The sequence below is a fragment of the Muntiacus reevesi genome, chromosome 4, assembly GCF_963930625.1.
Source record: "Muntiacus reevesi chromosome 4, mMunRee1.1, whole genome shotgun sequence".
NCBI classification, from domain to species: Eukaryota; Metazoa; Chordata; class Mammalia; order Artiodactyla; family Cervidae; genus Muntiacus; species Muntiacus reevesi.
In genome coordinates this window covers 89,701,809-89,990,166 of record NC_089252.1, presented here as the reverse complement: position 1 = coordinate 89,990,166, position 288,358 = coordinate 89,701,809, and positions in this window count along the sequence as shown.

Below are 288,358 nucleotides of genomic sequence, written 5' to 3'. Positions count from 1 at the left end.
TATTAGACTATGTGATTATTCATGTTACTCCTAAATGGAAACCATTTTTAAGATTCACCGTGGGTTTAGATCTCTCTAAGTTTACAAATCATATAACTTCTTATTCTGTGCCGTTTCTGAGAGACCCTACTCCTACTTGTGTGTGATGATGAATCCTTACCTCACATTCTGTGATTGTTTTTATATATTTTATTTATGTTCAACTATTCTAGTTTCCAATCATCTGTCCCTAGAGAGACACTTAATTCAAATCTTTGCCCACATTTTTACTTCGGAGGTTATGGATTGTTCCTGAAGTGAAAGTGAAAGTCACTCAGTCATGCCCAGCTCTTTGTGACCGCATGGACTATATACCGTCCGTGGAATTCTCCAGGCCAGAATACTGGAATGGGTAGCTATTCCCTTCTCCAGGGGATCTTCCCAACTCAGAGATTGAACCCAGGTCTCCCACATTGCAGGGAGATTCTTTATCAGCTGAGCCACCAGGGAAACCCATGGATTATTCCTGATTGTAATTTATTCTTGGATTATTCTTGATTTATACATATTTTCCACTTCTTTTACTTTTGCAGTTACTGTGATATAGTTATTTGTATTTGTTAAATGAATCGCAAACTTTAAACTCCTTTGGATAAATAGTTCTGAGGAGGGAATTATTAACAAGCTAAAATTCATTTCTCATTTGGAAATACTATCCAATTTTGACTGATATACTTTAATCATGTTTTAACAGTTAAAATGTTTCTCTTGTTCCATTTCATTATTTTTCTCTCCTTAACTTTTTTTTTTTTTTTTTGAATACTGGATGACATTACTTAAATTTTCTATATGGGATTTTTTTTTTTTCACTTTGAACAATACTGTATTTTGAAATCAGACAACTCATTTTAAATTCTTTTCTTGTCTTTGTATTAGCAATAATTTTTAATGCACACTGTAGAGACATTAATGGACTTCCCTAGTGGCTCAGTTGTAAAGAAGCCACCTACCAATGCAGGAGATGCAGGTTAGATCCATGAATCAAGAAGACATTCTGAAGAAGGAAATGGCAACCCATTCCAACATTCTTGTCTCTCTTCCATGGATAGAGGAGTTTGGCAAGCCACAGTCCATGGGTCTACAAAAGAGTCAGACACAACCTAGCAACTAAATGACAACAAACAACAATATAGACATTAATAAACATGATATTTGATTTTTTCCACCTATTTCATCAGAAAAGAGTTTCAACTTCAGCATCAGTCCTTCCAATGAATATCCAGGGTTGATTTCCTTTAGGATTGACTGGATTAATCTCCTTGAAGTCCAAGGGACTCTCAAGAGTCTTCTCCAGTACCACAATTTGAAAGCATCAATTCTTGGGCATTCAGCCTTCCTAAAGGCTTCCCTGGTGGCTCAGATGGTAAAGAGTCTGCCTGCAATGCATTAGACATGGGTTCAATCCCTTGGTTGGGACGATCCCCTGGAGAAGGAAACGGCAACCCACTCCAGTACTCTTGCCTAGAGAATTTCATGGACAGAGGAGCCTGGCAGGCTACAGTCCATGGGGTCACAAAGAGTCGGACACAACTGAACGACTTCACTTTCTTTCTTTTCTTCCAGACTTCTTAATGGTCCAACTCTCACATCCGTACATGACTACTGGAGAAACCATAGCTTTGACTATGTGGACCTCTGTTGGCAATATGATGCTTATGCATTTTAATATGCTGTTTAGGTTTGTCATAGCTTTTCTTCCAAGAAGCAAGCATCTTTTGATTTCATGGCTGCAGTCACTGTCTGCAGTGATTTTGGAGCCCATGAAAAGAAAACCTGTCACCGTTTCCACTTTTCCCCCTTCTATTTGCCATGAAGTGATGACACTGGATATCATGATTTTAATTTTTTGAATGTTGAGTTTTAAGCCAGCTATTCATTCTCTCTTTCATTCTCATCAGGAATCTCTCTAGTTCCTCTTTACTTTTGCCATTAGAGTGGTATCATCTGCATATCTAAGGTTGTTGATATTTCTCCCAGCAATCTTGATTCCAGCTTGTGACTCACCTAGTCTGGCGTTTCTCTGATGTGCTCTGCATATAAGTTAAATAAGCAGGATGTCAGTATACAGCCTTGTCATACTCCTTTCCCAGGTTTGACCCAGTCATTTGTTACATGTCCAGTTCTGTTAATAACCTTTGCTTCTAGACCCACATGTAGGTTTCTCAGGAGACAGATAAGGTGGTCTGGTATTCCCATCTCTTTAAGAATTTTTCATAGTTTGTTGTGATCCACACAGTCAAAGGCATTCACATAGTCAGTAAAGCAGAAGTAGATGTTTTTCTGGAATTTCCTTGCTTTCTTTGTGATCCAGTGAAGGCTGACAATTTAATCTCTGGTTCCTCTACGTTTTCTTAACCCAGGTTTTGCATCTGCAAGTTCTCAGCTCATGTACTGCTGAAGCCTAGCTTGAAAGATTTTGAGCATAACCTTACTGGCATGTGAAATGAGTGCAATTCTATGATAACTTAATCCTGAATCAACTATAAGCCACTAGTGTCCGTTGACTGGAACTTACAGGCATTCCATATTGATGCCAACCTCTAAATCATTCATTCACCCACCTAGAGAAGTACTTGGCCCAAATAATTCTCCATCTGGATGATGGAGTCTAGTTTGGACTGAATTTAGTCTTTTGAGCTAGACTGGGCCTTGGGATGAATAAGATAAACCACAATTGATGATAGGAAGTAAAAAAGAGTTAAGTCTAGTGGATTCCAGGCAGAGTAGACTTGGAATAGATGGTCCAAAAGGATGCTCAGACATGACTGGCCAGCATCTAAAGTCAGACTGGTCTGACAAAGCTCCAAGGAGAATAAGCACATTTTTAAAAGAATCCTCTGTCTAAATTGTGTTTCTTGTGCTCATTTCAAATAATGAACTAAACAATTCAGACCCAGGAATGCAGTCTCCAGGCTCATATTTTCTTGTTAAATTCTTTTTTGGTTTTCTTTTCTAAAAGGATATAGTTTGAGTGTACTTATATTTTGTTATTTCTTTCCTTTTATTTTGACTCATGCAGCATAATTTCTAGTTCCCAGTCAAAATCTGATCCAGAGATAGAATCTTTAAGAGCAGAGTATCCAGTATAAGGCTATCTTTGATAAACAAATATCTGCCAGATCATCATGTGTTTCATCTTCTTGTTTCTTTTAAAATAAAATTGAGTGTGTGAAGCTAGAGCCTTGTTTAACAAACAGTTATATGCTGCCATATTATTCTTTTGTGGTTGTCTACAAAATCATTACATTGTCTCTTGCCATTGCTTTCATAACAGTGGTATTGTATGTATAATGCACAATATGATGTTAATCAATGTGTAGAGAAATCACCAACATAGATTATTGAATTTGAGGACTCATAGAGTATATCTTTTTGAAGGATTAGTGAAAATGAAAATGGTATAGGATGTGTACTACTCCTTTGAAAGTATGTTTTCTGCTATAGAATGAAATCTCTATATTATTTAGAAAGTTAATTAACGTTTGTAGTAGCCATTCTAATGACCATTATATGCCATCACATTTTACATTTTAAAATTCTCTTTGAGATTATGTGGTGTTGGAACAAAAATACACGTGGAATAAATAAACATTGGTCCAAAGTATCAAAGGCAAAGGCAAATAAAACAAGAAGAAAATTCCCTATTTGTAACACAAGAAGCTTTCTCAGTTGAAAGTTACAGTTAACATCACAAGGCATACCAATTCAAGGATTTATTAGATGTTAGATCTTATGATGAGTTTAGGTTTAAGAAATGATACTTGGGATATAAAATGCATTAAGTTTTATTCATGTTTCATGCCAAACCATTAAAAAGATACTGTTTACCTTGACCTAATTATTTTTATGCCTTATAGTTTCTTTTACTGACATAGACCTTGATTGGCACTGAGAAAACATGTAAGAAAAAACATGTGAATGACACTTGCTAGTGGGTTATAAAGATTTTTGTCTCTTTGGGGTTATGGTATATATCTTTGAACTTACTACTGTCCAGTTAATGTAAATATTGTTCCATTTCACGTCAAATGTAGTAACTTTATAACTATATAATTCCATTAATACACTCTCATGTTTGCACTTTTTTTTTTTTTTTTTTAATATTCTGTGCATCTACAAATGTTATAATCTGACAGGCAGTGTTCCTGGGTGTGTGTGTGTGTGCGCATGTGTATATTTAGATAGTCGACTGTCTTTGAAATAAATTAGGAGAAGGAGAAAAAAATTTTTTTTAAATGTTTACCCACATAATTGCCATTTCTGGTTTTATTCAACTCCTTCTACTAAACCTGAATTTTCATTTGATTTCATTCCTCTTCAGCCTAAAGAACTTTTTTTTTTTTTTTTTTTTTTACTACTTATTAACATTTAAGTCTGCTGGTGACAAACTCTTTGAGTTTTTGTTTATCTGAAAATGTCTTGAGTTTCCTCTCCTTTGTGAAGGATATCTTGAGTATATAGTTCTTGTTCGCTAGTTTCACTTTTTCCTTCCCTCCTCCTTCCCTCCTCCTTCCCTCCTTCCTTGCACCTATCCCTCCCTTTCTATATGCCTTTATTTTAAATTTGATATTCTTCCTACTATTGTTCCCCTATATCTATCATGCCCTTTCCACCTCTCCAATCCCTTTAATTTTTTTTAATCTTTGTTTTTCAACATGTGCTCTATGATGTGTTTAGGCATAGTCTTTAAAAAAGTTTTTTTTCCTGCTCTGCTTACATTTTCTGAGATTCTAGATTTTGCAAGTGCGAGTGCGTGCATACACACACACACGTATTACCAAGTTCAGAACATTTGGGGCCATTCTTTTTTTTTATGAATTAATTTTATTTATTTATTTATTTTTTTTGTCTTTGTGATCATTTTGTTTCTTTTTTAAAAATTTATTTATTTTAATTGGAGGCTAATTACTTTGCAATATTGTAGTGGTTTTTGCCAAACATTGACATGAATCAGCCACGGGTGTACATGTGTTCCCCATCCTGAACTCTCCTCCGACTTCCCTCCCCATCCCATCCTTCAGGGTCATCCCAGTGCACCAGCCCTGAGCACCCTGTCTCATGCCTCAAACCTGGACTGGTGATCTGTTTCACATATGATAATATACATGTTTCAATGCTATTCTCTCAAATCATCCCACCCTCGCCTTCTCTCACAGACTCCAAAAGACTGTTCTGTTCATCTGTGTCTCTTTTGCTGTCTCGCATACACAGTCATTGTTACCATCTTTCTAAATTCCATATATATGCGTTAGCATACTGTATTGGTGTTTTTCTTTCTGATTTACTTCACTCTGTATAATAGGCTCCAGTTTCATCTACCTCATTAGAACTGATTCGAATGTATTCTTTTTAATGGCTGAATAATATTCCTTTGTGTATATGTACCACTGCTTTCTTATCCATTCATCTGCCGATGGACATCTAGGTTGCTTCCATGTCCTGGCTATTGTAAACAGTGCTGCGATGAACATTGGGATACATGTGTCTGTTTCAATTTGGTTTCTTCATTGTGTATGCCCAGCAGTGGTATTGATGACTCATATGGCAGTTCTATTTCCAGTTTTTTAAGGAATCTCCACACTGTTCCAAAGTAGTGGCTGTACTAGTTTGCATTCCTACCAACAGTGTAAGAGGGTTCCCTTTTCTTCACACCCTCTCCAGCATTTATTGTTTGTAGAGTTTTGGATAGCAGCCATTCTGACTGGCGTGTAATGGTACCTCATTGTGGTTTTGATTTGCATTTCTCTGATAATGAATGACGTTGAGCATCTTTTCATGTGTTTGTTAGCCATCTATATGTCTTCTTTGGAGAAATGTCTGTTTAGTTCTTTGGGCCATTTTTTGATTGGGTCATTTATTTTTCTGGAATTGAGCTGCAGGAGTTGCTTATATATTTTTGAGATTAATTCTTCGTCCATTGCTTCGTTTGCTATTATTTTCTCCCATTCTGAAGGCTGTTTTTTCACCTTGCTTATAGTTTTCTTCATTGTGCAAAAGCTTTTAAGTTTAATTAGGTCCCATTTGTTTATTTTTGCTTTTATTTCCATTACTCTGGGAGGTGGGTCATAGAGGATCTTGCTGTGATTTATGTCAGAGTGTTTTGCCTATGTTTTCCTCTAGGAGTTTTATAGTTTCTGGTCTTACGTTTAGATCTTTAATCCACTTTGACTTTATTTTTGAGTATGGTGTTAGAAAGTGTTCTAATTTCATCCTTTGCAAGTGGTTGACCAGTTTTCCCAGCACCACTTGTTAAAGAGATTGTCTTTTCTCCATTGTATATTCTTTCCTCCTTTGTCAAAGATAAGGTGTCTATAGGTGCATAGATTTATTTCTGGGCTTTCTAATTTTCCATTGATCCATATTTCTGTCTTTGTGCCAGTACCATACTGTCTTGATGACTGTGGGTTTGTAGTAGAGCCTGAAGTCAGGTAGGTTGATTCCTCCAGGTCCATTCTTCTTTCTCAAGATTGCTTTGGCTATTCGAGGTTTTTTGTATTTCCATACAAATTGTGAAATTATTTGTTCTAGTTCTGTGAAAAATGCTGTTGGTAGCTTGATAGGGGCAGCATTGAATCTATAGATTGCTTTGGGGAGTATATTCATTTTCCCTATATTGATTCTTCTGATCCGTGAACATGGTATATTTCTCCATCTATTTGTGTCATCTTTGATTTCGTTCATCAGTGTTTTATAGTTTTCTACATATAGGTCTTTTGTTTCTTTAGGTAGATTTATACCTAATTATTTTATTTTTTTTCGTGGCAATAGTGAATGGAATTGTTTCCTTAATTTCTCCTTCTGTTTTCTCATTGTTAGTGTATAGACATGCAAGGGATTTCTGTATGTTAATTTTATATCCTGCAACTTTACTATATTCATTGATTAGCTCTAGTAATTTTCTGGTGGAGTCTTTAGGGTTTTCTATGTAGAGGATCATGTCATGTGCAAACAGTGAGAGTTTTACTTCTTCTTTTCCAGTCTGGATTCCTTTTATTTCTTTTTCTGCTCTGATCGCTGTGGCTAAAATTTCCAAAACTATGTTGAATAGTAGTGGTGAGAGTGGGCACCCTTGTCTTGTTCTTCACTTAAGGGGAAATGCTTTCAATTTTTCACCATTAAGGATAATGTTTGCTGTGGGTTTGTCATATATAGCTTTTATTATGTTGTGGTATGCTCCTTCTATGCCTGCTTTCTGGAGGGTTTTTATCATAAATGGATGTTGAATTTTGTCAAAGGCTTTCTCTGCATCTATTGAGATTATCTTGTGGTTTTTATTTTTCAATTTGTTAATGTGGTATATTACATTGATTGATTTGCAGATATTAAAGAATCCTTGCATCCCTGGGATAAAGCCCACTTGGTCATGATGTATGATCTTTTTAAAATGTTGTTGGATTCCGTTTGCTAGGATTTTGTTAAGGATTTTTGTGTCGATGTTCATTGGTGATATTAGCCTGTAGTTTTCTTTTTTTGTGGCATCTTTGGTTTTGGTATTAGGGTGATGGTGGCCTCATAGAATGAGTTTGGAAATTTACCTTCCTCTGCAATTTTCTGGAAGAGTTTGAATAGGATAGTAGGATATCCTACTCAGTTTAGAACTCTTCTCTAAATTTTTGGTAGAGTTCAGCTGTGAAGCCGTCTGGTCCTGGGCTTTTGTTTGCTGGAAGATTTCTGATTATAGTTTGGATTTCTGTGTTTGTGATGGGTCTGTTAAGATTTTCTATTTCTTCCTGGTTCAGTTTTGGAAAATTATACTTTTCTAAGACTTTGTCCATTTCTTCCAAGTTGTCCATTTTATTGGCATATAGTTGCTGATAGTAGTCTCTTATGATTCTTTGTATTTCTGTGTTGTCTGTGTGATTTCTCCATTTTCATTTCTAATTTTGTTGATTTGATTCTTCTCCCTTTGTTTCTTGATGAGTCTGGCTATTGGTTTGTCTATTTTATTTATCTTCTCAAAGAACCAGCTTTTGGCTTTACTGATTTTTGCTATGGTCTCTTTTGTGTTTATTTCTGCCATAATTTTTATGATTTCTTTCCTTCTACTAACCCTGGTGTTATTTATTTCTTCCTTTTCTAGTTGCATTAGGTGTATAGTTAGGTTATTTATTTGACTTTTTCTTGTTTCTTGAGGTAAGCTTGTATTGCTATAAACCTTCCCCTTTGCACTTCTTTTATTGAGTCCCATAGGTTTTGGGTTGTTGTGTTTTCATTTTTGTTCATTTCTATGCATATTTTGATTTCTTTTTTGATTTCTTCTGTGATTTTTTGGTTATTCAGAAGTGTGTTGTTTAGCCTCCATATGTTGGAATTTTTAATAGTTTTTTTTTTCCTGTAGTTGACATCTAATCTTGCTACATTGTGATCAGAAAAGATGCTTAGAATGATTTCAAATTTTTTTGAATTTATCAAGGCTGGATTTATGGCCCAGGATGTTATCTATCCTGGAGAAGTTTCCGTGTGCACTTGAGAAAAAGGTGAAATTCATTGTTTTGGTGTGAAATGTCCTATAGGTATCAATTAGGTCTAACTGGTCCATTGTATCATTTAAAGTTTGTGTTTCCTTGCTAATTTTTTGTTTAGTTGATCTATCTATAGGTGTGAGTGGGGTATTAAAGTCTCCCACTATTATTGTGTTACTGTTAATTTCCCCTTTCATACTTGTTAACATTTGCTTTACATATTGTGGTGCTCCTATGTTGGGTGCATATATATTTATAATTGTTATATCTTCTTCTTGGATTGATCCTTTGATCATTATGTAGTGTCCTTCTTTGTCTCTTTTCACATCCTTTATTTCATAGTTTATTTGATATGAGTATTGCTACTCCTGCTTTCTTTTGGTTTCCATTTGTGTGAAATATCTTTTTCCAGCCCTTCATTTTCAGTCTGTATGTGTCCCTTGTTTTGAGGTGGGTCTCTGTAGACAGCATATATAGTTGTCTTGTTTTTGTATGCATTCAGTCAGTCTTTGTCTTTTGGTTGGAGCATTCAACCCATTTACATTTAAGGTAACTATTGATAAGTATGATCCCATTGCCATTTACTTTGTTGTTTTGGGTTTGAGTTTATACACTGTTTCTGTGTTTCCTGTCTGGAGAAGATCCTTTAGCACTTGTTGAAGAGCTGGTTTGGTGGTGCTGAATTCTCTGAGCTTTTGCTTGTCTGTAAAGCTCTTGATTTCTCCTTCATATTTAAATGAGATCCTTGCTGGGTAAAGTAATCTGGGCTGTAGCTTTTTCTCTTTCATAACTTTAAGTATGTCCTGCCATTTCCTCCTGGCCTGAAGAGTTTCTATTGAAGGATCAGCTGTTATCCTTAAGGGAATCCCCTTGTGTGTTATTTGTTGTTTTTCCCTTGCTGCTTTTAATATTTGTTCTTTGTGTTTGATCTTTGTTAATTTGATTAATATGTGTCTTGAGGTGTTTAAGCTTGTGTTTATCCTGTTTGGGACTCTCTGGGTTTCTTGGATTTGGGTGGCTATTTCCATCACCATTTTAGGGATGTTTTCAACTATTATCTCCTCAAGTATTTTCTCATGGCCTTTCTTTTTGTTTTCTTCTTGTGGGACTCCTATGATTCGAATGTTGGGGCATTTGACATTGTCCCAGAGTTCTCTGAGGTTGTCCTCATTTCTTTTAATTATTTTTTCTTTTTTCCTCTCTGCTTCATTTATTTCCACAATTCTATCTTCCACCTCACTTATCCTATCTTCTGCCTCAGTTATTCTACTGTTGGTTCCCTCCAGAGTGTTTTTGATCTCATTTATTGCCTTATTCATTATTGATTGATTCTTTTCTATTTCGTCTAGGTCCTTGTTAAACATTTCTTGCTTCTTCTCGTTCCTTGTCTCCAGGCTGTTTATCTGTAACTCCATTTTGTTTTCAAGATTTTGGATCATTCTTACTATCATTATTCTGAATTCTTTTTCAGGTAGATTCCCTATCTCCTCCTCTTTTTTTTTTTTTTTTTTTGGTGGGCCTTTATCATGTTCCTTTACCTGCTGAGTATTTCTCTGCCTTTTCATCTTGTTTAGATTGCTGTGTTAGGGGCCTTTCTGTATCCTGGCAGTTTGTGGTTCCTCTTGATTGTGAAGGTTCCTCCCTGTGGGTGGGGTTGGACAAGTGGCTTGTCGATGTTTACTAGTTAAGGAAGCTTGTGTTAGTGTTCTGATGGGTGGAGCTGGATTTCTTTTCTCTGGAGTGCAATGAAGTGTTCAGCAGTGAGTTTTGAGACATTTATGGGTTTGGTGTGGCTTCGGGCAGCATGTATATTAAAGTTCAGGGCTATGTTCCTGTGTTGCTGGAGAGTTTGCGTGGTATGTCTTGCTCTGGAACTTGTTGGCTCTTAGGTGGAGGTTGGTTTCAGTGTAGGTGTGGAGGCTTTTGGATGAGCTGTTATCAATTAATGTTCCCTGGAGTCAGGAGTTCTCTGGTGTTCTCACGTTTTGGATTTAAGCCTCCTTCCTCTGGTTTTCAGTCTTATTCTTACAGTAGCCTCAAGACTTCTCAATCCATACAGCACCGATGATAAAAACACCTAGGTTAATGGAGAAAAGATTCTCCCACAGTGAGGAACACCCAGAAAGGTTCATGGAGTTACATGGAGAAGGGAAGAGGGAGGAAGGAGATAGAGGTGACCAGGAGGAAAAGAGGGGGGTCAAAAGGAGAGAGACAGATCTAGCCAGTAATCAGTTCCCTAAGTGTTCTCCACAGCCCAGAATACCCAAAGAGGTTCACAGAGTTGGGTAGAGAAGAGAAGGGGGAGGGAGGAGATAGAAGTGACCTAGGGGAGAAAAAGGAGAGTCAAAAGGGGGAGAGAGCAATCAAGCCAGTAATCACACTCCTAAGTAAAAATGGGTCCTGAAGATTGGATTCTTAAAAGTACAAAATTGATAACAAATACCAAAAATTAAAGATTAAAAATCTAGAGTAGAGGTTAGACTCTTAAAAATATAATATTAAAAAAACAAAAGAAAATCACAAAAATTATAAAAAATATATATGGAATTTGCTTTAAAAATAGGGTCTTTTTTTTGCAAGGTAATAGTAGGTTATAAAAATGAAAATTAAAGGAGTAATAAAGAACTTAAAAAATTTAAAAAAAATTTAAATGATAATAGTAAAAATATATCTAGGAATTTCTCTGAAGCTGTTGCGGGCAGTGTGGGTGAGTTCAGTTTCAGAGAGTTCCTTGTTACAGCTTATACTTCTCAAGGTTTATAGGCCCCTTCCAATGTAGTCGGTGCTAACTACAGGGTTTTACTCTGTTGCACCTGTTAATTCCACAGCGGTTCCCTCTGTTTATTTTGGCTTCTTCTGTTTCCAAGTCTCTTCAGTGTCTAATTTCCGCCCTGACACAAGGGGTCAAGGTGGTCGCTTTTTTAGGCTCCCTTGTTCAGTCGTGCTGTTGGGGGGGGGGGGGGGTGGTTGGAACGCTGCAAACATCACTGGCGTGTGTGGGGAGCGCTCATAGTGTCTCGGCCACACTGGGTTTGCCCCCGCTCACGGAGTGTGTACTTTCCCAGTCTACGCTGCTCAGGCTCCAGGTTGCTCTGCTGGGAACTGTCTAAGGCGGGCCCTGGGTTGTGCGCGCTTCCCAGGTCTAAGCCGCTCAGGTTCAGGTTCTCGGGTACTCCACAAAGGGGCAGACTCGGTTGGACCTGCGTTTTGTGCCCTTCCCAGGCTGAGCAGCTCAGCTGACCAGGTGCTTGGTGAGCACACTCTCCCCACGTGCGGTGTGTCTTATCACCTCCCCCATTCCAGCTGCTGGTTTCCTGGGTGTGCAACGGGAGCACCTTCTCAGGTGTGCCATGTGTCTCCTCTGGGGAACTGATCTCTGGCTGCACCCCTCCTGGCGGATGTCAACCGTCCAGGATCCCAGGAAGACTTGGTTAGCAACTGGGAACCTGCTTGCAGTTTGGTAGAGGATGCCTCTCTGGGGCCGAGATTGCCGCTTTCACGCTCTGGCTGTCGCCCGCCTGCCCTGCCTCTGGTCGGGGAGGGGCCAGTCCACAGCCGGCTAGCTCTCCTCTGGTATTCGCTCAGTCCTTTGTTCTGTGAGCAGGCCCGGCACTACCTTACATTAGAGCTTTTTGAGAGAAATTTCTCTCTCTCTCTCTCTCTCTTTTTTATCTCTCTCTGGCTATCCCACTGTTTGGGTTGCTTCCTCACGTTAGGTCCCTTAGGTTGTCCTCAGGGCATTCAGGCCCAGTCCCTACCCTAAGCAATGCAGCCCGCGCCTCCCTGTTCAGCCCCAGCTTGCTGGTGGCAGATGCAGGCATCTGGGCTACTTCTCCATTAGGAGTTGCCGTTAGGCACGCAATCTGTGGGTTTTATTTATTTATTTATTTATTTATCCTTCTGGTTATGTTGTCCTCTGATATTCCAAAACTCCCCACAGACCCACCAGTGAGAGGGTTTCCTGGTGTTTGGAAACCTCTTTTACGACTCCCTCCCTGGGATGGGACTTCATCACTCTTTTGTCTCTCTTTTTATCATCTATATTTTGTCCAACCTCCTTTTGAAGACAGTGGGCTGCCTTTTTAGTTACCTGGTGTCCTCTGCTAGCATTCAGAAGTTGTTTTGTGGAATTTGCTCAGCATTCAAATGATCTTTCGATGAATTTGTGCGGGAGAAAGTGGTCTTCCCATCCTATTCCTCCACCATCTTAGGACCACCTCCCCTATTATTTCTTTAAATATTTTTTTTTTTCTGCCCACTTCTCTGTCTTCTTTTCCTCCATCATTCCAATTATACATATGTTACACCAGTTAATATTTTCACAGAGGTCACAGAAACTGCGTATTCTTTCTCTAGGCTCTTGTCTCCATTCTTTGGATTGAATAATCTTTGAGATTTGCTTTTAATATCACTAGCCTTTTCTGCTATAGTCCACAATCTATTACTCTTAAAGAATCCTGTATATTTTACATTTTAAACATACTCTCAGTTCTAGAATCTACATTATATTTGGTTCTAATAGTTGCTACTTTTCTACTGACAATGCTCAACTCTCATTTTTATCACCATATTCCCCCTTTAATTTCTTGATTATTATAGTTATTTGAAAGTCATCTGTTGGTGATCCTAGTGTCTGGATCTTCTATTAACTGCTTTCTTTCTTGCTTATTCAAGTATCTAACAATTTTTGATTTACACTGAATATTTTCAATGATATATTTTGGAGAGTCTGGACAATGCTGCTTCATTTTGTAGGATATGGAATTTTGTTTCAGCAAGCAGTTAAACTACTGGTGTATCCTTTGTATCCTGTCAGGCTTGGTTTTAAGTTTTGTTAAGGTTGAGTCAATTTCCGTATTTTTCTTAATCTTAGGAGATAGCTCATACTCAAAGATCTGGTTATTGTAGCCAAGTCATATCCTTTTTTAGGATTCAACTAAATGTCCATGTTGTTCAGTGAGGTATGAGTATCTCCAGTCTAGTTGAACCAGAGTATGATCTAACACTGCTTTAACCCTTGTACATGCATTCATTTGCTTGGTCCCACAGAAGCTACTTTTTCAACATACTTGAAGTCTCAAAGTACATATGTACAACCCATACCCTATCCAGGAATGCTAGAGTGAACTCTGCCCCTTCCCTACTTTGTGCAGCTCTCTCTTCTCTAAAATCCTGCAGTGAACATTCTAGTCACTTGAACAGACAAAACTCCAGTCTCTGCCTCATCAGCTCAGTCAGTATGGATGCCACTCTGCTTGGGCACTTAATGGGAAAGGGCTGCAAAGTCAAGAGTTGAATGAAATACTTAGCTCATCTTTTGTGTTTCCTTACTCAAGAATTGTTCTTTCTAGTGTCTGATGCTTAAAAGTATCTTCTTAATTTATTTTGTCAGGTCTTATAATGATATGTGAAGACATACAGTTCAGTATCATTTATTCCATTGAGACCAAAAGTTAAAGAAATTTTGCAAATTATTTTACCCCTATCCTTCCAATCAGTCAGACATCAGAGATAGGTTTTGCCATCCCCTACTGCAGGGCAGATGAGCCAAGAACAAAGGATGGCTCCTTTTTGAGATTCACATTTCCTCAAATTTCCTTTTATTTTCAGCTCATAGAAGAATCAGTCGTTTTGAAAGCAGGTCCTTTTTATGATAAGTACCAAAGAACTGAGATCACATTTAAACCATAAATCATATGTTAGGTAAGACTAAAAAAATTGCTTAAAAGTAATGTTTGAGCTAATCACCCCACCAAATTAAATTTTGACAAGTGAGTAGAAAGGGAATTTGAAGAAGATGTGTGACTATGGTTTAGATGCTGGATGTTCATTAAAATAGGAACTTGGTGCATTGTTTTAGATAATTTTGAAAGATTGGAACAATAGGATCCCTGGATAATCTGGAGACTACTAGGGCAGAATAGATCTTTGCCCCCTTTCCTAGACGTACCTTGGTAGGTTTCAAGACCTAGAGAAAAATCTCTGCATCCACCATGACATCTAATTATCAAGAGCAGACAAAAAGGCTTGATGAAAAGATTTGAGTATTTCCATAATACAGTATATTCTGAAAACACATGGGGAAAATTCCAAACTTCCTCCAAATTTCAGAAAAGTGCTGAGGGCCGTTGAACAGAAATAAGGCTATTCGTGCCAGTAAGAGATGCCATTAGTGGTTGCTGCATAGTAGACAATCCAAACTAGAGGCAATGGAGGGGTTATTGACTTTGGGAGAAGAAATAGTGGAGAAACAGATGATTCCCAAAGACCATTAGGAAGTGTTCTCTCTAAGTGAAAACCAGCAATGATGGAGGATTATCATGTATTAGATTTGCTATCCAGGGTGAAATCAAGGAGGGATTGTCAACAGCCTGAAAGTCTCTCTTTGAAGCAGGAAGAGACTGAATTAACTTGAACTGATAAGTTTGTTTTCCACCAGCAGTAGAATGTAGGTACAAACGCTAAGTTAATATCAGATGTGGAGAAGTAAAATCACCATATATTTTGTTGATCTGAACACATAGCCCTGCCTTATACATACTTCTATCTCCTCTACTCTCCTGAGATCTCCAAAGACAAATTCACCAATACAGTCAACATCTAGAAGTGGTATTTATAAGTCTATTTAGAATTGCTTTCTTCTTAGAGAATGACTACCATCATTCGCAGAGGTGGGTGCAGCACTCTATTCATTGACCATAATAGATAGAAATAGGTGATTCAAGGTGGGAAATCCAATATTCTCTCCCAAAATTTGGAAGTAGATTCCAATCATTAGGGTTAAGTAACTTAAGTCAGCTAGAGTGGCTTGTTTGTGTTGTAAGAATGTAGAGAAATTGAGCAGTTGGAGAGGGCAAAGTGGGCAACTTATTTCTCACAGTTTCTTCATCTTTAAAATGGAAATAGTAATTATTGTATCCACTTTAGAGTTATTTGGGGATGGTTATATTGACTATGCCAAAGACTTTGACTGTGTGGATCACAATAAACTGTGGAAAATTCTGAAAGAGATGGGAATACCAGACCACTTGACCCACCTCTTGAGAAAACTATGTGTAGGTCAGGAAGCAACAGTTAGAACTGGACATGGAACAACAGACTGGTTCCAAACAGGAAAAGGAGTACATCAAGGCTGTATATTGTCAGCCTGATTGTGTAACTTATATGCAGAGTACATCATGAGAAATGCTGGGCTGGAAGAAGCACAAACTGGAATCAAGATTGCCGGGAGAAGTAATCAATAACCTCAGATATGCAGATGACACCACCCTTATGGCAGAAAGTGAAGAGGAACTAAAAAGCCTCTTGATGAAAGTGAAAGAGGAGAGTGAAAAAGTTGACTTAAAGCTCAGCATTCAGAAAACTAAGATCATGGCATCCAGTCCCATCACTTCATGGCAAATAGATGGGGAAATAGTGGAAGCAGTGGCTGACTTTATTTTTTGGGCTCCAAAATCACTGCAGATGGTAATTGCAGCCATGAAATTAAAGGATGCTTACTCCTTGGAAGGAAAGTTATGACCAACCTAGATAACATATTAAAAAGCAGAGACATTACTTTGCCAACAAAGGTCTGTCAGGTCAAGGCTATGGTTTTTCCAGTGGTCATGTATCGATGTAAGAGTTGGACTATAAAGAAAGCTGAGTGCTGAAAAATTGATGCTTTTGAACTGTGGTGTTGGAGAAGACTCTTGAGAGTCCCTTGGACTGCAAGGAGATCAAACCAGTCCATCCTAAAGGAGATCAGTCCTGAGTGTTCACTGGAAAGACTGATGCTGAAGCTGAAACTCCAGTACTTTGGCCACCTCATGCGAAGATTTGACTCATTTGAAAAGACCCTGATGCTGGGAAAGATTGAGGGCAGGAGGAGAAGGGGACGACAGAGGATGAGATGGCTGGATGGTGTCACCGACTCAATGGACATGGGTTTGGGTAGACTCTGGGAGCTGGTGATGGACAGGGAGGCCTGGCATGCTGGGAATCATGGGGTCACAAAGAGTCGGACACGACTGAGTGACTGAACTGAACTGAACATATTAATAATGTACAGGTGGCACTAGTGGTAAAAGAACTGGCCAAATGCAGGAGACATAAGAGACATGGATTCAATCCCTGGAGTAGGAAGATCCCCTGGAGGAGGGCATGGCAACCCACTCCAGTATTCTGGCCTGGAGAATCCCATGGACACAGGAGTCTGGTGGGTGACAGTCCGTGGAGTTGCAAAGAGTAGGACATGACTGAAGCGACTTAGCACATAAACATACACATGTTAATGAGTGTAAATAATTTAGATAAGAGCCTGAACATATAGTTAACACTCGGGTGAAGATTTAGAAATCATGTTTTTATGGGTGATTTGTTTTTCAACTTTATTGAGGTACAGTTGACATAGAGACACATATTTAAGACGTGTGCCTTGAGCAGTTTATATGTGTGTGTGTGTGTATACCCATTAAATAATCCCTACACTCAAGATAACAAAGAAATCCATTTAGAGTTTTATAGAAAACTCTATAAAATTTCTCATCCCTTTGTAAACCAACCTGCTCTCCACCCTAATTCTCAGACAAACATTAACCCCCCCTTTTTTTGTATTCTCTGTAGCTTAATTTGCATTTCCTAGAATTAAACCTAGATGGAATCTTGCAATATGTATTTTTTGTTTATTTTGCTAAATTTTTAAGTTCAGCACAGTGACCTTAAGATTCATCCACATTGTTGTGTCCCTAGTGCACTTTTATTGCATTTCATTGTAGAGACCTACCACAGTTTGTTTATCCATTCACCTGTTGATGGGTGTTTGAGTAGTGTCCCATTACAACTATTACAAATAAAGTTGTTGTAAACACTTACACACAACTCTGTGATCTTACTTTGTGTTTGGTTTTAGTATGTGTTGAATTAAAACAAAGGAGGGGAAATGAGAAAAACTCTAAAATAAATAAAACTGTGATGAGAAAATACAGTTTTAAAAATAGTATTCATTAGCTTGCAAATTAATTTCATCCTGGAATATAAAACTTTACCTCTAAGGGACTAGTTGACATCGAAATGGTATTAACAATGCCTGTCTTTATATTTGATTACTATGAGATTTTTGCTTAATTAATATCTGCTGGAAAATCCTCTAAAGAGAAAAAAGATGGCTTATAAAATTCAAGACAATAAGACCAGATACTGTCCTTTAACCTCTCAAAATTGTATTGTAGAAATGAAGAGGCATAATATCTTCTTAGAAATGTGCACTATTATGTTTTGAAAAGATAATTTAATTTTTCATACAGTTAAAACATTTGGTACAATTTATTTTAAAAATAAATTACAGAAATGGCAACTTTGTTTTCTCACTGGGAACCTCAATATTTTGAAATATTTCGATGATAGTTATTTCAGCCATATAGAATATTGCTTACTGAGTTTGTATTATTAATTACTTTAGAATTATTTATTAATGTGAAGGAATTGATTTATTGGATTCTTACATTATAGTACCTTTTGGTAAATTCTTAATATTTACTTTAAATAATTCTGTAAACTAAGATATAATTGATGGAGGTATGGTAATGCTAAAACAAAGTTGTCTTCAATCAGTACAATAAAATCTACTCTAAAATGTTACTATCTGGAAATGTTTTTCTCTTTTGGATGAGAGGCATTTTTTGACTATATGAAGTTATTTGCCTCCTCTTTGAGTGTCCTCATTGTCAAGTTCTTTGTCATCTTCTTGACTTTGTCTTGGCTTTTTTAGTTCTGAGGTCTCTGTAGCCAAGTAGGATGGACGACTGTGATTTCTTTCATACAGTACTTGGTTTTCTACCTACATCAGTGAGGAATGCTTTTTTCCTCTTTTTTTTTTTTTACTCCTTGGAGAGAAAGGAAAAAAAATATGTTATCTTTATCCGTCTTTTCTCCAGACCACCTCTCATGGGTCAGTCGTAAAGCAGGACATTTAAATAAATTGAACTTCAAATACAATTTCAGTTTAATAGGACTTTTTGGATTCAAAGAGAAATTCTAACATTTGATCAACTATTCACAAATGATGTCTTTGTATCCTTTAAAGAACTATAAAGCAAATAAAAGATTGTAAGCTGTTTTATTTGATGTTATCTGAGATAAAATAATTCTTTGAAGAGCTGTAGAGACTAATTGGAAAAGAATATCAGTATATCCCTAAATTATGAACTTAGTAAAGTTAAAACCACACAGGATCTACATAGGTAAGCCACAGTGAGCTAAGAATACACAATTGTTAATGTTGTACAAATTCTAAGGGGAAAAAATGAATTTCTTGGAGAAGAGATGAGAAAATTTTAGTGGACAGAGATTTAAAAAGTAATAGTTGAATATAGGAAAGGAATAGGGTATATAAGATAAAAGGAAAAATTCTCCTTCCACAAATTAGATTGAAAACATAATTTTCTTTGTTTTTGTAGTAAATAAAAAGTAGCAGGTGTTTTTTTGTGATTTATAAATCTCCTCTAAGATCCACAGGACATAAGAAAATCTTGGTTGATGTCAAGAAAAATATTTTAAGAAAATCCCAAAGATTTTTGTTGTTATAAAAGACGGAAAGAAGCAAAATCATTATGAATTTGTTCATTTTACACTAATAAGTGGCAGAATTGGGATTTCCATGCAGGCTTTATTGGTCTTAAATTAATACCATAGAATGGGAAATTTTCAACACTCACTGCCAGCTTATTTCTTTCAATTGTCAATTGCTCTGATGTGATTGTATGATGTCACCTAGGGTAGTCACCTGCATCACCATGTACATCCTCTTTGCAGCCCTTATCACAGTAGGCAAGTTACTATGGTTGCTTGGTTAATGCCATCAGGCTAGACATATGGTTGTTTAGATTGTACATGATAAAACTCCAAGGTGCATGATATATCAACTTAGCTAGGCTGAACTTTGTTTCCCAGAATTCTTTTTCATGTATATTTCCTATTAGGGTGAGCTACAAAAAAAAATTTTGTTATAGATTTTGAAAGACATAAGTAAAGAAGCAGCTGTACTGTTTTTACCTTAAGATGGTTCAGGTAACCAATTTTGTAGTTCTGTATATTGTTCCTTATCTGCTGGTTCACTTCCTCGATGTGGGGAACAGCCAGTCCACAACTTTACATTGTTCCCTAAACCTCCTCCAGTTTCTTCTGGGTTGATGGTGTGTCTAACTCCATGATGAAGGACACCGACTTCTCCTGCAGGATATCTGCTTCTTTAGAGTTGGAGATAGTGAAGATTAACACAGTTTCCAATCCAAACTCATGGATTCCGGCACAAACTCAAGGATATCAGTTTATCCTTTTTAAGCCTCTACTTTACATACCTTCTTGTCGTCCTGATTACCTGCTCTGCCAATTTGAAACTCCAGCATCAGAAGCAAAACAACAGCTTTATAGAGACTAGTCAACATCACAAATTATTTAAGGTCAAACGCCTATAACACATACCTTAACTGTATAAACCTCTTAGTGGTTCTGCGTCTCTGATTGAACTCTGACTGATTAAGTGCTCCATCCCCATTCACCATATAAATGAAACCATGCACTTGTAGTCCTGCAGTGCACTGACCGAGGGCTGAATCAGCAGCCCTGGAAGTCTGTATTCCCGTGGCTTAAGTGGCTTGAAGACTGGAATTACTAGTTTTTGCTTATTGCTCCAGTAACAGGTAGGAAAAGATTCTTGCTCCTTGGAAAGAAAGCCACGGCATACCTAAACCGCATTTTATAAAGCAGAGACCTCACTTTGCCAGCAAAGGTCTGTATACAAAGCTATAATTTCTCCAGTGGTCATCAATGGATGTGAGAGTTGCACCATAAAGAAAGCTGAGTGCTGAAGAATTTATGCTTTCAAATTGTGGTGCTGGAGAAGACTCTTGAGAGTCCCTTGGACTGCAAGGAGATCAAACCAGTCAATCCTAACGTAAATCAACCCTGGATATTCATTGGAAGGACTGATACTTTGGCCACCTAATGCAAAGAACTACCTCATTCGAAAAGACCCTGATGCCAGGAAAGATGGAAAGTAAAGGAGAAGAAGATGGCAGATGGTGAAATGGTTAGATAGTATCACCAACTCAATGGACATGAATTTGAGCAAACTCAGGGAGATAGTGAAGGATAGGGAAGCCTATGTGCTGCAGTTCACGGGATCACAAAGAGCTGGATACAACTAAGCAACTGATCAAAGACAAATAGGTAGGAAAATTGACTTTGTAGCCAAGTACATTTGGAAAACACTGAACTTATTCCCCACCACCGTACGAAGATCCTACTACTTCACACAGTAAAGGCTCTATAAATCCATGTAATGGAATAGTTCATTCAGTCCATCCTTCTCCAAACTTATTTGACCATGGAATCATTTTCTGAGTAGCTCCTGTTAACATAGCCCTGCAACCAGTGGTTATGAAACACACTTTGAGAAATAGTGGAATACATTCTGATAAGCTCAGTCATTTAACATTTGACTCTCAACATTTCTCAGTGCTAATGTAACTTAAAGTCCCATTTAGACAGTCAAAATTAAATGCATACAGGGAGTGTGATCATAAGAAAGCAATGAAGAATAATGCTTGCTGATTTGCAGTGTGACTCCTTCCAGCCCTTTTCAGGAGATCTTGAACCACTGGAGAAAGGCTGATGGCAGAAGATGCATGCCGCCATAGGAAAGGCACAGTGCATGGTACCATGACAAAGAAAGGAGGTTGTGGAGGGACTGTTTCTCCTCCTCTCTTCATTCTATATTCCTTTTAGTGCTGACTTAGAAGATGAATATGTGAATGCAAAAAAGGCAACGAGATAGTGAACAGAAGGCATAAAATGTTGAAAGCTGAAACCAGGTTAGCCTTGAATGAAATGGAGGAAAGTCAGGCTCAGAGCTAATCATACACTTCATTTGTATCTTAACTCAATTGCAAGGTCATGCTGCAGGGTCAGCAAGGCAACAGTGTAAAATAGAAAAGGTTAATTTTTGATGGCATTTGTTTCTCCTGGTGAAGCCAGCAGTGGTTCTCAAAAGGAGTTCTTTGGGTGGCCATAATGACTGGGGAACATCACCAGCATATCAAGGACAGGAGCTTAGGATATAGAACATCCTGTTGTGGAATGAGGATCCCACACAATAAAGAAATGACCTCCCCAAAATGAGTTTCCTCTGTGTTGAGATACACAGAAAGAACTTTGTCTGGGTCTGTTTCCTTTTCTATTCCAGTGTTTTCAGTATGTGTGTATCTCAACTAAGTGTGTATGTGATAAAAGTTATTGCAGGAAGATTGAATAGGGCTGAACTTCCCAGTGTTCATTTACATTTCAAAAGAGGAAATAATCAACTCCAAAGGGTCTCTAACTAATTGAGGCTGTTAGAGGGAAAAATATATTAAAATATTTTATTAGAGTGGTAATGCAGTCCAATTCTATGGAGATAAATTTTGAGATCCTTCCTTTGCAGTTTGTTCATTTCACATTCTACTCTCTCTCTCTCTCTCTATCCTTCTATTCGTGATACTTCCCTTCCAAGAAATCACGCATGAGTGGCTAACATTGCACCTGCATGACGTCAACTTTTAATTTTTGTAAATATGTGTTTATAAAAACAAATACCCAGTACTTGGAGAGAATGGGTAGGTACATTAGATTGTAAATCATGTCTCTGTCCAAGTAAAGGAAGTTTTGTCTGAACTACTAACTTCAACCCTCTAGGAAAAATAGGTAATCAGACAATATAGCAGTTTCTGATTTTTCCTTCTTGCCTACACCTGACCAAACCAAAAATATTTCATATTCTGGCTTGGTTAATGGTGTTATAACTGTTCTGTATTGTTTTATACCTTGAACTAAGGACTCCACAAGTAGAAGAGTAGGGGTAGTTGATGAGTTATATTACCAGCTGTATGTATGTAAGGAAATGCTGCCCTCAGAAATGTGCCATTATCTCCATCCTCAAGATAAAAACCTGAAGCTCAGAAGGCTTAAATATGTAATGCTGAGGAAAAGTGGAAGTAATGCTGAGGAACAGAACTGACCTCAGGTCCGCTTAGTATCTAAGCTCATACTTTTTGTCTATACCCTATAGTACACAAGTCTTTTTAGTTTGCTTTATAGGCTGTCCTACATAAATATCTATGTTCTAGATAGTTTTGCATATAACGAGCTATTCAACAGACTACTGTAAGTATAAATAATCAGGGAGGTTTTGCTCTAGTTGGAGGGATGTCACATGGAGAGTGGCATATGGATATGGAAATGTAGCCAACAAAACATGGCATGATATTAATTAGTGCCAGCTGAGATGCACATTCAATAACTGTAGGATTTTAGCAGGGAAGAACTCACTAAGAGCTGAGGTAATGGCACTTCCATAGCATAGTAGTTATCTCACTGAGTTGAGGTAGTCTAGGAGGAAGTCATGATTAGTTTTCAGACATGAGATGTTACTAATAGTAGTCATGGTGTATGCATTTTCAAAAAGTGTGATGAGCGTTTAGTATGTGTAGACCTGAACTAAACTCTGGGAATATGGGTAAAGGGGTGGACAGAAACCTTACCTGTCTTGTGACCTGTTCCTCCCCAGGCCCTGATGTTTCCTATGCCTACAGAATCACCTGGGCATCCTGGTGAAACATAATTTTTAATTCAGGAGGTCTGGAACAGACCTGTGAGTCTGTATTTCTAACAAGGTCCTGACAATGAACATGCTGCTGCTCTACAAACCATACTTTGAGTAGTGAGACTCTTGAGGAGGGAGTATATCAGTGAATGAAGAAACAGTAGTGAGTATTTAACTTTAGCAAATATAACTACAGATCTGTCAAGAGCATGTAACCATCTACCCTAGCTTTCAGCTCCTGTCTCCACAGAGACCAGGCTACTGTTGCTACTTTGTTATGGCCTGGATAGACCAAAAAGATGAGATTAATCATTTTGGTTTACTAGCTGAGTGCCAAAGAATTGATGCTTTTGAACTGTGGTGTTGGAGAAGACTCTTAGGAGTCCCTTAGACGGCAAGGGGATCAAACTAGTCAATCCTAAAGAAGATCAACCCTGAATATTCATTGGAAGGATTGATACTGAAGCTGAAGCTCCAATACTTTGGCCACTTGATGCCAAGAACTGACTCATTAGGAAAGACCCTGATGCTGGGAAAGAATGAAGGTGAGAGGAAAAGGAGATGACAGAGGGCAAGATGGTTGGATGGCATCACTGACTCAATGGACATGAGTTTGAGCAACCTCCAGGAGACGGCGAAGGACAGGGAAGGGAAACCTGGCATGCTGCGGTCCATGGGGTCACAAAGAGTTGGACATGACCGAATGACTAAACAACAAGATCTGTATATTCAATGGATATCTTTCCTCTTGTTGAATTGTTTTCCCTCACTTATTTACAATCCGGGAGATTGTAACAAATTGTTTTTGTATATCTCCTTTTCACTCTTGCTTTCCTAGTATACCTTTCTCCATATGCTAAAAAATTTGATAGAATTTCAGCTTGACTCTGATATTATTGGAATCAGTCCAATTGCAGAACATTTCTGATTTTTGTGAATTTCTCATTTTATTTTGTATATATGCTCTCTCTCCTCCCTCCCTCTTTCTTCTTTTTCATCTTCTCCTTTCCCTTCCTCCCTCCTTACCTTTCATTTCTTCTGTTGTTTTTTTCTCATCATGCTGTGTTTTTTTATCTACCCTCAGAGTGAAACACTTGCAAATTAGTGGGGATTCTTAATATAGCACCAAAATGATGAGGCTTTGCCACTTATTAGTTTTCTTACTTTGGGGTAAGTTATTCAACAACTCTGTTTTGCACTTTCCTCATCTTTTAAGTGGGGATTAAAAACAATGGCCATCTCATAATGTCATTGTGTGATTAAATAATTATTGAACCAGAACTTGGTAAATGCTGTATAATTGTGGTGGCTATTGTTATTATTATGCAAACTTTTCTTCCTCCTTGTGGGATGACAGACTTCCCCTTTATTAGACAGTCAGATGACCATGGTACTTAGGCACAGAGTTCAGTGTAGTTGTTATCTTTGATGTTCTGAGGAAACACTCGGAAGGTCTAAAGGGTTTTTAACTTCCATGCCTTCTTCCTCCATGTCTTATCAACTTTTGAACATTTTTTCCATTTCATATATATACCTCTCCTTTATTCTCATTATTCAGTTACCCCACAAACATATTTTATATATGTGTAGCTTATGTCATGATGGCAAGACTGTTATGGATCAAAGTTGTTTCACTAATTTTTGACAATGATGATAATTTCCACTATTTCTAGTATTAACATCCATCAGGTATATTATAAAGGACTTATGCTTCGAGCTATAATGAGAACCAGATTTAACCTTCCACTTTAAACTACTGATAAAAAATTTAGACAAATGTATAGCCAATAATAATGAGACACTGAAACAGGAAGTACAGGACAGCGATACTTGACAGAAGGAAAAAAACCAAGATGAGCCTAATGAACACCCCATCTTGCTTTCCAGAAGGATTTTACAAGTTCATTGCAGGCTGAAAAACCTAAATAGAGCCTGGAAATCTCTCAGAGTTTAGGAGATGTAGTTCAGAGATGAGGAGAGCCAAAACAGAATGCATATGGCAGAGTCCTGGGGAGAAGAGAACCACACACTGAGTAAATGTTTTCTGTCAGGAATTCAGATAAATGTGGCTCAGTGCCTACCTGTGAGGTAACTACGAGAGTCAAGGAAGGATTATCGGAAAGAATTAGGCAGAACAATACCTGGAGCTCACACGGGGTCAGGAAGAGTTTATGTTCTCACCAGCCAGAGTAAAAAGACCTACAACACTGAGCACCAAGTACCTTCTCACTGTAACAGAGTATAGAGGCAAGCTACAGAAGGATCAGGTTGTTTCCAAATAACTTAGCTGTGTCTGAGAACAAAAATGAAAAATGTATCGAGGAATTAGGTATCCTCCATCATTCAACAATGTAAAAGACAATGTCTGACATCTAACAAAAGTTTACCAGGCATACCAAAAAGCAAAAAGAGACAATTGATCAGTAGAAAAAAAGTCAGTCATTGGAAATAGACCCAGAACTGCCATAGATAATAGAAATAGTAGATAAGAACATCAGAACAGCTGGTAAATGTATGCTTCACTTGTTTTAAAAGGCAGAAGAAAGCATGCACCTTAAAAGAGTCAGGGACGGTCTAAAAAAGAACCAATTTGAACTTTTAGAGATGAAAAAGTTAACTGAATGGGATTAAATGTATATTAAATACTGAAGAAGAAAAGATCAGTGACCCTGAGGAAGTAACAATAGAAATTATGAAGAAAATAAAATACAGAGAGAAAAAAATAGAGGAAAAACAGCAAAACATCATTTGCGTTATGGAGCAATTTAATTAGTATAATTTATGTGTAATTGAGGCTCAGCAAAAGTTAACAAAGAGGGGAGACGGAAGAAAATATATATTTGAAGAAATACAGCTAGAAATCCAATTTTTTAAAAAACTGAATTTCCAAATTTGATGAAATGTATAAACCCCTAGATTGAAGATGGTCAATGAGTCTCAAGCACAAGAAACAGAAAGAAAACTACACCAAAGCATGTTAATGTACTTAAAACCAGTGTTAAGAAAAAAATCTTCATGTCTCTGAGAAAAGACACATTATAAATAGGGTACAGTGGATAAGTGGCAACATGCAACAGCCATCCCATCTAAAATAATGCAAGATGGAAGACAGTGGTGCACCTTTTTTTTATATACTGAAAGGGGGAATATCAACCTCAAATACTATTTGTTGTTCAGTTGCTAAGTTGTGTCACACTCTTTGTGACCCCCATGGACTGCAGCATGCCAGGGTCCCCTGTTCTTCAGTTTTTCCTGGAGTTTGCTCAATTCATGTTCATTGAATCAGTGATACTATCTAACCATCTCTTCGTCTGCCTCAAATTCTACACCTGACAAAAATCTCTTTTAAAAATAAAAGTGGAACCAAAAGTTTTTCAGACATAAAGCTGAGAAAATTAATCACTGGCAGACCACAATTACATAATACAGCAATGTGCTAAGTATTTTATGTACTTTCTTTCATCTGTTATTTTCCAAAACCTATATAGTATTGGCACCCTTACTTTATGGAGAAGGGAATTAAGTTTGTGAGATCTCAAAGAAACAGCCATGATGTAGCCAGACTACAGAGCTTGCACTAATATACTTCAGGCCAATATGAAAAGGCTATATATTGTATGATTCCAACTATATGACATCCTTGAAAAGGAAAAGTATATTATAGAGACAGTAAAAATATCAGGAATTGTAAGGGAATGGGGATGGAAAGATCAGCAGGTAGACAGCAGACAATATTTCGGTCAGTGAAAGTACTCTGTAATACTATCTGATACAACGATAGATACATGTTCCTGTATATTTGTCCGAATCCACAGAATGTGCAATGTCAAGAGTAAACCCTAATGTTAAATAAAGGTTTTGAGTGAGACTGTGTGTCAGTTCATCATTTTCAACAAATGTACCACTCTGGTGGGGGATGTGGCTAATAAGGAATGCTATGCATGTGTGAAGGTAGAGTCTGTCTTCTCCTCAGTTTTACTATGACCTAAAACTGCTCTCAAAAATTAAATCTAAATTTTAAAAAAGTCTGCTGTTCATATATTTGTTTCACTAGTCTAAATCAAAATCTGTAACCAGGAAATAGTTTTTTGGGGGCATTTGACAGGAAATGAGACTGTCTCAATTGAAATCATGTGTCCAGTAAATATTTTTGACAATTAAGCTTTTAAAAATCATCATTTTAAAGAGGGCTCATATCTACTAATGATGTTTGTTACAAGGAAAATTTAAAGAAATTACTTCATTAGCTATATTTTAGTCACAGTCCAGTGTATGTTTTAGGCAACACAGCACAAAAGTTTAGATAATCAATTACTTCTTACATTCAATCATAATCAGTCATCTTACTATAATAATGATCACAATAAACTTTCTGAGGTAATTAGAATTAAGGAAGAAAAAGATGTAAAAATTCCTTAAGTTTTTCAGTCTCTTAATAAAAGTGAAGTGTTGACTTTATATGTGTGATCAGTTATTAGATTTTAAAAGCTCTATTATAAAGCTATTAAAAGCTCTATTAATATTTGCCTTTATTTTTTCATTAAAACATTCTAAATTATCATTTGTGAACAAGTAAATAGATAAGCTATTTTATTATTATTTTCCTCAGTTTTTCTAAACAGTTTTGAATTAGGAGAGATTTGTGATTCAATTTATGCCTGGTTGTATTACTCAGTTAGTAGTAACTTGATTCTGCATACTGAATCTCAGTAAGAATTTGTGGAAAATTGCTGTTAAAGTATTGCAATGTAGAAAAAAAGCCATGGGGTTCTATCACTGAAAATGTAACTTCCATACAAAAAGATTTATGTTTTAATGACAAATTTTCAAGTGATTCTGATATGCTTAAGAAACGAGAAAGCACTGCCTATGAGAAAAAAAATGAGAACATTAACATGCTTCCTGAAAACTCATTGTAGATGTATTATCTGAGATAAAAGAAGAATCATATGATTTAAAGAATTTTAAAGACTTTAAAGTTTGGAAGAAACCAATTAATATTATTTTTTCTCCTTAATTGCTTACCTGAAGTTTGTCAAAACTTCATCGGAATAAAAAGTTTAATTGAATAACAAGACATTTTTTAGCTAGAGACGTTCATCTTCATAGTTTGTAAACTATTTATCAGAAAACCCATTGATATACTTCATACACCTATGAAGCATTGGTGGATTTGTGAAACCTGAAGTAGTTTTATATTCAACTGGAGGTTGTTTAAATTTTTAAAATTCAGAAAAAGCATAATCTAAGTTTACATAAAAAGATGGCTGTAATTCTTGATTCCAGTGTGGAAAAGGAGTGCTAACTGTTGAAAAAGAATGAATAATCTGTGAATTATTATATGAGTTTCTTAATGATAACTAATCATAAGTCTAATTCAGAAAGAATATATAAACTTTAAGAGAAACTTCAAAAGTGATCCAAGCAGTAACTAATAATATTAATATTTATAAATGTGTTTTTACATTTTTAAAAAGCCAAATCATTTTAAAATCTTAATGATCTAAATCTTTCAAAATCCATATACCTTTTTCTATAATTAGTTATAGGACTTTGAGAACTTATCAGTAATCTGATGCACAAGAAAAGTGAAATGAACAATTAAATAGCATATTCAGACAAGCTATCTTTATCTTTGTGGTATATTTGTCCTTATATAATACCAATGAATACAGCATTTATATTTCCTGAGGTCTTTTATAGATAAGAGAGGATACCAGAAAATAATCAAAGGAGGGGGAAAACTCAATATTCACTAATCTTTAATAGATAAACATTTGCTTATTTATTAATGCAATCATTATTTAATTTATAATGCTTTCATACCATTTGTGATTCAACTGGTAAAGAATTTGCCTGCAATGCGGGAGACCTGCGTTTGATCCCTGGTTTGGGAAAATCCCTGGAGAAGGAAAAAGCTACCCACAATTCCATGGACTCTATAGGCCACGGGGTCGCAAAGAGTCAGAAATGACAGAGTGACTTTCACATTCACCATTTAAAAATAGTTGTTTATGTATTGTACTTCATAATCATATACTCTGATATTGCAGTATTTGAGTTAGTGCTGCATGTTTGAAAGTAGGTAAATTAAAAGGAAGGCTGTTTGGGGTTTTTAATTAAATATAAAAGTAATAGTAAATTATAGTGAATGGCTAATTTAATACTGTAATTTTCTCACATATCAATAAAACATTCCAAATAGAGTAAAAAGTGTATAAATTTGTATAGAAAATTTTATAAAAAGACATTTATTGTCTAAAATCTGGATGATTGGAGTGATAGAAAATGAATTACAGGCAATTCATTATATATGACTTTATAGAGTTGTAAATGAAAATTAAGCAAAATTCCTTTTATATTAGACTGAGTTAAAGTTTTCCATATCTTAATTTAGCTTTATTTCTGTTGATAACAATATGTATTAACTATTCTATGGGGATATGAAACTTGGGAGATTAAGATTCCTAAACTGAAGGATTTTTCCTCTTAGAGAACACACAAATACTTCAAAGCTTCAACTCTGTAGATTGTTTAAATGTACCCAGGGTATCTCATCCTACATGTTGGGAATAGGTCCTATAGCATTATGTTTATTTCCATCTCTTTTCTGTATTTTTTTCTCTCCAATGCATGATTTTTCTGCTACTGTGAACCCTCCTACCAGGCCCAATCAAAACTTCGTCCCACGAAGTAATTGGTCCTGGTGGATGGGCGATCTAGTACTGTGGACGGCTAGCGCTTATGTGCAGCTTATCTCCTTGTGGTACTCCAGGGGGTGAAATGTGTGTTTTCTGTTTCCTTCTTATCAAAACGAGACTGGGGGTCACCTGATATCAGACCCTAGATTTTACCTCCCTCACAAATCCAATTTATTCAGTCTATTTTGGACTTAAGCATTCCACATAGCCCTTGACACCTCACTGTACTTTATGATAGATAAGGTAGGAAACTCAAGGTGCTGTTGATGAAAATAAAACAACAAAGTCTGCACACACACACACACACAGACATGTTTTGCCAGAGAAGTGCCTTGAACTATTTTAAAATAAATAAGTTTTACTTACTGAAACTTTTCTAAGCAACTTATTTATATAAGTGATAAAGTATCCCTGTTTTTAATTTGTAAAAAAATTGTCAGATAACTTGCATTCTTGCCCTTTATCTTTACTGTTATTGAAGTCTCGGTGGAATAAAGTTCCATTTCCTTCTATTCACAGAAGACTGTCATATTCAGATAATTTGGCACAATGCAAAATTTATCTCGTGCCAGGAGATTATAAACGTTAATGAAACAAATGGTATTAGTGTGAGATTTTGGGAAGAATTTCATGATATTTGGTACAGCAACTTCACAATTAAAGTACTGTTTCACTACTGTCTTCAGACAAAGGGAAGTGTGGCTCTTATGAACTCAGTATTGATAGTTCTATCAATACTGAACACTTTGTGTGTAGTGTGCAGACTGGCACTCTTAGGAATGATCTAGAAATTAAAAGTTCCATTGTTTAGGTCAATGTGAATCTGTTCAGAGAGTTGCTTTCTCTTTCACTGTAGAAATACTCTAAGAGACGGAAACAGTGATGCAAGTCAACTAAGCAGACATTTTAGGAGGGCTTTCTTTAATTCAAAACACACAGAATTCAAAAGAGAAAGATGGGTTTGGGAAAGGAAGAGCTCTGACCGGAAGCTCGTTGTAGATTGGTGTTTTCTCTTCACTAAAACTCTCTCATGATAGGCTGAGACGTGTAGAATGTCTCCATGGTGTTGGAACGACTCTGTTTCTGTCCTGGGCCCTCTTGGCCAGCTGGCTGGCCCTGGGTTAAGGTCCTCTGGGGGGCTTCTTGGCGCTGCCTCGCGTTGCTCATCTTGGTGACAGACGAGACACAGCTGCTGTCCTCACTTTCCTCTTGGATGTTCAGGTGTCATCTCAGACCTAGTACCCTCCAGACCTAGGTCATTACCTTCTCGGGGAAAAAAAAAACATTTCATCACAAGGATCTGAGTGAGAATTAAGTAGACCATGATGGATTTAGCACAGTTCCTGGCGCTCTGTAAGTTCCTAGTAAATGCAACTAGCAATACTATTTTTGCATACGGTGGGTCCTTCTGTGTTCTCTATAGTATCCATATTATTATCTTTCCCTGACCACTAAGCCTTAAAAACTTGAAGTCATTTTTCTTCCTTTGTCATCCTCACTCAGACTGTCTTCCTTGGTCACAAATTCCTCTATGTTCTATCCTTCAGGGATTTCTTTTTTTCTGTCATTCTGCTTCAGGTACTGCCCAACCAATAACCAGTCTCCACTCCTTCCTTGTAGACAGAGCCTGTTTCCTACTTGGGAGACTGAAATGCCATATACAGGCATTCCATAGAGACATTTCAGGTTTGGTTCTAGACAACCACAGTAAAGTGAATATACTGAAGTGAGTCACATGAATTTTTTGGTTACCTGGTGCTTATAAAAGTTTTATTTATAATATACTGTAGCCTATTGAGTATATAGTAACATTGTTAACACCATATATACCTTAATTAAATATCTTATTGGTAAAAACTGCTAACCATTGTCTGAGTCTTTAGTGAGTCATTAACATGAGAGATCACTGATTACAGATGACCGTAACAAACTATCATGAAGGAGTCTGAAATATGGTGAGAATTACCAAAATGCAACAGAGACACACGAAGTGAACAAATGCTGTGGGAAAAGTGACACTGATAGATTTGCTTGACACAGGGTTACCACACCCTTTATACAGGATGATTTGGGGGGATATATGGAAGCCATCTGGGTCTTGATTTTATTTTTCAACCTTTATTTAGAGCCTGGAGTCTATCAATTGGTGTTCTCACTGGTCTGCTTGTTTTCTTCTTTTATCCTCCCAAACTACCCTGCCCCTTTCTGCTCAATAGTACTCTTTATCTCCCTTTTATTACATGTCAATCCTGTTAAACATCTTCTAACAATTTTCCATTTCTGTAGTAGTGGTCTCCAACTAGAGGGAGATGGGCAGTACAACCTAGTTGAGCATGAAGAAACTGTTAGAAATTATGTGTCAATGGGAAATTAAACTTTACCACTATTTTACATATCAACTGTCATTGGTTTTTTTCACTAGATCATTTATCTGATGGTCATGTATCACTCAAGGTGAGAATTCTACATGGGGAATCTATGGATGAAGCACTCTTACTGATTCAATTACTCTCACATTATTTTGAAATATTGAAGGATACTTGAGTTTCATTAAGTAGGTTCATAGATTATATAGTTTTTTCTAAATTATATAAAGTGACATCAAGAGATGTTTAAATCACAGTACTTGAAAATGGATTTGGTTCCAGGCTGACCTAGACTCTAATCTTGGTGCTTCACCCCCATAAATGAGTAACTTTGGGTAGGAAACCACAGTTCATATTTAGAATGGGCATAAATGACATTCTTCAGATAAGTTTTAGTTTGAAGTTGTAGTGGAATAAAGTTCCATTTGCTTATTCCAGTGAACACACATAACCTTTCAATTGCTGTTATTTTCTTGCCTTGTCCAGGGTATAGCTTGTTTTCAATTAGAGTGCACATTCCTTGAGCATGAAGTATGGATATTTTACTATTTGTTTCTTTCAGAATATTATATACATGGAAAACACAGTGCATGTTAATGCAGCTTTGTAGTTAGCTCCTCGATTCCTCAAACCTCCAAATGTTATTTTGTTTTGTTTTGTTTGAGGATGATTGTCGTAAGCAGAACAAAATACATATGCCCATTTTTTGGGGAATTTTTTGTTTTTGTTTTTTCGTCTTTGACCAGTACGTGATCACATTTCTTAAGGTTTTCATCAAAATTTTATCTATGTGTTTTTTCTTAATACCACACAAAATATTTCTAAGAGAGAAAGAACTCAGTTAGAGTTGACTGTTTTGAGGCTGAATAACCGAAGTAACCACTTTGAAATAAAGACAGCCTATTTACTTGGCCTCTGTGGGGCTGTCCGATGTTATAATCCTGAGTGGCGCTGACATGCTGAAGGTCTCTTGAACTTGTGCCCACTCCTATCTGGGTAATTTTTCATCAGTATCCTAGGCTTATAGCACACTTATGAAGTAGAGAAGTTAAATTCACTTCACCCATGAGGAAACAGCTTTACTATCGTATCAACAAAGAGTAAAGGGGCTTACTCTGATTTCTTAAAAATAGGAATATAAGTCTACAAACTCCTCAAATAAATTTGAAATGTGTTGGTAGTCTCAAATTTATCTTCCACACTATGTGATTATAGCTGTATCAAAACAGGAATTTCCATCTTGAAAAATCAAAAAGAATTCCATGGCCAAGGGTATCACAGTCTAGGCACATCTTCTCATGTAAGAAAAGTTTCAGACTGAAGTTAGAAATTGGCATCATCAGCAACACCCACATTTCTTCCTAAGAAGGGAGCCTCAAATTTTAAATTAATGGAGCCCCAATCACTGTCTTTAATATTTAAAAGAGCCACTGTGCAAAATAGAACTCAGCATAGAGAAAGCATATGAGCTCAGACATCATCCAATCTCAAAGCTTGATCCAGTTATATATTTTAACTTGAAAATGTCATCAATTTTTTTGAATATCTAAAAACTGCATGGTAAATTATGTAAAAGAAGAAAAATAAGTCGAGCCTGAGTCTTTGAAGGCAGGGCTAATTTGATGACTTTCTAAAATTTTAGCATAGTTTCTTTGGAAGCTGAGTGTTTTACAAGTATACTTTTAGACTGGTAATTGTAAGATGAGTAATCAGTGTAATAATGTGATGTGTATTTCTAAAGTTACACAATAATTTACTTCCTTTCTGGAGTTTTCCATGTAATACAGAGTTCCCCTTTCCCACTCAAAGATGTATCTGTCAATCAGGGAGATTTGTGGGAGAAACTTGTAAGAGTCAGAAAAAGTCAAGCTTCAGGAAACCAACCTTTTCTGGCTCTTCTGATTGGTATAGATATCTCCTACTTACAAACAACTTTTGTTCTTAATCAGTCTTGTAAAGTGTAAATAATCCACAGCATTATGATATGTGAGATGGGACTTGGTAGAAGAATTCGTAGTGTACTTTACGAGCAACATTTTATTTTCTGTGTTGTCCTAATCTAATGAATCCTTTCCTTCAGAGAGACTCGTCGTCTTTCCTTTGGAATGTTTTGTTGCCTGAGTCAAACATGGTGGACAGTTTTGTTGTTATCGTTGTTGTGTGTGTGTTTGTGAGAGGAAGATAGAAGTTCTTTTCGTAGAAGAATAGATTCCCTACTGAAAGGTAATAGTTTATCTGTTTCTAGCTATTCCCAGATCACCACCAGTGAATCAAATATTCTTCTTATTACAGAAAATTTAAATAATATCTAAATTTAACAGGAAGTTTTATATCCCATGCTCTTAGGTATTTAATTAAAAATAATTGCTCTGGTGTTCCAGGATTTAGAGCCATAAAGAGAGTACCAGATCCTCTTTGCATCGTGGCTTCCTGCTCTCACGGTGGGCCAGCAGAGTTGGAATGCAGTTACCCTCTTAAGTGCTTGTTTTCCCTATTGTAGATTCTGTACTGTGGCTACATTTCAGCTGTCAGCTTTCCCCAAGGAAAAAGCAGTAAGCAAAGAATATGAATAAATAAGTGCTCAACATCTTGCATGTCCAGAGTTTATTATAATTTCTTGCAATAATGATAGACATTTTGTAAGCTTTATTTAGGGAGATTTTGTGATCACTTGGCATAACCATATGCCTTAATTGATATTTGAAAGTGCCTGTATTCCTGCTAGGATATGGAACTGATGTGCTAAGTTAAATAATGATTGTACATTTTATAAGCTGATCTTAAAAAATTTGATTCCCTAAATGGGATTCTGCTAGTCATGCACTCAATGAAAATTTGAATAAATAAACTTCAAAATGGTAATATTTATCATGTTATCTTCTATTTAATATTTAGTTTTGTTTTTATATTTTTCTCCATAGATTACTTTGTAGACTTTTTACAAACAAAAAGACTTTTTACAAACAAAAAGAACCTCTACTTTTTGTTTTTATTTAAAATTCAGTTTCATTGCATTTCTCTAGTTTCTTGGAAATGTATTAATTTGTAGATATAAAAACATTTATGGTTGAAATATTAAACCCTTTTGATTGTGTATGTTCTAATATGTAAAGAGTAGAGTCATGTATTTTTATTACTCAGTGATCAAAATTTTTAATGTATTTATCATATGATCAATTTTATAAAATAGTGTATTGTAATGTGGGTATTTGACTTTAACATTTGGACAAGCCTGTGTTAGAATCCCAGTCCTGTAGCTCCTTTACAAGGATTACTATTTTATCTAAAACAAGATATATTAAGACTGTGAGTTCTCCCCCAACCCTTTTTTAATCATAACTAGTTACAAATATGCCAATAGCTACTCCTTCTCTTTTTTAATGTGAGAAATTCCCTTTATTATATTCAGAAAGGTAAAAACAAAAACAAAAACAAAAAAAGGCGGGGCAGAGTGCTGGGGTATAGGAACAGAGTACCCAGGCTCTAGTCCAGGTTTTTGTCTGATATTCTAGATCTGTAATTGTGCAGAAAAGAGTTAATAGCAGACCCGAAACTGCTGTCCTTAAAGAACTCTGCTTGAAATGTTGGCGTTTAGCAGGTATGTGGGAACTTGGATTTGGGGAGCTTTCCTTCCATCCTAACTGATAAGAGTGGCTGTTTTTGCCTAGATTGTCTGTATAAACAGTGTGGTTGATGATGAGCAGCTGCCTTCCTTCAGGGACCCTGGCATTTTGGTATGTGCTTGGCAGAGCATGCCTACGTGGCAATCCACCAGCAGAACCCCTGGGCACTGCATTTCTAATAAACTTCGCAGAAGACCACACTTCACAGGTGTTGTCACAACTGGGAGAATAAAACATACGTTGTGTGATTTCACAGGAGAGAACTCTTGGGAGCTTTCACCTGGTTTCTTCCACGTTTCACCCACATACCTTCTCCTTGGCTGATTTTGCTTTGTATCTCCTCCCTGTGCAAAACCTAGTTGTGCATATGACGATATACTCATGCATAGTCCTGTAAGTCCTCCTAGCAAACCACTGGACCTAGGGTGGTTTGGGGACCCTGACCTGATCTGGCACAAGTTCATATACCTCTCTGAGTCTGTTCCCTGTTCTGTGAAGTGTGTATGATCCAGACATCTCCCTTGCAGGATGACTGCCAAATTAAAATATCTGCAAAGTGTCATATATATGTGAGTTGTTGCCATTCCTGTTATCATTGTTGTTAATATTATTTTATTTGAATCATTCTGTTAAGACCTCTTTCAGGTGCTTTTTGGTATGCTTTCTTGATGTAGTGGGAATGGGGGCAGGCTGAGGCATTCAAGTCACTCCTCTTTCTCAGCTTGGCCCTAGTATGATTCCATAAATAGCCTGTAAGAGACGAAGATAGAGCTGAAAGGACTTGCATGTATTGCAACCTGTTCTCCCCAATGAGATTCTTAGAACTGCACAGCAACCCTAATATTTTATTATTATTACTTGCTTGCTGAGCAGGCAGCTAATACCATCTTATTTTCCATCTGTCACAGTCAAGATATTTTTCATGAGGAGGGTAAGACTGCTTAATCTCAGTGAAGGCAGGTTCTTATGCTAGCCCAGAGGATGAATCTTGGTTAGTCAAAATAAATGATGATAAAATAATCTCATTCCTTTTGACCACTGATCAGTCTAAGAAGGCACTGTGACTGCGTTGTGATTTACAAGATGTAGGAGTAAGAATACCAGGGACTATATTTCCCTTCCCACATAAGAAGATAAAGCCTCATGAGGCAAAAGCCCTTTACCCCTTGCCTCTTTCCTCTTTCTTGCCAAGAACATGAATGCAATGACTGGAGGTACAGTGGCCATTTTGTGTCCATGAGGACACAAACTACTAAAGGAAGACTGTTCAAGTAGGACAGAACATCCTTTGCCTTTAATGTTGTCATGGAGCATCACAATGCTTTCTTATTAGGAATACAGTGTGCAGCATGAGATGGGGACTTCAATAAGAGAAACTTTAAAAATATTGCTTTATTAGTATTGGTATCTATGCTATTTATAGTATACTGGAAGCATATAAAGTCTGTTAATATATACCCCTGTAAATCAGTGAATTTAGCATATTTGAAGCCAACACTTGCCTGCATGGCTATTAGAGCCTTGCTGTAAAACTGCCCTTGTTTTAAATCCCCAAAACAGGCTTCTTGTTGGATTATTACAAGGAAGCAAACATTTTAAAAGCAGAAGTAGAAAAGTGCATTTGGAATTACAGCCTTTAATAGAAGTGCTTTATTCTGTATGTACCATTACAACTTATAAAATAATATTACAGTTGAGTGTTTGGGGGTCAATTTGTTTGAGACAGAAAGAGTGATGACAGAAAGCACAAAAAAACTGGGAAGAAGATCACATGGTGTCTATAATAGGAAACTTTAGGTGACTCACTTCAAACTCTTCAGTAGCTGCAGTAAACACCTGCTGTCATATTTGACACTGCTTGTTAATAAGTGGAAAATTTTTAAAGAATCTGTATCTTAGCATAACTGCTTAGCTGGCATAGAATTTGTGAATAATTGATGATGATTTTAAATTGAGATGCATCGATGGTGTGCACCAGCATAGTTGGCTTTACACCACCCTCTTTCCAAAGTATTCATCTGAGTGTCTGATTAACTTCCGAGGAACCAAATGCCACTTTCCTTTTGCTAAATTGATTGATTAATGGATGAATGTAAACTACATTTTTTAAAGAAATCCCAAATGTCCTGTCATCTTTTATAAACTCTGCTTTAGAGTGTGAGAGGGAATTTGTGAAATGTACACCCGTTCTTTCCAGAAACATTCTCTCCGGTCAGAGGAAAATGGCCTGTGGCTGAGGTCAGCATTGGAGGAGGTCCCTGCTGATGACCCTGGTACTTCTAACATAAACATACTTGTGTTTCTTTGCTTCATTGTCTCTCTTCATATTTTTCCCCCTATCCATTTTTCTTTGGCCCATTGTGTACTGTGGCAGTTACAAGTGAAGAGGTGGCTGACTTCTTAGTTAGTGGTTGGTATAAAATTCTCTGAAGAGCTGCAAGTGCCTAACAAGAGAGAACTAGAGGTATTATTCTTTTATGAAGACGGTTTTGTACTTGGAGCCAAATCCCCATTGCTTTTTAAAAAAGATAAGCATTTTATTCTAGGATAGTGTTGCTTTTACAGAAAAATTGAGAATATAGTGGGGAGTTCCCTTATATCCCCTACTTGGTATCCCTTACTATTAACATCTTATATTGGTACAAATATTGGTACATTATTATAGTTGAGGTTCTTACTTTATTTAGGCTTTTTAGTTTTTACCCAGTGTCCTTTATATGGTCTACATTCCCATCCAGGACACCACGTAACATTTAGTTCTCATGTCTCCTTAGGTTCCTCTTGGCTGTGCACCTTGACAAATTTATGAAGCAGTGGTTGGGTGTTTTGTAGAATGCCCCTCCACTGAGATTTCTCTTACATTTTTCTTATGAACAGATTGACCTTACAGGTCTTTGGGAGGAAGGCTAAAGTCTGATGCTCATCACATCATATCAAGGGTATACACTTCCAACATGGCTTATCACTCCTGAGGTTAACTTGCATTACCTGGATGAGGCAGTGCTTGTCTAGTTTCCACTGTTAAGTTATTCTTTTTCTTCCCCCTTCCTTACTATACTCTTTGAAAGGAAGTCACAATGCCCAATCCACACTTAAAGGGTAGGGAATTATGCTCCACCTCTTGCAAGGTAGAGTATCTATATCAGTTATTTAAAATTCTTGTGCATATCAGATTTGTGTCTTCTTCACCATTTATCTAGTCATTTGTTTATTTTGATGCATGGATATTTATTTTATACTTCAGCATGTAAGCCAATAATACTTTGTTCCTCAGATTGTCCCATCTTTGTCCATTGGGAGCTTTTTCAGTGGGCTTCTGTGTTCCTTGGACACACCTCCATCATTATGGGTGTTTTTGAGCACTTCCTTACTTTCCGGTGGTTTAAGATGCACCTGGCTCATCTACTATATTTTCTGCCTCAGCCATAATATTAGCCATTTCTCCAAGGATTTCTGGGTCCTTTTACTAGAAAATGGTATCAGAAACCAAGATCTGGGTACTTACTCTGCTTGTCGTTATTTTACTGGGGGAATCTTTGATTCTGGACCATCTCAGCTTAGATAACAAAGAAATATGTGTGCCCTTACTCTTGTATATATTTACATCTTTAAGTATTCCTGCATGTAATAATGTTATCTATATTAAATTAAGCATGAGTTCAAATGAGTATCTCCAACTTTAATCCATTACTACATGGATCATACTAACTTTCTTCCCATGTTTAGCTATAACTTCCCACTCCAACGGTAAGAAATCTGGTTGCCAGAATTTGTCGTCCATTTACTAAATTGTTCAATTCTAGCATACATGTAGAGTGATTTCAGAAGAGATAGTCTATGTTCCCATAGGAAACAACCTTTATCAAGTGTAATTCAGTGCTTATGTGCAGTTCCTTTTACCTTTAGTCTTATAGAATTCAGTAATTTTAAATGTTACTTAGAGCATTACCTGTTTACCTGACCCCTTTTGGTGAACTTGCTTCATGTAATTATAATACAGTCAGATAGTTTTGTCACATTATTCATTGCATCCTTTGATTTTCCATCCTCTTAAATTATTTTTTCTTAATTTCACGTGTTAAAGCTCATTCTTTGATTTTGCTATAAAGTTCTATGGATTTTGACAAATGCATCATGTCTTTTATCTACCATTATGGTATCATATAGAAGTTTCATGGCACTAAATAAAGTCCCTTTTGCTTTATCTATTGAACCCCTACCCCCATCCTCTCTAGAACCTCTGTCAATCACTGATCAGTTGACCATCTCTATTGTTTACCTATTTCAGAAAGTGATATGACTGGAATCATACTCTGTAGTCCTTTCAGACTGGCTTCTTTCACTTATCAATAGCATTTTATATTAATCTATATATTTGCATGACTTGATCATTTTTTATCACACAGTTAGTATTCTGTTATATAAATATATCACATTGATTATCCATTCATCTGTTGAATTTTGGTTTTGCTGATTTTGAAGAATGTGTCCATAAATATTTAAAAATTTTCTTGTACTAGTTTTTATGTGGATATAAATTTTGAAATGAGTTGGATAAATACCAAGGGACACAATTACTGCATCCCATGGGGAGACTTTGTTTAGCTTTGTTGTAAAGAACCAAACTGTCACCACGAGTGGTTCTGTCATATTGCACCTCACCAGCAATGAAGTAGAGTTCCTGTTGCTCTGCATCCTTACCAACAATTGATATTGTAAGTTTTTCTTTTAATTTTAGCCATACTAATAAGCATAATTTTCACATGCTTATTTTCCATGTGTATATCTTCTGTGGTAAGGTAACTTTCCACAGCTTTTGCTCAGTTTCAAATAGGTCTTTTTGCTTTTGGTGTTGTATATTAGACAAACCCATCATTAAATCTAAAGTTACATTGATTTTCTCCTACGTTCTTTTATAAAAGTTTTATTTTTCCATTTTCCATTGAGGCATATGATACAGCTTGAGAATGTTAATTAAGATTTGCATCTAAGTTTATTAATTTACATGTGGTTGTACAGCTTTACAACACTGTTTGCTGATAAGTCTATTTTTCTCCATTGATTTCCTTATCTGTTTTGTCATATATCAATTGATTTTGTTTGTGTAAGTTTGTTTCTGTGCTCTCAATTCTATTCTGTTGACTTTTGTATCTGTTCTTTTCTCATACCATCATATGTTGATTATTGTAGTTTTATAGTAAGTCTCAAATTAAGTAGTGTGAGTCTTCCAACATTGTTCTTCTTCTCCTTTAATGCTGTATTGACTAGTGAAAAACTTTTGCTTTTCCATATAACATTTAGAATTAGTGCAGATTTCTAGAAAGTGTCTTGCTGTTATTTTGAGTGAAATTATGTTGAACTTATAGATCAAGTTGGGAAGAATTGACATTGAGTCTTCTAGTTCATGAACATGGAACTTCTCATTTATGTTATTTTCTTTTTTTATAAGGTTTTTTAAAAAAAATACTTTAAATTATTTTTTAAATTATGAAAGTATGATAACATATTTGTAGGAGACTTGAAAAATACAGAACACAGTTACATATAGTTCCACTGTATTTTACAATTATTTTTTAAGTAGATAAATTAAGATTTTCAGTTGGAGTTTCAATTTCAAACTCTCAAAAATTAATAGAATGAGTAAATAGAAAATCATAAGGATATGGTAGACCTGAAAAGCACTTTGAACCAATTCAACATAATTAAGACATAAAATTTTCACACAATAGCAAGATACAAATTCTGTTCAAATTCCCATAGACTACAAGCCAGGAGACACTAGAACATATCTAGGGATGTAAAACAAGGTACAAAAATTTCATGGTCTAAAGTGTTGAAATCATACATAGTCTGTTCTTTTACCACTGTTCTTCCCATTTGTTTTCATCTTTCATTATGTTGTAATTTTCCATATACAGAAGACTTGTATATATTTTAGATTGATACTTCATTATTTTACTTTCTGGTGTGATTATATACATCTATTATAAAGCTAAATTATGTTGTTATAAATTCTTATTCTCATTGTTTGATAGCCATTACTTTTATCTAAGAAAGCAATTAATTTTTGAATATTAATTGTATATTCTACAACCTTGCTCTAATTTACATCATTCATTCCAGGAGCTTTTTGGTAGAATTTTGGATTTTCTGGATAGTCATGTCATCTGTGAATAAAATCAGTTTTATTTCTTTTCTTCATGACTTTTTAGCAGTATAATATCAAGAAGTCCTAGAATATAACAGAAAGAAACAAATGATTCTTTTTCAACTCTGTTAGGTTTCCTGTGAAGTCATTTTTGTTCAAAAACTATCAGCACAAATACACTTAAACTTTCCTCTGTCCTATGTACATTGAAAAAAAGACGAAAAATTGTCTTACATGTTTATTTAAGGGAAAAATTTTCTCAAACAGAAGTTTCTCAGAAGGAAATGAAAATTTAGGGAAGATGTCATAACTTTCTTAAAGTTAACTGAATGTTCCAAGTCCTCCCTTTGATGGACTTCCCCCCCCCTTTTTTGTAATATAATATTTAATTCTAAAAATTCTTATAAAACATGTATAACATTCATTCTTTGCAGGAACACAGTTGGACATTGTAAATGTACTGTTAGTACTTTTTGTACTTGTAATCTAGTCATAGAACATCTCTTTTTCAAGGGCAAAGTAATAAACTATGGTGTTTTACATGTAAGCTTTGAGCTGTTGATTTCTTTCAGGAATGCCAAATAGATCTTGCAGTGAAATTCATGCATAACCATTTTGCAAAGACATATGCTGATTACACACTGATGATATATTGATTACGGATCTTTGCAGAAGAGAAATGGAGATTACCACCTAACACATGAATTGAGCCATTAGGTGGATTGCCCTGTGCTAAAATAAGATCCACAAATACTGACCTGCCACATACAGAAATTAATTTAATAGTAAACCAGACTAAGATAACACAGGCAAGTAAATACATCATCAGTCTGAACTTCTGTCTGTAAGTAGTGGCAATACAAGTATTTCTTACTGTGGAGCCGATTAGCAAGTTACATTTCATGTAAACAAGGTTGCATTTATTTATTGAACATAATTGTGTGCATTATATACCAGGCATTGTGGCAGATCAAGGGAGAGTGGTTAAAAGATAGAAATTAATGAACTTGGCTTTGGCCTTCTTAAATGTGTTAATTGCATTCTGAGTTCAAGCTCTAGTGATTTTGGGGACCTAACTGTATAAAGAGAAAGGTTATTTTATAGGAGTGTCTAACATAATAAGACGAAGGGTGGAGAAGGCCCTCGGGATAGCTGTAGAGCCTTGACCTTGGACACTAAAGGATATTGCAAGCTCTCTGCCTCTGCCTTGCATCCCTGTCTTCTTTTTTTCTACCTTTCTTTTTTCTATTGAAGCATGGTTGGTGTACAATATTAATGTAAGTTACAGGTGTACAATATAGTGGTTCTAAATTTTTAAAGGCTATGCTTCATTTATAGTTTTTATAAAATTTTAGCTATATTCCTCCTGTCGTACAATATGTCCTGGTAGTTAACTTTACACCCAATAGTTTATACCTCTTACCCACTACTCCTGTATCATCCCTGACTCCTCCCCTCTCCCCATTTGTGACCAGTAGTATTTTACTCTAGATCTTTGAATTTTCTTCTTTTTTGTTGTATTCACTATTTGTTGTATTTTTCAGATTCCACATGTAGGTGATATCATGCAGTATTTGTCTTATTCTGTCTGGCTTGTTTCACTTTCATAATGCCCTCCAAGTCTATCTATGTTACTGCAAATGGAAGAATTTCATTCTTTTTTATGTCTAAGTAATATTCCAGTGTGTGTGTATGTGTGTGTATACACATCCATGTATGCCACATTTTCTTTACCCATTCTTCTGTTAATGGCACTTAGGTTGCTTCTATATCTTGGCAATTATAAATAATGCTGCTATGTACATTGGAGTACATGTATCTTTTCAAATTAGTATTTTCATTTTATTTGGATATCTATACTCAAGAGTTGAATTGCTTGGTTGTATGGTAGCTCTCTTATTGATTTTTGAGAAACTTGCATACATTTTCCACAGTGGCTGCATCAACATACATTCTCACAAACTGTACGGGGGTTCCCTTTTCTCCACATCCTTGCCAACATTTGTCTGACTCTCTTCTTGTAAATTTAGTTGATGCTTCTCTTTAGTGTCTGGCCCTTTCAACTCCTGGTGGATACTAGAATATAGTTGTACATTTATTCATCCAACAAACATTTATTGAGTGATTATCATTCCAAGCGTGTTCTAAATACTTGAATGCAGATCATAATGAAGAAGAGATTAGAAACACCTGCCCTCCTGGAGTGTATACCCTAATGTGTGGAGATAAACACTGAACAGTAAACATCAAGAATAAGATATAAGAAAAATGTTAGAGAGTGATAAGTTCTGAGGTAAATGGTAAAAATAATGAGAAGAGACTGAGGGGGACTTAGTGCGCTGGGAATAGGTAAAGGAGGTTACAATTTTAGGCAGAATGTCAGGATAGATAAAATGAATAAATTTTCTCAATTATAAAATGGATAAAATAGCACCTCACAGAAAGACTGAAAGAAGTGTGAAATTTGGCCACGCAGATATCTGGGGGAAGAGTCATGGCAGAGGAAATGGTTAAGGTTAAGGTCTCTAGGTGGACTGTGTCAGGGGCATCGTGGAATAGCATGGAAACCCCATGTGCCTGAAGCAGAGAGCAGGAGGATAAAGAGGTTAGAGGAGAGATGTAACAGGGCCACTGATTTGCAGACTGTTGTTCTAAGAACTTGATTCTTTCTCTGGCGAAAAACAGGAGCCAGGGAAGGGTTTTGAGGAGATGAACAATCTGAGGCATTTTCAAGGCTAGCTCTCAGTGTCTGCGCTACATGGAGACAGGTGAGTGGAGCAGTCAGTCTTTCCCCCAAACCTTCTTTTTAGCCTCTGTTACAGGAGAGAGAGCTCACTTGCCCATCCCAGGCAAGTCATTGACTTCTGAGTAGCTGTGGTTTGCTCAGTGAATTTGCTTTCTGGAGTGTACTTCCTTTTTTTTTTTTTTTTTTAATCCCAGATTTTAAAGCTTATGTGCAATAGTTTTAATAAAGAGTTTTGCATGTAGTACCTTAAATAAAGTACAGCATGTTTTCAAATTTAAATACTCTCTGTATGTACAGTGGCATATATTCTTATTAAAGATAAATACAAGTTTCTGTTTGTCTGTTCCAAAATGCATGTATATAGGTTGCTAAATCTGATAAAATAGAGTGAGGCATAAAATAGTCAAGTGTTCTATGTTATCAGGAAGCCTCCTTTTAGCAATCTTTCCCCCCTTAAAAAGTTTCAAAACCTATACATTTCTAAGTTTTGAAAATATCTGTTAAAAGGCAACATTTCAGGTTAAACAACAATTCTTATAGTGTATAGTAATAAAACTAGATATGTGTAGATATAAATATGTGATTATGTCCATATACACATTTGAGTTTTTCAGACACGCATACCCAGGTCACATCCCCATGTGTGTAGAATAGGGGCGGGGGGACGAGGTATGGGAGAACAGTTTTCAGAAAGTGGGGAACAGTTGGAGGGAAGAGTGTAAGGAAGCTGGCAACCTTATTAGTTGTTCACCTTGTGTCAGTTAAGATCCAAAAAAATAAAAAGTGTTCATAAATATTTTCTCACTCAGATTATAGCTAACTGCAACAAGAGGGATATTGGTAAAGCCTGAAGGGAGGTGGAGAGGAGGGAAAATCACTTTTTAAGTGGTTCATTAAGGCACTTGAGCTGGAAAGACAGTTTGGATTTGGCCACACAGAGATGGGAGTGGAGGCAATGGTGGGAGAAGAGGTCACCTAATGTGAAAGAATGTGCCCTCTCCAGGGCGGGGGTAGGAAAAACGCTGCGGACAGGATCATCTGCACAAATTATGCATGAGTTTACCCAGGAGGCTGCTGGAGCTGCTCCACAATAATGGGTAATTGCCTTCACAAACGCATCCTCCTTTCCCTGGTTCACCCCAGCAGACACTTGCAGGAAAAGGTATTAAGAACAGATGTCAATGCGAAATACATTATTTTTATGAATATGATTGTTGCATTGAGCCTTTGCAAAGCAATCTTCTATTAGAAAGTCTACAGAGGCATTGATTAAAGAAGTAGGAAAACTTCCCCTTAAACTTCTCTTTTGGATACTGAATGCTGAACACTAATACTGGGCACACAACTATAGTCCAAATAAGCCACAGAGAAATTCACTGGATAATGAAAATTTTCACAGTGTTAAGCTTATTCCTTAAAGTTATCATTTTAAAATATAGTTTTGTTTATTCTGATTTTCTTTGACCTCCCAAAGATTCTGTACTAAAGCTATTACTCTTTTGTTTTTTGGCAATAAATACATACATACATACATATATAAAATTTTCTTCCATAGAGTTACATTGAAATTCTAAGGAATAATTATCTTTTTGGCCCTTCTCTTGAACAAAATATGTTAGACATTTTATCTCAAAATTTGCTACAAGCATTTTATTGAGATTCTGCTCTTTCATTTTTATTAAACAGTAGTAATGGTTTATATGATCTGAGTTTTTTCTTAATGTGTATTTAAGTAGATTATGATATTGGAAATATCATGGATCTATTATTATATGATAAGCTAAGGACTGTATATGAAAGATGGTTCCATGTATAGTATTTATTATTCCAATTCTAAAATAATTATAATTATAGAACTGTTTTATATGTGTCATACTAGTTATTTATTCATTCATTAAAATTAAGTTTATTTATTATTAAATATATGCTCTAGAGAGAGGATAGAAAACAAATGTAAAATATATAAATTCATTAGCAAGATGATTTTAAATATTGAGACATGCTATGAAGAAAATAATGTGGGATAATGAAATCAGAAATACTATGCAATGGATGGACTAATTTAGGTTGGGAAGTCAGGAGCAGCATTTCTAAGCAAATGGCCTTGGTTTGAGACCTGAACAGGGGTGAGAAGGTATCAGTCTTCCAAAGGTATAATTGAAGAGCATTTCAGACGTAAATTTCAGCCTCTAAAATTGGAATGAGTTTGGTATATTGAAGGGTCAGCAAGAAGACTTGAGTAGAGATGTCATAGAACTCATAGTGTGTATCTGAACTATATCCTATTTCAGGTATTGTGACTAGTATATGATTATAAAATAAAACCCTGAGGGCAGATTTGAATTTAATGGATTAAAAAAAATCCTATATAAAAGTGAAAATTGGCCAGGAATGGTTCATATCATCTGTTCCTGTAACTCAGAAACAAAGAGACATCTAAGAATAAGTAAGGTAACACCTGGAGAATAAAGGAGAACTTATCAATTTATCAGCAAGTTGCTGGATAGAACTTGTGGGGAAGAAATGCTTACCTCTTATAAAAGACTTGTTACAAGCAAGATTCTATACCAGAAAGATGGAGAATATGGTATTTGAGACAGGGAATGAAAATATATTCTTAAAATGTTCTAAATAAAAGGAAGTTCAGTTTAGTCGCTCAGTCTTGTCTGACTCTTTGCAACCCCATGAACTGAAGCATGCCAGGCCTCCCTGTCCATCACCAACTCCTGGAGTTTACTCAAACTCATGTCCATTGAGTCGGTGACGCCATCCAACAATTACATCTCTGTTGTCTCCTTCTCCTCCAGCCTTCAATCTTTCCCAGCATCAGGGTCTTTTCAAATGAGTCAGCTCTTCACATCAGGTGGCCAAAGTATTGGAGTTTCAGCTTCAACATCAGTCCTTCCAATGAACACCCAGGACTGATCTCCTTTAGGATGGACAGATTGGATCTCCTTGCAGTCCAAGGAACTCAAGAGTCTTCTCCAACACCACAGTTCAAAAGCATCCATTCTTCAGTGCTCAGCTTTCTTTATAGTCCAACTCTCACACCCATATATGACTACTGGAAAACCATAGCCTTGACTAGACAGACCTTTGTTGGCAAAGTAATGTCTTGCTTTTTAATAAGCTGACTAGTTTGGTCATAACTTTTCTTCCAAGGAGCAAGCATCTTAATTTCATGGCTACAGTCAATATCTGCAGTGATTTTGGAGCCCCCAAAAATAAAGTCAGCCACTGTTTCCACTGTTTCCCCATCTATTTGCCATGAAGTGATGGGAACAGATGCCATGATCTTAGTTTTCTGAATGCTGAGTTTTAAGCCGACTTTTTCACTCTCCTCTTTGACTTTCCTCAAGAGGCTCTTTAGTTCTTCTTCACTTTCTGCCATAAGGGTGGTGTCATCAACATATCTGAGGTTATTGATATTTTTCCCAGCAATCTAGATTCCAGTTTGTGCTTCAGCCAGCCCAGCATCTTGCATAGTGTACTCTGCATAGAAGTTAAATAAGCAGGGTAACAATATATACAGTCTTTGCGCACTCCTTTCCCTATTTAGAACCAGTCTGTTGTTCCGTGTCCAGTTGTAACTGTTGCTTCTTGACCTGCATACAGGTTTCTCAAGAGGCAGTTCAGGTGGTCTGGTTTTCCCATCTCTTTCAGAATTGTCCACAGTTTATTGTGATTCACACAGTCAACGGCTTTAGCATAGTCAATAAAGCAGAAATAGACGTTTTTCTGGAACTCTCTTGCTTTTTTGATGATTCAGCAGATGTTGGCAATTTGATCTCTGGTTCCTCTGCCTTTTCTAAAACCAGTTTGAACATCTGCAAGTTCATGGTTCACATATTGCTGAGGCCTGGCTTGGAGAATTTTGAGCATTACTTTACTAGCGTGTGAGATGAGTGCAATTATGCGGTAATTTGAGCATTCTTTGGCATTGCCTTTCTTTGGGATTGGAATGAAAACTGGCCTTTTCCAGTCCTGTGGCCACTGCTGAGTTTTCCAAATTTGCTGGCATATTGAGTACAGCACTTTCACAGCATCATCTTTCAGGATTTGAAATATCTCAACTGGAATTCCATCACCTCCTCTAGCTTTGTTCGTAGTGATGCTTCCTAAGGCCCACCTGACTTCACATTCCAGGATGTCTGGCTCTAAGTGAGTGATCATACCATCGTGATTATCTGGGTCATGAAGATCTTTTTTGTACAGTTCTTCTGTGTATTCTTGCCACCTCTTCTTAATATCGTCTGCTTCTGTTAGGTCCCTACCATTTCTGTCCTTTATTGAGCCCATCTTTGCATGAAATGTTCCCTTGGTATCTCTAAATTTTCTTGATGAGATCTCTAGTCTTTACCATTCTATTGTTTTTCTCTATTTCTTTGTATTGATCACTGAGGAAGGCTTTCTTATCTCTCCTTGCTGTTTTTTGGAACTCTGCATTCAGATGGGTATAGCTTTCCATTTCTCCTTTGCTTTTTGATTCTCTTCTTTTCAAAGCTATTTGTAAGGCCTCCTCAGACAGTCGGTTTGCTTGTTTGCATTTCTTTTTCTTAGGGATGGTCTTGATCCCTCACTCCAGTCCTTAGTTCATCAGGCACTCTGTCTATCAGATGTAGTCCCTTAAATCTATTTCTCACTTCCACTGTATAATCATAAGGGATTTGATTTAGGTCATACCTGAATGGTCTAGTGGTTTTTCCCACTTTCTTCAATTTAAGTATGAATTTGGCAATAAGGAGTTTATAATATGAGCCACAGTCAGCTCCTGGTCTTGTTTTTGTTGACTGTATAGAGCTTCTCTATCTTTGGCTGCAAAGAATATAATCGATCTGATTTCAGTGTTGGCCATCTGGTGATGTCCATGTGTAGAGCCTTCTCTTGTGTTGTTGGAAGAGGGTGTTTGCTATGACCAGTGCATTCTCTTGGCAGAACTCTGTGAGCCTTTGCCCTGCTTCATCCTGTACTCCAAGGCCAAATTTGCCTGTTACTCCAGGTGTTTCTTTACTTCCTACTTTTGCATTCCAGTCCCCTATAAGGAAAAGGACATCTTTTTTGGGTGATAATTCTAAAAAATCTTGTAAGTCTTCATAGAACCATTCAACTTCAGCTTCTTCAGTGTTACTGTCAAGGCATAGACTTGGATTACAGTGATATTGAATGGTTTGCCTTGGAAACGAACAGAGATCACTCTGTTGCTTTTGAGATTGCATCCAAGTACTGTATTTTGGACTCTTTTGTTGACTATGATGGCTACTCCTTTTCTTCTAAGGGATTCCCGCTCACAGTAGTAGATATAATGATCATCTGAGTTAAATTCACCCATTCCAGTCCATTTTAGTTTGCTGATTCCTAGAATGTTGACGTTCACTCTTGCCATCTCCTGTTTGATTACTTCCAATTTGCCTTGATTCATGAACCTAACATTCCAGGTTCCTATGCAATATTGCTCTTTACAGCATCGGACTTTACTTCCACCACCAGTCACATCCACAACTGGGTGTTGTTTTTGCTTTTTGGCTCCGTCTCTTCATTCTTTCTGGAGTTATTTCTCCACTGATCTCCAGTAGCATATTGGGCACCTACTGACCTGGGGAGTTCATCTTTCAGTGTCCTATCTTTTTGCCTTCTCATACTGTTCATGGGGTTCTCAAGGCAAGAATACTGAAGTGGTTTGCCATTCCCTTCTCCAGTGGACCACATTCTGTCAGACCTCTCCACCATGACCCGTATCTCTTGGGTGGCCCCACATGGCCTGGCCTAGTTTCATTGCGTTAGACAAGGCTGTGGTCCGTGTGATCAGATTTCTAGTTTTCTGCGACTGTGGTTAAATATTTCTTTAATTTCTAGGAAAATGGAGTAAATGTTCTTTCTCTATTTCTTCTGCTAAGTTCAACGAACTTCCCCTCACCCCTTAACCTGGAAATTATACATTTTCAAAAGCCTATGAAGAAAAGTAGACAAAGAGGGAAGCCTGACTATTTAGAGATTAGAGAGGTTGAGGGACAACATGGAATATGACATCCCACTCCAGTCTGTCAACAAGCGTTACTCAGTTTCTAACCAGTTCCTAAATGTTAGTGGACCAAGGTTCACCAGCTGTTAGGGAAAGCCTCCAACAGGGAAGAAAGACACTGAAATGAACAAGTGGAACGAGCTAACAGGAGCTCTTACAGATAGAGTTGCAAGATGAAAAAAGGGCTGAGAAAGAAAACTGTTTGTAATCCTCAAAGATAGACATGACATCTCTTCCATGAAACAGGATGCTGTGTTTTGGAATAAATAACCAGAGAGGAAAAGAGAGCTCTTGAAAATAAAACAAAAATTCTTGTAAAGAAATCAGTTTTAATATGGAAAGATATGGTCATGGTTATTTTTCAGAAAGTAGAACAAAAGAAGGAAGAAAATGGAATATAAGAGAAAAATATTTTAAGAGAGAGAAATAGAGGCCAAAAACATGATTAAATAAAATAATACAACATAATTTTCCACAACTGACAAATTAAAAGTGCCCACTGAGTGCTCAGTATACAGATGGTGGTGTGTGTGTGTGCATATGTGCACTCAGTCGTGCCTGACTCTGTGATTCCATAGACTTTTGGCCACCAAGCTCCTCTGTCCATGGAATTTTCAAGGCAAGCATACTGGAGTGGGTTGCCATTTCCTCCAGCAGGGGATCTTCCCGACCCAGAGATCAAACCTGCATCTCTTATGTCTCCTGCATTGGCAGGTGGATTCTTTACCAAATGCACCTCCTGGAAAGCCCAGGGGGTGGGAGTAGGGCAGGGAGTGGTAAATGTCATATAATATTGTGAAATTCCAGCAAACCAGTAATAGAATATCTTTAAATATTTCATTTGAAACAGTAGAATCACTATCATTTTATTCATACTTAAAATATCCAAATAGGAGATAATGTAAACAAAATGGAAAACTTACATGATAGAGTGAAGAAATTCTTCATATGCTTAGATGGTTTGTGAAGCATTTGACTTGTTGCACATGATTTTGTATAAATGTGCATTGTTCTAGGGAGAGGCAGAGTTTCCCAAAGCTTTTCTCATGAGTCCATGATATAAAGGAATAGATAGATGGGTGAATAGATTCGTGAATAGATAGATGCCTGGGTGGATAGATAATAAATAGACAAAGAGACATGATGGATGGATGGATATGTAGCTAGATAAAGTGAAGAAACCACAGTTAGAGAGAAAACTTGAGTTTCTTCACATGTATCTATCTAAGTTTTATAGTATTTGCTTTTTACTTTTAACTCAATTTTATGATTTGGACTTTCCTTGGTATTACTAAAGCAAGAGAAAATACTATTAGGACATCATTTATCTATCTATAGAGCTTTATCTGATAATATCTTATGTTTGGAACACATTCACAAACTCTAAAACTAAACTTGGAGAGTTTTAGAGCTGAGGGAAATATATGATAATGCTAACATAAACTGTTATTGTTTTTATGATAGTGTTTATATGAATCACATTCACAGTCATGATTTCATTTGTTCCTTCAACAGTCTTTTGAGTTCTGGAATCCTAGTTTTCTTATTACATTTGATTTACAATTTTTCACATGTTCTAAGAAAAAGTCAACAGAAAAGTACTCAGCAAACAATGACAAAAAAAGATATAAATTTGTCATACTCATTGCAGAGAAGTTTAAGGCAGCATTAATCGATGATAATAGATCTGAAATGATATGTTCTTTATGTGAATCTGAATTGCTAACACTTGATTGAAGATCTAACAATAATGACTCAATCAATGACATTGATAGAAGCAGATGTAATTTTAAACAAAGTTTATGAAGAAGTGAAATTTTCCCCTTAATCTTTTTTTTACAACACACTTGGTTTTTTATGAATTACAAAATAGCACATGTTCTTAGAAACTTGAATATTATCACACAGAAGGACATTAACAGCACCTGTAATCTTAAATTAAAAAAAAACAACATTAAGACGTTAACATGTATTTATTCAATTTTCTTCCATGTCTCCAAAACAAAATCATCAAATTGTGTAAACATTAACCAACTTTAATAAATTTTAAACAGGTTGATAAGATTTCTTAAATGTACTATATGCTAACCTGTTAAATATGCAGATAAGCAAACATATCTTAAACTTTCCTTGATAACACTGAGTCCTGTTTCTAGTTGTTTGTTGACATTCTCTGTATCTACTGAGAAGTGTCAGCTCCTGGATCTGATGCTCCACAGCCTCTCACTATTTTTACTTTTAAAAACCTTGTCCATGATTTGGTTCTTATGGTTTATTTTCTTGTGAGCAATCAGGAATTAACTGATATTAATACTTCTTCCTGCCTTAAGAGTAGTAATCCTGGGTAGTGTCTGTCCTTTACTAATTTAGTGCATCTAATTTGCTATGGACTGAGAAACCAAATAGCTAATTTTATTAGTAATCTTGCCTCCACCTAGAGCAGTAAATATAGCTAGCTTTCTTTTTTTTTAGCACTTACTCATTCCAGGAAATTTCTGTGATAAATGCTTTTAATCTTCAAAATAACTGACTTGGAAACTCAGGATTAGCAGAGATTAAGTCATTTCCCCAAGTTTATACAGACAGTGACTTTTTAATACATTTACTTTATTGAAGTATAGTTGATTTACAATGTTGTCTTAATGTCTTTTGTTGTTGTTCAGTCATTCAGTCATGTCTCACTCTTTGCAACCCCATGGACTGCAAGACACCTGGCATCCCTGTCCTTCGCTATCTCCCAAAGTTTGCTCAAATTCATGTCCATTGAGTCTATGATGCCATCCAACCATCTCATCCTCTGTCATCCCCTTCTCCTCCTGTCCTCAATCTTTCCCAGCATCAGGATCTTTTCCAGTGAGTCGGGCTTTTGCATCAGGTGGCCAAAGGATTGGTGCTTCAGCTTCAGCCTCAGTCCTTCCAATGAATATTCAGGGTTAATTTCCTTTAGGATTGACTGGTTTGATCTCCTTGCTGTCTGCTCTATACACCAAAGTGATTCTCCTTCTTGACTGCCTTCTGTTTCCTTTTCTTGCTTGTCTAAGGTCTAAAAACCAGAAGGTCTAGTATATTCTTGGTGTGCTAGAGTCAGTTCATACCAGCTCCCAAGAGCTGACTTTTAAACCTTTTGTGAGTCAATTCTTAAATATAGCCATTATTAAAAATTAAATTATATAAACTTTAAATTATAAAGGTAATAAATACTCAAAACTCTTGAAGTTATTTATATCTACTGTAACTCCAGGTTGGAAATATAATCTCGTGGTATGCTGCCTTGCATCTCTTCCCAGTCCCATGTTCAGCAACTTCATGTAGGCAGTTCAGAATCAACCAGCTGGGAATATTTACACTGTGGAAATTGGCAAAAGCAACAAATCAGGGTGTTTTCCTTCTTGAGAGGTGGTTATTAAACAATTACCAGCAATAACCAGAGTAAAAGGAACTGAACTTCCATATCTTAGCCAGATGACTCCTGGGGCAGTGTTTCTGTTTGGTAGTAGAAGACCTCTTTTCAAATGAATAGATGGTAAGGAGTTGAGAACATACTTACCAGGGATGGCAGATAGGAGCTGTTAATCATGTTTTAACTGAGCATTTTGTAGATGAGAAATCCCACCTCTTGGTACAGAATATATCTTTTTTTTTTTCCTGTGAAAACTGAATCCAGCTTCCTTTTATTTCTATTTTTTTTAATTGAACTGTGTTTATTTCAATCATATCTTGGCGAGGAATCATATTCTTCAAAAGTTTGATTACTTTCTTCAGTGATGTGAACTTATTCTTAAAATCCATAAAACGTAAAAGACGCCAATGTAGAGTGATAAAAATGTCAGTTGTTGTAACAGAATTTATGGCTTTGGTTTTAATACTAGGAGTGTTTTGAAAATATCTTGTATCTTATCTTGTGCACATAGTGGCTCTTATTCAGCTGAGAAAGAGGTTAAGTGAGAAATGAGTTGGCTCGTGAAGGATACATTTTTTCCACCCACCCCAACCCCTAACACACATATACACTCACACACACATACCCTGATGTTAATTTGATTTGAAAAAATATCAGGAAACATCATCATCAATTTCTCCTCTTGCAAAACTGATTATTCTTGCTTGACTGCCCTCTGCTGGAATTCCTGAAAATATACACTTTGCCTCTACTTCCAGGGACTAGTTGTAGGCCGGATGCAATTTAATACAATGTGCGCAGTCTTTTCAGGGCATATTGTGTGCAGAAGCCCAGGTATGCAGGATTAGAAATAAAACTGAGTTAAGCATTAAATGCGGTGGTCAAGTGTTTATTTAATTAGCCATGAAAAATAGCCAGGTTTTGAATGGATCAAAGAAAACAATTATACATAATGGGTGAACTGAAAACAATTGACTATTAAGGAAGAAGAGGAATGCTTTAATTAAACTAAAAGATATACCTATGTTAAATGAGGTGGTTACAAAAGCTCCACAAATAAAGCTGCTTAACTGCTGAGTATAATATGAGAGATCAGAAGAAGTGTTTAAATGTACCTAATAAAAAAATGCAACCTTATTAAAATTGTATTGCTATTATTTAAAACTATAGTGAGCTTTCTCTGTTATTTAAGCTAAGCCACCACATCTAAGAATATTCATTTACTGGTTTAAAATATTTAGGTTCCTCATTTATTATTAATTCTGATAAAAGATATTGCTTGTGTGTACTTAAGAGTATATTTCTTGTGAAATTTAAAGAGAATTCTTTTAGAGAGGATAATGGTTATGGCATATCAGTCCTTATGATATACTAGTTTAGCATATACTTATCTCTATATTTGTCAGACTCTGGAGTTAGACGAATAGAAATCCACTGTCAGATAGGTTGAGTTGGTGGTGAATTGGCACCTTGGGACTCACGCTTGAGTGGTATTACTGCAGAATATTGTTAGTATAAAGATCAGATCCTCCATCTGCAGAATTTGAGCTAATAAATGAAACAGACTTCTGTAAGTACATTTGCTGTTCAATGTCTGAGCCTTTATTTCTTGCCCCATTTTTTTTTTTTTGTATCATTAAGAGGTAAACAAGGAGATTAGAGAGGAAGAGATGGAGAAGAGATGGTGATCTATCAAAGAAGGAATAGAAGGGAGAAGAGCAAAGGATCCCGCATCTCCTCACACCATCTCGTTTCCTTTGTGTCCCTCATGTGGATTAGACTCTATAAAGTCATGCTTGTAAAAAGCCCGGTCTTCCAATTCAAGATAGGGATTCTGCATCATTGAACATTACGACTTAAGTGTACAATAAGGACAAGACCTTCTTAGAAGCAATGCTAATCAAGTGGTTATAGATGTTAATCTTTTTGCAGTAAAAGCTGATTCTATCCAAGTCAGTCATTTTTCCTATTGTAAAAATGACAGTCATGTACTTTACACTGAGGCTACAGAGGGAAGGAAGGAGATTGTAGAAACTCCTTCAATTCACCAGACTAAATGCAGTTGATTCCACCGCCCCCACCAGTGGTAGCACACCCAGCATGCTTCCCAGACTCACCTGAAAAGAAGGTAGGGAGACAGAGGAAGATGGTTGACCTGGAATTTGATTTGACTTTTTGAGTGTCATAAGATGAACCCTTAATCATGGAAGTTTTGAATGGAATAAAACAGTCTAAGACCCTTCAGAATAAGATATGATAAAATAATAATAAAAGTGGAAAAAGCCCAAGTTTGGGGAAAGCTGGTATGTTCCAAACTTTGTTGAAATTATACATTGATATTTCAGGGTGAGCTTATTAAAGTATTATTTAGTATAATGTCATTCTAAATGAAGAATAAAGTCTATTTTATTCAAAGGAGAGAGATTAGTAAAAGAAATATAATGAATAGCTACACTGTTTTGTATTTTGAAGTATTCTGTCACTGTGCTAATCATTTAATCAGCATTATATCATTTAAATTTTAAAAACTTTGCTGTGAGTTGGGTAGTTAATCATGCCCATGTTACAGATAAGAAAAATCAGGCTGGGAGGCCCAAGGTCACAGAGATGCTAAGCGCTAAAACTTGGAATCTCATCCTGTTTTTCTGACTCTGAGGGCAAAGCCCTTAAACACATAATGTGTTAGTGGTAATGTTCTTTGCAAATCTTTGTCTCGTTATGAATCGCTATCCTGATTCTAAGACAAGGAATCGGCAGAGCTCCCCTGTTTTTGTACCTGGGAAATGTGAACGCTTGGGTCCTCTTAACTAAAGGCTACCACACATGTGACATTTCTAGATTACCAATTTTCAAAGAATTATCAAAAAAAATTATACACAATACTGAAACACTGTGGAAGAAAATTTTCATGCTCTTTGGATAAATGTGCGTTGTCTACAGGCCATCATCTTTGTTCATGTTTCCAGAAACCTATTCTGGGGAAACGATCTGACAGACAGGCTGCTCCCAGAGCTGCACGCCCCTTTCCCCGCTCCCGTCTCTCTGCAGCATCTGCATTGGGCGTGAGCCCGGATCCATATTTACGAGACATATGTAGACACTTTTCCCTTTCTTGGCAAATGCATAAATAGAATCCTAATGTCTACATGTAGGTACTATATAAATACAAAGTTGTGCATACTCTGTGGATGTCATGCATCATTTATCTATGTATTTTTAGCTCACCAACACATTTACATACGCTGTCACGTTTCAGACTGCACCTCGATATAGTGCCTTTTTCAACTTGAACTCGGCAGCAGGCAACATCATTCTTCTAACATTTTCACCACAAATGAAGATCAAAAAGCAGAAAAATAAATCCAAAGATAGAAGACACATTTTAAATGAGTAACACTTCCCTAATATGCTCTGAAGTTACTATAGAATTATCTAGAGCAGAGGAGTGAATCTTTTGCTCTGTAATTAGATTCATGCAATCATCTTAATGTATCTATTATGCCAGGATTTCCTGAGATGAATGTTTACACCTTGGCCGTTGTCTAAGGGAATATAGACATGTAAACCATCATTTCCAATTCTCTGTTAAAAACCTGTGAAGTACAGTAGCAGAAAGGGAAAGATTCTTTAAATATGACTTGACTGAAGATGTTAAAGAATCTTCACTTGGGGATATAATATTTGAATTGACTTTTAGAGGATGAGTAAACCTTTGGATTTTCTTTTGTGTCAAACATTAGAGGAGGTAGAAATCAGTTGACCTAAGGAATCAAGTCTTAAGATCAAACATAAGAAATTAATTGATCTAAGAAATAAAGTCTATGATGTTTGGATTTCTCAACAGGGATCAATTTTACATTTCAGAAAACTAGAAGAGAGCAGATGATTTGCTTTTCTTTCTTTTATTAAAACCCTGGGCATATCTCTCTTTGACCTTATATTTCTGTGTACTGTGGATATGGCAAATCAGTTTAAGAGGTTTGTGGTAGAACCATACCAATAGTTTTTCAAGCCTTTTCCTTGAGAAGTGTAACATTGTATTAAATGAAAAATTTCATGAAATCCTAAGAGTGAAACAGATAAAGGCAGACAGTTGAACTTACTTCTGCTTGAAGTAAGGGGTAGGGGAGGAAAAATACCACCTGAATGGTACTGTTTGAAGTCCCTGAGTGTGGTTAAAAAAAAAAATCAACAGAAAACCACATGTGTGTGTGTGTCTGAGATTTCTCCAAGTCCTTAAATTGCTTTAATTGTCCATAGATTGTATCTTTAAAAACTGATTCTAACCCAATATCTTTACCTAACTCTATGGAGTTTTGAAGACACAGGAAATATCTGTTCTGTCTGTCCTTCATCTCTTCCTTCCAGTGGCTACTGAAGGAATAAGTGTTATGTGTTGGATTCAAGAGTGGTTTTCACAATGTAATGTGAACAGTAATCTTCCAGGAAACATGTTTGTTGCAGATTCCTGGACCATCTCCCATAATATTGATACGTATAGATCTGGGGGAGAGTCCAGGCATCTCTATGGATGCCAGTTGCATGCCTCATAATTCTGAGGCAGGGGTCTATCAGATGAGTGGTTTAAGTATAGACTAGAGTGGAGGAAAAAAGAGGATTGAAAGAATCATGAATTGAAAGGAAAAGAAGAGCAGTAAAGGGAAAAGAAAAGCATACATTAATTGCAGAATGCCAATAATAATTGCCTAGCTGGCCACATTGCTACCTCTGTTTTAGAACAATAATTAAAAGAAACTTGTAAGGGCACTAAGGTATGTTTTCCCAAATTGGGAGCATTTAGTCAAACTCCGTGTATCTCTTATTCTCTCTCTCTTTGAATCTTCTGCTGCTCCTCCTTATTTCTCTTTTAAAAGAAATTACTGAAGTTTATTTAAAAACTCAGCAAAGTTTTTGATAAACATTTTCCAGAGTTTTAGTAATACATGTGCCTTGCTAAATGTTTTTATGTAGCAGCAATCATAGAATATATCTGTATGTGTTTGATGTATTTTTGTTTTGTCTCAGTGTTATTTTGTAGGCATTTCTGTATCATTATATATCTTTTTATAGTATCTACTGTAGTACCATAGCAGTATGAGAATTAAGATATTTAGTGCATGTAAAATTCATTATAAGGAATGACAGACACTATTCCATAAATTGCAACATTGTTATATGCCCTTTTCTAAGCTCAAAATTATCCTTTTATAGAGACCTAGATGAAATTACTGGGTATGAACATTTTTTTTTCTGTATAAACATTTGAAAGTCTTAGTATAAGTTTTTTTTCCCCCTGATATTTGATACATTGCTTTTCAAAGAGTCATTTTCATTTTCAATGCCACTAGCATTGTTTGAGTGTGTCCGTTTCACTGACCCTCATTAGTATGTGCACTTTATCATTTTTTTCAAAGGTGGTATTTTTAATTGCATTACTGCATTATATTTATGTGTATGTGTGTGAAAGAGGTAGGGAGGGATTTATCAGAAATCTATTCCCATATATTTTTTTGAGATTTTAATATCTTCTTACTGTTTTACATGGGTTATTTTGTGTAGTATGAGCTGCAAGTATATTTGTAGCATATTTTCTCTTTAGTTTGGCTCTGAGTCTTAAAAAACTTATAAATAATGTTTTTCATTTTCTTGAGGTTTTATCTTGCCTATCTCAGTCCTCCCTCCCTCTTTCCTTCCTAATAGCTGTTATTTCTATCATTTCTACAATGTAGAGCATGCAATGTTTATGATTAATTCCTGTGTTTATTTCCATTTTACTTCTACAGTGAAACCTATTCAGTGTCCACTAAAGTCTCTTTACCACAGTTCTTCAATTATCTCTTTGTTAGAGGAAGTTTGTCCTCTGTTAGTTTCATCAAGAATGGCTCAAGGGAAACATCATCTCTGAGTTCTTCTATGTTCAAAACTGTGTGTATGTATGTTTTAACAGCCTTATTCTTGGAGGAATATAAAATCTTTACATCACCCTTCACTTCCTTGAGTTTTTTCTCGATGTTGTTCAACCCTCTTCTGGTATTAAAAATGTCAACATGAAGAAATTTGAAGCCAACTGTATTTCTTCCCCTTTCAGAAGTGAATTTACCTTTTTTTCTTATGGCCCCCAAAGATTCCTATATCTAAATTCCAAAAATTTATAAAGATGTGTCTTGATGTTGACTGTTTCTGGTTAGTTTTCTTTGGTCCGTATTACATCTTTTCTTTAAGGAGACTCAACTTGTAGTCTATCCAGGACATTTTCCTTGCATCAAAACTTTAAAAATATTAATTTCCCATTTTTCTGATCTTCTTTGTGGGACTCTAGTAATACAGATATTGCATATTCTTTTCCTGCATTCTATAGCTATTTTTTTTCAAACTAAGCTTCGTTTTTTCTCTATCTTTTGAATTGCCTTCCATGTTTTCCACAATAGCTGTTTCCCCATGTAATCCTTCAAATTTTAAGCACATTTATCTGGTAATTTTGGTGGGGGTGGGGGTTGGGTAGTATTAAATTAAACTTTTCATTTTGGGATATTGTAGATTCATAGGCAACTGTAAGAAAAAACAAAGAGAGAACCCTTTACACATATATCTCCCCATGATAATATCTTACAGAACTATGACACAATACAGTACCACACTGATACCATATGATACTATACGTACATCTGTTGGATCATCAAAAAAGCAAGAGAGTTCCAGAAAAACATCTACTTCTGCTTTATTGACTATGCCAAAGCCTTTGACTGTGTGGATCACAACAAACTCTGGAAAATTCTTCAAGAGATGGGAATATCAGACCACCTGACTTGCCTCCTGAGAAATCTGTATGCAGGTCAAGAAGCAACAGTTAGAACTGGACATGGAACAACAGACTGGTTCCAAATAGGGAAAGGAGTACATCAAGGCTGTATTTTTTTCACCCTGCTTATTTAACTTATATGCAGAGTACATCATGCGAAACGCTGAGCTGGACGGAGCACAAGCTGGAATCAAGATTGCCGGGAGAAATATCAATAACCTCAGATATGCAGGTGACTCCACCCTTATGGCAGAAAGCAAAGAAGAACTAAGGAACCACTTGATGAAAGTGAAAGAGGAGAGTGAAAAAGTTGGCTTAAAACTCAACAGTCAGAAAATGAAGATCATGGCGTCTGGTCCCATCACTTCATGGCAAATAGATGGGAAACAGTGGAAATAGTGAGAGACTTTATTTTGGGGGGCTCCAAAATTACTGCTGATGGTGACTGCAGCCATGAAATTAAAAGACGCTTGCTCCTTGGAAGGAAAGTTATGACCAACCTAGACAGCATATTAAAAAGCAGAGACGTTACTTTGCCAACAAAGGCCCCTCTAGTCAAAGCTATGGTTTTTCCAGTAGTCATGTGTGGATGTGAGAGTTAGACTATAAAGAAAGCTGGTGGTGTTGGTTGGAGAAGACTCTTCAGAGTCCCTTGAACTGTAAAGAGATCCAACCAGTTCTTCCTAAAGGAAATCAGTCCTGATATTCATTGGAAGGACTAACGCTGAAGCTGAAACTCCAATAGTTTGACCACCTGATGTGAAGAACTGACTCATTTGAAAAGACCCTGATGCTGGGCAAGACTGAAGGCCAGAGGAGAAGGGGATGACAGAGGATGAGATGGTAGGATGGCATCACCGACTCAATGGACATGAGTTTGAACAAGCTCTGGGTGTTGGTGATGGACAGGGGGGCCTGACGTGCTACAGTCTATGGGGTTAGAGTCGGACATGACTGAGCAATTGACCTGAAGCAGGACAATGATGTGGATACAGTTAAGATACAGGGGGTTTTCATCACCCCAAAGATCCTTCATACTGCTCTTTTATTGCCATACCTACTTCATTCTTTCCTCCATGCTCCCTACTGAATGTGATTTTAACAACCACCTGTCGCTAATTGCTCTCTATAATGTTAACATTTCTAGAATGTTATAGAAATGAAGACATACTGTATATAACATTTAAGGTTTACTTTGGGCTAAGCTTTATTCTCTGGACTTTCATCCAAGTTCTTGATGTGTCAATTGTTTGTCCCTTTTTATTGCTAAGTAGTATTCCCTGGTGTACAGGTATCATAGGCTGTTTCAGCATCTACCTGCTGAAGAACAGCTGAGCTGCTTTCAGTTTTGGGCTGTTACAAATAAGTCTGCTAAAAATAGTCACTTACAGTTTTTGTGTGAGCATGAAGTTTCATTTCTGGGTTTTTTAAATCTATTAACCATTTGCTGATATTTACTAAAAATTTCATATTATATCTTTGTGTTGATGCTTTATAGAACTTTCTTAGTACTCATCTGAGTGAAGTGTCTCTTTGCAGATTTGCTGTGGTGTAAGTGTTAAGAATGGGGAAGAACTAGGAAAGTCCTCCAGGCTGGTAACCTGAAAGCTGTCTCCTTTTCTACTACCAGGGACAAATACACAAACATGACACTTCTAAAAGTATGACATCATTGTGATTATTTGTATAGGGCCACCTCATTTGCTTCTGTAAATTGAACCAGGTTGAAGAGTTTTTCCTGTTTCCAGCCCTGTCTGCTTTATTTTCTGACCCTGAACCCAGATCTCCTGCATTGCAGGCAGATTCTTTACTGCTGAGCCATCAGGGAAGCCCGCCTTATTGCTGTGTTAGATAAAGATCTTTCACCAGAGGGTGAGGCTCTCACCTTCAGGAAGTGTATCATTCCTGACTCTTTCTATTATCTACTGTTGCTGGGCCCTCTCAGGAATCTCATTTTTTAAAATCCTCCTCACTTTTACCCTATCTAAGCTGTTTCTAGCAGATCACTTACATGTCTCTGTGTTACATCTATACCTTAGCTTCATTGTAAATGGAATTTTCAGACTTTTTTCTCCTGACTTGTTGTTGTTGTATGATTTCCAAGAGGAGAACGTAAAAAAAGAAATGTTGATTTAGGGAGATATTTTCATAGTGGAAAATTTTAACCTGCATTTGTTGAGTACAAGACAGCATATTAAAAAGCAGAGACGTTATTTTGCCAACAAAGGTCTGTCTAGTCAAAGCTATGGTTTTTCCAGTAGTCATGTATGGATGTGATCGTCAGACTATAAAGAAAGCTGAGCGCTGAAGAATTGATGCTTTTGAACTGTGGTGTTGGAGAAGACTCTTGAGAGTCCCTGGGACTGCAAGGAGATCCAACCAGTCCATCCTAAAGGAGATCAGTCCTGGGTATTCATTGGAAGTACTGATGCTGAAGCTGAAACTCCAATCCTTTGGCCACTTGATGTGAAGAACTGACTCATTTGAAAAGACCCTGATGCTGGGAAAGTTTGAAGGCCGGAGAAGAAGGGGATGACAGAGGATGAGATGGTTGGATGGCATCACTGACTCAATGAACATGAGTTTGAGTATACTCCGTGAGTTGGTGAAGGACAGGGAAGCCTGGCGTGCTTCAGTCCATGGGGTCACAAAGAGTCGGACATGACTGAGCAACTGAACTGAACTGAAGTTTTAGTCTTTCATTTTCATACTTCAAAAGAATCAAAAGAAGACATGTACTGGAAGATGAGACAACAAAGAACATGTTGATAAGATTTGTTCAGGGGTAACAATTTTCAATTGGCAATTTAGCCTTCATCAATATACTTTTTAGAAAATCCACAGAAATTTCTTTTGAGTTAACTAAGCATGGTCTCCAGTTCATTCTTCAACTAGTTGGTGATTTTAGGTAAAGTGCTTTCAAATTTTTTGCATGAAGCATTTATTATAAGTTGGAATGAAGTTATAAAGGCCTGATACACTAATTGTTATTACTTCACATGAACTCCAAAATAATACTTATGTTGGAAGATTGAACTGGTATGCTTATTTTAGAGTTTTTGTTTTGTAAGGAAAGAAACATTCTATACATAAAATGGTGCTATGTAATTTGACTGAACCCATCAGACAACTTGTCACAGGAGGTTTTTTATAGGTCTTTCTGTGATAAAATGGAACTTTGGCCCCTAACAAAAATTGCCACTTATTTTCACTATTGATTCTAGGATTCCAAATTCACTGTGTCTTTCAGTGGGCAAAGAAGGCATGTTTATATACTTTTCTTCCTCATCCAGAGTCATGCTGTAGGTTGAGCCCACAATAAAAATTTGAAAGCTACAGAAAATTATACAGGATAAATAAAGGTTATATACAGATTTTCCACTCAGACAGTTCACATTGTTCTAGAATATTTCCTGTCAGTCTCTTTGTGTACATCTTAACTTGGTTGGCATCATGCTGTCCATGTAATTTTATTTCTTTGCTTTTATCTGGTTTAATATGAAATGTTATTTGTCATTAAAAGTCTTCATCAATATCCTCTTAATCACTGAATATTTTTATTCAGTCTGGTTGAAGTCCATAAAATAGACCACAAGAAAGCAAAGGCATACCTTGGTTAGCAAGATGTATCTTAAAAATGTCAATTGTCCAGAAATTAATGTATTAATATATAAATAAAATACCATTTCAATTAGAAATTCAAAAGTTTTTCTTAACTATTTTTGGAAATGGTGGAAAGAAAAAGGTGAAATGATTTTAATATCCATGAGGAAGAATAAATATTCAAAACATCTAAAAATTGTATTTAAAAAATTACAAGAAGTGATTAACTTCTAGAAATTAAAATCTATATTTTAGTATGATAATAAAAATATAATATTAGCAGAGGAACAGACAATTATGCCTGGAAAAAGACATCTGAATATACTTAGAAAATTTTAAAAAATACAAAGAATATGATACTGTGAATCAGTAGAGAAAGAATGGCTCATTTATTTATTAAATGAGCTTTTAAAACTGGCTCTCCACCTGGATAAACAGCAATCTCAGACCCCCCACGTCACATAATAAATAGAAATAAATTCCAGGTAGATAAAAGGGTTAAATTTTTTTTTTTCCTTTTCTAAAATAAAACAAAAATCCTGATAAGAGAATTTAGGTGAATGTTTTTATAACGTTAGGGTGAAGGAAAGCAATTTGAGCCAGACTGAAAACTTGGGAGTCATAATAGAAAGGAGACATTTAAATTTCCATAAAGTAATTTTGTATGTTAAATTACACAAAAACCAAATCAAAAGACAAATGAGAAGTTGTAGAGAAATGTTGCAACAAAAATGACAGGAAAAGAATGTTAGCTGTAATATTATAAAACACATACAACAGCATAAGCCAAAGCAGAGTGCCACAATAAAAGAATGTTCATAGGTTATGCATAAGTAATCAAAAGGAGAGGAAATTCAAAAGACCAATAAACATATGAAAGAATGCTTTATTTCATTAGTAACAATGAGATACTACTCATCCATAAGATTCGCAAACTTCTCACCCCTCAGATTGGCAAAAATTTAATAAAGTGCTGGTGAGTACATGCAGGTGAATCTCTCAGAGACTACTGGTGAGAGTGTTTATAGGTATAGATCTTTAAAGAGTAATATGGAAATATGCATTTCAAATTTAAAAAGTACAGCCCTTTTCACAAAGCTTCACTCCTAAGATATTGCTCTATCAAAATAAAAATTGCTCATATGTAGTAATATGTATAAGGATGTTTATTTCAGCTTGGAGTCACAAAATAAAAACCAAAACCTGTTTACCCTGAATGCCAATAAATAGGAGAATGATTAAAATAAAGTTTCTTTCATAAAATAAAGTTTCTTTCACTCACATTAGGAAATAACATTCAGCTAATTAAAAAAAATGATTTAGAACTAGATCTGGTGACCTATGTCCATGTGTATGACGTTGAGTGAGAAAAGCCAGCTTTGGGGAAATGTCTGTAGAACACATATACACATATACAAAAATAAGCAATGATAGAAATGTCCTCTGCATATAAATTGAATTTGTGCATATAATTTATATGAACCTGGAGAAGGGTAAAGAGAGATACAAACTCATTGGTAGATAGGGTAATATTAATAGGCTCAGAGTAACAGGTAAGAAATACCAAGGCAGTAGCAAAATAGAAACATACTTATGGTATATTTTATAAAGTTTAGAATATCAAGTTCTAATTTACTGTAACTTTGCACAAGTTACATACACATGCAGAAGGGTTCTCCATAAAAATGGAAACTTGGAATGGTTGATGAAATTCTGGAGAATTTTCCTTTGAGTTGTCATTGTTACTTTCATAATGGGTTTGAATTAAATTTTTTTTGAAAATAGCATTCATTTTTATGATCGCATACTATTTTATTTGTGTCCAAAATGTGAGATATGAAAAACTTGGTATGTAAATTGTACATATTTCAGAATATTTTCTTAGAAAACATTTTAAAGCATAAATATAAAACTAAAATATACAAATACTTTGAAAGTTTCTAATATCTGTTGCCAAATGTTTTTAAAAATTATTCCTTCTATACAGTATTCAGATCTTAAGAGAATATTTCAAGCTTCTGCCTACTACTCCTCTACCAGTTTCTGACTTGATCATGCTACTTCTTTCATTTTGGGGAGAATTTGTCCCTTTTGAAATTCAAACTATGTTGTGAAAGTGTCAGTCACTCAGTCATGTCTGAATCTTCTGTGACTCCCATGGCCTGTAGCCTGCCAGGCTCCTCTGTCCATGGGATTCTCCAGCAAGAATCCTGGGGTGGGTTGTCATTTCCTTTTTCAGGGGATCTTCCCAACCCAGGGATCAAAGCCAGGTCTCCTGCATTGCAGGCAGATTTTTTGTGTCTGAGCCACCAGGGAAACCCAAATTTTATTGTAGACACTTATTTTTTTTTTTAATTTATTTTTTTTCAGTGGGTTTTGTCATACATTGATATGAATCAGCCATAGAGTTACACGTATTCCCCATCCTGATCCCCCCCTCCCACCTCCCTCTCCACCCAATTCCTCTGGGTCTTCCCAGTGCACCAGGCCCGAGCACTTGACTCATGCATCCCACCTGGGCTGGTGATCTGTTTCACCATAGATAATATACATGCTGTTCTTTGGAAACATCCCACCCTCACCTTCTCCCACAGAGTTCAAAAGTCTCTTCTGTACTTCTGTGTCTCTTTTTCTGTTTTGCATATAGGGTTATCGTTACCATCTTTCTAAATTCCATATATATGTGTTAGTATACTGTAATGTTCTTTATCTTTCTGGCTTACTTCACTCTGTATAATGGGCTCCAGTTTCATCCATCTCATTAGAACTGATTCAAATGAATTCTTTTTAATGGCTGAGTAATATTCCATGGTGTATATGTACCACAGCTTCCTTATCCATTCATCTGCTGATGGGCATCTAGGTTGCTTCCATGTCCTGGCTATTATAAATAGTGCTGCGATGAACATTGGGGTGCACGTGTCTCTTTCAGATCTGGATTCCGCAGAAGTGGGATTGCTGGGTCATATGGCAGTTCTGTTTCCAGTTTTTTAAGAAATCTCCACACTGTTTTCCATAGTGGCTGTACTAGTTTGCATTCCCACCAACAGTGTAAGAGGGTTCCCTTTTCTCCACACCCTCTCCAGACACTTAAAAATAACTGTAGTAATTTTAAATATGCGTGCATTGAAAAAAGACACAAGCTGTGGTAAGTCTAATCAATAATCCATGTTATCAAGAAAAGCATTGCTAACAATTTTTTCATCTTTCTCATCATAACACACTGTTATTATCAAGGTAAATTGGTAACACCTAACAAAATGTTAATGGCAATAATCAAATTGCCAACATCCACTGGATCATTGGAAAAGCAAGAGAGTTCCAGAAAAACATCTACTTCTGCATAATTGACTATACCAAAGCCTTTGACTGTGTGCATCAAAACAAACTCTGGGAAATTCTTAAGGAGATGGGATTACCTGACAACCTGACCTGCCTCTTGAGAAATCTGTTTGCAGGTCAAGAAGCAACAGTTAGGACTGGACATGGAAAAACAGACTTGTTCCAAATAGGAAAAGGAGTACGCCAAGGCTGTATATTGTCACGCTGCTTATTTAACTTATATGTAGAGTACATCATGTGAAACGCTGAGCTGGATGAAGCACAAGCTGGAATCAAGATTGCCAGGAGAAATATCAATAACTTCAGATATGCAGATGACACCACCCTTATGCAGAAAGCGAAGAAGAACTAAGGAACCACTTGATGAAAGTGAAAGAGGAGAGTGAAAAAGCTGGCTTAAAACTCAACAGTCATAAAATGAAGATCATGGCATCTGGTTCCATAACTTCATGCCAATAGATGGGGAAAGAGTGGAAACAGTGAGAGACTTTATTTTGTGGGGCTCCAAAATTACTGCAGATGGTGACTGCAGCCATGAAATTCAAAGATGCTTGCTCCTTGGAAGAAAAGTTGTGACCAACCTAGACAGCATATTAAAAAGCAGAGACGTTACTTTGCCAACAAAGGCCTATCTAAGTCAAAGCTATGGTTTTTCCAGTAGCCATGTATGGATGTGAGCATTGGCCTATAAAGAAAGGTGAGCACTGAAGAATGTATGTTTTTGAACTGTGGTGTTGGAGAAGACTCTTGAGAGTCCTTTGGACTATAAGGAGATCCAACCAGTCCATCCTAAAGGAGATCAGTCCTGAATATTCATTGGAAGGACTGATGCTGAAGCTGAAACTCCAAACTCACCTGATGTGAAGAACTGACTCATTTGAAAAGACCCTGATGCTGGGAAAGATTGAAGGCCAGAGGAGAAGGGGGATGACAGAGGAGAGATGGTTGGATGGCATCACCAACTCAATGGACATGAGTTTGGGTAAACTCCAGGAGTTGGCGATGGTCAAGGAGGCCTGGCATGCTGCAGTCCATGTGTTGCAAGAGTTGGACATGATTGAACGACTGAAGTGAACTGAACAAAGTATCATGTACATTTACTTTATAAATATGGCAATCCCATTTCTAAGAATATTCCTCAAAGTGCATTGATAAAAGTGTGAAATAGTATGTGTACAAAGTTATTCATTGTGACATTGTATATAAGGACAAAATTATAAGTATCCCAAGTATCTCCCAGTAGAGTCTTATGATAAGTAACAGTAAGAATAAAGAAAAGATATACACAAGTGCAGAGTGATCTGTAGCATATATTAGGTGAACTTTGTACTCTTTGAAATTGTTGTTGTTCAGTTGCTTTTGGAACCCCCAAAAGTAAAGTTTCTCACTTTTTCACTCTCACAGTGGAAAAGTTTCCACTGTTTCCCCATCTATTTGCCATGAAGTGGTGGGACCAGACGCCATGATCTTAGTTTCATGAATGCTGAGTTTTAAGCCAACTTTTTCACTCTCATCTTTCACTTTCCACAAGAGGCTCTTTAGTTCTTCTTCACTTCCTGCCATAAGGGTGGTGTCATATGCATATCTGAGGTTATTGATATTTCTCCCGGCAATCTTGATTCCAGCTTGTGCTTCATCCAGCCCAGTGTTTCTGATGATGTACTCTGCATATAAGTTAAATAAGCAGGGTGACAATATACAGCCTTGATGTACTTCTTTCCCTATTTGGAACCAGTCTGTTGTTCCATGTCCAGTCCTAACTGTTGCTTCTTGACCTGCATACAGATTTCTCAGGAGGCAGGTCAGATGCTCTGGTATTCTTATCTCTTTAGGAATTTTCCAGAGTTTGTGGTGATCCACACAGTCAAAGGCTTTGGCGTAGTCAATAAAGCAGAAATAGATGTTTTTCTGGAACTCTCTTGCTTTTTCGATGATCCAGCAGATATTGGCAATTTGATCTCTGGTTCTTCTGCCTTTTCTAAATCCAGCTTGAACATCTGGAAGTTCATGGTTCATGTACTGTTGAAGCCTGGCTTGAAGAATTTTGAGCATTACTTTACTAGCGTATGAGATGAGTGCAATTGTGCAGTAGTTTGAGCATTCTTTGGCATTGCCTTTCTTTGGGATTCAAATGAAAACTGACCTTTTCCAGTCCTGTGGCCACTGTTGAGTTTTCCAAGTTTGCTGGCATATTGAGTACAGCACTTTCACAGTGTTATCTTTTAGGATTTGAAATAGCTCAACTGGAATTCCATCACCTCCACTAGCTTTATTTGTAGTGATTCTTCCTAAGGCCCACTTGACTTCACATTCCAGGATGTCTGGCTCTAGGTGAGTGATCACACCATCATGATTTTGTGGGTCATGAAGATCTTTTTTGTACAGCTCTTCTGTGTCTTCTTCCCACCTCTTTTTCATATCTTCGACTTCTGTGCTTTATTGAGCCCATCTTTGCATGAAATGTTCTCTTGGTATCTCTAATTTTCTTGAAGAATTATCTAGTTCTTCCCATTCTATTGTTTTATCAGTGGTGCTCAACTGGAAGCATTTAGCAGTATCTAGAGATATCTGTAGTTGTTATAGATAGCAGATGCTACTGACATTTAGTGGAAAATTATTAAACTTATTAATAAATTAATAAATGAATGAAAACCAAAATAATATGGTTCTTAAACCAGAAAACTTTGACAGATCATGACTCTCCTCTGATGACCTTAAAATTTTTTTATCAGAATTTTTCTTCAAGTAGATACTTTTCTTTATGTTAGTAGCTAGATATTTGTACAGTAGTTTATATTAAAGTAGGAGTTTGAGATGCTGAGGGTTTTTTGTTTTAATGACTGTATCACAGAACAAAATGCATTGTAATGCTGGGATTCTTAGGTCTAAAGTTTTATTCTTAATTTTTGTTTGAACCAATGTGTAAAATTTCCATCACAGTTGCTCAGATATGGTTCAGATACACAGCTCTTGGTCTAAATTGTATAAATCTTTGAGCCCTTTCCTTTGCGGGCCTTGAGAAGGATTTTGAAAGATATGTTTTTGAGAGTAAAGAGAATCTGGTTTCTTCCAAACTAAAAAATACTTCTGGTTTGGAAGATGAAAATTGTTGTGTTTCATGTTGGCTTATTTTTTACTTCTAAGTGAAATTTTCTCCTTTCTCCCTTTCTCCATTCTTTTCAACCCATGTCCCTCTTTTCTTTGCTTATTCTCTGATAGGAGATTAGATGTAGAAAATCCTGAAGCATAAATTTTTTATGTTTTTCAGTAGTTTTCATTTGCATTTTTTTTTTGCATTTAATTTTTATACCTCTCTGAAAAATCATAAATCTGCAAAGTAATTCATTACTTTGAAAAGATACACAGCTCTACCAGTACCTAACAGGACTTAAATGCACATTACCATTGCTGACCATTCTGCATGGCTAAGAGTGTAGGGGTGTTCTTATAATTTTCCTTTAAAAAAAAGAAAAGAAAAAAAGAATGAAAAGAAGAAAAAAAAGAAAGAAGCACCTGTGGTCCTCTCAAGCCTAAAGGGTAAAAGCAAGAAGCTTCATATTGGGAAATAGCTTTCATTTTCATAAATGCTATAATTAATCATTTGAGGAATAAAACTATTGGCGGTGACCCCTTGTGTTCTTTGAAGTTTCCACACCCACTTTCCGTATGAATTGCGGTGTTAAGTCCTAGTGTCAGTGCCAAATCTAACTTAGAAATTACATTCTTCCCACTCAGAAATTCCTCCTGCTGTTTCAACAGGAGAAATTATTCTTCATTTTCTCTCCTGAAAACTGTTGTGTAATATTGCTGGCAGAGAGAAGATGCTTGGTTCCACCTCAGAGGTAGCTGGATTTCCGTGGAGGTTGGAGTGATATCTATAAATAGAACATAAAAAGCCTTAGGCTAACTGTAGATGAAAAGTGTTATAGATAGGCAAGGTGTTATTACTACGAAAGCATTATTTTCACTTTGCTGCAAGTTACAACGAGCCTTTAAATCTGCCCAACAGCATTGTAGCGAGGCATGCTTTCTGCCTTCCATTCTTTACCTCTAACAATTTATTTCTCTTGTATCAACACTACTTGTCAATTTTTATTAAGCCCAGTAATTTGAGGCATTTTGAATTTTTTTACTCTCAATGTCCTTGGTGGGGAGTGAAGTGACCAACAAAACCCTTGGTTAAAGCTGCAACGTTTGAGTACTACTAAATAAAGGAGCAGAAAGCCAGCCTTGCCTAGAGATTTTAAAAAAATAGGAAAAAATAATCTACTTCAGTCACACTGAGTCTTAAACACGATTCAGTTGCTACCTGCTGATTTAATCAATCCTTTTCAGTTAAAAAGTAGAAATTGGAGTGTAACATGCGTGATGAAAAATTTTAATAAAACACATTGGGATTTTTTTTTCTTCATAGGAAATGAAAATGATCTGAAAGTAGCCAGTGCACCTTTTAAAACCTCCTGAAAAAGGAAAATCAAGTAATATGAATGTATTGGAGTCTGTTTGCAGTTTTGTATACATATTGTAATATAGAATCTTTGATGTTTACATCCTTAGAATCAGAGAGATAAATATGGGTCAGTTTAATGACATGGGGACCACCTTTTGGTTGAGGTACCTTGACCTCAATCTCTGAGTAGATGAAATGGTTTTGTTCTTTCTGGACATAAAACCGGTTGGTGAACTCTCAAATTGGAAGTAAAGGTCAAAGAGAAGAGCTTGAATACAAATTATTGTAAATCCCTTTCCACTATCACCAGCAAGGAGGAGCACTGGGACCTCTGACTGAATATGGGCCCAGTAACACATATAAATAAAAATGTAGCATTTTGATCAATAAGACTAAGCTTACTCTAAATTACCTATCCTCTCTCATTTAAAGGTGGTAGAATTCAGATATTCTAGAGTCCTAGAAAATCCAAGGTTTTCTTGTAAGCAAGTGTTATCTGATAAAAGTTCCTGTGATGGTGAAAGTGTCATATATCCATGCTGTCCCAATAAGGGACTTAGCAGGCACTAGCCAGTGGTGGCTCTTGGACACTTCTGAAATTGATTTTATGTACTTTTTCTTAATTTTAATAGCCATCTATGCCTAGTGGTCAGTATATTTGATAACATAAGCAAAGTATCAAGGTAAATAGTTAGTCATAATAGTAGGTATCTACAACCTAGGGTGTATCCATCCTTTCTAAGGAAAGGCTGGACATACACACTTTTACAGGCAGGATGATGTAGAAGGAAAAACAGGGGTTATGGAGTCTGATCATCATGGTTTCAGTCCTGGCATTCTGCCCTTTGCACAAGTTTCATTTAAGGCTAAATTTCTGTAAAATAAAAATAGCAATACTTTACTTGTTGTGAAGATGAACAGAGAAAATGTTCTTAGGACAACCAGCAAAAGTCCTGCCCTGAAATAGGTGCTCATCAAATATTAATCCTTCCTCCCAATCATTACAAATGTGTAGGCGATTGAAGACCTAGGCCTAAATTGGGCATAGCCATTAGTCAAAGAGTTTAAATTATTGTAGGTATTGTTTAAACTCATCCAGAAGTTAGATAAATTCCACTCACTCATGCAGTTTGTATTTTAGTGCCAGGTTGTAAGATAGCATGTGAGGGTGACAAGAAGACACCAAGAGTGTTGTCAGCTCTTGTGTTCTTTGGGTGTGTAGTTCAGGACAGTCTGTGATTATGTGAATTGTGAGTGGTGAAAATTTTGACTAATGATGTGACCTATGCAGTGACCAGTGTCAAAAACAGAGCTACTTGATTTGTGACAGTAGTTCAGTATATCTCCTTTTTATTCACTCTTGTCCATTGTTGATTTTATGCCCCTAGAAAGACAAATATGTTGTCCTCACTTGATTTACATAGTGGGAGAATTCACATTCCTTTTTCAGAAAGTTCCTCTGGATGATGGTAAAGATTAACCAGTGTCAAATGATGCTTGAAGAGCACTATTGATAGTTCCTTTTCAGCTGTGCTTTTGAGCTAGCAGTATGATGCCGTGAGTTTGAACTAACAGTGTGATGACCAGGGCAAATGTGGTAAACTTTTGAACAAATGTCCAAACTCAGGGTCACAAATCTGCGAGAGTTAGAATATGCATTCACCGTAGGAAATCACACTGGCTGCTTGCCTCCGTGCATGCTTAGCGAGTAGGACCGTACAATACCATTGGCAAGAGAGTTTTGAAGCAGACTGGCAAATGTGAGTGAGAAATCCCAGCCTTATGCTGTCAGGTCAACAATTTAAATTCACATCAGACACACAGTGGCAGAAACTCTCCTGATGGCCAAGGTCCCTAGCTCAGCCTCTTCTCCCAGCTCAAAGTCAGCAGCTCTGCGTGACTCTGACTCCAAGAGGGAAGTTGGATTAGTGACCACTGTTCCACCCAAGCTGCTTTTCTTGGGGTCACTTAAAGTCAGAAAACATGTGCTATAGAGATTATATTCCATTCATGAAGGGATGTAGTTTTATAGAATGAGAAAACCAAATCCACTTGAACATTAATGCTTGGTAAGATTTGGTAAGTAAAGAACAAACCAGTGAAATCAAGATTGTGTATTGCCCTCCCATATCAACTGCCTAAACTATAGGTGATGCAGGAACTGGACTATTATTCATCTCATGTTAAGTTTTTGAAAGATGGAGAATGAGGAGGTATTCATTAAGCTTAATGTACTGAGTTGGCCAATACATGAGTTCAGGAAAATCTGAACTAACGTTTTGTCCAACACAAAATTTAAAAAAAAGTAATTTTGAAATTCAGTGTAGCTATCAATTGATTTGAATGCTAAATTCTCAAAATCCTGGTGTAGATCCATGAGAGAAGTTTCATATACTGGATCTCTTTTTTCTACCTTGTAACAGATATAACAGGGTAAAGGGAGGTAGCCTGGAAGAAAATGTCCAATAGAGTTTTACAGTTAATGATAAAAAAAAAAAAAAAAAAAGACACACAAAAAAAACCTAGGCACAAGGCAGTTGATTTCTCAGTTGGGATGTATTTCAGGAAAGGATGGCAGCGTGCCTTCCCCATCAGGACTTGGTAATCATTCCACTATTCATGAACAGATGCCTTGGTCAGATCCCCAAGTGTAAGTGAATTCATTAAAAGATCTAGGGAATTGGGGTATTAATTCTAAATCATTACATATTATAGATTTTCTGGCAACATGTAGAGGTACATGGCAAGGAGAGGAAATAGTAGAGACTATATCTAACTCTTGGCCAGAAGTTGGTCTCATGAGAACACCACAAGAGCTCTTTTTAGCATAAGAATTAAACTCTTAAAAGATTTAAGCAGTTATTGTCACAGTGTAGAAGGTTGATGTAAGACAAAGTAGAATCATGAAAGCCACATGACATATATGGAAACCTTTGGAAATAATCTTTCAGATAAAGGAGAAGGCACAAATTATTTTGTTCTTTGCATACTCTTTTAAAAAAAGAACTTTTCTGAGATAGTTTTTGTGAAGGAAACTCTGTCCTGTAGAATGTTTTAAATAATGTTGTTTGTAATAGTAGGAGTGCTAAATATATTGTGGCATATTTTTGAATTGGGGCTTAGTTGTGCTCATTCCAGATTTTCATTTGTTCACTCAGACAGTTTGGCACTGGCTGATGTGTGGGTGGATGTATATTCTCACCTGCACAATTAACTTGAAGTTATTTTTGGAATCATTTTCATTTTCAGCTATTAGGATGATACCATACTTGGGAAAAATGCTGTTGAGTTTAAGTTAAGAGATGCTGAATAGCTAAGGGCAAAATGTAACCGCTGGGGCACAGGAAGAATTTCAAAACACGATTGATACTGCTTTATTGAGGATAAAGTTTTTGTGTACACAGGTCAAATAGGTTTGCTCCTTCATGTTTTATGGTTGTGTTTGTATAAATCACATCCTAGCCATCTTACATGCCTGGAAAATCCCATGGACGGAGGAGCCTGGTGGGCTGCAGTCCATGGGGTTGCAAAGAGTCAGACATGACTGAGCTACTTCACTTTCACTTTTCACTTTCATGCATTGGAGAAGGAAATGGCAGCCCACTCCAGTGTTCTTGCCTGGAGAGTCCCAGGGACGGGGGAGCCTGGTGGGCTGCCGTCTATGGGGTTGCACAGAGTCGGACACGACTGGAGTGACTTAGCAGCAGCAGCCATCCTACAGGGTCTCTATTCAACCATTCTGGCTACCTCTGAATATCATCAAGATACAGGAGTTACTTGAAATGCCTACATGAAATTTTACTGTAGAAGATGACTAAAATGCCTTATAAAAATGTTTTATTTCTAGAATGATATCCCAACTTAACATGTGCTACATTTAAGCCTGTTTTTGTTTGTTTTGTTATTGCTTATTTGTTACCTTCTACCTCCCTAGAAGCAATGAAATGATGAATGTTTTTCTGGTTCAAACAATAATTGTGGTTCTTAGCAAAGAGAAATCATTTGAGTAGAGGTGTGGGCCTCTAGGGATATATGTGAGTTAGACAAATGTTTCTTCGAATTATCATTCTAAAGCAGGGTGAGCAAGCTATGACCAGTGTGGCCAACTGTGGCCCACCCCTACTACTTGTTTTTTCAGATAAAGTTTTATTGGAAGGTAGTCAGGACCTAATTTACATATTATCTAAGCCTGCTTTTTCACTATAATGGCAGAATTGAGTAATTTTGAGAGAGAGATATGACCCTCAAAGCTTAAAATATTTACTATATGGTTCGTTACAGAAGAAGTTATCCAGCTCATGCTGTAAAAGATAGTATTTGGTTTGTTTCTTCTGTTTTGTCTTGGGTTTTTTCTTTTAAATGTAGTAATCACTGGAGATTCATCCAGACAAGAATGTTGGAGTGGGTTGCCATGCCCTCCTCCAGGGGATCTTCCCAATCCAGGAATCAGCCCAGGTCTCCTGCATTGCAGGTGGATTCTTTACCAACTCTTCTACCAGGGAACCCCTTTATACATTTTGCATTTACAGAAGTTATCCGACTCATGCTGTAAAACATAGTTTTTGGGTTTGTGTCTTTTTGTTTTGTCTTGTATTTTTCCTTTTAAATGTAATAATCACTGTAGATTCATGAATACACAAACCAGTCCAACCACTTCTCTGCTGCTGTGTCTAAAATATAGACTGGAAAAATCTACACATTCAGTTTCCAATTTTCTTTGTACTTAAAGGCAGTCATATGCCTCAGTTCTAGTCCTTGATATGGAATGAAGGGTGGATGTGGGATTCTGAGAACAACTGTGGCCAGTACAACTTTCTTGCTTTGAATCTGAATATGAAACCGTGATTTGGGGCAGCTATGTTGATCTATGTGGGAAAGGTCAAGGAAAAAAGCAAAAGAACCGGTCGCTTTTTGTTAATCACAATCATACATTTGCCTATCTACTATGAAATATTAATTTGAAATCTTACAAATCTCAAATTTGTGGTGATATAGGGAGGGGGAGTAAATGGAAAAGGAGAGTCACCACAAATTAATCTAAAATAAAAATAGATGGTCTGATGAATTCTGAACATCTTGTAAACTAAGACTAAACTCTCTGAATGGGATATTACCCTTTTTATCTTTTTACCCCTCCATCCACTTGTGTATTCTGAGGTCCGTGCCATGGTCTCCAAAGCTGGCTGTCAACAGCTCCTTCCCTCCCTACATTCCCATACAGCGGAGTCTGCTAAGACTGCCCTTATGACTTGCTTTGACCAAATAAATGCAGTGTAAGTAGCATTATCAGACATCTGAGCTTCAAGAAGACTGGCAGACTTTTCTGGAGGACAAGAGAAGAAAGTGTGATTCAAAGAGGAAGGTGTAATCAACTGTAAATGCTGTTGACAGTTCAAGTAGGAAGAGGACCGGGAAATGGTGGTTGGATGTAGTAAAGTGGGTGTCATCTGTGACCACAGCTGTAGTGATCTCTGTGGGTTGCTTAGAGCAATCTCCTAACTGAATATTATTTAAGAAAAAATTGGAAGAAAGAAAGAGTAACTGAGCAAATGAAGGAGGGACGATGATACATGACAAGAACAATTTTTTGGAGACGGCAGAAGTGGTGTCAACTTATCTTAGTTCCTGTATCACAATTCTTGGGTTTAACCTGTAGTTTAAAGGTAGTAGTATAGATTCATTGTAAAAACAGAATTCCTCAAAGCAAGGTTAATGCTTAGCATGTAATTTCTTGGCAAAGTATCTTCCTTATATTTCAGTTTCTGAATTTGTAATATGAATAAAAATGATCATTTTATAGAGTAATTGCCCTGATAAAACTTCTTCATTTGTGGTTTTAAATTTGATCATTCTCATTGTTCCAGATTATCCTGTTTGAACTTGGTATAAAACATAAAAACAGATGTCAAGAAACATTATTTTAATAAACACATATTTTTCTCTATTTAATGAAGCGAGGTACCAAATAAAAAATAATCCTTAATTCTTATGATTTCCTCAAATTTTAGAGGAGCTATAAATTTAAAAGGGGGAGGAGTATATGTGGGAGATGAAAATATTAAAAATATTAAAAACTAAAGAAGTAATCATCTATGGTTTATTATGGGGGTGTGTGCTCTCAGTCCTGTCTGACCCTTTGTGACCCCATGGACTGCAGCCCACCAGGCTCCTTTGTCCATGGAATTTCCCAGGTAAGAATATTGCGGTGGGTTGCCATTGCCTTCTCCAGGGGATCTTACTGACCCAGTGATTGAACTCGCATCTCCTGCATTTCCTGCACCAGCAGGCAAATTCTTTACCACTGAGACACCTGGAAAGCCCATTGTTTGCTATATTCAGCAATAAATTTATATTAGGTTAACCCTATTGTAGCATTACAATCCTTCAAAAATATGTTACTGTATTTTATCACAGTCAGGCCATATCTTGATATAGTGTCTGGCAATAATTGAGAAAGAGCCACTGCAAAAAAAAAGAATCCCCTTACCTCTGCAGTTGAAGCCATGTATTTTAAATTGCATCTACTTTTCCTGTGTTTTCACTGGTGGCTCAGCAGTAATCGGTCTTCCTGCAGTGCAGGAAACACAGGTTCGAGCCCTGCGTTGGGCAGGTCCCCTGGAGAAGGAAATGGTAGCCCACTCCAGTACTCTTGCTGGGAAATTCCATGGACAGAGAATCCTGGCAGGTTACAATGGGGTCATGAAGAGTCAGACATGACTGAATGACTAAACAACAACAACCATCATATTTCTATTTCATTTGAGATCACCTCTTAAAAAACAGTAGTTTAGAAAGTAAATCCCTATTGCTCTTTTGACAAAAATGTAATTAAAGCAGGAATGGATAAATGAGTAGAATATTTTGAAGTTAAAAGATTCAAATTAACTGAATAAATATTTATAATCATTTTGATGCATTCTTTAGAAGTATGCCCTTTCTGGCATAACATTTTGTAATATTTTGTGTTCAATTTCAGGTTCATTTCATGTTGGCACCTGCTTTCTGGGTTCTCAATGGCACAACATGTGTTTTAGGCTAGTGCCAGTAATGTTTTTATATGATGTCTTTCATGGTATTTGTAGGGAAATTCTTCTTGTAATTGCAAGACGGAAGTTGTCTGTAATCCAATGATATGTGCATAATTGTCTGTGTTCATTATAGCCAAAGTTCGATTGTCAGCAGTATTGAGGGTTATGTTTTTGCTTCCTTTTTATTTTAATAATTAATTATCTTTCCTCCTAATAAAAAGGATTTGGAAGGGAGTTTTATGTTTTTTTTCCCCCCAAGCTCATTTGTTTCAATTTCCTGGTGTTAAGCTAAAATATGTCCCCTTAAAGAGAATGGGACTTTTAATTATACCAATTAAAATGCTCTTTGCTTTTTGTTACAAAGGCAAACTTACGGGCCCATCGTGGCGAGTATCTTTGGCAAAGATTTGATAAATTTTGTATGAAATAACAAAAGTCTTTTCACTTTCAAATAGATCCATCAAACAGTATTTGCAAGATTTATTGGTTCCTTCTTATTAGATGCCAGATAGTCTCCTGTTGCATCACGGGAGCCCTGCTATTAGTCTCCCTGAGTGATCAGTGCATCTGCTCACAAATACCAAGCTTACTGGGCCCAGCAATGGAAAGTGGGTGCATCTTCGACTAGCCTGAGACAGATTGGAAGTTGATGTGATTTTGTCTTGGGAACTTTTTTCTTCTTTTGGAAAATATAAATAGAGCACTGAAAAATATTAAAGATCTTAATCACAATAATACTCTGATTTTTGAATAATTAAACTCCGTGACAAATACCATACAAAGCGTTTTTCATCAAGTAGCTCATTCAAAGTCTTACCATCCCATGGAGGGTAAGTGCTATTTTATCTTCATGCATTTGAAGCTCAGAGAGGTTATGTAACTTAGCCAGGGTCACACAGGAAATTGCAGCAACACCTAGGATTACTTGACTTCAAATCCCTTGCAAGTAAATAATACACACATGGCCTCCTGGGAGAAAGGATTCAGTAATGGCAGACACCTGGGGCTTTGCCGCCTGATAAGACTCACTCTGGCCCCAGAGCAGTCCCACAGAGCCATTCTGAAGTATGTTTGAGAGGAAACCAAAGGGTTAAAATCATCACACTGGTATTTGAATTTTGTCTCTACCACCAGCTTCATGATTCTAACTAAAAGATTTGATTCCTAGTATCTCCATTGTAGAGTAGAAATAATGGCAAGATTTGTCTCATAGGGCTGATAAGGGATGAAATGAAAAGGAACCAGTGATCATTTTGACTCAAGCCAGGTGATGACCGACAGTACCAGGTAAATTCAATATTAACTAATTGAGGCGGTAGCAGAAGCTGCAGAGGATCATGGGATAGTCGGCAAATGCAGGCTTTGCAGCCAGGCTGACTGTGAATTTTGCAAGTTTGGGACTCTTCACTGAAGATTTTGCTTAGAAAAGGTAATTCCTATCTCCTCCAAAGAAACGTGATTCAAGAAGGAAGGGAGGAGGGGCTGACGGAAATGGTTTTGATAAAAAGCTTGAGTATCTGAAAATGCTTTTAAGAGACTCTCCCATATTATGCCTTTTTATAACTTCTACTGTTAATATTCGTGGTAAACTTTTATGTTCAGTCTGCACTGACACGTTTTTCTGGATTCTCAGAGACAGGTTCACCAGTTCTTAATTCACAGAGCTCAATGTGCAGTGTTTTTGGCTTAAGGCAAATCCATAGACCATATAAACCTCCATTTTCTCACCTTAAATTGGGCTATTAGTATTAGACAGTATATGGAAAGTGCAACAGTTAGCACCTCAGCGCAATCAACACAGCTGATTGCAACTAGTGGTAGCCCTCTTGCAACTAGTGTTTTTCCTAAAAGCTGTTTATTCATTCAGCACGTTGTTTGAGCACCTACCATATGCCATAAGCAACGCTTAAGGTTGTGGGTGTGGAGCGCGTGGTCCCTTAATTAGCAGCACTTGCTTTCTAGAGGTGGAGAAAAGTAAATATAGAAGCCCATAAATAGAATGATATAATTACAGAAGGTTTATGATAAGAAGCTGTAACAAATAATCTGTGAAAGAATAATTTAGTGCTCTTCTCTAAAGAAATGAGACAGCTGGAATTTTGAGGAGTGGAAAGGGGTCAGCAAAGAGCAGAGGGACCCCCAAGTGCACAGGTCTGGAGATGGGAGTGAGCTTCACTGTTCTGAGTCCAAGCAAAGCAAAAACATAAGACCCGGGGTAGTGGCTGAACTCAGGGAAATGTGCTGGGGCTGCAGTCCAAGGTTTGCTGAGGAGGTGGATTTATTCTACACAGAATCGTCACTTAGGAGTTTTTAGCTGGGAAGTGGTTTGATGCAATGTTGTGTAAAGATGCCTTTGGTACCGATGTGGAGAATGGATTAGAGCGAGGCATGTCCAAAGTTACTGAGGAGGCACTTGTAAGCGAGTGCAGATGAAGGATGTTGATGACTTGGGCTCAAGCAGTAGTCCTGGTCAGAAACCTTTGAGAATCATTGGAGGTTGAACCCACAGGACTCCCTGCTGGATTGGGCGTGTGATTGTGAAGGAGCAGCAGCCACTGATACTTTGTTTATCCCTGGTTTTCTGTATTAATTTTCTTTTTAAAAAAATTTTGTTAGAGTATACTTCCTTTACAATGTTGCACTGGTTTCTGCTATATGATTTTCTTTTTTTTAAATCATGTGCTAATATTTATTTTGACTCTTGGGGCTTTTTGGATCCTCCTTGAAGTATTATGCCCAAGGTAGGATCCTCACTTACCTCTCTGTTTATGTTGAGCACTGTCACCCAACTTCTTAGCATTCTTGCAATTAATTAAGCGACTCTCAGAAGCATACCTGTGTTCAGGCTCATTCTGGGGAACAAGACACATTTTCCTATGTTGCTTTTGTGTGTATGCGCGCTCCACCACTTTAGTCGTGTCCACACTCTTTGTGACCCTATCGACTGTAGCCTGCCAGGCTCCTCTGTCCATGGGCTTCTCCAGGCAGGAATCCTGGAGTGGGTTGCCATGCCTCCCTCAGGGGATCTTCCTGATCGCTTAGGTCTCCTGCATTGGCAGGTGGGTCTTTTACCACTAACTCCTCCTGGGATGTTGCTCTTAATCCTCCTTAATCCTGCCAAAGGTATCTGTCTATCCTCTCCCAGCTCCTCTTCTCTCTCTAGGATGCAGCCAACAAGGGAGAGGCTTAGGAGCCCATCGCCTGCGCCAGTTTCCCTCTCCCCAGCTCTCTCTCTTTGTCATTGCCCACTCTGGTGCTTCTCAGTTGCTCATAAAAGACTTTTATCTCTAATCTGTATGGCAAGAAAAGGGCTTCCTGTCTTCAGTTCCCAGTCTGTGGTTTGAATTCTACACTCTGGGACCTCTAAAGTTGTGATACTGATATTCAAACCAGGCTTTAGAAATGCCAGCAAAACTCCTTAATTTTCTCCCTAAAGTCCCTAGTTTTTGCATGTTAAAAGCACCTTGGCATTCAGATTATTACCTCTGCTATAGTTAAACAGAATCCATTCAGAAATTTATTGAATGGCTTTATTGTAGGCTTTACGTGACCTTCTCTGAGCCAACTAAATGGTTAGGAAGTGCAGTGGGTTCAAGGAGCCTGGAGTGGCAAAGACAACCGTGTAATAAGCCCAATATCATCATCCCACTAAATTAAGATTAAATAAGCTTAAAGTGAAGTATCAAGTGCCTCAGGCCAGGACTCAGTTCTTCACTACGAGGTTGCATTGTGTGGGATTTAAAGGCATAAATTAGGGAATCAAGTGACCTGAGTCTGACCCTCACTGTTCATCCCACCCCTCCTATCAGATAGTAGGTGTTACTTCATCTCTCTAAGCCTGTTCCCCTTTTACACTTCCTAATAATCTCCAGTTTATAAGCCATCTAGTTCACAAGGATACTAAGCTCCTCCAAGCCTATTTCCTAATCTTTAAAATGTGATTTTAACACTGAGGGTTATACATGACCACACTTGCAAAGTGCTGGGCATTGGTGTTTCATATATAATAAGTAAATAAATGATAGGGATGATTATTGTCTCAATTGATAACAGGAGAAAAGAATGCCATCTATAGCCAAGTCACAGTTTATTGCAGGACTGAAGTGGTGTCATAGGTAAAAAATGGTGTTATACATTATAAGGGGCTTATATATTATAAACGGTTAGGCCAATGTAATGGAGAGTGCAGTGGCAACCCACTCCAGTACTCTTGCCTGGAAAATCCCATGGATGGAGGAGCCTGGTAGGCTGCAGTCCATGGGGTCGTGAAGAGTCAGATATGACTGAGCAACTTCACTTTCACTTTTCACTTTCCTGCATTGGAGAAGGACATGGCAGCCCACTCCAGTGTTCTTGCCTGGAGAATCCCAGGAACAGGGGAGCCTGGTGGGCTGCCGTCTATGGGGTCACACAGAGTCGGACACGACTGAAGCGACTTGGCAGCAGCAGCAGGCCAATATAAGGGGTTCCTTTGTGATTTCCAAGTATCATTCGGTGACTAATAACCATAATTGTAGAGTACTCAAGAAATCTGAGCCTTTAATGATCCTTAGCCATATTGAGTTGTTCTGTGATTGCAGATACCCATGGGCCCTCTGGACAATAATTCATATATATATTCATCCAGAAAATATTTAGTGAGCATCTCCTATGTACAAGACATGATTCTAGCATTGTTCTAGGCATATGGGTCAGTGAGTAAACCAAACCCAGACTATTTTAGGTCTTGGATAATAAAATTGTGAAAAGCCTATAAGATATCCAAATCAAGATTTCAAGTGGGCAGCTAAATGTAAGATTCTTGTTTGTTGCTCAGTTGCTGAGTAAGGTTCAGCTCTTTGTGACCCCATGGACTGCAGCACCCAGGCTCTTCTGTCCTCCTCTACCTCCTGGAGTTTGCTCAGATTCATGTCCATTGATTAGGACTCTAGGCTTGGTCATCGCTAAGTTGTGTCTGACTCTTTGACACCCAGTGGACTGTAACCTGCCAGGTTCCTCTGTCCATGCTATACTTCTCCAGGGTTGTAGAAAAAGAAATTCAGGAATATTCAGAGTACAGCATGTCTTGCAAAGTCAAATTGGGCATCATCTTAAAATTTAATTCAAATTTCCAAATTAAAAAATTTTTTTCTTAAAATGATCAAGAAAGCAAGGGATCATCTCCTGTTTTTATCACTGAGTGTTTCCGGAGTGAGAGTTTGCAATAGGAAGAAAAAAATCACTGAGAACAAGTTAAAGGAAAATCATACTTGCTTGTCTAATTTTTAATTTGGCTTTGAGTGAAAAAAGGAAATTTAATAACCTTAGTTAATGCTTAATGAATCCTTTATTTGGACTATGGTCCACTACCTAAAATCATAAAACAATGAAAAAGTATTTCAAATTGTTATATATGTGTGTGTACATTGTTTAGTAGAAAACATGATAATCTCCACAAATCTCACCTCTATAAAATTGTCACCATTACAACATTAAAGGATTTTCTCACAGTTCCTTTTTAATAAGCAATATACATAATTTTGATTTAAGATTTGAGTATTGTATTTTTGTTTAGTATTCCATTTTTAGCTTACTGTTATATCAGAAGAGTATCTAATTTTTCAGCATTTATTTTTTTAAATAATCTTTAGATTTTTAATAATCTTAAGAAAAAAATTTTAATGTTGTTTAAATGTTTGATGGGGGCAATGTACAGTGAAATATTAACAGTTCCTCAGCTGCTGAAAACTAAGTTTGTCGCCACTTTACAATTCTATGCATGTATATGTGAATATGCATATATGTTTGTATATATATATATAAATGTGTGAGCATATATACACATATATATGTATATAACTTCATCTTATTTTCTTAGAAGAAATCTAAAAGTGAAATAACTGTATCCAAAGGTATAAATATCTTAACATGCATGATCCAGTTATCTTTGAGTAAGATGATATTAGTTACAGATTCAACATTGGAGAAAAGAGAGTTCAGTTCCCAGTACCACATGACAGTATTTGCTTATTACTTTGCTCATATATTAGACAAAATATAGCAATCTTAACTTTGCATTCTTTATTATGAATAATGTTGGATGTGAATTCTAATTTTTTTAGCTTTTCTACTATCTTAGCAAATATTCATGATTCTATATTCTTATTTCTAATAATTAAATAATTTTCCTTACAGAATCAATTATAATTTCCAAAATAATGTTAAGTAGCAGTGGTCACAGTGGTCAATGTCTAGAAGCACAATCTCTGCAAGGAAATCAGTGGTACAGAACAATTACACCAAAGCAGCTTGGGAACCAATTACATAAGTTACAGAGCAGATGTTAAAAGAAGAATATAAAATTACACATGACTATGGGTGGCTTAAATATGTTTGTCCTTTGAGAAGAGAGATATTTACTCATATTGACTTTAACCTGCAATCATTCTTACTGATCTCAGTGGGGAATGAATGAAGTTTTCTGTATATTTCGGACTAAGTCAAAGTCTTTTCATCCAAAATGAATTCAAAATTATATATTAAGATGTATATGTTGCTGCTGCCATAATTTTCAAAACCTGGTTCCTACCACAGATCAACAGAGAAATTTCTGAAGTCACATATTCTTTTTTAACGATCCAAATAAACATAGCACAATCTTGTTACTAGTTTCCTTCTCAACAGCACATGTCCTTGTGATCCTTACACAAATGATTTAAGTAGATAGATGTTTATGAAGCACTTTTTCACATTAAAAGAATACATTACAAAATAGCACTTATATGACCTAAAATTTTTCTTTGTAATTTTTGGCACCCTAAAAAGATCCTGTAAATTTGATAACCATCTCTTCAAATTTGACTTTTCGTTTCATGAACAACACAGGGAGTGTGTGGTAAAAAATGTAAATGCTAGGGCTCTGCTGAGACACACATAAATATAGATTTTTTGGAATTACTACAGCTATCTGTCAGCCTTGTGGCTTTTTGAGCCAAAATTTCCTAATTCCAGAATTATGAGCATCTGACAAAATCCGATTTATATTGCTTTGTGAAACTAGGGCCTCCGTATACACAAGGTAATAGACTGAAAAAATGGACTTGGGCAAATGAGAAGTGCATCTTAATCTGTTGTTTAGAGATCATTTGAAAACGTGTCTTAGACTCATTCTGTTTTAGAGCGAGAAAAATCTGAAAGACAATGGATGAATCTTGTGGTTTTATTCTCCGAGATATTTACAATGGAAGTACAGACGGAGATGTTTTTACTTGGAGTCAGCAACCGGCCCCTTTTCACTCCCCCTTTCTCTTCTCCTCTTGCTGGTTGGCAAGCCCACCCCTTCATATCCCACAACATTCCTGTTGTTTTAGTTCTTAGAGGAAGACTTTCTAACAAGACGGCCCAGCAGGCAAAGTCCAGTTAGTTACTCCTAAATGAATTGTTCAAATTCTCTGAACAAGTTTTCCCATCTGTAATGGAATAGGGTAGGGAAGAGGGTGACAGAAGCACCAGATTCATTGGGTTTTCATGTGAATGAACTGTGTTTAAGTCAAGAGCCTGATAGGATGCCAGTAAATGCGACAGTAGTTAATTAATGATTAAGTTGAGTATTCCTTACTCTTAGAATTCTCCTAGGCTAGAGGCCAACTAGAGGTTCATGCAATTAAAAGAAAACCTCAACAAACATATCTGTTGATAACATTTTACTAAAATGTTCACAGTTATTAAAACACTTTCATAAGTAAGGTTTTCTCATTAATGTGAAGTGTACCTTTCTAATACAGGGTAGTAAGTAGAGTATATAATAGTTTTATGCGATATGTTACAACATTTTTTAATAATATGGTTTTTAATTTAAAATAACATCAAAATATAGCTGGAACACCAAACCCTTGTTTTCAGGGTAATAGGAAGTTTTCTTTGTAAATGCATTTAATCAAGAAAAAAATCAGATTGATTAAAAACAATTCAACATTGCATACAAACACGGCAAGATTTTGATTTTGATACATGAGTCCCTGTGACTTGGAAACCAATAACCTAGGGGAACTTGAAGGGAGTTAGAGATAGTTGTCACTGAGAGTCTCCAAAGAGAATATATAATAATTTTATTTTATAGTTAAGGATTAATGTCAAAATAGGGTCCACCAGTGTTTTAAACTGTTTTATTAGTCTTATTCCTTTTAACTTTCTTGTTTCTTTCATTACTGAAGTTGAATTCTTTTTCACTTCATACTGGCAACTTATAAAATAGGTATTTTCTTTCTCCCCACAGGGAAAAGATTGTGTCTCCCATTACAAGTTAGTGGAGTCCAAAAGAACATAGATTTTTCTGGATAGTCTTCATATTATTATATAATCCAAGGTAGGAAAGTATAAATGAAAAACTACAACTCATTTCCTAGATTAGGCAATAAGTTGTATAAATAATGAAGTTGGCAATGCTAAAGAAATTCTAGGCAATCCCAGACTGCATGTTTCAATATAGATTCTTGCCTTACTTTCACATAAATCTGTCTCCAGTATTAATAATTTGGGTTAAAGAATTCTCATTAATATTCTTTGGATAAAATATAATCCCTAGTAATTTGGACAGAATTATTCAGTCATAATCTTAATTGTTTTCTTAAAATAGTATGAAAGAGAAGTACAAATTATTTTTTTAAGAAAAATTCTTTTTGCTAATGCTGAATTTTAGTTTTTCAAGACTTTGTTCTAATTCTTTTTGAATTTTTTTTTTCCTATTTTCACTTTCTGCAATTCAAAAACATTGTTGAAAATGTGGTTAAGATTTAGTCTGAGAAGCTATTTCTTGCTGAAAGAAATACAGCTTTTAGCTTAGGTTTCCTTTTTGAAAAAGCTCAAAAGCAGATTTATTGGCAAAAATCTCCCTTTTGCCTAAGGCAAAAACAAGTGAAATTATGCCATATGAAAAAGATTATTAAATATTTTATTTTGCTTTTTTGAAAAAAATGCATGAGCAAACATTTACAAGGTTCTTCTTTATACTGAAATTTATAAACCTTGGCTAAAGCATTTATTGTTCTTCTCTTCCTAATAATATTTCTTTAGTATGTCTTTAGTACTCACTAAATTTCAACAGGTTATTAACCAGCCCCATTTTTCCAGGTTACATAAAGTGTGACCCTGTACACTTCACTAAAATCTCTCTTATGTCCTTGTCTTTCAATATTATTCATAATCTCAAATCTGTTCTACAGAGGTGATATGCATATTTACATTGAGTACCTTCTAGGGGAATATGTGGCTATTGGCAGAATTTTGGTTCCTTTTATAATTTCAGTTGTTACTCATTATGGAGTAATAGAACTAGACTTAAGGAATTTCTTAGTGAAACACTACCTGGAAATACACATTTACTTCATAAATTGAATTGGCCCTGTTGGTATTTTCTCCTATATTTGATATGTTAGAGTAAAGAAATTCATGTTTGAATGCCTACCATATGCCATGTAGTTCAGTTCAGTTCAGTTGCTCAGTCGTGTCTGACTCTTTGTGACCCCATGGACTGCAGCATGCCAGGCTTCCCTGTCCATCACCAACTCTTGGAGCCTGCTCAAACTCATGTAGTATCATGGGCATTTTCTGTATGTTCTCCTAATTAAAATCTCACAACAACTCAATGTTTTATGAGGCTCATCACACATGGGTTAATTTGACATATTTTTCTGAAAACTTTAAAAAATACTTTAACAAAACTGGTGGAATATAGAATATAGTCTCTTAGAATTTATTTCAAAATTAGAAACTGTGTGTATGCTGGACATTTCTCCTGAATCATCCTGATATTGTCCAAGACTACTAATTTACAGTCACAGATGTCCAGTTCATAAATCATTTCCCTTTTGTTACTGAAGTTAGTTTAGGGAGGTGCAGGAAAAAAAAAAGGATAACTTGGAAAACATTCTGCATAATCTGTGAAATTCAAATAATGGTCTTAAGAGGTCACATGCCCGCCCCTCATCTTGATCAGGATAGACCCTTCTAAGATTTGGGACATACAGACAAAATCATGTTTGATTATTTTGCCTGAAGCAATCAAAGCAGGAAAAAGCTGGAGACAAGAGGCCTGGTTAATTTTTTTTTCCCTAAAGAATTGCTAAAGAGGCCAAATACCCAAAGCCAGGAGTGGGGCCAAAAATGAAGATGAAGACAAGCACAAAAATGGATTGAAATGGGTATAGATAGAGAAGTGTCTGAGTTGATTTCTAGCCCTTGAGTGTTACTGATACCCTCTTGTTGGCGCTTATGCAAGGAATGGGCGCCAAAGTTTGTCTGAGTTCTTGAAAGCTGGCCTGAGATAATGCCTAGATAATTTTAAAATGACTTTAGGATTTGTGCTGTACGTCATGTATTAGCAAGTTATGACTCCCAGGCCAAATCTGGCTCCTCACCTTCTGTGTGAGTAAAGTTTTATTCGAACACAAGTCCACGCATTCATTAACTGATGTTTTATGGATGGTTTCACACTGCACATTCAAGCACATGGGACAGATGTTTTGACCACAAAGTCTAAAATATTCTCAGTAAAGTTCTTTACGTAAATGTTCTCTGACTCCTGGGCTGCCGTCTAAGGGGGTCGCACAGAGTTGGACATGACTGAAGCGACTTAGCAGCAGCAGCAACAGCAGCTGTAAATAAATCTCATAAAAGAATACCAAATGTTTTCATTTTGACAATCTGATCATAGATAGATATACACATATGTGTTTATATAATATTTAAGTGTGTTTGTATATTTGTGTGTGCATGTAGTATATGTGTGTCTGTGTATATATATAGAGAGAGAGGGAAACTTATATTTGCTAACGTCTAATGTTCTTGACATAGAACAGGTATGTTTTCTATCACATTTCACTTTCAGGATCCACATAAATTTCCTGTATTTTGACAATAGCTTATAGTTTTCAAAATACAAGAACCTCTTTGGAAGCAGTCTCAATTTTTTCTCATCTACTTTCAAAATAATGATTATATTGAAACATTCAAATGAGTTGTGCATGAATTTTTGACTGTCTAATATGAGTGATTAAACTTTTACTGCTATTACATTTACTCTAATTTAGCATACTAAATTGTATATTACATAATCACGGATGTTACATAGTTTATTTTCCTGGTCTCATTACCATCACTATCACAATGTTTGCTTATATTCTTTTGGAGAATTTGTTGATATTTAAGGTCATGCAGTTGAGAAATGACTCATTATCTGTGACTTTGAGACCAAGGAAAGTTGTGCATCAAATTTAACCCATATAAGACATTCATGAACCTTATATTGACCTGAACCTGTGTAGATATCCCTCCATATGGCATATTTGATCTTGTCAAGATTCAGAGATACCCGATAGACATAGAAGACCAGATGGGAAGGAGCTATGCTGACTTGATATAATTAATCTTCTTGGGATTCAAGCATAAGAATAAAAACCATAATAAGGAGTGTGTATTGTTTGAATTATGTGAGATGTTATCTTATTAAGTAATTATGATTCTATTTTACTTCTGAATATGGTGGAGGGGTGGTACCAGATTTACGCTTCTGTCATTAACAACCAGAATCTGAACAAAATAGAAGAAAAGAAATCAGGTAAAATGCTTTTCAAGCCTGCAATCTAAAGAGGAGAGAAACAGAAAAGTAAATCCTATGCTTGCCTTTGATTTCTGTATGAAGACATTTCTAACAACAGTGTAAAGTGGGAAACACAAGCAAAGCCCAACAGTTTGCCTTGGCTGAGGGTACAGAGTTCAGAGTTGGTGACCCTGAAGCAGCTGTAGTTGGATGAGCAAAGCATAGACAAAAAGGAAAGACACCCAGAAGTCTATAAAGCATTACTTTGAGTCTTTGGCATAATGCTCAACTTCATGTGTAGGGTGAGAATCCATGAGACCATCAAACAGAAAACACTAGTGAAAAACTAATGGCCAGGTAGGTCTAAGAGGAACAATTCCCAGAGCTCCCACAAACCTAGGAGACATTCAAGTTCCAACCAACTAAAGTGGCACAACCTTATTAAACAATGGAATGTTTGGTAGATACCAAAGAAGAATCACACCATAGAAGTAGGCAACGTACACAAGTCTTAAATTATTCTAGACCTGCCTTAGCAAAGTTTTAAAATAAGACCCAAAGGACAAAGCTTAACTATTGGCCAGGAAAAAAAATCCTTGGCAGTTTTTACAGAAATGAAAATACAAACACTCAGCAGTATTTAAAATTATCAGAACCTGATTTAAAAAAATTACTGCATGTAGTCTGATAGAGGAAGCAGGGAAATGTGACCCATGACCCGAAGAAAAAATTGTCCAATAAAAACAGACACAGAAACGACAGAGATGATAGTACTTGGAGATAGTTATTATGAACATGTTAAATAATTTAAAACATAAAAGTGGAGAAATGGAAATCATCAAAGGACAGCCAAATATAAATTCCAGTGTAGAAAATACAATAGCAAATATAAAAACTTCATTGAATAAGTTTAATAGCAGATTGGAAACTGCAGGAAAAAGTTTGAAAACATAGCAGTAGAACAGAAGCTATTCATACTTAAGCACAAAGAAAAATAAAATAATGAATGGTGACTCTGACTTGTAGGACAAATCAAGTAGTCTAACATGCATGCAGTTGGAGTTCAGAAGGAAAGGGAGTAGTAATAGGTGTCAGGAAAAATGTTTGAAGAAATAATGGCCAAAATTTGCCCATGTTTTCTTCAAAGTTTAAACACAAAGAGCCAAGAAACTCAATGAACCACAAGCCAGGATTAACAAAAACTATATCCAGGCACATCATAACCAAATTTTATAAATGAATGATAAAGAGAAAAATCTTTGAAGAAGGAAAAGTCATGTTAAATACAGAGAAGCAAAAATAAGAATCACTGCTAACTTCTCATCAGAAGCAATTCTAACCAGAAGGCAATGAAAAACATCACTGAAGTGATGAAAGAAAAATATACAGTTAACCTAGAATTCTGTATCCAATGAAGATATTCTTTAAAAGTAAAAGTAACTTTTAGACAGATGAAATCTGAGAGAATTTGTTGCCAACAGACTTGTATTTCAAAATATGTTTAAGGAGTCCAGAAATGGTATATATGGAGCAAATTAAAGACTTTACTTTCTTGGTTTTTAAAATTCCTTGAAGATAATTGACCACTTAAAAATAGCAATAATGTATTGAGAGAATATTTAGAATATGTAGAAATAAAACTTATGATAACAAGAGCACAAAAGATGATAGAAGAGAAATGGAAGATTTTACATTGTACATGGTATACAATATTATTTGAAGGTTAGATGGTGACAGGTTAAAGATGCTACTGTAACCCTAGGCCAACTATGCAGAAACAAAGCCAATAAGGACAGCAGAGAAAGCTGATAGAGAAGATTAATTGGATTCTAAGAGAATTTAATCCAAAAAGGAGGCAGGAAAGGAGTAAAAAGAGAACAAAGAACAGAAGTGACAAGCAGGCAACCATCAGTGAAATGAGAGTGCAGCGTTGTATCATCAAATGGTCATACAATGGAGGACCTTGCTGTGAGTCTGTATTTTGATGATGCAACATGTTGATTGGTACCTTTATTTTATTTTCTGACAGTTTCTCTAAGATATATTTTGTTGTAAATAAATTAATAGAACCACATAAGGGCACAATAATTGGGTAATGGGGTTTTAATTTTCTTGGAGATTAATTTTATGAAGTATGATTTCATTTTTAAAATATCATGAGTAACCAAATTTTTCAAAACTGAAATCACTTAAAGAATAAAAGTCTCAAAAAACTAAAATGCCTTTCCTATAAGAAAAGAAGAAAAAAATATTTAGTTGCTGACCAGGGAAGATATTCTGGTTGGAACATCGTCCTCAAGTGACTGTGTGACTTAGCCATGTCATTTAACCTTTCTGATATCTGGTATCCTTTTCTATAAAATGAGAGTAGGGTACATATTATTAAGGTGCTTTGGGACCAGAAATCAAATTAAGGCACAGTTAATATATCAGTAATTATCTAATATTTTAAAAAAATGTTCCCCTGCTTTCATTATCCTTTGTGGCTTCAGGAATTAGAAGAGGAAAGTCTCATAGGATGTATTTAACCCTGGTGTCATTCAGAGACTTGGCCTTTGATACTCAGGACTCAGACTTTTGAACTTAAAAATCTTTTCTCCCTGAACTATTCTTCATCGGATTTTCCAGTGTCCTTTTACCTCTGCATCTGCCTTGTGCTATTGGCATCCATATTTGACCTCCTCCCTAGGTTCTGCTTGTAATCTTTCCTACCAAGGAAAGATTGTTTTCTACCAAGCTAAATGCAGTATTCTGCTAAATCAGGTCCCTTGTTCCTTCTGTCACTACAGAAATGAAGATGACATAGCCCTTAGTCCCGAAGTTTTGACTGACTCACTCACCCTGCCCCACCGCCCTACTCCCTAATCATTCCTCTGGGCTTGTCCTCTGCTAGGATATTAAAAAAACATATAAAGCATTGATAGTCATTGGTAGGAACCTAGAGACTTTATGTTTTCTGAAAAGAAAGAAAAGGGATTCAGAAGCAAACAAGTCAGAGAGACATTGGGGTGATTAAGACAAAACAGATTTTCTGACTGGAGAACTTTTTAGAATTTTCCACATGGTAGTCAAGATTGTGGATGGGCAATAAAGTAGAAAGTTCACCTTTTACAGCTTGCTGTCACTTAAGTTTGTGAGGTTCTAGCTTCTCTGTATTATTAGTATAACCACTTTCTAGACTGTATACTTCTCGAGGACCAGAATGCTGTCTCATACATCATCATATCTAAGAAGTGGCAGGGTGTTGATACTATCTACTACCTTTGAATTTCCCTCTCTTGCATCTTCCCAGCGGGATTTTGGTTCCTCTGAAGGTCACCGCTGATTTACCTAAAGTCGCATAGGTGTTAACTGGAAAGCTGGTCCAGTGGCAGTACTGTAAAGTCAACAGATGCCAGAATTTTGCAGAATTGTTTAGGCTAAAAGGGAGACAGACTTATTGAGATTCAGAGTTCATTTCCAAAAGGGATTTTTGCATTTTGTTTGTCAGCTTCAATGTGTCTTAGGTGGCTTAGCTTTGAGTCTTTCTGGAGATAGATTTTAAATCAGTGAGCTAGTTCTTACTTGGAAGATAGGAATTTGATTTTATGGAAGAATCTTTCTTGAATAGTTTAGTTCAAAGCTTTCCCCTACCTCTTAGTTAGATGAGAAATGTTTGATGTGTCCATTCATGATAACAGAATCTACAGCTGTTTTCTTTGCTGTTTATTTCTAGACATTGAAGTTTTCAGTTTTGGTGCTAAGTGGATCGGACAGTATATGTGTAATGATGAGAATGATTTTGCTCGTGTTTTATAATGAAGGAAAATGTATGTACCTGTGGAATATGTAACAGAAAGTACTTTGAATGTGTGGAAGTAAGAAGGACATTTCCTCCTGATTTTGAATAATTTTAATGATCTCATGACCCATTCTTTTCACTCTTCCTTTCAATTTCCTTTCACGTTAATGAGGGGAAGCTTTTAAAGGACTAATTCAACACTGATGAAATTAAAAGAAGCAGTTAAACTTCATGAATTGAATATGTAAAAACATATTAACCATGATGTACTTTTCTTACCAAAGTGGTCAGACAGACTTCTTTAAATGTGATGTACTGTGGGAGTCAGGTCCACATCACATCACAGGTCCATTCAGTTTAAACATATCAGACTGTCAACTGTCCTGTAATTGCATTTAATGTTTTCTCAAGGCATGGTACATTTAATGAAATATTTGATTGTTAAAATTGTTTTTGAAACAAGTACAAGAGTGCAATATCTAGATGTGCACCTTTTCTTTAAACTTTAGGGAAAGTTTTGAAGTATGCAAAGTGATAGAGTCAAAAGCCCATTTAAAATGTATAAAGAGTTGTCATTTTACTGAGTGGTTGCTCTGTGGAATAACGAATGTGCAGAGATGTGTGTTGCAAGGTACAAGTAGGTTTGCTTGCTGGGTTCTGACTAGGACTTGAATAACAAGCTCAACAGCATGTTCACAGTGTTTAAACGCAGTATCTTCTTTGCCTGCGTTGATGTCAGAGTAATGCACCTGCTGTGACATAGCAGAGATTAAACAGAATATAGTTGGTAGGTTTGAGTTGTCTTAGAAGCCCAAGGGAGCTCATTTAAACACCTAGAATCAAGCAACTGGTGACATCCTGACTGAAGTAAGGGACTTAAATTACTATGCTGAATAAAGGTGCTCTTAACATATCACCAATATTCCAGTGTCTTACTCCTAGAGGTTGTAAAAAACAATTTTTTTTTTTTTTAATTTGCCCAACCACAAGATGACGTTTCACCTCAGAACTGAGGCCTAGAAAGCCAGCTTGGAGAATGACAGCATCTTCAGCTTGACAGTTTTGTGTTTTGTTTTAATTATTTTTTTTATTAAAGGATAATTGCTTTATAGAATTTTGTTGTTTTCTGTCAAACCTCAACATGAATCAGCCATAGGTACACATATACCCCCTCCCTTTTGAACCTCCCTCCCATCTCCCTCCCCATCCCACCCCTCTAGGCTGACACAGAGCCCTGTTTGAGTTTCCTGAGCCATACAGCAAATTCCCGTTGGCTATCTGTTTTACATATGGTGATGTAAGTTTGCATGTTACTCTTTCCATACATCTCACCCTCTCCTCCCCTCTCCCCAGGTCCATAAGTCTGTTCTCTATGTCTGTTTCTCCACTGCTGCCCTGTAAATAAATTCTTCGGTATTGTTTTTTTTTTAAACATAGAATCTTCAGTTCCTAAGAAAATACCTGTTTGAAAAGACTAATTTAAGAAAACTGAGAAAAAGGAAATCGAAATATTAAGCAAAGGGAGGTAATTTCGGCTATTTGGTGTGTCCTGAAGCTTCGCCCCTAAAAACTCTCTTTAAACACTGAAATTCTAGATATCCACATGTGGAAGTTCTTTCTTCTTCTTTACTTATCTGTTCTAGACTTCCAATTTCTTTCTTCATCCCCAGCAAGCTGAACTTTATTCCTTCAAAAGACTTAGGCTACACTTCATTTGGGCTGGGCAAATATCCCTGTATCATTTGTTCTCTGTAACTATGCTTTCTAAAAACTCTCCTTCTGTGTGTGATAGCACCAGCAAAGTCACCTGAAAGGAACCAGAAAAAGATCAACATCCAGCTGAAGTGCTTATTGTAAGCTCGTCCTACTCAAGCCAAATTAATCGTTAGAAGCGGAAAATATATGCAGAGGAATCAAAATACAACCTCAAATATATTAAAATTACATGAAAAGCAGCTGAAAGCTAAAATAGCCCCCATCCCACCCTAGAGGGCACAACCACAAATTTGTCCTCAAGACATTCCTGAGACAAAAGGAACCCAAATACTTCTGACAAAACATTTCATGGAGATTCTGCTTGCCATGCATATTCTGTGTGTTTTCACAAATGGTGTGTATAAATAGCGTGACAAAAGAGGGCACTATTTAGGGAAAATAATAGGCATTAATTAAAATATGGACAATAGGGAATGAAGGTTCTTCAGTTTCTAAAATTAGAGGAAGATGATTCAATAATAAATAGCTCTGCCATTATTAGTTGGCGGTCGCTTCTGTTAATTGTACCTTTTGTTACCTTTACAGTCTGTCTAAACATACTGCACTTGAAAGCTCGATATTGTTTTCCAGCTAGTCCTTTATAGAAGCTGTTCTGCAGCTTATCAGGCAAAGAAGAAGTGGGAGAAGGGGGAATCCAGTCTTTTGTAGCAAAGAGCTTAATAAATAGAATACCAGAGTAATTTTTGTTATCTGTCCTACATTTGTCTTAGATAGTTTTGTTCTATTGAGAGGTCTCTGAAAATCTCTAGTTTCTGATCATTAGACAGTTTGTAAAGGCTTGTGTGAGGTGCATACATTTTGTCAAGTAATGAAACAGATTTGCCCTGGTCTAGAACAGGTAAAATCCCATTATCATGGGGTTATTTCAGCTCATCCCAGGCACAATCTCTAGCCCATTTCTAACTGGATTTATTGACAAGTACAGTGAGATGAGAGTCTTTATCAAAGTGATCATGTATTTTAGAGGTGGGGGAAATGACTGAAAATGAAAGTAAAAACACTAATATGAAATATAACAATGGGGATTTCTATTTTTATGAATAATTTAACTATTATGATATTAAAATAAAGGGAAACTCACAGAGAGGTGTCCATACTTGCAGTCAATAAGGCTGTCACTATATGACCTTGGGTGAATGAATTATCTCTCTGAACTTGAATTTCTTTTTGTATAAAGTGACGATAGCTGATACCTGGTTTTCCCATGAGATTCTGAGATCGTCAAAATTAGAGAGTAAAATACACGGAAAACAGTTCACTAAACAATATTTGAGGATCTTAATTGCCTCATTTGTATTTCTCAGTCATGAGATGAACTCTGATACCTTTTAGTGTCAAGAAAAATAATCATTTGAGTTCTGGGAAAAGTAGTATTTTTTTAAAGAAAGAAATTTTAAAATTAAACATTATTTTAGGTAAGAGTATTTCAAATCAGTCAAAAAAACTTATGATCCCAGTGGCAGAAACTTGACAATTGCAACTTTATAACAGAGCAGGAGAGGAGAGGAGAAAATATCCATGAATATAGAGGGGGGAAATGAGGAGAATGGGAATGGGGGATGGGGGACAGACTCTAACAATTACTGTCAGCTGTAAGTGGGAGGGATCACAAGGGGGAAGTGGAGGAAATTACATCTTTGTTGACTTCTGCCAACACAGCCCCTTTCCATTCTGTAGAACAAAGGTGAGTGGAGCGTGGCTGATAATATTTAAGATATTATGAATTCATTTTGTAGACAAAATTTAGACTGAGAATGAGGACTCATCTGTCATCATTGCATCTTCTGTCAAATGCATGTTGCCCTTGGCAATGGGTCTGCTGTTACTAATTTCGTTTTTTGTTTAGAAGCTTGTCTCTCTTTGGTTCCCTGAGTTGCTATGAATTTAAAAAAGAAAAAAAAAAAAAAACCCACAAAAGAAAAATGTCTTTGATTGATTTCTGATGGTGGCTCTGACACGATTGTACTTAATGTCAGTGCCAACCTGATTGTTTGATGTTTATTACATAGGTGAGTGGGAGGAGCTCCCCCTCCTTTTTGGTGGCTGCTATTGTTACGACTGGATCCCATTTTTAGTTAGATTTCAAGGAGAAAAGCAGTAGCTATTAGCCTGTGACAATTGGAAAGACCCAGTTTTAGTTCAGCCTTTCACTATGGCAATATTTGGTAAAAATTATCAGGAGAGGTCAATGTCCTAATCAAATTTCACTGTGTTTAGCCCCGAAAAAATTTCAGATCCTTCTTCTAAAATATGGGACACTATCTTCTAAGAACTAAATCACAGAACACCCCAATTCTACTTGAATTCCTTTAAGCTAATTATCAAATATACTGAACAAGTCATATTGCTAAATGTTGCATACCGAGCTGCCCTTTAATTACATAGTCCTATAAATGGCCTTTTGAAACAATCTTCCAGTATATATTCACATTTTTTTTTCTTTGCTGTTGAGCTTGAATTCTGTGTACAGCAGAATGCCTATCTTGTTCTTCTATCTATGATTATTTTGCTGTAAAGACAGCAGAAGTTCTACTTTAAATTATTCATAAGCTTTAGATAGAAACCTAAGCAAATTAAAATGTAGGCCAATATAGAGGAAAATGATAATGGGCATATAAGTATTTGTAGCTACTGTAGCTTCCATTGGGACAATCATAAAATTAATTTCGTACCTTGCACAGTAATTTCAATGGGAACAATTTCTTAGTTCGTGGTCAAACTTGTTTCCAACACTGATGGAGATGAACACTAGAGAAAGTATTGAATTTTCTTTCTAATTAGCTTTTTCTTGTGAAATAGCTTCTTAATAATTTCCTTTCGTGTCCAGTGCATAAAGGTATCTATTCCTTTTAAACTGTATGTGAATTTAATTTATATGCCAATGATGTTTAATGCATTGTCTTGTCTGCATCTCATTACTGTCATTAATAAGCACTGGAGTACATCTAGTTACAAGGTTAATTGGGACAAATCTGGCCTCCTTCTTTCTACTGTAAATATGCTGTATCTTAGCAGTGTGTTACCCACAGATGGGTGGTGAAAGTTACAGTATTTTGCATTACATTTCTCCTATTGTCATCCAAATCAGCCTAAATACAATATGAGATGATTTTACTGTATGTGTTGTGCAGACCTTGGTCAGTTTCTTTTTTTAAAAAACTGGCCAGATGATTTTATAGCTGATTTAAATAAAATTGCTTCTTATCTATGTGGTATATAACCATTCCTCTATCCCCTCCATGAATCCTCTCTCATTTTAAGTTGTTGGAAAGGAAATATATCACCAGGAAGCACCCCTTTCAATTTAGTGAAATTTGTAAGAATTTTTCAGGAGGACGTTACAGGCCAAAGATTAAATCTTTGTTTAGTCGTAATGTTTGATATTGCAAATTTACATAGCAGAAGCTATTGAATTTTTTCACTGACCCAGGAAATTCGTTTTGGAATAAGTCATTGCTCAAGGGCTCTACTTTTGAAAAATAAGACTCCATAGGCAGGCAGAAATAGCAAAAACTCCCAGCTTAGTTCTTAACATTTCCCCCTCTAACTCCTATGACAATAATCAGCTGAGACCTCTTTTCTGTTGAGCTCAGATCCAGCTTCATAATGCTTTTCTCCAGACTGTTCCAGGCAGCCACCTGGAACAAATGGCTTGGCCCAAAAGTAAAACCCAGCATCTTTTCCAGAATAGGGAGACTTTACCCCTCAGAACATTTTGCCCTTTTGCCCATGTCAGTCATCATGGGGCTTAGTCAGCCTACTTTCTAGAATCAAAATATCAGTCAGGTGAAACTGATTTAGGATACAGTTTAAGTGAATATCATTTATTAGTGTAAGCCCTTAGCAGAACAAAGTATAAAATCATTCTATGCAAGTGTCCTTTACTTAGGGGCCCCCAACTTCTAGGATCTAATGCCTGATGATCTGAGATGGAGTTGATGTAATAATAATAGAAACAAAGTGCACAATAAATGTAATGCGCTCGAATCATCCCAAGGCCATCCTTCCCTCACCCATGTCTGTGGACAAATTGTTTTCCACGAAAGCCGCCCCTGGTGCAAAAATGGTTGGGGACTGCCGTCTAGCCTTCCCCACGGCAATTATCAATTTGAAGCCACCTTATTTTTCTCTCTATAATAGTGCCTTGAGTCCTTCTTTAATTTGGTGTTTTAGGAATACTATTAATCAGAACTTTTGGTACCAAATGACAAATAACAAAACTCCAACTGACTCAACTAAATAATGGGAAATTTTTTCAGGGGCTCAACTAAGAGCACCATCTCTCCTCCTCGCAGTGGTATTCTCTTTGACTTTCTTTTCTTTTTTAGGAAACTGTTCTCTCCATGATAGTAGAGACCAGTAACTGAGTGTCTTTATGATTATAAAGACTTTGAGGGCTTTATTTTCTTCACACTCTGCAGCAATTATTATTTGTAGACATTTGTAGACATTTTAATGACCCGTGTGAGGTGACAACTCATTGTAGTTTTGGTATGTGTGTTTCTCTAATAGTGATGCTCAGTATGTATTTCTGTGCCTATTGGCCATTTGTCCATCTTCTTTGGAGAATTTCTATTTAGGTCTTCTACCTATTTTTTGATTGGGCTGTTTGTTTTTTGTTATTGAGGTATGTGAGATATTTGCATATATCAGAAATTAAGTCCTTGTCGGTTGCATTGTTTTCAAATATCTTCTCCCAGTCCATGGGTTGTTGTTTTTGGTTTGCTGTGGAAAAGCTTACGAGTTTTAGGTCCCATTTATTTTTGCTTTTATTTTTATTGCCTTGGGAAACTAATCTAAGAAAGCTTTGCTGTGCTTTATGTCAAAGAACGTTTTACCTGTGTTCTCTTCTAGGAGTTCTAAGGGATCTTGTCTTAAATTTTAAGTCTTTCAGCCATTTTTATTTTAATTTTGTGAATGGTGAAAGGGAGTGTATTAGCTCCATTGATTTACATGCACCATGGCCAACTCTTAGAAGTAAAATGATATTTTGATATTCTTTTGAATATCAAAAAATTACAGTGTTTCTCAAAACCCAAAAATTGAACTCTGTTTTCTTTGTCCTATTAATATTTATCTTCTTCACTGAGTCAATGAGGTGATGCATGGAGATAACAAGTCCTACTTAAGATCTCCAGATTTCATCCTGCTGCATCCCCACATGGTTCCTTTCTGTTTGATCAGTCCATCAGGTTAGTTCTGTGACTAGGTGTTTTCATATTTGCCAATCTGATAAACTGATGGGAAGAAGCATTTGAGAAAGTCTATTTCAGGATATAGGTTAAGTAGGAAATGGAAACAGATTCCCCAACATGTGAAAACCCAGCCACAATTACACTCTCTGTAAAATGGTATTACACATAAATAGAGCTTCTTCTCTCATCTTGGTTTATTGTCAGATTCCTTGTTAAGAATGGGACTAAGAATTTTCCAAATACCTTTGAGAGAGAAGCAGAGGAGACTAAAGAGAAGCATTTGCCCTGTATGAAGCACCTTTCTGGTGAAAGGCCTCCAAATTTTGTGACTCATTGGCCATTCCTAGGTAGCACAGGCTAACTGGCTTGTAGCAAACATAATAGAATGATTTGTTGCCTCCCATGTCCTGCTTCCCTGGTGACTCAGTGGGTGAAGAGTCTGCCTGCAGTGCAGAAGAACAGTGTTCGATCCCTGGCTTGGGAAGATCCCCTGGAGAAAGAAATGGCAACCCACTCCAGTATTCTTGCCTGGAGAATTCCATGAACAAAGGAGCCTGGCGGGCTCCATGGGGTCACAAAGAGTCAGACATGACTGAGTGACAAACACTTTGTGACACTTATAATGTCCTCTTATATACCTGGTGGCTTATGGTATACTTTCAAAGTTGTTTCCACTGTGTCACAGAACTCACGAACTGCAGACCAGGAAAAACACACATGTAGACCTTTCTAAACTCAATGCGAAGTCAGAGGAATTTCAAAGGATTTTATTGCATGATTTTAGGAAAAAGACATTTGTTTTCAGAAGTATGCAGGCAGTTGGTGGGTCCACAATTTGATTCTGCTTTCAGCAAAGTGGAGAGAGCAACTGTTCCTTAGTGTATGTTTTCCAAAAATCAAAGAACGATAAGAACAACTATTCCCTAAGTTATCATTAATAATAAATACAGTTGAATGTAATATTCAGTTATTTCCAGTGACAGATGATCATAATGATTGATTAGGAAAAACAGCTTTCCTAAAGGCTGTTTGAACATCTCTGATGTGGTAGTATTACAGTCAAATTTCTTAAAGGTTTATTTTTAGAAGTTTATTATAAAAATATTAAGTGAATACCAATCAAATTTTTGTTTATAAAAAAAAATCATCCTAAAATATCCACCTCTGTCTCCATAGAGACTCATAGCAATATTATCTCTTTTTGCTTACACTGAGGACAGTTTAAGATGGTTTAGTTTCAGAAATAACCATTGTGGGATCTTAGATATTGTTGCTTTATTGTCCTTATTGAGGAGGGTTAATAATACTTTTCCAAAAGCATTTGAGCTGGGAACCAGCAAGGCTGAATGGACATATATGCTGGTGATGGAGAACCCAGAGCAAGGATCATGAACTCAGTCTGCAGATTGTTTAAAAGCATGAACAGGGCCATACATAAAACAACAATTTAAATTTAATTTTATTCTGTGCAAGCTAGATCATTGTTCTCTGGAAGACAAAAGGTGTTAAAATATTTAGATAAATAGTAATTACAACATTTATTTATGTCCAAAAGACCCCAGGTTTTTTTTATGAGATAATCTGTTTATCTCATTTAACTCTTGAAATCTCCTCTCTCCAAAACAAGGAAAGATTTTATAAAGAAACAGGCAAAGTAACTTGCTCAATTTCGATTAGCAAAGGCATTTTTACTGTAATGTGTCTTTTATGCTAGTCATACTAGCTGGCTACAGGCGTAGAGAAAAACAATAAAAGACGAAATGCTGCATATGCTAAAATTAAAAAGAAATATATTCATCTGAGAAACAGCTTTAGATCTAGAAATACATCTTCATGACTAACTTATACAGAGGCTGTAATTATTTGGTAATTAATACTCCCAAATTAATCCCTTTCCTAAAGAACCTCTAGTGGTTCTTATGCTTCAGTTGATATGGAAAGCTAGATCTTAGGAGGATTTCCCTCTAAACTCAGAGAATGTTCATCCATGCAAGTTTCCAAGGGCCTACAAATAAAATCTCATCAGGTCTGAAAGCAATCAGGTCCAGCCAATCAGAAATCAATCTGTGGGGCAGAAAATCAGGATTTAAATAAAAGTTGCAATTAGAACCCCCAGAACTGGCATGACACTCGTTTGAGTTCCTTAGCGCTCAGAGACAGTATGGAAATTACCTCCACAGTAGGAATAAGAAGGGCTGGTGAAGATTTTTGCCTCCTGATAGAATATTGAAAATTATCTTCATCAGTGGGTTAATTGGCTTAATTTTCCTTCAGATGGTAACTTTCAAATGCTTGGTCTTAATTAGCATGGGTAAATGAGAAATGTAGGTGATTCACACTTTTCAGTTTTCTGCCTCTCTAGAGATCTCCATTCCCTTCCCTTAGGAACCTGAAATGGCTGAGGGCTACATTGATTAAAATAAATTACACCGGTATTTTACACCAGTAAAAAATGTAGATGGAATTGACTCATGCCTGGTCCATTGAAACAATAAAACCCACAGATACCATAAAGGAGAAAATCAGTGTATGGTACTTAGAAACACTGTATTTAGTATGTTAAAAATTATAAAACTCTAATTTAAAAATATTGTGTTAGACAAGGTATGATGTTCAACTGAGAAAGCTAAAAAAAAATAGAGGCACTTTGTGTATTTAATAAAGAATGTGTGAGGGAACGCTCATAGAGGACAGAAGAACAAAATGGGAAATATATAGATTGTTTGTCTTTGGTGATTTTGCTTAATTCCCCTTTACCTCAGACATAACTCCCAAAACTTCAGATTTACCTCTAACAAAGAGATAATCAGCACCAAATCCTGCTTTTAGAATCTGTAAATAGTTTTTATCTATTAACTATCACACGTTATAGAATTGCTTTCCTTTTTCATATTAATCAGTATTTTATTCTAAACATGTTATCTCTGATTTATAACAATCTGAGATTATGAAATGTGAACTAGAAGAATTCAAAGGAACGGTTTCAGTTATTTGGCCCAAATATATTGTGTAATAGTATCTGAATTTAGAAAATTAAATAGCTACATTGTAATGTGACACTTACATAACAATTTCTGTAAGTTATCTGGCAAACTTAAGGCTTTCTCATTTCATTTCTGTTTGATTCATGTATGGAAAATAATCAGGGTGATAATAAAGCCAAGAATTCATTTCAGAAAGTTTAAAACAAAAATGATTTTAAAATTTAATATAGTTGTATTTTTTCTTCTGCTAGTACCTACATAAATAATAATTAAAATTAAACTTCTAATATTATTTTCATGTATCATAAAATTTGACATAAAAGCAAGCAATTATGTATTTTTATAATTTTGTTGTATAATTAATGAAATTCATGTTTATGTCTTTATAATAAAATTCACATATTTATGATGGAGTTGCCAAAGTTTTTAGTGATATGGGAAGGATATACTATTATATGAAAAAGCAAGCTACTGAGAACAATGTATACAAGGGACACTAAAATGTAAGTTTGTTTAAATAAATATGTGTATATTAAAAAAGAAGACAGATAAACTGAGAGAGAAACATAGATCATTCATCTAAGAGAGAGAAGGAAAGATGTGTGTATATATATGTATGAAAAATATATATATATATATATATCATACTATATATTAGCAGTGTTTACCTGTCGGTCTGGAGATTTTTACAGATATATTTTGTGTTATTCTTTGTGCTTTTCTGTATTTTACATATTTTATAGAACAAATCTATTTCTCTTTTAATTAGATAAAATTTTATAGAAGTTCTCCATGCCTTTTCATGGAAAAATAGGACCAAGATGCTTTATGACCTGTAAGGATTTCAGTTCTAGAAATACTGCTGCATCCTTAGAGGTAGGCATGCAGAGCACTCAACATGGAGATCACATTTTACCTTTCTGTCTAATAGCATCTCCGTTTCCAGATTGCTCCCCAAATAAAAACAAGCACTGAACTTCCAATCAGTGATGATAATTTAATTTCCCTCTCAGCTGTAAGTATCAGAAAACAGTCAGGCAATCAGTGAGAGAAACGTGTTCTCTTGGTTTATTTTTACATTAAGTAATTAACATTTTCCTTTCTAGCTCACATGAGGTCTGAAAAGTATAGGCTTAGCTGACCTAATTGTGAAGGGCTTCTTAGAAACAGAACTGTGTGTGTATTGTTGTCAGGAGGAGACAGACCTGTAATAAAACTTGGAAATGTCTCTGAATACTTCTAAGGATTCTTCATAATACTGAAACTTCCAAGCTGAGCTTGTGAGGAGAAACAGTCAGTGACTTGGAAATGGACAAAAGAGATTACTTTGTGTCTCTCTGTGGAGTCCTGGACATTATTTAGCAGACCTCCCTAGTGTGGGATTATGAAATTCTGCGGGCATATGCACAGAAGTCATGCGCTAGGTTTTTGTTGTTTTTTTAAATTGGGTCTTAATACTTGGAATATTTTATTTGGGGGTTATGACAAGCAATTCAGAGCAAAAGGTGTTCCATTTAGGAATCTTAAAAATGTTTGATCTGGATCTCACTTTTAAACACATTTTTACATATGTTTTTCAATAATAATGAAAAACAACAAATGGACTAAAATGTGTTAAATACTAAGTTTTTTTTTCCACAGTGAATGTCACTGACAGAGTAACTATGGGTTTCCATTGAATGACTTCATAAGATGTAAAATTAGAGATCTGTGCTCATAAAATCTATGTAAATGAAAAACTGCTTTTATTTACATACTGGAGTTATGTATAAGAGATTATTAAGAATATAAAAAATTCTACCCTAAAAGAATACTATTTTAAATTATACCCTCCTTTAATCATTGCAGAAGGGAACTAGAGCAGGCTCTGTCAATTTCAGCACTATCAACATTTTGATCTCCCAGAGTGATCGTTTTTGTTACTGTTTGGGTGGAGGAAGGCTGTTCTGTACATTATAGGGTATTGAACAGCATCCCTCGGTTCTACACCATAGATGCTGGTAGCATTTGCTCCACAGTTCTGACAGCCCAGAAGGTCTGCAGACATTGCCCCCCACCCCGGATGGACAGAATTGCCCTCATTTGAGAACCACTGAAGTAAAGGAGTGAAGAAGAAAAAGGATGGTGGTGGGGGGAAATAGAGAAATGGGAGGAGAGGAACAAGGAACATTTGTAGGAAGCAGATTGACCCCATGTGCACTAAATCATGTGTCAAGAGATGAGTGTTCTAATCACTGCCCTGTTTAGGATCAGCGATGAGAACATGGTCACATTATTTAATTTCCTTGGTACTCAGCTTCTTCATTTTTGAAACAAGAATATTGGACTTAATGATCTCCAACCTCACTCTTAGCACTACCTTTTTTTTATTAGGAGAGTCAAAGAAACTGAACCAAGATGTTCGCTGTCACGCTGAAATTTTTCTTGTGTACACTGTTAACCAGTGGACTAATGGCCTAGTCAGCACTGTCTGTTTTCTGTATTGACTGGTGAAAATATCTAGGAATACTAATTTAACAATTGTCGTAAAGTAAGGCCTGTGTGAGGACTCAGGACGATTAACCTTTAAAATTTAGTTGTATGTTATTTAAAAGAAAATATTTCTAGTAATTCTCTTGCAGTCAAGTTCAACAGAGACTAATATTTTTGAAGCTACTTTTGTGTGATTTGCATCCATGGCTCTTTAAACTCAGTGGTATTGTCAAGAAATTACATTGACCTTAATTTATAGTTTCCACTGAAAATTTAACAGAAGCAATATTGATTGGGAAAAAAGTAAGTTTTCGAAATGTAGCATCTGGGATAGTTTCTTATTTAATAACTGTTTACTTAAACCTTGATGAATCACTCAGTAATTCAGTAGCATTGGGTCCTTTTACTGAACATGGAAAAACATCGAACAAATATTAAGAAACTTGGCAAGCCTGTTGTCCTCTGTCATCCAACAGACTGTTTCTCCAGGCAGAGTCCTTTGATCCTGACCATTTGCCTGGCAGTGAAGAGACCAAATGTGACAGCTTGGATGAGGTTCCTTTCCCTGAATTCCTAAAACTCAACAGAGCAGATCTTCTGTGAGAAGCAATAGTATATTTCATATGACCACTGTAATAACAGAAGCAGAGATTCAAGAAGGAGCTACAAACACTAAAGCATTTTGAGGAGATGACTTACCTTTATCAAGGAAGTCTCCCCTGTGAAATATTTCATAATCCTCAACCCATTATGCTGGGTTGAGGATTCTGAAGCTGTTAAACATTTAACATGGAAGGCAAGGATTTTGTTTTCTCCACCTCCCTTCTCCCCTTCCTTCTCCTCCGCTTCTTCTCTTTCTTCCTCTAATAAGTGTGACAAAAGATATGGTCTAATTTCCTCTCTCCCCAATTGTTTTTTTTTTTTTAATAGCAGAATTACCCCCATGCCACTCGCATGACTAAAGTTTTTATAAGATAGGGGGTTATTTGTATGTCCTGAGGAACACAAGTCTATTTTGGACTCTTGGCATCTTTGAGAACTTAAATGCAGGAAGGATGAGTGTGGAATTATAAATAAGAAAATTTAATCTGCCTCACTAACTGGATCACCCAGAAGAATGCTTAAACAATTAGTTGAGCAACTGATCCTACAACCGGATCACCTTCACATTCAAAATTTCCCAAAAAGACTATATTCATATTGTCCAAGGCAATTATGTAATAAAGCTGTAACTTTTGCTTAGAAGTTACGTATGATAACTTCATAACTCATAGTTGGGGAGCAGTATAAATTCTTAAAGTTATTCCACTGACTCCTCAATCTCCATATATTTTAAGACAAAGACAAATCACGTAACACATGTTAAATCATAAAAGGTGATCAGACTGAGGAGATGAGTAAGGAGAGCATTCTAACATCTGAATTTCTACTAAGGTGGCACAGAATATTCTAAAATCTGTGGTGGCAGTTCAAATTTCCTGTATTCAGGAATTGATCTTCTGTATTCAGAATTGATCTTCCAAACATTCATTGTTTATTAATATATGTGTTTCATTTGTTCAAATATGATTAGTTAGTGGTGTCTACTAGATGGTGTTTCTGTAAAGCTTTGAAGTTTACAATGTGTATGTCTTCCACATTTTCTCATTTAGGCAGAAGAGCTGAACAGAATGTTCTAGAGATACAACTATAGTAGTACCTAGAAATATCTATCCTTGTAAAAATGAGTCAATATATGTACACTCTGCTGTGTTTAGAATGGGTAACCAACAAGGACCTTCTGTAGAGTACAGGGAGCTCTTCTCAAATGTTATGTGGCAGCCTGGATGGGAAGACAGTTTAGAGGAGAATGGATACATGTATGTGTATGGCTGAGTCCCTTTGCTGTCCATCTGAAACTATCACAATATTGTTAATTGGCTCTACTCCAATGCAGAATGATAATCTTTTAAAAATGTATCACTCATCTCTATTATTCATGCTAATTGTAAAGTTCTGACATTTGTGGAATGTTGCTATCATTGATAACTTCAAGGATATCTTTATCAATCAATGTAGAATACTTTTTTTTAAGACTGAAGGATATAATATCAATATTTAAAATCAATTGTGTTTCTAATGAACTACCAACTGATAATCAGGAAATAAAATTTAAAATAGAAATTATATACCATTTAAAATAGTATAAAAATATATGAATTACTGAGGAGTCAGTTCAGTTTAGTCGCTCAGTAGTGTCCAACTCTTTGCAACCCCATGAACCGCAACACGCCAAGCCTCCCTGTCATCACCAACTCCCAGAGTCCACCTAAACCCATGTCCATCGTGTTGATGATGCCATCCAACCATCTCATCCTCTGTCATCCCCTCCTCCTCCTGTCCTCAGTCTTTCCCAGCATCAGGGTCTTTTCCAACGAGTCAGCTCTTCACATCAGGTGGCCAAAGTATTGGAGTTTCAGCTTCAACATCAGTCCTTGCAATGAACACCCAGGACTGATCTCCTTTAGGATGGACTGGTTGGATCTCCTTGCAGTCCCAGGGACTCTCAAGAGTCTTCTCCAACACCACAGTTCAAAAGCATCAATTCTTTGGTGCTCAGCTTTCGTTATAGTCCAACTCTACATCTGACAAAAATATGAAAGAAACCATGGCCTTGAATTGTTGCAAAATATTGCTGAGAGAAGTTAATGAAAATCTAAAAGAATGAAGTTATATATTTTGCTTATGTTCTGAAGGCTCAATATTACCAAGGTTACTTCTTCCAAAATTCATCTATATATTGTACATAATCGATTCAAAATGTCAGCAGGCCTGTGCACAGATTGACAACTGATTCTAAGTTTTATATGGAAATACAAAGGGCCTAGAATATTCAAAAAATTTTTAAAGAATATAAAGTTGGGGGATTGAAACTACCTGATTTCAGGAATCAGTGATCAAAATGGTATAGAATTGGCTTCAAGGCAGATAAATGAATCATTTGAAAGAACTAAGTTCAGAAATAAACCCACATGTAGACAAACCACTGACTTTTGACAAAGATACAAAGGCAATGTAGTAGAAAGTGCTCTTAATAAATGGTACTGGAACAACTGGATCATTGTGTGCAAAAAATTGAACTTGAAATCTGATGGATATCATTACTAAGGATGTTATAGTCTACAAATGGAATTTCTCTCTTCTTACTTGGATATCTGAATAGGTCCCTAGTGTAGAGTCTTGCGAAGGCTTTTATATGTCATCTTCCTATCTCATTGTGATGATTCATTCATTCACCAAAGAGATTGGACGTACAGTGATGAGCACAGTAAGCATTGTCCCTGTCCTGCTGGAACTTTGAAGATAGTTAAGTGATGGAGAAACACTAAATGAATCATCACAGTGCTAGTTACATAAAAATCAAAATATGTTTGATTGCAAATTCTAAGTTGTTATGATAGCATGTGATTTGAGAATAACCTAGAAGAAAGACTGAGAGTGGGGAGCGTTTAGGAATGATTTCTTAAAAGAAGAAATGATGAGTTTGAGACCTGAGTGGTTCTTAGTCATTAGTGTTTGCCTTAGCCAGGCAAAGAGTGTGCAAAAAATCATAATTGGAATCCTTGAGTGGACGAAGTCAGAGTTAACAACCTAAGTCCTAAACTGTAACCTTCTCACCTTGAAATCATTAAAGGCCATTATTTTTATTGTTCATAGCAGCACCAATGGCTGTCACTAGGCACAAACTCAGATAAAGTCAGGTTTTAAAATACCCTTCACTTAATCAGATTCATCATGAATATGGTCTTAAATATTTCAGATATGGTTTTGCATTTGTGCCTTATCACGGCATAGTTATAATATCTACTCAACCTTTTTTATCTTTTCATTTTGGTTTTGAGATAATTCCACCAGGATTTGAGCAAAGAGGGTACTTCATTTAATTTGATACCTGGGCTCTCATTCCATTTTTTTCTCTTGAGAAATTAATACATTTCAACTGTCTAGTGGTTGGATATGGATGAGTGATCACTGAACTTTTATTTGAGCTCCTGATTTCTTAGAGAATAGTTTGGACAACCTAGTGAGGTATTTGTTGAAAAGGGTAGAAACTCACTGAAAGAATTCAAATGAAAACAAAGAAATGTTTACAAAATAGATGTAGTCCTCAGAAATGATCAAAATGCTTTAAATTTTGAAGCAGTGTTCCTCTTCAGTTAAAGAAAGCCCTCACTAAAGTGTTGATTCTTGTGAGCTTTAAATTTCAGATGTAAAGGTGATGATGTTCAGAAATATAGCATGAGTAGTTACAAAAGTTCATAAGCATGTCTGTCTGAAGTGAAACAAAACTCTGAGACACCTCATTAGGTAAAACATACCTTCATGTCTCACACTTAAGAACACTACATGATTCTCTTTGGGGACATTCAGTTTTGCTTGTTTAGTATAGAATGAAACTCTCTAAGGGTAAAAATCCCTTAGAGTAATAAGAATATAATAAAATATTTCAATCTGTCTCCAATATGATTAGCTTGGGAAAAGGGTCTGCCCAAATTCTATAGTAGGAAACATTTTAATTCATGTGTGTATATTTTATTGTGCTGGCATCTGGACATTTATATTTAGCTATAATTAACATACTGTAAAGTACATAGGTCTTGAATGTTCAGTTCTGTGAGTTCTGCAATTGTATACACCCAAACAGTGATCACCTCAAACAAGACAAATAATATTTTCCAGAAACTTACCTGCTGTCCCTTTCCAGGCAATTTCCCTGCAACTATTTATCTGATTTCTGTCACAGTGGATAAGTCTTGTTTTTAGATTTCACATAAATGGATCACACAGTAAGTGTTCTTTAGGTTCTGGCTGCTTTTGCTTAACAGAATGTTTTTTATATTTTTGCATATTTTTGCATATACAAGTAGTTCATTCATCCTTTATTTCTGAGTGCTTATATATTGTATAGATATACCACAATGTATTCCACTTTTCCACTCTTATGAATAATGCTGCTTGGAAGATTCGGATGTAAATCTTTGTGAACATAATAAGTTTTTACTTCCTTTGTATGAATATCAAGAGAACTACTTGGCCATAATGGCCATAGGGTAGGATATTTATAAGAAGCAGCCAAATAGTGTGCCAGTGAGGTTGTGTCTTTTTACATCCCTACCATCAATGTTTGAAGGGTCCATTCATTTCACTTTGTTAACAATTGGTTTTGTCAGTCCTTTCTATTTTAGTCTTTCTGGTGGATGTGAAGTGTTAACTCATCGTAGTTTTTCATATGCCTTTTGTCCCTTTATATATAAATGCATATATATATATATTTTAATGAAGTATCTGTTAAAGTATTTTACTTTTCCTGGTGATCATTAGGGGTCGTTTATATATCTGGATACAATTCTTTTGTCAAATATATGTACTGTGAATACATATATTTGCCATATAATATATATATGAATTCACAAAGAATTTTTTATATATTTACACATATTTACATATATGAATTCATACATACATGCATATATATACATGTATATATATATTCACAATACGTTTATTTGACAAAGAGTTGTATCTGAATGTAGAGAGAACTCTGAAACATCAGCAATAAATGAGGAATAGCCTAATGAACAAACAAAAAATCTTAACAGATAACTCATAAAAGAAAATATATAGAGGTATATATGCAGATATATAATATCTTCTGAATATATGTGTACATTTATAGGTATTGCCAAATATTTAACAAAGGAATATGTGTGGTGTGTATATATATATATATTCTAATATGTAGCTTGTTTACTCATTTTTCTTAAGCTTTCTTTTTTGATTGATAGCCTTTATTTTTTTAGAGCAGTTTTAGATTTACAGAAAAATTGAGTAGAAAGTACAAAGAGTTTCCATATAACCCCTCAGCCTTTCAAATACAGTTTTCTCTTTTATTAGTATCTTGGATGAGTGTGGTACAGTTGTTAAAAGTGTTGAACCAGTATTGATAGATGATTATAAATCAAAGTGTAGTAGTTCACATTAGAGTTTGTTTACGCTTTGTGTTATATACTCTTCAGATTTTGACAAAAGAATAATTATGTGTGTCCCTTGTTGCAGAATAGAGTGTTTTCACTTCCTTAAAAATCCTTTGTGCTTTTCATCTATAGTAGTACTCCTTATTCATGGGGAATCTGTTCCAAGAGCCCTAGTGAATGCCTTAAAGTGTGGTAGAACCGAGTCCTGTGAGTATCATCATTTTTACTGTTCTTCAATACCTATGATAAAGTTTAATTTATAAATTAGGCACAGTAAGGGATTAATTACAATAATGTATAATAAAATAGACTGTTTATAACAATACCCTGTAATAAAAGTCATGTGACTGTGGTCTCTCTCAAAATACCTTATTATATTGTATTCACATTTCTTCTTGTGATGACATGAGATGAGAAAATGCCCACATGATGAGATGAAGAGAAGTGAATAATAAAAGTGTTATGACATAGCATTAGTCTATTATTGACCTTCTAAAATGTGTCAGAAGAGTGTCAGCTCCTTTGGGTGATCCTGGATCACCCAGTTGTGATGTTGTCAGTGTTTCAGGAGTAGGTGATGTGTATGGTTGGAGATTCTGGGCAGGATGGAGTGCACAGTTCAAGAATACATCACACTACTCAGAACGGTGAGCAATTTAAAACTTAATAGTTCTTTATTTCCATATTCATACCACAATTGATTGCATGTAACTGAAACCACAAAAAATGAATCTGATGCTGAGGAGAGAATATCACATTCATTGTTCCCTCACACAGATCCTTGTCAACCACTGATCTTTTCACTGATCCATAGTTTTACCTTGCTCAGAAAGTCATAAACTTGGAATTATGCAGTATGTAGCCTTTTTCATATCGGCTTCTTTGATTTAGCAATATGCATTTAAGGTTACTCTGTCTTTTGGTGACTTGATAGCTCATTTCTTTTTACCACTGAATAGTATTCCGTTGTATATATGTACCAGTTTATTCATTCATCTGTTGAAGGACATTTTGATTGCTTTCAGTTGTGAGTAAAGCTGGTATAAACATCTGTGTGTGAGTTTGTGTGTGGACAAAAGTTTTCACCTCCTTTGGGTAAATACAAAAGAGTAAAATTGCTGAAACATACGGTAAAAGCATGCTTAGTTTCATGAGAAACTGCTGAGCTGTCTTCCAAAGTGGTTATTCTCTTTTGCTCTCTCACCGGCAATGAGAATTCCTCTTGTCCACATCCTTGCCAACATTTGGTGTTGTCAGTTTTGGATTTCAGCCATTTTAATAGGTGTGTTGCAGCATCTTGTCATTTTAACTTGCACATCTCTGATGACATATGATGGGGAGCATATTTTCATTTGCTTGTTTGCCATCTATATTTGCATCTGTGTTGAGCTGTCTGTTCAGATCTTTTGCCCATTTTTAATAGGGTTGCTTTTTTCATATTGTTGAGTTTTAAGAGGTTTTTTATTTAGTACATTTTTGATACCAGTCCTGTATCAAATGTATGTTTAGCAAAGTTTTTTTTTTTTTTTTTTCATGTCTGTGGCTTGTCTCTTTATTCTCTTACCTGTGTCTTTTGCAGAGATGTTTTTAATTTTAATGAAGTCCAACTTTTTTTTTTGTTTGTTTCATGGCTCCTGCTTTTGGTATCATATCTAAAAGGTTACTACCAACTCCACGGTCACCTCGGTGTGTATGATTGAGCAAGTATCTCTCACCATTCTGTCTCATGGGAGAAGGAAAGAGAAGGTTATCTCTGTGTCGCCTTTGCTCCTTGAGTCCTCCTCATTCTTTAAAACCTGCCACCGTGCTGTTTCTGGATTATGCTCTTGGCTTAATTTTGGCAATTAACCCTCTACTTTGTATGGATGGTGAAATATGTGTGTCCTTCCTGTACTGCAGGCTAAGGCAGGAACTGTCTTCATTTGCTGCTGCAACCTGTGAATCCTAAGAAATGCTTGTATGTAATTAGAAGAAGAATTGCTACAAATAATGGGTCTAAGAGATCATCTTAGGTGAACTAGGATGAAAGTTCTTGTTTTACACCTAACTGCCAAACACAGTGTTTGGATGATAGTGTGTACTCAAATATTTAATGAAAGAAAGAAGGAATAGTTATGAAGGTAATTAGTAGCCCATGGATCTGTTGAAATAATCAGTTAACATGGAAGTTCTGAGATAAGAATGTATTTAATCAGTAATTATATTGTGATTATATCCCTTACAAATAGTAAAACAAGAATGATATGGAAACAATTATTTTGACTAGGAGGGTAAAAAGGAACCTATAAGAATCTTGCATAAACTTTGCTTTTTAAGAAAGTGCTGTCTCTTGCATTTGATATTAATCTGAAAATGAAAGTGTGACCCTAAGTAGTTTCTGATTTTCAACTAGCTTTACCTACCAAAGGCATTTGGGTAGATTTAAACAATTCGGAGTGATATTAAATTAAGCCTGCCCTGTGTTTCCATCACATTGTTACTGCTTACACCTGGGTTTGAATCTTCCCCCTCTCTCCACTGGATTCCTGCATCCTCTCCCTGCTTCACGCATATCTCCTGACAGCCAACTCTCAAGACAGCCCCTTCTTTAAATGATCCTCTTAAAATGTGAGTTAGATGACCTTGGGCTTCTTTCTGCAGGGCCCCAGCCGTAGCCTGCCGTCTTGCTCCGAGTAGAAAGCCAGTGGCCTTTCCTTCCGTGCTCTGACCTTCCTTCCTCTCTGACCTGGCTGCTCATGTCCTCCTCATCTCTCTCTCACCTGTGCCCCAGCCCCAACACTTGCTGACCCTTACCTATCAGAACAACTTCCGTCTTTTCTGCGTGCTCTGCTTGGACCATCATCCTGCAGATACTGGATGGCTCCCTCCCTCCCCTCCTCAGACTCTTCTTTCAGATGACACCTTATTAATAATACCTATCCAGACTACACTATTTACAGTTTCAGTTCCCTTTACCCCCCACTCCCCTCACCTCATTCCTTTTTCTTTGCCCACATCACTCTCACTTTCTAACCTACTTCGTAGTTAGCGTACTGTATGTTAATTGCACATCTTTCCCGTTCTAAAACATAAGCTTTGAAAGAATAGAGATCTAGATGTGTTTTCTTCACTGATGTGTTGCCCTGGCTTAGAACAATGCCAAGAATATAGTGGGTGCCCAGTAAGTATTGAATGAATAAGACCGTTGAACAGCTTTTCACAAATCCTTCTACTACTGCAGTGGTATATTTCTAATGATTTTAAAGTTCACTAACAACACAGCAGGTTTAAAACTAGAAGGATAATGGTGAAATGGAAAACAGAGCTTCAAGTAAAGTCAGCCCTAACGCTAAAGCTACATATTTTTTGTGATGAAAATTGTCAGATAAGGACCACTTGCATAAAAGCAAAAGTTAAAAATGTTTTAAATGAAGGTGATGTGTGGCAGGAACATACATAAGTTGCCTTTTAAAATTTGAATTACTAGGAAATACTTATTTTTATTTGTGATGTTTTTCTGTCACCATTCTCTTAAAGGTAACAATATATTGACTATAGTAGTATTGATTCAGTTCTTTCAAAGACAGAAGAAAAACTGTTAGTCTGTGTTTTTCCACTGGGATTGTGCTATTTAAAGAAGTGTGGCAGAAAAGCAAGTGAGCATAACTGTTTAATTACAGTTAGAACATGCTACCAATTCAACTATTGATTTTGCTTCATTTGCCATCTTATAATATATTATATGCTTTTTCATTCATTCTACATAATGTTAGGTAGAGAATTTCATATTTATAAATTAGTTTAATATTTAATGCCTTCCCATTTAGGTTCTTAAATCACATATTTTCTAATAGGCTAAAATATTTAATCAACATCATACTGAAAATTTAGAGATAGATCAAACCTTATGATACACATAATGATTTTGAGTATTTTTTAAAAATGCAAAATCATCTATTTCATTATTAAATGTATCAAATTATATGTATTAATTAGAATTTATAGATTCATATAATAGAAACTGTGTCATGGTACAGATACAAGACAGCAGTATATAATGAAATGTAATTCATATATGTAGGTAATATGGAAAACGAAATGTAAATTTATGTGATTTAATAAGGTTGTTATTGAGCAACATATAAAAATTGAGCAAGAAAAAGCTTGGCTTTATTAGCACGGGATAACAATTATTTTAAAAATTTCATTTGAAACATAAATTGTACTGCTATGTATATAAGTGTTCTAATTCACTTGTATAATAGAGCCGTGGTATTTTAGGAGAATGATGAGATCATTAACAATAAAGATCAATATAAATATTACATACATACTTGTGTATGCATGTTATAGGTAGAGCTTACAACTACTCATGTATAACAGTAAATATTAAATGAACAAAACTGCCATATATAGCCAAACAAGTTGGCAGCGGCATTTTACCATTTGTTACAACTTGCAAACTGGGGGAAAACTATCTGAAGTCTATATGACTGCTGTTACTTAGCGCCGTTTTGGCCTCGTCTGCAGGTTGTTTTCTTGATCTATGAAGGCATTAAGGAATGACCACTAATTAGTATTATAAGACCAAGAGATGGTAAGATTTGGTGCCACCCAGGCTCTCTGAGTTGCTAATGTACAATCTCATTCCAGAAGAACTGTCACTATAAAACCAGGTCAGCATGGTAGCAGAAATCTATAAATATAGTTCCTATGTCACATCCTATCATCTCTGGAAGGAGCACGCACCCTGTCTTTTTAAAAGAGGTTTCCATATGCTGTAGGAGACATGTGTGATAAATTAAGCACTTCTTTCTAGACACTGAAAACATAATAGTGATATAATTAATTACAGTCATATTCTTGTTAAAATTGTGCAGAAAAATTACACCTTTTTCGATTAGCATGAAATATAAGTGTCAAATCCGTAATAAAACCCTGATCAATAAAACAATAATAATTGTGTTGTTAAAAGCGGACATCGAAAGGTGTTCATGGCAACATATTTTAAAGGTTAGAAACCCTTTTAAAATAAACGGATTTCATCTTTACACTATGTCATCTAAATCATTACTGTGTTTGTGTATACAATTATAATCAGACGATAAATTGCAGCTATTGAATGGATTAAGTCTGCACTTCTTGACCTCATAAATCTGAGATTGTCATAGCTTTAGAAAATGCTTGTGTAACAATCAGTTGATTACATGGCATGAGCAGCTGCGTGCATGTTAAATATGAAAGGGAAGGGTAATGCAGAGTTCAATGGTAGGACTTTATAACATATCCGACACTTTCCTTTAACACTTTCAAACCCTTCCTTTGAAATATGCCTTTTATGTTAGTAGGTTTATACATTTCATAAAAGGATGTTAAGAAAGTTGAAACTAACAAAATGAGCACCAACTGAAATGTCAGTACTCTGTAAGATTCCCTGAAAATATCCATCCATGTTAAATCATCTTATTTTTAACAGAATATCATGAAGAAGAATGTAGTGGTGAGAAATGCCTCAGAGTACTCTCTAGTTAGTGATTTGGTGGTGGGGGCGGGGTGAGAGGAGGGAAACTTGACCAATCCAAAATGACATTCTATGTGTACCATTTGTATCGGATGCGGGCCTCTTGGACCCAACCTCAATTTACTTAAAAAAATTATCACACTGTGTGTGATGTTTTACATTATTAAAAAATTCAAAATTGTTAAAAGTGGTTATCTCCCCTCTAATGAAAATAAAATACTTAAAGTAGCAGTATGCTACTGGTTTTTGTAGGAGGCTGTCTTTGGATCTGCTATTTTATGCTTAATTCACGAGGTATTATGTCCATTTTAAATCTTCTTAGGAGAATTAATTCTAACTCAAATTTATCTATTTGTATATAGCTTCCACCTTCAAAAATTTATATAGAATATGACCCAATCTTGAAAATCTCATATATTGAAATGGTATTAATCAAAGATTCAAAGAGAATTAGATTATTAATAATGAAATATTTTCATTTACTTTAATTTTCTCAGCTGAAAGGAACTAAAGTGTGCTCTAAGTGTTAGTTAGGAATTTACTGCCTGCTCATAAAAGTGGCATTTTTCTCATTTTGCATAAAAAGTTAGAGTATAGAATAGCTAAATAACTAATCCCAAGGTCACAACAAAAAGGGGAATTGGGGCAACTCAAATGAGAATCCTGAATTTCAAGGCCCTGAGAAACAGTTTCCTTTTTATAACCCCTACTTAGTAGGCATTTAATGGCATTTAATGATTAAATTGCCATGAAAATAAAACATCTTGTTCAAAAAGCAGTCTAGTGTGAAAAAACAGAAGACTGTGATCTGTTTTATGTGCTCACTTTCCCTAAAACAGTCTTATCACAGATGTGCCTTAGAGTATCCCCACTCTGCCTGGAGAGCCCCCTACTTTCAAAGAGTTGTGTAAAGGTGTGTCAGCATACTAGAAGAGATGGGAATGTTTTGCCTCCATGGATTTTGACCCAGATAGTTTGATGATCACAAACAATTGCTCAGACGTCTCAATCTGAGACATATCCACACAGATTGGAACCTCATTGAATGTTGACATTGACAGTTTTGTTAGAAAATGCCAAGGAGCCTGACACTACAGTCTTTGATAACTATGTAAAGCTACTTAATATAACCTACGAATAATGGTTAAGACTTGAGTGTCAGTCTTTGCTTTGGATAATGTCTTTATATTATTGTCTTTCAAGCAACCTGTGATGGAATTATCATTTTCCTCAATATCTAGATTAGAAAATTAAGGGATTAAGTGTATTGTCTAAAGTCATGGAGCTGGAGGATAGTCTGAGCAGATGTAGAACCAGATCTTTGTACATCTAGAATTTAAATTCTTCACCACTGGGCAATACTGCCTCCAGACTTGGCTTTTCCCAGGTCACGTTGATGAACATCAATAGGAAGCCTTTCAACAGGCTGTTTTAAAAGATCCTCTGCTTTAAAAGTAAAGTTTCAGTCCCAAATTTTGGTCTAATTATGACCGTAGACCAGTATGGCTGGTTTTATTTTTTCAGCTTCATTGACTTGACTGGTTGTATGATGAAGTACAACTTCTCCAGTTACCAGTGTTTATGGGTATTCCATTTAGGTGAAAAATAATGCAGTCAGTTAAAGTGTACCATTTCAGTCAAAGAGAGAATGTTTTTCAAGTAAGAAGTTAAAGCAATCAAACAACTGCTGTGAGAAACGTTTCCTTTAAATAGAGTGCTCCTGTGCCATGGTACAAGTTGAAAGGGACTTACTCAAAATTTGTCAGATCACTTTGTTATTTTCTTTGGCATCATTGATAGAAATATTCAATGGATTAATTCCATCATTTAGCTACTTTAGGTAAATATGCCAAATGAAAATAATGACATTTGGGGTTCTTTGAGTTCTACAATTCTGTAGCATCAACACAGCCTTGTTTAACATTTTTTTTTTCCTTAACTGACTTCAGTGAAGTTTTTTCACCATGTCACCCTTCATTCTCTGGGTTTTTTCTACCTCATTATCTTTCTGACTTTTGAAAGTACCTGTTTCCACCAGCATGTGTTCTTCATATGTGCATGTTCCCCTACTCCCTTAGCCTATCCTATCCCAGTTTCAATATATCTTCAGATTTAAATTCAGTGCTCCCTTCTCTAAGGAAGAGACCCTGACCTCTCTGTGTGACTAGGATGGAAGCTTCTACTGCATGTTGTCAGCATAGTTGAGTTATGCATTTGTTGTTGTCATTCTTTTACTAATTCCTATTTTGCAACAGCCTGTAAATTCCATGAAGGCAGGCACTGTATCTACTTTTGCTCATCTTTTTCTCTTAGTGCCTGTGACAGTCCCTAGGATGTATGTTGAACGAAAGGATGAGGAACATGATACCGACTAATCCAGAGACATAATACACCTGTGAGTTAAATGGTGAAAACACTGACTTCTAACCAACTTTATTGATATATGATTTACATTAAATAAAATGCACCCATTTTAAGATGCTTTTGAATTAAGTCATTTTGAATATATTGTTTTTTTTCAGAGGTTGCCATTTTCCAGTATGAAGCTATATAACACAATAGGCAAGTCTTTGGATGCCCTTGGATTTCAGACTTTGTCTGTGATAAGTTTAGGCAATTCCTAAAGTCCTTGCTGATTCTTGGATTCTGGATCTATGTTCAGGCCATCTGCGGGTAGCTGTATCTTCAAATACTTGTCAAAAGACCAGGTTAGCTTGCCTGATGTTAGTAGTTACCTGCTTATACACTCCTTAATTTATCAGATTTGAATGTTTAAGTTATCCAACTTTGAAAAATGAGGATCTCACTTCCTTAGAATAATCTTTCTCTGAGTATGTGGTTCAGTACCTTTGTCAATATTTCCGTATCCTAGAAAATCCTTTCACTATATATAGATAATCAGACCATCATATTATGCACCTTAAATACATTACAATTTTACTTGTCAAGTTATACCTCAATAAAACTGAGAAAAAGTTCCATATCTTGGTATTAAAAACAGAGTATTTAGACTACACTTCAACTGGAGTTGTGGTAGCTCTTTTCCATCAGGGTACCTGAAGCACAAAAAGAAAATTTAAATAAGGACTACTGTAGTAAAACACATAAAAATAAAGGTGTTTCTCTCCTTTATACCTATTTTTGTATCTTCTTGCCCCCAAACTCCCTCCTTCCCTCCCATCTCCTTTTTTCTTCCTCATCCCTTCTTCTTTCCTTCCTTCCTGTTTGCCTTCTTTTACTATTTTTATAACCTAAATAAAGAAATAATCCACTGATCGACTTTTTGAATTGAGAGTAAGGAATAACAAATTGTTCACTAAATTGTGTAACATAATTTAAAACATACTCAGACTCAGATACATGAATGGCAAATAAAGATTAATTGAATAAGAAAAGGAAATAAAAAGAGAACAAGAATAGACAAGCAGTGAGAGCAAAAATACCCAACTGATTAAAACTCCACGTGGAGAAAGAGAAGAAAAGAGGAAACACAGGAGGAGACCCACACAACCACTACCTACAGGGGCATCTATTTTGATAAAATAGAGGCTCTCTATTTTTAGGTGTGAGATACCCAGCTGTGAATATTTAGGCCATTGATTCTCAAATGATGCCCTTGCACTGGAGATTTGAAGCAAAATATTTTTAAATGATCTAATTCACATAAAAAAGAAATCAATAAAGCAGTCTCCGTCTTAAGATTGTTCTCCCATTATTTCTTAATTAAACCTTTATATCTGAATTCACTTATCTCTACTAGCATCTAGATTTAGCATGAAAATATCTTCAGTTACGTTAAGAATAAAAAGCTCTGTATTTTAGGATAAGACCTTTCAATCAAAAATTTATAGAAAAACATTCATTCAAGTAAGTGGTGTTAAAAGTATTTCCCTAGTATATTTTTTTCCTTTGTGAAATTTTAGTAAATGAATCCATGTACCTAGTTTGGAAAATCCAAATAGGACAAAGGACTTAAAATTAAGGTAGTGGTTGGCCACCTCCATCCTTATATCTGTAGTCTTATTTAAGAAATCACTTTTAAGGGTTTCCTGTGCAGTTTTTGCTAGGAATCACTCCTTAGTGAGTGCAAGTTGCTCAGACATGTCCTTCTCTTTATGACTCCATGGGCTGTAGACTCCCAGGCAACCCATGAAATTTCCAGGCAAGAGTACTGGAAAAGATCCCTTTTCCAGGGGATCTTCACGACCCAGGAATCGAAACTGGGTATATCCTGCAGTGCAGGCAGATTCTTTACCATAGGAGACACTTTTTATAGTGATTGTTTCTAAAACTTAAATAATATGGTTAATCGATCTCAGTTTATCAAATTCGAGTGTAAAATATTGGCCATAAAAGAGGATAGGCTTATGCTACCACATTTATACTACCCTATCCCTACTTAGCACCAAAAATTGTGATGTGTTTTTTGCCCTTTTAAAGAATTTTATACTTGGAAATAGTGTATTTAAACTGCTATTTCATGTTCACCAACCACCCTTCGACACCCTACTGTTAATATATACAATGATAATATTAGGACCCATCTTTTCTCTCCACCTATTCTATCACACTTCTTTTCCTAATTTATACGCCTATTTATAATACCATATCTCAACTTGAATCTTTATATAATTTGCATTCTGTTCTACAATAATTTAGTCTTCTATTTTTATCTATAGAGAAGGGGCTTAGATAGCCAATGAAAGATATTTTATAAGAAGAACGAAGTTCACAGTGGGTAGTATGGTTCTCCAGGGTGGTGGGTAATGTAAATCCTATTTTCTGTCTCTCTCTAACATCTTTAATGAAATACTGGTTAATTATTAACATAGTTTGGGGTAGACTAGGCTTCTGAAAGGTGTCTTCATGTGCTGAATCTTGTGCAAAGGTGAGGATGGATCGAAAAGATTTTCAAGATGCAATCACACTTCAGTTAAAAGAGTATATACAAAAGTCTAGAATCATTTAAAAATTTTTTATTTTATATAGGACTGTAGTTGATTTACAACATTATGCTACTTTCAGGTGCAGAGCAGTGATTCATTAAGAGTATACATGTAGCTATTATTTTTCAAATTCTTTTCCCATTTAGGTTATTACAGAATATTGAGCAGTGTTCCCTGTGCTGTATAGTAGGTCCTTGCTGGTTATCTGTTTTAAATATAATAGTGTGTATAGGTCAGTCCCAGACTCCCAGTTTATCCCTTCCTTTCCCTTCTGGCATATCTTGGAACAGATCTTCCAGGGCTGCACACAGTGGTAAATCCCTGACACTAATCATGATGGAATAACAAAGCGGTTCCCATTAGAGTGTCTGGCCTGGGTCAAAGAAAGAAGAAACCTGGGATATTGCTTTGTTAGGTGTGTTAAGAGCAAATTTTTTTTTTCCCTTAAAAAAGGTGTTTGTTATTTTTTTAATCTGTCTCCAAGGTATGGAGTTTGACTTTAAAAGTATGACAGGTATTCTTTGAAAGGTCAATTTTGAAGATGGACTAAAAGGAGAAGGGAGATTAACCAGGAAGTGAAGGAGTGATGAGGAAAGTGATCTACAGAGCTTGCTTGAGGAATTTTTTAGTGAAATGGATGGGAGAGGTTAGAAGGGAAAGCAAATCTTTATCTCAAAGGCCTATCTCAAGTCCCATCTTTCCATGAGACTCTGCCTGCACTCTCCATCCTCTGCCTAATTGAATGTCATCTTCCCTTCATGTCCACTGTCACGGTCACTTAGCTCTGCCTCTCTTAGGGAACTTGTCTACCTTTTGCTTTGTGTTAGTTTATTTATAGCTGTCTGATGTCTGCTCTATTAGGTGATGATTTTCATGTCTAACTTTACTTTCCCACCACCTTGTCCAAAGCCTTACATGAAGCAGGCATTTAATTAAAAAAAAAAAAAGTAATGTATTCATGCTTGACTAAACCATAAATGTATCTACTTGTTTTCCTTATTTGCTTTTGTTCTTTTTTCCCTTTCACTTTTCCCACCTTCCTCTTTTGCTTTATTTTCTTTCCTTTCTAACAAACAAGAAGCCTGTATATGCATGAATAAGGAAAGATGTGCGTGTAGAGGAGTAGAGTTTGAAGAACCTAGAAAGAGAATGAAAATAGAAATGATAAAGAAGAAATGTGATCCAGATATAACATAAGGAAGGAAGGGGGAAAAAGGAAAGAAAGGAAGAAAGAAAAAGAGAATGTATAATCTCTCTGATTCCAGAAGGGTCAGGCCAGTATATCAACATAAAATCTTAACTGAACTTGAACGGATATTGTTTCAGTGATGTTTGCCTAGATGTAAAAGTAGAGGAATGTTTAAATTCCTGCCGTTCCTCTATACTAAGAATAGACTGAAAAACAAACAGGAATCAAATTACCATAAACACGTTTCAATTATCAGTGAAAAGGAATTATATCCAAAGAAGAAAAAGAAGACAGGACGTTTGTATAGGTTGTGTTTTGGAAATCAGCTGTCCCTGAAATGACTATCTGCATTCAAAGTAGCTGTCAGAACTGATGAACATTTTTCTATAGACTATTATTACTTTTTGAGTTCTATAGGCATCCTGCAGGTTTAATAAAAGGAAATCTCTAGAACCAAAAGAAAATTATGGCATTTAATACATTTCAGTTTAGTTCAGTTCATTTGCTCAGTCATGTCCATGGACATCACATCACTCATTGTGATCCCATGGACTGCAGCACACCAGGCCTTCCTGTCCATCACCAACTCCTGGAGTTTGCTCAAACTCATGTCCATCATGTCAGTGATGCCATCCAACCGTCTCATCCTCTGTTGTCCTCTTCTCCTCCCACCTGCCATCTTTCCCAGCATCAGGGTCTTTTCCCATGAGTCCATTCTTCACATCAGGTGGCCAAAGTATTGGAGTTTCAGCTTCAGCATCAGTCCTTCCAATGAACACCCAGGACTGATTTCCTTTAGGATGGCCTGGTTGGATCTCCTTGCTGTTCAGGGGACTCTCAAGAGTCTTCTCCAACACCACAGTTCAAATGCATCAGTTCTTCAGCCCTCAACTTTCTTTATAGTCCAACTCTCACATCCATACATGACTATTGGAAAAACCATAGCTTTAACTAGACAGACCTTTGTTGGCATGTCTCTGCAAGTAATGTCTCTGCTTTTTACTAAGCCGTCTAGGTTGGTCATAACTTTTCTTCCAAGGAGTAAGCATCTTTGAAATTCATGGCTGCAGTCACCATCTGCAGTGATTTTGGAGCCCAAGAAAATAGTCTGCCACTGTTTCTACTGTTTGCCATGAAGTGATGGGACCGGATGCCATGATCTTAGTTTTCTGAATGCTAAGTTTTCAGCCAGCTTTTTCACTCTCCTCTTTCACTTTCATCAAGAGGCTCTTTAGTTCTTCGCTATCTGCCATAAGGGTAGTGTCATCTGCATATCTGAGGTTATTGATATTTCTCCCGGCAATCTTGATTCCAGCTTGTGCTTCATCCAGCCCAGCGTTTCTCATGATGTACTCTGCATATAAGTTAAATAAGCAGAGTGACAATATACAGCCTTGATGTACTCCTTCCCCAATTTGGAACCAGTCTGTTGTTCCATGTCCAGTTCTAACTGTTTCTTCTTGACCTGCACACAGACTTCTCAGGACGGAGTTCAGATGGTCTGGTATTCCCATCTCTTTAAGAATTTTCCACAGTTTGTTGTGATCCACACAGTCAAAGCTTTGGCATAGTCAATAAAGAGAATAGAAATTTCAAGGAAGAAGATGCCAGCTATTTGCCAAGCCAAGACTTAGAGTATCTTGGTGAATTGTAAAAGTTTCAGGGTATGGTTATCACTTTGAAGGCTCACAAACTTAACTTTATGTGCTGAGTATTGCAAGCACTTAAGGCCAGACTTACCGTAACCAAACTGATAACATACAGACTTATTCACTAGATTACCATCTTTTCAAAGTCCACTGAGAAATTGTCAAGGTCTCAGACATTCCTGTTCTTGGATTAGTACTTTATTGCCTTGTGGGCAAGCTGTGTGGGAAGATAAGTTGTAACTAGTATTTCACTTGATGTATTTCAAATTAGAGGCAGCAGAATAATATGGGTGGTTCAAGGGTTTTCTAGAATCCATTGACAATCGTCCAGAGTATCTGCATCTTTGAGAGGAATCTACCTGGGACTATGATGCCGCAGATCACATGGACTTGGTATTTTTTTCACTTGTAATTCCTGTGGGACTTCCCATTTATACCCTACTTTGACGTGTGTCTCAATATCATTGTGTATATATATACCCTTTTATATTCACCAAAAGCATTTACACAAGTTATGTAATGATCTCCTTTGCAGTTTGTATTAACACTACATTTCACAGGAAGGAAAGCTGAGGCCCAGAAATGTTAAGTGACTTGACCAAAGATCCTACGGATGTTAGCATATGAACTCATAAAAGCAGGAAGCATAATCTCAGGAGTAGTGGTCTATAACTGTGAGGCATTTGTAACATATTTGTTCATCATAGGATTATAAATGTATATAATAGCAAAATGATATGCTTGAATATAGAAAGAGACCTCAGTTTACTCTATGAGTATTGAGTTTTCCTTAATGCATTTAGAACATGCTTTGCTTTTTACACTTTGGAACTTCCCACAACATTTTAGGAACCAATTTATGTTTGTTTGTTTACAGAATTTTTACTAACTTTAAAAAAAATTTGTATTGGAGTATAGTTGTTATACTCTAATGTAAAGCAAAATGAACAAGCCATACGTATATACTCTCCATTTTAAACTTCCTTCAGGTCATCATAGTACATTAAGTAGAGTTCCCTATACTATACATGTTTGTAAAGTGAATGACTTTCACCTATCTTTGTAGTTTTAAAAAAGATAGATGGTTTTCTTCTCTTGGGTGGCATATCAGTTATTGTTCTTAGTTGAAAACTTCAGACTCCACTCTATGAAATTTGAGCAGAAAATAAATGTTTTACTAACGGGTATTGTAAATGCAACCTGTGCTTTTCCCAAATGCTCCTAAATTCCTTTTACTGTGTCTGTGTGTCTTATATGTCAGTTCAGTTCAGTCGCTCAGTTGTGTCCGACTCTTTGCGACCCCATGGACTGCAGCACGCCAGGCCTCCCTCTTCATCACCAACTCCTGGAGTCTACTCAAACTCATGTCCATTTCTTCGGTGATGTCATCCAGCCCTTTCATCCTCTGCTGTCCCCTTCTTCTCCCACTTTCAATCTTTCCCAGCATTAGGGTCATTTCAGATGAATCAGTTCTTCACAATGGATGGCCAAAGTATTGGAGTTTCAGCTTCAGCATCAGTCCTTCCAGTGAATATTCAGGACTGATCTCCTTTAGGATGGACTGGGTGGATCCCCTTGGAGTCCAAGTCATCCCAGATTCCCTGGTAGCTGTGCTCCTAGGTTGGTGCCTGCCACTTCCTCAGGTACTTGCGCAGTGGCAACTACCGCTGCTTTGCCAGCCCACAGAGCCTGAAGTGCCGGGGGGTGGGCAGTTCTGGAGGGACAGCCAGTGACTGCCTGGCTCTCCTGACAGGAAGTATGAAATTAGCTCCTGTGCTTTCAGGGGGGATAAGGCCCTTATAAGATGGGGCTGAGGTTGGAACTTTGCCTAAGATCTCACACATACTTTGTTCTGAAACCCTTCCCTGTCCTGCTTTCTCTACTTTCTTACTGGTTTCTAGTGGAAACACTTTCTTAAAAAGTCATTTGTACTAAATCCTTGTCTCTGGGTCTCCTTCTGAGGAGCTGCACTGTATTAGGTTGCTGTAATGAAATACCATGACCTCAGGTGACTTAACAGAAATTTATTCTCTTACACTTTTGGAGGCTGAAGCCTAACATCAAGGTGCCATCCAGAGCATGCTGCCTCTGAGTCTGTGGGTAGAAGCTTCTCTTGCCTCTTCCCAGCTTTGGTGATAGCCAGCAATCCTCAGCACTTCCCGGCTTATAGCTGCCTCACTGCAGTCTCTCTATCTGTCGTCACATGGTGTTTTCTGCATGTCTTTTATTTTTCACTTGTTAGAAGAATACCTGTCATATTGGATTATAACCCATGATATTATCTTAACCTGATTACATCTGCAAAGACACTATTTCACAAATACAGTCACATTTTCACAGATGCCAGGAGTTAGGATTTCCCTACATATCTTTCCTGGGGGTGGTGGTGGGGGGGGGGGGGCGGACATAATTTAACCCATGACAGGAACCTAAGACAAACAAAGTTTGGCAGCTCATGGGAGGGGCCAGAGTCTGAGCCTTGGAGACTGCAAAGCAAGGAACCCCACCCAACCACAAGTTGGTGGCGAGCAAGTCTCATGTGGGCATAGTTTTCTAACGGGAAGAATTTGAAACTTAACACATGAAATTTCTTTTGTCAAAATGGAGGTGATTTTTGAACGTGTCATCTAGTCATGAAAGTGAAAGCCACTCAGTCATGTCCGATTCTTTGTGACCTCATGGACTATACAGTCCATGGAATTCTCCAGGCCAGAAAACTGGAGTGGGTAGCCTTTCCCTTCTCTAGGGGATCTTCCCAACCCAGGGATCAAAGCCAGGTCTGCCACATTGCAGGTGGATTCTTTACCAGCTGAGCCACAAGGGAAGCTCAAGAATACTGGAGTGGGTAGCCTATCCCTTCTCCAGCGGATCTTCCCCACCCAGGAATCAAACCAAGTCCTGCATTGAAGGCAGATTCTTTACCAACTGAGCTATCTTCTCATACAAACAACAAACGGAAATGACTAAGTTTCAGGTTTTGATGGATGCCCAGACAACTGTGACCTTATTTTTATTCAATGGTCAATACTCTATAGCAGGCGTCACCAAACAAAGGCCAAGTCTGGCCCACCACCTGTTTTTGTATGGTGTGTGAGCCAAGTATGGTTTAACATGTTAAAATCTAGAATGTAAAAAAGATAGGATAGTTCTTAAAAGAGTTGAGGACATTCCTTCTTGGCCACCAAGCCTAAAATGTTTAGTCTTTGGCCCTTACAGCAAAAGTTTGCTGATCTTTGTATAAGAATCTATCCAGTAAGACTTCCATGTTGAAAGCATTCTGTTATTCCAAGAAATTACAATTTACCAAATAAGTTGCTACATTTTTCATGAAGAAAATTAGACATAAAAGGAAAATAATTGTATCTTGGAAAAATAAACAAAATGAAGTAAATACAATCAGAGGATTATAAATTAAAAGACTATGGAAAGTTACTCTCCTATCTCTTTTCTAGAAATGCACAGATAGAATAATTCTGTCCACCTTAAGGCAATCAAATACATACAAAATTATGATTCTTTATGTTTGTGTAATGCCTATGACTTTTCAGAGCTCTCTGATAGTGTCTAATGTCTTATATGGCTGGATTATATCAGTAACTCACATTTTTTATTGTTTAGCAGTATGAAATTCAATTGTGTGTACATTCTTTTTATCTTTACTGATGACAGGTACTCTGATTCTTGACCAAGAGATTTACTTGGAAAATGAGAAATTCCTGGACTACACTACTTGCCTAAAGCTTCTTCTGGTTGGAGTCAGTCCTTAAGGCTCTAAGGTACTAGAACAAACTTAAAGTTATCTTTATTTTCTTAATTTAGTAAAACGATGATACTGTTTTGAAAAAAAAACTCCAAACTCAAAAAATGTATTTTTGTGTAGATAATGTGTACAGTGTGAATATAAATCCTAGCCCCAAATTTTCAATTCTTGATGCAGAGAGGAGTTTAAAACATGGTTGTTGTGTTTCTCGAGAAGATACCTTTAAATTTATTCTAAACAATGCCATTTGAGACTATTACTTCAGTCATACTGAATTAGCATAAAGACCAAAGGCATGCTGATTCATTATTAAATGAGTTGAAGTTGGGAGATATACACTGCAATCTAACAGATAAATGTAGATATACACTACAGTCTACTACTACCATCTAACAGATAAGGCTTAACATTAAGCCATACCATAAGGCTTAATAGCAACTGGTATGCAGAGGGCTTCAAGGTTTTAGCTGCTTGTTAGCTGAATGCATGTCAGTGGCATAAGGAGGTTGAAAAATGTTTGTGACCTTAGGCTGCAACAGTTGAGATTAAGGAAGGTGATGGCTCCTGTCTATTCTGTGACTCCAAAGTGCTGCATCAAATTCTGGGTAATGTGTTCTAAGGGTGTAGAAGATCAGAGACGGCAAATAGGTCTTACCTCTTCTGTCGATTCTAGTTATTTGTGGCTGCATTGAGAAGTGAGTTAAGAAGGATTCTGAGGGCTTATACAGGCCCAGTGGGAAATTGTGCTGGGTTTGTCTGGCAGGGTGTAATACATTATCATTATACGTGTTCAAGATTGGATGACAAAGGTGATACAAAAGGTGATGTTGACAGAAGAGTTCAGCTGTTTCATCTCCTGCATGTTTTTAATTTTTGCTCACTGGACATTATCACCTATTAAAATTTTCGTATGCTTCGTAACACCCTCTTAGAACAGGGGTAGGCAAATTATGGGTAGCAGTTAAATCAGGTCTACTGTGTGTTTTTACATTTTAAATGTGAAATGTTATGTTTTGAATTTGTTCCTCAACTTACATCTGGTGGAATCTCACAAAATGAGGTAAGTCTCAAAGTTATTATCTCCAAAAAAGTTTATAATTATTTGATTTTTGTTTTATATCACTGGTTTGGGGAAGTGAGGGAGGAGATTGCTCTTTCATATCTAGTTTTTACAATGTTGATAAATTTTTAATATTAATCTTACTTTGTTTATCATCCTCAGAGACTATATTCTGTATCATTTATTGTGTTCAGGGTATATTCAATATTTCTCAACCTGTTATTCTTTTGAATAGAGTTCATGCTTAAAAAGGATGGTTTTAGATAGCCTATGAATGTATACAGTTTTTAGCTCAACATTATATGCCATTTATGTCCTTTTATGCTTATTTATTTATTTATTTTTAATCTCAATTTTATTTATTTATTTTCTTACTTTACAATATTGTTTTGGTTTTGCCATACATTGACATGAATCCTCCATGGGTGTCCATGTGTTCCCCATCCTGAACCCCCTTCCCACCTCCTTCCCCATCCCATCCCTCAGGGTCATCCCAGTGCACCAGCCCCGAGCACCGTCTCATGCATCGAACCTGGACTGGCGATTCGTTTCACATGTGGTAATTTACATGTATCAATGCCATTCTCCCATATCATCCTGCCCTCACTCTCTCCCACAGAGTCCAAAAGACTGTTCTATACATCTGTGTCTCTTTTGCTGTCTTACAGGGTTATTGTTACCATCGTTCTAAATTCCATATATATGTATTAGCATACTGTATTGGTGTTTTTCTTTCTGACTTACCTCACTCTGTATAATAGGCTCCAGTTTCATCCACTTCATTAGAGCTGATTCAAATGTATTCTTTTTAATGGCTGAGTAATATGCTTATTTATTTTATTTTATTTTTGTTTTTTGTTTTAAGCCAGCTCACCTTCTTTTTTTTATTTTTTATTTTTTTATTTTTTATTTTTTTATTTTTTTTTATTAGTTGGAGGCTAATCACTTCACAACATTTCAGTGGGTTTTGTCATACATTGACATGAATCAGCCATAGAGTTACACGTATTCCCCATCCCGATCCCCCCTCCCACCTCCCTCTCCACCCGACTCCTCTGGGTCCTCCCAGTGCACCAGGCCCGAGCACTTGTCTCATGCATCCCACCTGGGCTGGTGATCTGTTTCACCATAGATAATATACATGCTGTTCTTTCGAAACATCCCACCCTCACCTTCTCCCACAGAGTTCAAAAGTCTGTTCTGTACTTCTGTGGCTTATTTATTTTAAAATAATTGTTCTATCCTAGACTGATAGTAATGTGTGGGAACATCCTACAAGTTGATATATATCTGTCCATTTATCTTTGTAGATCTAACTTTTTTTTTTCCTATGGCCTTGTAATGAATTTGTGAAGAGGGGCTGTTTAAGGTAGAAGGATTCTGGTTCTGTGTGACTCTGAAAAGAGTGAGAGATGGGATCCTATTTATCTGGTCAGTGCAGCTTCTGTCTCTGATATAAGTTGCTGTTAGTGGAGGAGCCTGGTGGGCTGCGGTCCACGGGGTCGCCAAGAGTCTGACACGACTGAGTGACTTCACTTTCACTTTTCACTTTCACGCATTGGAGAAGGAAATGGCAACCCACTCCAGTATTCTTGCCTGGAGAATCCCAGGGACGGGGGAGCCTGGTGGGCTGCCGTCTATGGGGTCACACAGAGTCGGACAGGACTGAAGTGACTTAGCAGCAGCAGCAGTGAAGACCTTGTTCTAGATGAGTTTAAGAAGTTGCTTAGCTACCTTAGCTTGCCTCCCTAAAAGATGGGATTATTGGATATTCTCTTTGGGCTTTGGATAGCTTTGTCTTCATGGTTATTGGATGTTTTTATGAGTGGATGGATGAAACAAATTTCTTCGACTACCTTGTCACACCATATATTTCCATTATGACTCATTATAGTTTAAAACTAGTCCAGGAATAGAATACTCAGTTTACTCAGTTTAATTAGACATAGATACCAGGGAGTTGGTCTTCAACTATCACTAGTCATAAAACAACAACAAGTGCCATTCCAAGCAGGAGCCATCATGTAGAACAAACAGATCAAAAACTCCTTACTGGTCTAGAGGGAGAATAGAGAGTAGGGCAAAGAATGGAGGGCCACAGAGGTGACAGGGCTCCAGGACCAAGGAGGATTCAGGGAATGGATAAGACAGATGCTTGAGAATTTAAAAATAAAGATGTGTAAGTAAAGATAGGTGGCTGATTGCACCCTAGTGTTCATAGCAGCCCTGTTGACAATAGCCAAGACAGGGGAGCAACCTAAGTGTCCATTGAGAGAAGAACTCATCCATAAAAAAGATTTAAGTATTGCCATTTGGAGCAGCATGGGTAGACCCAGAGATTATCACACTAAGCGAACTAAAGCAAAGACAAATACTATATGATATTACTTACATGTGAAATGTAGAAAATGATATAAGTGAAGTTATTTACAAAACAGAAAGGGATTCAGAAATACAGAAAACAAGCTTATGGGTACCAAAGAGCAAAGCTGAGGGGAGGAAGTATGGGATTAACAGATACACACCACTGTATATAAAATAGATAACGCATATTCACTGTAGAGCACATGGAACTATATTCAATATCTTGTAATAACCCATAATGGAAAATATCTTAAAATAATATGTATATTCAGCAGGCACACTTTTAGGGAAGTTTTCCATTGTTTCCCATTCTCAACTTGCATGGGGTCTGCATGTGACAGGATTTGGCCTGGTGAGTTTTTTATTTGTTTGTTTGTTTTTGTTTTTAAAAGAGTGATGAAAGACATTTATTAACACAAAAATTCCTGCACAGTAACTCCACCTTATTAAGTTAACAGTCAGTTTCAAATATATACTAAATACACAGGAGAAGAGAGGCATCTTTCAGCAAACGCAATGCTGCTTCCTGCTTTCTTGTTCTCTCTGGCAGTTAGCAGGACCACATCCTTCTCCTGGGTCTTCAGCAGTCTGATCAGTCCGTGTATTGTTGTTATTTAGTCGCTAAGTCATGTCCAACTCTTTGTGACCCTGTGGACTATAGCCTGCCAGGCCCCTCTATCCATAGGAGTTCCAAGGCAAGAATACTGGAGTAGGTAGTCATTTTCTTCTCCAGGGGATCTTCTCAACCCACAGATTGAATCTTCTGCATTGTAGGTGGATTCTTTACCACTGAGCCAAAAGGGAAGCCAAAAGTGAATCACTTTGCTGTATACCTGTAACTAACATACTATTATAGATCAACTACTTTATTATAAAGATAGGTAGATAATGCAAATCTGTGAATTATTATGATAGTTTAAATAGTTTATGTAATAGCATTAGAATGTTGAAAACTAGCATAGTAGTCACCACAGATGCACATAAATCTGTTTGTTCAAATGATACTATCAAAGGGGGTAAGTAATCTTTTATAGGAGCATCATAGTCTACTGAGACTATATACTTGTTAAAAATTGGAGTATAACTGCTTTACAGTGTTGTACAACAAACTGAATTAGTTATATGTATGCATGTATCTCCTCTCCCTATAGGACCTCCTTCTCACCCCTCCCCACCCACCCATCTGGGTCACCTTGGAGCATTGGCCTGAACTCGCTGAACTCTACAGTCGCTTCCCACTAGCTACTAGCTATGTTTTACACATAGCAGTACAGTTACATGAATCTCAATCATCTCCCAGTTCATCCCACCTCCCCTCCCTCCCATCCTCACACTCCATCCTCTACATCTGTGTCTCTATTCCTGCCCTGCACATAAGTTCATCTGTGCCATTTTTCTAGATTCCACATTTATGTGTTAATATTTATATTTGTTCTTCTCTCTCACTCTGTATGACAAACTCTAGGTTCATTCTCATCTCTCCAAAGTGAAAGTGAAAGTTGCTCAGTCGTGTCCAACTCTTTGTGACGCCATGGACTCTACAGTCCTTGGAATTCTCTAGGCCAGAATACTGGAGTAGGTAGCCATTCCCTTCTCTTTCATTCTTTTTATGGCTGAGTAATACTCCACTGTATTTATGTACTGCATCTTCATTAACATCCATCTATTGATAGACATTAAAAAATGAAATTTTAAAATTTGGAAGAATTTCTATTATTTTAGTTTTTTGCATAAAGTGAGAGTTTATTCAACCTTTTTTGTTGTGCAACTTCAATTTAGGTTTTTCAAGTTCTCATAAAACTAAATCACACAATATAGGTATTAAAACTGTGTGTATATTTTACTCAAACACAGATACCAAATTAAGGGGAATAAGGTACTATTTGCTAGACATCGTCCTGTTTCCTACTAAAAGGTTGTTGCTGAACGATAAGACGCGGGATTCTTGGCCTCCGAAGGAGACGAATTCAATCCGGGGCCAGAGACAAGACTGGATCGCTCAGAGCTTTTGTGTAATAAAGTTTTATTAAAGTATAAAGGAGATAGAGAAAGCTTCTGACATAGGCATCAGAAGGGGGCAAAAGTGTACCCCTTTGCTAGTGTTAGCAATGGAGTTATATACTCTCCAGTGAATCCAAAGAATGTCTGGAGGTTGCAAAGACCTCACCAGACCCACTCCCATAATTTATATTTTAAGATAACAGAATTAGCCAGAGGGTTTACCCAAAGACTGTCCTCAGGCAGGATACATTGTTATATAATCCTAAGGAATGTAGAGGAGAAAAAGTAAAAAAGTTTGTCCTTTCTTCCTCCTTGAATATCCCAGACCTCTCTCTCCTTGGGGACCCCTAGACTTCTTATCAACCTGCCTAGGAAATGACTCTCTCACTACTCTGTAGCAATTAACTGTTTTCTTCACAAATTCTAAGGGGGCATTGTAAAAACCATAGACCTAAACCACAGTAAGGTTTAAGTTTGCTGGAAATGATGCATAAAATTCCATGGCCAGAGGCTGTAGGAGAAAAAGGCGACTCCAAGAACGGAATCTTATAAATGGCTCTTATAAATTAAATTCTTGCAAGATACCTAATTATGTATCTGTAAACAAACAAACACACAAGAAGACCTGCAATGAGCTGGTAATGGGAAAAATAAAGAACTTGAACAAATGATGACAAGTGAATCAGAAAAGCAGTATATAGCAGGCCAATGTCTAAAATGATCTGCAGCTTTTGAAATGCTCTAAAAATAATTTTTAAAAAGAAAGTTTTTGCGGGGTTTTTTGGAGGCATTGGAAAGAGATGGAGCTGATGGTATGTTGATAACTGATGACTGTGAGAAAGCCAGCTGGATGCTGGCTCTCCTTCTGCCTCCTTCACTGGAAATAATTTTCAAACTGATGTGAAAGGAAGAAACAGGAGGCCCAGAAGAGGGGTAAACAGCTATGTGGGATTCTTTAGAGTCAGTTGTCCTAAAGCTTATAAAGATTTTGTCCAGGGTACCACTTGCAGTTATACAACTGGAACATGCCTCAGTTTTCTACAAGGCATTCTGGAGGATGGGAGGAGTGTGAGAAAACAAGAAATGACCAAATCCTCATATAATTTTTGAAAATGCGGAAAAATTAAGTCTGGATGAGACCACCTAATGAGGTTACACTGCTTCCTACCCAGACTGGGCATCCTGTTCTGTAAGTGGCAGCTTGGGAGGCTCAGAAAGCAAAATATTTTTTTCTATAATTCACAGTAGGGGTTACATAAAAGTCATACCAATCAGATCCCTTTTCTTCACCTGGAAAAGAGAAAAAGTTAATATAATAAAGGCTTTGTGGTTTTGTTGTTGTTATTTAACTGTTTGAAATCTCTAACTACCATGGTACTTTTCTGGAAAGTGGTAAAATGATATAGTAATATCTGTATCAGTAAATATCTGTATTTACTGTATAGTAAAAAGCATATTAACTTTTGAAAGACAACATCTAAAACACTGATTATTGATCAGTGCTAGACTGATAGGATAGCTCATTTTACAAGCTGCTGTTCTGGGCTAAGGGATGCTCAGATGGCTGGTAAAACTTTTATTTCTAGGTAGGTCTGTGAGGGTGTTTCTGGAAGAGATTTAGCTTTTGATTCAGTAGGTGAATCTGTAGAATGAGGCAAGATTTGCCCACACTCCTAGGGATGGGCATCAGCCAATCCCTTGAAGCCTCCAACAGAGCAGAAAGGCAGAGAGAGGGTGATGCCCTCACCATTGAAGTTCAAGGTTCTTGGGACATCAGACTATGGGACTTCGGCCTCACGCTGAGAGTTATACCAGTGGCTTTCCTAGTTCTCCAGCTTGTAGATGGCGGAGTGGGACTTATCAGCTTCCATAACTGTGTGAGCGTATTTCTGTAATGAATATTGTCATGTGTATGTGTACATTTGTATATATACACATACAGTATGTCATAAGAGAACTATATATATGCGTGTGTGTACGTGGTCTTTCAGGTGTGTCCAACTCTGAAACTCCGTGGATTGTAGCCCTGCAGGGTCCTCTGTCCGTGAGATTCTCTGGACAAGAATACTGGAGATGGGTTGCCATTTATTTCTCCAGGGGATCTTCCTGACCCAGGAATAAAACCTGAGTCTCTTGTATTGCAGGCGGATTTTTTTTTTAACCATCTAAGCCACAGGGGAAGCCCGTGTGTGTGTGTGTGTGTGTGTGTGTGTATTTATCTCTTATCATCCTATCGGTTCTGTTTCTCTAGAGAACTTTGGCTAATACAATGGGAAAGTGTTCTCATAGATATCCATTTATAAGCCAATCCCTAGTCATAGAATAATTTGTAATTGTATTAACTACTTAACTGAAGATAGTAATTGCTCTGTGCACTTGACCGAAAGTTGGGAAACATGGTTTGTTGCTTGGACTGTAGGATTAACGCTGAAGCATAACAGTCCTGGGCTTTTCCAATTGCTGCTTACATGATTCTGGCAAATGACTTAACCTTCTCTGAGCATCCATTTCATCACCTGTAAATAGGGATAATAATTGGCTCATAAGATAGTTCTCTCTAGCTCAGTTGCTCAGTCGTGTCTGACTCTTTGAGACCCCATGGACTATAATCTGCCAGGCTCCTCTGTCCATAGGATTTTCCAGTCAGGAATACTGTAGTGGGTAGCCATTTCCTTCTGCAGGGGATCATCCCAACCCAGGTATCAAACCCACGTCTCCTGCATTGGCAGGCAAATCCTTTACCACTGGGCCACCTGGGAAGCCCCATAAGATAGTGATAAATAATAAGTATAAAGTACAAGTGACAGGGCTTGGCACATATTAAATATTCAATAGGTGGGGGCTAATGATTCTGTTAGGAATATGGGCTAGACAAGGAGCTGAAGCAGTGGGCATAAAATATACACAAAGATGGTGAAGTTGCAGAACTGTGTTTAAAAGAAATTGATTATATAAATATAGGATGAGAAATCCCATGTGAAGAAGCCTTAAGAGCTTTAACTCTTTATAAATTCAACATCAGCCTACCGTTTAACAGCGTGAGCAAGCTGACCTAGACTTAATTTTTGTCTTAGGCAAGAAGAATAGTATCCCACTTGTGTTGCGTTCGACGTTTGAGAGAATGTTGTAAGAGGGTTGTTCAGTACGAGGTAGAATACTTTGAGAATGACATCAGTAAATTGGTTTGTGGCCAGAAGAGATCATTAAATGATTCAACTTTGTGATTCAATAAGTAATCAAAAAAAAAAAAAGATATGCGAGCTGAAGAAATGACAAAACTGGTTTGTACCAGTGGATCATTTACATAAAGTGGAACACCACATAACCATACAAAGGAATGAGAGGGCTCTCTGTTCACTCCTGTTGAAAAATGTCTGAATTACATTAAGTGAAAAAAAAAGGTACAGGAATAGTGCAGTGTATTTAGTATATTTTATTTTGCAAGAAAGGACTAGGCATCTGTATTTGCTTGGAGATTCATAGAATTAAAACCTGGAAAGAACATAACTTACCTATTGGAGGTGAAAACTGGGTTGTGGGAAGAAAAGAATGAGGACTCGAGGGAGACTTTATAGTTTATAACTGACTTCATTTAGTTCCCCCAGAAGCTGATGTTGAGTTTCATCCAAGTACCTTTTTAGCATGTGATCCCAGGAAGTCGTAACTGATGAATGATTGAACAGGTTACCACTGTGAGCAAATGCAACTCCGCCCCACTGGCAGCCTCGAAGACAGTGTGAACTGCACATTAGAGCGAACCCAGCAGTGGGTGGAAACCTCACCAATGGATGATGGCTTGGAGGTGGGGAGCCCTTGGGCAGAGCTGCAGCTGCTTTTAGTCACAGCCATGGAGAAATAAATCCAGTACAAGGGCCTCTATTTCAATACCTCTTGATCCTTTTTTGATGTTTCAACCAAGTTGAAGATATTCTGTTCTGGAAAAAAAAAAAAAAATTGAAAATCAAAATTTTAATGAAAAGAAAATAACCACATGTTGTAAAAATATTAATGATTCTGACATGCAGAAAAGGATTAGGCTTATTTTTGGTCAGTTCCAAAACAACTAAGAGCAGTATTTCTTATTATAGTATAGCAGATAGCAGAGGCATCAGCTGAAGTTGGAAGCAGGTTCTAATCAGTAGATCCGCTGCCTTATAAGGTCTTGATAATTGCCTGTCACTGGGCTCACGCGATCAGAGGCTAGAGCTCACACAGAATTTGTTTAAAGCTAACACTGATTGGGTGTTAAACCCAGTGAATCAACGTGGTAGATAATCTCCCAAAGTGGCAGCGAAAGATGGAGTCCTTGGTTATGCTAAAAGCCCTTGGCACGAGTTACTCGTTTGATTCTAACGGTACAGCATCCCAGTTAGTACGAGAAAACTGAGTTCTGCAGAGTGGCAATTCACAAATGAGCTGGTAGTTGTTTGGTTGTCCATAGTTATCCTCTGCTAGTCAGAGGTCAGCTTCTTCCAGGAGCTGGTGAGAAATGCAGAATTTCAGGCCCTGCCCCAGCTTTCCTGAATTAGATTCTGCTTGGGAGCATGATGCCCAGGAAATGCTGCATTCATGGGAAAGTTTGAGAAGCCAGTTGTGTAATGTTTAGATTTTGTAACTGCCTAGTACAATTTATTTTATTCTTAATGGACATATATTGGCCTATATTTAAACCTCATTTATTTTAATTCAATTGAACATTTTAATTTACAGTTTGAATACACCACAGTAGCCATAATACTTGATGATTATATGCAGCTTTAAAAATACCATCTTAAACACATTGTGCTTATGTGATTGAAGTAGATCATTTGGAACTGAAAATTTGTATTTTCTCAAGTTTGAACCCAGTGCCAAGGACTGAAATAATTCTAGTGCCCAGGTGTTATCAGGACCAACTGGGTGACCTATTAAAATAGTATAGTTAGGTAGTTTTCTTCAGTTCATTATAAGCTTCACTCATAATTCTGAGATACTCTATTATGAGCTGAAACAATGGTACCTGAAAACATGAATAATACATAGTGCTAACAATGCTTTTGGAACCATTATGGTGTAGAATATTGTATTAATCCATAATATGAAGATGGGACTAAATGGATCTTTCATCTAAAAGAGCTGTTATGATGTGCCATTTTACACATGCTGTTAATAAGAATATACTATCACCTAAAATCCATATTAAAATATTTTATATAAGATGTACTTATATTAATAGATATCTGTCATTTGTTACTAAATACAGCTGTTAAAAGAACCTCTTAAGTGCTTTCAAAATTTGTTTTTAAGACCTTGACATTGGATGGAATAAAGTATTATAAAACCCATCCTTCACTGTGAAAATGGACATAATGGATGAAATACTGTATGTTGCTTACTTCATTTTTGCCAGGTCAAATTGAAGTTCTCATCAGCTTTTGACACCCCTTACATGACCACATAATGCATGATGGAGAACCTAAATATGGACATTAAATATTTCATTTTTGCTCGACATTATTATCATATAGTTCAACTTTTGAGAATATCTTTCACATTTCTTCCTTGAACATTATTATCTTTCATTGCAAAGCTCTCCGGTAATAGGGGAGTAAAATAAGGTAGCTCACTCAATTATGAATCATTCTGGATTATAAATTCATGTATCACTCACCATGAATTCAACAAGTACACAGTGATCTGTTTTATCTGAAATTGCATCAGAGTATGAAGTAGTACTTTAGAAAGATTAAATTAATAAAATAAATTGAGCAAGTGTTCAATAGAAGTGAAATATGGCACCTTCACCTAAGGGTAAATAAATAAATCCACTGTTTACATTGTTCGCCTTTGACTTCATTTTCTCCATCATCTTCTTGCTGACACTAACTGTTCCTCCATTTGATGGAATCAATATTTTAAATATGAATCAAAATGCAAAGTAGGGGGGGCTCAGGCACACATAAGTTGGCAATAATTTTTTTCTAATGGCTTCGAGTCATTTATCTTAGTCTGAAAGGTTTTTGACTAGTGGTGAGGGAATCAGCGTCATTTTCATTTTCATGAAAGTTGCTTTTCATCTTCAAAAATACCCTCTTTATGATTGCATTTAAATAAAAGGTGCTAAGAGGAAACTGAATGGAATGGCACCACCCTTTATCATTATTATTGTTATTTTATAGAATGAATATGGCACATGATTACTATGCTTCTTTGGTATTGTAATTAGTAAAATACAATTTATTTTCTAAGAGGTTTTCAGTGTTCGATCTCCTTCTCTGTTCTTGGAAGGATTCACCTGTGAGAAGCATGCTAAATGTCATGACAACCTTACAGAGGGAATTTTAAGGAACCATTTTAAATGACTAGCTAGTTCTTTGAGGAACAAATCAGACTTGAAATGGAGAATTAAGAAGTTTTATTTCTCAATTTTCCTGCTGATTTCCAACTATTTCCATGTATGGTAACGTGTTTCCCAAAATGTAAGCAGACGATGAGCATTGCCTTGGCATGCTCCACAAAGTCTAGAAGTCCTGGAATAATTCAGCACTCGAAACTGTCTAGAACCTGAGTTGCTATTTAGAGAAATAGGTTAAAACTTATTTGTTAACAAGAAGTAAATTGCTTTCTGCCATCTGTGGAATTTAAATTCTACATAATCTTGACATATCACGTGTTGGTTTCCACCAGCATAATTGAGTTGAAGGATGTTCTTTCTCCCACTGACCACTTTCTTTCAGAACTTCTGTATCTTTGATTACTTCAGTTACAAAATGCACAATTTGAGTTAGAGATGTGCATGTAAAATTTTATTTACTAAGGGAAGAAAGGAAATAGTGCCTTAGAACCACAAAATCAAAAGCATCTCCACAAACTTGGATATCTCCAGGAAAAATACAACATAACATGTCCAGGGAGCCAGATTTCACTGTTTGTGTGATCCCTTTTTGTTCCTTCCTAGCCCAGGTTTTCATCACAGCCTTTGCCCTACCTGCTGGCCTTTTCCTTCCAGTTGATACCCATGCCACCTTTAGATGGATTCCTATTTTGTCACTCAGCAGACAAACTTCATTCTTTGTATTCCCCCCCCGCCTGCCCCCCGCCCCGTGCTAACGCATTCTGCCTTTGCTTTCAGACCACACCGTGTCAGCGTCGTCATGCACTCTCCCAGCTGATGTCCGACATCCTTCATTTTGCAGCATCTGAGCAGAACCACAAGATGACAACTTGAGGATCATAATGCGAATTAGTTATGCTCTCACCATTTCCCATTCTCATTAAATCATTGTCAGGACAATGGATTCATGGGGTACCATTTCCTGTTCTCATTACAATTTTTGTCAGGGGAATGAGGTATCAGAATTTCAATGCTTCACGTAGTCTTTGAAAAATAATAGTTACCTCTGCAACTTTGACCTTTTTTTTTTTTTTTTTCTGTTCTGCATTTGGCTCAGCCCTGCCCTCTTTTCCCTGTCTATGTGTGGCCTTGGCAATTAGAAGATAAAGCTTCTTCAGTAGGGCAAAAGTTTAGAAATCACAATGACAGGATAACATTAAAACTTTGCCATTTTCTTTTCAGTGACAAAACTAAGTCTGACATGACCCTGCACATGCTTTACACAAAAGTTGGAGCATGTGTTTATATATATATATGTATACACACACACACACACACACACACACACGTATACATGGTCATTTTTTAGTTAAATGGTTTATTAGTTTTCTTTTCCATTTTCATTTTTACTCTCCTTCAACTTAACAAATATACTTCATGTCCTTAAAAGCAAGCAAAGACTTACTGTTCATATTTTTTAAAGGATCCAAATTTCTGTTACTTTCAGAAAAACAAAAAGAAGTTCTTACTGTTCATATATACAATTTGAATAAATTACTTTATTTCCCCTCCCTGCTGATCCTGGCTGCCTTTACCAAGGTTTGTTTTACAATTGATGGCTTTGTTCTTCCCAAGACAGTTCCACGCTCTGTTTGGGTTCAGGTAGAAGTCTTGCAAACACTAAGTAATGATTTGTTAACTAAACGCTTCTGAAGCTGTCTGTCAGCTCTCCCTGCGACATAATAGCAGCTTCACCTGCCTGCAGTCGCTTCAGGGTGCTCTCATTAAATGCAAACTTTGTAAAATCCCAGAGAAGCGCAAGAACATGGAAATGCTATAGAAATAATACTCTTCTCTTTGGTAACATGATATTACTGGTTTTGTTTTTAGTTTGGTTCAGGGTGTTTTCATATATGAGAAAAATGGAGGTCACTTAATTGTTAACACATCCTGGACCCTACTTGGAGAAAATATTTAATAGGGTTAAAGCTAGATTTCAATTCTTGTCCAATTCAAAAGAAGGAAATTAAGTTCAAGTCCATCAGTATTTTTTTAACTTGCTCCCTGAACTATTCTCTTTTCTCTGGCATTTTCATTGACTACTTATTTTTCATATTTCTTTTTGGATTACATATTTAATTTCTTCACATTGTGGGTTAGCACGGTGCCTCGAATACACTAGGCACACAATAAATATTTGCTTATGGAAGGAAGGGAGGAAAGAGTGAAAGGATACAATACAATGGGTTAAAAATGTGAAATGAAATGTGAAACTTGAAGGTAAATGGTTTTCAGATAATACTTGTATTGTTTCATGGTAAATATATATAGTTTAACTGAGTAGTAACTTTCTATTCCTGTTTAACTTAGATATTTCATTAGAAATGACTGGTAATTTTAACAAATATCATCTCATGATCTATGAATCTTGCCGCAAATTACTTCTTTTTAATTTACTAAGGGACTGATAGACTTTGCTGGTATTAAGTCGCTTGCTCAATCACATGCATCACATGCATTGGATACATTGTTGAATTTTATTGTCAACATTTTATTTAGAATTTTGTGACTATTTCTAAAAGTGTATTATTATTGTAGTCTTTTTTTTTTTTCTTTATCATGTCTTTGCCAGGTTTTAGTGTTCACACAAACTTGACTTTATAAAATGACTTGAGGATGACTTTCATATTTTTGAAAAGGAGTCTAACAATGTGTATATCCATAAAAGTTGATAAAACTCAGCTTTGAAGGCATCTGGAATTGGAAAATCTTTAATGGCAAATTTCTAACCACCTTCTCTTATCTTTGGGGGTAGATGGTCTATCCATATTATCCTTTTCTTTTGGATAATTTTGTTAATATGTGTTTTGCCAGATAGTCACCAAGTTTCTCTAGGTTTTCTAATTGGATGCACAAAGTTTCAGGCAGAAGTGCCTCCATACTTTTTTGATCTCCTGAATCTATGGGTTATATATTCCACTTTTCATTCTTACACATATTTGCAGGTTTTTGTTACCTGTTAGGTTTTTGTGTTTGCTTCAATCATAATTACAAGAAGGCGTTGTAATTTTACTAGCTGTTGTTATATTAAGCAAGGCAATTGTGTCTGGAAAACTTTGTTGAGAGTTCCAAGTAATGAAAAGACAGTAGCAGGTTATTGGTATCTAAGCAAACAATACTGATAGCAACGTAACTTATGGAATATGCTGATTGCACCAGGCACTGTTCCAAGCCCTTTATTTCATGAAGCAAACAGAAATCGGCAAGAGGGAACACTGACATTTTAGGAATCACTGAACTAAAATGGACTGGAATTAACTCAGATGGCCATTATATCTACTACTGTGGGCAAGAATCCCTTAGAAGAAACAAAGTAGCTATCAAAGTCAGCAAGAGAGTCTCAAACGCAGTACTTGGGTGCAATCTCAAAAACGACAGAATGTTCTCTCTTTGTTTCCAAGGCAAACCATTCAATATTACAGTAATCTAAGTCTGTGCAACAACCAGTAATGTTGAAAAAGCTGAAGTTGAACAGTTCTATGAAGACCTAAAAGACATTCTAGAACTAACATACAAAAAAGATGTCCTTTTCATTATAGGGGACTGGAATGTAAAAGTAGGAAGTCCAGAGATACCTGGAGTAACAGCGAAATTTGGCCTTGGAGTACAGAATGAAGCAGGGCAAAGGCTAACAGAGTTTTGCCAAGAAAATGCACTGATTATAGCAAACACCCTCTTCCAACAACACAAGAGAAGACTGTACACATGGACATCACCAGGTGGTCAATACTGAAATCAGATTGATTATATTCTTTGCAAGGATAGATGGAGAAGCTCTATATAGTCAGCAAAAACAAGACCAGGAACTAACTGTGGCTCAGATCAGGAACTTCTTTTTGCAAAATTCAGACTTAAATTGAAGAAAGTATGGAAAACTGCTAGACCATCTAGGTATGACCTAAATCAAATTCCTTATGATTATACAGTGGAAGTGACAAATAGATTCAAGGGATTAGATCTGATAGACAGAGTGCCTAAAGAAATATGGACAGAGGTTCATGACACTGTGTTGGAGGCAGTGATCTAGACCATCCCCAAGGGGAAAAAAAATGCAAAAAGGCAAAACAGTTCTCTGATGAGGCTTTACAAACATCTGAGAAGAAAAGTGAAAGGCAAAGGAGAAAAGGAAAGATATACCCATTTGAATGCAGAGTTCCAAAGAATAGCAAGGTAAGAATAGCAAGATAAGAAAGCCTTCCTCAGCGGTCAATGTAAAGAAATAGAGGAAAACATAGAATGGGAAAGACTAGAGATCTCTTCAAGAAAATTAGAGATCCCAAGGGAATATTTCATGCAGTTGGGCATGAATAAAAGACAGAAATGGCATGGACCTAACAGAAGCAGAAGATATTAAGAAGAGGTGGCTACAAAGCCACAGTCATCAAGACAGTATGGTACTGGCACAAAGACAGAAATATAGATCAATGGAATAGAATAGAAAGCCCAGAGATAAATCCACGAACATATGGACACCTCATCTTTGACAAAGGAGGCAAGGATATACAATGGAAAAAAGACAATCTCTTTAACAAGTGGTGCTGGGAAAACTGGTCAACCACTTGTAAAAGAATGAAACTAGAACACTTTCTAACACCATACACAAAAATAAACTCAAAATGGATTAAAGATCTAAATGTAAGACCAGAAACTATAAAACTCCTAGAGGAGAACATAGGCAAAACACTCTCCGACATAAATCACAGCAAGATCTTCTATGACCCACCTCCCAGAATATTGGAAATAAAAGCAAAAATAAACAAATGGGACCTAATGAAAATTAAAAGCTTTTGCACAACAAAGGAAACTGTAAGTAAGGTGAAAAGACAGCCCTCAGATTGGGAGAAAATAATAGCAAATGAGGAAACAGACAAAGGATTAATCTCAAAAATATACAAGCAACTCCTGAAGCTCAATTCCAGAAAAATAAACGACCCAATCAAAAAATGGGCCAAAGAACTAAACAGACATTTCTCCAAAGAAGACATACAGATGGCTAACAAACACATGAAAAGATGCTCAACATCACTCATTATCAGAGAAATGCAAATCAAAACCACAATGAGGTACCATTACACGCCAGTCAGGATGGCTGCTATCCAAAAGTCTACAAGCAATAAATGCTGGAGAGGGTGTGGAGAAAAGGGAACCCTCTTACACTGTTGGTGGGAATGCAAACTAGTACAGCCACTATGGAAAACAGTGTGGAGATTTCTTAAAAAACTGGAAATAGAACTACCATATGACCCAGCAATACCACTTCTAGGCATACACACTGAGGAATCCAGATCTGAAAGAGACACGTGCACCCCAATGTTCATCGCAGCACTGTTTATAATAGCCAGGACATGGAAGCAGCCTAGATGCCCATCAGCAGATGAATGGATAAGGAAGCTGTGGTACATATACACCATGGAATATTACTCAGCCGTTAAAAAGAATTCATTTGAATCAGTTCTAATGAGATGGATGAAACTGGAGCCCATTATACAGAGTGAAGTAAGCCAGAAAGATAAAGAACATTACAGTATACTAACACATATATACGGAATTTAGATAGATGGTGGCGATAACCCTATATGCAAAACAGAAAAAGAGACACAGAAGTACAGAACAGACTTTTGAACTCTGGGGGAGAACGTGAGGGTGGGATGTTTTGAAAGAACAGCATGTATATTATCTATGGTGAAACGGACCACCAGCCCAGGTGGGATACATGAGTCAGGTGCTCGGGCCTGGTGCGCTGGGAGGACCCTGAGGAGTCGGGTGGGGAGGGAGGTGGGAGGGGGGATCGGGATGGGGAATACGTGTAACTATATGGCTGATTCATGTCAATGTATGACAAAACCCACTGAAATGTTGTAAAGTGATTGGCCTCCAACTAATAAAATAATATTTAAAAAAAAAAAAAAAAGAAGAGGTGGCAAGAATACATAGAAGAGCTATCCAAAAAAGATCTTCATGACCCACAAAACCATGATGGTGTGTCACTCACCTAGAGCCAGACATCCTGGAATGTGAAGTGAAGTGGGCCTTAGGAAGCATCACTATGAACAAAGCTAGTGGAAGTGATGGAATTCCAGTTGAGCTGTTTCAAATCCTAAAAGATGATTCTGTGAAAGTGCTACACTCAGTATGCCAACAAATTTGGAAAACTTAGCAATGGCCACAGGACTGGAAAAGGTCAGTTTTCATTCTAATCCCAAAGAAAGGCAATGCCAAAGAATGCTCAAACTACTGCATAATTGCACTTAAATCACAAGCTAGCAAAGTAATACTCAAAATCCTCCAAGCTAGGCTTCTACAGTATGTGAACCGTGAACTTCCAGATATTCAATCTGGATTTAGACAAGGCAGAGGAACCAAAGATCAAATTGCCAACATCCGTTGGATCATCAAAAAAGCAAGAGAGTTCCAGAAAAACATCTACCTCTGCTTTATTGACTATGCCAAAGCCTTTGACTGTGTGGATCACAAAAAACTGTGGAAAATTCTTCAAGAAATTTTTTTGAAAATTACCAAAAATACCAGACCATCTGACCTGCCTCCTGAGAAATCTGTATGCAGGTCAAGAAGCAACAGTTAGAACTGGATATGGAACAACAGACTGGTTCCAAATAGGAAAAGGAGTACGTCAAGGCTGTATATTGTCACTCTGCTTATTTAATTTATATACAGAGTACATCATGAGAAATGCTGGGCTGGATGAAGCACAAGCTGGAATCAAGATTGCCGGGAGAAATATCAATAACCTCAGATATGCAGATTAACATCACCCTTATGGCAGAAAGCGAAGAAGAACTAAAAAGCCTCATGATGAAAGTGAAAGAGGAGACTGAAAAAGCTGGCTTAAAACTTAGCATTCAAAGGGATTCCCTTGTGGTCCAATGATTAAGACTCCATGCTTCCAATGCAGGGGCCCTGGGTTTGATCCTGGTCAGGGAACTAGATCCCACATGCTGTAACTAAGACCTGGCACAGTCAAATAAATAAATTAAAAAAAAAAACAAAAAACTTGGCATTCAGAAAACTAAGATCATGGCATCCAGTCCCATCACTTCAAATAGATGGGGAAACAATGGAAACAGTGAGAGATTTTATTGGTGGGGGGGAGCTTCAAAATCACTGCAGTTGGTGACTGCAGCCATGAAATTAAAAGATGCTTGCTGCTTGGAAGAAAAGTTATAACCAACCTAAACAGCATATTAAAAAGCAGAGACATTACTTTGCCGAGAAAGGTCCATCTAGTCAAAGCTATGGTTTTTCCAGTCGTCATGTATGGATGTGAGAGTTGGACTATAAAAAAAGCTGAGCACCGAAGAATTGATGCTTTTGAACTGTGGTGTTGGAGAAGACTCTTGAGAGTCCCTTGGACAGCACAGAGATCCAACCAGTCCATATTAAAGGAAATAAGTCTGGGTGTTCATTGGAAGGACTGATGTTGAAGCTGAAACTCCAATACTTTGGCCATCTGATGTGAAGAGCTGACTCATTTGAAAAGACCCTGATGCTGGGAAAGATTGAGGGCAGAAGGAGAAAGGGATGACAGAGGATGAGATGGTTGGATGGCATCACCGACTCAATGGACATGAGTTTGAGCAAACTCCGGGGGTTGGTGATGGACAGGGAAGCCTGGCATGCTGCAATCCATGGGGTCGCGAAGAGTCGGACACAACTGTGGGACTGAAGTGAATGAACAGCAACCTATTAAACATATCCATTTTATAGAAGAATACACTGAAGATTAGGATCTAGAATTCAGATCCAGACAGTCTGACTTCAATTTGTACTTTTACGATCTCTTTTGCATTTAGTTCCTTCATTTATACCCTCATCCCATGAGTGACCTCTCTTCCAACCCATGTGTGTTCATACAACAGCCCTTTGTATACCTTACAAAATTCTCCATACCTTGCTAGATAAATGGGGACTGTGTAGTTATTCTTTAACAACTTTCACAGCGAATCCTATTCTACCCATCTACTTGAATATAGGACTTCACAAGGAAAATTCAGTGTTAAATTCAATGCTGAAGCAATTACACAAGATTTACCAATGTCTTTAAATTAAGGATTTCCATACTTGCTCTTGCTAAAATAAAACTATCATTTTCATTTTTTAGACATAAATATAACCAAGAGAGGATGACAGTAATATTTGCAAGCGTTTATATTAGAACCACATTTCTACTTTTGGAAGCCAGTATACTGTAGGGGCACCCTAAATTTCCACTGACATTCAAATAAGCTGCCTGAAATTACTAATATTTTGGTAAGGGAATCTTTCTGTTGAAAGCATGTGCCCGTAAGAGTTCTAAATTCCGTGTAGTGTGATGACTTGGCAGGATGGAGCTGTTGCTTGAAATATAATAACAAAGAAGAAAACCAGGAGAAAGATGCACACATTAAATTTTCCATCTAGTCTGTATATTCTCTCTCTTAAAATGGACTCAATATTTTTGTCTGTTTTCCATATACAAATCTTGGGACTAACCACCTCAGTGAAGTTTAAATAACTTGAATTCTAACATTAAAATTGAATACATGTCATTTCCCCTTCAAATATATATAGCCTCTCAACTGGATCTCAAAAGCTATTTAAGTCTTTCAAAGCTTTTACATCTGATTTGAGAATTTGGCATATAATTCAAATCTCAGTACTTGAAAGTTCTAACAAGTGAAAAAGATCGGAAGTCCTTGGAAATTACTTCAAAAGTTCATTCTCTTTTATATCCAAAGATAGGATTGACGTCTGAAGAATAAAATTAGAGTTAATAGTAAACTCAGTTCTTGGAATTTAGGTTCCATTTGGATAGAGATATGCCCTGGAAACTCCTCAGGTGAAGTACCTCTCCCAAAGAAAGATGAATTCTGAGTAAGTTTAGTTAGGGAAGGCCGCCATGATCATTTCTATAGCAAGAGCAATCTGACCAAGCAAATAACTTACAAAAATTTGTTACAACAGAACAGAGCTTAAGAGCATGGACTCTTTTAAGTCAGAAGAATCTGATTTTGCATCTGGATTGTGGCCACTTGATGAGTAACTTAAAATCTTTATGCCATAAAGTTTAATAGTTAGTGCCCCACAGAGCTATATGAATTAAATGACATAATCCATATAGAGGGTTTATCAAAATGCTGCTGTATATTAAAATGCAGTCATTATTATCATTATCATTGCAAATTAAAAAAGAAGTCTTTGCATTTGGTATGTTCATCAGGGAATTTTCAGATTTGCATATGCACATGTGAGATCATTATTGACAAATGTGTTTAAATAATTTTCCAAGTCTTGTTTTAATTGGTTTTGTATAAGACTTCCAATTTTAAACTTGGCTTTCAAAGAGCTCCATTTTCCTTGACCAATGCTAAACTGTTGATGCTGCTGTTTTGTAAGGAGCAAATTATTTCTTGGGGTCACTGTATGAGAACTAGGGTCTTCTGTATTAAAATGACCATCAGATCTTTTCAGATACTCATCTACAGAGTCTACTCACTGAAGATTGTGATGTATGCCCTGCCTTGCCTCTCCTGCTCTCCTCCTACTGTGTGTGACAGAAAAATTAACTTAGTTTTGGAGATGAAGTACAATATGGGCCTGCCCTATTGTTATCCAAATAGGATACTTTGGAAGAGGAGGATTAGAAATAGAATGGGAAATAAATAGGAAGATTAGAAAAAATTACATCAAGCTGGAAATCTATTTATAATAATTTTGTCATCACCCAGATGTCTGTGATTATGTTTTGTTTTTCTTTTTGCAGTATTTATTGAGCATTTTTATGTTAATCTCAGGGCTTCTTATGGTTAGTAATCCTCTTACTTTTATGGGATAGATATTAACTGTTATTATTCCATTTTACTGATGAAAAAAATTGAGGCATGGAGTGGTTCCCTTGCCCAAGGTTGTATAACTGATAGTCATAGAGGTGGGAAGTGAACTGAGGCGGTCTGGCTTCAGAGTCTGTGTTCTTAACTACAACACTGCATATCTGGTGGGGGTAGTTAACAGTTACAGTTTTGCAAATAAGTGAGTTATTAATATAAGTAGAGGAATTTACAGCTTATAATAGATAGTTATATTCCTTCCTTTTGATTTATAAAAATGAGAAAGAAAAAAATTACTTGTCTTTTATGATATCATTTGAAATCTGGCAAGACTTTTAATTGGTGACTCTGTCCATGAAAGTGCTCTGGAGAAAAGCGAACCTTCTGTTACTATATAATTGCTATTTTTCCAGCAATATGAGATAAGGACAATGAGGTTGGAAAAGAAAATGCTGATTTGGGGAAATGAATGGTCTATATTTTCCTTACATTGACCTGCTCTCTTAAAAAAGTCTTTATCCTAAAGTTTTTAAAATTATTATTATTAGTCTATAAATAGGAGTTGATTCTTTTCAAAATCTGAAAGGACAAATTATTTTCTCAGATTTCGGTGATGCCATATAAATTGCCTCTTTTCCCATGCCTGAAATATTTTGAAACCTGATGACAGTAAAAAAAAAAAAAAAAAAAAAGAATTCATTTAGATTCAATTGGGTATTAAATGATAAATTTTCTATTTGCATAAGTTTGGCTTCTTTAACTTTATACTTATCGTGTCAGTTTTTAATGTAATTAATCCATCTGTTTGTTCCTGTCGAGTCCTTTTTAAAAGAAAGCCTTTCAGAATAGGAAGTACTTAGCTGAATTCAGAGTATAAAATAAAGCTCACGGGAATGAGCATTTTCAGTTTCACTTAATGTTATATATGGTAATCTATGTCTGTTCAGTCACATTAAATAGACCCCAGAATAATATTCTCAGATAAAAACAACATTTTTATTTTTTTGCTAATCATTGTAACTGAGTACAAATTAAATTCCCTTCCTCCCTCCATATTTTATAAAAACAGGATAGTATCTGGGAAAACAAAGGCTATTTTAAATAGCTCACAGAGTCCATATCTCACAATTACATTTTGCTCCTTGGTGTATGCTTGTATTTATGAAGAATAGTGAGAATATAAGGCAGTGCTTGCTATAGAGAGGATTCAGTGCTTGAGTTTCAGTTGACAGTGCTGTGCAAAGCAAGGACTGCCTGTATTCACATATTTTTGTTGAATTTCTGTTACTCATCCTCGGTTCTGAATATAAAATTTGGTGTAGTTTTTTATTAGATGAGATAAATTGATCTTTCTTTAAGTATATGGGAGTCAAATAGAACTAGTTTTGTCCAAGCTTATATTGTGGAATAGCTTGCTGTATTAAACTGACAATGAAGCACTATATTTCTTTCCTTGAAATCTGTAATGCTTACCTCATTTTCCATTGGGGGTCAGTCTATAGCAGAAGACAAGCTATGCTGACATTGATCATCTGAATATTTAGCATGTGGGAGACAAGGCAATCTACTGATGGGTTAGTTTCCATTTTTCATTCCTGTAATTTGGCCTTTTGCATACAATTATCAGGAAGAAGTTAGGGAAGTTTGGGAAGAATTCTTAAATTTAAGTCAAATAAAACACCTCAAGGTATTGTCATAATTTTTTTAAAATTCTAATTTTTATTATTTGCCTGCCTGTTAAATTTTATTCACCAGTTTTTGTGCTCATGTTTAATTTTACAAATAAAAGTAAGTTTTAATAGCTACCTGACTTCTCAGATTTTAATATTTTACAGCTGCTTTTCAGCCCTCCATAGTGTATTTTACTCTGTTTCCAAGCTCTTCATGGATTTTTGAGCTTACAGAATGAAATATGAAATACACAAATAGTGTTTGTCTTTTATCCTAACATATTCCAGGAATATGTTTGAAATGCTGAATATCAAACACAGTATACTAAGGAGTAGTATTAATAATATTTTGAAAGAGATTAGATGTAGGATTTTGGTTGCACACACACATGTATGTGTGCTAAGCTGCTTCAGTTGTGTCCGACTCTGTGACCCCATGGATTGTAGCCCGCCAGGCTCCTCTGTCCATGTGATTCTGCAAGCAAGAATACTGGAGTGGGTTGTTATTCCCTTCTCCAGGGGATCTTCCCGACCCAGGGATTGAACCCGAGTCTCCCACATAGCAGGCAGAATCTTTACCTTGAGCATCAGGGAGGCTAATGCTTCCTTGTAAATGCTTGTAAATAGTTATAATGATAAATTTGTATGTTCTATGTATTTTAAAGTAATAATGACTAATAATACTAAACAGTTCGAGGCCTGAGGATTTTGAGGGCGAGAAGATTTTTGGATCACCCAGATGTTCATACCTTTTCTCAAATATCCCTGCAACAGCAGCTCATGGATATAATTATATTCACATAAAGATGATGTTATGTCCATGCTTTCCCCAGCAGCAGGAAGACTTCCTGTAAGGTCTCTGGGTTTGGAAGGATGTGGTGAGCCTGCCCTGGACTTGTCCTTACCTAGAGGGCGAAGCCCTACCAGGTCCGCCCCACAACCCCACCATGGTATAGAGAAAAGCTGTCTTCCAAGACTTCCTACTCTGAGTGGGGATGGGGTGCAGCTTTGAATTAATCCTCTGGATCCAGTGAAATCTTCAAAATCACACCTCAAGTTCGTGTGGCTATACAAGTTCTCTGAGGGCCCACTGTCTTTGTGGGTTCCACTTCCACTCAGATACAGCTGTGATCATTCCTTACTATCTAGTCAGCAAGTTCAAGGGACTAAGATGGTTAGTTTTTTTCAGTATTTTCAATTGTTTTCTGTGAAAGGATAGGTGTGAGTGATCTCCCTCCTACGTGTTGTTTGACATCAAGGCATACAAACACTTTCTTCTGGTGATTCTCTATTAATGCAGTTTGGCTGGCTCCACATTGCCCTCTCCCTTTCCTCTTTCTGAAATTTTAAAAAATCTTTTTGGTTCAGTTTCATGAGAAGTGGAATTGAATTGTATCCTTGGCAGCTTTTCCTTTCAGAAGAGAGTTGAGAAAGACAGGTGTCATGATTGGATGTGTCCAGTGGATACTCTCGAGCACTCTCCTAGGCTTTCTTTTTTCCCACTCTCTGGACATAGATAGTGCAGATATATTTCATGTCTGAGAACTGGGCTTAAGAAGGCTTAGAGAAGGTGGGCTTATTGTCCAACTTCACCACACCTGGAAGAAACCATAAACCCCAGTGTACCTGTTTCTTGGAGCCTCTGCTCTGAGAGCTGGGCCACTGATAATTTGAAAACTATCTGGAAGAATGAGTTGAAGTTGATTTCCTGCAGGAAGAAATGGAAGAGCATTTATTCAGAAAACATTGAGTAGTCCATTGTAGCTGTGTGTTAGGGCTGTGAAAGAGACAAGAGGGAAGAAAGCTGAGAGTGTGAAGAGTTACCGAAGTTGAGAATTTGTGTTGTCAACTTCTCCAGCATCCATTATACTTTTGATTTTATTTGTATTAGACCTAAAATGCAGAAATGGGTGTGTTTGTAATTTTAAGACTTTTCTTCTAGACTGTCTTTAATTCAAGTGTAATATGTATATACTACTTACATGTGATCTATGTATTTATGTAAATATATATTCAGTAATTTTGTAGTTTGAAGAGGGTGTTTGCTACGACCACTGTGTTCTCTTGGCAAAACTCTCTTAGCCTTTGATTTGCTTCATTTTGTATTCCAAGGACAAATTTTTACTCCAGGTAGCTCTTGACTTCCTACTTTTGCATTCCAGTCCCCTATAATGAAGAGGACATCTTTTTTGGGTGTTAGTTCTAGAAGGTCTTGGAGGTCTTCATAGAACCATTCAACATCAGCTTCTTTGGCATTACTGATCGGGGCACAGACTTAGATTACTGTGATATTGAATGATTTGCCTTGGAAACAAACATCTTTTGTCATTTTGTCATTTTTGAGTTGCATCCAAGTACTGCATTTTGGACTCTCTTGTTGACTATGATGGCTACTTCATTTCTTCTAAGGGATTCTTGCCCACAGTAGTAGATATAATCATCATCTGAGTTAAATTCAACCCATTCCAGTCCATTTTAGTTCACTGATTCCTAAAATATTGATCTTTACTCTTGCCATCTCCTGTTTGATTGCTTCCAGTTTGCCTTGATTCATGGACCTAACATTCCAGGTTCCTATGCAATATTGCTCTTTACAGCATCAGACTTTACTTTCATCAGCCATCACATCCACAACTAGGTGTTGTTTTTGCTTTGGCTCTGTCTCTTCATTCTTTCTGGAGTTATTTCTCTACTCTTTTCCAGTAGCATATTGGGCACATACCGACCTAGGTGGTTCATCTTTCAGTGTCCCATCTTTTTGCCTTCTCATACTGTTCATGTGGTTCTCAAGGCAAGAATATTGAAGTGGTTTCCCAATCCTTGTCCTGTAGACCACGTTTTGTCAGAACTCTCCAACATGACTCATCCTTCTTGTGTGGCCCTACACAGCATGGCTCATAGATTCATTTAGCTAGACAAAGCTGTGATCCATGTGACCAGTTTGGTTAGTTTTCTGTGATTGTGGTTTTCATTCTTTGGCTCAGATCATGAACTTCTTATTGCCAAATTCATACTTCAATTGAAGAAAGTAGAAAAACCACTAGAGCAAATGGTCTAGATATGACCTAAATCAAATCCTTTACGATTATACAGTGGAAGTGACAAATAGATTCAAGGGATTAGATCTGATAGACAGTGCCTGGAGAACTATGGTTGGAGGTTCGTGACATTGTACAGGAGACAGTGATCAGGACCATCCCCAAGAAAAAGAAATGCAAAAAGGCAAAACAGTTCTCTGATGAGACATTACAAATAGCTGAGAAAAGAAGAGAAGCTAAAGACAAAGGAGAAAAGGAAGGATATACCCATTTGAATGCAGAGTTCCAAAGAGTAGCAAGGAGAGATAAGAAAGCCTTCCTCAGTGATCAATGCAAAAAAAAAAAATGGAGGAAAACAATAGAATGGGAAAGACTAGAGATCTCTTCAAGAAAATTAGAGATGCCAAGGGAACATTTCATGCAAAGATGAGCACAATAAAGGTCAGAATGGTATAGACCTAACAGAAGCAGGAGATATTAAGAAGAGGTGGCAAGAGTACATAGAAGAACTACACAAAAAAGACCATCATGACCCAGATAACCATGATGGTGTGATCACTCACCTAGAACCAGACATCCTGGAATGCGAAGTGAAGTGGGCCTTAGGAAGCATCACTATGAACAAAGCTAGTGGAAGTGATGGAATTCCAGTTGAGCTATTTCAAATCCTAAAAGATGATGGTGTGAAAATGCTGCACTCAATATGCCAGCAAATCTGGAAAACTCAGCACTGGCCACAGAAGTGGAAAAGGCCAATTTTCATTCCAGTCCCAAAGAAAGGCAATGCCAAAGAATGCTCAAACTACTGCACAATTGCACTCATCTCACAGGCTAGCAAAGTAATGCTCAAAATTCTCCAAGCAAGGCTTCAACAGTACGTGAACCATGCATTTCCAGATATTCAAGCTGGATTTAGAAAAGGCAGAGGAATCAGAAATTAAATTGCCAGTATCCTCTGGATCATCGACAACACAAGAGAGTTTCAGAAAAACATCTACCTCTGCTTTATTGACTATGCTAAAGCCTTTGACTGTGTGGATCACCACAAACTGTGGAAAATTCTTAGACATAGGAATAGCAGACCATCTGACCTGCCTCCTGAGAAATCTGTATGCAGGTCAAGAAGCAACAGTTAGAACTGGACATGGAACATTCTTCCACCTCTTCTTAATATCTTCTGCTTCTGTTAGGTCTATACCATTTCTGACCTTTATTGTGCTCATAGAACAGCCTGGTTCCAAATAGGGAAAGGAGTACATCAAGGCTGTATTTTGTCACCCTGCTTATTTAACTTATGTGTAGGGTACATCATGTGAAGTGCCAGGATGGATGATGCACAAACTTGAATCAAGATTGCCAGGAGAAATATCAATAACCTCAGATACACAGATGATACCACCCTTAAGGTAGAAAGTGAAGAAGAACTAAAGAGCCTCTTGATGAAGGTGAAAGAGGAGACTGAAAGAGTTGGCTTAAAGCTCAACATTCAGAAAACTAAGATCAAGGCCTCTGGTCCAATCACTTCATGACAAATATATGGGGAAACAATGGAAACAGTGACAGACTTTATTTGGGGGGGCGTGGGGCTCCAAAATCACTGCAGATGGTGACCACAACCATGAAATTAAAAGATGCTTGCTCCTTGGAAGAAAAGCTATGAACAACTTAGACAGCATATTAAAAAGAAGAGACATTACTTTAACAACAAAGGTCATGTAGTCAAAGCTATGGTTTTTCCAGTAGTCATGTATGAATGAGAGTTGGAGTATAAAGAAAGCTGAGCACTGAAGAATTGATGCTTTTGAACTGTGGTGTTGGAGAAGACTCTTGAGAGTCCTTTGGACTGCAAGGAGATCCAACCAGTGCATCGTAAAGGAAATCAGTCCTGAATAGTCATTGGAAGGACTGATGCTGAAGCTTGTACTCCAGTACTTTGGCCACCTGAAGACCCTGATGCTGGGAAAGATTGAAGGTAGGAGGAGAAGGTGATGAGAGAGGCTGAGGTGGTTGAATGGCATCACTGACGCAAACTCACTGACATGAGTTTGAGTAGGCTCCAGGAGTTGGTGATGGATGGGAAGGCCTGGCGTGCTGCAGTCCATGGGGTCGCAAAGAGCTGGACATGACTGAGTGACTGAACTCTACTGAATTTTGTCTTATTTCATATATGAGGCATACATTTCATTTGAATCCTACATATTCTTGATAAATCTCTTCCAGTATTTAATGTGTATGGTGAATAGACTTTAAAAAATTAGATTTCAGTGGGTAATATGGTTCTTTTGAGGTGGCATTAATGATCTTCATTTGAATGGCAACCACATGGTTTGGAAGGCACTATATTAGCAGTCAGTTTGTTCCAAATCATTGCTTGTTCAGCTGAAGGCTGGGTAGCTGGACATTCATTGTACTTCTCTGGGGTTTTTTTTTTTCCTTCTTTTTTGTTGGAGTATAATTGCTTTACAATGTTATTAGTTTACGCTTCACAACAAAGTGAATCAGCTGTAGGTATACAAGTATACCCTCCACCTAAAGCCTCCCTCCCACCCTACCTCTATCCCACCCCTCTAAGTCATCACAGAGCACCAAGTTGAGCTCCTTGTGCTAAATAGCAGCCTTTCTCTAGCTCTTTTATACATGGTAGTGTGTATATGTCAATGCTACTCTCTCAGAAAAGGGAACTCTCTTGCACTATTGGTGTGAATGTAAATCGATACAGCCATTATGGAGAACAGTTTGCAGGTTCCTTAAAAAACAAAAAGTAGAACTACCATATGACCCAGCAATCCAACTACTAGGCATACACCCTGAGAAAACTGTAATAAAAAAAGACGCATGCACCTCAGTGTTCATTGCAGACTATTTACAATAGCCAGAACATGCAAGCAACCTACATGTCCACCAACAGGTGAATGAGTAAAGAAGATATGGTACTTCTATACAATGGAATATTACTCAGCCATAAAAAGGAAAAAATTGGGTCATTTGTATTCATTTAGATGGACCTAAAGTCTGTCGTGCAGAGTGAAGTAAGTCAGAAACAGGAAAATACCATATATGAATACATACATATGGAAGCTAGAAAAATTGTACTGATGAACCTATTAGCAGGGCAGGAATAGAGACACAAACTTACAGAACAGACTTGTGGAATGAATTGAGAGATTAACTGTACTTCTGAGTGAAGGACCCTTTCACTACAGCTCTGGCCCCTTTTCTCTCCCATCAGCATCTTTGTTCCCTATGTCCTACAACTGAGGAAATCTTGTGTTTTCTCATGATGAGATGAAAATGTTTGTTTCTAACCACTTACATCATCCCCCTTCTCTTAGCTGTGTACCTGAATCTTACCCATTGATCTAGGGATCAAGCTTTCAAAAACTCGAAATCAACAGTTTACCCTTTTACCAACAGTTATCCCCTTTGTTCATTGTGATATTTCTGGATATGTCATCCCTTCCATAAAACAACAAAATACAGATTGTTTAAAAAAATAAAAGAAATAAGACCCACATAATAGAAGAAAATACTAGAGAAGAGGGGGAAATAATATTTTAAAGTATTTTTCAGAACAAAGAAATAACCAGGGAATAAAATTCAGAAGACAGTTCACTAATTAGCTCATTGTTTCCTGGTGGCTCAGATGGTAAAGAATCCACCTGCAATGTGGGAGAGCTGAGTTTGATCCCTGGGTTGGGAAGATTGCCTAGAGAAGAGAATGGCTGAATTCTCCAGTATTCTGGCTTAGAGAATTCCATGGACAGAGAAGCCTGGTGGGCTACAGACTGTGGGGCTGCAAAGAGTTGGGCATGACTGAGCAACTCTCACTTTCTTTCACTTTTGTTTATTCTTCTGCTGCCAATGAAGATACACTTGTGATCACAGTCACGATTCTCTTCTAGGACATGAATTGTACAAATACATTTCTATTTCATATCAACCTTTCACTCATGTAGAAAACACTGAGCCACATCATCTGTTTGCTAACACTTTTAAGCAATAATCGAGATTCCCTCATTTAAACTATCAGATTATCTGTCATAGTAGAAGTATGGAAAGACAGCAGCTTCATGAATTTGCTCTCACACGTAATTGGTGAGCCTTTGTTCAGAATTTACAACTACCAGTGCAGGTGCTATAGAGACCTTATTCATTTTCCCCAAAGGATTCATATACTCAATGAAATATCAGGATGCCCAAATCCTAACTTATCACACTTAGAGTTCAGAAGAGATTAATGTGGTCCCTAGTATGCCAAGAAGGAGAGATGATGCTGAAGTTTTGGTAGAGGGGCAGGAAGCAACATGCTCAAAGACACGCTGTAGGAAAGTCTTCCAGTGTCAGACATTGGCATTTCCTTTGACAGAGATGAAGAAAAATGGAAGCTGGGGTATTGTGGGAGATACTTGGATGTGAGATAAGATACAGAACCATGAATATAAGTCAGCCTTTCTGAATTCAATGATGACCTAAAATCTCCTTGAAGAGAGTGGACACATGTGATTGGGATGAAACACTTCCTGATTTAGAAATAGACTAATATATCAGTGGATTCAGTGAGTCAGACAAGGAGGATGAAGAAAGAAAACAGAGCAATTTTTTTCATCCAATATAAAGGGGCAAGAGAAAGAAGAAGGAAATAAGAAGTGCTGGCTTGTGAAACAAGTACAGATTCACCTGAATGCTGTTTGGTATATAATTTGTTGCAACATTTTATTTCCCCAATTAGATCACAATTTAAAAAATAAAACTGAACAGATTCTATTTTATAATAAAAGCATTAGTTCCCCTTTATTGAGCGTCTGCTGTGTGAAAGGTTCTTCACTAGGCGCTTTACAAGTACCTAAAGTAATCTGTCACATTTTCAACGTATGTGTTGTTATCCCCATTTTGCAATCATGGAAACTGTGATCCTCTCCAAGCTCCTAGTGCAGGTAGAAGTTGTGGCTAGGATTAGAGCTGAGGACCATCTGGCTGGGACTGTATTCACATCTCCCCATCTTGGCGGGGAGTTCTCTTGCAGGGCTCTGTAGAGACAGGGGGGACTTACTGGATGGGCAGAAAGGAAGTTATCAGACATGCCCATTTCTTGCCACCACTTCTGCTTTTAACAACTGCAATCTACATTTTCGGATGCACCTGGCTGGAACAGCTGTGTACTTAATAAGTTGCTTTCTCTTTGGAATCATTCTGCAGAGAAAGGCACCAGAGATATCCTTAGGGGGGCAGTGTGTCAACATTGCCATTCTGAATCTGATCGCCACATGCTTGCTCTATAGTCTGTGAACTAACCTTTCGGCCTACTAAATATAAAGAGGTGGCAACACTCAGGACAACAGCAACATTCTTAGAAAAGAGTTTCAGAGCAGTAGGGATTGCAGTATGGGCTATGGATAGTCGTAGAGTGAGTCAAATGAGCTTGTAAAGCTGGAATATGTAGATTACAGTAGTAATTCCCATCGATGGTCATCATGAGGATTAACAAAACACATCAAGAATGAGACAGTAGCTAGCACATATAAATGAGAACTATTATTATCCTTTCATTAGAATTTTGAATGAAAAAAAATCACTTTCATTCTAGAAAAATCCAAAAATTAAGAATTTATGATTTTCTTATTTATAATTTCAATATTTAGGTTATCTGAGATTTTAATATTTGCAGCATCTAAGTGTTGCACTATATTTTGTTAGATGCCTCTTTTGTTATGGAATGAGATATCAACTATAATTTCTGCTTATCTCCTCTATTCTGTGTCTCCTCTGTGTACCTTTATTTTCTCCAACCTCTAAAACTCTATTTGTCCGTGTTTCTTCTTCTGCCTCCTCTGCAAATATGTGCAAGCTCTTCCCAACAATGCTTCTTTGTCTTTGTACATAACCCTTACTTTCTCTTCCTATTATTCCAGTTACTAATTTCAGGCAGGATTACCAAACATGGAGTTTCACTCAACCATGTACTCATTCATTCATTCATTTTTTCACTCAAAAATTGGTTTCCAAATTCCTGCTGCCCTCCAGGGTGCTGCAATAAGCTTTGTGCTCTAATGGTGAGGTTGCCACACCAGAATTTCTGCCATTTATATTCCCATTGGAGAGAAAACTGTATCATGATACAGGTAAATAATTACAAGTGGTGATACGTACCAAAAAGGGAAAATTAAAGGAACTCTTTCAACATGTGTTTAAGTAATCTAAGGATGCTTCCTCAGGAAGTTTCCATGAACTCTGAATGACATTAGGGTACATATTTTGTTGTTGTTGATTAGTTATTAAGTTGCATCTGACTCTTTGTGACCCTATGGCACACCAGCCTTCCCTGTCCTTCACTATCTCCCAGAGTTTGCTGAAATTCATGTCCACTGAGTCAGTGATGCTATCTAACCATTTTGTCTTCTGCTGCCTTCTTGTTTATCCTTCAGTCTTTCCCAGCATCAAGGTCTTTTCCAATGAATTGGTTCTTTGCATCAGGTGGCCAAAGTATTGGAGCTTCAGCATCAGTTCTTCCAATGGATACTCAGGGTTGACTTCCTTTAGGATTGATTGAATTGATCTCCTTGCTGTCCAAGTGACTCTCAAGAATCCATAGGGTTCACCAAAAGGATGAATAGTGTGGAAAGCATTTTACTCTTGTAGTTTTGACACTGTGCTTTCTAGACTTTCTTACTGCTTAACTCTCCTACAGCCTGAAAATTCCCCCAGACACCTGTCTTTATGTAACCATAAATTACCTTAATTGAATTCTATTTCTATACCTTTTCCATGTTTCAGTAGCATATATTTTCTCTTCCCTTACTGGAGATTAATATTCTGCAACATTTTCTTCTCAACATTCTGTAAACTCGAAGTTACTTTTCTTTGTTGTTGTGTTTTTATTTAAGAAATGATTGTGTGTCCTTTTTCCACTCACCTCCTTTCTCATTTTTTTTTTTCTAGTTCAGTGCATTTACCTCCAGCTGTTTCTCTTTGAATTTTTTGGCTTCCTTTGTACTTTATTCTCCCATCGACCAATATAATAATATATCTTATTGCAGTGAGTGTGTCAGATCACGTCTAGCAGTTAATCCCTTAATTTCCATGAAGGTGGGACTTTTAAAGTATTCTCTGTGATTTTTCTATATTTGCCTTTGTCAAACTAAATCATTTCAATTTGCTAAACCGGCTCATAATGATTAATACAAGTATCAAATCACCAAATCTAATGAACATGGCTTTTTTCCACAAAATCAAAGCTCACGTGGAGTTGAAGAGTGTAAAGACTGGCATTAGGGCTCATTGAAGGCACAAAAAGTTTTCAAGCATCTCAAAGCATCAGTATTCATTTTTAGTGTGCTGCCTCATGAATCCCTATGTTTATAACACTTCTCTCCTGGAATAAATCTTATAGCTGATTATCACAGCTGTTGGCTTAGAGCCAAAAGCAATTCTGGGAACAGTATTCAATCGATGTGTAAACTAGTGAAATACCAGGAACTTTTGGAAGACGAAGAAAGGTGATTAGTTATTGAAGAATAAACAATAGTAAAGCATCGAGCATACACTCTCAAACAGTGCTGAAAAGAATTTTCCATGAGTTCATATGAATATAGACGGGGTTGTATTTTAGAATGTGGGTACCACCAGTTGATTTATATTTTGTTATATTGTTGGAGAACATTTAACTAGTACCAAGTATGTCATTTAGAGTTTAAAGGTAATAAACACCCCTATCATTCAAAGTAATATGTTTAGAATACCACCGTCAACATATACTTTTATTTATAATTGAATAAGAAACTTGATACAGAAAAATAAAAACAGTAATAAATCGATGAAAGTAAAACCAGGGGAGCTGAAAACCTAGAACTGAAAGCATTTAGATTAGGTTAAACAGAATGTGAAGATGACAGGTTGGATCTTTAAATAGAGCAGAAGCCCCCATTGTATGTAGTTGATGTGGACTATATTATCCAACTTTTTGGAGTATTTTCCATTTGTATTTTGGAATATTTTATAATGAAAATAAAACCCTTGATGGAGAAAATCATTGTGTGAAGTTGCACATTCATATTGTTTGGAAACTTAGACTGGAAAATAAAAGCAACTGTATCTGAAGGGGGAGAAGGAGGCCCTTTCCTAACCAGCTAGATCAGTCAAATTAACTCAATGGACAGATCAACCTATTGCCAGTGAAAGAAAGCATACTTTTTTCTATTTTATGACTAACTGCAATACTTTATTATTATCATATGCAAGTTTGAAAGTTATGTTATAAGGCATAGCTTCACATTTAGATTTTCCAGAAAGAAATTGCCGTTTTTTATTCTATATTTCTTTACTGCAACACTACTTCAAAGAAACAAATGAAGTGGACTGGGAAAAATCTACTAATTTGTAATCTTTAATATATATGGGCATGGGACTTCTCTAGTGGTCCAGTAGTTAAGACTTCACCTTCTAATTCAATCCCTGGTTGGGGAGCTAAGATCCCACATGTGTCATGGGCAAAAACCCAAAGCATAGAACAAAAGCAATATAGTAACAAATTCGATAAAGACTAGAAAAGTGATCTATATAAAAAAATAAATAAATAAAATTTATGGGCAACGTCTCAAGCAATGACCTAGCTTATGACAGTGAATAAGAACAAAAATAACAAAAGTCAACCAGTCATCCCATTTTTCATTATATTATAATTTTAAAGCTTAGTTTTCAATTGGAGATATGTACTGCACTCATGTGTATGTGCACCTACACACAAAGAAACATATTCATTCATTACAGTCAAAGCAGATATTTTAACATTTTTTGCTTAAGGATCCCTATAGCAAAATAAGGTGCAAATCTTCTTTTAAGATAAAAGCATGGGTCTAAAAAACATGAACTAGGCCAATACATGACAGAAATCAGGTTGAGGTTATTTAAACTTCATAATAAATGACCTTCAGAGGCCTATATCATGGGGAATACATGATTTTGGAAAAGGTACAAAAGCATTATTTATATGATAGTATTTTCAGAACCAGCATATTAACTCAGAATGGCAAAAGGGATTTATAATTAAGACAATGCAAAATATTTTTCTGGCTTTCTAGGGTTTGGGTATTGTCTTATTAGATGAATTTATTCCTAAAAGTTCTCATCATTTGTCAGTTTTTCTTGATTTAGATTATATGTGTCAGGTGTGTATCAGGTGTTCTGAGGGGGAAGGGAATTCAGCCAGCATATGTCCCCACATTGACTCATACATAAAAAAGAACATTTGCAGATGTTTTGATAACGGGAGGGTTCAAATCATTTGTCCTAAGGCAGTATTCATAGTCACACTTTGATCACTTTTATAGTGGTTAGACTATTTTCCCTGCAGAAATTACCCTATAACCTCAAAAGACAAGAGAAATGCTAGGTGAGAAAATTGGAAAACATCCGATTGGCATGTTTCAGCAAGTGGACCAAAATGAATTGTATACAATCTGATTTCAGCTACTTAATGTATTGCGTTTAATACCACAGTGTGTCAAGAGAAACCGGCAGATAAAACCCACATAAATTATAAAATTGCTTCACTGCCACAATATTTACAGACCTTTAATGGTGATTTCTTTCAAAAACTGCAGTTGCTTACTTTCCTTACAATTATTACCCTTTTCAATGTGTTTGATGATTTCTATTCATAGTCATATTTAATTCACTGAAGACCCAGAGGCAGACATTCATATCCCCTTTTTACAGATTAGAAACCAAATGCTCATTTAGCAATCTCAGTATTTTTTTAGTCACAAAGGTAGGACCTCACAAAACTGAGACACAGATTAAAATCATTCAAATAACTATGCTATCCTCCACATTAAAAACTTTCCATCTGTTGTTTTTAGCAAAGTATTTTAATGAGAATTTTAGGAGTAATAATTGCAGCAGTAGAAGCAAGGATAAAAATAGTAATAAAAAGATATCATAGCTGCTGAATTTATTGATCATTTTTCACCAACTCTTATGTAGGTTGTAATTTCCAGTTTTACAGAAGTAGATCTAATCTGTCTGAGATTAGAAAGCCACTGACAAGTGGAGCTAGGATTTGAGCTCAGGACTTTCAACTCCAGAATCTGTAATCTGAGCCAAACAGAAGTTAAATGTGAGTAATACAGAGGAAGAGTGAGGGAGTGGGGGGGGGGGGGATTTTTACAAAACTTTAATTTGTGAAGAGTTTTATATCTTACCATATTAGACATTAAATTTCTCTTTAATGAGATTTTTTTCTGTATTCTTTATCTCAATAATATAGAGAGGACTGGAAAATATAAGACTACATTAATTTTTTGATACCCAGACAGCTTTCAAGATATTAATCTGTTGAGAAGGTAATGTAATAATATTTCTACTTGCTTAAAGTGTTAAGTTTTATCATAGAATTTCACATTAAAAATTAAGTTTACTTTCAGTGGCAACATATTCTGTAATTTCAAAAATTAAAAAAAAATACATAACAACAACTTGGAGCTATGCAGAATACTTACTGATGGTCCCTGTTGACCCATTGTCTTTAATTCAGGGAGTATAAAGAAATAAGACTACAGTTTCTACATATGATCATCTCTCAGCTCCATATTTGAATCTGAGTTGATTTACCCTTTTGTGACTTCATATCAGTTCAGTTCAGTTGCTCACTCGTGTCCAACTCTTCACAGCCCTACGGACTGCAGCACGCCAGGCTTCCCTGTCGATCATCATCTCTTACTCAAACTCCTGTCCATAGCGTCGGTGATGCCATCCAACCATCTCATCCTCTGTCATCTCCCTTCTCCTCCTCCCGCCTTCAATCTCTCCCACCATCAGGGTCTTTTCAAATGAGTCAGCTCTTCGCATCAGGTGACCAAAGTATTAGAGTTTCAGCTTCAGCATCGGTCCTTCCAATGAATATTCAGGACTGATTTCCTTTAGGACAGACTTGTTGGATCTCCTGGCAGTCCAAGGGACTCTCAAGAGTCTTCTCCGACACCACAGTTCATATTTATACAAACAATTTGTTTACCTAATGAGTATTACTTTAAAAAATTTTTCTTTGTGATAGAAAATGGGTCCTTTTATTGGGAATATTTATTCCATTACTGAACTGCTTCCACCCTTGTCCTGTGCAAGATTATTAATTTCTTTGTGTTTAACTAGTATAGACAAAACTTATACAAAGAAGCAATATTTGAAAACTTTATTCAGACCGATTTTTCCCCCTCTACTTGTCTGCTTTTTTCCCTGAGACATGAATATATCATAGTCGTTCTTTTTTTTAAGAACAGTTTTGGAGAAAGAACATTATTATGTTTGTAATTTTATATCATTGGGAAACAGGGGAAAATGTTATGTCTTGTCATTTCAAAGATTAAAAAAAAAGGATTTGAAGTATTTGTTTAGTTGGAGTTCTTTCTTTTGGAAGTGCCTAAAATGCTTATTTCCAAGCATGAATGAAACTAATGGATTCACTTGAATCCATTAGATCACTTTGCGGTGGCACTTTTTACCATCCTGGGGTCGCACGGAGTTGGACACGACTGAAGTGACTTAGCAGCAGCAGCCGAGCCATCTCATTTCTAAGATGCTGCTGCTGCTAAGTCGCTTCAGTCGTGACTCTGTGCGACCCCATAGGCGGCAGCCCACCAGGCTCCCCTCTCCCTGGGATTCTCCAGGCAAGAACACTGGAGTGGGTTGCCGTTTCCTTCTCCAGTGCATGAGTGAAAAGTGAAAGTGAAGTCGCTCAGTCGTGTCCGACTCTTTGCGACCCCATGGACTGCAGCCTACCAGGCTCCTCCGTCCATGGGATTTTCCAGGCAAGAGTACTGGAGTGGGGAGCCATTGCCTTCTCCGATTTCTAAGATGCAAGGTTTAAAATTTAGGTATGCAAACTCCCGTTTGTTTGCTTCAAATTCCGTAACCATTTAGTCTGACTGTGTAGGTATCTTGCCCTAGATCTGCTCCTTTGTTATTACACCCACCACGGAGGCATGAATCTTGTAAAACTTGAGTGTCATCTTGCTGCTCTGAAGATGGTTTTACAAGATAAACAGTGAGTCTTTATGTTGCTAGTGGATCTTGACCATTTCTTAAAATGTTTACTAAATAGTATTTATTATACACAGGTTTTACATGGGATAGCCTTTCATTAAAATCATGTTATTACTAGAATTAAAAATTTTTTTCTGTTAACAATATAATTTTCCTGAATTGTGTTTGTTTCTCTTTGTTTTGATAAACATACAAAAATCAAGATATTCCAACAATTATATATATTTTAAAAGGTTTGTTTACATTGTAGTCATCCTCCAAATGACAACACTTAAGAGATTCAGGCTGTCTTAAATATGTAAATTGTCTGACTTAAATCTTTGAACCCTTAGTAATTGTTTGTATTTCCCTTGTGTTAAATGCTCTTAGTAGGAAGAGATTGCTTAAGAAGTACACAGGATAATAATTAATTGTGCATTTTAAAGTTTTCTTTTTATATGTTGCCTCAGCAGTATTGGAAAACTTGTATTTGAAGAAACTGGAGCATAGAGGAAACTGCTACATTTTTTGTTATGTTGCGTTTTACCTAATTCCAACCTTAAATCTCTTTTCTGTGAAAGTTGAAACACTTTTTATGTCAGGGCTTCCTTCCTGGCTCAGTGGTAAAGAATCTGTCTGCCAGTGCAGGAGAGTTGGTTGTCACTGAGCATCAGACTACATCATAGTTTTTTTTTTTTTTTTTTTTTTTGCCTCTTCTATAAATATTATAATTGATAAGAGTGGAGATGTGACATTCTTTTCAGGGTTTTAGAAAGAAGTGCAGATGTTTGGACCCGAATCATTCAATGTAGCAAATCCCTAACGAAAGATGACATATTAGACATTATATCGACTAAATACTATTGTGTAGCTCCCAGTTAAACCCACCGTGCCTTTGCACTCAGAAGGTGCTGAACTATATTATTTTGTATGAATTATAAAACAAATCAGTACAGTTTTAGGACTGATAAGATTCTGAAACTACATGAGCATGAATTTAGTGAAATACACACAAGAATTAGAAAATGTCCTATTCTTAATCTAAGTCTAATTTTCAGAGTATAAAATGTGGTAGTATTGTTTGTTATATCATCCAGGAGTGACTATACTTATTACAACATAAATCTTACACAGGATCATTCCAAAAGAGTCACGAAATTCAACCCTTTATTGAACTTTCTTTTTCTGCAGTATTTGTGATAAATGTAACTTGGACCAACCAATCCCAGATTAGTACGTGAGAGATACTTCAAGTAAACTATCCCCTTCCTCATATCATGGTCTTTACTGCAAGTCACTCGGTCCTGTCCAACTGCCCGTGACCCCATGGACTGTAGCCCGCCAGGCTTCACTGTCTATGGGATTCTCCAGGCAAGAATACTGGAGTGGGGTGCCATTCCTTTCTCCAGTGGTCTTTAAAATGTCCTTAAGTAGCTCTTCTCCTCTTTCCTCTCACTTAATTGATTTAAAGGGAAAATCTGGTTCTGCTTTTATTCCTAATGGGGGATTTATCAACTCACCATGTAGTTAAGTTATCCCTTGCATATGAGAATACTGACTTAAAATTGAAGACAAACCCTTGGCTGTCTCCACTTTAACTCTGTTACAAAGGCGGGGATTAGAGCAGGCGTCACCACGTTGTATTGTGTCACTGGCGCTAAGCCCAGTCATCAGCAAATGTGAAGACATTGAAAAGAATCAGCAACACATTTATCAGTCTTAATAATACAAAGGGGAGAAGAAAAACAGATAAAACCAGAAAGCCGAATATTTAAAAGTATAGCTATTTAAGTTTTCTGGCTGGATGAAAGGGGAGAAGAGAGTTACCCTGTTTTGCCCTGTGCAGTTCAGACTTTTTTGGAGTAGTAATAGTTCATCAGAGACCTTGAAATTTGAGCTCAGACAAAAGGAGAGTGACCAAAATGGTGTGCATCTTTGAAAGTGTCTGATTTGAGGGACAACCGAAGATTTTGGGATGTTTAGCTTGAAGAACTGGAGGAACTTGAAAGCTGTCTTTAAATAACAACCTGCATTACGAAACTGGCATTAGAGAGTTGTGTTCATGCACTCTTATTAGCTTGACTTCATGGAGGAGAAAACCGCATCCCAGAGAGTTTAGGTAACTTGTGCAAGGTCACACAGCTAGTACTAGAGTACCTTTTTTCCCCTTCCTTCTGGATTAGTACTTTAGAGGAATGTATCCTCCAAATTGCTAAGATGCAATTTTCACACAGTCAGTGAAGACGTGTAATTTACTGAGATTTGTGTCACAGTTCACTTTGCTCCATTCAGCTCCCTTGTGGTCTTTCTCTGAAACCTTCCTTACTGAACTTCACCTTGTTTTGGTTTGTCTCTGAACTTGTCATTCACATGCAAGTTCTTCTAAACTTATGTTTTTGAAAATGTTCATATTTTTCTTGCCTTATATAGCCAAGATTTACTTTAAAGGTGCATTTTTCTGCATGAGAAATAGTAATTTTATGCATGTAAATAGCCTTTGCACATACACCCTCAGCAACCTATATCCTGTTTTGAGGGGATAGATTAGGACATGCAGCAGGACAGAAGAGAATTTAACAATATAATGAAAGCAGCTTTGCTCAGTTTAAAGTGAAATTAGGAAGCCAGAAATCTCGGCTCTGGGTAATTCACAGCTTCACCAAAAGGAGTTCTTAAATCATCGATAAGCTACTATTGCCCCAAGAAAAGACCACATTTAGTCATTCCAGGTAAATGCCTATTTATTATGTTGCCGTGGCTGAGGAGGGAAAGAGAAAGAAAAAAGGAAAGTAATAGACGTTCTGCTCCAGAGAACGTTAATTATTTATCCTGATACAAGCATAATTACTTGGCAGTTCATGGAAAACAAAATGAGACATTAAAAAGAATGAAATAATTAAAATATATTGATAATGAGCACACTGCTATATTGACCCAACGATGGTTAAGATATCAAAGATGCATGCTTCAAAGGGGTATTATTTTGCAATTAAAAAGAACTGTAGAAGAAGAAACTGAAGACATGATAATTATACAGTGCATTCGGTGTAGCTGTCAGTGGAAATGCCATTTAGGGAAAATAATACCATGTAAAAAGAAGTTAACATAAGAAAAAACTAAAAAGAAACTTACTGTTGATACAAGTAGGATCAATTATACATGTCTGGAAGGCAATAGTTATTTATGATAGATTTTTAAATACTAGGCAATAGGAATATAGTTTCATATTCAACATCTTATTTTCATTGGCGACAGAAGGTTTATCATTTCCCATATTTGTCATCACCGACCTTCTCGTACTTGATATTCTTCTATGAAAAATGTATCACTCATGATCACAGAGTATATTTTTCTTAGTTCCTGAATTTGGTCACACCTGATAGAGATATTCTGTCATTCGGTTCAGTTCAGTCGTTCAGTCGTGTCCGACTCTTTGCAACCCCATGAATCGCAGCATGTCAGGCCTCCCTGTCCATCACCAACTCCCGGAGTCCACCCAAACCCATGTCCATTGAGTTGGTGATGCCATCCAGTCATCTCATCCTCTGTCATCCCCTTCTCCTCCTGCCTTCAACCTTTCCCAGCATCAGGGTCTTTTCCAATGAGTCAACTCTTCGCATGAGGTGGCCAAAGTATTGGAGTTTCAGCTTCAATATCAGTCCTTCCAATGAACACCCAGGACTGATCTCCTTTAGGATAGACTGGTTGGATCTCCTTGCAGTCCAAGAGACTCTCAAGAGTCTTCTCCAACACCAAAGGTCAAAAGCATCAATTTTTCGGTGCTCAGCTTTCTTCACAGTCCAACTCTCACATCCATACATGACCACTGGAAAAACCATAGCCTTGACCAGACGGACCTTTAATAGTAGGTAAATCACTGCCTTTCCCAAACCAAGAGGCAGAACTATTTATATTTTTAAAGTGTGAAAATGCTTGATTTGACCAACCAAGTGAGGAAAAGTAACTCAAAGTCACTCTTGACGTGCATATGTGCTCAATTGTGTCCACCTCCTTGTCTCATGGGCTGTAGCTCTCCTCTGTCCATGAGATTTCCCAGGCAAGAATATTGGAGTGGCTTGCCGTTTCCTGCTCCAGGGGATCTTCTGACCCAGGAATCAAACCCATGTCTCCTGAGGTTATTGCATTGGGAGGTGGACTCTTTACCACTAAGCCACTTGGGATCAGAGTAGAAATTCTTTTTTTCCTCTCATCTGGGTGGGCATACTTTTTGTGGAAAGCAGTTGCTACAAATTCAAAAAGAATGATGGGTTTGGGTCAACCTATGTGTCTTCTTTTTGACAATTCTGAGATTAAACCCACATATTTTTACTGAGTACAAATATTGAGAATTATAAGCAGCTCGCCACAGACACATAGGCTTATAGCACTGACTGATCACTTGACATTGGTGTTATAATGATTAGAAATGTGGTTGGAGCAGTCCAGGAATTCAGTAATAAATTTGCACTGTCTGGTATTATATGTATTACTAACTTACATCAAGACACAGTATAGAGATGAAATTTCATTGCATTTAGATGGAGGGTACATCTTAAACTCTCTAGGTTCTCCATATTTCCATAGGTAAAGCCTCTGAAATTAGGAACAATGAGTCAGAGTATCTCTGGTTGTCAGATGGACCTTGGAGAAGACAGGCGTTTTAGAGGTGGAGTTCAGGTTACATATAGACTGGTAGGATTTGATGCTATCTGCCTAGGTTCTACTGTTTTCAACGTTTAAGTGTCGTATCTTCCAAATCAAACTAATTCAGTAAATTTGAGTGTTTCCTATGGGTCTGACCCCCTGGAGTGCCGAGAGGGTGTATGACGGGAAAGCTAAGCCCTCGGTGTGGGACCAGCACGCTCCCTGGAGTATCCTCCCACACCTGGTACTACCGGTCAGCTCTTTCTGATACTTTCTGCTCTCAGCACGTGTCATTGCCACACAGGAGACTTGTCCTCCATTTGCAGATGACAAGGCTGCTCACCCCTGCGCTCCTCAGGGGCGCCTGGCTCTCACAATTGTGACATTATTCATTGCCTAGTTTGTCATTTGCTCATTGGCTGTTATTACTTCCGATGCTACAATTTCCTAGGTGTCAACCCCCATTCTGAGCTCCCAGGACAGAGGGAGTAATCAGTAAATATCAAGGAAGGGAAGGAATGAAGGAGAAAATGGGGGGAAGGAGAAAGGAATAAAGTCAGGGGGGTCACTAGGACTCATTTCAGTGTCTAGGCAGCAAATGATGATTGTATCCTGTGGTATCTTACTGGGAAGAAAAAGACTTCCCTAAATCCGTCACAAAATTTCATAAGTTTCTGTCCACAGTATGACTCAGTATACTCCATATCTATTTATATTCTGCCTAAAGATGCCAAAACTCCTCTTGCTAAGGTAACAAATGCACTTCTTAGGATAAATATCTTTATTATGCTTTTTACCACATCTTTTTATTTGTTAAAATAACGTATGGTCATATAAAACATTTGGGAAATACCTAAACATGAAAAGATTAAAGTTTAAATAACCCATAAACCTACCACCCAGAAAGTTATTTTTAATACACGATATGTTTTTTCCAGATTTTTTTCCCCCATGCCTGTATCATATTCCTAGTTGAGATGGTACAGTGTATATGCAATTACTTATTTTTATATTTTCTACTTAAGGTATGACATAATTTTCCCATGTCAATAATTACTTAATCAGGCTTCTCTTATTTGATGTTAGTATTATTTCCATTTTTCTCACTATTATAAATAATGCCATAATGAACCTATTTTTCTATTGTAATATAAAACATAACAAAATATTTTCAACAAATTTAGGCTGCTATTATTATGGGCATACATCAAGTAGAAGTGAAGATACATTCGTCAACCTTCAGTTTTCCTGGGGAAGAAATGAAATGTCAATAAAATAACTTAATAACCAAAACTGGAAAAATTTGACCTAATGTAACATGTGTTTTCTGAAGTGTAAAACACTTGCTTTTGATCTCTTCTAATGCTCCTAACTGTATAATTTGATTTAAACAACAGTGCAATTCAATACTTAGTTACAAGCAGTCTTGGTGTCTGATTTAAAGATTCAACTTTATTTTCATTTTGATTGTTTTTTCTGGTTTAGCTGAGGTTTCTGGTGAGGAATAGCTAGAGAAGCACAAACGGGAAATGTCACTTTTTTCCCATATTATAGAAACAGTCTCCTACAGTCATCTCTCTGAAAGAATTTTTCCAGAGTTCCTCTAGTTCATCTGCCTTCCTCCAGTAAGACATGACACTTAAACATCATATTCTCAAAAGGCAATTTTTTTTCTCTTGCAAATCGCTGCCATTTGATTCTGTAGCCTGAATGGTGGCTTTAGATGAAGATTATTGAGTAAGTTAGGGGTTCATAAATGGTGTGAAAACATGTTTGAAATGCACAAACCAGAAAGCTCATGTCTCAAATGGAGATCGAAGTTAAAGCAAAAATCTTCCCAGCACTGCATAACATTTTTGATCCCAGCTGGTCAAATATAACAAGAATTTGCCTGTGGAGTTCATGGAGAATAAAATATGAATAGTTTATATTATATTAAGGTACCGTAGATATATTTCCCTTATCCCAGCTCTCATGTGTGACACAGCTGTGTCACAGAGACAGGTACAAATAAACCCAGCTTATGCACGTGTATGACTTACTTGTTCTATTTATTTGAGTGATCTTTGGGGCCCCTAAACTCTTCGGAAGCTCCAGCATCCTGCTTTTACTTATGGCTAGTGTTTCCCTAGGTCATGAGGAGCTGGCTGTTGCTTGTCCTTGAAATTTGTCCTGTTTCTAAGAAAGAACTATTTTAGAGAATGCCATAGAATCAACATCTCCATGATCAACAGGGAAAATAGATTTGAAAAGCGGCCAAAGTTCACTTGGCTTTGCAAGTCTCTTAAATATTAATATTTCTTCATAAAAGCTCAGTTAAATTAAAAAAAAAGTCCCATCCTTGTACCCATCTCCGTTTCATGTGTGATAGGAGGAACAAAAGGGAGTTTTGTGGGAAATGTTTTCTTTCATTAATAATGACATTTTCCCCCCTCGTGGTCATTCCTGAAAACTTGAACGTTAATTATTTGTACCCTTAACCCCAAACTTTTTGCTTTTAGTGGCAATAATGAATGTTCAATTCAACATCATGCATAAAGCACAGAGGCCAAAAAAAAAAAAAAGGCAACTGAATCATCACAGTCCTACTTAGTTTCCCAAATACCTCTGCTACCTAATTAGTTTTTCATTAATATGTGGAATCTTTATAAAGATGAGAAACGTCTTTTCCTCTGTAGAGTTAGATGTTGATTGCCGAAGGTCATTTTCCCAATGAATCCCACACATGAGTGGGAAACAATTTGTCTTTGTGTCAGAAGGAACCCCTCCAACAACTTGGGGTGAGGCTGAAGAATAGCTGCATGTGTTTGCCTGAAGTCTTACCTGGAGATACGGCTGGGCTTCTGTTACCCGGGCTTCAGCTGTATAAATAGGTTGTGCCATCTGCACAGGGCAGGGGAATTGAGCCGGTAGAAGCTCAAGGCCGGTGTCAGTGTTTTCACAGAAGGACTGTTTATGAACAGATGTTCGGCAGTGTTTTTCAGAGAAAATGGACTCTGGAGAGAGAAAATGTCTATCAATTACTGAGGTATTCTGTTTAACAGCAATTTTTAACCTTGAGAACGAGGCTGTGGAAGTTCTCAGGAAAGTGTTTGCAATAGTGACCTCTTTCTTTGTCCCAAGTCAGACTCACCCCAGCGTCCTAAACACACTACCCAGGCTGGCGGTGAGGTCTCTCAGTCTGGCGAGATGGTATTCTCATGGAAACAGGATAGACCATAGGTGAGGATGTTTTCCAGGTTGGAAAACCTTGCAGTGTATGCCCAGACTACTGTCATCTTTCATTTTTCTTTCCTGATCAAAAAAATAAATAAAGCGGATGGAATGACCATTGAGGTTTTCTTTTTCCCAAGTCTTCTCAACATCTTCCCTGCTTTTGTAAGAAGATGTTTAAATTGTTTGATATGTTAATTATGCCCTGGATAGTCAAGCTTTCAGAGATCTACAAAATAAATTTATTTTCTCTAGTGTGCTTCCTGGATTAACTCTAAGAACAATATCATGAGAGAAAGGTTCACAATACTTCAGACGCACTATGTCAGAGATGGAATTATCTCCGACAGCAACACCAAAAGCATCGAGGCTCCTCTGTGACCTGTTGACAGACACCATGTTTTGCATAATATATATATTTTCATTTTCCCTTAGCTTTCTTATTATTTATTCAATAAATCCTTTTTTCTTGCTGACAGCAGTTGTATTTATAAAGCTAAATCCAACACAGCAAAATGTTCATCACTTTATAAACTAAATGCTAATGTTTTATTTATGTGCAATGAAGAGAGAAAAAAAGAACTGAATTGATGTTTACCTAACAAGCGGCACAAAAGTGCAGTACCATAATAGTGGAGTTCATAAGCATTCTGGCTTGTAATTTTGGGTGTCAACATTTGAATTGCAGAAAGAGTTTGTGCAGACATAGCACGTACACAAGTGCAGTTTAGATCCACATCTATAAAAATAACATCTGTTTAAGCATACATTACATTTAAAAATAACTGTACAGTGATCAGCTGGTTAAGTACAGTTAACCAGATGTCGTTTTAAAGGGCCAGATGGAACTATGAAACTAAGATTGAAAAATTAAAAAATACTGTGAAAGGTCAAACCAATTAAGCAACCTGTTTTGTTGGCATGTGACAGTTAAAAAGTAAGTTCAACTACTTAAGGAGGGAGCAACATGAAGATGGACCAGTTAAAACAAAGTTATGCTTCTCTGAAGACAGAGTAAAATAATCCGAATGGAAAACTACTCACTTACTGGAATCTGAAGAAGATTATCTCAGCATCAGAAAGAGTGACTTTTCAGTGATATGATTCAGAAGCATTTCGGCTATTTTTTAAGTATGTGTTTTCTAACAAAAAGTTAACTTCTGTTTCAAAGTCACAGGATCCAATTAAATTGTCCAAAGCGCAAGCTGTAACCCGGGTAAGCATTTCCATGGTCAGTGAGATTCAGTAACCTTGTTGGAATATGCCTTAACTAATAAATCTGAGCCTTCAGAGTGGACAACATGATACCTTTAGAGAAAACTCAAATCAGTGTTTTTTCTCATCCTGGATATCACACACAAGGAAAAAATGAGGCAGATATTTATGGAATATCTGTAATGAGGCAGGTTCTGTTACAGACAGGCTCACATCTATCAGAGGTCACAAGTGGAGGCTCCTTGGGCTTATGAGGCCTGCAGATGTGTTTTGTTTGGCTTGCACAGTGCTTTAAATTTGACTTAACTGCCAACAGCTAAAAATTGGAAGGTTTCAATATAAAAAGGCCCGATTTCCAGCTTCCCGGAAAATCTGGCAATACCAGGTCTCTATTTTTCCCATTGCAGAAATTGGCTGGAGCTGAATAAAACAGCTGACCCTTTTTAGAGGGACAGAAAGCCTTGGGATTATTACAGGTTCCACCAGCCCCTTGGAATCTGAGACTCCCAGTTTCCTTGCATTTTCTTATGCCCAGCCCACTTGACTCATTTATTTTACCTGCCCAGTTCCTGTTTGAGTTTTCAAGCATAGTAGTCATCATCTCCTTCAGTTCCCGCAAGCTACTTAATAAAATGAATATTGTTTTGTTACAACTATTTTACAGGAAACTGGGGACAAGATAATCCTGGTGATACCCTGGAGTCATACAGTTGGTATAACTGACTTCAGATTTCTCTCTTGATTCTAATGTTCTTATTAAAATGTCATCAGTCTTCATAATTTTTATCCTTGATTCTTCATTTGGTAGAAGGCACCATTCATTTGAAATGAAATAAATTGGCCTGTTAGGATATAGTTGAACCTACACAACGGACAATTTAGACATGGTTGCTATCTGCAGATATTGACTGTGGTTGTTTAGGAATGAAAATATCAAAAGTCATGTCAAAAGGCACAGGAATGTCAGAATGATTTCATCTTCTCCCCATTCCCTGTATTCAATAATTCTTTTGCCTTTGCCTACCTGGGGGATTGGAGATAAGAAGGAATGTGAGGATACATTTGAGCTGATTGGGGAAAAACTATAGCCAAGAATAGAGAATATGGTGGCCTGTATCATACTGTATGTTTTTAACTGGTAAATTGATCAGGACACTCTTTTTTTTTTTTCTTTCTTTCTTGGCAATATAAGCTTCCTCTTAGAAGGAATTTCCAATTGTACTTCCTATTTCAGCATTGACCTTTCTTACATTTCTTCTACAATAGATTAGTAGCAAAAGAACTAGTATCTCCTCAGCATTCTTTATTGTCTATCTAATCATTTTCAAATCGCAAACCTCTTTATTTGTCTTTGGCTCTTGCTAGTTCCATAAATTTTAAAAGAAAGCTTCCATATACACACACACACACATACACATATATATGTATTTCTTTCATTAAGGAAAAGAGGAGGGGGATCATTGTAGAGGTATGCCACTGAACCAAAAGAATGTCAAATATATCTTTGCATAAGTATTCAGTTGCACAGTTGAAAAGCAAGGTAACATTCAGAGCAGGTTAGAGTCATTGTGATCTCATTTAAACACAGTTACTATTTTCCTGAAGGTGAAGTGTCTTACATGGGAGAGAGTGAGAATAAAGGACAGATTTTAAGAGAAGGAGAGTGATAAGGACTGAAAACTCCTCCACCCAGAGTATAAGATTTGGAAAAAAGTTTGATAGAATAAATACTCCAGGGTCTTTTTTTTTTAACCTCTAGAAAACCTAAGTTAACAGGACACACTCAAGATATTGACAGTTTGGTAAGAACCAGTGTTGTTGGATGTAGTTCAAATGCAACAGAAATACCCCAGAAGACATTGTGTACCTAGTATTTTAAATATCATGAGTCAATGATACTGCGTGTTGGTGGTGCGTGTCTCGGGGTCACTGCTGGGAAGAACTGACTCAGAAAGCATCCGGGAGCAGCAGCTTCTTACTAAGAAAGAAAGAAAAATATTGTGTTAGAGAAAAGAGAAGAAATACAAAGGGGCAGTTAGAAAGAGGAGCAGAAAATCTGCAACAAAACTTCTCCAATACCCAGGGCCTCCTCTTGTGAATCCATTCCCTCCCCCTCAGTTAAATGAACTGTTAAAAGAACCAAACCAAAGCTGCCGCTACTGAGCCAACAATAACTGGAGAAGTTTGAGCAGATGGCTCCACCTCTCCATCTGATGACAGCACATGCATAACCTCCCCTCTGCTCACTCCTGCAGCAACAGAGGACAGACGAGTGCAAGGCAGCCACTCCAGAGAGGAGGCAGGGAGAGCCACAGGTCAGGTTTCAAAGCTCAGGCTGCGTTCAGAAGCCTATTTATGTGTCTGTTGACCACTCAGTTTTCTGATTTTAGGAATGCCCTAGAAGGAAACTGTCTTTCTCATGTAAACTCATCATTTGCTGATACACTATCAGCATGAATATATTACTGGTGGAGAGTTCTGTTTTAGGTGAAAACATACATCACACACACACACACACACACGTTCTTTTTTCTTTGACTGCACCACACAGCATACAAAATCTTAGTTCCCCAACCAGGGATCAAACCTGTACCCATGCAGTGAATGCACAGAGTCAGAACTGCTAGACTTCCAGGCAAGTCCCACATCATACATTCTTTAAGCTGTATAAAGTGATATCTGGCAGAGGAGGAAGCATCCACATGTCTTAAACATCATGAACCATCTGTTGCTCCAGTTATTTGTGACGTCTTTCCTATGAAAGGATGCAAAATCAATCATATATGAAGGGGAAGCACAGTCTTCTGATTGAATATGATTGGGGCATTAGTAAAAACTCCCACTGCCTTCCCCACCTCCTGCAATGTAAGTGACAGACACCTGATACACCGTGGGTGGGAGGGATAGCCAGTAGGATGGTAGAGCTGGATTTGGCATAGCCAAAGATTTTAATGAGGGTGACCCAAAGTAGTGGGTGAGCCCTTGATGTCACCTGGAATGTTGAGTACCATTATGTTCTAGTTATTTAGCGAATGGTAACATCTGGCAATCAGCTTAAATTAGGTTTCCTATTAGGAAGATAAAGAGGATTTTCAAACAGAAAAGAATCATTAAGAGAAAGATAGGACACTGGGGACTTCCCTGGTAGTCCAGTGGTTACGACTTCATGCTTCCAGTGTGGGTGATGCAGGTTCTATTCTTGGTCGGGGAACTAAGAACTCACATACCCTGCAGCCAAAATAAAAAGTAGGTGCTTGTATTAGAAAAAGAGGATATAGAGGGTGGTTGAGAGAAGGTTCTGAAAATAAGACTTTTCAAAATGTAAGTAAATCAAGCCTGATACAAAGTCAGCAACAACATGAGAAAGGAAATCAATGGCAACATCCTCTCACTTCATGTCAAGGCAGAGCTCAAAAGACTGTTGGGGACTAGAGATGAAGGGAGGTTGAAGGGGATGCTCTTTCTAAACTGAATGACCTTAATAGCTCCAGCCAGTGTGTCTGATATCACAAGACCTTCTGCTTTCTCATAAGATGCAATCTAGGCTATTTTATGGAATCTTCTGAATTTTAATTGTTGCAAACTAATTCTCCCTCATTTTTAAATTGAGCACGGGGCAGACAACAGGTACATCTGCATGTTAAATGCATCTTGGAGGCTTTAAGTTTGGAACTTCTGATTACGTTTAGGATACTTAACTCTAGAGGTATGTATAAAAATATAAGAAAACACAGCCCTGAATTTGCCAATAAAAGGACAGAGGGTCAAGCCTCAGCTTTGGATGCTAGTGGCTACATGTCCTTTGACAAGGCGGGAGCTTCTGCCGCCCCATCTGTGAAAGAAGAAATGACTAATGTGTTACACTGTCAGGAAGACTTAAAAATTCCCCACCCCAAGCTTGGCAACGTCAGGTATTCTTTTATTTTTAAGGTCTTATATTCTATAATTAGAACAAGACATTGAAATGTAAATAACCCTAGGATGGATAATAAAGCAACTTAAATACTCCCTGAGTTGCAAATAGCTAACAAAAAATCTTAAAAGTTGTTTCAGTAAGAAAAAGAGATGGAATCACAGCTGAAGGTGAAAGACCGTGACACCAGAGGATACAAAAAGAGATTTTGGGGCCCTCAAATCAAAGCAAACTTAGCTTCACAGGGGACCTTAAAAGCTCTGTCCCCGTAAGTGATATACAGAATATGATTTTCCTGTGAATCCATGTTCTAGGAAAACAAACATTTGCAAGCTAAGTGAATATTGTGATTGTGGGACTTTTCAGAACCTTTGATTTTGCTTATGAAGTGAAGCGTTGGTTGTTCAATTGTGTCTGACTCTTTGTGACCCCATGGACTATAGCCCACCAGGTCCCTCTGTCCATGGAATTCTCCAGGCACGAATATTGGAGTGGGTTGCTATGCCCTTCTCCAGGGGATCCTCCCAATCCAGGGTTTGAACCTGGTTTCCCCCACGTTGCAGGCAGATTCTTTACCGTCTGAGCCACCAGGGAAACCCTAATGTGCACCATCAATAAGGAGCGTTCTGTGTGTGGTATTTTCAAACCTTTGACCACAAAACATTTTTTCTTTCTTTTTAGGGGACTAGCAGCTCATAGGACACGTCTCCAGAAACATTGCTCTATAGTAAGGAGCTTGTAGTGATTTTACTCATATTTAGCCTCATTTTGAGGCTATTTTCTTTCTCTTTGGATTTCTGCCTTTTTTTTTTTTTTTTTTTTTTTGGTATGTTGGACAAAAGAAGGCATGTGTTAAATATTTTGGTTTTGTTCTTTCCAAGTATCAATATCAGTATAAACTTCCCAAGTTCAAAATCTTCATAGTCAGTCATGTCACTTAAGTCAAAGTAAGAAATGCTTTTATTTTTATGGTTTTCTAAGTCTATTTTACCAAGTGTACACTTACTGGATTAAAGATATTAATAATATTTGTCAAAATAATAATTTATACCTAAGCCTTGAGCTGGGACTTTAAACACATTGCTTTTACCAGGCTTCCCACAAATTAAGACAGGATTTATGAATTTAGACTTAATATAAATTTGAATTACTTCAAAAAAAAAAGTACATCCCTATTATTTTTCACTGTTGGTTTTAATACAGAGCCAGTTCCTGGTCACAAGATAGTACAATAAATATTTTAAAATTTGGACATCTCACACTGAAGCTAATATGGTCTTCAGATCTGATTTTAAACTTGTCACCGATGAACATCTTAATGTGCTAGTAAAATTACATACTATGATCATAATTTTGTTTGGCATTCCTAAAGCTACATCATCTGTCTTAATTCTTTTTCCCCTTTAATTTTACTGATTTTCAATTAGAAAAACAAAGTAAAACAATTTTGAGAAATATGGTCAGAATTTTTCACCTCTTATCTTACAGCTTTTAATACAGTTTTCAGTTCCAGTGTCTCAGTTGTTTTTACTCTAATTGTTTAATTTTATTTTCTGTGTATGCACTTAATTACATTATTCATTAATCCACAAGTTCATACTTTTATTTTCCCTTATTTATTTTGCAAATGTGAGTGAGGCTTTCCAATTTTTTAAAATCGACTCTGTGAGGGATGTGTTTGAAAGGAATTTCATTAAAGTAACTTGTTTAGCTTTCTATTTGTTTGATTTACCAGACTCCCCTCTCCAGTAAAAAAGAAGCTGAACTTATGTGGGCTTTTTATGAGGTCTAGTGTCATTGTAATCCTTTTCTTTCAATCATAATTTTTCTGTAGACATGAAGGATTTCAGCAGAACACACTGAACAGAGAGCTCCCTGTGAAACACGGGTAGCTTTTTCAAAAACCTAAAACAGTAAGAGTACCCTGAGAATAGAACAAAAGAAATTAAAACGCCAGATATGCCACAGTTGTCTCGTGCAGCAGTTAGAAATTTAATTATTTTATCTCATAGAATAATGTGCCCTTCAGAAATCATTTTGGACTAGATGTTTCAAACCAATGATCTGTAGTTAATTATCTTTAATAACTGTTGCACATTATGGTTAGATCTATGTTTTTGCTAAACCAATTAATAATATCTTCATTAGTGTAAAGACAAGGTAGCAGGATCCGTTCATTTTTCACATTGAAAGAGTAGATATTTTAAACACTGTAATTTACTTTAGCCATACATTCCCGATGATATGACTAATTAATGAAACTTCAAAGACATAACTTCCCAAAAGCTACTTATTTTAAAGTCATTGTTGAACATTGAATAACATTAGGTTGTGGGCATTGCTGACACCCTAACTAGCCATACCCTAGAATTGACTGAAAGAGTGTCCAACTCTTTGTGACCCCATGGACTATAGCCCCCCAGGCTTTTCTGTCCATGGGATTCTCCAGGCAAGAACTGGAGTTGCTACTATTCCCTTCTTCAGAGGATTTTTCTGACCCAAGAATCAAACCCGGGTTTCCTGCATTGCAAGTAGATTCTTCACTGTCTGAACTACCAGGGTAGCCTCTTAAAATTGACTAAACTCATTTAAACTACCAAACCATTTAATATTAATGTTAATTTTCTTTTTCCTTTTTTTTTTTTTTTTTTTAAAAAGACAGCAAAACTCTCTTTTAAAGACCTGTTGATTACAGAAGAAATGTATAAAGCGGATGGCCCGTCTATTTCTTCAGTGGTTGTAACACGCATGAGACTGAAATATTTTCTTCCTAGTTAAGAATGCTGTTGGGGCACTGCAGACTTTCTGCGGATGGGAGGGAAAGGGGGCTGCTGGCAGTGCCAGTGGTGAAACCCCTCTCAGGTGACCTTTCCCTCCCCTTTGAAATCCTGTTTATATTCACAGAAGGGGCAACCACTGCAGGGGAGTGTTCTGCAGCCCTCTTTCCCTAAGGTCAGCCCTTTGACCTGACCTTGCAGTCGTGAAGTCTGTTCAGAGACACAGCCCGTTTAGATCAGTTATTGAGATGGCTGGGGCCAAACTCTGGCTTGCACCATCTTGTTTGGCTACCTGTAGTCAGATTTTGGGGGTTGGTGGCAGTTCCTGAAGGTAATTTGTTTGGGTTGCCTTGGGGCATTTCAGTCCCACAGCTATTTCAAAGTAAAAAAGTTGATTTTGAAATACTATTTTAGTACCCTTAAAGGGGCCTGGTAGGAAGGCATTTAGGGGGAAAATCTAAGACAGCCAAACCTTTATTTATACCTCCTCATTGTTTAAAAAAAAATCTTTAGATAACTTAAATACGTTCATGAGAAATAAATAAAGAGAAAAATTGGGCAAAAGAATGAAAGGAAAAATAAATGTGTGAGTGAATTCTAGGTTTTTTAGGCTGTTGGATGCACATTCAGTGACATCTATAAAGAACAGAGATGAGCCTGAATCTAGCCTCGTCATTCCTAGTGGCCACAGCAAAAAGAGAATTGCATCCTGGAAATCTAACTCACTGGAAAACTGGGAAGTTGTGTTTTTTCTGTATAATCAGGCCCAGTGTATTTGATTTCCTGTTGATGACTTGAAAAATAGAAAAAAGAACATTTCTGCCCTTCTGGGTTACATCTTCTTCTTCTGTCTCTTCCTGGGGACATAAATGTTCTGTCATAATTACATATAATGTGAGACATAGAATTCTTAAAAGGTTAAAGTAGAAAATTAGTCATTTAAAATTTTGCATGTCATATGACTAAAATCTTAAGGGGCTGTAATATGGGATGGGGGACATGATTAAAAGAAGATAATTTACTGGAACTAATTCAAACACTGAAAGATAGTTGGCTTTGGTTCTGGCTTTCTCCAAAAGAACTTTGTTCTTAAAACTGGGGCAATAACCAGACTACTTAGCCACTAGGAAAAAAAAAAAAAAAAAAAGCAAATAAGGCACAAAAGTGCCCAATTCCATAAAAAACTTTGTTGAAATCAGTTGTCAGGATGAATCTGCTGATTGTTGATCATGTGATGGAAGGCATTAAAGCAGGGATCTTTGCCATCTTGAAGCAAGTAAGAAGAAAGAAATAGAGTTTTACACCAAGAATGAAAGTTTTATGGCTGTCATCTCTTAGATGTCTTGAAAACCATTCCCCGTATAGCAACTTGATGGACCATGTAAAATCCAGATCTATTCATGTCACCCCACCCCCCAAATTAAGATTTAACAGTAGCTTCTCATTGCCTGTAAGATAAAGTTCCAATATTTGGCCTTAATTTCAAGACCCTCCAGGATTTGTTTTATACCACCACTTCAAGTTCATTGCTGGTATGAGCACCCTTGCAGTGTTTTGCTCTGGTCTTTGAATCCTGCCTTTAATCCTGCTCTCTCTCAACTCAAACTTGACCCAAATAACTGTTGCTCATCTATCTTTCTTTTAAATTGAGGTATGTAGTATTGATTTATAATACTTAGTAGTGTGTATCTGTTAATACTATAGCCCTAATTTGTCCCTCCCCATCCTTCTCTCTCATCTTGATAACTATAGGTTTATTTCTATATCTGTGCATTTGTTTCTGTTTAGCATGAGCTTTTATTTGTATTATTTTTTAGATTCCACATATAAGTGACATCATTCAGTGTTTGTCTTTATCTGACTTATGTCACTAAGCATGATAGTCTCTAGGTCCATTCATATTGCTACAAATGGTAGAATTTCATTTTTTATGGGTGAGGAATATTCCAGTGTGTGTGTGTCTGTGGTGTAATCTCACATCTTCTTAACCCGGTTTTCTGCATCTGATCTCAACTTAAAAGCCACTTCCTCAGGTACATCTTCTCTGACTACTTGCCCTGTAGACTAATTATATACAATTTTCATGTGTTCTCACAGTGCTATTTACTAATTAGTTTCTCCTTTCTTTTTAAAAATACTTCTCTAACTTGTAATTATTCCTTGACCCTCTCCTGACTTAATTTCTGTGAGGATAGATATTTTGTTGTTTTCCTTATCTGCAGAGCCCTAAAACAATACCTGGCAAATAGTTCCGTTCAGTTCAGTTCAGTCGTTCAGTCGTGTCTGACCCTTTGCGACCCCATGAACCGCAGCACGCCAGGCCTCCCTGTCCATCACCAACTCCGAGAGTTTACTCAAATTCATGTCCATTGTGTCGGTGATGCCATCCAACCATCTCATCCTCTGTTGTCCCCTTCTCCTCCTGCCCTCAATCTTTCCCAGTATCAGGGTCTTTTCAAGTGAGTCAGCTCTTCGCATCAGGTGGCCAAAGTATTGGAGCTTCAGCTTCAACATCAGTCCTTCCAATTAACACCCAGGACTGATCTCCTTTAGGATGAATTGGTTGGATATCCTTGCAGTCTGACAGACTCTCAAGAGTCTTCTCCAACACCACAGTTCAAAAACATCAATTCTTTGGCATTTAGCTTTCTCTATAGTCCAACTCTCATATCCATATATGACCACTGGAGAAACCATAGCCTTGACTAGATGGACCTTTGTTGACAAAGTAATGTCTCTGCTTTTTAATATGCTGTCTAGGTTGGTCATAACTTTCCATCCAAGGAGTAAGCGTCTTTTAATTTCATGGGTGCAATCACCAGTCTGCAGTGATTTTGGAGCCCAGAAAAGTAAAGTCAGCCACTGTTTCCACTGTTTCCCCACCTATTTGCCATGAACTGATGGGACTAGATGCCATGATCTTAGTTTTCTGAATGTTGAGCTTTAAGCCAACTTTTTCACTCTCCTCTTTCACTTTCATCAAGAGGCTCTTTAGTTCCTCTTCACTTAAATAGTAGGACTCAGTAAACATTCAGCAAATGAATGGATGTACTGCCCAAAGGGTCAAAAATGTAGGGATTCCATCTAGTAAGATACATTGAATTGAGGTACATCATGAAGTTACAGTTCAGTTGACTTAATTTATGGGCTTTGGATAAGATAATGTACATGTTACTGTCTTAGGAATAAAAATAAACTGTGGCCTGACTTTTAATACATTACCATAATCCCAACTAATCAAGGTACATCATCCATCTGAACGTTCCACACCAATTTTCCACAAGCTAAAAGCTGCAAGTGGAAAAATTTCCCTACGTTACTAAATGAGAAATCATGATTTTCCTTGATATTCTGGTCATTCAGGAACCATTTCAGAAACAAAAGGATATCCTCAGTTCAGAACGTTTTGGGCTTCCCCCTTCTCTATTCTGCAACTGCTTTGTAAGAAATTACAATAAAAAAGTCGCTCTACATTTGCAAATAGCTTTTAAAAAACCAGAGTTCCCTCCTGGGAATATGATTCTAATAGGATAGAGACAAGGCTAAGTTGCTGAATGCTGCTGGTCATTATTCTTTTGTTTCAACTCAAAGAAAACATGCACAAATCTCATAACTAGACTCCCGGGCATGTGTTTTTGCTTACTGCCTAATGTGGTTCTAATAATGCAAACATTCCAGCTAAGTAATGATGACACATCTACAGCTACAGATATTAGAAGCTTACGCAAGGGAAACATTTTGGGAAACACAAAATAAAAATATAATAAATGTCTTATTTCAATTTTCATGTTGCCATCAGCTTTAAACTCTTTCTGGCCTCTGTTAACTTGAAAAAAAGTGGACTCTAAAGAAATGTGAACTAAAGAGGAATTCTAGGAGTACGTGCTTTAAGAATCTTGAAATGTACTTGATTCAGTCTTAATTCATTCCATTGTGGATACACATTGATGAATTGGAGAGTAAATTTTAGGAGAAATCCTTTTTAGCTGTATCATTCATTGCTGTGTCTCAAACATGTGTCAATGATACATTCCTTGTGTAAAAACAGGAAAATATACTTACTCTGCTGCTTCTTGGTCTTAATTTAATCATTTTAAGGAGACCTGGATGCCAACCCTTCTAGGAATCAATTCCAACTGAGACACCATCATATAGGAAGGAAATTTAGATATCCTGGTAACATTTTTCCCTTTGGCTAACAGTGACTATATTTTACCTCTCTCATTCTTGGTCTTGTGGTTTGAATGGGATTACTCCTATTCTTGGAGGATGCTTACACCGATCAGCATATCTTCCTGCTGAGACAGACTATTTTGGTAAGAGGTGAGTACATTGAGTACATGACTCTATTAGGCCCAGGAGACCTGACTTTACCACTTGCAGATATTGTTGCTGCCAAGAGTGGTGCCTTGCCTAAAGATAATGTCACCACGTGGAAGACAGAAGAGCTGAGAAAATAGCAGAACAGGACATGATGACATCTAGATCAAACCTCACCTGAAGCTATCTCACTTTTGAATTTCCAGTTATTTGAATCAAGAAATTCCTTGTTTAATGTCATGTAAATTTCATTTACTTATTCTTCCAGCCAGAGATTCCTAAATGATACAGGTAGAATTTGTTACAAAATTATTTACAGAGTACAGTCCTTAAACTGTGAAGTTTAGGACTTGTGAGAACTGTCCGCCGTCTTTTCCCAGTCCTTACTTTCTGATCCTGTAGAAATATCCATCTATATCTTTGGGTGTGAAAGTTCCTCTGCCCAGCAGGCTTCTTCTTATCCTTGGAGATCCAAGTTAAGTATCACTCCTGATGTGACATTTCTTCAACCTTCTCTCACAGCTTGGCCCTTGGGTTCCCAGATAATTTTGTCAGTATCATCAGTATGGTACTTTTCACATGATCACTGAATTGTTTACACATCTCCTTTCCCCCTCACCTGTTGTAATGATTGTCATTATGTGTGAGACACCTACTTTTGGCCAGGGACATGTAATATCTTCTGCAAAGCTTCTGAATAGACCTGTCTGTACAGAAGAGAAGACACAGAAGGTAGACAAATGGCTTCTAAGTTTCTCAGAAACAGGAGATAGCAGAGTCACTTGAACTTCACATGATTCCAGAGTTTTTTCCCCCATGTAATGAAGGACTAGGTCATGCTCATTCTCTATTTCTCACAGTTGCTCAGTGTCTGAATTGTAAACTCCAAATATGCAGTTACCACTTTAGATCTGGCAATATTGTAGCCCTGTTCCTAGCGCTGTACCCAGCATAAAGCAATAAATAAATATTTATTAGGTGAATTAACCAGTAAATAATAAGCATATTTAACACTTTTTCAATTCCTGCTTAAACAGTGTTGGATGGTCTCTGGTCATGAGCCAAAGCAAACTCAAAAGCATTGCCAATCCATACTGAAAAAGATAGGTGATGTTGATTCCCCAAAGGTACAGGAGGAAGAGAGGTACAGAAAGTCACTGATACTTGTAGAAAACCCGTTGAAAGGCTGTGTGACCATGGCTAGTCTGCTTAGCCTCTCTGAGTCTTCCACTTCTGATCTGTATAAAAGAAAATAGCATATTTATAGGTTGTAATGAAGCTGTAATGAGAATGCAACCAAAGTATATAGCATATAATCAACACTCAGTGACACTGAAAGCCTAAGTGATTATACTGATGACAGGCAAAAGCATGTTTGTAAAACAATTTGGACTTCTCTGTTAGTTCAGGCAGTAAAAAAATCCACCTGTAATGCAGGAGACATGGGTTCAATCCTTGGGTTGGGAAGATATCTTGGAGAAGGGAACTGAAAACTTTTCTGACAATAGGAATCAGTATGTTTATCAATGATCTGAAAGGTTTCTCTTCAACCACAAAAACGGGACAGAAATTTTGAAAATCATATTTGCTTAAGTTTTGTCATGCTCAGTACCAAGAAAAAAATCAGAACTATTGCTACACCCAAATCTGTAGCTTAAGAAGTGTTGAATGTTGTTTGGTGTAGGGAATAAAGGTTTATATTTGTCTTATTTAAATAATTTTCATGTACTTACCTCTTATACAAATCAGGATAGTTTAATAATGAAAATGAATAATTTAAATTTTGGATTATTTAGCAAAATTTAAATTATTCTGTTTGATTTTTCATATTGTTTCACTGAAAAACTTCTCTCCAGTGGAAAAGATATGATGACTTAATAGTGGCTACAAAATCATTGTAAATCATGTTCTGAAGTTAAAGCATTTATCATATAACTTTATATGTTTAAAATGTTTTAATTAAAAATCTATTAATTTGTTCTTTCAATTTGAAATTAGATTCACTACTCAAAAGTGCTAAGATACCTTTTCTTAATGGATTAGTTAGACATTTCAAATATTTATCCAACTGATGAACAAGGAGAAACTCAAAATTGCAATATTTTCTTTGATGTTTTGTCAACAAGCATTTATGTGGTGCTATAATGCTATAAGTTCTAGGATGCTCTTTCTGTGATACTGATAGCTAAGTTTAATAATTCACCTGGACATTTGTTTGTAACTCATAATGTATGCAATGAAAAATTTTCATGTCAAAATTTAAGAAGAAGATGGTTTACACGAGCATATTCTTTGCAGGAAGTCAAGTTGAACTTTTTCAATCCAGCCAAAATCAGAAAGCACTATAAATCTCCCTAGAAAACAAGTTTATAAATTCAAGTTATGTTTAAATAAACATTCTAAGCTAAATTGCTGGACTGAACCCTAGAATATGTCCACTTGTTCTTATCACTGCTTTTCTGGTGCTGCATTTAATTCTATGGTGACTAACGGATTTTGTAAATTTTCTTGAAATATAGTGGCAAAATTACTTCCAGCATCAATAGAACTCTTGTGATTAAAAAAATAGAATGGTGTTATTCTGATTAAATTCTCTTAACCAGTATTTAACTTCTTCTCATTTTCTCACCATCTCCTATTTGTGAATGCCAGAAATTTCTTGAAATACAGTGACACAATCACCTGAAAACTTTATGAATCTCCTAGGGCTTGAAAAAAAAGAAAATAATTTTGGACTAGACTCAGTACTTAGTTCTGTCCCACTTCTATCCTGTACTTATTTTTGTCTGGTTCTATTACTGACCAAGATTTGTACATTAACCACTGGCTTAAATAAATACTCAGTTCTTTTAAAATGTCCACAAGGCGGCAGTAAAACATCTTGCTTCCCCCCAATATCCTGAATCCCTAAGTCTTCATTTCCTAAATATTTAGATATTATACTTGCCTGAATAATGCTAAAATTTACTCTGCCTCTAAGTTTTCGCTTTGCCATTCAAACAGAATGTACTAGTAAATATGAGTTGGTCATAATGAGACAAGTAATTTTCTTTCTGATAGATGAGTAGAAATTCTTAGTTTTGCTAGCATAGACTGCCTACTTTTATTGCCAAGAAATACTCTTTTCTGTTTTTTCTGTGTGACAAGGAGTCCCTCTAAATTTTCTGATAAGAGAAATTGCTATGTTAGCCATGTTAAGTTTGATAATTTTTTTCCTCTCTTCCCAGCATATTCTGTGACGATGGCATTCACGTGTGATTTTTCTGCTCAGAGTTTTTAAATAGAAGGTAACACTGGATGTTCCTATGGGTTTAGCAGGTGCCCCAGTAAACCATTGCAGTACAGAAAATGCTCTTTCACAGGTGAGAAGAAAACATCTAATGACAGAGAGAATGGACAGCTCAGTCAGAACTGCTTTAGTAGGTTTTCCACCCACTACGGGTACCATCAACTTTCTTGTTAAGTGCTATGGCATACCTATTAGGTACCTGAGTTGAAAACTATCTTCCATGACCTCATGTGTCAAGCTAGTGAAAGGTACCTTGGAGCTCATGCTTTATACAAAAGAAGGGGCTGGAAGACTATGGGTCTGGGTGACCTTGCACTGTTCACTGACTTATTGCTGCCAGAGCAGTGGTTGCCCCAAGGACAAGGGGCTGCCAAAAAGCACCTCTGGAATAATATGTCATCCTAGAAAATGCCTCCCATTCCAGAGTAACAGGCAGGTATGCATGCATCAGAGAATGAGAGAGGAGAAGAAAGAAAAAGAGAGAAGCGAGATGTTTGACAAAAGAAATTCTCAAAGTACTTCAGTGTAGGAGATCAAAGCTGCAGTCTTCATGCTATCCGCATGCCTGTGAAAGCTGCAGGGAATTTGGCCAGGGCAAGACTGTGAGATTGAGTCCAGCATTCTCCCAACGCAGGCATAGCACTTTAGCGTGTGTGTCTGTGTGGGCATCTGCATCTCCATGTGTGTCTGTCTGTCTGTGTGTCTGCAATATCAAAACAAATTATGTAAGATGTGTATTTGTACTGCAAAATGCAAGGAAGTCATTAATACAGCATAAATACTCAGACACACACATACACACTGTTTCCATTCTGTCCGTTGTTTCGTTTAACATACGCACTGCCTAATGCCTTTAGAACTGAACATTATTTGGCCAGTAATAAAAAACAGGAGGTTCATAGCCATTTGTGCCTTCAGAAGGATCTCTTTTTATTTAAACTACTCTAAATTAAAACATACATCACCCACGTAGCATTCAATTTTTGAAAATGCATATACTTTTCTAACTCGCTACTCTAGGAAAATGCACTGAATGATTTAATTTCATATTAAAGTGCAAATGTAGTACTGGATTCGTGTCGGGACACAAGTGTTTTGTGACTGAGAGCAAAGCTTTCTGAAAGGTTTTCACCATCGGATTGAAAACTACCAAATCTCAGCATTTGAGATTAATGACACGATTCTCATCCTTGAAGAAAAGCACATTGATTGTAGACATATTGAAACTCAGAAGTTTTAGAAGTGTGTTTGGGTGAAGGTTAAGTCGTCCTTGACAGTATTAAAAGAAAGGTTTGAATTGTTGAATAACCACCTTTCACCCATCCCTAATTGTAATTTAAATGACAATATGCTCTCAATCAATAGCTCTTTGTCACACTTTGAAGATCAAGGGATGAGATTTCACCCCATGAGTTTACCAGGCAAAAGCTCCTTGTTCATAACACGAAAATGTTGCCTGAGAATCTCTCTTCTCCAGCAATTCATCCTAGATAAAGGCATTTAAATTGTATTTTTATAGGTGTTCATTTTAGAAAATGCCAAAAGTCTTTATTTTTGTAATTTGCTCCCGGAGAGATTATGATTAAAATGTTAGCCCTTTAAAAAAGCCAAGTTACCCATACACTAATCTCACTAGTTTATTTCATCCTAATAGCTTATCTTGTGGGCATTTACTATGTTCTAGGCATTCTGCTAAGCATCTTTACATTAAATCTCTTTATTCTTCAGAGTCATCCTCTGATGTAGAACCTAATATTTCTTGCCATTTAGCAGAGGAAACTCGAGAGATTGAGTCACTTTGACCTCTTATCATATAGCTGAAGAAGGGAAGAGCTTTGACAAAATAAATTTTAACTGTACCACTGAGCATATAACAAGCCTCTTCAGCTTCTCATGAGATGAAAATTCATTGTGACTAACAAGACTGCTTCTTTTCCCCCAAATCTCTCTCTATGTGGACGTTTATAAATATATCACAAGCACTTTGCTTATACACTATTATAATGTAAAACTGCTTTAGCACTTATAGGGTATGCTTTATACATAGAAACAGGCACTTTTCATTTTTTCTTCTGCTTTCCAAGTAGAATGCATTCTTTATACTCTGGCATATGCATCGCATTTTGTTATTATGTTCATGAGATGATACAGAATTTCCACTTGAGCTTGTTGCATCTCTTTAAGTTTAGATAACATGGAGCTTGTTGATAGAAGGGACTGACTGATAAAATTCAGAGTTAGCTCTGAACAGACCATCAGTTAATTTTAAGGATTCCAACATCTTTGCTATAGGACCAGACAGTGGTCGAACGAATGTTAAGAGATTTCCAATTTGGGTTGTTTTTCTACTAGTTGCAAAGCTAATGATAATAAAAATGACTGTTATGTATTGAGTGTTTACAGTTTTTAGGCTAGAGGTGAAAAGAGACAGGTAGAGGGCCAAATCATATTCTAAAACAGGTTTCTCTGTAACCAAGGCAATTGATCTGGTAGTTTTTCTAAAACATAAGTTATTTGGAAATTTCATATGGAAATGTATGCTTTTTTATTTCCCCTGGGGGGGAAAAATCCCTTGAAAAATTAGAAAATCTAGAAATAGTTAGATTTCTACCTGAAAATTGATTGAAGTGTATTATGAATGCCCATTTTTTGATTACCATGCTTTTCCCCTGTCACAACCATCCTCACAAGCCCAGCACAACAGCTTCTGTTTTTGAGGTGATTGGAATGCACTTATTTTTGGAATCCATGTACAAAAACGAAAAATACCCTTTGCACCTATTATCCAATGTCCTTGCATCATTATCTATGTGATAGGTATCTTATACCCATTTTACAGATAAAGAACTCAAGGAAGGTTAATACTATGCAGTGTTACAAAGAATGAGTGATGAGGTTGGAATTCTGTCTCATACCTGTCTTCAAAGCTTGTGGGTTTTTTTTTTTTTTTTTAAGTATAGTTTATTTACAGTATTTCAGCTGTGCAGCAAAGTGATTCAGTTATACACACATATGTATATATTCTTTTTCAGATTCTTTTTCAATGTAAGTTATTATAAGATGTTGAAAGAGTTCCCTGTGCTATGTAGTCAGTCCTAGTTGTTTATCTGTTTTCTATATAGGGCTGTCTGTCTGTTAACCCCAGATTCCTAGCCAGCCCCACCCTCTGCTCTTTTGCCTTTGGGAACCATAAGCTTGGTTTGTGTGTTTTGAGTCTGTCTCTGTTCTGTAAATAAGCTCATTTGTATTATTGTTTTTCAGATTCCACATATAAGGAATCTCATACAGTATTTGTCTTTCTCTGACTTGCTTCGTTGCTATCAGTGGCATTATTTCATTCTTTCTTTACAGTCAGAGCTTGTGTTTTAACTCCTGTGTGGACTAAGGCATCCACTCCAGCACACAGACTCCTCCCTTTATAATTAGCAAAGTGTCTTTTTAGGAAAACCACCCAGGACTGGGGATGTGTTGAGGGATTAGAGATCACTGGCATGTCTCATTGGCTCTTATAAGAAGATTCCAGGGTTGTTCTCCCAATGGGGATGTGACTGAGAAAACAATATGTTTGCAGTAAGAACATCTCACTTAGATGACTTCAACTTTATGAGACTGACAACAGCAGCCCCCAAAAAGGAGTGGGGGGATTCATTTCAATAGTGCCAGTCTCCCCACCTGCCGCTCCATGCTGGCATGAGTGAGGTAGAAGCAGGCAATATGCTGTTCCTTCAGCCAGACTTGGCTGACTTGCTTTGTGGGTCTGTTGTTTAAAGCTAAGTATTTAGCCATCATCATCATCATCATTAATACTATCTTGATATAGTAATAAAACATTTGCAATTTGAATGCCATCACAGAACTAGAGGTGTGAGATAGTTCGCAGTTCCAAGATAACTACTTTGCTTGACTTTCCAAGACATTTTTACCTATCCACACCGACTCAATGGACATGAGTTTGAGTAAATTCCAGGAGTTGGTGATGGACAGGGAGGCCTGGCATGTTGCAGTCCATGGGGTCGCAAAGAGTTGGACATGACTGAGTGACTGAACTGAACTGGTAGGCTAGATCACATTTACAAAATGCATTGTCTCTGGGAAGCTGACGTCTTGGGAGAGCATTCACATGTCGCCTCTATTCATTCAGGGCACATAATGAACAACAGGCAAACTCTAATCAAGTAGGATTTCACAAAGTGAGTGAAAGAGAGGGAGATGACTAGAGCCACAAAGTGCCTGGACGCCGACCGGACAGTGTCAAGACTGTTTAAAGAAGCCTGGACAAGAGAAGGCAAGTAAGTGTCTTCGACCTGAGGCAGACAGTGCTAATCAGTCTTGCCTGCTTAACATGCAAGACTGGTCGTGCCATTCATAATTCACCTTTAGGGGATTGTATGGGTGAGCCCTCCTTTCCATGTGAAATTTCAGTCTGGTCTTGACTGGCCTCAAGTCAGCTTCCTGTCCAGTTCTCAGCTAAGTGGATAAGCTTGAAGAAATTGATAGCAACATGCTCTATGATATCTGAATTGCTAGGAAGAGATTCAAACTGCTTATTTTGTTAGAAACAGACATTGGAACTATAAAATAATATATAAGGATTATTTAATTCATTGAAATAGATGTGTTGGAAAACACTAAAAATGTTCCAGAACAAAGTGAATATAGGTCCATCTCATGGATCAGAGGAGTGGAATCAGATTGATTGTGTTGAAACGGTGGGAGTAAGGAGAGTTGTCTCATCCCTAGTGACTTGTCTTGAGAGCAGAAGGCAGAGAGGCTTTGGGCCAAGAGAACACATTCCTTTACCCTCTGTGACTTCCAAGACCATACTTACAGGGACATCAGACAGGAAGTCTTCAATTCTGGGGGAAAACAAACAAACACATCGTCTCCCTCTTTCCCTTCCTTTTTCTCTTTCTTCTTTCCATTCTTCCTACCTCTGATTCCTTCTTTTCCATCCTTTCATCTGTCTTGTTTTCTCCAAATGAAACATCAAAACGTACTCTGTGCTCTTCTGTCAGACCTGAGAAAATAGCCGTGGGGGGATCATACCCTAGCCCCCACACCAGAGCTTTCTTGTGTTGTGCTTGAAAATCATCTGAGGAAGAAAGAAAAATTGCTGGCAACTCCACAGAAAGAGAAAGGTTTGAATGCAAATGAGAGCTCAAGGTAAATCTGAGTGTGACGAGTTTCATTCAGAGAGTGCCAATCACTCAGCCGTCACACGTGCTTGTCAAGAAATCAGGGTGCTTCTGGCACCAGGAGTGTCTGTGAGAGGTTGGGGGAGGGGGAAAGAAAGGTTAGAGGTGAAGAAGACACTATCTGTGCTTTTCAGCATTTTCTAAGGCTCATCCCTTTTGACTTTATTTGGAAAATGAGTCAAGACCATTCTATTTCTAAGATCTGTGAAGTTTTTTTTTCCTTTTTTTAACTTTTGATGGTTCCAGGTTTTGCTCCTAGTGTTTTTGAAACAGAAGATCTCTTTTTCATCTCTTGAGTGTCCTAACAAACCAGTGTTGACAGACAGAGCTCATGATCATTTAACAAGATTGTAGCTGGACCCAATATGGAGTGTTGGGGAAGCCATTGGAGGTAATTCTAATTTCCCACCTTCAGAGCTACATAGAACAATGCTAAAAATGAGCAGACCCCCCACCCCATAATGTCAGGATCAAATTGATCTATCTCTCAAGGTTGTCTTACAAGTGGTTCTGCCACAGCACTCAGATTTTACTTAATAAATGCTTGAAATTTTGGGCAACACTTGTGGATTATCCATGGGAAACTGCAATCTTTGTGTATGCTCCTCACTTTAGGTCAGTCTCTTTATGAGCTGGCTTGGGCTTAAGTAATACACAGTAAGGCCAGAATCTTTTAAGCACATCATAATCAGAAGGGGAAAACAATTAATGTATTCCAATTTTTTTAAAAAGAATTTCAGTCTATCTGCTGTTTCAAATCTAAAACCTCCCTGTTTCTCTGTTGCAATCCCCTGCGTATCTATTGAATGTTTTCTGTTTGCATTTTAGAGACCCCGACATATGAACTACTGGTTACCTCTGTTCTCCTCTATTTAAGTATCTCAGAAAATGTCATTGACTACCTCAGTAGTACTCAAATCAAACTCCTTGGCTGAAGGAAGGTACTCTGACACTGAAATAGAATAATCATCTTTTCACAGTTCACCAAATCAAATTAAGCAAATGGATCCAATTGTCTCAAGTGAAACCTTTTCTCTCCCATGGTTTTCTTAAATGACTTGAACCTCCCTGAATGCTAATAAGGAATTTATAAAAAGAACTGAGTTTGCAACCAGTGCAAGAGTGAGCAGAGAGAAATGAACAGTAATGCAGAGTACTGTTTCTCCAAGTGAGAGTGTTGGTAGAATGGGGCCATTTAATGGCATTCTCCAATCAGGAAAACACTACCACGTTGAAGTCAAAATAGGAGTATGCCTCTTCCCTCAAAATAAATTTGGAGAGCATCTTCTCATTACAAAGAACACACATAGATGAGGAGAAGTAAAATTCCCATGGAAGGAAGCTTTATCTCATTTAAGTGTCTAAATGATTTCAGGAGATTACTCTCATTCCCATTTTATGGATGAGGACAATGAGGCACAGGAAGTTAGAGTATAATATTTTGGCCCCAGTCATATCCTGAATGAGTGACCAGACTAGGATGTGTACCTACTGGGGAGTGAAATGAATCACACTCAGATGGGAGCAGTTTCTCACATATGAATGTGACTTAGAATTGCTCAAGGAATGTGTTCCAAAATGCTTTTGCCTGCTCTAGAGATTCTGATTTAAATGAGTAGAAACAAATAAAATCATATTTTAAGAGAGAATAAGAGAGAGAACTACAACTATTGAAGAAGATAATGTTGTTTTTAAGTTAAGGAAATAAAGCCTTCTGAAGAAATCAGCTGGTTAAATACTCAGAATATAAACATCTTATTTGGGACAAATGTATAAGAATGGGTAGAACCTTTGAATGAATGCCCTGAGAACAGAACTTTCCAGGACAGACCAAAGGACCACATGGCCCCAGCACAGCTTGGTCTGTAGAAAGACAACTACACCAGAGCAGCCGGTGACAGTTTTCCTGGATAACAATGGGTGACTTTTCAAAGTTCCTGTGACTGTGGAACAGATCTCTGAACAGTCACTGTACATTCCTTAGGACTTACAGTCCATAAATTGGAAGAGTAAACTCTATGTTAAAAAGCAGAGACATTACTTTGCCAACAAAGGTCTGTCTAGTCAAGGCTATGGTTTTTCCAGTAGTCATGTATGGATGTGAGAGTTGGACTGTGAAGAAAGCTGAGAGCTGAAGAATTGATGCTTTTGAACTGTGGTGTTGAAGAAGACTCTTGACAGTTCCTTGGACTGCAAGGAGACCCAACCAATCCATCCTAAAGGAGATCAGTCTTGGATGTTCATTGGAAGGACTGATGCTGAAGCTGAAACTCCAATACTTTGGCCACCTCATGCGAAGAGTTGACTCATTGGAAAAGATCCTAATGCTGGGAGGGGTTGGGGGCAGGAGGAGAAGGGGACGACAGAGGATGAGATGGTTGGATGGCATCACCGACTCGATGGACATGAGTTTGAGTAAACTCCGGTGATGGACAGGGAGGCCTGGCGTGCTGCGATTCATGGGGTCGCAAAGACTGAGCAACTGAACTGAACTGAAACTCTTTGCCAATTTCCTGAATCATTGTGTGTTCAGTTAAAAAATTAGAAGTAAAAAAAAAAAAGTAAAAAAAAAAAAATTAGAAGTAAACACATTTGTGAGGTATCATTTTATAATATATGAAGTATATTATAGATCAGTGTATGCAGGTTAGATGTATGATATATAACATAAACATTAACATGTTATTTTGTATATAGTATATATTAGGGTAGACCCTATGTAACTATGAATTAAGATTTAGGTACCATATTGGGGAAAATCAGGTCAACAGCTCCTGTTAAAAATTCTGCCCTGAGGCTAAGTACTGCCTCCTTAGGATGCTAATTTGATACAGAGTACCTTCAGAGAACAAAGAAAAAAACTGCTACTTGTAGTTCGAAAGAAAACTTTAAGCCACTAAGACTTTTGAATTGACAATGGCGTTTGATGAGAATCCTTGAAATTAAGTAATTTTGTTGTCCCATACTTGAAAACTCAAGGTACTAAGCTAGCTATTAATGTTACAGTAAAGACAGGGAAGAGACATTTAGAAAATATTTACATTTACGTGAAGGCAGAAGCAAAATTAACAGTGAATGGACATCACCAGGCAAGTGGGATAAAGAATCTGTTTAACTTTAAATTTATACAAGTTCTTTTTCTTGTCATCAGAAAATCACCAGTTCTTGTTCACAGTGTTTACAGAAAACATGCATAAGGAACCCTAAAACACTGAACTTCAGATTTGAAGTTTTAACTTAATTTCTTAGGGATATAAAAGTTAACTTTAGAGCCTATATTAAATGGTTAATTTTGTTTCATTTTTATTAATTTAATTCTAAATAGGCACATTAGTGCTGTATTGGACAGCACGCAGTACTAAGCCATCACTCTTACACAACAGCTAACAAATTAATCCTGTTTATTGTTGTTATTAGCAGATTTTTGTTCATGATTAGAAAATTATATTATGCATATATATATTTTTATGAATATATGACAAGTCATATTTTTTCTAGTAAAATCATTTGATGTATGTTAAGGTGTAAGAATAATTTCTACTCTAGTAAAGCACTGAGTCTTCTAGGAAGTCCATGCCTAGAACAGATTTGAGAACCTTTGCACCAGTACAACTGCAAACAAAACTTTGATTTTCCAAGTTCATTCATAAGTAAGCACTTATTTATTATTTGCTTTAAAAATTATTGATTGGATTCATCTTTTACATCAACATTAGCCTTTTTAAAATTACCTACACCAGTGTTTTTATAGTGACTTAATTAATCAATTCATTTTTGGTTTGCTTTATAAATTTCATTGCAGTTTGGCTAATTGTTTTGTTATGAGTTATAAGTAAGGTGGGTGATCTTCTAAGGATTAGTGAATGCAGTAAATCTTCCATTCTTTAAAGTGATCTCTGGGTAGTAATTGTGGGGAATATCTTAGCCTATTCTAGCCACTTCTTTCCTCCACATCCAAACCTTTCCGTTCGTGACTGTACCTCACATTTACAAATGAGTCCTTGCAACCCGCTTACCCAGAGTGATGGAGGTCACAGTCATTTGTGTAGTTATAGGAATACATCTGGTCTCTACCCATCAAAGTCTATTTTCATACAAATCACTTCCTAGGTTCCAGATATTGAGTTCTATAAAGAAATCTGGATTTTTTAAAGAATTAATTCATCCACCGAGTTGAACACCTAAATATTTTTCTCCCTAATTAGTTGCAGGACTCTCTCTTCTTTTTTAGAGTTTTGAAGGCTATAATAATTTGTGTTATTGAATATATTTTAGTTTAATTTTTCCAATGCTCTTCTAATTTGCATTTTAGGCCTTTACATAGATTTGCCACCTAGGCTCTTTTGAAATATATGATTTTAAATGCATGAAACTCATCCTTTAAAACTGATTTGTGAGTGTACATTTGAAAATGGTTAATGCTTATTTATTACAAATGGAATAATTACAGCTAATGGAACCATGCTATTTAACATCAGTATAGTGGTGTGGAGGAGCTTTATAATTAGAAGCTCGATAAGTGCCCTTTTTTAGATTATGGAATGACAGCCCCAGAACACCTTTCCGTGAAATGTCTCAATGTGCTAAATTCTCTCTCTCTTATTCTCATTGGCTATAGACAATGGAATTGGGGACATTTGGATTTAATTATCTTTTTTTTTTTTTCACCACCTGAGTTTTCCTCTGACTTAGAAAATGGCCATTTTTTAGAATACTCAGGATAAAAATCACTCTCCATAAGGAACAGGATTTTCCTGTGTAAAAATTGCATTTCTGAACATTCCCAATCACCAGAGGTGGCAGCGCTCCCTTTTCAACAGGCTTCACCTCAAGATGGGTGGGATAAATTTGTGTTTAAATAACTATGTTTGTTTACTCCCTTATTAGCTTAGGAAAGACAAGAAACATCTTCTTTAACCTGATCATTGACCACGATCTGCAAATACTGTAGAACAGCTCTCTAGAGTAAATAAAGTTTGCACTTTGGTTTTAGCAGAAATCTGAGTCACTTAATGGTTGAAGTTGCCATTTTTAGCATTTATGTTAAGTGAAGGTCACTCACATATTCTTGTTTGAAACTCCAATGTGAACGATCCCAATAAACATAAAATTTCTGTCTCTATCAAAGAATTACCTCTCTTATTTCATTTTATTCCACATTCTAAGCTTGACTTAAGTCTTAACTGGGAAACCCTGTTAAGTGACTTTCTGTAAGAATGGCCTGAGGAACTGCATTTAAAATTAAACTTCTCTAATACATAACATTTATGTTTTAAGGCTTCTGTAAAATACTGTGTGTTCTTTCTTCCTCTCTTTGAGAACTAAGAGGTTGTGATATTGGACCTAATACTACCCTTAGAACTTCCACTGTCATCAAAAAGAAAGGAAATAACTAGTAATTTACTCTGAGTAGGGAAGACAATTTCTCAAACACAGTGCGACCCTAATTTAGAATAGAGGGGAAAGGGTTTAAATTAGGTTTTTTATAGTGGTAAGTATTTGCAGACAATGTAGAGATTTATGGATTAATTTGTTTTAAATTAACTTTTATAGGGTGACTAATAGTCCACAGGGATAAACCAGGCTTTCAGTTGCCCATGATTTTCAGTCAGATCCTAGAAAGGAGATCATTTCTCTTAGGAAACGGTGACATACTTTTCAAAGTGGTCCATACAATTGTTATTATTATTTTTGCCTGTGTTCAGAGAAGATAAATAAGTTCTGGACTGTGGACAAAGATATTCACAACTGGCCCAACATTTGAGGTCACACTTCACTCAGAGAAAGACCCTGACCTCCACCCTAGCAGGGATCTTTCATCAGCTGATTTCACTGCAGAACACAGAGGTGGCACCCCAAGAGTATTCAAGGAGACAAATGCTCTCCATTATGGACACATAAAGCTGCTTCCCTGCATTTCCCTTCATCCAAAAAACACCGATCAGATCCTGGAGCTGAAAATTCAGAAAATTAGCATTTGGGATGCTATGTTCTGTCAGACTCTGCCAAAGAGGTATTCAATGTCAAGGCCAGGTACAGATGATAAAATTAGTCCACAAAATATCTGTGTGTCTCTCTATCTCTCGCCATCCATCCATCCAAATATCTATCTATCTATCTATCTATCCATCCCTCTGTCTACGTATTGCCTGAGCATCTGCCTTCAGCCTAATAAGAACAATGACAGAACTTTTAGACTGGACTGATCACTTCTATCTCATCCCTTGTAGGTGACCAAGCACATTTTCTTAACAGAGCAATTTTATTTACTACATGTTTAAATCACGCAAACAACCAAAGAGTTTATCACAATTTTTCTGTATCAAACCATGGTAAAAAGAACAGTGGTGTGATATGATATCTTTTTAGTCAAGGCAAAGCACTCACGTGTTCTGATTCCACATAACTCTATCCCAAATTAGACTGTTTTTAGATTGACACTGATTCTTCTCTTACAACTTTGGAAATCATCATTCTGTGATCTGCTGGTTTCCATTGTTGATGCTAGCCTAAAGCAATTTTGTTTTGTTTTGTTTGTTTTTGCATAAAGCCCTATCTCTTCTTGCTGCCTTTAGGATCTCCCTTTTATCTTTGCTGTTCTGCAGGCTTTTATGATGCGTTTTGGTCTGTATTTCCTTGTAGAGATCAATGTTGGAAATTACTGTCTTCCAGATTCTGAAGCTCAGGTCTTGCATCAATTCTGGAAAGTTCTAACTTCAAAATTGCCTAACTTCAAATATTATCCCTCACACTCTCCATGGAACTGTATACATATAAATATGTGTATATGTGTGTACATACATACATGTATATATTTCATAACTTTCATCTCTTGATCTTCTCATTTTTTAGATGTAACTTCTGATTGACTTTTCTCTTTAAAGGAATCTAATTTTTTTTTTGATCTGTTAATTTTTTTTCTATTTTGGGCAATAAATCCAGTTAAGAGTGGTATTTGCTCTGATTTATTGGTGATGTCCTTTTCTTTGGACGTTAAAAATTTTTTGTGTGTGAGCGATTTGTGTGCATGTGTGTATATACATTTTTGAAAGTGAAAGTCACTCAGTTGTGTCGGACTCTTTGCAATCCCATGGACTTTACAGTCCACGGAATTCTCCAGGCCAGACTACTGGGGTGTGTAGCCTTTCCCTTCTCCAGGGGATCTTCCCAACCCAGGTATTGAACCCAGGTCCCCTGCATTGCAGGTGGATTCTTTACCTGCTGGGCCGCCAGGGAAGCCCAAGAATACTGGAATGGGTAGACTATCCCTTCTCCAGCGGATCTTTCCAACTCAGGAATTGAGCTGGCGTTTCCTGCACTGCAGGTGGATTCTTTACCAACTGAACTATCAGGGAAGACCTATGTGTACATTTTTATTCAGTCACAATGTACGTGCATAAAAATATGGAAACCCTAATATAGATCTCAGTGAATGTTTATTTTTTTTTTCTTTATTTTCCATTTATTTTTATTAGTTGGAGGCTAATTACTTTACAATATTGTAGTGGATTTTGCCATACATTGACATGAATCAGCCATGGAGTTACATGTATTCCCTATCCCGATCCCCCCTCCCACCTCCCTCTCCACCCGATCCCTCTGGGTCTTCCCAGTGCACCAGGCCCGAGCACTTGTCTCATGCATCCAGCCTGGGCTGGTGATCTGTTTCACCCTAGATAATATACATGTTTCCATGCTGTTCTCTTGAAACATCCCATCCTCGCCTTCTCCCACAGAGTCCAAAAGTCTGTTCTGTACATCTGTGTCTCTTTTTCTGTTTTGCATATAGGGTTATCATTACCATCTTTCTAAATTCCATTTATATGTGTTAGTATACTATATTGGTCTTTATCTTTCTGGCTTACCTCACTCTGTATAATGGGCTCCAGTTTCATCCATCTCATTAGAACTGATTCAAATGAATTCTTTTTAATGGCTGAGTAATATTCCATGGTGTATATGTACCACAGCTTCCTTATCCATTCGTCTGCTGATGGGCATCTAGGTTGCTTCCATGTCCTGGCTATTATAAACAGTGCTGCGATGAACATTGGGGTGCACGTGTCTCTTTCAGATCTGGTTTCTTCAGTGTTTATGCCCAGCAGTGGAATTGCTGGGTCATATGGCAGTTCTATTTCGTGTTTTAAGAAATCTCCACACTGTTCTCCATAGCGGCAGTACTAGTTTGCATTCCCACCAACAGTGTAAGAGGGTTCCCTTTTCTCCACACCCTCTCCAGCATTTATTGCTTGTAGACTTTTGGATAGCAGCCATCCTGACTGGCGTGTAATGATACCTCATTGTGGTTTTGATTTGCATTTCTCTGATAATGAGTGACATTGACCATCTTTTCCTGTGTTTGTTAGCCATCTGTATGTCTTCTTTGGAGATCAGTGAATGTATATAAACTAAAGCACATCTATAACCATGATGAATAGAATGTTACACGTTTTCCTGCATAGTTTTTTGGGTGAGAATACACTGACTATTTTTATTGAGTTTATATGTGGAAGAATTGCTTTGTCATGGAGTATATGTCATTTAGCTTCAGTGAGTACTGCCAGACAGGTTCTCAGAGTGCTTTTACCCACCTATCAGCAGCGTGTGAGAATTCCAATTGATCGAAACCCTTGTATACTGTTTAATTTCAAATATTTTAATTTTTTGAAGTAATTTCATTATTCTGTTTAGAAATTCTATTTTATTCCTTTTCAGATTTGACTGGTGATTTTACATGTTTTGATTTCTTTTATTTTTATAAACATGTTAACCATTCTTATTTTATTCTTTTTGTTTGTGTGATTGTTGCCCCATCTAACTCAGCATGAACAATGTTGTTTCTTTGTGTTTTGTGATTTTGTTTTAATTTGCAAGCTTATTTTTAAAAATGACATATGTGTGGGAATTCTTTGAAGCCCAGGTTAAAAGTGTGTCCCTGCAGATAGTTTGCTTCTGTGCTTGCCCAGAGCCTAGATGCACCACCATCCTGGGACAACTTTATAATAAAAATGGGCTGAAAACCCATAAAAGGGAAAATCCGTGGTTATGAATTTTCACGGGAAATTTTTCCCTTTCTGGGAGGTGGGTATTTTCTTTTATTCACCCTTTTGCTAAGATACAGTAGCCCTTCTGGGTCTTGGCAAAAAGCTGAGAGTTCAGTGGAGTTGCTACCCATTCAATGAACCACTTTGGGGCAGCTCTGATCTGTTCTTCTGATATAACTGTTCCATATCTGACATATCTTCTTGAACCCAACATATTTGTCAAAGTCCAATTTATTGACCCTAACCAGTGGACAGGCATCCCCAGGCTGTTTTTCCTTACCTCTCCGGATCTGTGCTCTTACTTAAGTTTTATTCTCTAAGGATAGCTTTTAATTCTTTGTTAGTTTAGGAGTAAAAATAAAATGTTTAATAATTTCATTATTAGCACTCTGTATTACATTTCAGGGAGAAAATTGTTTGGAACAGGAGTTCTTAAAATGTGATTTGAGACCCTTTGAGTGTCTCTGAGACCTTTTCAGGGTCAATATTATTTCCATAATAATAAACAAGATAAAATTTTTTCATTCCCATTTCTTCAAAAGTTACAGTGAGGTATACAAAGGCACTATGACAGGTGATGACATCATCATTCTAACAGCTAAGGGAATGTATCATTTTATGCCCTTATAATTAAAGAACACAGTAACTCTTGATAGGTATAATTCATATAACAAAAGCTCTTTGGGATTCTTAATAATTTTTAGGAATTAAAGGAATTTTTGAGGCCAAGAAGGTGGAGAACTGCTGTTTTGGTTTTTTTTTTTCCTTTCTTCCCTGTGATGAGCTTTAAAAAAGGAAATAACAAAATATTGCATCCAGTTGCATATTATAAAGTTTACCCACTGGGTGGTTGCTATAAAGCTGAAAGTTGTGGTCAGTGCACTCAGAGCAGGTGGAACAGGAAAGGAACATCTTCAGTATGATTAGATCTCAGGCCTCATGCATTGATAGGGAAATGAAATTTAAAAGATATGATAGGACTGGTTAGCTGAACATTGCAAAAATGTATCATAAAGGGTTACTACTCTGTAGGAATTCCTTGTCTCAGGAAAGAAAAAAGTCAAATTGTTCTCCAGATTTGGTTAAAGCAGCAGAGATAGAGTATCTAGTACTTACAGAAAATTCTAGAACTTCATGCCTTGCCCACATCAACTTCAAAAAGTTATTTTTGCTTTTTTTAAGTTATTATTTACTTATGTATTTATTTGGCTACTGGTTTGAGGTGTATTTTGTGCTATGTTGTAAGACATGGAGCTCTTCTAACGCTATCAGATAACAGTGCTATTAATCTGTGCTATGAACAGTTAGCAGGTAGAGAAGTTCCATGTTGATATGTTCGAAGGTTTATGCAGATACCTTCAAGAGACCCCGCTGTCTTCAAGAGCAAGAAAGAACCTTCTGGATTTGGAAAGCCTGGCTTCCTCACGCACCAAGAGATCCTGAGCAAGTAGCTCATATTCTGACTCTGTTTTCTCAACTGTTCAAGATAGGAATTAATAACCCTAGTTCTTCCTCCCAGTATTGGACTTACATATGGCAAGATGATAGACAGTAAGATCATTCTTGGGTCTATGAGGTTTTAAGTTGTTGGAAAGGAAAGCATATGAAAACTAGCAAAGGTATGTTTGTCTCAGATCTCCTTCTTAGATAAGAATGACTCGATGTGAAACCGGAAGGTAAATTCAAAATAGATATGTGATATGAAAGTCCTCTCCACCCTAAATTTAAAGAAATAACCCACACAAAAATGATAAGTGCTCATTATATTACTGTGGAAAGGTCAGATGTGTAACACTGGAGAGCCCGCTTAATCTCATGGGAAGAAAACCACATGAAGAGGATCTGAGTTTCAGTCTTCGCTCTGTAGCATCCCAGTTGTGTTGTGGTAGAATGTTATATGCATGACTCCCAGACCATCACATCTGAAGTTCATGCCCTTCCAGAGTCCCCTCCTACCTGTGTCTGGGCTTGCTTTGACAGCAGGACATTAGCACGTGTGATACAACCAGAGGCTCAGTTTATGCTTGTACACTGGAGATGTCCTCCTGAAGTGTTTCCCCTTGGAAGTCAACTGCCTCCTTAGAAACTCAGGTTAAACTATTAAATAATGAGTAGCAATATGGATAGAAACCTTTATGGATGAGAGCTCACCTTAGATATTTCAGTCCCCGTCATGCTCCAAGCTAAATGAAACTTCATGAATGACTTCAGACTATGCTATATGGAGCCAATGCACTCTCTAACTCAATCCATTCAACTCACAGAACTATGAGAAATAATGTCATTATTTTAAGTCACTATGTTTTGGAGGTGGTCTGTAATTTCGTTATAGATGATACACTCTAGCCAGTTTTCTCTAAAACTCTTCAGCTTAAAAATAGAAATGGAAAGCTTTGTCCCACCCACCTCAGAGAGCTCATATTGAATATCAACTTAGTTATCACTAAATGTGAAGTATTGCTACTATTTTTTGCAGTGAACTAGATATGATTCAATACTGTGGTTATGTCTATATATACAAACTGGTTTGACTATTTTGACTGACTTGACCAGTCAAATCAATCTCTTCAGGAAAAAAAAAAGAACTTGCAATTCAGATTTTGACTGGCATGAATATTGTTTTGACCTCTCTGACTTTTATTTTTTGGTTGAGTTCACCTTTTTTTAACTGGATAACTTGACTTAGCTAGTCGAGTCCATCAAAATAATCAAAACAGTTTGGACACATAGAAACAGTCTGTAGGTAATATTTTCTTCTTATTTAACTTTACTGGAAAATTATGTGACAGAGGCCCATATATGCAAGGCAAATATGGGTATAAACTTCTACTTTTAACTACTCAGTTTCAAATTACTGTATAGATTCCAACAGCATTTGTTTGGTAACAGGAAAAAATATAGTTCGTTTTTATTTCCCAATGGCATGCTACATTATAAGTCCATTAGCAGTTGCATATGTTATTGCTGTCATTCTAATAATGGCCATATATTATTATGGCAATAATAATGTAATTCTTATAGTATGCAATAGGTAATTTATTGAACAGGACTGGAATTTATTTTTAAATTGTAAATTTGGCTTGCTTTTCAGCACTAGAACTCCCTCTGTCTTGCTTGGGGAGTTTAGTCATATTCCTTTTGTTTGAATAAGCTGTCAGAAGAGCATGACAGAGATGAGTGCATGCCAGTGAATGTAGAAGCTTGGCAGTCATTAAAGTCCTGGGTTAGAAGTGAAGTGAATGATTGGAATGCGGGTTGAACAGGTCCATTCATATATGTCATATTGATACTACCAAAGCTGCTGACTATGTGATTCAAATATAAGCCACGGTTATTGGAGTATTCAGAGATATTCTACTGCGCTTAAGGTTATGACAGATGAAGCTTTCCTTATGAATTGTCAAAAGGATCATGAACCCCTCTCCTGCTTCTATTTCTGTCACCAGGAGCTTGCTTGCTTTCCTTTTTTTTTCTTCTTCTAATGCCCTTTGAATGTAGTTCTTCAGAAATCTCCATCACAAAAGACTATATAAAAAGCTCTTAAGTTTGCTTGCCTGATGCCAAGCTAAAATAATTCGAAACTTTTCCAAGAAGATAAATGTCTCTATTTTTCTCTTAGAGGTCTAAATAAAAATAAAAGTGCCATACTTGTTTCAGTGTCTTTAACCCATTTCATGAAGTTCTTTTTGACTTATTCAACTATATTGGTGACTCAGATCTATTCTATTCTCTGTATTCTATTGATATAAATCTATTTCTTCAATAGGTGTAACTGAAATCCCTCAAATTGCAGTGGAAATGTGTTCACTTTGTTTAGTATAAACCAAATCCCTCTTAGTGTGTTTAATGAGTTTGCAGCCATATTGGGAGAGTCAACCAGTCATGGGCCATGACTGCCTATGCATATTCTTGCTGATTGTGTTAGACTGTAAGCATTTCCTCTAATGCTGTGTTCTGTCTCTAGTCAGTCACGTAGGCATTTAATAAGTCAAGGCCACCACAACTGCCTGTCTTCATTTATTTCCTTTTTTACCCTCCTCCCGCAACACACAAAAAAACCACCTAGCCTATTCAAATTTTTCTTAGTAGCAATCCTTCACTGTTTCGTTGCCACTTGTTTAGGTCTCTTTTAAAATTTCTTTGTCTCTCTTGAGTCAAGGAATTTCAAAATTCATTCATATAGAGCCTGACAGATGTTCCTCTTAGACCTATGAACTAAAACTTGCCATTTTCCATTACCGTTCATACTTTTTCAAATCAATATTTGTTCATTCTTTCATTGCCTTTTTCTCAGCAGTTATTCATTCTTTTACTTATTTAACAAATGTTTCTTGAGTACTCATGCACTCTAGCTGACCTATGAGTCATACAAAGTGAATTGGGCATGATGCTTAACATGGAACATCTTCTGTTTCTCAAAGTTAGTCATAAGTTATCTCATGTACTTTAGAGCCTATCTTCTGTAGTAGAAAAGATAGACCAGATCACACGGGGCTCGAATGCCAAAATATGAAGATGGAAGCATTTCTCAAAGACTGTGCTTTCAGAGTAAATATATTTAGAAAGGTTCCTTTGACAGAAATGTCCAGAATTGATTAAAGAAGGGGAAAATCATGAGTAGAGTCTTCAAATCATAAGTTGAGTCTTCTTCAAGAGGTTATTATGATACATTCTCTACTTTGAATCCGTTGAGGCCAGGTGTATTTTTGGATTCAGAATTTTCTAGATTCTAAAAAGGTGCTACAAAGCATATACCATATATTGGATAATACTGGAGTCTGGAGACACTCCCTTTTGTCAGAAAATTTCAAGCTAGATATTATAAATGATGGCTATAAAGGCCTCATGTCAGTTTCAGTCACAAATTATTTAAAAACCAACAAACCAAAAAAAAAAAAAGAAAAATATTTGGGTTATCAGAAGTTTCAGGGCTTCAGAACAAACCAGCTGGTTTGAGCTAAAAGGCATAGGTCCATGAATTAGTGAGTTAAAGCATAAAGAGGAAGAATGATTATAAGAAATGTTATAAAGATAGCATTGGTAGTATTGTCCTATTTATTTGGTTAAATGTTAGGTAAGAAAAGAAATACGATAATCATGATTTTGAGGTTTTGAGTCTGGGTGCTTGGGAGGATGGCAGTGCCATTAATAGGAAAGAAAGAAATAGGGACTGCCTGATAAGGAGTTGGGTGGAGGGGAGGTGATGATTAATTCAATTTGAAATATACAAATCTCCAGGACATTATGAACCTGACTGAAATTAGCATGATTAAAGGTGCCTCTCACAGTGTTCTGGTGAGTATGTGATGGGGAACTAAATTAAAAATCAGTAGCCTTTCGCATATAACACATTTCATTAATCAAATTTGAAAGTTGAATCCATCCAACCTAAAAAGTCATCCTGATTCTTCTTTAAGAAAATGGCACAAATGTAGATGGTATTCGAAAATTGGAAACACATTTTAAAAGAGGATCCTTAAAGTTTCAAAATTCTCCTTGGATCCAAATGGAATTATTTTTTATGTGTTTGTTCACAGGTCTTGAGACAGTAAATACAAGCTTATGTCTCAGTTGTAAAAAACTCAAAACATGTTTTGAGTGATAACCATACGTTAGGTTAGTGGTTTAAACATTATCATTGGTATAAACTATTCAGTGGCTGAACCTTCAAATGTGACATTCTTAAGAGTAGTATGGCCTGAAGTTATCAAAAATTTCTTATTTTCAACTCATGTGTATTTCTATGAATGTAGTAACTATCTTATGATTACCTGTAGCAGCAAAGAAATATTAACCGAGCAATAATATTGCTTGGTTTATGTGACATAGTTACCCAGAAACATCCCAATTTTTACTGGTTTGTTTCCATGTCAGTCAATATGCTCCAAATAATTAACTCTTTCGCCACTGTCTATTTCAGAGTTCCCACAATAGAGGTAGATTGACACATCTAAGATTTGAAGGAACCGATCTTACACAGTAATGTTACTGGTCTCTCTCTTCAACAGTTCTCCTGCTACCTAGAAGACTTTATATCCTTTTCTGCCTTTAGATATTTAACTGTGAATTCTTTGGGCAGTTCCTCTTGTCACCAAGTCTGATGACTGATGGCAATTAAGCTCCAGAAACAAGCTATCTGTGGTGAAGTTCTGATAGGGTGTGATTACAGGAAAAAGGGAGGCACATGAAATGGCAGGTGAGCCCCCAAACACTGTATTTTAATTTAATCATTAAAATGAGAAGAAAAATCTCAAATAATGAATGTATGCTTCCATGCTTGTTTAAAAAAAAATTTTTTTATGGGAGGTTGGAGAAAATCAGAATACTGTTTTAATCATGCCTTCACTTACATTATTTTAGCTACAGTGTTTTCATAGAAATCCATCTGAATATATTTTTAGTTAGTCTGATACTCTAGGAAAGTGTTTTCAGGAAAGCATACTTCTTTGATAGGACTGTTAAATCACCCTCTCTCATTCTGAAGCAGTTAATTTTACTCAGCCTTTTAAGCATTTTCCTATTTAGACATCCTGGTGTTTCTCTCCTTATCAAGGATATACATCTAAGAAAATGCATTTAAAATATCAAAAGAAAATATCACAGAACCTACCAGAGAGATGATTTGCTTTTTTTTTTTTTTTTTTGAAGGTGGTATTGTTTACAATACGGCAACAATGGCAACATTTTTGCCTTAAAATTAGCTAGAGACAATATATTCTTTGTCCCAGAAGCCTCTCTGCCTCACCTCTAGAGGTGGAAAGGGGCTGATTCTTTTTGCCCCAGCGTGGATGTGGCCCTGGCTATGGAATTTTGACCTTGAGAGTTCAGGGTGTCATAGGAGTGGCATGGCTGGTGCTCCCCCTCACATGGAGGTTCAGAGAAGAGAAGCAATCATGTCAGTGATTCATGCCACATACAAACTCAGGTGGAGCAGCTTGGACCTTTGAGAACAAGATGAAAAGACCTAGCAGCAGGAAGATTTGGGGCTCCATTTTAGGAAGATACCCCAATAAAAGAATTGTGAGGCCCTGGTGCGTATTACCCCGGGATTCTGTAGCATCTCATTATCTGGTGATTTTAATGACGAATGTGCAACCATTTTTGTAGGATAATTGATGTGAAGTGCTGCCCAGGAGCTGAGGGATGAATGAATCCACCTTCACACATCTTTTCAGGCCCTTCAGTTCTATGATTTGTGCATTATATTATTTAGCAGAAATAATAAAGAACCAAATATGCTTTTTTTTTGTACATGGCATTAGCTACCTTTGTGTGTTAATGTGGTACCTGCCAATTACTTGCATTAAAGCAAATGGCTAAAATATACAAATTAAGTTATGAACACACTGCTACATTTAACAGATTAACTGAAAACCTGTGAAGATTTCAAGAGTATATTCAATGCATAAAAACCATTTGCTTAATCTTAAATTTGTAGGCTACTTTTTTCCCCCTAAAGGTATGTGCTCTCAGAGTCCTGAATGTGGTCTGAGTGCAGCAAAAGGAATTTAATACCCATGGAGAAAGTGTGTGGTCACCAGACTATGTGCTTAAGGAGGCACCAGCACAGTTAATCCTCCCAGTAATCTAGGCCATGGTCAGCCAGCTTTATCTATAAAAGGATAGGTTGTGTGTGCTTGGGCTGCCATAACAAAATACCATGGACAGGGTGGCTTAAACAACAGACATTTCTCATGGTTCTGGAGGCTGAAATCCATGATCAGGTTGCTAGGTGATTTAGATCCTCACGATGATCCTCTTTCTGGCTTATGTATGACTGCTTTCTCACTGTTCACCTGGTCTTTTCTCCATGATTGCACAGGGAGAGAAATCTCTTTTCTTCTTCTTGTAAAGGAGCTAATAACATCATTAAAGTGTCACCTTCATGATTTCAGCTAAACCTGATTACCTCTCGAAGGCTCTACCTCCAAATGCCATCCCTTGAAGGTGGGGACCAGGTCTTCCACATTTGAATTTGAGAGGAACATAATTCAGTCCATAGCAGATAGTCAGTATTTTAGGTTGTATGGGACATAAAGTCTGTGTTCCATCTATTCAGTTCTGTGATTGTTACCTTATAATATATAAACAAATGGGCATGGCTATGTTCTGATAAAATGTTATTTACAAAAGCAGGCAGCTGGCAGGAATTGGCCCACTGGTCCTAGTTTGCCAACTCTTGGATGTGCACTAAGTCATGTCCAACTCTTTGTGACCACATGGACTGTTGCCCACCAGGCTTCTCTGTCCGTGGGATTATCCTGCAAGAATACTGGAATGGGTTACCATTTCCTTTTCCAGGGATCTTCCCGACCCAGGGATTGAACCCGAGTCTCCAGCGTCTCGTTCATTGGTAGGTGGATTCTTTACCACTGAGCCTGGTGATAAATATTATTTCTTCCACTTGTGAAAGATAGAAGTGAAGCTCCAAAATGTTACTATTCTTACTTAGATCTTACAGGTATGTGATGGATTGTGAATTCAAATTAGTACTTGTCAAGTTTATTTTAAGATTTATCAAGCAGCAAACTATAGTGCTATAGAAAATTATGTAATGTATTCCTTCACTTTCCAATATAAGCCCTGGACATATGATTTACTGCTTATCATACACATGCCTTCTTCTTCGGGGACCAGTCCCACCCACAGCCTTATTGAGTATGTGTGGTCTCTGTGACCCTGGCCCTTGCAACAGCTGATTGAACAGAAGATGGGAACTTGACCTAACTGTATAGTTTCTGACAATTTATGACTTGTCTAGTGTGAATTGGAATGGTTCCAATGGATTCTTCCCTTGGGAACTTGGTATTAGAGAAACAGGAAATTCTTGATTGGAAAGGGTTACTAGAACTGGAAGGTTATGAGTGAAGGTTATTGGAGGAACTAGAGTAAGAGTCAGTAGAGGAAGTTGGTACGCAGGGGAGAAGTGTGTGGGTGGGTGAGTGGGGCGGGGTGCGGCAGAGAGAGAGAAAACCACAGCCCTTAGTAAATGGAGAAAGATTTCATGGCTAAGTTTTCAGCTTCTGATTGTAGTCCTTGCTAAGCCCAAATGTGCTTTATTTGAATCTCTCTGTATCTGTGTTGCATCATTAAAATAAGTCCCCCCTTGTTTAATCTGAGCTTGAGTGGAACGCTGATCACTGAATCCAAAAGACCTTAATTAGCCAATGAAGTTGTGAGCTACAATTGTTTTCTATTCAGAGGAGACAGACTTCCCTCTGTCCTTTTCTAGAGGTTAGCAGGATTGAAATATCAAACTCCAAATCAAAGTGTCTTTAAGTTTATCTTCAGTAGATAGGATTGCCCAATACTAAATAAAGGTATACAAAGAATAGGACTTACAGCTTTTTAAAGTCACATTTGTTGTCCTTCCCTCCTTTAAAGTGTTTCAAATCCAGAGGGAAAATGTATGGACTAGAAGGAAGGGTTGAAGGTAAGCAGTCAGCAGGTTGGCAGTGGTTCATGCTCCTCTGGCTCTCGGTATCCGTGTGGTCATGACATAATAAGGGAATACAGAAGTCTGGACAGTTGCAGTCATCTGTTGGCCGCAATGTTTAGTACAGGGACCCTCGTCCACACATGGGCCTCTTCTCCAAGCCGACTTCCTTGAAAGATATATCTAACTTGGTATTAAAGATAACTTTTTTCAAGATCCGATCTTAACTGTCACAACATGTCTAAATTTTTTTTTTAAGTGCGTGCTCTTCTTTCCAGTTAGCGGAATGAAGATGAAAATATGCTAGACCTGATGAAAATAAATGTGGCACTTGTGATACCCCTTGTCATGTCCAGTCGGCCCAGCTGATTTCAAGGCCGCTGTGGCAGACAGTTCCCTCTACGTGCCAGTGTCCTAGGATCCGTGGGGCTGAGCTCCTCTGTCTTGCCTTTTCTGAAGCTGTGGACAGGCAGCAGATAGGCACAAGCTCAGGATCGCCCTCTAGAACAGCCTTCAGCCCAAGGGAAATGGGACTGAGTGGACAAATGTCCGTGGCTTCCTATCCTTCTGTGAGTCGGTTACAAATGTCCTTCTAATGCATTTTCTCAGAATAGCACCCATGTGATGGAGTGCTAGTTTTCTCTGAGGCAGCCTGCTTATTCATTTTTCTCTCTTCTGGGTCTCACTTTGCCTACTTTCCTTCTTCTGCTTTCTGGTATCACCTCCTAAATAAATGACCTGCACCATAATCCTTGTGCTAGGGTCTGCTTTGGAGAGCATCATAACTAAGACCAATAATGACCATTTTTTATGTTAATATATAACAGTTTATGTTCATATATAACATGTCCTCCCTTTCATGGATCACAGCCTTGTCATGGTGAAAAAGCTTGGGTAACTGAATAAAGCTATGAGCCGTACCATGCAGGGCCACCCAAGAGAGGTCATACTGAAGTGTTCTGACAAAACATTCTCCTTCCACTGGAGGAGGGAATGGCAAACCACTCAAGTATTCTTGCCAGGAGAACTTCATGAATAGTATGAGAAGTCAGAAAGATATGACACTGGAAGATGAGCCCCTCAGGCTGCAAGGTGTCCAGTATGCTATTGGGGAAGAGTAGAGGGCAATTACTAATAGCTCCAGAAAGAATGAAGCAACTGGACCAAAGTGAAAACAACACTCAGTTGTGAATATGTCTAGTGGTGAAAGCAAAGTCCGATGCTGCAAACAACAGTATTGCATAGGAACTTGGATTGTTAGGTTCATGAATTAAGGTAAATTGAATGTGGTCAAACAGGAGATGGCAAGACTGAACATCAACATTTTAGGAATCAGGGAAGTAAAGTGAACGAGAATAGGTGAACTTAATTCAGATGACTATTATATCTACTACTGTGGGCAAGAATCCCTTAGAAGAAATGGAGAAGCCCTCATTGTCAACAGAAGAGTTCAAAAGGCAGTATTTGGGTGCAGCCTCAAAAAATGACAGCATGATCTTGGTTTGTTTCCAAAGCAAACCATTCAACATCACAGTTCTTCAAGTCTGAGCTCCAACTACTGATGTCAAAGAAGTTGGAGCTAATACCTACAAGACTTTCTAGAACTAACACCAAAAGAAAAAAAAAAAAAAAAAAAGATGTCCTATTTATCGTAGGAGATTGGAATGCAAAAGTAGAAAGTCAGGAGATACCTGGAATAATAGGTAGCTTTGGCCTTGGAGTACAAAATGAAGCAGGGCAAAAGCTAACCGAGTTTGGGTAAAGAGAGCATACTGGTCATAGCAAACACCTTTTTCCAACAACCCAAAAGATGACTCTGTGCATGGACATCACTAGATGGTCAGTACCAAAATCAGATTGATTACATTCTTTGTAGCCAAAGATGGAGAAGTGCTATAGTCAGTGGAAACAAAATGTGGTGGTGACTGTGGCTGATATCATGAGCTCTTTTTTGCAAAATTCAGGCTTAAATAGAAGAAAGTAGGGGAAACTGCTTGACTACTAAGTTATGACCTAAATCAAATCCCTTATGATTATACAGTGGAAGTGACAAATAGATTCAAGCAATTAGATCTGGTAGACAGAGTGCCTGAAGAATTATGGACAGAGATTTGTAACACTTTAAAAAAGGCAGGGACCAAAACCATCCCTAAGAAAAAGAAATGCAAGAAGGCAAAGTGGTTGTCTGAGGAGGCTCAAATAGTTGAGGAAAGAAGAGAAGCGACAGGCAATGGAGAAAGGGAAAAATATACCCATCTGAATGCAGAGATCCAGAGAACAGCACTGAGAGATAAGAAGGACTTCTTAAATGAACAATGCAAAGAAATAGAGGAAAACAATAGAATGAAAATGACTAGAGACCTTCTCAAGAAAATTGGAGATGTCAAGAGAACATTTCATGCAAGAATGGGCACGATAAAGGACAGAAAAGGTAAGGTCTTAACAGAAGTAGCAAATATTAGGAAGAAGTGACAAAAATATAGAGAAGAATTATACAAGCAAGGTCTTAATGATCTGGATAATTATGATGGTGTGGTCGTTCACCTAAAGTTGGACATCCTGGAGTGTGAAGTCAGGTGGGCCTCAGGAAACATTTCTACCAACAAAGCTAGTAGAAGTGATGGAATTCTAGCTAAGCTATTTAAAATCCTAAAAGGTGATACTTGTTTCAGTGCTGCACTCAATATGTCAGCAAATTTGGAAAACTCAGCAGTGGTCACAGGACTGGAAAAGGTCAGTTTTCAGTCCAATCCCTAAGAAGGTTAATGCCAAAGAATGTTCAAACTACTGTACAATTGTGCTCATTTCACATGCTAGCAAGGTTATGCTCAAAATCCTTTAAGCTAGTCTTAGGCAGTGTGTGAAGAGAGAACTGCCAGATGGACAAGCTGGGGTTCAAAGAGGCAGAGCAATCAGAGATCAAATTGACAATATTCCATGGATCATGGAGAAAGCAAGAAAATTCCATAAAAATATCTCCTTCTGCTTCATTGATTATGCTAAAGCCTTTGACTGTAGGATCACAACAAACTGTGGAAAATTCTTAAAGAGATGGGAGTACCAGACCACCTTACCTGTCTCTTCAGAAACCTGTATGTGGGTCAAGAACCAGACATGGAACAGCTGACTTGTTCAAGATTAGGAAAGGAGTACATCAAGGCTATATATTGTCACCCTGCTTATTTAACTTATATGCAGAGTACATCATGTGAAATCCTGGGCTGGATGAATCACAAGCTGGAATCAAGATTGGCAGGAGAAATATTAACTACCTCAGATGTGCTGATGATACCACTCTAATGGCAGAAAGTGGAGAGGAACTAAAGAGCCTCTTGATAAGGGCGAAAGACGAGTGAAAAAGGGCTGGCGAGAAACTCAACATACAAAAAATTAAGATCATGACATCTGGTCCCATCACTTCACTGCAAATAGAAAGGGAAAAAGTGAAAGCACTGACAGATTTTATTTTCTCAGGCTCCCAAATCACTGGATGATGACTGCAGCCATGAAATTAAACGACGCTTGCTCCTTGGAAGAAAAACTATGACAAACCTATATAGCATATTAAAAAGCATAGACATCAGTTTGCCAATAAAGGTCCAAATAATCAAAACTATGGTTTTTCTAGTAGTCATGTACTCATGTGAGAGTTGAGCCATAAAGAAGGCTGAGCACTAAAGAATTGATGCTTTGAAACTGTGGTGCTGGAGAAGACTCTTGAGAGTCCCTAGGACTGCAAAGAGATCAAACTAGTCAATCCTAAAGGAAACCAACCTTAAAGATTCATTGGAAAAACTGATGCTGAAGCTCCAGTACTTTGGCCACTTAATGTGAAAGAGCCAACTCGTTGGAAAAGACTACATGTTGGGAAAGATTGAAAGCAAATAGAGAAGGGGATGGCAGAGGATGAGATGGTTAGATAGCATCACCAACTCAATGGACGTGAATTTGAGCAAACTCTGGAGATAGTGGAGGACAGAGAAACCTGGTGTACTGCATTCCATGGGGTTGCGAAGAGTCAGACATGATTTAGTAATTGGACAACAACATAGTGCTTCCTGCTTTCCAGATCTCAGATGCCATCATTGTAGACAGTTCTGCATGGCAAATGGTAGAATATGTGGTGAAAGAGAATACCTCCCCCAAAAGCTTTCCCTTTCCCATGTAGAGTCATACAAGTTATTTTTCATAGACCTCAATGTATTTTACTGGCTTATAAAAGCTGTTTAGGTTTTTTCACAAAGTATTCATTGGTTCAATCCCAGATCAGCACCATTTATCCAGAACCATCTCTTGCATTTTTTCCCCCTCTATCAGCAATGTTTTTGCCATAGATCAAGTGGTTGAGGAATAGGCTAACTAATTTTATGCAGGCAGTATTTATGATGTGAAATCTGATTTGCCTATGTTTGCTAAGATACCATAGAATGTGGGAGCTGGGAGGGTTCTTGGACACAGTCCTACCCACTCCTTTATTTAATGGTGGAGGAAACTGAGGTCCAGTGGGATTAAATAGCTCTTCCAAGGTTGTAATTCCTAACAGAGATAAAATTAGAATTCAAACCAATTGGTTTTCAGTACACAGGAGTCTCAGCTCAGAGTTTTCAAAGCTAAATATAATATTTCACTGTTTCCCTCTCTTATAGTTTTTCAAATTGTATCTATAAAGCTCCAGGTTCTGATATTCTTCTGTGCTATTCTCATGTTGGAATAGAATCAGGTGGCACAGAAGCTATTGTTACAGTCCCAGAATAGAGTCTGGCTTCTGCAGTGGGACAATTGAAGCTGCCGTCATGGGTGTCTGGTCAACATATTATGTGGGACAAGAGGCTGAACTAACATCGATCCCACCCCTGTGAATCTTCACAAGATCCCATGCTATGGAAGAACCCACTACCTACATAGACGCTGTCAAATTAGGCACATTAATAATCAAAACTCTCCAAGAATATCTCTGCATCAGATCAATCCAAGCATTAGCAAAGCAGCCAGAAACATTTTCTTGGAGTCTTCTCTTTGACTCTCACTTATTTTCTCACCAACTGCTGGCCCCGCTTTTTTTGCCCTGGAACCATCCCCATTATCAGACACGCCAAGACAAGCTCTGCAATTGGATTGTCTGAAAATGAACAACACACAGATAGAGAGGAACAGATATTCTAACACCCCTCCGTGCCTGTTAAAGTCACACTCCCGGCAAACTCCAACAATCCAGATGACTGGGGAAAATGCAGTCTCCCAGGAGAAACAAGGAACTGGACAGGTAGCACTTTGAAAAGAGCTTTGTCTGGCGAGCCAGGCTGAGAGGGAGTGACCGTTCTTCCCGGAGAACATATGGAAGTGTTGACAGGCTCACTTCTTAATGTGGCCAAGAAAGAACTTAGATCCAATGAAGGAAAACGAGTGAACACAGCTGACAACCAATCATGTTTCACAGAGCCGGAAATCCTGTCCATGAGGCCTAGGGAATTCACAGAGACAGCCTTGGCAAGGGTGACCTTTTTAGGACCTTCCCTAGACTCAGTAATGTTAATTGGTCTTTTCTGTTGAGATATGAATTTGAATTCCATCCTGTGTGAGGGTGAGACCAGGACACAAATCACTTAGCATGTTGGTACCGCACGGGAACATCCAGGAGGAATCTGTCCTCCACCAGCCATGTTGCTAGCCTTTCTTGACTGCTGATTTCTATTGACCACACAGAGATAAAACCCCCATGGTTTCGTTCCACTTTGTGACACAGCCATTTTGAAGCGAAGAGACACCCTCAGTTGGCATTCTAAGTTTTTCTCTTAACAGCCTCGCATCTGGCATCTGCAAGAATTTTAAGATTTTGTGTTTCTTGTGCAGAGTTTTAATAACCTGTTTCTAGCATCTCTTCCTAGTTCAGCAACATCTGCCTGTGCATCATTGCTCAGCTGTATCAGACTCTTTGCAGCCTGATGGACTGTAGCCCACCAGGCTCCTCTGTCCATGAGGATTCTCCAGGCAAGAAGACTGGAGTGGGTTGCTATACCTTCCTCCAGGGGATCTTGCCAGCCCAGGGATCGAACCCAGGTCTTCCACAATACAGGTGGACTCTTAACTGACTGAGCCACCAGGGAAGCCGAGCAACATCTACCTTTCTCATTTCAGTCCCTGCCTTAGGTCGGGTTTCTCCAAAAGCCAGCTCTGTCAGCATTTCTCAACCTGGGCATTTGACATTGGGGGCTGGATAAGCCTTTGTTGTGGGGAGCTATCCTGAGCACTGTCGGAGGTTGAGGAGCTTCCCTGGCCTCTGGATGCACACTCGGTTATGACAGACACAAATGTCTTCATGTGTTACCAAAGGTACTCTGGGGAGAAAACGGTTTCTCCAAGTCATGGGCAGAAGTACTGGTGTAGACCCAGGCAGGAAGTAACAATGAATTTCAAGTCTGAAGGCTATCTGCTGGCAGAACTCCCTCTTCAGCGGGGAGGAGTGTTTTTCTATTAAAAAACCTGCAACTGATTGCACAAGGCCCACTCTCCTTGTGGAGGGGACTAAAAAGTTAATCTCATTTAAACAAGACACAGAAGCATCTAGAATGTTTGACCAAATATCTGTATGCTGATCATGTTGACATTTAGAGCGAACCATTAACAGAAAGGAAAGGGAAGCCAATGAAGGTATATTGTTCCCCAAGTTCTGATGGAAATGGGAGTGTAGCTCAGCTGGGTAAATTCAAGAAATGGTATAAAATACCTGTCTCACAGTTAGCCATCCCACTCACAGGACTGAGGGAACTGGGGTGTTTGTATATCAGATCCCAGCACTTGTGGACTGAGGTCTGTTCCCAAGGAGCTTTAATTCCCTGGCACTTCTGATTTGCGGCATACCCAGGGTAAGCAGACTCTGGTGGCTAATGAAACCCAACAGGGAACTTCCCTGGTGGTCCAGTGGTTAAGACTTCACCTTCCAACACAGGAGGTGTGTTTGATCCCTGGTTGGGGAGCTAGGATTCCATGTCTCACAGTCAAAAAAACCCAAAAGCCTAAAACAAACAATACTGTAACAAATTCAATAAAGACTTTAAAATTGGTCCACATGAAACAATCTTTTATTTTATTTTTTAATTGAAGGATCATGGCTTTACAATATTGTGTTGGTTTCTGCCATACAGCAACGCGAATCAGCCATCATTTTATTATATATATGTAATATATATATACACATATCCTCTGAGTGTGCCAGGCTGGGCTTCTTGTGCTATAGAGCAGCTTCCCCTAGCTAGCTATTTTACATTTGATAGAAAACACACACACACACACACACACACACACACCCTTCTCAATTTGTCCTTCCCTCTCCTTCCCCTGCTTTTTCCAGAGGCTTCTTGTGCTATAGAGCAGCTTCCCCTAGCTAGCTATTTTACATTTGATAGAAAACACACACACACACACACACACACACACACACACACACACACACACACACACACACACACACACACACACACACACACACACACACACACACACACACACACACACACACACACACACACACACACACACACACACACACACACACACACACACACACACACACACACCCTTCTCAATTTGTCCTTCCCTCTCCTTCCCCTGCTTTTTCCAGAAGCCTGCTCTCTACGTCTGTATCTCCATTCCTTCCCTGCGGGTAGATTCATCAGTACTGTTCTTCCAGATTCCATGTATATGCATTAATAGATAATATTTTTCTCTTTCTGACTTAATTCACTGTATATAACGGGCTCTAGCTTCATCCACCTCAGTGCCTGTGTGCATACTCACAACTGACTCGAATTCGCTCTTCTTCATGACTGAGCAAACAGGTGGTGCTAGTGGTGAAGAACCTGCCTGCCAATGCAGGATACATAAGAGGACCAAGTCTGATCCCTGGGTTGGGAAGATGCCCTGGAGGAGGGCACGGCAACCCACTCCAGTATTCTTGCCTGGAGGATCCCATGAACAGAGGAACCTGCCAGGCTACAGTCCATAGGTTCTCAAAGAGTTGGACATGACCGAGCAACTTGGCACACACACATGCAAAAATCTTTAAAAAAAAAAAAAAAGAAAAAGATGGAGAGAGAGAGAGAAAGAAACTCATAAGGCAAACAGGGGCTGCTGCTGGAAACCAAAATTTAGACTGACATGTACAAAAATGTTAAGTGAAGGACTATGGGTAGTGCCCTGACAGTATCTGCTGCACTTTAAGAGTAACCCTTCATGAATTGGCCCAAGTGTCTGACTGGGGTTAGGATTTCTTCAGAGGCACTGCTGTCATCATTTATTGGCTTCTCTCCATCCCTCTAAATATTTGATCCGTTTTAAAATTGTAGTAAAATACATGTAACATAACATTTTCCATCTTACGCAGGATTAAATATATAGTTCACTGGCCTTAAAGATGTTCGCGTTGTTGTGTTATTATCAACACCATCCATCCACGGACATTTCTATCTCACAAAATTGAAACTTTGTGCTTTAAATTTTAACTCCCCATTCTCCCCTGTCCTTGGTGACCTCTGCTCTACCTCTGTCTCTATGCATTTGACTACTCTAGGAACTTCATTTGAGAGGAATCATACCATCTTTGTCCTTTTGTGACTGGCTTATTTCGTTTACCATAATGTCCTCAAGGTTCATCCATGTTGTAGCATATGTCAGACTTTCCTTTCTTTTTAAGTCTGAATAATATTCCATTGTATGTAAACGTTGTTGTGTTTACTTATTCATCCATCACTGGACACTTGGGTTGCTTCTCTTCTTTGGCTACTGCGAATAGTATTGCTACAAACATAGGTATACAAATATTTCTTGAAGTCTCTGTTTTCAATCCTTTGGGTTTATACCCAGATGTAGAAAGGCTTTATTATTTATCTTTTGAGTGCCCTACCCCACAAGTAAACACAATATGTGGAAAACAAGTGGCAGAAAGATCCGTGTGCTAGGAAGGAAATAAACTGCCCATAAATTCCCCAAATCTGGATTCATCATTTGCTATAACCCCAGCCATACCTGAGCTGCTTTGAATCTAAAACACGTCAGTGGATTGTACATAGTCACCATAGCTCCATGTTCTAAAAACAGTTTTATTTGTCTCCTCTGCCTTCTGATGAAGAGCTTTGTTTGTGAAATGCCTGTCTTCCAAAGTTCTTGAAAGATCTCAAATGAGTTGTTCTCGTAAATGAAGGCAAAAACCTCATCTGGCAAAACCTGTGACTGGCAACATTTTTTTTTTTTTTTCATTACCTGATCTCTATGCCTTAATTCTCTAGCACTTTCCATTTTCTCTTTTTTTTCTCAGAGTTTTGCAGCAAACTGCTGTTTAGCAAAGAGAAGCCAAATTCAAACTTAGGCCAAACCCTAGTTGCAGTCTGTTTCTTTTTGTTGTTGATACCGGCATCACATCCCACCTGGCCAGACCTGCCAAGTTTTTTGGATTTCCTAGAGGAGGTTTTTATTCTGTCTGCTTGTCTGCACTTGTATACAAAACCTGTAATTATATAATAGGTGAACTTACTGGTGTGCTATTGTGCTTTCTTTTCTTTTTTTAAACCAACTGAATTGGCCCTCTTTATATTTTGAGCCTATTGTTACCTTTATGACTGTTACAGTTTCCTTCCCCCTGGCTTCTGATACTTCAGCCTTTATGCCAGCAACTAAATATTTATGTAAAAAAAAAAAATTAAAAGTCATTTGTCTTTCAGTGAAATCTTAAAACTTTTTTATTTCCTGTACAATCTGAACGCTTTAATGTTATAGCTGCAAATGAGTGTTGATGAAAGTGTTTTGTTCTTAAAATATGTTATCCTGGTTTTAGGTAAGAAGGATCACCTACGACAGTCATGAAATAATAAGTATATATACTTAATGGTTTTGCTTAAAAATCCATGTCATCTAATTTGTGATATTCCTAATCTATCTTTAATTCAGAAAATGGTTTGTGGTCAACACATCACACAGACTTCTCTGAAGAGTTACATAAAATATGGGATACTTAAAGTGCCATGTGCTGTGTTGAGTCGCCCAGTTGTGTCTGACTCTGAGACTCTGAACTGTAGCCTGCCAGGCTCCTCTGTCCATGGTGATTCTCCAGGCAAGAATATGGAGTGGATTGCGTGCCCTCCTCCAGGGGATATTCCCAACCCAGGGATCAAACCCAGGTCTCCAGCATTGCAGGTGAATTCTTTACTGTCTTAGCCACCGGGGAAGCTTAATGCTTGATAAACTTAACTGACCAAAATGCCAACACTTTAAAGAAAATAAAGGGAATGATATGACATTGTCTCTTTCATGATACTGTCCATTCCGTTCTTCAATGTGGCAGTCTTTCCCTTAAAATTGCTAACTTTCTGGAGGCTAACTTGTTGCTGCTGCTAAGTCACTTCAGTTGTGTCTGACTCTGTGTGACCCCATAGACGGCAGCCCACCAGGCTCCCCCGTCCCTGGGATTCTGCAGGCAAGAACACTGGAGTGGGTTGCCATTCCCTTCTCCAATGCATGCATGCATGTGAAGTTGCATCAGTCGTGTCTGACTCTGTGCGACCCCATGGACAGCAGCCCACCAGGCTCCTCTGTCCACGGGATTCTCCAGGCAAGAACACTGGAGTGGGTTGCCCTTTCCTCCTCCAGGAGGTTAACTTAGCGCTCTTCGATTTCCGTGGGTTGTGTTTTTCCTAAGAGCTATGGAATCTTAGGTTGTAGAAATACTCTTTTGTGCTTTTTGTACTCTTTGCTTCAAAGTAAGCTTAAAGAAAGATAGTTGGAATATAATTAATTCTTTGACACTCAGTAGATGTTGAACTTGTGCTTAGAACAGTGCCCAGAACCCAGTCAGTCTCACCAGATATGGGTTGTTGATGCTATTGCTATTAGAGCTATGGGCACCATTGGTCATTAACCCTAAAGAGTTTACCAAGTGATTCTGAGCTAGTGTTCTTGGTCAACATCCCCGAAGACAGCTGTTTACTGACACAGTAGATAAAATACATCAGTAAAAACTGAACTTAAGGTTTTACCTCTGGATATGTGTCTGAGGAAAAAGAACTTGTGGACAGCCTAATCTAATCAGTCCTCCCACTTTCAATTTTTTACTAATGCTATTCATCTCTTACTTATCTTCTTCATTGTAGGTGTTAAAGCTTTTTTGTTGATGAGGTCTGAAATCTCAATTTATTTCTTTATGATGGGAACTAATGTGGTAACTTAGTAATTGATCAGAGAAATAAACGTTGATTCATAGGATAGACATCTTTCACTTCCTTTGAATCAGAGAAAGTTACCAAAAACCATTCAGATGGAATTTTTCTGATGAAAGTGATTAATGCAAGATAGTGCAGAGTTCATGTAAGATGGAACAATTTTATATAGTAAATGCCCAACTGAATATGAACAAAAATAAGACTCTTGGATTGCCTCTATAAGTCAGAATGAAAGTGTGGTAGGAGAGAAAAGTAAACCATACTGTGAAAGAGTAAAGTTATAAATGGCCCCAGAGACTAATCAGATTCATCTGGAGCCTTTTGTCCCAAGATTCAGTGCTACACCTGGGATGGACAATCTGGTTCCTTTCTTAGATGGTCAGTAGGCCTTAAGAGAGTGCTTGCTGAAAATGTAGAAGCACTTATTGAAACGGCTGAAGTGATGTTCAGTTCCAAGGAGCTGTATACCAAAGGAGGGTGGAATTTGACATTTAATTTATCAGACACAGGCACAAACACTGTCAACTTGCTTCAGTAAATATGTGTATAGCTCTTTGGTCTAAGCAAAAAGACGGGAAACAGTACTTGGCCATAGCAGGGATTCTAATATTAAACTTAACAAGTGAGTCCAGAGCTGATCATTTGAACCCAGTTTAATTCCCTTTATGTCTTCGGGCAGCTCACCTTCTTATTTGAGAATGCACATGAAAGAACCATCCTGGGTAGTCAAAAGGGAACTAACTGTGAGATCTAGTCCGAGCTCTGACTCAACCTGTGTGACATCTCTGGTTTAACTTGATAGCGTTGAAGCATTTCTTTTTCTAGCCTTAGCCCCTTTCTTTTCAACTGTCTTCCATGAAACCCTAGTACATAAAGCAGATGAAAACAAACCTAGCAGGTCTGGTTCAACCGAGGGCAAGGGTCTCAGAGTCCAACCTACAGAACCTCTTGCCTTTGTCTCCACCCACTTGTTCATGACCTGACTTAAACAGAAAACAGTTTGAAAAGGAACATACTGCTTGTTCTTCCAAAGACATTTCTGTCTCTGAAATCCAATGTCATTTATATATTTCACATCCATTTCATCTGGGCCTTGTCCCTCCCATCTAAATGCCCTCTGTCACATATTCTCCCTCAAAGGCAACGGAAACCTGACTCCAAACATTCAGAGACATAGAGATTTTTTTTTTTAGACTAATAATCTGTTCCCAATAATTTTGTTCCAAATCATCTGTTCCCAACAATCTTGTTCCAAATCTGGAATAGGAACTAGGAAATTCCAGGGCTTACAGAGCAGATTAAAATGTATCCCACTTAAGAAAGCTTTCCCTTTGTATCTTCATGATACATAAGAAAACATTCCTTATGTACCTTCTTTCTTTTGTAGAGCTGTATTGTCACCAGCCACTGACCTCCATCTTTAATTCTACATTCCCATCATTAGTTTCAGGTCAACACACACAGAGACACACAAAATTCTCTTTCACTGAGAAGGACAGAGAATCTACCATTCAGGACAAGAAAAGAGAAAGGGGATGCAATTATTATGTTTTTCTCTCCCTGTCACAAAGCAACTTAGAGTAACATGGGATTAAGTTTTTTTCTGAGTAAATCATATCTTTCTGGGCCATTGGGGGAAAATGCTCTCAGTAGACTTAATCTTCACCTCTGGGGTTTCATGTAATTTTGTTTTATTTTTAAGACACTTGATATTTGGTTTGAATGATAATTTAGGGATAAATTTGCCTTCTTTTCCTATTATGAAACAAACTTCTTGAGGGTCAGAACTTTGCAATACACAACTCTGAATTTTTTGTAGGGATAAATATGTTACCTAATATAATGTAGCTGCTTCATTAATTCATGGTGAAATGAATTGAGGAGAGTCCAAAGTTGATCTTTTAAACAGAGGTTGGCAAGTTATAGGCCATGGGCCAAGTGTAGCTCACCGCTTGTATTTATCAAAAAAATTTTACTGGATTACAGCAATACTCCTTTCAATGTATTGTCTATGGCTGCTTTTATGCTCTAATGGTGTATTTGATTCAGTGTAACAGAGATTGTATGGTCCAACAAAGCCACAAATATTTGCTAACAGGCAAGAGTTTATCAACCTGTCACCTAAACTCCAGGTGAATGAATACATGTAACTTTTTTAGTGATAATTATTTTTGTTATTATTGAATTACTTTCAAGTCCATATAGTTTCATTAATCAAATTTGCTTCTTCTGTTTCAGTTATTGGTAAATGGTCATATGAGTCAAGTAGATATAAAAGTAATTTACCCACCATAATTGATTATTTTTCTTATCTTGTGGGTTTTTAACTATGCAGTAGGAAAAAATAGTTTTGTCCTTTCGTTTTTTACTAGTCAAAGCTCTTCTAATTTTATGTAACAAAAGACAAAGTCAAACTAGCCACCTTAATAAAACCTAAAGTGATTGGAGAAGAAAATGCTTGCCTCATGAAACCTAAAAATAAGCTGTTGAACTGGCTTAAGAAGTGCTGGATTCAGAGATGGTGGAAGGCTCTCTCATCAGCTTGCAAAGATGGTGTCAGGGCTTTCTCACCAACTTGATGCAGGATTCTTTCTGCATATTTGTTTTTCTCCTTTTTTGTGTAGATGATCCCACACCCTCCCGCATGAAAGTTATTTCTAACTTCAGCCACTTGTCCTGCATAGCTTGTTATCCAAAAGGAAGAGGAACTTGTCTCTCCCAGTATTTATATATTGAATCTCCCAGTATTTATATATTTGATATATATTGAATAGATAGATAGATAGATATAAAGAGCTCTATCAGCCCACATCACATGATCAGTCACTGTGACCAAAAGATGAGATGTCATAGAATTGATTGACCCTAGGTCATGTGCTCAACAGCATACATGCTGGGTTCTGTAACTGATATCCTACAATAACAGCCTTGTGGATAAGGGGCAGTGTTCCAGTGGAAAGAAGACCACTTTCCAGATAAAACCAGTGATGTCTGTCTCCTACAGAAATACACCAGAATTTTAGTGGAGGCCACCAGATTTTACAAACCACAACCAAATCTAGGAAAAGTAATTTCACTCTCCCCTCTTATCTTGTGCTATCTTTCCTCAGCAGCAGCAGCACCATTATCTTTCATCCTTTTGAACATGTAGTTCCAGAAAACATCATAGTACATTTATAGCTGCTTTGGAAGAGATTCTATGTTCACAGCTCTACCCAAGCTCCCGTTTACTTCAAAGCATAACACCTTGTCTTCTTGGATTCTGCTGGTTCTCTTCCATATTACTTGTTGGTTCTAGATTTAATCCAGTTATATGACTGAAGTTGGAATTTATATGTTTGTAACATTATTCTGAAAATGTTAAGCTTCAACCATTAAACAGTTAGGATGCATGGGTTTCCAAAGTGAGATTAAGGAGTGAAATGAACAGAAGAAATGCCAGAGGGCAGAAGGATGGGATAGGTTTTGAGGGGTGAGGAAGGGTCAGGAGAATTTCTTGTACCCAAACACATCCCCCACCACATTTCAACCCAAGAACAACTAAACTTTTGGATCCTGAAAAGTGCTTTCATAGGAACGCTAAACTGTCTGAATGAATCATTTACAAGTCTCGATTTAAGTTATATCCTCTCTGCTTGTCTTATAGCTTAAAGACACTGTGATTGAGATATAAAATAAGTACTGCTACTTAATGTCATCTATACATAATTAGCCTCAAATTGTAATGAATTAACGTGGTTTGCCCTCTTCATGAAGTGATTCTATTAGTTCTTTCCCCTCTCCCATATTTAAAATTAAAAAAAAAAAAAAAACACTTTGAAATTTCCATCATACTAGGTGAAATTCTCTCTAAAATGTTAGCTCACAGTGAAGGATGATCAAGGATAGCTCGGTAACCAGATCATCTAAGTTACAGGATACAGTTCAAATGATTCCTGGCTCCTTTGCTTTTTCTAAAGCATTGCACCTGTTGGCTGTCTTTTTCTCCATGTCTCCTCCCTGTGAATACATAGAAAATCCCCAAGTATGGTAAAGGTTTTGAGTCATTTTGAAAGAATCCAAGCCAGAGAGATTTATTTGTTTCCATAATCTATATAACTTGGCATAGATAGATGTTAGTAATAAAAGCATTACACAATAATTCTAAATTTGTTTCTAAACAGACTTCAAGGAATATGTTTCTGAGAGTGAGAGAGAGAAGGAGAAGATTTCAGAGTGTGGATTTACCTTTTAATTCTCATTACACATACCCTGAGCAGCTGCCTGAAAATGTAAAACTTTGAAACTGAAGCCCCCTAAATTCCCACCACTCTCTGCTGTCCCTGTCTGTTGACTTTTAAGCACCTCAACATGTATTTTGGTGCTAAGCTTTTAGTAAGCAGAATATCCAACTATATGTATATCTCAAATAGTTTCCTCCTCAATAACCTTAGGTTTTCTTTGGCACTGTTGTTGCCAGGCCACAGATTTGAAGCTGAAAACAGGCTATTTTCTGTGGAAGTTTCTCATGTATAAGAATCCATCTCAGATTCCGACCAATGCAATCAGAGAAATTAGTTTATTGATGAAACCCTTGTCCATGAATGGCTTTTTGAAAATAAGAATGCTTTCCTTTCTTCTGGAAAAGAATGAAACAATTGTCCTATTGTCCTACTTGCTTAGAATTTATTTTCCACTCCTTATTATGCATGCCTCCTTTATGTCATTGATACATAATCCATTATGTGCCTCTTATCGTATTTGCTACAACCATTGTCTCAAGATGTTGTCGAAGGACATTAGATACCAGAGACTAACTTTGCATGAGTGAATTAATGTCAGTGTTGAAGGAGTCTATAATCATATGACTAAATGGGCTTTCAAAAGGCCACACAGTATGCTGATGACAGAATCAAGAATGAAACCTAGGAATTCTGACCATTTGTCTTATTCTCTGTCCACAAATGATACTGCCTATTCTTAGTCTTGACTAAAGACCTGCTGAAAGCAATCCATTGATTGGTAACATAGAGCATTTATGAAGGAGTTTTTTGTTGTTGTTGTTGTTGTTATTTTTAATAATCCAGTGGAAATTCCTTCAGTGATTACACAAAATTTCTGAAAGCTGTGTGCATGTATGACTCTACATGCAATGTTTTCTGGTAGAAAGTAAGGTTGTTACAACTTGAAGTGTGTTGAAATTTTCCTTTGGAGGCTTATTTTATTTAGAAGTCGCAGAGCTCTACTTTATCTGATATTAGGAAAAGCTTTATACTATATATAAAATTATTGTCATGTGTCCTTCAGGCAAAGAAGTATGGACTGAAAAGTCAGACAGACTTGAATTCAAATGGCTTTCCATCAGCAGCTAGCTATTTGATCCTAGACAAGTATTTATCATTTCTTCAGTCTTCTGTTTTCTATTATTGGAAAATGGAGGCATTAAAATTGATTGTTTTGTGGGGGGAAAAATTACTTAACTTCTAGGCTTGTGACCTTCAGTGAAATAATCCGTTAAAAATATTTAGGACAGGATTTTGCAAAGATGGCAACTATGGTATGGTCCAGTTTTTAGATGTTACTCAGTTCCTGCATAGAAATACCAGAATAACTAGGAAGCGGCACCCAAACCCTGGAGAGAGTGTTGGCAATAAGAAAAAGTGAGACAGTAGCCCCACGCACTCCGAAGTGTAACAGGATGAGGACGGAACAACCAAAGCCACCGCAGCTGCCTATTAATGGCATCTGTGCAGATTTCAGGGAGTTTCTGACAACCAAAATGACCAGACATCATCAGAGGACTTTTGTGAATGTGCATAACTAAGCTTACATGTTCTTTGCATGTAGACTTAGTACCATTCTAAAAGAAATGATGGAGGAACAGGAAGGCAGTTAGTGATGGTACTGTTCATATAATTATTCTAGGACAGTTGTGTTTGTCATGTAAGATAAAGACAATGAGTGACTGTGAGGTGTTGTAATTCTATCATTCCATGTGTCCTTGAGAACCAGGATTCTCAGCATGTAAGATATAATATACAGGCAGTTAAGAAAATCTGTGACCCTGTATTTGAATTGAAAATATCAGTATGAAATCATAAAGCCTTCTGTCTTAATCATTATTTGTGTGCATGTATAAATATATATATAATATTTCTGAGCTCTGCTTTATTTTCTTGGGCTCCAAAATCACTGCAGATGGTGACTGTAGCCATGAAATTAAAAGACGCTTGCTCCTTGGAAGAAAAGCTATGACCAACCTAGATAGCATATTAAAAAGCAGAGACATTAATTTGCCAACAAAGGCCCATCTAGTCAAAGCTGTGGTTTTTCCAGTAGTCATGTGTGCATGTGAGAGTTGGACTGTAAAGAAAGATGAGTGCCAAACAATTGATGCCTTTGAACTGTGGTGTTTGAGAAGACTCTTGAGAGTCCCTTGCACAGCAAGGAGATCCAACCAGTCCATCCTAAAGGAAATCAGTCCTGAAAATTCATTGGAAGGAGTAATGTTGAAGCTGAAACTCCAATACTTTGGCCACCTAATGCGAAGAACTGACTCATTTGAAAAGACCTTGATGCTGGGAAAAATCGAAGGCAGGAGGACAGAGGACAAGATAGATGGATGGCATCAATGACTCAATGAATATGAGTTTGAGCAAGCTCTAGGAGATGGTGAAGGAAAGAGAAGCCTGACATGCTGCAGTCCATGGGATCACAAAGAGTCGGACACTGCTGCACAACTGAACAACAAATATGGCAAAGGGATTTTGCAGATATGCTTACATACGGATCTTTATATGAGAAGAGTATTCTGGATCATCCAGTTGGGCTAATGTAATCATCATCTTATAAAAGGTAGACAGAAGGTTAGAGTTAGGGGTGATGACAGGTTAGACAACAGAGGCAGAGGTTACAGTGCTGTGTGACCACATGGCTTGGGACATGAAGAGGAGACTTGGAGGCTGGAAGAGACTGGAAATAGAGCTTCTCCCGGAGCCTCCAATAGAAACACAGTCCTGCTGACATCTTGATCTGGCACTCTAAGTCACTTGGAGTTTTTGATCCTTAGCACTGTAAGATAATAAATTTGTGCTGTTTTAAGCCACTAGATTTATGTTAATTTGTTACAGCAGCAATAGGAAACTAGCATAAAGAAATCCTATGCATCTACAGTTGGTTAATTTATTACAAAGTAGGAAAGAGTGTACAGTGGAAAAAGATAGTCTCTTCTCCAAGTGGTACTGGGAAAGCTGGAGAGCTTCATGTAAATCAACAAAATTAGAATGCTCCCTCATACCACATACACAATAAACTCAGCATGGTTTAAAGACTAAAATATAAGACATGACACCATAAAAATCTAAGAAGAGAATATAAACAAAGCATTCTCTGACATAAATTGTAGAAATATTTTCTTAGATCAGTTTTCCAAGGCAAAAGAAATAAAAGCGACAATAAACAATAAACAAATGGGACCTAATCAAACTTAAAAGCTTTTACACAGTAAAGGAAGTTGTCAACAAAACAAAAAGACAACCTACAAGATGGGAGAAAATATTTGCAGACAATGCAACTGACAAAGGGTTAATATCCAAATATAAAAACAACTTCTACAACTCAACTTTGAAAAAAACAAACAACCCAATCAAAAAATAAGTGAAGACCTAAATAGATATTTTTCTTCCAAAAAAGGCCTACAGATGGCCAATAGGCCTATGGAAAGAGACTGAACATTGCTACTGGTTAGAGAACTGCAAATCAAAACCACATTGATGTATTGCCTCACATTCATCAGGAGGTCTTTCATCAAGAAGTCTATAAATAATAAATACAAGAGAGTGGTTCAGAGGGCAAAGAATCTGCCTCTAACACAGGAGACCCAGGTTCGATCCCCGGACTGGGAAGATCCCCTGGAGAAGGGAATGGCAATTCATTCCAGTATTCTTGCCTGTAGAATTCCATGGCCAGAGGAGCCTGGTGAGCTATATATGGTCCATGGGGTCATAAAGAGTTGGACACAACTGAACAACTAACACACACATACAGAGAGGGTGTAGAGGAAAGGGATCCTTTGTACACTGTCAGTGGGAATGTGAATTGGTGCAGCCACTATGGAAGAGTATGGAGGTTCCTTCAAAAACTAAAAATAGAGCTTCCGCATGATCTGACAATCCCTCTCCATGGGCTTTCCTGGTGACTTAGAAGCAAAGAATCCACCTGCAATGCAGGAAATGCAGGTTCGAACCCTGGGTCAGGAAGATCCCCTGGAGAAGGAAACGGCAACCCACTCCAATATTCTTGCCTGGAGAATCCCATGGAGAAAGGAGCCTGGCGGTCTACAGTCCATGGGTTGCAAAAGATTGGGACACAACTTGGGGACTAAACAACAACTACACCTGGGTATAAATCTGGAAAAAATGAGATCTCTAATTTGAAAAGATACATTTGTGTCAGTATTCATAGCAGTACTCTTTACAACAACCAAGGCATGAACACCTCCCAACTACTCATCAACAGTTGATTAGCTTAAGAAGATATATCACAAATACAGACAAACATACGCACAGAGGAATACTACTCAACCATAATAAAAGAATGACTTATTACCACTTGCAGCTACATGGATGTACCTAGAGAATATTATGCTTAATGAAGTAAGACAGAGAAAAACAGATACTATATGTTAGAACTGATATAAAGAATCTAAAAAATAATACAAGTGAATCTGTATACAAAACAAACTCACAGACATAGAAAACAAACTTAGAGTTACCAAAAGAGGGGGAGAAGGAAAATGAGAAGGCTGAGATTCGCAGATACAAACTACTGTACATGAAATAGATAAACAGCAAAGATTTACTGTATAACACAGGGAATTGTATTCAAGGTCTTATACTAAACCTATAATGGAATTTAATCTAAAAAAATAACTTAAGTCACTATGCTGCACACTTGAAACTAACACAATATTGTAACTCCGTTGTAATTCAAGAAAAGTAAACAAACAAAAGAAATTCTAACTAGACTCTTCAAAATATCTAAGTCATAAAATATGCAGACTGAAGAACTGCCCCAGATTGGGAGAGATCAAGGAAACATGACAACTAAATGCAATGGGATACCCTGGGTGGAAAAAAAAGAATATTAGTGGGACAGTTGGCAAGATTTAAGTAAAATTCCTGGATTAGTGAATAGTATAGTGTTACATTAGTTTTATGATTTTGATTATTGTACTTTGATTATGTGAGCTGGCACCACTAAGAGAAGCAGGATAAAGGAGAGGGGAAATTCTTGGGCTTTTTTCGCAGCTATTGGTTAAGTCTGAAATTGTCTCAAAATAATTTTTTAAAGCATTCAAGATTACTAAAGGGAGCTTACTTCTTTTCCTTCATCATTTAACAAATAATTAACATTTATTTAGTGATTAATATTGACTAGTCACTGTTCTAAAGCTCCACGGATATTAACTTAAGCCTTATGCTAGAAGTGGGGACTATTATGATCTCCATTTTACAGACCTGAAAGCCTAGGGAGGGTAGGAGACATATCCAAGGTCACATAGCTCTGAGAACTGTTTAAGTCTACAGCCTATTCGCAACAACTATTCAAGGTGATTGTCTTGCACATTAAAGTGTGAGGATGTATGGCATGAATTGCACTACTTAAGTTATAGTATAGCATTTGACTACCTAGGAAGCTTTGCTACTTTCTTTTCACTGGCTCTATTCTAGACTGGTGACATTGACAAATAACGGAACACAACAAGCTAAGTTGCACTAGTAGTATTTTCGACTGATATATATTTCAACAAGGACACACTGGTCCTATAGAACTAATAGAATTTTTCTATAGAATTATCCCATTATTATATTACTGTTGTTCATTTTTATCAATCAGTGTCTTGATATGTTAATTTTCTGATTTTTTTTTTTAATACTCTCTGGTCCTAGTTGTTTCCCTCAAAACATTCAGGCTTTCTGTCTGTCTTGATGCTTTAAGTGCAATCTCCAGACTTCCATTCTAGAGTGGAATGCATCTTATACTGACTAGAGTTTAAGTTTATTCCAATGGCAATAATTGAGAAGGAGTGGCCAGACGAGAGGAAGGCAGGAATGACATTCTTGAGCACTTGTAAGATAGTGATATCTGAGTTAGGGAGCAGGAGGAGGGAAGGGAGAAGAGGTAAAACTCGTTTCCTTTAGTTTGAAACCACTTAGGGTAAACACTGTATTATCTCTGTCTTATGCTGAGTCAAGCATACTGTCAATACTCAACAATAAATGGTCTCTTGGCTTTAAAGCCTTAATTCCCCATATGTAGAGTTTAAAATGTGCCTCTGAAAATAAGATTCTAGAAGAGAATCTTTGATATGTTCTGATGGAGGCTGTAAATCATAGCATTTTATGCAGAATCTTAGATAAGTTAAATATATACCATTTTACCCTTTCATTATATCATAAGTTTCTTTTTAGTATTTTAAAATAAGTGCCTGCAAACTGAAAGTCTTATTCTATTTAGAGACTTTCTGAACACATCTATCCCCACATAGATATGGATATGGTTATACCTAGCTATTTATCTATATATAATATATAAAGCAATTATTCACTGGTAAATTTGTACATTTCATTTTCCAATAGAGTGTATTCAGTTTAATCACATACTTTCTAATCTTTTTGCCTCCTAGTCTCAGATTTTTGAATTCAAATTTCCTTCCCTTTGTCTGTATTTAAAAATAATAATAATCATTTTACATCTATTACAAATAACAATACCTAGTCCTTGATTGAATGCTAACATGGTAATTCATTCTCAGGGTTTGGCTGCCATTCATTCATACCTCGAACTGTGCTCTCATTATATATGACATCAGCAGAAACTCTCAATTCAATTGCAGCCTTTTATTTAATTAGGGACTATGTATTATTTGGTTTGTAGTATCCAGAATTAAAAATAGCCCCTTACACTGTGCAATGGGAAAGGAAGAAAACTTTGAATATATATTCTAATTGGTATTTTTAATACTCTAAAAGCAATCAAAACTTATGTTAAATATTAATTATAATATTTTTCTGCTTTTGTGCACCTTGATTTATTGCTGCCCTTTTGGGCTCACTTTTAATTACATTACAGGAAAACAAAGGATATTTTTATCGGAAGAGTTATTTGGCACAGACAATACGTTCAATGGCGGTGGTGATATTGAACTTTATATTAAACTTAATTTTCAAAAGCATATTTAACACAGTTTGCCAGCCTTTTAAAAATTATTTTTCCTTCCTTTAACAACATGCCTCTTGGGTCTCTATATTAGATATCAGGGACAAAGCTCATAAAGGAACAAAGACCCAAAATCAGGGATGGTCTTTTAAAAGAGGTACAGTTTCAAAGACTCCTAAAGATATAAATCAAAGTGCTTTTGAATACAGAGAGCATTCTAAAAGAATATTGAACTGTTTGCTTAAAATCTCACATTATTTCCTGCTTTTTAAACCCTGTTCCTTTTTGAAGGCTAGCACCAGATAGGGACAAAAGGAATATTTTCATGCAAAAATCAGGGCCAGGTACAGAGGCACAGTCAGAGTCTATTTCAAGTGGGGACAGGAATTTAATTCAAGTTATTCTCCTCTTTATTCCACATTTAACAGATTTGAAGGATTTCTCCACCTCTCTGACACTTGTGCAGACATCACTAGGTCCTGGTTGCACCAGTGGTGGGCATCAGGAAATCTTGGTATGGAATTTTTGGTCCCCTTGGAATGGATCCTGAAAATACAAGAGAGTTTAAATATGTCTCCTCAAGAAGGGTGAGGCTTTGTTTTTTGTTTTTTTAGTTGGCCTTCTGGGCCCCCTCTCAGAGTGAAAACAAGCAATCACTCTCTTTGCTTTTTAAAAAGAATTTTATGTAACCCACAGGTGGGACTTCCCCTAGAGACTGTGTGTGAGAAAGAAAATTTCAGACTTTTGAAGAAGACAGAGATTTTACTTAGTTTGTTGTAGATGTCTGCTTTTCTATTTCTTATTTTTTATGGACTATTTCTAGCACTTCAGCAAAATCAGTACAAATACAAAAAATAACTAATAGGTCATTCTATGACAAATTTCACTTTCCAAAAGTTATGACCAAATACAAGGCTTAAGCCCCTGTGAAATGTGAGTTTCATTAAGAAAGTGAAAAGCCATACCTCTGAGTAGAGCAGGTATCTGTGATTTTCCATGTTTCCATAGCAACATGTAATTTTTATTGAACTCTGAAATAAATAGGCAAATAAAACATACATAAAATATTGATCCGTGGGTGTTGGGTCTGCTGTCCCAGATGTTAGTAACTTATGGTCACTATCGTTTCCTTTTTAACTCCTGTAGCCATTTTTCTAATTGTGGCCTGTTTTTTTTTTTTTTTTCCATGACTTCTTTATTATTCCTATAATATAGAAAGTTTGCTTTTTAATGTGGTTTCCAAACCCTATCTTGTAGTATGCATACAAGAAAGACTATTGAGGATATAACAAGAGAACGGAAATAAAATTTTAAATGTTTTCTACATTTTTCTAAAAGAATTATGTGATTTGTTTTGTCCTGAATTGACTTTCCAGGTTTTAACTAATTTTTATGATCTATTGACAGTGACTTATGTTCTGTGTTTAAAATATATAATACTGATGAGAAAATAGCAAATACAAATAAAATGTGTTATTCACATTTGAGGTATCAATTTATTATTATAATAAGTATTCTAACAATATAAAATAGAAAGAAAAAGATTGGATCAATTAAATCATTCATTTTAACTTAAAAAAGGTAGAAATACAAGATGAAACTGATCTAACATCCACATATTTTATTGAAGATGTGATTATTATAGTACTACATATAATATATATACTATATATGGTACTGTATATAATATACATATTACTATTATGTCTGTACCATTTTAGTTTAGTAAATATTTACTGAAAGTTAACTCTATGCTCAGTGTTGAGCCAGTTATTAAAAATAAATAAATAAAAGTCTCTGACCTTAACTCAACATTCTATTAGAAAAGTCATGTTAAAATAGGGGATATATTTTAAAATTAGGTACAGTGTCTAGAAAAGGTAAATCTGTATCCCTACCTTATAGCTTATAGTAAAATAAATTCTAAATTTATCAGACTAAAACTTGTAAAATGAAACAATAAAACACTCAAGAAAACAAGGACTTTTAAAAATATTGATATATAATCTTAGAGAGGGGAAGGCCTTTCTGTGTATGACCAAAAACTCAGAATCCATGTTTTAAAATGATAAAATCTGATTCATAAACATAAAAAAAATCTACACAATGAAAGAATATCATAAAAAATGTCAAAAGACAAAAAAAATTTTCTTACTTATATCACAACAAAGGATTAACTTTTAATAGATAAATATTCTTTCAAACTAATTTCAAAACCTATAACACAATAGGAAAATGGACAAAAGAAAAGCAAATACGACTGGCACTAAAATGTTTAAAAAATGGTCATAGATGTGCTTTTATGAAATAAAGGCCTCTATGAGATGATCATTTAATGAGATACCACATAGCAAACTGGTAAAAATTTTTTTTCGTTTCATGACTAACTTCTTAGCAAGAGTTTAGGTATAAATTGTTATTAGCATCATAAGAGTGGAAAATAATGTATGATCTTCTTGGAAAACAATTAGCAATATCAGTTCGATTCCTGGGTTGAGAAGATCCCCTAGAGGAAGGCATGGCAACCCACTCCAGTATTCTTGCCTGGAGAATCCACATGGACAGGAGCCTGGTGGGCTGCAGTCCACGGGGTCACAAAGAGTCAGACACAACCGAGAAACTAAGCTCCGCATAGCCCCCAAATGCACATAATTTCATTTTTGGGTGTTCTCACATGAGCAAAATGCAGGTTACTCACTGCAGCATACTTGCTCTATTAAAAAAATGAAAACACTCAGTGTAGAAAATGCAGTAAGTGTATGTTTCATTCCATTCAGACAGTGGAGTTCTATGCAGCCAATGGAAAAATGAAGCACCTCTGTGAGTACAAATAAGGAGTTACATGTAAAAATATTGTTAAATGAAGATAGCAAGGTGTAGATCAGTGTTATAGTATACTCCCATTTGTGTTTTAAGAAAGAGTAAAATATATATGTATATGCTTCCATATGTTTAGACTATCACTAGAGGTGCAACCAAGAATATTTGCTATCCTTGATAAGATGAATTCATTGTCTAGAGAACAGGGATGGGATGACAACCTTTTTTTATCACTCTGTATATTTTTGTGTCTTAAATTTTGCCCAAATATATATTGTGCCTATGTAATTGCTTTTTTTTAAAAGGTGCTATTTTAAGACACTATAAGGGCAAATACAAAAAAAAATGCTTAATGCTAGGGAAATTTTAAGTGATAAATGACCACCCTATGATGCCTTTCAGAAAAGGTTTAGAATAAGTAGGTCTTGTTCAGTAGTTAAGTTGTGTCTGACTATGCAACCCCATGGACTACAGCACACCAGGCTTCACTGTCTCCTAGAGTTGCTCGAACTCTTGTTCATTGAGTCGGTGATGCCATCCAACCATTTTATCCTCTGTAGCAGGTCTTGAACTAGACTTGAAACTTAAAATGAGATCAGGAATTATTACCATGAATTAAGATGGTCATAACTTATCCATATGGCACAAGGTTATGGCTGCATCATTCAAGCAAGAACACGATAACGTGGAGGATAAAAGAGGTTAAGGCAACAGAGAAAAGCGGTAGAAGTAACAATGAGATGAATTGTCTGTTTTCCAGTGAAAGCACAGTAGTGGGTTTATAGTTCAGAACAAATATTCAAATAATATGATGGAAAGTACCATGGTCTTAATGATTATGTTGCAAAAGTACCCTTTTCTGCATTATTTCTTAGGTGAGGATAAGTAATATGATGTATCAGAAAAGGCAATGAACATAGAATTCAGGAGACATTTAGGCTGGTTCCTGTTTTGCCGTTAATTAGTAATGTAACATTGAGAAGATCACATTGTATCTCCAAGCCTCAATTTTATTGTCTGTTCTATATAAGAGTAGGGGAACATGCAATAGATTCATGATTCCACAGTCATTTTTTATATGAAGAACCTTTTTCAAGTAAAATGTGAGTGCAAACCAGTAAAACAGATAAAAGCAGGGAAACTTTGTATAAAGCAGGGATGGGTGCCCCAGAGTTCTCCTGTACAATATCTTTCTCTCCCATTATGGCCTTCTCTAATGGAGCTAAATCAAAGCCTTGGGACTCAGCAAAGTTCAATTTAAAACTATTTACTAGAGGAGTCCTAAGGTTCTTTTTCATAAGAACATTCACAATTCTAGAATGTAATTGATTCATAGGTTTAATCATGTTGTGAAATTTCTACAGAAATATTTGAAAAACTAATAGTAGTAGTCTGAGGCTACACAGGAACTACCTGCTTCAACAAAGGTTTTTCAGCATCCTTTCTGTAGCTGGACAGCCACATCTCACAAGATACAAAGCTGGCTGGAGTATGATCCTGATCTATTTTATTCTTACAGTCTGTTGGGTTTTAAAAATCTGTTTAGGGTTCCCTAAGCTTCTTGAATACTTATGTTGATGTCTCATGTTTGTTTGGGAATTTTCCCATTGTCTTTTTTCCTCCTCTTCTGGTACTTAGTTCAACATATAATAGTCTTACATATCTCTTGTGATCTTTTTATTTCTTTCCCCACTTTTTTCTTTGAGTTTCAGTTGAATGTCTTTTACTGACCTGTCATTAGTTTACCAATCCAGTCTTCTATTTGTTAAACCTCCCCACTTAGGTTCCTAAATTCAGATATTGTATTTTTAATGCCAAACTATTCATTAGTGTCGATTAAAAAAAAATCAACTATGTGTTTTTAATTTCTTCACACTTTCTTTTGTCCGTCTTTTTCTCTATTTCTTTGAGCAAATAAATCATAGCTGTTTTAAAGACTTGGATGGCTAATGTCAGCATCTGGATTATCTGTGGGTTTGTTTCTATTGTCTATTTTTGCTTGTGGTTGTTGATTATGGCCATTCCACTTCTTGTGTTTAATCATTTTTGACTATGTGTAAGATAATGTGTATTAAAAAACTAGAGAGACACCACTTGTTAATTTCTATAAAAGAAGTCTCCATGAGCAGATAGTGTAAGGAGATGATTGTCAAAATAGAAGCAAGGATTGTGCTATATTAGGGCTGAGCTGTAACTTTTGCAAACTCGCTTTCAGCTTGGTTTTTTGATCTTTTATCCCATGTAGCTTCAAATTGTAGTAAATGTATTAAGGTCATGTGAAGGAGGACTCCAAGCATCCAACCTTATGTGTCAGTCTTACACAAATATCAAAAAATCATAGAGTTTCCATCCCCCTTATCCCTCATCCCTCAGCTTCAGGGGAATCTAGAATCAGTAAGTGGATGCAAGTAATATGAGCTGTCAATTTTTTATCCTAATTCATCCCTCCTTTTAGGTTTCTCTTTTGTTGCTCAATTTATTTTCAGGACTTCTCCTAAAGGAGACTCTTCCCACAGTCTGCAAGATTGTGGAATTTTTCATTTTTTCTTTTGGAATCTTTTGATCTATTTCTTTAGCCTTTCACACATTCTTAGATTGATGAGTTCACATAGAAACGGGTTGGTTGTCTGTTTGAAGGCCCTCAAGTCTGCACACTATTTTTCTGGCTTCCCTGTACCACAGAAAACTTTGCTTTCTCTCCCTCTGTCTGTAATACCATCTACTTGCACCAACATCTCATCCTGTGCCAAGAATGACAAATACCGACAAGGAAAAACAAAAGAAAACAAAACACTCATCTAACTTATCAACTCATCACCTACTAGTTCTCAGTCTAGTTTTTGTCAGTTTCCGAAGCATATGAAAACATGGCTACTGAAGTTTACCCAGCTTTATTTCATTGTCAGTGCAAATACTCATCTGCAGTAACCTACTACCTTATACTCAGAAACAGACTTTCATGATCTAGATTGTTAGAAACCTTAAAATCTAAGAAATATGAGACAAATGTTTAAAATTTTAGCATGTGACGCACTATTCATGTTACAAGTATCAACAGCTGTTTCAAGGTTTTCCTCTAAATGATCTGACAAACTATGGGATAGTCTGTGGTTATGTAATATAACATATCACTAGCAAATATACTCATAAATCAGGCTAAATTTTCTTGTACATACATAAAACTACTTAGTAACTTCAGTCCAGAAAAGCAGAATTTAAAAAAACAGATGACATCTTAACTTTTTATAAGAATAACCGTGTAGGATAAAGTTAAATAAAATTTTAAATTAGATGCTAACTTTCTAGACTGTCATGCAATAATAACTAGTGCCTTGGGTGGAGGAGAATGGTGTTTTCTACTGGGGTATGTATAGAACACAAAAAGTATTGTCTTATAACATGGTTTGAAATTCTAAGTCACTGATTTTGCTATCTTTTTTTTCAAGTCCCAGAATATATCAACATTCATTTTAAATTATTTCTTCAATTAACTCTAAGATATTCATCAAGCTAAAATTTTTAGAAAGCATGTAGGGCTTAAGAAATTGTTTGTATGTGTGTTTTAGAGTGTACTTAAGAAATGAATTCAGTTTGCATACTTTGGATTACTGGTAATTTATTCTTTCTTTTGTTGTTGATTATCTTATATTTAATCAGTTATGTTTGTAAGCAATTTAAATCTAGATTAAAATTTAACCTATAAAAGGGTTGCTTGAGAAATGAATTAACTGTCTCTGCCATTCCATTTTCTCCTTTTTAAAAAAAATTTCATTGGATCATAGTTGATTCATAGTGTTGAGTTAGATTCAGGTGTACTTTTTAAAGTGAATCAGTTATACATATACATATATCCACCTTTTTTTAAGATTCTTATCCCATATAGGTCATTACAGAGTATTGAGTAGAGTTTCGTTAGCTGTACAGTAGGTTCTTATTAGTTATTTATTTTATGTATAGTAGTGTTTACTGCAAGAAGAGACAACCAGTCTATCCTAAAGGAAATCAATCCTGAATGTTCATTGAAAAGACTGATTTTGAAGCTGAAATTCCAATACTTTGGCCACCTGATGCAAAGAACTGACTCATTTTGAAAGACCCTGATGCTGGGAAAGATCGAAGGCGGGAGGAGAAGGGGACTACACAGGATGAGATGGTTGGGTGGCATCACCAACACAGTGGACATGAGTTTGGGTCAACTCCAGGAGTTGGTGATGGACAGGGAAGCCTGGCGTGCTGTAGTCCATGGGGTCACAAAGAGTCGGAGACAACTGAGCAACTGAACTGAACTGAACGAGTGACAGGATACGATACTTGTCTTTCTCTGTCTGATATACTTCCCTCAGTATGATAACCTGATATCCATTTTTTTCTTTCCCTTTTATCTCAAGGACCTGAAACAAATGAATTGACCCATTATTGACATTTTCCTTCATATAGCAATTTTTGCCACATCTCTATTTCTCAATGTGTCATTACTACATTGTACCTTAGTTTAATTACTGAGCACATTCAGATCCTTGGGTTCCATCTCAGAATGGAATCACCAAAGATAGTTCCCAAAATTTGCATTTAATTTGCACATTGATGCATGCTACAGCTGAATACCATTATCGAGCCACCGTTCCATAATAATAACGTAGGACAGCATCACCACTGACTACTTTGTTATCTACTGAAACAACATTACCCTGGTTGCCATTAAAATGCCCATAGCAGCTCCCTCCATTCATACTGGCCAGGAACCTGCCTTATTGCCTCATCCTCTCTATCTATATTCTTTTCTGGAGGCCCCCCCTGTTGGACACGACTAAAGCAACTCAACATGCATGCATGTACCATAATATATTATCTATTCTGTTATTGATAGGCATTTGTTTAGTTCGGAGCTACTCTGAATTTTTGCTATAAATATTCCTGTCCCTGTCTTTAGTAAAAACATATACACATTTCAGTTGGGTATGTACTTAAGGGATGAAACTGTCGAGTCATAAAGTATTTGTATATTTCTTTATGAAAAAAATTGTCTTTAATTTCTTTTGACGTTTTATATTTCATTTTTTTTTCATTTATTTTTATTAGTTGGAGGCTAATTACTTTACAATATTGTAGTGGTTTTTGTCATACATTGACATGAATCAGCCATGGATTTACATGTGTTCCCCATCCCGATCCCCCCTCCCACCTCCCTCTCTACCCGATCCCTCTGGGTCTTCCCAGTGCACCAGGCCCAAGTACTAAGTTTTATATTTTAAAAAATTACGTCAGAGTATATTTGACTGTGTTAGTTTCAGGTGTATAGCAAAGTGATTGTGTTATACATATATCTATTTTTTCAAGTTTTTTCCCCATTTGTGTTATTATAGACGATTGAGTTAAGTTCCCTGTGTTTTTTCAAGTTTTTTCCCATTTATGTTATAGACAATTGAGTTAAGTTCCTACTAAGTCTTTGTTGGTTATCTATCTACTACTGTTCTGTAAATGAGTGCATCGGTATCAATTTTTAGATTGCACCTATAAGCGATACCATAGGCTCTCTGTCGTTCTTTTCCTGACTTATCTCACTTAGTATGGCAATCTCTAGGTCCATTCATGTTGCTGCAAATGAATCTGTGTCCTTCTTTTCTATGGCTGAGTAACAGTCCATTGTATATATGTACCACATCATCTGTATCCATTCATGTGTTGAACATTTAAGTTGCTTCCATGTCATTGTCATTCATGTTGTAACGGATATTAACGTGCATGTATCTGTTTGAATTGTGATTTTCTCCAGGTTTCACTTTAGTAAATCTCCCTAAGAAATTTTCACTGTGGTAATACCAATTTTCTCTCTGTCGCTAACAACATACGAGACTTGTAGTCATGCTATCATATCTCCAATGACAGTTAACATTGCCTTTTAAAAAAAACTTTTAGCCATTCTGACAGTTTGGAGAATTTCCTTGTTGTTTTAATTTTCTTTAATGACTAGATGCATTGACATGGTCTCAGATGAGTGTTGTGAGAGCTGAAAGATACAGTGCGTGCCAAGCTCTTTGTGTAGCACCTTACACAGCAAATGCTCAGTGAAACCAGGCATTCTTATTAGTATACCTTGGCCCATTTGATTGCAGTAAAGGACCATGGCATGATCTCAGTGTGACACATTCCTACCTCTTAATCATCATTGTTCTTTTCCTTTCTGGGTTGCTACTGCAAAGAGAAAACAAAAACAAGCTAACAAAAACCAAACCCCGACAACTAGACAAATCATCAAAGAGAATGCTGGTGAAACAAGAAAAAGAAACATTTTTATGGCTATGTTTCTATTTTAACTAGTGTAAGCAACCAAGGTTTATTTTATTGAGCACCACTGAATTAACACAAATGAAATGTAACCTCATTAATCACCATTTATTGATTTACACCTCACTAATGCAATCATTTAGGCAAGTAGCTGTTAGGTAATGGTGTCTCATTATAGGTTCTTGTGTAATTTCAAGATAGGAATTATTATCAAGTATGTCAAATGGGAATCCTGAGCACTGGGTGTGTGATAATCCAAGTACGCAAAGAGTTGTGTAAGATACCACAAGGGACCTTTCCAACTAGCCAATAATGAATAATGTAGTTTTCCTTTGCCACACTTTAAAGGAAGTTTTCCTTCTTGGCTTTTATCTTTGGGTCTTAATATAGCAGGGACAAAGCACCCATTTCTAGCCACATTCTACTCCTTTGATTAGAGAGAGTCAGAAGAGAAAGATGGCCATGAATTGTGGGCAGTAAGGGAAGTAGAGGTTTCTAAAGACAGCACAACAGTGTCAGTGAAATGACGTCCGTTCAGGAATTTAGAACTAGGAATGACATGACAGAGGCCACAGAATGGCCTTAAATTTTGAGCTGTCTAAACAGTACCAGCAGGCAGGCATCAATCAGTGCCATCCAGCATATGGACAAGAAAATTTATCCTGACAAAGTAACTTTTATTATTTGAATTATTGAATGATTGGTTGTTTCTTTTGCATGAATGCTGAGTAGGGGAGCCCTACAGACTCATGCTGGTACAAGTGTTTAGTGTAACAATAAACAAATTCAGTGGTGTGGGATATAGCACAAACTATACTATAGTAAGAAATTTTAATTTTTTTCATTTGTGAGGTTATCATAGACATTATTTTTTTTCCATTTATTTTTATTAGTTGGAGGCTAATTACTTTACAATATTGTAGTGATTTTTGTCATACATTGACATGAATCAGCCATGGATTTACATGTATTCCCCATTCCGATCCCCCCTCCCCCCTCCCTCTCTACCCGATCCCTCTGGGTCTTCCCAGTGCACCAGGCCTGAGCACTTGTCTCATGCATCCAACCTAGGCTGGTGATCTGCTTCACCCTAGATAATATACATGATTCGATGCTGTTCTCTCAAAACATCCCACCCTCGCCTTCTCCCATAGAGTTCAAAAGTCTGTTCTGTACATCTGTGTCTCTTTTTCAGTTTTGCATATAGGGTTATCATTACCATCTTTCTAAATTCCATATATATGCATTAGTATACTGTATTGGTCTTTATCTTTCTGGATTACTTCATTCTGTATAATGGGCTCCAGTTTCATCCATCTCATTAGAACTGATTCAAACGAATTCTTTTTAACGGCTGAGTAATATTCCATGGTGTATATGTACCACAGCTTCCTTATCCATTCGTCTGCTGATGGGCATTTAGGTTGCTTCCATGTCCTGGCTATTATAAACAGTGCTGCGATGAACATTGGGGTATATGCGTCTCTTTCAGATCTGGTTTCCTCGGTGTGTATGCCCAGGAGTGGGATTGCTGGGTCATATGGCAGTTCTATTTCCAGTTTTTTAAGGAATCTCCACACTGTTCTCCATAGTGGCTATATTAGTTTGCATTCCCACCAACAGACTTTAAACATATTGTCTAATGTATATACCACAGGTTGTGCAGTAGAGTAGTGATTTTACCCCTCAACAAAGAACTGACTGCATAAACCACAATGCCCTCTGAGTCAACAAATATGTGCATAGTTGCTGAGGGGTCCAAGACTGCATTTAGTGCTGTGGTGGATGGAAGGATGTATCCATGTCAATATGTATGTGTAATTTGTAGACACAACTTTAAGTCAAAGCAAGGTATGGAAAGTGTAGTCCTAACCAAGACTTCTGGAGCCTGTATGGGGTTGACCTTATGGTTTAAAGAGATGATTCTTAACAGGGATGGCTTTGCTTCTAAGGGGACATCTGTAAATGTGTGGAGACATTATTGTTTATCACAACTAAGGGAGAAGGCACTGCTGGCATCTAACAGGTAGAGGCCAAGGATGCTGCTTGGTACACATCGTGCACAGGGCAGCCCTTACAACAAAGAACTCTTTAGCCCAAAATGCCAGTAGTGCTGAGGTTAAGAATCCCTGATTTGTAACATTAAGCCTTATCCCCAAGGCTCAGAACAGGACCTGCCACATAGTAGGCTATCAGGAAATATGTGTTAAAGCATGAGCATTACTACGAAGTTACTGACCTATTCAACAGGAAATTTTGTTTAAATCACAATACTCAAAGGAGTGAATAATGCAACATGTGAATTATGCCTCTAAAAAGTTCTTACAAAGCAATGATTATTTTGCTTTTTATAAATGTAATGTTTATATTTTTTCACATTTTCATATAAGGTTGAAAGCAGTGGCTTTGGAGTCAGACAAATACAATTTAAAATCCTCATTGCCCCTCAGTTTCCTGGACTATAAATTAGGATAAAAATAATTAAATAGGGGGAGTATGAGGCAGAGTGGTAAAGAATCTGCATGCCAGTGCAAGAAATGCAAGAGACATGAGTTCAATCCCTAGGTCAGGAAGATCCCCTGGAGTAGGAAATGGCAACCTGCTCTAGTATTCTTGCTTGGAAAATTCCATGAACAGAGGAGCCTGGCAGGCTATAGTTCATGAGGTTGCAAAAGACTTGGACATGACTGAGTGAGTGAGCTCAGCGCAACAGAATATATATGTATGTGTATATATATGTATATATATATACATTTATAATGCTTACTGTGTGTTAATAATGATTACAGTCTCCTGTCATGGCATATTGTTAAAGAATTCAGCTGATTGTGTATTATCCTTTGAACTGTTCCCTGGCAGACATGGTTAATTCCTATTTGATGAAAGGATTAATTTATTCTAAGATACTGTTCTAATATGGTATCATAACAAGCCATTTTGCAGTATTAGTTGGTTCAACTAGACCACCTCTTCAGTAAAGAGAATTTCTCCATGCCAGGCTCTGTACTGAATGCTTCACATGCATCTTATTTTCTAATCCTCCCATGACGTATTGGGGTTTGTGGTACTAAGACTCTAGGAGATCTGGCCAGCCAGGTAGTAAGTCACAGATTGGAGATTCAAACACACATGTGTCTAATTCCAAAACCAAACCTCTTTCCCACTGTGAAAGACTGTGTCTCTGAGCAACCAGGAGAAGACTTCATCAAGGATGGATAGAATTTGTATACATAGGAGGGAGAGGAGGTCTGATGAAGATGGACAGAAGTGAGGGTAGACTCATCTCCCAATAAAAGCACAAGTATTTTGTTACATGCAGGTTGTTCATATTGTTAACAATAGTGCATCACTGGAATCAACTTTATGACTATCACTAGGGGATCAGATAAATAATATAGAATAGTATATATAACAATTACAGATGATGAAGCAGATCTCTGTACTTATAAAGATGTCACATTTGTTATGAAGATGAAAACAGGTTATGGAATGAGGTGTGCCTATGTTCATATGCACGTGTATGTATTAGACAGAATCACAACCATACATGTGACTAGAAACAATACCTATAAAGGAGAAAAAGGTTATGAGGTGGAGTGACATTCAGTAAGGTTATACTTCCTTCCTTTTACTCATTCTTTTAAATGAACACATATTATATTTACACTAAAAGTCACTGATTTGACAGGTATGTATTATATACCTACTATGGCCAGGCATCACTCTTCTATATGTTTGCATCTCATCCTTGCTCCATAATTAATCTGGAAACAGTGTATGAGTTTGCTTCATTGATATCTAAGTCCCAATCGAGGGGTAAGCTGAGACTGCCCAATAAGGCAGTCTAGTTGAGAATGCAGGGAATGGAGAGGGTGAAGTTCATACCCTCCACCTCTTGAAGAGTCCAGAGTGCGTGTCCCTCCTATAAGCCTCTCTGTGGCATCATTTGGTACAAATCTGGGAACCAAAATTCAGCCCCTGTATTCTGGACACGGGAGAATGAACCATTCCTGAAAACAGGGAGGACTGGAGAATTTTTAAAGAATCTCTTCAGAGCATTGTTCCTGTTCGACTCTAATATAACTACTTATTCATATGATACTTTCCACAGATTCTGATTTTTATGGTGCCATAAAGTAAGATTTTCAGAAACTTGGTGGTGGGTAACATAATGCCATCAATGACACAATTAATTAATGAAGAATTCTACTTAGTGAGGGCGAGCATCATATTTTTCTGAAAATGAATCTTGAGAGCTTCCTTCATTATACTGTGATTCTGCTTCCATTATCATTTAGAGATTGAGGCATGAGATGGGTCTGGTGATTATAATGATTTAGGAGGAGAAATAATATGTTAGAACTATGGGAGATTCTATAATTTCATGGTCTATAGCATAAAAAAATATATCACATCACTAGATCGAGTATGTTGTACTTTCATATTGACTGTTGTTATACCTTGCACAATATACCTGATTGCAAATTTATACTAAACTCCCCTAGCATCAATGGCATATATACTGTAGTTCCTAATGAAGAAAAGAGAATGTAAATACACTTTTATTAGAAATTTCTTTAGGGTCTAGGATATAATGGCACATATGGGGGGGAGAAATTATTCATTAAGTATTTCCTAGGAATTATTCATAATTTTGTCTTACAATATGACAGACCCTAGACCCTGGGGATGCTTTGGCTGGTGCCGAGTGGAACTGCCCAGATCCGTTAGCCATATGGAGCACATAATACCTCTGATCTGAAACGTGCAATAAAGATTTTTTTTTGCTTTCTGGGATAATTAGAGGTTCTGACAATTAGAGTCTTTAACAGTTTGGGTCATAACTTCTTTAGAAACAATACGTTTTTCCTGTATAAAAATCTGCTCTTGAGATTATATGGGTCACTTGAAGATTTGGGGTTTTGATTCTTGAAACCTCAACCATTAAAATTGGAATACCTCAAATACATTCCAGTATACAGAAATGTGGCATCATGAGTAGTCAAGCAAGAAGTTAAATGAATTTCCAGTTTCCACCTGAATATTTTTCTGTTTTTTTAAATAGATGAATTCTGAGAAACATAAGTACCAGATTATTTCTTTCAGGCATTAGATCTCAAATGGAATTAAATGAATATTATTTTACAATTTTGTGCTTGTAACTTTTTTAATCATACTTTACTGAATCTAAGATGCATTAAATGTAAAACACACCATTATTTTATATACTGTTGTGAGTTATGATTATAAGACATCTCAATTTTGAGAAGTCTGAAAAATGTATTTTTGAGAAATTTTTCAAAAGATGTATTTTGGAATCAGTGAAATTTGGTAATCCCATGTGAGACATGCTAAGAAAAAGCAAACAGCACACATATATGTAGGTACTCTCCATTCCCAGATGTCAACTAATATTTTGTTCTGTATCTCCCATAATTGCATATACAGAGTGAAGTAAGCATATACAGTTTTTCTTTTTATGAGATGGGACTACTTGATACATTTTGAATTGCAACTGACGTTTTCCCTGAGAAAATATATATGGTCACTCTTCCATACCAGTTTACCTCATTTTTTAAAAATGACTAAACTGTTATTCAGAAATTCCTTTTCTATCTTTGAGTTAAAAATTACAAACTGTGGTGCACAATCCAGTTTTAAACAATCAAAAAATTCATATACATTCCTGCTTTTCAGCTTCTCTTGAAAATCATGTCAGTGTGGTGCTTTTGCGTAGCGACAATTTCCAGCCAAGTGGTAACTGACCTAGTTAGAGGATGCATCCTTCTTCTGATGCCACATGTTCCCTGCAGTGTCCTAGCCTCATATGTATGACCTTTATCTTTTGTTTACATCCCCACCTTGCCCCCACTGGAGTTTTAGGTTTGCCACCTCAACTTTAAACATTTGGAACAAAAGGCACAGAAATACCTTTTTGTTGCATTCCAAGTTCACTTAAGAAAATTACAAAATTTCTCACTGCCACTTCTACCATTTGGTTTTATTTCTTCTGCCAACATTTAGGTATCTGACTGTAAAACTTTTCAATTCTCCCATCTCCATAAAGCTACAATAAATGAGTCATCAGCTTCATTTAATTGGCCCCAGTTATTTTTATCACTCTTTCCTATCATGTGCAACTCATTTGATTATCATAGACCCAACGACACAAATCACATTGGAAATTCATCATTAAAACTACTTCTCTAATAATCTGCCATTGTTGTTTTTGTTCAGTCACTCAGTCGTGTCCGACTCTTTGCACCCCCATGGACTGCAGCACGCCAGGCTTTCCCATCCTTCACCATCTCCAAGTTTGAGCTTGCTCAAACTCATGTTCATTGAGTCGGTAATGCCATCCAACTGTCTCATCCTCTGTCGTCCCCTTTTCCTACTACCCTCAGTGTTTCCCAGCATCAGGGTCTTTTCCAATGAATCAGCTCTTCACATCAGGTGGCCAAAGTAATGGAGCTTCAGCTTCTGCAAACAGTCCTTCTAATGATTATTCAGAATTGATTTCCTTTAGGATTGACTGGTTTGATCCTCTTGCAGTCCAAGGGATTCTCAAGAGTCTTCTCCAACACCACAGTTCAAAAGCATCAGTTCTTTGGTGTTCAGAACTTCTTTATGGTCCAACTCTCACATCCATAGACGACCATCCACCCAAAATGAAAATATTTCATTTATACTGTTAGTTATCCCATCATTGTCTCTGCCACCCAAGCTGATCACTTCTTTAGTTGTTGTTCCCCTAGAACTTTGGAGCTGAACCTTTTTATCTCCACCATTTCCTTTGGGGGCAAAGATCCTTGTGGAAGTGTCTGTGTAAGCCTCAAAAACAGGAAGGGATTGAACGTTCCATTTGCTGATGTGGCCCATTTTCCAGTACTATGGTTTGATGGCACTTGATGTGGATTGATTTAGTAATCCTAAACATGGAATTGCATGCTTTTCTGAATAGATTTCTTCTTACAATAATTTTACCACTTAAACAGATTTCTTGGAGAAATTCTTAGTATGACCAATATAAGACTGTTTTTTGAATGTGTATATCCTACAAAATAGACAGTAAAATAATTTGAACATAATTTATATTTCTGGAAGACATACAGACACATTACTATTCTGCTTCAAGCCAGAAATGGAAAAAATAAAATATACAGCACTGACTTGAGTGAAATTATGTGACTACCAAACAAGGAGTATTATGAAGAATTTATTCCAGAGTACTAGTTTACATGTGTCACAACTAGAAAAAAGGCTCTTTTTGTGCAATCTCTCTCTTTCTCTTTTGTGCCTATAATGTCACGCCAGTTATGGTAGCCATTAAATGTTATTCCCATGAGGAATGGTACGGTAGGACTGAATTGAACCCTTTGCACCAAGGGACTGAACTATAATGGTGTTATCTCTTCCAAACACCCAAGTCTCTAAGGTAGACCTTTTCCCATGGGGATGCATAAAAGCAGAGAACCTCCTGGGTAGGTTGCAGTTAGATTGTCTCCTCTGAAATATAAATTAGATGCAGAGATGTATAAACTAGGAACTTTTCCAGCCTTTCTTTTAAAGAAGTACAGTATTTCCCAAGCCTTCCGTGAAGGAAAGAGTCATTGCACTGTCAGAAATTCAGTAGCAATATGGAGATTCTGTCTATTTTCCAAGTGTGTTGAGTAAGGAACAGTCAGGAAGTTGATTGGACATAGTTACATTTCAAAGGTTCCTTTAACTATGTTTGTTCTTTTTAACTAAGTCAAAGAGTTAGGACATGAAGCCATATTGTTTTGCCCTGCTCATGTACCATGATCCTGATGACTATTTTAAAATTTCTGATTATTTTAAAAAAAACATGTTTAATATTGAAAATCTAAAACATATAGAAGAGAAAAATAAAGCTCTCATAATGCCAACATTCAGAGACAACCTCTGTTAATATTTTCATGTGTGTTAGGTCTAGTTGAGGTGTGTTTTCTTGACACATTTAAAAATTTTGAAATTATGCCATATGTAAATATTATATCCTGCTCTTTTCATTCTATTTATAATATACAGATACATATGCATATAATGTTCAATGCAGCCAATAATATATTTCAGAGCTGTTTCCCCTTGTTTCTTGAAAATTTCTAGAGCATAATTTAATGGCATCATTGTATGACTGTCCATTGTGTCAGCATAATAAAATTTGCTGAACTTTTCTTCTATTTTTGGTCATTTAGTCTGTTTTCATTTCTTGATATTATAAATAACCACATTGCAAAGAATTTTGAGTGATTCTGGGTGAATGTGATTTAGGGTGAATGTAATTCTGGGTGCATGTGGTTCTGGGTGAATGTGGTTCTGGGGTTTCCTGCATTGCAGGCAGATTCTTTACCAACTGAGCTATCAGAGAAGCCCTTGAATGAAAATAAGTGCGTAAAAAGTATGAAATCTTTTAAGACTCAACAGATATACCACCAAACGGTTTGACCAAAGTATTATTGCCAACTTACATGCATTGAATGAGCCCCAATTTTAGCTCCATTGGCACTAGGTAAACTTATCTTGTAAACATTTCTCTTCATAAGTAAAAATGCCATGTCTTTGTTGTTGGAGTACATTTCTTTTACTCCTGCTAAAGGTGAATGCTTTTTTTCATGTAAGCATTTGCTTTTGTGGGAATTGTTATATTGCTGCAGACAAGGGTGGCCTTATACAGTGTGGTCTATGCATATTTGAACATCATGCTTATTTTTTAAAGTGCTTTTTAATTTTTGAAGTGCTGTCACATACATAATTACCTTGTCTGAATCTTAAAACAACCTTTTGATGTCAGAAAGATCAAGTATTAATCCTGTCTTTAAAACTGAGACAAGGGAGGCTCAGGAAATCAGTGACTAGCCCAAGTCAATCCTGTTAGCAAGCAGAAGAGGTGTTTTTATTTTGTTCTGATTTTCTTCTGTTGAATCAGATAGTTTGACTTTAAACTACTTAATGTAAAATAAAGTCCAGTTAAGGCAAAAGATAAGAAAGTAAGTAAGGATTACTGTTTAATTCCTTTATTTGCTTCCTAAAAGAGAGTACAAGACATCCAGAAAGACTGGTACCACATTCCACGTGATGTCTAAAAGACACTCCATTTTTGAACCAGAATGGATGCTTAGCAAGATCATTTAAAAAGATGAGCTGGAATGCTGCTTTCTGACTGTTGTATCAGAAAATACTCACCTTAAACACTCATGACCTTAAACATAAGATGACATAAGAAGTATTTGGAAAGTGTGCAGAGGACCAGCTATTTTTTTGAGGCAGTGTATACCAGGATACCATAAGCCAAGCAAGTAGAGTGTTGAGTGTACATTCAGAGTAAAGATTTTGTTTTTCCTTCATTATTGCATTAAAAATGTTTGCTAATTTTAAAAAGCTAGCTATGTCTTCTAAGTTGTTGACCTAAAGAGAAAATGTCATAAACATGAGCTTACAGGGAATTTCAGATTTGAATCCCTTTATGTAGATCTTCCCATTGAAGAAAAATCACACAACTTTTTGGGAAAGAAACCTTTGTGGCTTTATTTTTAATTCCATCAATTTTATGGATTCCAAAATTTTTTTAGGCACACTATGGTATATGTATTCTGGTGAAATGGGACCATACATAAGCTGCCTGGAACTTATAACTGTGTAGAGTTTAGGTGTTCTGTATGTTGTCATTAGGGAACCATACAACTTGAGATGTAGTGGTTGTGTCAGGATTCTTAGCTGCAAGCAACTGAAACTGATTATGGTGAATCTTAGACAAATACAGAATTCACTGGCAAGTTCTACGGGACTCATAAAAATTAATGGCAGCCAGGAGGACCATTCTTGGAATGCAATCTTAAATCTGAAACCCTCTAAATAGTGCTGCACCAAAGAACATTGACATCAAAACCAGTTAGACCTGTTCAGCACCATTCACAAATATGACTCCAAGAATCACCATGTTCTTTATCGTTAGTTTGGAACTCAAAGCCCTGGAGGAGAATCTCTGACTGAATGAAAGCATGCAAACTGATACCAAATATGGGTGTTACTTTATACTACCTCATTAAAGGCTGAGCCTTTTTTTTTTTTTTTTAATGAGTTTCACCCAGAGTCAAAGAATAAGGTTAAACATTTTGTATTTTGATATTTCTTAACTTGGCCCATTTAGACAGTTTTTTTTTTCTTAAGGAATGGTTTACATTCTTTAAAAATCAAAAATCACTGTACTTCTTGTGAGTGGTTTTGAAATCACATTTCTTCCTTTACTGTCTAAACAAATTCAATTATTTTTAAAATGTATATTCAGATTATTTACAGATCAAATAATTTAGTATTTGCACTTTGCCAAAAATGATAGCATAAATATGGCAAATGTATATTTTTAAGAAGGTATATATGATGATTCTTCTAAATTTCTATACAAATCATCTATATTCTTCATATACTGTATTATAATATTTCATACTTGCACTGTGTTTCTCTGTTAAATTATAATGATTTTGAAGACACTTTTCTTCACATCTCTTAAAAGTGAATGCAACACATGGTAAAAAGCAGATGTTTCAGTTACTCAATTTTATTGATTATAATGTAATAACCCTTCTTAATAAAAGAATAAAATCATTCTCATTGCAAATTATACAAATAAGTACAAAGAAGAAAATATAAAATAATCCCATTACCCAGAGATAATCAATGGTATATAATTAGGTTCATTCTTAAAATCCTTTTTTTTTTTTTCTATTTTATACACACCCCCCCACATACATACACACAGATACGCACTGATGTATAAAGTACATATATAATAAAATGAGATCATATTAAACAAAATACTTCATCCTGATTTTTAATTATATCATGATCAGTTTTTTCAGTATTTTATTGGATTTTTTTTTACTTAAAGTTAAAAAGTAAATCTCACTTTCATTAAATAAATACTAAAAATATATATAAAGAAAAGACTTTTCTCCACCCTCCCCTAACCCATATCTCTGAATCAAGCATTAACAATACAGTATCTAGCCTTCCACACTTTTCACTGTATATTCTTTCAAACCTAAGTAAACAGAAAAACCTTAAACACATGTATAAAAGGTTTTAGCTCATCAACTGCATTTCACACACTCACTGGATCACAATATGAGAAAATGAATTTAGAAACGTCAGCATTTCTCTTCCAGTAGTTTGGTTGATAAGACTGGCTAAGTTAAAATTAAGTAAAAGTTGATAAACACAATGTTTCCTTACATTAGACACTTCATTAGATTTTTCTTACTAGTATTTAAATCTTGAATCTATATAGTTGTCTGTCTTAGGAACCATCTCTGGTAAATGTGATTTCTGAGTAGACAAAGGATAGGGAAATAACTCCTTTCAGTTTTCATTGGGATTTCCACAGAGGAATATCAGTTAACATTGAGTAAAATTATTTCTTCTCATGTACCAAAGAAATGTTTGTTGTTATCTTATTTAATATGTAGAAAATTGGAATCACATTCTTTCCAACCTCTTTTTTAAAAGAGCCCCTAGGAAAATAACTTGAAGGCTAATTTAGTAGTCATTCAGTTTTCAGAATGAGATACCTACAATTATTAAAAATATTAAAATATTCAAAAAATTAAATTCACTGAATTGCTTGTCAAACTTACTTTGGTCTAATTAAATGATTGTTTTCATCACTTCTTATAATTTATTTTACCCTAGATAAGAGGCAAATATATCAGTCTCTGAATAGTATTAAATATTTCCCTCATTTTCCTTATAATGTATCATCAACAAAGTCTTGCTGAATTAATGAATTGTGTGCATGTTTGAAAGTGGGATTGTACTTGTCTAATTGTGGCATCAGTTGTCATGGTGACTATCAACCAATCAGTGAATAAACGCCCTTACTTGGCAGTGTTTGGGTGAAGAAAGCTTTGTGCAACTGTCAGCCTGAGATTTATGGTGGTAAAACTATATTTGGCAGGCAAATCAATGTGTTGTCCACTCTTTGTGTTTCTGGCCTCATTTTAAGTCAACCTTTTGATATTCAACTAGAATATTAAGAGATCCTGGGTCTTTGGAGCAGTTTTGTTATTAATAGATCACTTTTTATAAACTGTGTATGGGATGACTAGCTATTTGTATACATATCCAATGAAGGCAACCCCTGGTATTTCTTTGTATTTGTAATTGCAAATGTCAGATCTTGAAAGCAAGTGGGTATTAGAGGATATCTTTTTATGTCTACTATTAAAACATGTCGAGTGATCTATAAATTACCCCACATAGATAAACAGTGGATTAAAATTAGGCACTTTCATTCTGTCATCACTATAATATTAATCATTGGAGTTTAGGTCTCTAATGTTAATATATACCTTTTAGCAGTATATGTCACTACATATTAAATTACATGATAGCTGACAGATTTTTAAATCAAAACATTTTTTCTCTCCTTATGTCATAACACGATAAGAAATAAAGAGTGATTCTTGCTTACATAGGATATTGTTTAATCTTTGCACATGCTGTTTTTTTACTGTTTATATTTGCAATGAACTGAGATGTTTTTATCAGTACCTCTTCTTGTTCACACACATACCAAAATAGGGGATCAGCATTTTCATTTAATACACAGAAAACTACTCAAAGTAATGCCCATGAGCTCTATACAATTTCACTAATTTTTTAGTATAACAAAATTGGGATAAAATACCAAGTTATTTATTTTCTTTCCCCTAGAATGATTTTTTTTTTAATCCTGTAACACATTTTGATGAGGAAACCCATGACTTTCATGCCGTAATCAATCCATATAGAAATCCTTACTATATGTTGTATAGTAGAGAATGATTCAGTTTTGCTCACTCTTTTTAAATTCTGAACATTTGGGGAAGCATAGATAAATTACATGTGGTTAATTGACATAAAAATATATCTTTTAAAAAATCTTGTTTCAGAAGCTGTTTACTTTGTCTTTTATGTTTGTTCAAACTTTGCACTTGTTATTTTGTATTAGGGTATAGCCGATTTAACAATGTTGTGATAAAACCTATCTATTAAAGAATGGATACCTAAAGTTGCACTCATCGTAATTAAAACCCCAAACCAAATCTCTCCAGCAAATTCACTGTCATGCTAAATTTTCCATCTGCTACTCCACAAATCCACTGTGGAAGCTTCAGCTTTATGGAATAGGCATATTGTGAGACAGAGTAAGCAAGTAAATGAACCAACCTTTCTTTACCTGGCACCAACTAGACAAAATGTAGAGTGGATCTTTCTCCTTTAGACTGTGTTTCTATTATGATTTTTGTCATTATTATGATTAAAGATGTGTCTCCTTTAGGAGACTATGAGATCCACAAGGGAGGGAGCCATATCATATCCATCACTGTGTGTGTAACATTTTGAACAAGGTTCAGCCCTCAAAAATACTTGAATATAAGTTAAGCTGCTTTTTTTCCAATAGTTTTTTTTTTTTTTTTTTAATTTATTTATTTTTAGCTATGCTGAGTCTTCCTTGCTACATGGGCTTTCTCTAGTTGTGGTGAGAGGGGACTGTTCTTCAGTCGCAGTTTCTCCCTCGGGCTTCCCCTTGCAGTGGCTTCTGGAGTTGCAGCGCTCAGGCTCTAGGGCGTTCTGGATTCTGTGGTTGCTGCACGTGGGCTTTAGAGCGCAGGCTCGGTAGTTATGGAGCACCGGCTGAGTTGCTCCAAGGCATGTGGGATCTTCCCATACCAGGGATCGAACTTGTGTCTCCTGCATTGACACGAAGATTCTTCACCAACTGAGCCCAGTCAGGACTCAGTTAAGGAAAGCCCAGTTAAGCTACTTTTTAAGAACTTATTAATAGAAGTTGAAAATATATGACTTTATTTTTTTCTCTTCAATTTTCTTAAACTCAAGCATATTGTTAGTCACATAAAAATGATCTTATCTCTGGTATAAAAAATAAATCCATGAAAATGAGCAAAAAAAGTATTGAGAGGTGGCTAGATATAAGGTTTTAAAATACTGTCATATATTGTGCATTTTTAAACATTTTAGTTAGTATTTTTAAAATAATGTGTAAGTACCAAGATATACTTAACATGGTATATCAGTAATAGCTTTGATGTTTGTATCAATTAATCGTTCCTATTTTTCACATATATTTATTCATATCCTTATTCTGATTTTATAGATAAGAAATATAAGGGTTGGAAGATTTAAATAGCTTGCTCAGAAATAGAAAGTTACTCTAATTCCAAATCTAGTCATCTTTCTCTTATCAAAAGTGAATGTGTTTTTTGTTTGTTTGTGTCTTATCTCTATTTCTTTACAAATGACATGTCAGAACTAAAAAGAAGTAGGGCTGCAGGCTTAGTAGCAGACTTCTGTTTTATATTTTAAATTTTTTTATAATCTCATCTCATTGTCTTTGTTTATTGTGACATTGATAATAACTAACACAGTTGTCCACCTCAGAAGAAAATAAATTCTACAGACTGTGATAGGCTTTTAACACACATGTAGAATATGGTATCATCAAGAACATGTAGCTGGCAAAAATGTCTCCATTAGAGCATAAAATCCTTGGCCTCAAGGCTCTGAAAGTTTATCAGTGCCATGGGACATTTACTGCTGTGTACACCCAGCTCTACAATGCCTGACAGCTTACAACTACAGTTTCCTCCACCTGACGACACTTCCATCCACCAGAGTCACTGTTAACACTTATTTATTCACCTTGATGTCTCACACTGTTTTCCTTGGTTTGTGTTCTAATTTAAATACATGGTTTATTTTCTGTTCCCGTCACTCTCTGCTGTTGTCACACCTGACATAGGATATAGGAAGCAGATTATTAGCCCTTCTCAAAGCTAATGCTCTAACATTTACCATAGTTACACTCCCTGTGTCATCTGATATTCTTCACAACCGGCATAGTCTATCAGTAAAACGATTGTTGGTGGATTTTAAATTGGTCTGCATACTGTCTTCCCACATGCAGTGAATTTTCTGGATAGAATGAACATATAAGTAGTAGTAAAGATAACTTGTGTTAATTGTTATCTTTCAAGGGGTTTCTTCATCCTAAAAAAATTTGACAAGATTCATTATGTATAGTATAAGCTTACATTATTAAGTTTATGTGAATAAAAAGAAAAATAAAAGTTTTTACTTAGATATACTTTGGGCATACAAACTTAACAACTACAACACAGATAAACAAGGACATTTGGTAAATGCCTTTGTTTTACTTCAAAATATGCACTGACTATAAGACAGTATTGATACAACTGGTAAAAATTATAAATTATTCATGTTTTACTATTGAAATAATTGAAAAAACATACATAGACTCTCACATAAAAATTTTTCAGGTATTAATATATAGAAATTATGTGGCTTCCTGATTTAAATATAAAATATATAATTCCTATGCAAAGGAGTTTAATTATCTCCTTAGTAATTGGTGATAAATGGAACTTATGGAGTTTAAACTTTTCTGCTTAAATTCAAACCTTTGTACCATTTTCTAAGTTATCCTGATAATTTTATTTTCTTACTAGTTTTCCACTGTTTATTCCCTATTGGGGTATCAGAACTATTTAAGGGTAAGATTTTTTTGAAGGAAGTAGTGAAAAAAGGGAACTGTGACTCAATCTTCAGTGATTTAACTAACAAAAATTCTATTTCTAAACTGATTGACAAATGCCAGCAATCGTAGTCAAAGTAGGAGCAAACTACATATTGGGGGATTTCTGTTGCTTTATTTTAGTTTAGAAATTAAAATAATACTTGTTATACTTAAAGTCTTCATCAATCTTTTTTTTTTCCATGTGAAAGTATAAACTCTTTGGATTTCCTGGTAAGAAGTTTAAAAGTTGTAAGTTTAGGCATACAAAATATCTTGATAAGAATTATTGATAAAAAAATTTAGTTTGATAATCAAATCTGGTTTTTTTTTTTTTTGGCTATAAATTTGGGATTCCATATATAATTTTTCTCATTGATACCCTATTCTCTGAAGTTCTTTAGCACAATGTTTTGTCTTTATCTACCGGTATTGCTTTCCTGATAGCTCAGTTGGCAACAAATCCACCTGCAATGCAGGAGACTGGTTCAATTCCTGGGTCGGGAAGATCCACTGGAGAAGGGATAGGCTACCCACTCCAGTATTCTTGGGCTTCCCATGTGGCTCAGCAGGTAAAGAATCTGCCTGCAATGCAGTGGACCTGGGTCCAATCCCTAGGTTGGGAAGATCCCCTGGAGAAGGGAAAGGCTACCCACTCTAGTATTCTGGCCTTGAGAATTTCATGGACTGTATAGTCCATGGTGTCACAAAGAGTGGGGCACGACTGAGCAACTTTCACTTTCACTGGTATGGCTATTCAAGCTTATTGTTTATCTTCATGAAGATAGAAAGTTAAATCTAGCAATGCACAATGTGATGTTGGTTGTGGACATTTCTTTTGAAACTGGGGCAGTCTCCATACCAACTCTAAGTGAAGTTTAGTATTATATCTAATCTGCCGGCTTACCTTTCTCTTTATATTTATGATTTATGTGTTATTTCTGGAGCTACTGAACCATGCCTAGGATAATATTCGAACTATTTGATACCATCTATTTGAGATGATGTTACTGGTGGCTTTTTTTCTTTTGTTAAAGTTTAGTCAAAATGACTTTTTAAAAATAATTTGATGAAATAGCTTAAAATTTTGCTTTTTGAGTATTACCCTTAGGGAACTTGCTGCTGCTGCTAAGTCGCTTCAGTCATGTCCAACTCTGTGCGACCCCGCAGACGACAGCCCACCAGGCTCCTCTGTCCCTGGGATTCTCCAGGCAAGAATACTGGAGTGGGTTGCCATTTCCTTCTCCAATGCATGCATGCATGCTGAGTTGCTTCAGTCATGTCCGACCCTGTGTGACCCCATGGACAGCAGCCCACCAGGCTCCTCTGTCCACAGGATTCTCTAGGCAAGAACACTGGAGTGGGTTGCCATTTCAGGGAACTTAGTGCCTGATATAATAAGGAAATTTCTTTTGTATAATTTGAAATACAGAGCAATGGCTAAGAACTTTTCTTTTCCATTGTTTAGGAGAAAGATCATTGGTATAAGAAAGCAGGATTGGATTAAATTATGATTGAATTATGAATCTTCTCGCTTAATATTAGACTGAACAGCCATTAAACTTAAGTAGGAGCTTTGTTTTGGATGTGCTTTGGTTTTGCTTTGGTTTTGTTGTTGATGTTGCTGTGATTTTCTTAGCCAAATTTAGTTCAGAATCTAATTCTATAATATCACTTTTCTCTGATAGAAAAAAGAACTATTTTACCTGCATTTACTTTTTTTTTAGCATAATTTTAGTTGTCTACTTATACACTAATTAATCTTTATGAACAGTGTTCTGTTTTTAAATGCAAATTCTTACTAGAATACAGATTCTGGGTCCTATTCCTCAGGATCCACATTTGAGACTAGGCCCAAGAAATTACATTTCTGACAAGTTTCTGGGTGATGTTAAAGATGTTGGTCCAGGGACTGACTTTGAAGAGTGCTGAGCTAGACAGTATGTGGTAAAATATCAGAAAGATGCATAACCCATTCTAAATACCCATCTCAAGGAGTTAGAAAAAGAATAATAACTTAAATGAAAATCGGAGAAAGAAGAATAAAGCTAAGAGCAGAAATGAAATGAAAAAAGTAATACAGAGATTCTCAAATGGCCCAAAGATTATTTTTAAGTTGGTAAATCTTCAACAAATCAGAACACTGACAAATGAGAGAAGACAATCAATATGAGAAATGAGAAATAAGATTGCTGCATATTTCAAAAGGTTAGAATATCTTGAATATTTTGAAAAACTATATGATAATGTAAAACTTTCCTTGAAAATTTTAAATTCTCACAAAAGCACAGCTATTTTGTTGTTTCACATGGATAATTTCAAGTCTTTGATCTCTTTCAGAAATTGAATATGTAAATAAAACTTCTAACAAAGAAAATTCCAGAGTAAAATGAAGCCACTGTTTATTTACAGAAGACTTGCAATTATAAATAAGCTCTTCCAGAGATTGTCTTTTTTTAGTGCACTTTTTTTTTCTTAAAAGATAATTTTGCTGGGTTCACAACTCTAGTTTCGCACTGTTTTCTCTCAGAACTGAATTCACCACCTCGCTTCAGTTGTTCCTGTTGAGACCTCAGTCTAATTTGCGTTTATTTGAACTGTTCCTTCTCTTGAGCTTCTTTAAGACCTTTTCTTTTGACTTTCTGTTCTGTAGTTTTACCACAACTGCCTAGTGTTCTTTTTTTAATCTTTGCATTATATATTGATAATTTATATTTATGAGCTCATATCTTTCATAAGTTGTAATAAGATCTCAGACTTTTTTTCTTCACCATTATCTCTAGTCTGTTTCCTGGTACTTCCACTGCAAGTATATTCAGCTTCTAATTCTGTTGTCCATATATATCTTAAACTCTTACATTTTGCATCTCTGTCTCAATATATTTGAATAGTAATATATTTGAATAGTTTCTTTGGATCTGTCTTTCATTTCCCTAGTTCTCACTTTGACAGTGTCTAATCTATTGTATCATTCATCTATTGAGTTTAATTTTCTAGAGGTACCTTTCTTATTTCTAAAAATTCAATATGGTTTGTCATTCTTGATAACCATTTGTCGTTTTTTATTTTACTTCTTATTTATTTAAACTTACACTGTATTACCATTTTATGTTCTATATTTGATAATTCCATTAGTTACACTTCCCAGGTGGAGACTTAAACCTCCTTGGTTGTGCTGTCACTCATGCCTTATTTCATGTTTGGTGATTTTCCTTTTACTGAGAGCTAAAATTATGTTGAATTTGACCTGTTGAAATACCAGTGGCAAACCCTTGGGATTCATTATTTTATAGAGGATATGGCTTTAACCTAGTACCTCTTTAACACTTCTCAATTTTCTAACTTAATTCAGGATTCAGAGGTTTGATAGTAGCTGCCCACAGCTAAGCCTCCTGGTCTCAGAACTGGTGTTAACATTTACTTACAGGATTTCTGTGGCTGTAATGAAATCAAATAGCTTATTGGTTTATTTCCTAAACTTTCCAGAGAGCCCAGAAATGCATTAAAAATACACTGAATGTACATTATCTTAGGCCCTTCAGAGTTTCTAGTTCATCATACTACTAGAAGCATAAATCCCCCAAATCACATCTTCCACTGTAGAACATTTAGAAAATCTATAACAGTCAAACTCAAAAATGTCATGTGACATCCAGATTGCCTTGGTTAATAATTTGATGAGTCTCCTTCAAACATAAACACACACTCATAGAATATAATGTTTTGTAGCTCAATATAATTTCTTATGCTCTTTGGTTTAGAGTTGGCAGATATATAATTTAAATCCTATCACCACTAACTTCTTTACCCACCCATGACAGACTACATCAGCCAGTTACTACTTTCCAATCCTTGGGACTTGTAACTTCATGTTGTATCATCAGAAATTACAGATAAATAGTATTAGTCAGTTGAAATTAATTGGCACAGAAGTTGATGGTCTTTCGTTCCTTTTTTAAAGTTAATCAATAACATTCATTTATGTTTCAGAGTCTTTGGAAATTAAAGTCATCAGAAGAAGCACTTTTATAAAACTCAAATAAAAAGAATTATATTATTTTTAACTAATGAAACATTCAGAAAATGTAGGAGGAGAACATATTTAGGAAGTAAAACTGTCACCCCCAAAATAGTAAATGTCAACACAAATATGGCAATGGAGGAAAACGTTCCAGGTATCAAAGTGGATTAACATACATAGATTATAAATGAGATGTGTTATGCCGCAAATAATCTTCACCCTTAATGAATAATACATCTTTATTGAATATATAAAATATATCAGCATTATACTGGCAGTTAGAGGTGCAGAACAGACACAGCCCAACTCACAGGTCTATGTCTCGTTTATAAATATAAGGGTCCATCAAACTGCAACCTCAATCTAGCCTACTTCTCATTACATAAAGTTTTATTGGAATACAGCCATCCCTACTTCTTTGCATATCATCTATGATTGCTTCTGCACTAAAACTATACAGTTGAGTAATTACAATATAGAAGATACAGTTGAAAATATTTCCTTTCTGGGCCTTTCCAGAAAATGTTTGTTGATCCCCGTATATCATTCAGGGGTTGATTACACAATAAACCAAGGTTAAGTGTTTACAAGAATTTAAGTTGTCCTCATTTTCTCTTGTTTCTCTCCTGAAAATCACCTACTTTGCTGCTTCCTTCATCTTCCCCTGCATCCAGCTTACCACCTCACTCTCACCTCAAGGTAGCCTTGTTCTAAGGCTTGACTCCTACAATTTCTGCCCATACCTGCTTGAAGATACTAGCCCTCTGGCACCTGCTAAACTGTGGTTAATCTGATCCTGTACAATTCAAATCCATCTATTTTCTCTTATCCAAATTTAGGCCATCTATTTCAGTCTCCCCACCGCCCCCCCCCCCCCATTTGCTTCCATTAACAGAATCTATAAAAAAAAGAAATGGCATAGAAGTGCCAGATTTACAGTTCCAAAATTAAGGTTCCTACCTTTGAGAGAGGGAGTCTAAGAAGAGGGGTATTATTTGAGCCAGACCTTCAGGGACCAGAGGAATTCTGATAAGTATGAGGATTAGGAAAATGATTATGGTCAAGAAGAATGGTAAAACCCAAGCAAAGCAAACGTCCGTGGGCCTGGAGTAAGTGCAAAAGCAATTGAGGGTGTGAAGGACCTTAAGTGGAAAAATGACTGAATTCCTTTCTGTGAGCACAGGTGATGGAAAGTCTTTGACCTGGAAGACTTGAGTATATTAAGGTCATTTTCCTTAGCAAATTAAAGTTAGTAGCAGCATATAGAATTTGTGATATACAGTGATCAAGTATTATATAGCTCAATAAAGATATCTGTCTAAAACTATTCATATGTATTACCTATTTCGCTTTTTAGAACAGCCCATTATCATCTTCACCATATTCATGAGGAGACTGAGATTTATAAAGAGAAGTTTAGCTGACTGCCCAGGGTAACACAGCAGAAGATGGAAACTCCTGGATTTAAATCCCAGCCAGTGTGACTGTAGGCCCCTTGTCTTAATCATTGCCCTGTGGTGATAGGTGATAGCCTAAGGTCTATTGTTCAAAGTATGTATATTGATTATGACCATTTTCATCAGATAGCAAATGCAGGGGAACCAGAAACACCACACCAAAAGGGAAAAAAAAAATAGAGAATGAATGAAAGAAAAATGTTTGGCAATGAGAACTTGCAAATATGGCTCAAATACCCTTAACTTCAATAAAAAGGAAATGAACTATGAAATTATTGAGGGAGGCAGTATATGAAAATGAAGGCATTGATACTTCATGCAGGTCTCTTAATATATAAAGCTAAATATTCACTTCATTTTAAGTGAATGATTCTGTCAAAAGAATTAATTTTTTGAGCAATGAGGATATTCATTTAGCATGATTCTACCATCTGCAATTTATGAACCAGATTATGCTCTTTGAGAAAAAAGGGAGTTCATACCATGCATTTTAACTACATCAAGACCAAATCAAAAATGTTTCCCTTAAATTGAAGAAATCACCAAGTAAAAGTTAATCGCCCGCACCCTTAGTAGACAGTGACCATTGCAGCATAATATATAACAAATGCTTTACTCAGATGGCGTTTAAAAAAACTTTAGCACTTTATTCATGATATGCAAAGCAGAGATCAATTCTTACCCGAGAAGGGAAACTCTCACGGCAACACAGCCCTCAACAGTGCTCCTCTCCCAAGAAAGCCTTTTAAAGCACAGCTTAGTGTCCTAAAAAATCTACAGGGATCCTAGACAAAAGTGCCCACCAAAGCCCATGGACATGGGAACCTGGAAGGCTACAGTCCATGGGGTCACAGTCAGACAGGACTGAGCCAATAACACTTCCACTTTCACTCTGAAAGCCTACCAGGCATCTGGAATGGGAAAAGCAGGCTGGATGGCTACTATAAAAAGTGAAAGAACTTTCTCTACGTGTGGAAAGCACCTCAGATCCAGCTAATTGCTTCCATAAGGAAGTAAGAAAGGCCTCATTGTTGTGAGCTATTCCAGTTTTTCAAAAGGAGCTAAAATTCCAGGGAGATACTTGGGTAAACATTCCTGAATTTAAAAAAAAGAAAAAGTAGTTTAATCAAATTGTTTGAGATGCTAAGCTTAACATCCTGCAGCTCCATCCATGTTGAAAGAAATGGCAAAATTTCTTTCTTTTTTATGGTCAAATAACATTCCATTGTTTATATATACCTCATCTTCATCCATTAGGGAAATAAGCTAGAGAGAGAAACACAAATGCTATATTTTAAAAAATTATTGGAGTATAGTTGATTTACAATGTTGTGTTAGTTTCAAGTGTAGAGCAAAATGAATCAGTTATACATATACATGTATGTACTCTTTTTTAGCTATTTTTCCCGTATAAGCCATGACAAACTATTGAGTAGAGCTCCCTGTGCTATACACTAGGTCCTTATTAGTTATCTACTTTATGGATAGTAGTGTGTATCTATGAATCTCAATCTCCCTGTGTATCCTTCCCTCCTTCCCGCCTTGGTAACTGTGTTTGTTTTCTATATCTAGCACTCTATTTCTGTTTTATAGATAATTTTATTTGTAGTCTATTTTTAAATTTACACATATAAATGATATCGTATATTTATCTTTCTCTGTCTGACTGACTTCACTCAGTATGACAATCTAGGTCCATCCATGTTGCTGCAGTTCTGTTCAGTTCAGTCGCTCAGTCGTGTCTGACACTTTGTGACCCCATGGACTGCACCACACCAGGCCTCCCTGTCCATCACCAACTCCCAGAGCTTACTCAAACCATCAAGTCGATGGTGCCATCCAACCATCTCGTCCTCTGTGGTCCCCTTCTCCTCCTGCCTTCAATCTTTCCCAGCATCAGAGTCTTTTCCAATGAATCACTTCTTTGCATCAGGTGGCCAAAGTATTGGAGTGTCAGCTTTAGCATCAGTCATTCCAATGAAATTCAGGAGTGATTTCCTTTAGGTTTGAGTGGTTGGATCTCCTTGCAGTCCAAGGGACTCTCAAGAGTCTTCTCCAACACTACAGTACAAAAGCATCAATTCTTTGGTGCTCAGCCTTCTTTACAGTCCAGCTCTCACATCCATACATGACGACTGGAAAAACCATAGCTTTAACTAGACAGACCTTTATTGGTAAATTAATGTCTCTGCTTTTTAATATGTTGTCTAGGTTGGTCATAGCTTTTCTCCCAAGGTGCAAGCGTTTTTTATTTTCATGGCTGTAGTCACAATCTGCAGTGATTTTGGAGCCCAAGAAAATAAAGTCTGTCACTGTTTCTATTATTTCCCCATCTGTTTGCCATGAAGTGATGGGACCAGATGCTATGATCTTCATTTTTTGAATGCTGAGTTTTAAGCCAACTTTTTCACTCTCCTCTTTCACTTTCATCAAAAGGTTCTTTAGTTCTGCCATATGGCTGAAACATACAGGGTTTCTGCCATAAGGCTGGTGTCATCTGCGTATCTGAGATTATTGATATTTCTCCTGACAATCTTGATTCCAGCTTGTGCTTCATCCAGTCTGCCATTTCACATGATGTACTCTGCATATAAGTTAAATATGCAACATGGATGCTTCTGCAAATGGCATTATTTCTTTCTTTTTAAAGCTGAGTAATATTCCATCATATATATGTACCACATCTTCTTTATCCACTCTTCTGTTGATGGAATTTAGATTGCTTCCATGTCTTGGCTATTGTAAATAGTGTGCAATGAATAGGGTTCATGTTTCTTTTTGAATTATGGTTTTCTCTGGATATATGCCCAGGAATAGGATTGCTGGATCATATGGTAGTTCTATATTTAGTTTAAAGACGTCCATACTGTTCTCCATAATGGTTGTTGCAGTTCACGTTTCCACCAACAGTGTAAGAGGTTTTCCTTTTCTCCACATCCGCTTCAGCTTTTATTGTTGGTATTTATTTTTATGATGACCCTTCTGATAGGGGTGATATGATTTGCATTTTTCTAATAATTATGTTGAACATTTTTTCATGTGGTTTTTGGCCTTCTGTATGTCTTCTTTGAAGAAATGTCTATTTAGGTCCTCTGCCTATTTTTTGGTTGTGCTGTTGTTGTTGTTGTTGTTTTTTAAAATATATACATATTGAGCTGTTTGTTTATCTTGGAGAGTAATCCCTTGTTGCTCACTTGTTTTGCAAATATTTTCTCCCATTCTGAGAGTTGTCTTTTCATTTTGTTTATGGTTTCTTTTGCTGTGCAAAAGCTTTTAAGTTTAATTAGGTTTCATTTGTTTATTTTTGTTTTCATTTTCATTAGTCTAGGAGGTGGATCAAAAAGGATCCTACTTCAATTTATGTCAGAGTGTTCTGCCTATGTTTTCCTCTAAGAGTTTATAGTATCTGGCCTTACATTTAGATCTTTAATCCATGTGAAGTTTATTTTTGTGTATGGTGTTAGAGTGTTCTAATTTCATTCTTTTATATGCAGCTGTCCAGTTTTCCCAAGAGGCTATCTTTTTTCTTTTGTATATTTATGCCTCCTTTGTCACAGATGAGATGACCATAAGTGGTTATCTCTGAACTTTTCTATTCTGTTCCATTGATCTGTATTTCTCTTTTTGTGCCAGCATGATACTGTTTTGTTTTTTTTTCCCTGTATGTTTCAACTTACATGGGGAAGGTAAAAAAAATAAAACAAATGAAAAATTTAACTAATACATACTCATAGATAGAATGAACAGGTGGTTATTAAGAGATAAGTGCAGGGTAGGGTACAGAATACATAAAGGGGATTAAGAGGTACAAACTACTAGGTATAAAATAAGTTACAAGGATATAATATACAGCACAGGAAATATAGCCTGTATTTTATAATAACCTTGTATGGAGCATAATCTATAAGAATATCAAATTGTTATGTTGTATACCTGAAAATTGTATAATCTTGTCACCTATTCTTCATTTTAACAAAATGATCTTTGAAAATGCTGAGCAGACAAAAATCTCATGCATAGGCTAGGTAAACCAGCAAGCTGCACCTTATCCATTGTGTACTGGAACATCTGTTATTTACCAAAGATTTAATCAAAACATGAATGCACACATAAGGAAAAACCATTAAGAGAAAACTGTGGTACTCTTTTACGTAACAGATGACTACCTAATTGCCAGATCTGTCTTTCTTTCACTTCTTCCTTTTTTATTCATTTTCATTCTTTTTTTCATTTTACCAATACTTGCTCATTGTCTCTTGGGTGTCAAGCTCAGCAGCTGGTGAAAGAAAATGAATCATTAACTCAAAAAATTACAGCTACTTAACATGTACTAGTTAAGGTGTATACCAAAATACTATGAGAGCATGGAGTAGGCAAGTGTTAACTCTCCCCAGAGAGGCCAGGAAACCTCACTGGATTGAGTGAGCACTTATTGGTTTTGCTGGCCCATCATCCATTCCTCTTTTTATTTATGACATTGCTTCAGTTTTATTTTGAGAAGCATATTAGTCTGGATAGGTTAAAATAAAAGCAATATCAAAAATTTACCTCTTGTCTATGCTACATGTTTTACAACAGATAGAGAGGGCTTCATTGGCCCAGAAGCACTCAGAAACCAAGATTCCACCTCCTTAAGCTATACCTTCAGGACTACATGGCAGATATAGCTAGAGTCTTGCACTGGCTCTTCTTCACCTTCCCTTACACATGATAATTAGACACATCACTTCCTCTCATGGCTCATAAGACTTGAATTAGCCACACATTCTTATTTAACTTCAAGGAGGCTTAAAAATGTAAGGAGACTCATGTAACCATCATCTCATGTCACTGCATGCAATCTTGGTGGGCCTGTCCATTCAGATATCCCACCAACCCCTGGTTGAGACCTAGAAAAGTTACCCAAGATAGAAATCATATAATTTCTTTCTTTGCATCTTGAATTGAGTCTCACAGAGTCCAGAAACTGTGGGTTTCACGTGGCATACATCAGTCATCCCAGCAAACCATTGGGTATATGACGTGGTACTTCTGATAGATAATGGAGAATCATAAACACAATGATAACTGAACCCACACACGCAGATGAGGTGTGTAGGATGAAGAAAGAATAAGACCAAAGAATGTACCCTCAGTGGAGCAGCTAAAAACAAGCAATGTGAACTCAGCCTAAGAGGATGGGAATGGACCAGAAAACAAGAAACCAAAAATGAGAACATTTTGAGCAGCTTTAAATTCTAGGGGAAAGGAACCAGAAGAGAGTAGGGGTTGCAGGGGCAGTAGAAGATAAAGGGTTTGAGAAGTTCTCTGTAGGTTAGAAGTAAAACAGATTTGGACTAGAGTAAAGACGTTTTCATAGAAAGATACTTTTGCGTTCCTGGGTGGAAGAATGAGTTTATCTGGGGAAAAAAATCACTCAACTGTGGAAGAGAAAGAAATTCTCCTTTCTTTGGGGCAGGAGGAAACTGGGCAGATGTTTGCAAGTGAAGATGACTGTCAGTAAGGAAGATTTGCTGAGAAGGGTTCCATTGTTTTCTCTTTGGAACAATGGCTGCCCTCCGTACTATTAGGGGATAAGTAAGACCGTCTTTCTAATCCATTGTGAGACAGGAATTCATGTTGTAGATCTATATCCCCAAGACCATTCTTTCATAATGTGTCTCTTTTTCTTCCCAGTGTCATATCCAGGTCCTCACTCCAGTTCTCCACCTGAGAGTTTATCTGCCCCCCACCCATCTCTATCAGTTACACATACTATACTATTGCAAATTAATCTCTTACTTCCATACCTCTGCTTTTATTTCTTCTATCCATCCCTACCTTCTTACTTATGCTCATTTTTTAAATAACAGGGCCTATTGATGGGATGGGAGGAAGGCCATTTGCCTTAGAGCTTACATGCACCAAAAAAATCTTAAATTTACCTTCAATTATGGTCAAATATATAGAGATGTTATATTTCTTGGGGTTAAAAGCATTAATTTCTTACATGTGAATGTTTAAAATACACCTCCATTCTTTAGCATCTCTATTTGTCATTTCTTTATTAGGTGTGACCAAAAAATGAAAGTAACTTGAATCTCACAGAATCATGAGAGTACCAGTTCAAGCTTAATAATAACAGTAAATAATCATAAATTGTTAAGAGCTAGCATTTATTATCCAGTGCTTATTACGTACAAGCACTGTTCTGGGTACTTTATATTTTACATAATCCTTTAAAAACAGTCGTAGGTGTTACTATTATGTCAATAACACAGAGAAAGAAACTGAGGTTTACTGAGCACAGGTAATTTGGTGAGAGGCATACAATTTTCATTCACTCTATAGTTTACAAGTTGTGCTTTTAAAAAATTCTGGTAAATAAGTAGTGCTCTCTCTCTTTTCTTTAAACTGCCCAATGGCAAACATTCATGTTTTTATGATTCTCTTTATATTGCATGATAATTTTGTTGAAAAAATAATTAATATTCAAAGTAGTGTGATCACTTTTGCAAACTAAGATTTGAGGCTACATGGGTTCTTTGCAATCCCAGGGCCATAACTGAGCCTTGCACACAGTAGGACATCGCTCTGTCCACTGTGTTATACTTTGAAATACAGTTACCTGATCATACCAGCTTTTAAACAAATTCAGCATTTATGCAGAAAAGGAAAATGCATGTCAATGTTAGTGAAATTACCAGTATAGTAGATCAATAAGTACTGAAAGCATTAATGCCATAAAGAATATCAGGCCAGTAATGATAAGTAATGTAAAAAAATCTTATATTTGTTCTTGCAGACATTTTCTTTCATTCTTCCTTCTTTCCACCTACATTTCATTAGCCTCATTCTTTTGTTCTTTTTCCTTTAACATTAAACTTTGAAACACTTGCTGGGTGATGAAAATAATATGTAAAAATGCCCTTACCATCTGTGTTTTTGAAGAGAAATAAACTCTCAGATATGTGAATCAAATGGTCATCTATTAGAAATAATGAAACTAGCTACACATTTCTGTCCAGAATATACAGCAGATGATTCTTTATTCTCCACTCATTTTTTGTAATTTTATTCTTTTTATGTCTTCTTAGAAATCCTACATTGTTTTCTTTCTTCTTCTCTTGTTACCCAGGGTCTCTTTATTATCTTTTTTTATTCCCCCTCTGCATGTCTTATTTTCTAATATAATTTAGAATTTCCTATGAAAATTCAAAGAATTTAATGAAGAAAATTTTAAAATAAAATTATCTGTATGATTTGCAAAAACATGCTACACTTTGCCAGCATAAAACAAGGTACTGAAATGTATTTTATTCTCTTTTGGCAGTTAGACCCTGATGTAGATTTTATACAGTGAATCTTTTAGTTACATATTTCCAAATTTAAATCTAAATATTAAGTATCTCAGTGAATGAGTCCTTGACAATTTGGTCACAATAATTCTTATTTTGACATGAATTATTTGTTTGTTTTCTTCTTGGTGATACCTGGCTTCACTTTTCCATCCACAATTTAACATTGGATATCCACATGGTCATATATTCCAGTCTTTATTCTCTATGTATATTTTTTCCTATATATAGGCTTTGAGGTAGCCAAAATTATTATTTGATAGATTAAAAAATAGTAGCAAAACTCCATCGAACTTGCTCATTTAGTAGACTAATAAAATATCTTAGTAGATTAATAAAATATCTCTCAAATAGCCCTGGGTCACACAGATGATAAATAAGCAAAATCTAAATTAATAGGAAGGAAGGATTAACAGTTCCTTCCCATTAGAGCCTATGTATAATTTGACTGGAATTCTTTTTTTTTTAATTAATTTATTTACAGGATAATTGCTTTACAGAATTTTACTGTTTTCTGTCAAGTGTCAACATGAATCAGCAATAGGCATACATATATCCCCTCCTTTTGAACCTCCCTCCCATCTCCCTCCCCATCCCACCCCTCTAGGCTGACACAGAGCCCTGTTTGAGTTTCTTGAGCCATTCAGCAAATTCCCGTTGACTGTTTTACATATGGTAATGTAAGTTTCCATGTTACTCTTTCCATACATCTCACCCTCTCCTCCCCTCTCCCCATGTCCATAAGTCTATTCTCTATGTCTGTTTCTCCATTGTTTCCCTGTAAATAAATTCTTCAGTACCATTTTTCTAGATTCTGTATATATGCATTAGAATATGATGTTTATCTTTCTGACTTACTTCACTCTGTATAATAGGTTCTAGGTTCGTCTAACCTCATTAGAACTGACTCAAATGTGTTCCTTTTTATAGCTGGGTAATATTCCTTTGTGTATATGTACCACAACTTCTTTTTCCATTCATCTGTTGATGGACATCTAGGTTGCTCCCAAGTTCTAGCTATTGTAAATAGTGCTGCAGTGAACAATGGGATACATGTGTCTCTTTCAGTTTTGGTTTCCTCAGGGTGTATGCCTAGGAGTGGGATTGCTGGGTTATGTAGTGATTTTATTCCTAGTTTTTTAAAGAATCTTCATACTGTCTCCCATAGTGGCTGTATCAATTTACATTCCCACCAACAATGCAAGAGTGTTCCCTTTTCTCCACACCCTCTCCAGCATTTATTTTTGGTAAACTTTTTGATGATGACCATTCTAACCGGTATGAGGTGATATCACATAGTTTTCATTTGCATTTCTCTAATAATGAGCAATGTTGAGAATCTTTTCATGTGTTTATTAGCCATCTGTATGTCTTTGGAGAAAGGTCTTTTCCCCACTTTTTTATTGAGTTGTTTGTTTTTCTGGTATTGAGTTCTATGAGCTACTTGTATATTTTGAAAATTAATCCTTTGTCAGTTGTTACATTTGCTATTATTTTCTACCATTCTGAGGGTTGTCTTTTCACCTTGTTATAGTTTCCTTTGCTATGCAAAAGCTTTTAAGTTTAATCAGGTCCCACTTGTTTACTTTTGTTTTTATTTCTATTAATCCAGGAGGTGGGTCATAGAGGATCTTGATTTATGTCATCAAGTGATCTATGTTTTCCTCTAAAAGTTTTATAGTTTCTGGTCTTACATTTAGGTCTTTAACCCATTTTGAATTTATCTTTGTGTATGGTGTTAGAAAGTGTTCTAATTTCCTTCTTTTACATGTAGCTGTCCAGTTTTCCCAGCACCATTTATTGAAGAAGCTGTCTTTGCACCATTGTATATTCTTGCCTCCTTTGTCAAAAATAAGGTACCCATACGTGCATGGGTGTATTTCTGGGCTTTCTATCTTGTTCCATTGGTATATATTTCTGTATTTGTGCCAGTACCATACTGTCTTGTTGACTGTAGCTTTGTAGCATTATCTGATCAGGAAAGTTGATTCCTCCAGCTTCATTCTTCTTTCTCAAGACTGCTTTGGCTATTCGAGGTCTTTTGTGTTTCCATATGAATTGTTAAATTATTTGTTCTAGTTCTGTGAAAAATGCGATTGGTAATTTGATAGGGATTGCATTGAATCTGTAGATTGCATTTGGTAGCATAGTCATTTTCACAATATCGATGCTTCCTACCCAGGAACATGGAATATCTCTCCATCTGTTTATGTCATCTTTGATTTCTTTCACTAATATCTTATAATTTTCTATGTACAGTTTTTTTGTCTCTTTAGGTAAGTTTATTCCTAGATATTTAATTCATTTTGTTGCAATGGTGAATGGGATTGATTCCTTAATTGCTATGTCTGATTTTTCATTGTGAGTATATAGAAATGAAAGTGATTTCTGTGTATTTATTTTGTATCCTGCAACTTTACTAAAATCACTGATTAGCTCTAGTAATTTTCTGATATTATGTTTATAGGGTTTTCTATGTACAATATCTGGAGAAGGCAATGGCACCCCACTCCAGTACTCTTGCCTGGAAAATCCCATGGACGAAAGAGCCTGGTCGCAAAGAGTCGGCAGGACTGAGCGACTTCACTTTCACTTTTCACTTTCATGCGTTAGAGAAGGAAATGGTAACCCACTCTAGTGTTCTTGCCTGGAGAATCCCAGGGATGGGGGAGCCTGGTGGGCTGCTGTCTGTGGGGTTGCACAGAGTTGGACACGGCTGAAGCGACTTAGCAGCAGCAGCATATATAGTATCGTGTCATCTGCAAACAGTGAGAACTTAACTTCTTCTTTCCAATCTGGTTTCCTTTTTTTTCTTTTTCTTCTCTGATTGCTGTAGCAAGGACTTCCAGAACTATGTTGAATAATAATGGTGAAAGTGGACACCCTTGTCTTGTTCCGGATCATAGGGAGAATACTTTCAGTTTTTCACCATTGAGAATAACGTTTGCTGTAGGCTTATCATATATGGCCTTTACTATGTTAAGGTAGGTTCCTTCTATGCCCATTTTTTGAAAAGCTTTAATCATAAATGTGTGCTGAATTTTGTCAAAGGCTTTTTCTGCTTCTCTTGAGATAATCATATGATTTTTACCTTTCCATTTGTTAATATGATGTATCACATTGATAGATTTGCGTATATTAAAGAATCTTGCATCCCTGGAATAAACCCAACTTGATCATGGTGTATGAACTTTTTGATGTGTTGCTGAATTCTGTTTGCTAAAATTTTGTTGAGAATTTTTGCATCTATGTTCATCAGTGATATTGGTCTGTAGTTTTCTTTCTTTGTGTTGTCTTTGTCTGGTTTTGGTATCAGGGCGATGGTGGCCTCATCACCCTGATGAGGTGTTCCTTCCTCTGCAGTTTTTTGAAAGAGTTTTAGAAAGATAGGCATTAGCTCTTCTCTAAATGTTTGATAGAAATCTCCTGTGAAGCCATTTGATCCCGAGCTTTGTTTTGGGGAGATTTTTGATTAGAGCTTCAGATTCATTGCTTGTAATTGGGCTGTTCATACTTTCTATTTCTTCCTGGTTCAGTCTTGGAAGATTAGCCTTTTATAAGAATCTGTTCATTTCTTCTAGGTTGTTCATTTTATTGCCATATAGTTGTTCATAACAGTCTCTTATAATCCTTTGTATCTCTGCATTGTCTGTTGTAACCTCTCCTTTTTCATTTCTAATTTTGTTGATTTGATTCTTCTCTCTTCTTGATGAGTCTGGCTAAGGGTTTGTCAATTTTGTTTATCTTCTCAAAGAACCAGCTTTTAGTTTTATTAATCTTTACTATTCTTTCATTTCTTTTTCATTTATTTCTGCTCAGATCTTTATGATTTCTTTCCTTCTGCTAATTTTGGGGTTTTTTGTTCCTCTTTTTCCAGTTGTTTTAGGTGTAAAGTTAGGTTGTCTATCCAATGTTTTTCTTGTTTGTTGAGGTAGGATTGTATTGCTATTAACTTCCCTCGTAGAAATGCTTTTGCTGCATCCCATAGGTTTTGAGTTGTCATGTTTTCATTGTCATTCATTTCTAGAATCTTTTTTGTTTCCCTTTTTATTTCTTCAGTAACCTGTTGGTTATTTAGAAACATGTTTAATCTCCATGTGTTTGTGTTTCTTAGTTTTTTTTTTTTTTTCTTGTAATTGATATCTAGTCTCATAGCATTGTGGTCAGAGAAGATGCATGATACAATTTTCTTAAATTTACTGATGTTTGATTTGTGACCCAAGATGAGGTCTATCCTGGAGAATGTTCCATGTGCACTTGAGAAGAAGGTATATTCTTCTGCATTTGGATGGCATGTCTGGAAGATATCAATGAGATCCATCTCATCTAGCAATTTAACAAGTATCATTTAAGACTTGTGTTGCCTTATTAATTTTCTGTTTTGGTGATCTGTCCATTGGTGTGAGTGGAATGTTAAAGTCTCCTACTATTATTGTGTTACTGTCAATTTCTCCTTTTATGTCTGTTAGTGTTTGTGTTATGTATGGAGGTGTTCCTATGTTGGGTGCATAGATATTTACAATTGTTATGTCTTCCTCTTGGATTGATCCCTTGATCACAATGAAGTGTCCTTCTTTATCTCTCGTAATCTTATTTATTTTAAGGTCTATATTGTCTTATAGCAGGATTGTTACTCCAGCTATGTTTTGCTTCCCATTTGCATGGAATATATTTTTCCATCCTCTCACTTTCAGTCTATATGTGTCTTTAGGTCTGAAATGGGTTTTTTGTAGACAGCTTATATATGGGCCTTGTTTTTGTATCCATTCAGCCAAAAGCTGTGTCTTTTGTTGGAGCATTTAGTCCATTGACATTTAAAGTAGTTATTGATATATTTATTCCTGTTGCCATTTTCTTAATTGTTTTGGGTTGATTTTGTAGATCTTTTTTCTTGTAATTCTTGACTATATATGTCCCTTTAATATTTGTTGTAAAGCTGGTTTGGTGGCACTGAATTCTCTTAACTTTTGCTTGTCTGAAAAGCTTTTTATTTCTCCATAAATTTTGAATGAGCTCTTTGCCAGGTACAGTAATCTTGGTTGTAGATTTTTCCCTTTCAGTACTTTAAATATATCCTGCCATTCCCTTCTGGGGTTTCCCTTGTAAGTTACTTGTTGCTTGCCCTTGCTGCTTTTAATATTGTTTCTTTGTGTTTAGTCTTTGCTTGTTTGATTATTATGTGTCTTGGCATATTTCTCCTTGGGTTTATCCTGTATGGGACTCTTTGTGCTTCTTGGACTTGTTTGACTATTTCCTGTTCCATGTTGGGGTAATTTTCAACTATAATCTCTTCAAAAAATTTTCTCATACCCTTTCTTTTTCTCTTCTTCTTGTGGGACCCCTTCAATTCAAATATTTGATATGATCCCAGAAGTCTCTGAGACTGTCCTCAGGTCTCTTCATTCTTTTTACTTTATTCTGCTCTTCAGAAGTTGTTTCCACATTTTATCTTCCAGCTCACTGATTTGTTCTTCTGCATCAGATATTCTGCTATTCATTCCTTCCAGACTATTTTTAATTTCAGTAATCATATTGTTTGTCTCTGTATGTTTATTCTTTAATTTTTCTAGGCCTTTGTTAATTGATTGTTGGATTTCCTCCATTTTGTTTTCAAGGTTTTTGATCATCTTTACTATCATTATTCCGAATTCTTTTTCAGGAAGTTTGCCTATTTCCTCTTCATTTATTTGGACTTCTGTGTTTCTGGTTTGTTCCTTCATTTGTGTGGTATTTCTCTGCCTTTTCATTATTTTGTTTTTAAACTTACTGTGTTTGAGAGCTCCTTTTCCCAGGCTTCAAGGAAAATTGAATTCTTCCCTTGAAGAAGGTTAAATTCTTTCTTCCTTTTGGTTTTTGCCCTCCTAAAGTTGATCCAGTGGTTTGTATAAGCTTCTTATAGGGTGAGATTTGTGCTGAGTTTTTGTTTGTTTTTCCTTTGATGGGCAAGGCTGAATGAGGTGGTAATCCCGTATGCTGATGATTGGGTTTGTATTTTTTTTGTTTGTTGTTTAGATGAGGCATGCTGCACAAGGTGCTACTGGTGGTTGGATGATCCCAGGTCCTGTATTACAGTGGTTTCCTTTGTATGAGTTCTCACTATTTGATACTCCCTAGGGTTAGTTGTCTGGTTGTCTAGGGTGTTGGAGTCAGTACTCCCACTCTAAAGGCTCAGGGCTTGACTTCTGGTCAGGAACAAAGATTCCACAAGTGATTTGTTATGGCATAAGTGAGATTAAAACAAATGTCCAAAAATGAGAAACCAAAGATGAACCCCGACAAATGGAAGTTAAAAAATCAGGCAAATAATTAAAATAATGGAATATACATATATATACATATACACCCATAAGCAAAGTTGAGACAGTCCAACAAAAATAAAGAAGATTGACCCGGCGATCAAAGGAAATCAAAAGTTATATTTACCAGTTAAGAACAAAACTGTAGCACAAACTGGAAAACAAAACTAAAGCAAGGTGCCAAGTGGGGAATAAAGCAATGAAAACAAAACTAACAAATATGCTGAGAGGAAAGGAAAGAAAGAAAAGAAAGAAAGAATAGATATGCAAAGTTAAATAGAGGTAGATGAAGAAGATTTATATACGTTAAAGATTAACTGCGGGGGGAAAAGAACAGTAGGAAAAGCAAACAAAGGAAAAAATGTAGAAAAAATAAAATAGGTTTCAAAAAATTAAAAATTAAAATTATAAAAAAGAGGGGAAAAAGAAGAAGAAAGAAAAAAGGAAAACTCCACAGAACTGCAAAAGCCCAACGTAGAGGCAGAAGTTTGTAACAACAATAAAAAATGTGACTGAGGAAACAAAGTTCAAAAGCTTAATTGGATTTCTTACTGCCAATAAAGTCAACAACTATAATGGGGGCGGGGTGGGGGGGGGGGAAGAAAAATACTCCAAAAGAATCTATAGAACAAGTCAAAAAAATAAGAATAATAAGTGTTTTTCTTGAGTCACTGCTGGCAGAGTCCTTTCCCTCGCTGGGAGTCACAGTCCAGCTCACATCCCTAGGATGCCCTGCAGCACCCTGCTGATCTCTGGACCTGCTGTGGTGGCAGCTCAGATTCTAATCTGGTCCTACTCCTGTGTGTTTTTGCCTCCAATGTCCACAGCTATCAGAACTAGTATGTTTTCTTTTGTGAGAGCTCTCAGTGGCCTTTTATACATTGCATAGACACAGTCTGCCTAGTTGATCATGTGGATTTAATCTGCAGCTTGTACAGCTGCTGGGAAGGTTTGGGGTTTTCTTCCTTAGCCACACTGGCCCTGAGTTTCAATTGTGGTTTTATGTCCACCTCTGCATGTGGCTCGTCCACTGGGGTTTGCTCTCGAGGGTGCCCTGGAGGACTTGGGTTTGCCCCTGTGAGGGCCACGTGTGGAGGTGGTGCAGCTGCTTGGGTCGCAGGGGTTCTGGCAACCCTCAAGTACTCAGGAGAGTTGGCAGCTAGGGCAGCAAGAAATATAGTGCTCTAGAAGGTTATGGCAGCCAGTATTGGCCAATACATTCCAGTATTCTTGCCTGGAGAACCCCCTTCCCTGACAGAGAGGTTGCAAAGAGTTGGACAGGACTGAAGCGACCCTGTATGCATAGATGCAAGACATTTTTTGCCTTTGGCAGCTCTGCCCCAATGAGAGTTGAACATAAAGGCGGCACAGCTGCTTGGCTTGTGGGGACCCTGGTGGCGCCAAGTGTGCAGGGACACGGACTGCCTCTGATGCAGGAGTTATGACCCTATCAGAGTCTTTTTTTGAACCTCTTGTAGCTGGTGATCAGAAGGCCTCTTTGGTCAGTCTTCTTCCATGGCTCCACCCGTTCAGGCACTTAGAGGGCTCCCTTGCCTGGGGTCCCTCTCTGTTGTTCTGCAGATCAGGCACATAGAGGGGCCCCCTGGCTGGGGTCCTACTGTGTAGTTCAGTGTATCAGGCATTTGATGGGCCAGACTCTCTATTGTTCAACTGCCGATGCTGGCCTGTGGGGAGAGAGAGGATATGGTGCTGGCCTTGCCCCCTTTGTGTGACTCAGCAGTATCACCTTGCTTCCATGGCTACTGGCTTTCCTCCACCAACATTTCCCACCACGATCTCCCTCCTCACATCCCCTCAATCCGTCTCTCCACAGTCAACAGCAGCCCTCGCCCTGGGATTGCTCCACAGTCCCTAAACTCCAGCTCTTAGCCTCTGTGCCATCCAGGGGACCAACATTCCTGTCCAGGGAATGCATGGCTGTGGCAAGAACTATCTGATTCTCATTCCATTTAGGCCACCACAGATCAGCTGTTTCACTCACATCCTTAAATGTTTCTCCTCTGACTCAGACAGTTGTCCTGATCAATGTGGGGATCAGACCCCTGCTTCAGTTCCTCCACCCACCGAGGGCAGGTCCAGTCCTACTAACACTCCTGTTTTTCCCCCTAGTTCCTTGTCCTACCGAGTTTTGCGTGGTTCTGTATATTCTTTTCCACTGGTCAGATACTCCTGACCACTCTCAGCTGGTGTTCTGCATGCACTTCTGTGTCTGAAGGTGTATTCCTGATGTATCCATAAAGAGAGATGTACTCCACGCCTTCCTACTCCTCAGCCATCTTGTTTTCTTAACTGGAATTCTTTTGCTTTTTGACACAACATTTCATGAGGTACTAATGAGAAATTTGGCCCCAAACTTGTACAACTAAGTTATTCCCCTCTAGAATTTGATTATACTTTGGGATGCAGTCAGATGTTCTGAAACTTCAGTGTGTGGAAATGGAACTTATAAATACACTTTGGAAACTCCCAGTAACACTGCGTAATTTACCAGTAATGTCACAAGCATTGTCTCATATCCCATTTCAAAGAAAGTATCAAGAATGGTTCACCTTGTTATAAAAGGTGATGAAAGGAAACTGTTGGAAAGAAACCCAAATTAGAACATAAATGAGTTAGGCGATGTTACCAAAATTTTTGCAGTTGTTCAGTTGCTAAGTAATGTCTGACTCTTTGCAACCCCATGGACTGAAGCATACCAGGTTCCTCTTTCCTCCACTATCTCCCAGAGTTTGCTAAGATTTATGTCCATTGAATCAGTGATGCTATCTAACCATCTCATCCTCTGCTGCCTCCTTCTCCTTTTGACTTCAGTCTGTCCCAGTATCAGGTCTTTTCAAATGAGCCAGCTCTTCCCTCCAGGTGGCCCAAGTGTTGGAGATTCAGCAACAGTCCATTCAATGAATGTTCAGGGTTGAATTCCTTTAGAATTGATGGGTGTTATCTCATTGCAGTCCAAGAGACTCTCAGGAGTCTTCTGCAGCACCACAATTCAAAAGCATTAACTCTTTGGTGTTCAGCCTTCTTCATGGTCCAACTGTCATATCCATACATGACTACTGGGAAAACCATAGCTTTGACTATACACACCTTTGTTAGCAAAGTGATGTCTCTGCTTTTGAATACACTATCTAGATTTGTCATAGCTTTTCTTTCAAGGAGCAAGCATCTTTCATTTTCACAGCTGCAGTCACCATCCACAGTGATTTGGGAGCCCAAGAGAATAAAGTCTGCCACTGTTGCCATTGTTTCCCTATCTATTTGCTATGAAGTGATGGGACCAGATGACATAATCTTGGTTTTTTGAATGTTGAATTTTAAGCCAGCTTTTTCACTCTCTTGTTTCACCCTCTATAGTTTCTCTTTATTTTCTGCCATTAGGGTGGTATCATATGCATACTAAGCTTGTTGATATTTCTCTTGGCAATCTTGATTCCAGCCTGTGATTCATCCAGCCCAGTGTTTCCACATGATGCACTCTGCATATAAGTTAAATAAGCAAGGGGACTACCTTGTCACATGCCTTCCTCAATTTTGAACCAGTCCTTTCTTCCAAGTTGGGTTTTAACTGTTGCTTCTGGACCCACACACAGGTAGGATATATCATGATTATTCTAGGTTTTGTTTTTGTTTGTTGTAAGAAAGGTGTAAATCTATTTCTCTCAGCAACTGTCGACTAAAGCAGCAGCTCCTCCAAATCATTTAAAACCCCTGGTTGACGATCATTGTACCTAGCCTTCATTCTCATTGCAGAATGTGGCTGCTTGATCCCCATTCATGATATCAGAGCTCCAAGTGGTAGAATGAAAGATGAGAAGACAAACAAGTCTTCTGTCTAAGAAAATTTCTGGAATACCTCATGCAACATTTCTACTTGGATTTCAGTGACTAAATCATAAATACATGGCTTCCCTGGTCTCAAGAGAGGCATGGGGATGTGGTATTTTAGTTGGATGGAAATGGCCCTACAGAGGTGAAAAGGAGGGGTAGAGGTAGGGTGGGTAGCTAGCAGTTTCTAGCAGGGAGGGAGAGAGGAGAGAAGCATGGAGGTAGGCAAGAAGCAGAGCAGAAAAGAGAGCTGCCAGCTCAAATCCCTTATTACCCTAGAGATTAATTTCTACCAGCCATCAAGTCTTCCATGAATAAGATCTGAAAATTCAAGTCACTGGTTGTTTATCCAACTATCTGAGAATGATGTAGTGCAACTGAACATAGATGGTTGCATTTTGGAAGTAGCAGTACCAGTGGGACTAGTATTAATAGTAGTAGTTATTATAATGCTAGTTCTTTAGGTACTCAATATATATTCCTGGATATAACTATATATCCATTTAAAAGGATAATGAAACTAAGGCCTCTATTTGAATAAACATTATTCTTTTATTCCATATGCATTTCTGACTTCTCCAATAGATATTTATAATTCACTGTACTTGAAATAAACTGATGGATATTTATGCTGTAAATAAGTGGATTGAAGCAGCTTTTAAAAGGCCAAGGGAGTCAGTATAGCTTGTGGCTAAAAAAATGAAAGTTGAAGTTGAGTTTAAACATAAGATCTGCAACTGAAGAGCTGTATGTGAACTTTACCTTCAATGATTTATTCTCTAAGCCTCAGCTTCCTAAATTATAACATAGAGATAACAAAAAACAAAAATATTAAACTTGAAGGGCTGTGATAAGGATAAATAATAATTTAATATATTTTAAATAATAAAATATATAGGAGTCAGAAAGTGTTCCTTTAAAAAAAAAACACTTTTTTCAGGATCTTCCCAACAAAGTACTAAAGAGTAGTCAGAGATTATGTTTTAAAACAGAATAATCCCAAGGGCAAGATATCCCTGAACACTTTGGGTTTACATAGAATTTACAAGGAAACATAAAGATAAATACCTGTAGTTAGACAAAGTATGCCTCATCAGATAATACCAGTGAGGGGGAAAAAAAAGAATATTTGTTCCCTATTAGCTGGTAATAATTAATGATTTTTAACACACCGGAAAATTAATTATCTAAACTAAGAATAGTTCTAAAATATAAAGCAGGTATTTTTTTCTTTTTATTTCTGACTGTGATATAATTAAATAACACTGGCAAGTTTTATTATTTGGAAACCTAATATCTCTATTAGTATCATCGGAACTATGTAGCAGAAAAACTGAATCTGACCTTTCATAGTACATTTTCTTTGATCATTTCTCAAACAAAAAGAAAAATCCTTTTTTTTAAACTGAGATGTAATTGACATATAAAATTCTTTAGATTTAAGGAGTGTTGATATGATACATTTGTGTATTATACTGCAATTACCATCATAGTGTTAGCACCTCTATCTTGTCACATTATTGTTAGCAGTAAGAACAAATCAGATGTATTCTCTTCACAACTTTGAAGTCTGAAATACAGTACTGTTGCCTGTGATCACTGCACTGTACCTTAGATCTCCAGGACATATTTATCTAATAGTTGTGAGTTTGTACCCTGGAATGACATCTCCCCAGTTCCCCGCCTCCCCCCACCCCAAGCCTGTGGAAACCACCATTCTACCTTGTGTTTTTACTAGTTCTGCTTTTATCAGATTCTACATATTAGTGATGTTATCCAATATTTGTCTCTTTCTGTAAATGCTTTTAATGAATTAGCTCTTTATAATTCTAAGCTCAGAGATAGTTGTTCTTTTTTGGGGGGGAGGGTGTGGTCTGGCTTGAATAATTATAGTCTCTTTATTGTGACTCATGATATCACATATTTAGGCTCTTTTTCCAAAGAAACTTTTTCAAACCTTTTAGTAATAGAGTAGACGTCTATTTGAAAATCAAAGTTATGAGCAGATATTTCAAACTGTGTAACATGAGTTCTGTATCTCTGGGGAGACTGTGAGCCCCTCATCCTTCTTCAGCAATTGTCTGGGTTTCTCTGCTTCTTCCGGGTCCTTATATTCAAATTGTTCCCTTCTTGAACCTCTTCTCTTCTTTCTGCTGTAGACAGCTTCAGTTACTGCCTGTTACAGATAGCATTCGGAAACACAAAGTGATTGAATAACTAATTAATATACACCCATTCATTTTAAAAAACACACTTATTTAAAACCTGCTATGATATGCTGGATATTCAGAAATAAGTCACTGGCCTCAGGGAGTCCACAGTTTTGCAGTCCATAAACACATGAAGTATTTTAAGAGCTCTGATAAGTATAAACACAGGTTAGCATGCAAGATTGATCCTGTAGGAGGAATTTCTGAGTTACTGTGGAGCAAAAAGACTTTCAAAGAAAGATGAAACTTCTAATCTCATGTATTTGTCTGTTTCTTCAGTTTAATTAGATTGTAAGTTCTCTGAAGTCCAGAGAAATATCTTGTTCATCATTTGTTTATTTGTTTGTCTTCTACTCTCCTAAAAATGTTAGACTCATACATTTGCTTGTTGAATAAAGGAATTTATTCAGACTTGCTGATGGTGCACATCCCTAACTGCCAGTGATTTCTTTGGTTTGTTCAAAGGGTAAATGATTAACTTTTAAATGTGAGCTGATA